At 40.8% G+C, this 288,358-nt stretch overlaps 7 protein-coding genes and 1 non-coding gene across 8 annotated transcripts; 3 read left to right on the top strand and 5 right to left on the bottom strand.

Moving 5' to 3' along the window:
• Positions 1-19,314: 19,314 nt before the first annotated feature.
• Positions 19,315-107,671, top strand: LOC124779672 (juvenile hormone esterase-like). The gene is made up of 11 exons (XM_047253727.1): positions 19,315-19,362; positions 33,439-33,576; positions 44,009-44,140; positions 48,103-48,253; positions 57,400-57,585; positions 60,582-60,757; positions 62,792-62,957; positions 73,319-73,494; positions 82,874-83,003; positions 94,238-94,370; positions 107,509-107,671. The coding sequence occupies exons 1-11, from the start codon at positions 19,315-19,317 to the stop codon at positions 107,669-107,671; spliced, it is 1,599 nt and encodes a 532-aa protein (XP_047109683.1).
• Positions 91,026-91,100, bottom strand: Trnas-cga. The gene has a single exon. It is a non-coding gene; the product is annotated as a tRNA-Ser (tRNA).
• A 19,215-nt stretch (positions 107,672-126,886) lies between the features above and the next one.
• On the top strand, positions 126,887-179,942 carry LOC124781934 (zinc finger protein 239-like). The gene is made up of 7 exons (XM_047253901.1): positions 126,887-127,005; positions 145,002-145,064; positions 158,010-158,072; positions 162,481-162,585; positions 170,539-170,707; positions 176,410-176,459; positions 177,520-179,942. Exons 6-7 carry the CDS (start codon positions 176,425-176,427, stop codon positions 178,535-178,537), a joined length of 1,053 nt encoding a protein of 350 aa, XP_047109857.1. The 5' UTR covers positions 126,887-127,005; positions 145,002-145,064; positions 158,010-158,072; positions 162,481-162,585; positions 170,539-170,707; positions 176,410-176,424; the 3' UTR covers positions 178,538-179,942.
• Positions 179,943-246,414: 66,472 nt separating this feature from the next.
• Positions 246,415-254,540, bottom strand: LOC124779688. The gene is made up of 11 exons (XM_047253728.1): positions 253,507-254,540; positions 252,804-253,427; positions 250,507-252,724; positions 249,961-250,461; positions 249,493-249,918; positions 247,777-249,447; positions 247,543-247,731; positions 247,387-247,500; positions 247,153-247,341; positions 246,919-247,032; positions 246,415-246,876 (listed from the first exon to the last, which is right to left on the bottom strand). The coding sequence occupies exons 1-11, from the start codon at positions 254,538-254,540 to the stop codon at positions 246,415-246,417; spliced, it is 7,542 nt and encodes a 2,513-aa protein (XP_047109684.1).
• Positions 254,541-254,584: 44 nt separating this feature from the next.
• LOC124779704 lies at positions 254,585-258,989 on the bottom strand. The gene is made up of 2 exons (XM_047253729.1): positions 255,070-258,989; positions 254,585-254,990 (listed from the first exon to the last, which is right to left on the bottom strand). Exons 1-2 carry the CDS (start codon positions 258,987-258,989, stop codon positions 254,585-254,587), a joined length of 4,326 nt encoding a protein of 1,441 aa, XP_047109685.1.
• Positions 258,990-259,033: 44 nt separating this feature from the next.
• On the bottom strand, positions 259,034-261,020 carry LOC124779720 (flocculation protein FLO11). The gene is made up of 2 exons (XM_047253730.1): positions 259,519-261,020; positions 259,034-259,439 (listed from the first exon to the last, which is right to left on the bottom strand). Exons 1-2 carry the CDS (start codon positions 261,018-261,020, stop codon positions 259,034-259,036), a joined length of 1,908 nt encoding a protein of 635 aa, XP_047109686.1.
• A 2,908-nt stretch (positions 261,021-263,928) lies between these two features.
• On the bottom strand, positions 263,929-264,593 carry LOC124779736 (protein IWS1 homolog). The gene is made up of 2 exons (XM_047253731.1): positions 264,571-264,593; positions 263,929-264,517 (listed from the first exon to the last, which is right to left on the bottom strand). Exons 1-2 carry the CDS (start codon positions 264,591-264,593, stop codon positions 263,929-263,931), a joined length of 612 nt encoding a protein of 203 aa, XP_047109687.1.
• Positions 264,592-266,698, top strand: LOC124779752 (uncharacterized transmembrane protein DDB_G0289901-like). Its single transcript, XM_047253732.1, has 5 exons — positions 264,592-264,640; positions 264,771-264,893; positions 265,110-265,517; positions 265,734-266,375; positions 266,487-266,698. Exons 1-5 carry the CDS (start codon positions 264,592-264,594, stop codon positions 266,696-266,698), a joined length of 1,434 nt encoding a protein of 477 aa, XP_047109688.1.
• Positions 266,699-288,358: the final 21,660 nt, after the last annotated feature.

Raw genomic sequence — 288,358 nt, forward strand, 5'->3', positions numbered from 1 at the left:
CAGAAGTTACTGAGGCTACTTTACTCTCAATGTTAGCAATGCTAGTACTAATATTTTCTACTCTCATTTCAACATTATCTACTCTTTGCACAATATGAGTAGTATCAGTTTTGATTGCGTCTACTTCTGCTTGACATATGTTTACTTTCATATCAACATCTTTAAACCTATCTGAGTACAGTTCAGATTCCGACTCAATCTTTTCTGTTAACTTGTGCTCCAGCTTTGCATCTTCCATTTGGAAGTCTCTGCAAACCTCAGAAACTTCAGATTTTACTGTTTTATACATTTCAGAAAATTGTTGAGCAAACTTTTTCTTAATATCCTCATGATTGTAATCAATTTTATAATTCAAACTGTCCAGATCCTCTTTCAACTTATTGCAACCAGCCTTGAAGGTATTGTCCATTACCTACAATGGTTTTTTAAAATTAGTTTGGCTGGCCACAATCTCATACTTCAGCATTACAGTTTTTGACCTGTTCACTTATTTCAGACTTTAATTCAGCTGCCATTCTAGCATTACTGGCAGCTATTGCTTGTAATATTACATTTAAATCCATAGCCCCAGTATCTTTGGGTTGCTCATAGCTGGCTTTTTATCACACTCAGATGACGAAAAACTAGCTCCAACACCAGAATCATCAAAACTAAATGAAACTTGTGATTGATCGGTCATATCTAACTTCTCCTTCTTAAACTCCACCATCTCTGATGACTGTTTCATTTTTAATTCATCAGCTAAACTATCATCCAATAAATTAACAATTTCTGATTTCTGCTTTACTACAGGGGTCTCTATTATTGAATCATTGCCCCTTTTCACACTACTGTCAGGAGACAATACTTCATATTTCACTTTAACATTACTATTTTCATACATATTTACACTTGAACCATTGTCTGGATTTACAGTTCCCTCAACAGACATAGGTTCTGATTTAAGTTTAACCTCAGTTTCTTCTGGCAGTTCCATTTCCGACAGTCTTTTAGTGCAGGTTAGTAAAATGTTTAACAGCTTTTCACTTAACCTAGTTCCTTCTGCACGACGTATGGCATTGCCGGCGCGGCGTACGAGGATTACTGATGTGACGCGGCACGTAGAAATGCAGACGGCACATCGATGGCTGCTGTGTATTTGCGTGGCCCGCAACTGCAGGCGCAGCTCTGGCTGCTCCGGCAGATGACTGCGGTGCGGCGAAACTGGCTTCTCGCGATGCCGGCAGCGCCACTAGGCTCAGTGCCAGCTCCGTCAATCCAGATGCGTTGTTAATCCAATTGCGTCGTCCACATGCACACGTAACACTTTCACTGTTCTATTACTCAGTTGCGCATCGCATTTCACTCCCGATTCCGAATATTTAAAAATCACTTTCACTTTTACTCAGTGTCTGTTTTCCTGGGCGATTAGCAATATATGTGGGGCGGTGGGTGGAATTAGTTGTTATTAAAAGTTTTGTTTTTCCCGGCCGATGCACCATACGTGGGGCGGCGGGTGGTATTAATGTTTATAAAATGTAGAATGTAATGTAGAAAAGATGCAATTCCCGGCCGATGCACCATATGTGGGGCGGCGGGTGGAATTATTTGTTATAAAATGAATGTTCCTACTATTTATGCTGTTTGCCGTTCTCAACACTGGCTCTCTATCTACAATATTGGCAACCAGAAAGTGATTAGCAAAACGTGAAGCCTGTAATTAGAATTCCTAGTGCCCACTCCATCTGAGAAATACATTTATAGCTACAGCTTATAGCTCTGAGGAATTAGGAGATTGTCTGGGATTCATAATCAAAAACGATTCTCTCTAAAATGTTCACTATATTCTGAAAGTCACAGACCAAAAAGAATCCACACAATCCAACTACCAGAGCAGTTCAGAGTCTAATGCGCTGATGCAACTATAACTGTTTAAATTAAATGTTTAAGTGAATGCTCGCCATAATTTGATGATAATGTTCATCAAACGCCACGCTAAATAATGGTAGAATGTCTGTCCCACGGCAGCATGTGAAAATACAACATACGCAAACTGAAGGTAGATCATTAAAGTCATCCCAGAATTAACACTTCACTCGAAAACGATTTCATGGTTACGCGTATCCCGAGTAATTTATTACGACATCCGAGGCTGTTTATACCAATGATACCAACGCGACACGACTCCCGACACTGGTGGCGCGCTAATCAGCGTCTGGAGAGAACTGGGGCCTTCCTTCTCTCACGCAGCGTTCTTACATATAAAGCCGCGGTGCGGACGGCTAAGGGAACGCCTGATCAGATCCGCTCTCCCGACTAGCTGCTGGGCTAGTAATGCACCACTTTAAGTTATCGAATAAATCATTGCTTCCTTTGCTGATGGCCGATGAAGCTCTCAATTTAAATGTGCAATCAGGACACAGGTAAGTAATCATAATAAAAGTCTGACGTGGCTAAGTCAAATATTTTGGGCGAGATAATTAATTTAATTACACTACATGCAGTAGACGAGCTCTGAACTTGCCCTTTGGAGATACGCTATCGCTATAGTTTTATAGTTATTCAGTTGAAACTTCTCACATCTTTATGATTATAGCGGATCTCCCTTCTACTTAAATTTAAACATCCTAGCTTTATTTATTCGCCTACTTAATCTATCTTGCTTCCTTAATTTTTAAGACAAAAACCAGAAAATCTGTTTCTACTAAATTATTATGAAAAAGGAATCTAAATATAAAATTTTAAGTTTCTAGCTCTTTTCTGTTGTGCCAATGATTTTTACAGAAAAACGTCCAAATTTCGAAAATGGTTAAAGTTATTGAACTGATATTCAACACATATTGATTTAGTATTACTCCTGACATGATAGAAACGTTTCAGGTTATTTACTTGATTTTTAAAGTATTGCGCAACATTTATGACGTCAGAGCTAGTTACAGCGGACTAGCTGGCACACAATGGAAAGACTGATGTGAATTTTATAAAGTGTGAGTAGGCTGCTTCCCTACAGTGTGCTGACCACACACACCTCCATATTCACATAGTGGCTCCTCATAGCTGAGGATGACACAGCGGTCGGTCAATATTGTTGCACCTTCCGAGGGCTGTAGGTTCTTCCTACTGCACTGTGTATTTACAATAAGTAGAAGGTGTACAACTTTGCTTCCACCATTTTTCCCCAACATTTGAGTCTTTAATGAAACAAATTGGTTACATATGTATCATGCAAAGTATTTTCCATCACTGGTCACTATTTTCTACCATCTTGTGGGCAGTGTACAAATCCCACGTCAAAAAAAAAAAATTGTTCGTCTTTTGAAGTGATCCACGAAGCGATCCAATTTGTGACTTCTTCATTAGATCGAGAGTGTTGGTCAGCCAGGCCATGCACCATTGATCTAAACAGGTGATAGTCAGAGGGAGCAATGTCTGCCGAATATGGCGGGTAGGCTAGGACTTTCTATATTAACGTTTCCAAGTACGTTTTGACCTCTTTTGCAACGTGGCATTGAGCGTTGTCGTGCTGCAAAATCACTCTGTTGTGCCTCTCGCTGTATTGCGGCCATTTGTTTTTTAATGCCCTGTTCAAACGCATTAACTGCGTTCGATAACGAGCACCTGTGATTGCTTCACTTGGTTTTAACACCTCATAGTACATGACGCCAAGCTGGTCCCACCAAATGCAGAGCACGATCTTGGAGCTGTGAATATTCAGTATCTGAAAACTTTGTACATATGGTAGAAGCTTTGTTTACATACAGTTGCGACAAGGCCTAATTATTGTAAACGTGTTTTTCTTCTTCTTTTCGGTAATCTAACTTATTGTCACTAAAATAAGTTTGTTTACATAGGATTGAGACTAGACCTAATCTTTCGTAAATGTGTTTTCTTGTTTCTCTGTAATTTAATTTGACTTATTCTTGCTAAAGTAAGATTTTTACCGTGAGTGAAAAGTGCATGACATGCTGTAGAATTGTTAGGTCCGGGGTTTGGTGTGATGAGTGCAGTAGTTCTTTCCATTGGGGTGACTACAGCGGCGTGGGAAATGGGGAAGTGGATCAGACTCGCCAGTGGTTCTGTAGGATATGCAGTAGAGATAGAAAAATAGTGGAATGGGGGGGGGGGGGGGGGGGGATTGCTGCCCTTCAGGCACAGTTATAGCAGGCTAGGGAAGATCTGAACAGGTTAAGGAGGGGGAAGGGTAAACAGAGGTGGGAAGTGGCAACAGGTAACAGGAGTAACAGACCTAAAACTTTGTCACGCAGCTTTGTGGTGAATATGACGAATAAGTTTGACCTCTTGCTTCAGTTAGAAGCTGATGAGCCTCAGACAGAGGTAGGTTAGAGAGGACACAACAAACTTTCAGTAGAAAATTGAATAAGAATGTAGGGAAGTCAGCAAAGAGAAAGAAAGTTTTGTTGTTTGGTAGTTCACATGCCAGAGGTGTAGGCCAACTTTTGCAGGACCAGTTAGGATCAGAATACCAGGTCGGTCTGGGTCAAGATTTTACCAAGGAAGACACCATGGTTATTCTGAGTGGGCTGGGCAACAATATTGACAGAGATCCTGGGTACAATATAGAGTGTGACCTGGCAAAGATTGCATCAGCAACGAGACATACCAGTGTTGAGTTTTTGTCTGTTCTGAGATGCCATGACCGACTTCGTTTAAACTCTTCTGTTGGGAGAGTTAATTTGGAGTTGGAACGGCTGCTTGGGTCTGGTGCAGGGTCACATATTGGTTTGGTTCCTGTTGATTCTCTCAGTAAGTGCGATTATACTAGACATGGCCTACACCTCAACAGGAAAGGGAAGGGTAAACTGGATGGGCTAATAGCAGAAAATGTAAGGTTGGGGGGGGGGGGGGGGGGGAGGCACTGCTATGAGTGGTAATATACCAGTGGTCATAGGTGTTGGAGCAGCACCTTTTTTAGGATAGGTAGGACAGAATGAAGTCAAGTTCTGAGAGAAGTAAAGATTGAAACAAACCTTCAGTTTTATAAAGAAATCAAACAGCATAATCCCGGCACATTGGATCAGCGAACACAGCTGTTGGTTAAAAGTTTACAGCAATCAGCTGAAATTTTATTTCCACCTGATTTCATCTCAGTAAATGTGAAATGCCAACTATCTTTAGTGCATCAAAATATTCGAGGGTTTAGAAGTAAAATTAATGAACTACTTATGTGCATTGATGAATTAGAGTCATCAAACCCAGTTGATATAATCTGTCTCTCTGAACATCATGTGGCCACTGGTATAGATATGTTAAACCTTACAGAATTTAAGTTAGCCTCCTACTTCTGTGGACAAAGATGGAGAAAGGAGGAGTTGCCACATTTGTTAAAAACAGTTTTAAATTTAAGAATATTGACATTAATAATTTTTGCTTAGAGCAGCACTTAGAAGCATGTGCAACAGAGATAGAATTTCATAATAGGTCCTTTATAACAGTAGCCATATACAGAGCACCTTCAGGAAATTTCAACCCGTTTATAAACGGTCTTGAAATTTACTATCTCATCTAAAATTAAAAAAAAAAACAAAGAACTAGTGGTTGTTGGTGCTTTTAATATAGATGTCCTGAAAAACAGTGAAGAGTTACTGAAATCAGTTACATTGTCATTCACTTCAATTTCTATTGTAAATTTCACAACAAGGGTATACAAACGTTCTATGACTGCCATTGATAATACATTTATAGACAGTTCTAGGCAACTAAGCCACATTACAAAACCACATTACCTGACCATGTCATGCAACACCTAACAATAAATTTTGAAAATTGTCAGGGTAAAACATCTATGAGAACTGAGTACAGAAGGCCAATAAAACAGTCATAAACTGAGAAATTTAGGAGATTGCTCAAAGAAATTAATTGGATGGATGTTTACAGCATCCAAGACACAAATGGAAAATACAAAACACCCATTAATAAAGTTAGCACCTTACTTGAAAATTGTTTTCCCCTGAAGGTAACTCAAATTAAGCAGAAGTCTAATAAGAAACCATGGATCACACAAGGAATAAAGATATCATGTGAGACAAAAAGGAAACTCTGTCTGATATGTAGGGACACCTTTGATACTAGCATTATAGCTCATTACAAAAATTACTGCAAAATATTGGAGAAGGTTATCCAGAAATCTAAACACCTGCATTATGAGAAGAAGATAAATACATCCAGCAATAAAATAAAAACAGTATGGGATGTAGTTAAGTCAGAGACAGGTAGGACCAGAAATGAGGAGGAACAAATAGGTCTAAAAATAAATGAAACCCTGGTAACAAATGCATTTTGTGTTGCAAACCATTTAAACAAGTATTTTGTCTCTGTTACTGATAGCATGGGGTTGTCAGGTTCAGTAAATAATGCAATGGAATATCTGAGACCAGTACACACAAACAATCTCAATAAAATGGAATTAACACTTACTTCACCCAAAGAAATAGAATCCTTCATAAAGTCTTTGAAACCAAAACATTCTAGTGGTTATGATAATATATCAACAAAGTTAATAAAAGAGTGTTCATGTGAGCTTAGTCATGTCTTAATTTATTTGTGTAATCAAACACTTGTCACAGGAACATTCCCGGACTGGCTTAAAATGCTGAAGTTATACCTCTCCACAAGAAAGGGGACTAAGAAATGCCGTCAAATTACCGACCAATCTCACTTTTGCCAGCTTTCTCAAAAATCTTTGAAAAGGTTATTTTCAAGCGTCTACTTAAGCACCTTAGTGAAAATAACATACTGTCAAAGTCACAGTTTGGGTTTCTTAGGGGTTCTGATATTCAGAAAGCTATTTACATTTACAGCAAAAATGTCCTTAATTCATTGGACAACAAATTAGAGGCAACTGGCATATTCTGTGACCGGTCGAAGGCATTTGACTGTGTAAATCACAGCATTCTTTTAAGTAAATTGGAACATTATGGCGTCACTGGTAGTGCTGCAAAGTGGTTTCAGTCATATCTTACTAATAGAAAACAAAGGGTGTCATTACATAACACTTCAGCAGTGAGCAATCAGACATCATCTGACTGGGAAGAAATTACATGTGGTGTTCCCCAATGTTCCATACTAGGTCAACTACTGTTTCTTGAGTATATCAATGACCTGTCATCTGTTACATTACCAGATGTCAAGTTTGTCTTATTTGCAGATGATACAAACATTGCAATAAATAGTAAATCAAATATAAATTTAGAAAGGGCAGCTAATCAAATTTTTACTGACATTAATAAATGGTTCATAGCCAATTCACTGTCATTAAACTTTGAAAAGACCCACTGTATGCAGTTCAGAACTTCCAAGAGATTTCCTTCTGGTGTGTGTATAAAATATGAGGACATGGAAACAGGAGAAGTTGGGAGTGTAAAATTCTTGGGATTACAACTTGATAATAAATTTAGTTGGGAGCAACATACTAACAAACTGCTAAAGTGCCTAAACAAGTCTGTGTTTGCAATGCAAATGATGTCAGACGTAGGATATACAAATATAAAAAAACTGGCATATTTTGCTTATTTTCACTCCATTATGTCATATGGTATCATATTTTGGGGTAACTCCACAAACAGAGAAATAATTTTTAGAGTACAGAAGCGTATAATAAGAGTAATGAGTAGTGTAAATCCAAGAACATCATGTTGAAACCTATTCAAAGATGTGGGATTATTAACCACAGCTTCTCAGTATATTTATTCCTTAATGAAGTTTGTTTTAAATAATACATCTCTTTTTCCAACTAACTGCTTAGTACACAGTATCAATACTAAGAATAAGAACAATATACATAAAGATTTAAAATCACTTACTCTTGCCCAGAAAGGAGTCCAGTATTCAGAAACGCATATTTTCAATAAGTTACCAACAACCATTAAGAGTTTAGTCTCAGACAAGGCACAATTTAAACAAAATGTAAAAGAAATTTTGGTGGCCAACTCCTTCTACTCCATCCATGAGTTTCTCAACCAGTGCGGTAGACCATTTTAATGAAAATTTATTATACTTTAATTTTTGGCAATACTTGTTGTAACAGCCAAGTTACTACCTACTGTGTGAATGATGGATGTATGGAAAGCAGATGTAAGTCAAAAGTCTGTAAATAGTGGAAGTTTAATTTTAAATCTTGTACATAATCTGACTGTTCTTAACTGAGGATCACTGAAATGAATAATTTACTGTAATTTTTGACAATACTTGGTTGTAATAGCCAAGAAACTAGGAAATGTCTGAATGATGAATTTAGTGAAAGCAGGTCTAAGTATTAAACCTGTAAATACATACAAAAAGACCACTCATCACTCAAAATCACACAATACACAGCTATGATACGAGACAAAAATTGGATGTAGATGTTCAAAGCGCCAACACAAAGTTATTTCAAAACAGCCTTATCCATCCTAGTATCAAACTATACAATGCCTTACCAGATACCAATAAACACATACAAAACATTGGTCACTTCAAATCTAAACTGAAGTCCTACTTGGTTGATCACTGCTTTTACACAGTAAATGAATGCCTACAAAACTAAATTTTTGTGTGTTTACCCAATGTAGTCTCATTCAGAAGAACATTTGTATTTTATCTCTCTGTACATAGCGTAACAACATTTATTTAAGTATTCATCATTAATTGATATATTAATGTGTGTTATTATGTACAAAGGTATATTATATGTAAAGCTGTTAATATTAACAAAAAAATCCAAATATCTCTTGCACATTGTGCAGCTGTAGATGAAATGGATCAATAAATGAAATATTAGAAGTTTAAATTTAATTCATGTACTGTTTATTGACTCAGGATCATTAAAATTAATGAAACTCGAGTTTTTCTAATTACATTTTTGTGATGTGTTTATCTGACATGTTCCACACCCAGGAGGTTTCCCTCTTTTATTGGCCTGTGGAATGAATAATTAATCTAATCTAATCTAATCGTTCTTGGCACCCCATCCTGGGCTTACATTTCAGCAAGATAATGCCCGCCTGCACACGGTGACACTTCTACTGCTTGTCTTCATGCTTATGAAACTCTACCTCAGCCAGCGAGGTCGCTGAATCTCACTCGAATTGAGAACGTTTGGATCATTACGGCAAGTCCCTCCAACCAGCTCGGGATTTTGACGATCTAAGGCGCCAATTGGAAAGAATTTGGCATGATATGCTCAGAAGGACATCCAACAACTCTGTTAATGCCAAGCTGAATAAGTGTTTGCATAAGGACCAGCTGGACCAACGCGATACTGACTTACTCAATTCGTGAAGCTATTTTTCTTGAATAAATCATCCAGTTTTTCTGAAATTGTAGTTATTTGTTTCTCTGTACATCTACACGGCACCTACCGGTTTCCATCCCATTTGGATAATTTCTTCGTGGTATGTTATCTTTTTTGTGTGTCTTAAAGTGTATGTTTTCTTAATAATCTATAACAGTGTCGGCAACCTGTTTTTACGTGAATTACGTTAAGTGAAACTTGAGTAACAGCGGATGGCTCACCCAAGTCACCGTTGCTTCCCCTCCATTAATCTTTACGTAAGCTTTCTTCAGAGGGACGCCTTCGGAGGCGTAACGTTACTGGGACTCAAACAATGCTCAGGTAAGTTCAGCTCCTTCATTTATCAGGCGTTTGTCCTGGTGTTTATTTGGTGTGCTGTTAAGAGCCCACGAAACATAAGTCGCCTCTACTGATACCGTAACCGAGACACTATTCTCTAAAGGTACGAGCAATCTGAAAAAATGGTTTGTCATCAGTACTTATAGTGGGGAAATTTTTGAGCTGGATATAGTACAAGTTGGTAACGACGCAGATGATCACGGTATTTCATTAAATCAAGCTCTTCAAGTGACTAACCTATGTTCTATCTTGTTTTCTGAAAACTTCGTAACAGATATCTAAGCACTTCGTTTTATCAGTATACTTGAATGCCCACGCAGTAATCACGTTTCTGCCATGGTAAAACCACGGCAGCGGCAATACATAAGCCTCCTGAAGATGTATTCAGTTTTTTTATATGACTGCTTGGTCATCTTCCCTGATTATTGGGCACTTGACATATTGAAGTGTTCGTGCTGTGTTTACCATCTACCTGGTAAAACCATGGTCAGAGCGTGATAACGATAATTTCTTCTCTGTAATCTGCACTGTTGTCCGCCCCGATACCTGACCGGTCAGCGCGATGGACTGTCATGCCAAGGAGCCCGGGTTCGATTCCCGGCTGGGTCGGAGATTTTCTCCGCCCAGGGACTGGGTGTTGTGTTGTCCTAATCATCATCATTATATCCCCATCGATGCGCAAGTCGCCGAAGTGGCGTCAATTCAAAAGACTTGCACCAGGCGACCGCCCTCCCCTAGCCACACGACATTTCATTTCATCTACATTGTTTTCTCTGATTAGGTATGATTTTTTCTCGTTTGGAGGCAGAGAGCACTATTACACAGCGTTCCAAGAAGTGAATTGGAATCTTACTTTATTTAATATACGGAACCTTACTCTTTAGTAATGACATATCAAATCAGCAGACACGCGTAGATGGGCGTAATAATTCTGTCTTTCAATGAATGATGATCTGTCAGCACCTTCTCAAATGGAGGATATAATCACGTGATTTAGAAAGTGCTGCTATCCAATATCCTGATAGCTATGTAGTTGACAGAGATCCACGTGGTTCGTCATTCGAGCCAAAGACTTAGCTCTTGAGCGCCTTGAATAACGAGAAATAATGCTGACCTCAGATTGTAATATCACCGCATTTTAATATTCAGATATTACTCTGATTTCTTCCATATTTTGGTAATGTTCCTTACATCTGAAAATATTAGTTGTAGTACATTTTCTTTCTATCTTCTAATGGCATAGACCAAGGATTTTCAAAATTAATTATTCACATTGTACGATTCTCCTTTCTTCACATAAACCACAGGAGAATATTCAGCAACTGCGTAAAACTTTCGTGTTAATGAAGGAGAAAACCGTAACGACTTGTGCGGCTCCAATTTATGCTCTTTCCAGGCTGCGTTTATACTTATTGAAGTATGTGAATGCTTAAGGAAGCCCCTCACTAATATCTTACAAGTAGTAATTCTCTACAAATTAAATGCAGCTTCCATTATTTTTCCCATTAGAGTGAGAACTGTGATTTGCCTTCTCTATTGTCAGTCACATGGCATCATAATCACATATTGCTTTTAACGGGCTTATTTGGATGTTTTGAACTATTTCCCAAGTACTAGTAAATTGTTAAAAGTTTGCCTGAAGGGATACAAATTTTTGCGCATACATGCACGCTGCACTCCATTTCTTTTTGTGCAGAAATGTGGTAGTCAGTTATGCATGATACAGTTTTCTCAATACTTTTAGGACAATGACAACTTGGGACCATCTCCAGGTATTGTATAGCCTCATCAGCTGAATATGGCCACCAAGGAAATCAACATGACTTTGAGAGAAGTGATGCATCTTAAAAAACGGCCCGCCAGTCAACTGACTTGTAATAAAACGGGCACAGTATGACTTTGCAGTAAAAGCAGTTACAAATGATTGCTTGGAGAGGAGAGGACATGAAACGAAAGCAAGCTAACTGTCTAATGTTACACAGTTTCTTCTTTTCCTTCTCCTTCCCTGTATATTGCTTGCCAGGATGTAGGTATCCATCGGTGGTATATACCAAAATACCCACCACATTATCCTGCAATAACAACGGTTAAATATCATGCTACAGCAAGGTTGATGATTGGGGTTAAAGGAGAATTAAAAAGGTAAGCTAACTATGTTATATAATACATATCAATAACTCTCTAATACTAGTAAATATTTAGTTGTCAGCACACTCGTTCATATTTCTAAGTCTTCCGGTTTTAATGATAGTTTCTTCTTTTCTTTATCTTTCTCTGTATGTTTCTTTGCCAGCCTGTGCTTCAGTCATACCATAGCCAACATGCACTTGATCAGATCTTGCTCTGCAGGCTATTTATTATCTCTGACATGAGAATGATGATGATGATGATGTCCAATCTGTATGCAGGATGATTATAATTAAAGTTCCAGTTTCAAAACGCTCTAAAAACCGAACCACTGCTGAGGACGATTTCAAATTTGAACTAAATATTATCGAAGAAGAGGGAAACATTATGGAAGAAAAAAAAAATTAACGACAGTTTTCACACTAGATAGTGCTGTAAGCGTCATAATGGAAACTGGTTCGGCTACAAATGACAGATGAAATACAACATGAGGGTTATTGTGTGAGCAGCACATAAAACCAGCCATAATGTGCACTGTGTTACCGCACAAGTTTGACAGTCAACAGTTGTGGCATTGTTAGTTATGTAAGCGCATTCACCATATCAAAGTCGAACCACACTAAACGGGTAAAACCGTCTATAAATTGTCCTGAGGCCAAAAACCGCACAAAAAGCAACAATGACATCGGTTTTCAACTGTCCTGAGGCCAAAAATCGCACTAAAACTAACAATGGCATTGGTTTTTATTTGTCCTGAGACCAAAACCCGCATAAAACGCCGCAATTAAATCGGATTCTAACTGTCCTGACCAAAACCAGCATAAAAAGCACGAATGAAATCGGTTTTTAACTGTCGTGAGACTGGCGCAAGATATGGTCAGTATGCTGTCCACCGTTTTTGGCCAGAAGCTGAAACTGAGAATAAGCATGTTCCACAACAAATCGGTGTGTTCCAGGGGTCGTGTCCAGAATGCGTTGCGGTATGCTTACCTTCAGTTAAGCTAAGTTTGTACTCGGAGAACTGAACTCGTACGTTTCAGATAACCCTACAGCCAGAAGTCAAACGGATTAAGATCAGGTGATCTGGGCGCCAGGTTGGAGAAAAATGACAGCTTGATCATTCTAACATTTCCAAAATGCCCTGCAGCAGCTGCTTTGCTGGCTGTGCAACGTCGGGAGGAGTGTCATCTTGCATAAAAATGATCCTACCAAAATGTCCATGTTATTGAAGGGTTGGAATGACGTTGGTTGGTGTACACAAGACTCTCATAGCGGTCGCCAGTGGCGGTACAAGAAACGGGACCTACAAGACCCATTACCTCGAAAAATATGGCTCTACAATGAACGATGCAGTCAAACAGCACCACACAGTTACCTTTGCAGAATGAAGCGGTACCGGTTGATGTGCGAGCGGATATTCCGTTGTCGATATTCCGCAGTTTTGTATATTGACATGTCCTTGGAGGTGTGAATGGGCTTCGTCTGTCCACAGGAGGTTCCATGGTCATTCATTGTCCTTTTCTATGCAAGTAAGAAATTCAAGACCAAACGTTTGTCTTACTGGCACTTCAGTATGTAACAATTACTGAAAATGTTTATATGGAGATCAATGCAGGATGTTTCGTAGGACTGTATTCACTGTGCTGACAGGCACATCCGAAGTTCGGGCAATTCCCAGTGCTCCCCATGTTTGTACACCAGCGCTCGAACCCTCCTGCAGTGATGTGACCACATCTTCCACTGGCGCCAGATCAATTGTTTTCCATCCTCTGCCAAACTTCACTTCAAAAGAACCTGTCTTTTTGAATTTCTTAATCTTTCTCACCAGATCCTTGGTAGACATGAGACCAACACCTTTTCTCATATCCTGCAGAGCTACTGGCGCACAGACAACATTCTTGAAAAAGAGATTTACCGGCAGTGCGCGGTACTCCTTTGAGACAGGCATACGGAGTGTCTCAGATGTAATCTGAGGAACAGCCGTGCAGCCTGCGTCTTTTATTTGGCATATTCTGCAGTTTACAGCGCAATATAGTGATCAAATACTCGTAAGATTTATTTTGTTTCTATAACGTTTCCCATTTCTTCGATAATATTCCGTTCAAATTTGAGATAATTCTGAATAGTGGTTCATTTCTTACAGTGATATAGAACTGGAACTTTAATTATAATCACCCTGTATACAGAAAGGAAGATAAAGCTTTTTGAAAATAAAATCCCGCGAAAGATATTTGGACCCATCTGTGAGGGAACAAAATGAGAAAAAAAAAGAACAGGAAGCTCAAAACCGTTTTCAGGTTGTGACAGAAACGAGCAATCAAAGCGAAAGAAGTCCTAGTAAACATGGGCTCTAAAAGCATACCTGAAGAGCAATGAGCACTTCTTCATCTTCGATACTGTGAAACAAGTCTGTTCTATTGCAAGCTCTTTCCTTTCCATATTTTAGGAGGAGGCAGTATGGATCAAAACAAGGGAAAATGCCCATTAAACATGGGCTTTAAAGTAGATACCTTAAGAGCTATGAGTCCATATTTAATTTTCAGAGTTTACCGATAGCAGATTTTTTTTCTCATGTTCACAATATGTAGTAAACAAATCATTGCCGGCCGTGGTGGCCGAGCGGTTCTAGGCGCTACAGTCTGGAACCGCGCGACAGCTACGGTCGCAGGTTCGAATCCTGCCTCGGGCATGGATGTGTGTGATGTCCTTAGGTTAGCTAGGTTTAAGTAGTTCTAAGTTCTAGAGGACTGATGACCTCAGATGTTGAGTCCCATAATGCTCAGAGCCATTTTAAACAAATCATTTCAGACACTTGTGTCATTGATATTGCAATTCGGGAATATTAGTGCACATCCACCAAATTTCCCCTCATACGACACACACCATTCATTCTATTTTTTGTTTTAATCCTAGTAATATGAACTGTGGGCTGCAATTTTCTGTTCCTTTGTTGCATACACGAGTAATATTGTGCAACAGTTACCTCTTGTAGATGCAATACAATCTGTGCTTACATAAATGACTGTCAGATTTGATTCTGCCAGATAATGATCCGATCCTCAGTGACATAGTTTCCTAAGTCATGCAATTAGGAAAGAAGGAGAGGGAACGGTTTAGAGAATACATGTTTTAAATTCGGAAGATAGAAAATACCGGCAAGAAGCAGGCTAATATACAGAATGCTCTCAGAAATCCTGTGTCTTGATAATATAAACAATCAAAAAACAATAAATACACTAGTGCATTGTCTAGTCGCATTAATGTGACCGCCTATCAACAGCCTGAATAACCACCTTTTGCAGCGCGAGACGTGCAAGAGGAGTCAGTGAGGCTCTGGAAGGTACCAACAGGGAAGAGGAGCCTCACCGACACCATTGTCGTGGACAGCAGCGCTGGGTTCCTCGGTTAGGACCCATGTTGCGAACAGCCTGATCGAGGTGGTCCCATGTTGCATTGTCCTGCTGATAGATGCCATACTGCTGCGGAGAAAGAAACTGCAAGCAGGCGTAGACATAGTCTCCAAGAATAGACGTTTAGTTGTGTTGATCCAGAGTGCCTTCTAGAATGATGAGACCATCCAGGAAATGCCACGAAAACATTCTCCAGATCGTATCTCTCCGTCCTAGGGATACTAACTACTGCTTCCCAATATATTTATTCCTTAATGAAATTTGTCATTAAAAATATATCAGTTTGTCAAACCAACAGCTCAATTCATGGAATCAATACTAGAAATAAGAATAATCTTCACAGGGATTTAAAGTCACTTACTCTTGTACAAAAAGGTGTGCATTATTCAGGAACACACATTTTCAATAACTGCCAGCAGCCATAAAAAGCTTAACAACCAATGAAATTCAGTTTAAGAGAAGCCTAAAGGATTTATTGGAGGCCAACTCCTTCTACTCCATTGACGAATTTCTCAGTAAAACCAAATGATATATATATATATATATATATATATATATATATATATATATAAAACTTCTGCACAATTTCAGTGCAGTAATGTGTTAATTGTAAATAAGTGTGTGTGTGTGTGTGTAAGTACAATCTAACTTCTGCACCATTTCAGTGCAGTAATGTGTTCATTGTAAATAAGTATTATAGTAGTTCTATTACATGTTTATTACCTTATAAGTAAAAAAACTTTTTTTATTTTAAATTCAGTACATTAGTGTTTAGTAAAATGATTCTTTCATATAGTGTTCATTAAAAAAATGACTATCATTCCACTTCGGACTTGTGGAAGGTACATTAGGTTATTTGTTTCAGTTGTAAATATTTGTGATGTATTATTGTTTTTCTGACATGTTCTACTTCCTGGGGGACCTCTTCACTATGGATCAGTTGGAATGAAAGTAAATCTAATCTAATCTGAACCTGGTTGCACAGTGTTTGTTTTTAGGCGTTTCACACCATGTTCAACGGCCGTATGTCCGTTGTTGTTGTTGTGGTCTTCAGTCCTGAGACTGATTTGATGCAGCTCTCTATGCAACTCTACCCTGTGCAAGCTTCTTCATCTCCCCCAGTACCTACTGCAGCCTACATCCTTCTGAATCTGCTTAGTGTATCCATCTCTTGGTCTCCCTCTACGATTTTTACCCTCCACGCTGCCCTCCAATGCTACATTTGTGATCCCTTGATGCCTGAGAACATGTCCTACCAACCGATCCCTTCTTCTAGTCAAGTTGTGCCATAAACTTCTCTTCTCCCCAATCCTATTCAATACCTCCTCATTAGTTACGCGATCTACCCACCTAATCTTCAACATTCTTCTGTAGCACCACATTTCAAAAGCTTCTATTCTCTTCGTGTCCAAACTATTTATCGTCCATGTTTCACTTCCATACATGGCTACACTCCATACAAATACTTTCAGAAACGACTTCCTGACACTTAAATCTATACTCAATGTTAACAAATTTCTCTTCTTCAGAAACGATTTCCTTGTCATTGCCTCTCTACTTCGACCATCATCAGTTATTTTGCTCCCCAAATAGCAAAACTCCTTTACTGCTTTAAGTGTCTCATTTCCTAATCTAATTCCCTCACTATCATCCGACTTAATTCGACTACATTCCATTATTCTCGTTTTGCTTTTGTTGATGTTCATCTTATATCCTCCTTTCCAGACACTGTCCATTCCGTTCAACTGCTCTTCCAAGTCCTTTGCCGTCTCTGACAGAATTACAATGTCATCGGCGAACCTCAGAGTTTTTATTTATTCTCCCTGGATTTTAATACCTACTCCAAATTGTTCTTTTGTTTCCTTTACTGCTTGCTCAATATACAGATTGAATAACATCGGGGATAGGCTACAACCCTGTCTCACTCCCTTCCCTACCTCTGCTTCACTTTCATGCCCCTCGACTCTTATAACTGCCATCTGGTTTCTGTACAAATTGTAAATGGCCTTTCGCTCCCTGTATTTTACCCCTGCCACCTTTAAAATTGGAAAGAGAGTATTCCAGTTAACATTGTCAAAAGCTTTCTCTAAGTCTACCGTATGTCCGATGGAGCATAAAACGCGATTCATCTGAAAAGGCTCCCTGTCACCACTCAGTGGACATCTGGTTGCCGTATTGGGGTACAAGTTCTAGCCTTCATCGCCGATGGACAGCAGTCCACATGAGTGCACCCACCAGGTGCCTGCTGAGGAGGCCAATACACACTCACGTGCTTTGAAAGGTCGTTGGGGAGACACTGTTTGTAGCTCCTTGGTTCATCTGGGCGGTCCATTGCTCAACAGCTGCACGTCTATTCGCCTGTAAAGATCTCCTCAGCCGTCGTTCACCCCTGTTATCTCTGGCCCGTGGTGCATCACAGTTGCCTGGGCGCCAGTTTTGGATACCTCTGTCTTGTCATCCACGGTACACTTTAACCACGATGGCAAGCGAAAAATGTGCTAACTTAGCCGTTTTGGAAATGCTTCCACCCTTAGCCCGAACGTCAATGATCATGCCCTTCTGGACGTCAGGTAAATCGCTCCGTTTCCGCATTACGACAGCGACTGTACTGTTTTACGCCCCTCACCCCCTTCCTCCGACTCGCTTTATATATCCTCCACTGTGAATGCTGCCACCCTCCGTCTGTAAGTGGTTATTGCACGCTGACGTCGAACAAACTCCTCCCGAACAGGCCATGAAGGCCTGACCGGCCGCCGTGTGATCCTCAGCCCATAGGCGTCACTGGATGCGGATATGGAGCGGCATGTGGTCAGTACACCGATCTCCCGGCCGTATGTCAGTTTCCGAGACCAGAGCTGCTACTTCTCAGTCAAGTAGCTCCTCGGTTTTGCCTCGCAAGGGCTGAGTGCACCCTGCTTGCCAACAGCGCAGACCGGATGGCCACCCATCCAAGTGCTAGCCCAGCCCGACAGCGCGTAACTTCGGTGGACTGCTGGCAACCGGTGTTACCACTGCGACAAGGAAGTTGGCGACGTCGAAAAAAGGCGTGGGGTGTCATTAATGTGACTGCACCGTGTTTGTGGTAACCAGCTGTCGAAGAGGAATAGATTAGTTTTCCGATTGGGAATCTGTTACTAAGTTACGAATTCGTTACTTTAGTAATGAATAACTACTCACAATTGGTCTCCATCCTTAACGCTGAATTTCAGAGGCAGGTCTGGACAGTTCCACTCTTTTCTTAAAAATTTCTAATGGTGGTGGTTTCCTGGCCCTTTCCACAACCCAGAAATTAAGTATGGAAGAGGTACCTGTGTGGTTCGAATGACTGCGATATGTGTCTATACTTGTAATCTTGTGTATATGAAGTGAAAAGAAGCGATGACTGTGATACTTGTTTTGTGTGGTACGGTGTTGTGCTTGTGATCTTATGAACATATAGTTGAAAGAAGCGGGGGACAAAACCAGGCTCCGGCAGAGTGTGTATTTCTTATGAATAGTTCATAGGGCATCAGTCTTCAACGTCACTGCTTATGGAGTGTTCATTAACGGCGTTGTAACACTATACCCTTATTCTACAAGATACTTCCAAGAGATTGGGGTTCAATAGGTGTGCCATCACCTCCCATCCTCTTGCTGACCATTATTCTAATGACGCCAATTTGTTCCACTGTCAGTATTTGAGCAGGCTGTCTCAGATCGAACGCGTCTACAGCAGCAAACGTGAAAAATGTCGGGTACAGAAGTAGTGTAATGCAATACTAGAAACTATTATTTGTGACGGAACGCTCGGTTAGAGGTGAATGGAAGATTACTGCTTGATAAATACCGGTGAATAGCATACCATCAATCAGCACTGAAGGGGCACTAAAGAGGAAACTTCCCCACAATAAACTGATTGTTTATGTAGAGCTCAGATAGTGCACCGAAGTGGTAAGCAGATGATTAACCGAATGATAAGTGTCTCTTAAAGATAATATTACTGGTTTTTCTCGAGATAACCTGCCCATAATGACGAATAGGACATACCGTTTGTCCTCTCCAACAAGAAGAGTGACAAGGTGAATCCGTGGGAGCCTCTCGAATCGCAGAACAACGCAGAAGATGTCAGTATAAAAGGTGCGCCAGAATCGTTGTCGCCAGCTGTCAGCTGTGAGCCCTCACTCGTTCGCCATGATCGCCTTCCCAACACTGCTGCTAGCCGTCGTGGTCGCCTGCGCGGTAAGCACTTCACTAGCGTTGAGTCTGCACCGCTGCTAGGCCAGCAGTAGTAACGTTCGTTGTGTAATACGTCTGATGTGGCTCTGTCATCTAGAGCACGTGTGAGACAAACTGACCAGATACTTATCACAAATTACTAAGTTACGAATGTGTGATAGGAATTTGTTGGTTTAATTTATTTGCTAAATAGTCAACCTCCGCATTCAGGGTGTTGACTCACGCCTGTGTCGTGACGTTCGACACCGAAATATTCGGTTCTAACTGTGGTGGAAGAAGAAATTTTGATCGGTAGTATTTGACAGGCAAGGGGGGAGAGATTGATAAGTATAGGTCGTAGCTGCAAGACTGTGGTCAAAATTCTTGGTAGGTTCCAACTGTCACTTTATTGTCTCGTGGACCGACGCCATGTGACATTGCCGATGATTTGCCTGCTAGACGAGGACAGTTAGTTCGTCGGCCGCTTGATGCTACTCGAGAGATGTAGGCTACATGACCGCACCGCATTTCACCATCTTCTGTCATCAGAAACAGTATAGACACAGTACACTCAGTACCCATTGGCTGCAGATACCAAATACCAAAACCGTTACTTTTGACGTACCTGACAGGCAAATTAGCGAAACAGCGAGAACGAGACGCGTTCTGCACAGTTTCACGAAAAGTTAGCTGAATACCGACCTGATAGCTTGTAGTGCCCTGAGAAACACATCAAAAAAAGTTTTGCGTCGTCTCGGTTCCGAGAGTTCCGGAACCTGTGCAGAAAATTGGAATGGAAATCAACATAAACATCATTTCCGTCCTTGTTATTGCTCATGAAAACCACACGTTGCATGTTGTACCACCATACAGCGAGACCTACAGAGCTGCTGAGAGATTGCTGTACACACCGGTACCTCTAATGCCCAGTAGTACGCCCTCTTGCATGCCTGTATTCGTCGTGGCATACTATCTACAAGTTCATCAAGGCACTGTTGGTCCGGATTGTCTCACTCATCAACGGCGATTCGGCGTAGATCCCTCGCAGTTGTCCATAAACTGCCCTTTTCAATCTATTCCAAGCGTGTTCGATAGGGTTTATGTCTGGAGAACATGCTGGCCACTCTAGTCGAGTGATGTCGTTATCCTGAAGGAAGTCGTTCGCAAGATGTGCTCGATTCCGGTGCGAATTGTCGTCCATGAAGACGAATGCCTCGCCAATATGCTGCCGATACCGTTGCACTATCGGTCGGAGGATGGTATTCCATGACCACCAGCGGCGTACATCAGCACCAAATAATGCCACCCCAAAACAGCAGGGAACCTCCACCTTGCTGCACTCGCTGGACAGTGTGTCTAATGCGTTCAACCTGACCGGGTTGCCTCCAAACGCGTCTCCGACGATTGTCTGGTTGAAGGCATATGCGGCACTCACTGGTGAAGAGAATGTGATGCCAATCCTGAGCGGTCCATTCGGCATGTTGTTGGGCCCTTCTGTACTGCGCTGCATGGTGTCATGGTTGCAAAGATCGACCTCGCCATGGACGTCGAGAGTGAAGTTGCGCATCATGCTGCAGCCTACTGCGCACAGTTTGAGTCGTAACACGACGTCCTGTGGCTGCACGAAAAGCATCATTCAGCACGATGGCGCTGCTGTCAGGGTTCATCCGAGCCATAATCCGTAGGTAGCGGTCATCACTGCAGTTGTAGCCCTGTGTCTCCTCCATGTCCGAACAACATCGCTTTGGTTACTCCGAGACGCCTGGCCACGTCCCTTGTCGAGAGCCCTTCCTGGCACAAAGTAACAAGGCAGAAGCGATTGAACCACGGTATTGACCGTGTAGACATAGTTGAACTACAGACAACACCAGCCGTGTACCTCCATCCTGGTGGAATGACTGGAACTGATCGCCTCTCGGAGCCCGTCCTTCTAGTAGGCTCTGCTCATGCATGGTTGTTTACATCTTTGGGTGGGTTTATTGACATCTCTGAACAGTCAAAGGGACTATGTCTGTGGTACAATACCTACACTCTACGTCTGTCTTTAGGAGATATGGGAACCGGGGTGATGCAAAACTTTTTTTTATTTGTGTAGTATCTCTGAAGTCAAACAAAGCTTAAATGTTCATTTAAACTTCGTAGCATGGACTTTTTCCACGATTTATTACACTTTCTAAACTTAATATTGCCTTCCAAGAGAGCCACACAGTAGCTTTATGGTTTTTTTATAGCTTAGAGATTTTCTGGCAAATGGAATGTACTGATTTTCACATATGAAAACAGCGCGACCGCTCTGTCCTTCAATAACTGCTGAACTGTACCCATACAAAATTCTTCGAATTTATCTTTTAAATGGGATACGTAAATAATAAGTTTCTTTGTCATTAATCACACATAAAAATTACAAACAGCTGGAGCTGTGGTCTTATATAAAGGAAACACTCGTCTCCCACTTAGACCTCAATAAATCGACATAATATACTAATTTAGAGGCAAAAACGGCGTCTTTCTTTATCCAAAGGTCTAATGCATCTTTGTCTGCCTCTCACAACTTACAGTCAAGCAAATGCCCAAACGAGCGGAATTCCTGTTGTATTTCTGCTGCCAATTATCCGTCCTCATACGTATTTGTGTACCTTGCATCATATGAGCTACGGAGCACATACCCAGGCGTCTGCCGCATTTTCATTGATTAGATTATCAGAACTGCACTCGATTTACGGTTGGCGAAAGACGACAGTTTTGTGTAGATAACACAAACTGCGATAAGAGCTTCTTCATGTCAGTAATAACTGAAACACCAAATGTCCCTCGCCAATACTGTTGTCAGAATGCCTCTATCCAAATCTGCTGTGACTCTTGTTTTATTGTATTGCGCAAGTTTAACAGGTCATGTTTCCCATGAACAAACGTATCGATAATGATGCATTGTAGCGAAGGTTAACGCAATCCATGTACCTTTTGATCTGCGGTTGTGGTAACCGAATAGATTCGCGATGTGGTAGGGTCCCACCTTCATCTTTATAACATGCTGGACTGCTCTTATTTGGAGAGTATCGGCCACCTGCTGCTGATGAAAGCGACCATCATATGTGAATTATGATATTCGTTCACATTAGTTTATGTTATTTTCAGTAATCGATCTTTCGATTAGTGCGATACCTCCTTCAGTTTCTCCCTTGCTTCTTCTAATTTTATTACTTCTGTTTAAGCGCTACATGCGACCTACTCTCATCATAGCATTTATCTCATCTACAGTTCTTTCCAGTAGTTAATTATTCCTTGACGCCCTAGCATATCCGGAGCCTTTATTCTGATAAGGGATTTCTCTAGATTTTTTTCGACGCTTGCTTTACTAGTGCTTCTTCATTTTATACCTTTTCTGTCCAGTCAATTTTTAATATAGTTCTGTAGTACATTTATCAAATAGTTTAATTTCTTCTTTGGTTTTCTAGTAGTTCATATCCTACTTACAGATACGCTGAGCACTACACACTTTGTCCTTTCTGAATTCCATGTCAGTAACTTTTAATGACAGGAGAGTTCGTTGGTTGAAGAAAGATTTTTATCACCTGTACTAGGATGCTTCTAATACTTTCTTTGTTTGGATATTCTTGAGTAATCTTCTTTCTTAAGCTGGCACTTTAAGTTTTTGCTTCCCGGTAATTATGTTTAATTTTCCTGGATTCATCATGTACTTTTCAATGACTTTTTCTATTTATTCTCGTGCATATATCTTACTCATCTACTCAGATTGAATGTTTTTGTACTCCCGTTAATTTTCTATCTTATCAATCTATGAAACTAGTTTCTTGTCTCATCTATTTCATTCTTCCATTTCCTTCTTACAATGATAAGAGATAGTATTTATTTCACTTGTGGATAGGTCGTCTCTGCAGTAATTTGTGCTATGTAAAAGGTCTCTCCAGCCTTCGCACTTATAAACTACCCTTATATCGTTTACATACGTAGTTGTCACAACCTCAGGAAACTTCTACATTGTCTCACTGTTTGTTCAAAAATGGCTCTGAGCACTATGGGACTTAACATCTATGGTCATCAGTCCCCTAGAACTTAGAACTACTTAAACCTAACTAACCTAAGGACAGCACACAACACCCAGCCATCACGAGGCAGAGAAAATCCCTGACCCCGCCGGGAATCGAACCCGGGTCACTGTTTGTTGTTTGTCTGTCTTCTACACCCTCGTATGATTCATCATTTTCCTTATTCTTTTTTATTGTAGCGTACTCGTAATCACTAGATGATTATGCAACTCCTCATCCATATCAGTTTGTTTTCTACAGTTCAATACCAGATGGCCAAATTTTCAATGTAGCCATGATTAAGACCTTTTGATATCTTTACTTGGTTCCAATTCCTTCCTCAACAGACTTCCTTTTCAGTTGAATACTCAAGATGATGTTCGCTACAATGGCTGGACTCCACCACATATTGGATTGGTTAACTGCTCAATCGGTTCTTGATAGAACATTTTATACAATATGAATGAAAACACACACAACACTGGTGTAATATTCTATAAGAATATTACACCAGTGTTGCGTGTTTTCATTCATAATCCATCAGTAGTTTTGCTTTTTTGTAGAATCTTTACTGCGACCTATTTTATCCCTCGCTGAAATGTTATCATACAGATATCAAAGCACGTATGAATGACTATTTCCTTGAAGACGGGACATATCGCAACCTACTGATTACTTATCTCAGTCTCCAGGTCTGTCACGGCTCATATTCGGTATGATCGTAGCCTTGAAAGATAAAGTTCATCGGCGATTGCAGTCCTTCCAATAGACGCTGCAAGAAAGTATCCAACTACAATGTGTAGCCAGACCAACTAACATGTAGGAAGTCATGATGTGCACAATCGTTCGATGATGACACCAATGCTTGGACTACATCTAAATCTATAGTAGCCAAACCGTCTTATGATTTGTGGCAGAGGGCACTTTGGGTGATATTATTATTTTCCTCCTTCCCATGTGCACATAGCGCATGCAAAGAACCATTGTAGGAAAGCCTCCGTTGTCGTTGTGGTCTTCAGCCTAAAAACTGGTCTGACGGACCTCTCCAAGCTATTCTGTCTTGAAGAAAACTCTTCATTTCTACATGACTACCTCAACACATGCTGATATAGCAAAGCATAATGATCACTCAAATGAAACTGTGTGATTCGAGGAACTTTTCAAGTCTCAAACATCAGACTGATGGGAAAAATGAAAAAAAAAAATTGCATCAAGGCCGGGATTCAAAGCTGGGTCTCCTGATCACTAAGCACATGCGCTTACCATGCCTCAGCCCACTTGCTATTCTCGCTAAGCTCAAACAGCATCGCAGAGGCTCTCCAGCTTTACTGAAATAGCACTTCTGCATCCAATGAGAAGAGGTCCTGCTTCATGTATATATGCATAATGTATACAGGTTGTTACAAAAAGGTACGGCCAAACTTTCAGGAAACATTCCTCACACACAAATAAAGAAAAGATGTTATGTGGACATGTGTCCGGAAACGCTTAATTTCCATGTTAGGGCTCATTTTAGTTTCGTCAGGATGTACTGTACTTCATCGATTCACCGCCAGTTGGCCCAATTGAAGGAAGGTAATGTTGACTTCGGTGCTTGTGTTGACATGCGACTCATTGCTCTACAGTACTAGCATCAAGCACATCAGTACGTAGCATCAACAGGTTAGTGTTCATCACGAACGTGGTTTTGCAGTCAGTGCAATGTTTACAAATGCGGAGTTGGCAGATGCCCATTTGATGTATGGATTAGCACGGGGCAATAGCCGTGGCGCGGTACGTTTGTATCGAGACAGATTTCCAGAACGAAGGAGTCCCGACAGGAAGACGTTCGAAGCAATTGATCGGCGTCTTAGAGAGCACGGAACATTCCAGCCTATCACTCGCAACTGGGGAAGACCTAGAACGACGAGGAAACCTGCAATGGACGGGGCAATTCTTCGTGCAGTTGACGATAACCCTAATGTCAGCGTCAGAGAAGTTGCTGCTGTACACGGTAACGTTGACCACGTCACTGTATGGAGAGTGCTACGGGAGAACCAGTTGTTTCCGTACCATGTACAGCGTGTGCAGGCACTATCAGCAGCTGATTGGCCTCCACGGGTACTATTCTGCAAATGGTTCATCCAACAATGTGTCAATCCTCATTTCAGTGCAAATGTTCTCTTTACGGATGAGGCTTCATTCCGACGTGATCAAATTGTAAATTCTCACAATCAACATGTGTGGGCTGACGAGAATCCGCACGCAATTGCGCAATCACGTCATCAACACAGATTTTCTGTGAACGTTTGGGCAGGCATTGTTGGTGATGTCTTGATTGGGCCCCATGTTCTTCCACCTACGCTCAATGGAGCACGTTATCATGATTTCATGCGGGATACTCTACCTGTGCTACTAGAACATGTGCCTTTACAAGTACGACACAACGTATGGTTCATGCACGATGGAGCTCCTGCACATTTCAGTCGAAGTGTTCGTACGCTTCTCAACAACAGATTCGGTGACCTATGGATTGGTAGAGGCGGACCAATTCCATGGCCTCCACGCTCTCCTGACCTCAGCTCTCTTGATTTTCATTTATGGGGGCATTTGAAAGCTCTTGTCTACGCAACCCCTGTACCAAATGTTGAGACTCTTCGTGCTCGTATTGTGGACGGCTGTGATACAATACGCCATTCTCCAGGGCTGCATCAGCACATGAGGGATTCCATGCGACGGAGGGTGGATGCATGTATCCTCGCTAACGGAGGACATTTTGAACATTTCCTGTAACAAAGTGTTTGAAGTCACGCTGGTACGTTCTTTTGCTGTGTATTTCCATTCCATGATTAATGTCATTTGAAGAGAAGTAATAAAATGAGCTCTAACATGGAAAGTAAGCGTTTCCGGACACATGTCCCCATAACATATTTTCTTTCTTTGTGTGTGAGGAATGTTTCCTGAAAGTTTGGCCGTACCTTTTTGTAACACCCTGTATATAGGGTGGTCCATTGGTCGTGACCGGCCCAAATATCTCACGAAATAAGCGTCAAACGAAAAAACTACAAAGAACGAGATTCGTCTAGCTTGAAGGGGGAAACCAGATGCCGCTATGATTGGCCCGCTAGATGGCGCTGCCATAGGTCAAACGGATATCAACTGCGTTTTTTTTTTTTAAATAGGAACCCCCGTTTGCTATTATGTATTCACGTAGTACGTAAAGAAATGTGAATCTTTTGGTTGGAGGGTGGCAGGGTGGCGTAATGGCTAGCGCATCTGCTTGGTCAGCAGGGACCTTGGTTCGAATCCCGCCATTGGAACAAATTTTCATTCGTCGCTCTGCGTATATGCATCGTCATGATCACTGCCCACCACGAGAAATAATGCTGCCTGGTGACGTTGTGAGCACGTGCCGCGGTGAGGAAGGTATGTAAGAGGAACAGAGACGAATGTGGAATCATTCTAGCGACGATGCGGGCCGACAATGGGGAAATCCAAGGACATAAGCAACCTCGACAAAGGGCATCTGGGAACGGGCATCTCAAGAACGGAGATGCTAAGCTGCTGTTCACATGCTACTGTCGTGAGCGTCTTTGGAACATCGTTCAAGGACGATGAAACGTCGAGTAGGTGATAATGTGCCGGACGTACACTCCTCGTAACAGAACATGGAGGTCGGAGACTTACATGCTCTGTGAAGGAGGATGAGTGACATCTGCCGCAGATCTAATGACTATATTGCTTGTACAGGAACAAGTCTTTCGGAGCACACCGTTTAGAACGCATTACTGACAGCGATGGAATCTTCCAGCAAGACAACGGTCCGTGTCACAAAGCCAGAATTCAGCAGCAGTGATTTGAGGAGCTCACGTTGATGTCTTGGCCGTCAAATTCGCCTAATCTGAAACCGATTGAACACATCTAGAGCGCTATTAAGGACTAGGTGTGCGCCCACAATCCTCTGGCCCGTAATTTTCGTGAATTTCTCGACATGTTCGTAGACATCTGTTGCCACACACTTCCAGAAACGTTCCAAAGACTTGCCGAATCAATTCCAGGCTTTATTCAACCAAAGCGCTATCAAGCACGTGTTTATAAAGTTTAGGTCATCGGTGTATACCTACTGTAACCTGTTTATTCTGGTAAGACATAGGTCTCTCTCTCTACAATTTTTAACACCTACACTCCCGTCCATCACCAGATTGACGATACCTTGATGCCTCAGGACGTGTCCTATCAACCAGTCAGTTTCTTTAGTAAAGTTGTGCCATTAAATAATTTTCTCCTAGTTTGGATTCAATACCTCTTCCTTGATTTACCAATCTATCCATCTAATCTTCAGCGTTGTTCTGTAGCATCATATTCCAAAGCTTCTGTTCTCTTCTTGTTTTTAACTCTTATCGTCCACGTTTCTCTTCAGTAAAAGGCTACGCTTCTGAGAAATATTTCCAGAGTAGACTTTCCAACAATTAAATTTATATTATACCTTAAGATTCTTCTCTGTTTCAGAAACTTTTCTTTTCCTACGGCCAGTCGGCACTTTATATCCTCTCTATTTTGGCCATCGCCGGTTATTACGCTGCCCAAGAAGCAAAACTCATCTACTACTTTTATTGTCTTGTTTCTTAATCTCATTTCCTCAGCATCGCCTGGTTTTGATAGAATTCGCTCAGTTATCCTTGTTTTGCTTTTGTTGATATTCATCGTATAACCTCTTTTCAGTGTACTATCCATTCCGTTCAACTGCTCTTCCAAGAACTTTACCGTTTCTGACAGCGTTACAATGCCATCAGCAGACTTCAAAGTTTTTATTTCTTCTCTCCGAACTTAAGTTCCCTTTTCAAATGTATGCTTGGTTTCCTTTACTGCTTGCTCAGTGTATAGATTAAATAACATCGAGATTATATCACAACACTGTCTTGGTGCCTTCACTGTATTACATTTCGTCTACTTGCCAATTGGAGATTAACTTTTATAAGGATGCTATAGAGGGAACACATGAAGGATAACGAACGTGAATCGTAAGGAAAAAATTTAAGAATAAATTCCTGAACTTCGTAGCTCTCATACTTTGAATTTCGTGGTGGATGTTCTGTTTAATCATGCACACAAGTGACATTCTTTACTGGCGTTCAACATTTCTCTGTTTTCCACAGTTTCTCCACGACAATAGGTTGTACTAATGCTTACGTATCATTATTAGCAGTAAAACGTTAACAAATGCGCAACGATCAAATAGAATAGACGTCCTGACTTCTTTTAGCTGTCAATTCGTGACTTTATATGATGCTTTTGTCGTTTTCACTTGTTATGCGCACACTCCTCAAAGCATTTGACCGGTAGTGGATCTGTAATGGACAGCAGATTGGTTGCTGATTTCTGTTAGATACGTTTTTAATTACAACAATTTCATTTAAGTTCAACAACTTGCAATCAAAGCGACGTATTAAAGTACTGGAATTAAAAATCAAAGGATTTGATTAGCAGAAAGTAAGACTGTAATGAAGGTGCTGTCTAATTCTTACTGTTGGAAAGAATTATGTATTTTGCCACGGTTAAGTCAATGCTGTTTCCCTTACGTAGCATTAATTAAAACTTAAATCTGTGGTCAAGACACAAGGGAATCAAGGACATTAGCTGCCAGCGAGTATTGTTTTATATCAGAGGGCAAGTTGAAAATTGTGCCAGACCGGAATTCGAACCTGTGTCTTCTGCTTAGTAGGTAGGTGCGCTGATCATTACGCCATCCGGACACAGCGGTCACCACAACTGCGCGGAGTACCCTAGCATGCCTCCCGTCAGATCCCTGATGGCGTAGTAGTCAGCGCACCTTCCTAGTAAGCATGAGAGTTGAGTTCGAATCCGGCACAAATTTCCAACTTGCACCATTGACAGACTGCAGTCAACGCCCACTGACAGCTAATGTCTTTAATTTCCTTGTGTCTCGATTCATAATGGCTGCAGGATCAAGATGCTGACTGTCCTTACTGACATGTCCGAAAGAACAGACACCACATATATTTAATCTATAGTGTTTAAACATAAAAAATTATGTTTTTCCAATGCAGAAGTTGAAAAAGCTAGTGTGCTCGCTGTATTAATATTTTTTTTATCAGGGTAATTTTCTTGATGTTTTGTATTTTAGATCTTGTGAAAAACAAAACATTAGCAGGTAGCCTTTTACTGGAGTGTTCTAACGCATTTTATTGCATGCCAGTGACTATGTTGGCGGCGCTGGCCGTTGAGCGATGCTCAGTCTGCACATGGGAGGGGGTAGCATCTTCTGGCAGAGGTGTTAGGTTCACGTAGGTTGGTCTAAACAAGTCGCCTAACAGCAATAACTCTTTTGACAGTCGTCTCTGACACTTACCACCAAGAAATTCAGCGACCTTACAATAGAAGTTTCATTGTCATAAAAGTAGAATACTCCACAGGTAGAATACATCGAAATCTCTTACCTCCTCACCATTCTGAAGTCCGCCCCGGTAGCTGAGTGGTCAGCGTGACAGACTGACAATCCTAAGGGCCCGGGTTCGATTCCCGGCTGGGTCGGAAATTTTCTCCGCTCAGGGACTGGGTGTTGTGTTGTTCTAATCATCATCATTTCATCCCCATCGACGCGCAGGTCGCCGAAGTGGCGTCAAATCGAAAGACCTGCACCAGGCGAACGGTCTACCCGACGGGAGGCCCTAGCCACACGACATTTCATTTTTTTTTTTACCATTCTGAAAAAATTGCCCCGTTGTTTTTTTTTTAACTTTTGATTGACCCTTATCAGTCTAATTACTCATTATCAACTTTCATTGCTCTTACCACCCTCGTTTCTCACTCACAAAACACAATCTTACAAAAAATTGACCCCTTAAAAGAATTCTAGTGCAATATGTTATTAGCTGATACCTATTCCAGTGTCTCTCAAGACTCCTGGTTTTTACAGTTTTATAGTTCCTGGTCAGAACTCTAAATTTGTAAAAATTATGGTTTTGGCTCTTCCATTGTGCACTACCAGTATCTGCAGTCCACAAAAACTTAAGATTCCTCCGGCATCAAATAATACTTTCGCTGTCATTGGTGCCTGCTTCTGTACAGTGTAGAACAATCTGTGAACGAGAGAAGCTAATGGTTCACTAATAAATATGTCTTCTTTCACGTGTATCGTTGGCATTGCCACATATTACTTTACACCAACAAATGTAACAAGAGATCCATTTCCACATACAATAAGTTGTAAATGAACGCCGAAAGTAATAACGAAAGAAAGAAAATCACTTAATTGCGGATCAGGGTAATAGCACAACACTGACGTCAAAGAAAAAATCAGATGAAATTTGTAGGTCTCCGTATTGTACACAGTGGCTGGTTGCGCGAAACGAAAAAACAACCGTGTCATCTTGAAAAACGAAGACATGGGTGCCAATAAGTTTCAGTGTGCCATTAGTTTACTAAACGCTTAGTTTCAATAATAACATCATCTGGTCGGCTAAACGAGTCGTACTGATGAACTATGGCGGACCGTCATCTTAAGGTATCATGAGTAATAATTAAACATTTAAGCAGTTGCAAATAAAACGGTATAATTGGTATAGTCTTCTATATTTGTAAACTTTACAATAGAGAAGTTCAGCAGAACCTCCCGTCCTACTTTAGTTACTCCACTCTGACCTACCTTTAACATATCTGTGACAATCTAAGCTGACGTAACAGTCACATATTGTTGAGTGATATTTGATTATTATTCTGATAAAATTGTTAGCTATTTTTGAGGAAATCACAAGGTTTACTAACGCAAGAAGAAGGCTTATAATTATCTTGTTAAGGAACGCACGGGCCCAGGTGTCGTCTCGTGATCTGGCTTGACCATAAGAGGTCAGTCACGGAGGTTCTAGAGAGGAGACGTGGGCCCCCACGGCACTGCAATTTGCAGAATTGACTGCGTTTAGCCCTTGCTCCACACTTTGGCGGGAAATGCGATTTTCTCCTTCGAATGCAGTCTGCCGCTAAGTCACTATAAGCCGCTAGATAATAACTGTGCGTGACGAATTCACTTCCTTGTACACTATGTAGGAACCGGCCATCACGGCACTACTCGGCCATTGTGAGAAAATTCGTTGCCTTTCCCCTCAAGATCTAGTTATTCAATCAAATGTGTCTTGCCCGCCATGGTATTTAGGCTCTAGCAACTCGACCGGTGAGTGGAACATGGTTAGCAGCATATACCAACCTCATGCGTGTTAAAATGCATTCTGTAATCGAAAAGTGGGAAATTTCTGGAGGTTTCCTCTGCATTCGCGTAAATAAATTGAAAGTCTCGCTGGTCATTGTAACGAAAACTGAGTGTCTCCCCTCCAAGTTGAGTTGTTCAAAAAGTTGAGAGTGAGGTTTAGAAGAGGATAATTTTGGGCCTTTCCTTCCTGCTGTGGAGGGAGAGAGACTTGCGGTTCTGCCGCAGTGGGAGAGACTCCTAGTCCTGCCACAGAGGAAGAGATACTTCTTATCCTGATGCCGAGTAGGGAGCATGATTGCTGTTTTTGCACTGTCACTTTTCTGAGCAGCTCAGAATTTACAGGATTCGCTACGCAACCTGGTTTGCCTGATAAATTGTATTGTTTCGTCGGTCTTGGACTGGTTTTCCTTGCATTTACGAATTGCACAGATTAAGAAAGCTTGTAGTATTCCCCAACCAGTCTTCCATGTAGATGGGAAACCCCCACCCCACAGTGTTAGCGTTTCATTCGTGATCAAATCGAGCTTGCAGATGACTTTGTGTTTCAATATTTTAGGTGACTTTGTGCTTGTTGTGTTGGAGCAATTTCTCAGTCTACATTACGAGACTTTCACTCATTTCGTCGGAAACTACTTCTTTGTCATTATAATGTGGTATGTGTCGAGATTTTAGAGCAAGTGAATAACTTATTAAACACAGACTTGATTTGAATTTCAAAACCAAATTATTGTCCTAGAAGTGATTCTGATTAGACAGTCCTCTAAAAACAGATCTAAAAACAAATATAACCCATGCATCCCTAATCTGTTTGTGTCACTGTGACGATGTTCTACTGCAAAGCGGAAGCCATCCTGTTTGCTTAATTATTACATATGAGAGGTTTTGATCTGTGGTCATGACTTACTATTTACAAGGATTGCGCGAAAGTCTTCACAGATGTAGCCGGCCGAAGTGGCCGTGCGGTTAAAGGCGCTGCAGTCTGGAACCGCAAGACCGCTACGGTCGCAGGTTCGAATCCTGCCTCGGGCATGGATGTTTGTGATGTCCTTAGGTTAGTTAGGTTTAACTAGTTCTAAGTTCTAGGGGACTAATGACCTCAGCAGTTGAAGTCCCATAGTGCTCAGAGCCATTTGAACCATTCACAGATGTGTTAAACGCGGCTTAGAGAAACGTAAGTAAGACAGGAATGCAAGCTCTTTTCAAAATACATTTTTAAGCTGCAAATGTACTTGTGGTGAACAGCTGTTTTTCACCGTTCAACAAGTTATTGTGCAGCCTAATCAGTGTCAACACTGAAATCCGGCATAAGAAACTGTGGTTAGTGACACGGACTTAGGTGGTAAGATTTACCTCGAAGCTGTGGGAAGTGGCCGATGGCACAAGTTCTATTTCCTAACAAGAATTTGCTGTGCCAACTTGACAGCACGTTGTTCAACAGCCTGACAGTAAGAGAGAAAAATGAAGAGCTATGACGGCTTGTACTTCTGCTGCATCTGTCGATGCACACGGGACAAATGGTTAAAATGGCTGAGCACTATAGGACTTAACTTCTGAGGTCATCAGGCCCCTAGAACTTAGAACTACTTAAACCTAACTAACTTAAGGACATCACACACGTCCATGCCCGAGGCAGGATTCGAAACTGCGACCGTAGGGGTCGCGCGGTTCCAGACTGTAGCGCCTAGAACCGCTCGGCCACCCTCGGCCGGTCACTCGGGACAGTAGAATGGTGTAAGCACGGAGAGGAAGTTCGGCAGAGCGTACTGGAACCGTACGAAATGGGAGTGGTTGGTCGTAACAGGTAGAGTGCCTCATGGCTCGGCCTCACGTGCTGTTTGTTGTGTGTTTCAGACGGCGCAGAACGTGACTGTGCAGACTACGGCAGGTCTGTTACGAGGGGTGAGCACCACCACCATCAACGGGACGGCCTACTACCGATTCTCGGGAGTGCCTTTCGCTGCGCCACCCGTCGGAGAACTGCGTTTCAAGGTAAGCCACCGCTGTCTCGGACAATTTCTGCTACCACTACTACATTGTTGAAGGAAAACGGGGTGTCGGGTTCCTCAATGGAAAACCCTAATTTCTCATGTCTGCCTCTGGTCTCGCTGGTATAATGATTCAGTTGCTGTGAGTCACACGTCTGTGAGTCACTGTAGTCCAGTTCGATATCTAAGGAATGGAAGTATCATACGTGATCTGATCAGAAGTATCCGGATGTATTCATCCTTGGCCCTTATGGTGGCTCCATCTCTGCAGGGGACACTTTCAGTGAGGTGCGTGACTACTGTATTGTAGTGCCTGTGTTTTTACGATGTGCTATACAATGTCCATCAGACATGTATGTATGCATGTCTGAAGGAACAGGCACGGTTGCGATTGACAGTTGTGTGAAATACAAGAAATGTATTCGTAGTTGCGATTATGGCCAGACTCCAGCTGCACAATTTACACAACTGGCCATTAAAATTGCTACACCAAGAAGAAATGCAGATGATAAACGGGTATTCATTGGACAAACATATTATACTAGAACTGACGTGTTATTACATTTTCACGCAATTTGGGTACATAGATCCCGAGAACCAGAACAACCACCTCTGGCGGTAATAACGGCCTTGATACGCCTGGGCATTGAGTCAAACAAAGCTTGGATGGCGTGTACAGCTACAGCTACGCATGCAGCTTCAACACGATACCACAGTTCATCAAGAGTAGTGACTGGCGTATTGTGACGAGCGAGTTGTTCGGCCACCATTGACCAGACGTTTTCAGTTGGTGAGACATCTGGAGAATGTGCTGGCCAGGGCAGCAGTCGAACATTTTCTGTATTCGGAAAGGCCCGTACAGGACCTGCAACATGCGGTCGTGCACAATCCTGCTGAAATGTAGGGGTTCGCAGGGATGGAATGAAGGGTAGAACCACGGGTCGTAACACATCTGAAATGTAACGTTCACTGTTCAAAGTGCCGTCAATGCGAACAAGAGGTGACCGAGATGTGTAACCAATGGCACCCCATATCATCACGCCGGGTGATACGCCAGTATGGCGATGACGAATACACGCTTCCAATGTGCGTTCACCGCGATGTCGACAAATACGGATGTGACCATCATGTCGCTGTAAACACAACCTGGATTCATCCGAAAAAATGACGTTTTGCCATTCGTGCACCCAGGTTTGTCGTTGCGTACACCATTGCAGGCGTTCCTGTCTGCGATTCAGCGTCAAGGGTAACAGCAGCCATGGTCTCCGAGCTGATAGTCCATGCTGTTGCAAACGTCGTCGAACTGTTCGTGCAGATTGTTGTTGTGTTGCAAACGTCCCCATCTGTTGACTCGGGGATCGAGACGTGGCTGCACGATCCGGTAATATGCCTGTCATCCCGACTGCTAGTGATACGAGGCCGTTGGGATCCAGCACGGCTTTCCGTATTACCCTCCTGAACCCGCCGATTCCATATTCTAACAGTCATTGGATCTCGACCAGCGCGAGCAGCAATGTCGCGATACGATAAACCGCAATCGCGATAGGCTACAATCCGACCTTTATCAAAGTCGGAAACGTGATGGTACGCATTTCTCCTCCTTACACGAGGCATCACAACAACGTTTCACTAGGCAACGCCCGTCAACTGCTGATTGTGTATGAGAAATCGGTTGGAAACTTTCGTCATGTCAGCACGTTGTAGGTGTCGCCACCGGCGCCAACCTTTTGTAAATGCTCTGAAAAGCTAATCATTTGCAATTCACAGCATCTTCTTCCTTTCGGTTAAATTTCGCGTCTGTAGCACGTCATCTTCGTGGTGTAGCAACTTTAATGGTCAGCTAAATAGATTTGTTTTCTGTTTGTTGATCACTGTTTTTTTTTATTTCAAACTGACCTGTTTGTGGCTTTTTAATATTGTAAACAAAGTTCGAGAACCATTTGTAATTATTTTTTTTATTTTTCAGTAGATCTGAAGAAGGGCAGCACTGCCCGAAACTAGTCAGTCTGAAGTAATAAAATACAGCGATTAATGGACAGCCAAATTTTAATGTGTTTTACATGATTTCTTAAAACATATTTATTGCTACTTCAATTTGTAGCTCAATTTAGCAGTGAAGTATGTCTGTAAATGTTATGGTTTTACTCCAGAACTCCTGTTGTTTACTCTAAAATTTTTCAAAAAATGGTTCAAATGGCTCTGAGTACTATGGGACTTAACATCTGTGGTCATCAGTCCCCTAGAACTTAGAACTACTTAAACCTAACTAACCTAAGGACATCACACACATCCATGCCCGAGGCAGGATTCGAACCTGAGACCGTAGCAGTCGCGCGGTTCCGGACTGAGCGCCTAGAACCGCTAGACTACCGCGGCCGGCTCTAAAATTTTTCGTTTGAGTTGAATCTAGCAGTGACATATGCTTCCTTTTTTCGACATGTCATAATTTAGTGCCGTACCTATGTATCATAACAATTCTCACGCTTATATGCCCTAGGATTACTTTGTTTTCGTTTTCAGTCAATGTATGTTAGTTAAAACACATGGAGCGTTGTGATATTTGTGTAATGATTTTGTGCAACAAACGTGGTTAATAGTGAGAACTGTGAGAGACTGTATAGAACAAAGTGAATGTTATTCACTTTCGAAATACTTTGGAGACAAATGTTACAAGCACTTATATCACCAAAGTTCTAACATAAAATCTATTTCCACCTTCATTGTCGCACGTTACAAACTGTTAATTTTTCCCTGTCCTAGAGCAAAACGCAAATAAAACAAAGTATTGTATGTTTTGAACGTAAAAGCATGTAAGCTGTTAAAGGCGAATTATGTAATTTCGAAACTAGTAACGATCTCCTGACATGTGAAAGTATTCATGGTTCTTTCCGGAGACAGGAAGAACAGAGCCGAGGTATTGGTTAGCAGCATCACTCACGTTGAGTCACGGAAGATGGACAGTTTATTAAGCAAAACAAGCTGGGCGAAATATGATGTAGACAAACGAATCCCGAACAGGATTAGGTGAGCAATTTCCGTACCAGAATCACTAACAGGTTTTAGAAGATCAGTATCTGTTACAGAGTCACTGACGGCCTCGTAAAATACAGTCTGTAGGTAGCCATTGACCAGCAATAGAATGCCATTTCACGTGCAGCAACACTCTCGCTAACACTGCGAACGCATCAGAAGCGACCAACAACTCACAGGGCCACACCAGTTGTAAACGAACTGATCCAATGGAAAGACTGGAGACAGCACTGGTGGATAAAAAGTGACTACCTACGCCCTCACTGCCCACGCCTTTATTCCTCTACGAGAGAGATCGACTCTCTTCCTAATATCGATAATGGCAGTCAGTGCTGTCACCAATAAAATTTTGCAGATCATGTCACTATCTTCGTCTGATGCCATGTCGGATACAGCAGCTATAGTTGTTACAAGTCTTTCTCAATAAGCTACAAATAATTTGCAGAAAAACTTAACAGACTGTTTAAATCGAAACTGCAAAACTTTGGCTTCCAATGGATGTGAACTGATGTAGATGAGGCTTAAAAAAGGCTTACCGAGCCATAAAATGATATTTCGCTGAGAGATCTGCATCAAGTTTTTCCTTTATGGTAAAAGAAAATGAAGACATACATAAAAAAAGTTGTCTGGAAGACTCTTTTGTAATATAAGTAGAGGATATCCAAGAAGTATCGTCTCGTACCATTCATAATGTGGCGCAGGTAACGATGGGAGTGGAAAGCGACTAAGGGTTGTGTGGGCGTAAATCCTTAACAGTATCTAAATATACTTATTAACCAATTTCAACAGATCCAAGCGCATACACGAGGTGACACAAGAAAAGTATTCAGTACTCAATTTACAAAAATGCAAAACTCAATACCTGACACAATTTCACCTACCTCTCAGTAGAGGGAGCAAGAAATATTACACTACAAATAATAATACATAGTAATTTACTTTAACCATCGAAGCCGAAAGCACGCTGCAGCTAGCAACACCAGACTCTTGGCTGCACTGTCATTAACGAACCCAAGCGCTGTTCACTGCTCCAGACCACCAGGACGATGCGCTGTGTTGATAGAAAGCCATCCGTCGGTCCCGAGTGCAAGTCTGCGAGACTGTCTTCGGAGGCTGCTAGCTGGGTAGCATTCTAGCTGCCCTTCTTGGTATTGGTTCTCCACCAGGGCTCCCTCAGATGTCGACCGCACCCGCCCCGTCCTTCATCTACGCAGCACCACTATCACGACCGACTCCCTTGGCCAGCCATGCCATGATTAAACAAGCTCGGCCGGAGTGCCATGCTTGGCCTAGAGCCAGATGCCAAGACTTGTTCACCGATGTCCACGGTCCACCAGTGCTGGCACCAAGTTGATGCCATTCCCTTCACTCAGCCGTAGCTCCTGTCTCCTACATATCTACATACATACTCCGCTAGCCAGCAAGCTGTGTGTGGCGGAGGGCACTATTCGCGCCAAAGTCAAATTCTCCCCCTCTGTTCCACTCGTGGATCGCGCGAGGAAAAAGCGACTGTCTGAACGCCTCAGTACGAGGTCTAATTTCCCTTATCTTTGAATGGTGACCATTGCGCGATATGAAAGTTGGCGGTAGTAATATATGCTCTACATCCTCGGCGAAGATCGGATTTTGGAATTTAGTGAGCAGCCCCTTCCGTTTAGTGCATCGTCTATCTCCAAGTGCGTCCCACTTCAAACTTTCTATGAGATTTGTAACGCTCTCGCGATTGTTAAATGTACCAGTCACGAATCTTGCCGCTCTTCTTTGGACCTTCTCAATCTCTTGAATCAGACCCAACTGGTAAGGATTCCATACAGACGAACAATACTCTAAGACTGAACGAACTAAAGTAATGTAAGCAACTTCATCTGTTCAAGGACTGCATCGCTTCTACCTATAAACCGCAATCTAGAGTTCGCCTTATCCGTTACTTGTGTAATCTGATCGTTCCATTTGAGATCATTTCGAATAGTCACACCCAGATACGTGACGGATGTTACCGCTTTCAATGACTGGGCATTTATTTTGTACTCGTACATTAATGGGGATTTTCGCTTTGTTATACGCAGTAGGTTACACTTACTAATATTCAAAGATAACTGCCAGTCATTACACCACGCATTTATTTTCTGCAGACCCTCATTGATTTGTTCACAACTTTCGTGTGATAGTACGTTCCTGCAGACTACAGCATCATCGGCAAACAGTCTAATGCCGCTGTCAATACCATTAACCAGATCGTTTATGCAAATCGTAAAAAGCAGAGGTCCTATTACGCTGCCCTGGGGCACACCTGAAGTTACGCTTGTTTTTGTTGAAGTCACACCATTCAGGACGACATACTGCTTTCTGCCTGTTAGAAAACTATCTATCTAACCGCATATGTCATCGGATAGACCGTCAGCGCGCACTTTCCGGAGCAAGCGAAAGCGCGGAACAGTCGAACGCCCTCCGAAAGTCGAGGAATATGGCATCAACCTGGGAGCCGGTATCTAGAGCCTGTTGTATATCATGCGCAAAGAAGGCCAGCAGTGTCCCAGATGACCGCTGTTTCCTAAAACCGTGCTGCTTCCTGCAGGTGAGCTTCTCAGAGTCTAGAAAGGTCATTATGTCTGAACAGAATATATGTTCCATGATTGTACAACAAATTGATGTCAGTGAAATTGGCCGGTAATTTTGTGAATCCGTTTTTCTGCCCTTTTTATAGACTGCTATGACCTGGGCCTTCTTCTGCTGTTCCAATGATCTCTGATACATGATGGATAATAATGGTGCTATATTTGTAGCATAGTCAACATGAAATCTTATGGGGATACCGTCTGGATCAGATGCCTCCCTGGCGTCTAAGGATCTTAACTGTTTTACAATCCCAGATACACTAAACACTAAGCCATCCTTGCGTTTGTTCGATGATTGAAAGGGGGATAGGTGCTGCAGTCCTCTACCGTAAACGAGGTTTTGAAAGCTAGGTTTAGAATTTCGGCCTTCTGTTTATCATCATCAGTTACATTACCCGTACTGTCTTCTTTAGCTTCCGGTCTTCCGTACGAGACCGGCCACCCTATTCTCCAAGGTTGCACAATTTGCTGGACAACATCGTCAGCCCGCCACTCCAGACATAAAGAGGACCAGGCAGTATGCCCTAGTGCAGGGGTCTCCAAACTGCGGCCCGCGGGTCGTAACCGGCCCGCGACGGCCGGCAAACCGGCCCACGTTAGCTGGCCGGACATCCCCGGTATCCGGCCGGCCAAATATTTGAGGTGGTACCTACACTGCCACCAATTGAGTTTCGAGGCCTATCGTGACCAATACACCGCGACATTGGCTCTGCTACTCGCTACAAGACTACATAAGTAAAGTAATTGTTGCGCCGCTTGAAATAACAATGCGTTGACATACTCTACCTCTGTTACGTCTTGCAGTAATAGTGTTGCTAACAATGATTTTGAGATTTCGTTAACTTTGCAGGACGCTTTCGTGAAGAATGTGCAGTGACACACTTTTTTGTCGGTGAAATTCGCCAGAATAAAATACGCCAGAATTTCGGTCAGGTACGTCCGCCAATCAAAATTATGTAATTAAATAAAAATCGTGTAGTTCGTTTCAGTGCTAGCTATTCCCACAACCTTAGATTTTTTTGCGATTTCATCTTTCCTTTAGCCTTACATTACGGTGATCATGGAAAGCTAGAGCGCTTTAATCCCACTAGGTAGATCTTGGCCCTTATGACTTCGTGGAGAAGTCAATGTGGCCCGCAGGCTAAAAAGTTTGGGGACCCTGCCCTAGTGGTCTAGCGCCGGTGCAACTCTGTCGTACGCCAGACTCCTCGCTGTGATGACATGCCGCTGTGGTGCTGTGAGCAACAATTTTGTTGTTCTACATCGACATCTACATAGATGCTCTACAAGCCACCGTACAGTGCGTGGCGGAGGGTACCTTGTACCACTAATAGTCATTTCCTTTCCTGTTCCACTTGTAAACAGAACGAGGGAAAAATGAGTGTCTGTATGCCTCCGTATGAGCCCTAATTTCTCTTATCTTATCTTAGTGGCCCTTACGCGCAGTGTATGTTAGCGGCAGTAGAATCGCATGGCAGTCAGCTTCAAATGCCAGTTCTCTAAATTTTCTCAATAGTATTTCTCGAAAAGAACGTCGCCTTCCCACCAGGGATTCCCATTTGAACTCCCCAAGCATCTCCGTTACACTTACGCTATCGGTAACAAATTTGTCATCCCATCTCTGAATTGATGGCTCCCTTCAGTGTGACCTGGTACGGATCCCAAACACTCGAGCAGTACTCAAGAATAGGTCGCACTAGGGTCCTATACGCTATCTCCTTTACAGATGAACCATCCTTTACTAAAATTCTTCCAATAAACCAAGTCCGCCGATCGTGGTCTCGCGGTAGCGTTCTCGCTTCCCGAGTACAGGGTCCCAGGTTCGATTCCCGGCGGGGTCAGGGATTTTCCCTGCCTCGAAATGACTGGGTGTTGTTGTGCCGTCTTTATCATCATCATTCATTCCCATTACGGTCGGAGGAAGGCAATGACAAACCACCTCCACTAGGATACTGCCTAGTACGGCGATGCGGGTCTCCCGCATCGTTCCCTTTGCTGTCACGGAGCGTGGGACTTCATCGGCAACAATAACCCAAAGTCGACCACTCTCCTTTCCGGCCACAGTATTGTATTGTTTTGTATGGAACTGGGGACCTAGAAACGACGGAGAGGTTTCGTCCCCGCCATAGCCCTCAGTGGTTCACAACCCCACACTAGGCTACAGCAGTCCACTCACCCCACCTCCGCCCCACATCGAACCCAGAGCTATTGTGCGGTTCGGCCCCGAGTGGACCCGCCGGGAACGTCTCACACCAGACGAGTGTAACCCCAGTGCTTGCGTGGTAGAGTCATTATGGTGTACGCGTACGTGGAGACAGTGTTTGCGCAGCAATCGCCGACATAATGTAACTAAGGCGGAATAAGGGGAACCAGCCCACATTCGCCGAGGCAGATGGAAAACAGTCTTCAAAACCATCCACAGACTGGCCGGCACAGCGGAACTCGACACTAATCCTCCCGGAAACCAGTGTGTTAGACCGCACGGCTAACCGGGCGGGCTCCCTACCACACTTCTCACACGCTCGTTCCATTTCATATCGCTCTGCAACGTTGTGCTCAGATATTTAAACGACTTGATTGTGTCAAGCAGGGCACTAGCAATACTGTATCCGATCATTACAGGATTGTTCTTCCTATTCGTCTGCAATATCACACATTTTTCCACATTTAGACCTAGCTGCCATACATCACACCAACTTGAAAGTTAGAAAATAGGAAAGCCGGCCGGAGTCGCCGAGCAGTTCTAGGCGCTACAGTCTGAAACCACGCTGCTGCTACGGTCGCAGGTTCGAATCCTGCCTCGGGCATGGATGTGTGTGATGTCCTTAGGTTCGTTAGGTTTAAGTAGTTCTAAGTTCTGAGGGACTGATGACCTCAGAAGTAAAGTCCCATAGTGCTCAGAGCCATTTGAACCAAAATAGGACATTTGCAGACACACTCTGCTGCAGCGCTAGAACCAACAGCCAAGTGAGACAGGAATACGACTGTGTCATGAATCGCTAATACACGGCACACTAGAAAAGAGAATGAGTGCTACAAATTAAAGGATGTCCGCCAATATAAATATTTTTATTTCATCTACTCCGCAAGCCTCCTGACGGTGTGTGGCGGAGGGTACCTGAGTACCTCTGTCGGTTCTCCCTTCTATTCCAGTCTCGTATTGTTCGTGGAAAGAAGGATTGTCGGTATGCTTCTGTGTGTGCTCTAATCTCTCTGATTTTATCCTCATGGTCTCTTCGCGAGATATACGTAGGAGGGAGCAGTATACTGCTTGACTCTTCGGTGAAGGTATGTTCTCGAAACTTTAACAAAAGCCCGTACCGAGCTACTGAGCGTCTCTCCTGCAGAGTCTTCCACTGGACTTTATCTATCATCTCCGTAACGCTTTCGCGATTACTAAATGATCCTGCAACGAAGCGCGATGCTCTCCGTTGGATCTTCTCTATCTCTTCTATCAACCCTGTCTGGTACGGATCCCACACTACTGAGCAGTATTCAAGCAGTGGGCGAACAAGCGTACTGTAACCTACTTCCTTTGTTTTCGGATTGCATTTCCTTAGGATTCTTCCAATGAATCTCAGTCTGGCATCTGCTTTACCGAAGATCAACTTTTATGATCATTCCATTTTAAATCACTCCTAATGCGTACTCCCAGATAATTCATGGAATTAACTCTTCCAGTTGCTAACCTGCTATTTTGTAGCTAAATGATAAGGGATCTTTCTTTCTATGTACTAGCAGCACATTACACTTGTCTACATTGAGATTCAATTGCCATTCCCTGCACCATGCGTCAATTCGCTGCAGATCCTCCTGCATTTTAGTACAATTTTCCATTGTTACAACCTCTCGATACACCACAGCATCATCTGCAAAAAGCCTCAGTGAACTTCCGATGTCATCCACCAGGTCATTTATGTATATTGTGAATAGCAACGGTCCTACGACACTCCCCAGCGGCACACCTGAAATAACTCTTACTTCGGAAGACTTCTCTCCATTGAGAATGGCATGCTGCTTTCTGTTATCTAGGAACTCCTCAATCCAATCACACAATTGGTCTGATAGTCCATATGCTCTTACTTTGTTCATCAAACGACTGTGGGGAACTGTATCGAACGCCTTTCGGAAGTCAAGAAACACGGCATCTACCTGTGAACCCGTGTCTATGGCCCTCTGAGTCTCGTGGACGAATAGCGCGAGCTGGGTTTCACACGACCGTCTTTTTCGAAACCCATGCTGATTCCTACAGAGTAGATTTCTAGTCTCCAGAAAAGTCATTATATTCGAACATAATACGTGTTCCAAAATTCTACAACTGATCGACGTCAGAGATATAGGTCTATAGTTCTGCACATCTGTTCGACGTCCCTTCTTGAAAGCGGGGACGACCTGTGCACTTTTCCAATCCTTTGGAACGCTACGCTCTTCTAGAGACCTACGGTACACCGCTGCAAGAAGGGGGGCAAGTTCCTTCGCGTACTATGTGTAAAATCGAACTGGTATCCCATCAGGTCCAGCGGCCTTTCCTCTTTTGAGGAATTTTAATTGTTTCTCTATCCCTCTGTCGTCTATTTCGATATCTACCATTTTGTCATCCGTGCGACAATCTAGAGAAGGAACTACAGTGCAGTCTTCCTCTGTGAAACAGCTTTGGAAAAAGTCTCTTTGCATTAGATTGACGAAGTAGAAGTCGATACCAGTTTCAAAGATAACTGAAAATATAGAAATGATGTTGGTTTGAGAATAGCGTGCCAGATGGAACCTCTCACGTGTTTTTCCTGTTGACAGCCGCCGCAGCCGGTGCCACAGTGGGAGGGCGTGCGTGACGCCGTAGAAGAGGCGGATGACTGCCTGCAGGCGATGGGCACGCAGCTGTCCGGCTCTGAGGACTGCCTCTACCTCAACCTCTACACGCCGTCGGTGAGTCGTCCGAGGCGCACAATTTTTTTTTTGTCATCAGTCCACTGACTGGTTTGATGCGGCCCGCCACGAATTCCTTTCCTGTGCTAACCTCTTCATCTCAGAGTAGCACACGCAACCTACGTCCTCAATTATTTACTTGACGTATTCCAATCTCTGTCTTCCTCTACAGTTTTTGCCCTCTACAGCTCCCTCTAGTACCATGGAGGTCATTCCCTCATGCCTTATCAGATGTCCTATCATCCTGTCCCTTCTCCTTATCAGTGTTTTCCACATATTCCGTTCCTCTCCGTTTCTGCGTAGAACCTCCTCATTCCTTACCTTATCAGTCCACCTAATTTTCAACATTCGTCTATAGCACCACATCTCAAATGCTTCGATTCTCTTCTGTTCCGGTTTTCCCACAGTCCATGTTTCACTACCATACAATGCTGTTCTCCAGACGTACATCCTCAGAAATTTCTTCCTCAAATTAAGGCCGGTATTTGATATTAGTACACTTCTCTTGGCCAGAAATGCCTTTTTTGCCATAGCGAGTATGCTTTTGATGTCCTCCTTGCTCCGTCCGTCATTGGTTATTTTACTGCCTAGGTAGCAAAATTCCTTAACTTCATTGACTTCGTGACCATCAGTCCTGATGTTAAGTTTCTCGCTGTTCTCATTCCTACTACTTCTCATTACCTTCGTCTTTCTCCGATTTACTCTCAAACCATACTGTGTACTCTTTAGACTGTTCATTCCGTTCAGCAGATCATTTAATTCTTCTTCACTTTCACTCAGGATAGCAATGTCATCAGCGAATCGTATCATTGATATCCTTTCACCTTGTATTTTAATTCCACTCCTGAACCTTTCTCTTATTTCCATCATTGCTTCCTCGATGTACAGATTGAAGAGTAGGGGCGAAAGTCTATAGCATTGTCTTACACCCTTCTTAATACGAGCACTTCGTTCTTGATCGTCCACTCTTATTATTCTCTCTTGGTTTTTGTACATATTGTATATGACCCGTCTCTCCCTATAGCTTACTCCTACTTTTTTCAGAATCTCGAACAGCTTGCACCATTTTATATTGTCGAACGCTTTTTCCAGGTCGACAAATCCTGTGAAAGTGTCTTGATTTTTCCTTAGCCTTGCTTCCATTATTAGCCGTAACGTCAGAATTGCCTCTCTCGTCCCTTTACTTTTCCTAAAGCCAAACTGATCTTCACCTAGCGCATTCTCAATTTTCTTTTCCACTCTTCTGTATATTATTCTTGTAAGCAGCTTCGATGCATGAGCTGATAAATTGATTGTGCGATAATTCTCGCACTTGTCAGCTCTTGCCGTCTTCGGAATTGTGTGGATGATGCTTTTCCGAAAGTCAGATGATATATCGCCAGACTCATATATTCTACACACCAACGTGAATAGTCGTTTTGTTGCCACTTCCTCCACACATAGGTCAGCTCATTTAACGTGTATCTTCAGCGAAACGAAATCAGTCATCACCATAATCTCTATTTTACGTGTAGTAAATTTTATACACCCAATGTCCCAGGAGGAACTGTCAATATTCAGATACGAACATTGTAAGCAAAAAAGGTCTGGGCTCTAAAATGCTTGCCTTAAGAGCTATGAGCTCTTCTTCATCTTCGATACTGTGGAACAAATCTCTTCTACTGCAAGAGCTTTGCTTACCATATTTTAGGATGATGTGGTATAGACTAAAACAAGATAAAATACATACTTGAAGAGCTTTGAGCACTTGTTCAGTAGAAGAGGTGCGTTACACAGCAGAAAAAATGAAGAATAGCTCATGGCTCTTAGGGAATGCACTTATGTGTCTTAGATCGCATGTTTATTGGACACTTGATCTTGTTGCGGTCCATACTACCTTCTTTCAAACTGTCGAAAATACCTTGCAGTGGAAGAGATCTTTTCCATAGTACCGAAGATGATGTACTCATGATGCATGAGTGTTAGAGCCCTTGTTTCCTAGACTTTTTTTGCTTCGAATGACTGATATTTAAATAAGAACTGTAGTTATTTCTAGATTACAGCACGAAACAATAGGCGAAGCTGTAGAATTCTTGCTTCATGTCTGCACCTTCATTAATACGACAAACACTTCCGACTGTTTCACGGTTTAAAATATTGTAATTGAAAAAACTGAGAAAGTATCTTGCTGCATTGCTCTGGAAGAACAGCCAGTTTTAGCAAGAGGAACACTGAATTTCGACAAAAGTACACACAAAGCATGAATCTCATGTTGCAATGGAATGCAATTTCTGACATATACAGGGTGGTCCATTGATCGTGACCGGGCCAAATATCTCACAAAATAAGAGTCAAACGAAAAAACTACAAAGAACAAAACTCGTCTAGCTTGAAGGGGGAAACCAGATGGCGCTATGGTTGGCCCGCTAGATGGCGCTGCCATAGGTCAAACGGATATCATCTGCGTTTTTTTTTTAAATAGGAACCCCCATTTTTATTACATATTCGTGTAGTACGTAAAGAAATATGAATGTTTTAGTTGGGCACTTTTTTCCCTTTTTTGACAGATGCCGCTGTAATAGTCACAAACATATGGCTCACAATTTTAGACGAACAGTTGGTAACAGGTAGGTTTTTTAAATTAAAATACAGAACTATTACAGCGCCATCTTCATAAAGCGAAAAAAGTGGTCCAACTAAAACATTCATATTTCTTTACGTGCTACACAAATATGTAATACAAAATGGGTGTTCCTATTTTTAAAAAAGCGCTGTAGGAAGTTAATTGTTGAGTTTACTGAAATATATAGGAGTCACGCATGTTTGTGGAAAGTAGTACCAAGAACTCCTACAGTCTAGATAAAAAGGTAATTGCTTATAATTCTTTAATAGAGAAAACAAGAGCAGTTGACCAAGCGGTGTAAACAGGCAAACTGCAGACGGAACCAAAATTATTAGTTCTGATTTCTTTGCGAGCAGAAAACTGATGTAATTTTGACACGAATAAGGACTGCTTCATACTCTCTCCGACTAAGGAACAAGAAGGCGCTGATACAAAAATGGTTCAAATGGCTCTGAGCACTATGGGACTCAACTGCTGTGGTCATCAGTCCCCTAGAGCTTAGAACTACTTAAACCTAACTAACCTAAGGACATCACACACATCCATGCCCGAGGCAGGATTCGAACCTGCGACCGTAGCAGCAGCGCGGCTCCGAACTGGAGCGCCTAGAACCGCTCGGCCACCACGGCCGGCAAGGCGCTGATACGTTTGAGTTTACTAACTTCCTAAGTCACTACACGCATCTTGACAATATCTAATTTCGAGTACGCTAGGAACACATACGCTTACTAAACAAAGGCTAGAAAACTCTCCCTGCCAAAGTGAACTTCTCTCCCTTGTTCAGAGAGGAATTTCTTAGGAGAGGGAGGTGGCCCCCGTTCCATTACCCAGTGGGGTTGGCGGAAAAGCCTCGGAAACTAGTCGCCGTTTCAGAGACACCTCTTGGCGGCACCAAAAAATACGGGAAAGTGAGATTCCAATGGTTGGTGCTAGTACTTGGGAGAATAAGTAAAAGGGGCTTCTTTGGCCTCTGCGTGACATTCAAAACGCTCACCCATGCCTTCAAGCTAGACGGTCAAGGCGGGAAAGGAAATCATTTTGGCAACAGGAATGGGACTGGTGAATTTAACGGAAAATAAAGCAAAATACCTTGCACCCATCCTCTCTCAAGTATCTGTGTGACTTCGACGAAGAAAATAAAGGGCAACAAGGGCATGCCATCGTGAGAATAAAAATGATGAAAATGTGATACGAGTGCGAAACAAAAGCATATCTTTCAATGTGTGCAGACAGGTCACCGCGTGTGGCCTTGCCTTACGATCTCGCATTGTTGGCTCCATTTCAGTAACTTGGGAGTGTGCGTGAAACTAATTTATCACTGTCATTCCGAGTCATTAGTTTTGTTCGTATCTCTTTTCAGTTGTCCGAGGAGGCGCTCCTGCCGGTCATGGTGTGGATCTACGGCGGCCACTTCTGGGCAGGCAGCAGCTCCGCCAGCGAGTACGGCCCAGACTTCCTGCTCGACCAGGGTGTCATAGTCGTCGCTCTCAATTACCGCCTGGCAGTCATGGGTGAGGCGCCGTAGCGGTGCTGTTCGTGACTACTTGGACGTGCGGCTGAATGTGCAAGAAAGCATTTAGCGAGTCCTCAATAGGACATGTAGATACGTTATTGTGGTCGATCCTCTAACAAGGGGAGGCCGCCAATTGTGAAATTCAGATTCGATTGATACTGCGCATAATAAAAGCCCATGGCCAGAGGTGTAATGTGGCAAAGCACCAAGATGCATTTCTCAGCCGTTGTCGAGAAAATCGACAGTTAAAAGAAACCGTTGCGATGAAATACTCTCTACGTTCAATAATTTTCTACAGCGTCGTGGCGCAGCGGTAAGCGCTCGGGTTCGTAATCCGCAGGTCGCCGGATCGAATCTCACGCTATGCAATTTTTTTTAATTAGTTGTTTGTAACTCAAATATATATATATATATATATATATATATATATATATATATATATATATATATATATATAAACTATTAATGAATTTCTTATGCATGTTGGTGAAGGCAAATCGCTGGATCGCTCTCCAATTGTACCGCCTCCATTTTTCCGTTTGTCTAACAGGGTGTACCAAAGCTCTCCCGTCCGCACTGATTTTCGACGATGTTATAAGTTGCGCTAGGGACCGCATCTACCTTCTTTCGAAGTTAGCAGGCAACTACGCTGTTATGCGGCTGCTCGTTTCGGCCCGTTCAACATCTGTCCTTCAAGTGTAACGAGCGCGTAACGGAGATTATATTTCACACCTGCCACAGCAAATTTGTGTTCCTGGGGTCTCTGTTCTCGAACGTTTGACTTACGCTATACGTATTCGTTTCGGAATATCGTTTCTACGTCTTCCATTAACTATACGTGGTTAACATTATGAAGACAGTTAATAATATTTGTGAAATAAAACTTTGTTTGCGGAAAACATAATGATGTCCGAAGTCGCCAGTTTTTCCACGAGAAACGACTTTCAACAACTTATTATATGCATAATTGTTGCAACTGATTGCCGGGAATTATATATATATATATATATATATATATATATATATATATATATATATATATATGTGTGTGTGTGTGTGTGTGTGTGTACACATTTGAATTACAAAAAACAAATACTAAAAAAAAAAAAATTGCGTGGCGCGAGATTCGATCCAGCGACCTTCGGATTACGAACCCGAGCGCTTACCGCTGCACCACGACGCTGTAGAAAACTATCAATCGTAGAGAGTATTTCACCGCAACTGTCTCTGTCGATTTTCTCGACAACGGCTGAGAAGTGCATCTTGGTGCTTTGCCACATTACACCTCTGGCCATGAGCTTTTATTATGCGCAGTATGAATCGAATCTGAATTTCACAATTGGCGGCCTCCCCTTGTAAGGCACACTTAATTCGGTAGATCGTAGGCTCGGAAAGGAATGACCAGTGTTTTATTACCAATTTTTACGAAGTGAAAAGTAAAGTAAAAGTAAAGTTCCACGTTGTGGTCCTAGATAGGCCAATCGGGCCCGACCGACTGCCGTGTCATCCTCTGACGATGATGTCATTGCATGTGGCGCTGAGGATCATGTGGTCATCATACCGCTCTCCCTGTCCTTGCTGGGTTTCTTGATCTTGGAATCGCTTCTACACGGTGAAGTAGCTCCTCAGTTGGTCTCAAAAGGCTGAGTGTACCCCACTCTAGCCATCCCACCGAGGGAAAATACAGGCACAGCCAGTTACCGAACCCGGGTGTTTCACGTCGCGGTCAGCCGCATTCACCACTTAGCTATGGAGGCGGACAAGTGACATAGTATGCATGAAGAAGTTGGTTGGTTGGTTTTGGGGAAGGAGACCAGACAGCGTGGTCATCGGTCTCATCGGATTAGGGAAGGATGGGGAAGGAAGTCGGCCGTGCCCTTTCAGAGGAACCATCCCGGCATTTGCCTGGAGTGATTTAGGGAAATCACGGAAAACCTAAATCAGGACGGCCGGACGCGGGATTGAACCGCCGCCCTCCCGAATGCGAGTCCAGTGTCTTACCACTGCGCCACCTCGCTCGGTCATGAAGAAGTGAGCCGGCCGGAGTGGCCGAGCGGTTCTGGCCGTTACAGTCTGGAACTGCGCGACCGCTACGGTCGCAGGTTCGAATCCTGCCTCGGGTATGGATGTGTGTGATGTCCTTAGGTTAGTTAGGTTTAAGTAGTCCTAAGTTCTAGGGGACTTATGACCTCAGGAGTTAAGTCCCGTAGCGCTCAGAGCCATTTGAACCATTTGAAGAAGTGAATATCTCGCGATCTATGTTGTTCATAACTAATTATGTGAAGTAGGAATCTATTGTTTCCCTGTTACTCAACTTATATTTTGTTTAACTTCTGTACCATCGACACCAATAAGTGTTTTGCAGAAATAAACGGCATTCTTAAAAGTACTTCTGCTATCGTACGCACCATTTAAAGTCGTTAAAATAGGACCTGCAGATTCTATTTAATTGCAATCTTTCATTTATAAATTCGCAATTGCCGAGTGATAGGAACCTTCGACCAGTCGATCCATGTGTATATTCATATTGTATACTGTAGACTCAGCAGTATTTGGCTTGTAATGTGGCAACTACGTATCCCAGTCCCCAGACAACGAAACCAGCCAAAAATATTAACATTTCAACTTTGAGTCTGAGGGTACGTAGTTGAGGGCCACATTTTTTATTCGAAAGCCCGCAGACTGAAGACCACAACAACTCCTATAGCACAGTTTATCCGCACGTGACCTTGTGCAACAAGAAATGATATTCGTCCGACCAGGCGACACGTTTCCGATGATCCACAGTCCAATCACGATGATGTAGTTTCCATTGCAGTCGTAGTAGACGATGTCGTTGGATCAACAGGGGAACACATTAAGAGTCGTTTGCTGCGGAAAGAAGGAAGAAAGGTTAGTGTTTAACGTCCCGGCAACAACGAGGTCATTAGAGACAGAGCACAAGCTCGGATTGTTTCAAGAATGGGAAAGGAAATAGGCCGTGCTTCTTCAAAAGGACCAGCCTGGCGTCTGCTGCAGAGCCCCATGTTCAACAGGAGGCGCTCAAAGGCAGGCTCAGAAACACTTGTGCCTGTCCCAGCATTGTACTCTGTCGTCATACCTCTCAAAAAACACCGCCTGTCCTGCTTTTCAGATGGCGCACGCCGCCAATCTCCACGTCATGTGATGAGCCGTGAACGTCCAACACTTTGTCGTCTACTCCTGGTTCCACCGTCCTTCAGCCACTTTCCGTTGGCTCTCTCAGTAGCAGCACGCGAACAGCAGGCCAGCTTCGTAGTTTCTGACATGCTCGTTCAAAGCCATCGTGAAATGCAGATGATGAACGGGTATTCATTGGACAAATATATTATGCTAGAACTGACATGTGATTATATTTTCACGCAATTTGGGTGCATAGATCCTGATAACTCAGTACCCAATACAACCACTTTTGGCCGTAATAACGGCCTTGATACGCCTGGGCAGTGAGTCAAACAGAGCTTGGATGGCGTATACAGGTACAGCTGCCCATGCAGCTTCAACACGGTACCACAGTTCATCAAGAGTATTGACTGGCGTATTGTGACAAGCCAGTTGCTCGGCCACCATTGACCAGACGTTTTCAATTGGTGAGAGATCTGGAGAATGTGCTGGCCAGGGCAGCAGTCGAACATTTTCTGTATACAGAAAAGCCCGTTCAGAACCTGCAACATGCGGTCGTGCATTATCCTGCTGAAATGTAGGGTTTCGCAGAGATCGAATGAAGGGTAGAGCCACGGGTCGTAACACATCTGAAATGTAACTCCACTGTTCAAAGTGCCGTCAGTGCGAACAACAGGTGACCGAGACGTGCAACCAATGGCACCCCATACCATCACGCTAGCTGATACGCCAGCAGTATGTCGATGATGAATACATGCTTCCAATGTGCGTTCACCACGATGTCGCCAAGCACGGATGCGACCATCATGAAGCTATAAACGGAACCTGGATTCATCAGAAAAAATGACATTTTGCCATTCGTGCACCCAGGTTCGTTGCTGAGTACACCATCTCAGGCGCTGCTGTCTGTGGTGATGCAGCGTCAGAGGTAACCGCAGCCATGGTCTCCGAGCTGATAGTCCATGCAGCTGCAAACGTCGTCGAAGTGTTCGTGCAGATGGTTGTTGTGTTGCAAACGTCCCCATCTGTTGACTCAGGGATCGAGACGTGGCTGCAAGATCCGTTACAGCCATGCGGATAAGATGCCTGTCATCTCGACTGCTAGTAATACGAGGCCGTTGGGATCCAGCACGGCTTTCCGTATTACCCTCCTGAACCAACCGATTCCATATTCTGCTAACAGTCATTGGATCTCGACCAACGCGAGCATCAATGTTGCGGTACGATAAACCGCAATCGCGATAGGCTACAATCCGACCTTTGTCAAAGTCGGAAACGTGATGGTACGCATTTCTCCTCCTTACACGAGGCATCATAACAACGTTTCACCAGGCAACGTCGGTCAACTGCTGTTTGTGTATAAGAAATCGGTTGCAAACTTTCCTCATGTCAGCACGTTGTAGGTGTCGCCACAGGCCTTGTGTGAATGCTCTGAAAAGCTAATCATTTGCATATCACAGCATTTTCTTCCTGTCTGTTAAATTTCGCGTCTGTAGCACGTCATCTTCGTGGTGTAGGAATTTTAATGGCCAGTAGTGTAGCTACGTACGTTACCGCATCACGCCCCCACAACATCATCATGGAGCATTCAGTCACACGGTGGATGGTGCTCATAATTTATGCGAAACAGAGAATACGGAGAGAAATGGAAGGGGTAAGGGGGAACCGTACAAGGCGTTGTAGTAATGCTATGGTAAATGCTGAAAATTTATATCGAACCAGGACTCGAACCCGTATTTGTCGCTTCTCATGAGCGGTCGCCTTAACCGCTTCGGCCATCCTGGACACGTTCCCTGACCGACTCAAATTTCCCGTTTTCTCACGCTGCTATGCAGCGTCCCTCGTCCAGTAACCCCCTACTCGCAAATTATTGATTGCCGAGAGAGTTCGGACGATATTAGTGCATCCGCATCAAAACAAACGTCAATTAATCGTCGCGCACTTACATAAATGTATATATTTGAATGATGTCTGTTGTGTCAGACATGATCCACTGAACAGATACCACTCAAATACATACAGAGTCCTCATAATGTTTGGCTTATCTGTATGATAGTGTTTTATTATCGTTCTCTATAGTCTTAAATTTGATCATTCAAAGCAAGCTTAATTTAATCTGTAACTGTGCCATTTCTTATTCAGGGTGTTTCACAGTTCATGTTACATACTTCTAGAGGTTGTAGGGGGGACTTAGTAGATCAAGTTTAACATGGGAACCCATACCCGCGAACGTCATCCAACGACGCTGCTGAGTGTCAAAGTTACGGGCGCCGGCTCCTGTAAATGTATTTATATACAGGGTGTTTCCATGATGACGTAACAAACCTTCAAGAATGGTGGAGAAGTATAAATGTATCAATTGGAAGTAAGGGTCCCTGTACCGGAAATGGACGAGTCGAAAGTTATAAGCGAAAACCTTTATAATACCTCTAACAGTGGAATACATGTTGTTGCTAAGACTGTAGGGTCCAGCTTTCAGAGGTGGTATTATGGACCAAAACATGGTTTCTAAAATACATATCTTAAGAGCTAGATCTTGTGCAATAGAGGAGATGTGTTTCACTGTAGTGAAGATGAACAAGTGCTCATACCTCCTGAGGTATGCATTTTAGAGACCTTCTTCATTGGACTTTTTTCCTTGTTTTGGTCCGCACTACTACCACCTCTGGAAGTTGCCTACCCTACAGTCTTAGCAACAACACTACCAGTACATGCATTCCACAGTTAGAGGTAGCAGCACGATTTTCGCTTATAACTTTCCGACACATTTGTTTCCGGTACAGGGCCCTTACCTCAAATTGATGCATTTATCCTTCTCCATCATCCTAGAAAGTCCGTGACATCATCACGAAATTACCCTGTATATACATACATTAACAGGCGCCCCGCGCCTATAACTTCGACCCTCTGTAACATCGTTGGACGACGTTTCCGGACATGGGTTCCTATGCTAAACTTGATTACAAAGTCGCCCCTACAATTTAGAATTCTGAAACACCCAATAGATTCTGGGCACTGAATTCCCTAAGGTATGCTGGAGACAAGAGAAGGTAATGGATAGGTCTCCATAAACTCTAAACTGGAGCCTCTTGAAGGTTTTGCGAGAAGTTTACTCTCTCTATCTCTGTGAAAATCCTTGTACTAGAAAGATCAAAGGCACCCCAAAATCGGTGGATCAAAATTTTCTTTCTATTCTGGAACAGTAACATGCCACAGGCAAAAATCTGTCGGTTGGAGTAGCGAAATGGATCATTTGTAGCAATTACTGACAAACATCTCTCTTGCTCTTGCAAACAGACAAAAGCCATATTTAGTGGGTATGTTGTTTTTAAGGAACACTGTAAGAATTGGAAAACTGACCTCGTTTCAATGTGTCGACGTTGCCACCAGTAGTTTACGTTGGCTGCAATTCATCATGTTTAGTTCCTTCATTACTGCGTGTTCGGAAAATGCCGTTATAAACTTCTAAGACTTGTAGAGGGGAGTGAATAGATAATATTTTGAACTGGAACCAACGTCCGGAAACGCATCGCTTCCGTGCTACAACCAGTTGAAAATATGTTCATCACGCGACCACTTTTACAAGTAATTTATGAGACTTGATTCAGTACTCTACAGTTCCACTCATTAATAGCCAAAGAAATTACTCGTCATCACGTTGACGGTCCTCTTCAACGTGATGCAGTACGGTCTCTTCCAATTCGGGTGTGTGCGGCGTCTCCTTGGAGCACCAGAGTCACTCCTACTGACGGTGAAGGTACCCTTTCTCGAAGCCGTTGCGTAACTGTGGCGAAAAGGGTATGCGATGGTATCGGACGTTGTGGATAACGATCTTGATACAGGCGACGAGCAGCTGTTCCATTACCGTGAGCTTTGCCATTCAGAAGCATCATGTGGGTGTATTCTACAGACGTGTACCCTACCATGTTGCTCTGACATTCACAGACACGTGAATAAGGCTTGAACCAGGTCAGAGAAGTACGACAGACTTCAAATGTTATCAGCCGATCCGATGTAATCATCCCCACCATGACTACCCTGTTGCATACCTACCTAACAAACATGTTTTCTAGCGGTGTTTCGGGACTTGGGTTCTTATTCAAACTATTGTGTAATTACTCCCCCTACAAGTCCTAAAAGTTTGTAACGGGAATTTCCGAATACCCTGTATATCAAAAAGAATGACATTTTTGAGAACGTCTTACTAATTCGTGTATTCAATTAAAAAAATCGGGAAATAAGAGTAAATGTATAACCCCACACCTACTGCTGTAATTTATTATGCTTTTCCCTAAGTAACAGAACTCCTGTCTCTATGTTGTCACGTATAACCCTCTACAAAAATTTAGTTTAGTTTCCAAATAAAGTATATTATGGGAAGATAGTCCTGTTAATGGGAAAGGCTAATCGATAGAGTTACCCTTCTCACTGGATTTGTCCGTATGTTGAGTCAAATGGATAAGTAAATCAGACAATTCAATTATTTTCCTAAGGTCTTACGCAGGGTTTAGAAAGAAACGCAGTGTGAATAGTATTATATTGAAGCTAGGACAACTCAGTTCCAAGTTCATTTAATGGTTTAAAACATGTACTAACGGTCGCCAGCCTATCCAGGCAATAAAACGTGAAGTATTGGAAAAGCAGAAGTATGAATTTTGCGTACTTTCTTGCTACTGTTTAATTTGCTTCTTCAAATAAATAAACATTGTTGCACTACACCCTTATACATGACGTTTTTAAGAGAAAGAGACTAGCAGATAACTTCAAGGGAGCTAAAAAAAATTTGGCCTGGGGGGACCTTTAGAAAAGCAATTCTATAATCAACAAACTTAAATACTAAAATACTTAGATACTAAAGGACACACTTTTTATACTGAACATTTCACTTCAAGAAAACCTCTTTCTTACTGGAATTTACTTTCGAAAGCTATTATTCTTTGAACTATCTCTGTATTGACATTTGAGAGACTCTAGTAACTGCACTCAGATTGAATATTACTTAAGCAAGCTTTTACTATAACACTTCGCAATACTTAACAAAACACAAAAACAATTTAAATGGTGCCTCTTTATATTAACTTGGCACTTCATAAGTATGTAGAACAGGAAACTCGAATTAATCAAACACCAGGAAGGAACCCTATATAGGTCTATGATTAGGATGAAATAACGGGATGAACCAGTTTCTTTAAAGTTCAAGAATGGTTATTAAAACGCAGTTTAAATTAATGGTTCACGCTGTACAAAAGTAGAAACACAACAAAATCGTATCTCGTGACTGTAGGCTTGGCTGTGGCGAACAGTTATGACGGCTACACTACCCACAGTACGGTCCGCAACTAACTTCCTGCATGGGCTCAGTTTCTCTTCTTGGCGTCGTTCAATTTTACATACAGTAGCCCAACAACTCGCGGGAATGCCGTAAGCCGTTTGCAGTCTTCATCCGAGGTATTTTTGTGCGAATTTGGAGGCAAAGCTTCTCCTGCTCCACAAAGGTGTTGCCTCAATCACTGCTGCCTACAGACTGTATGTCTTACTTCCCACGCTTGCGCCAATTCGCCCTCGCCTCCTTTTGCACTCCCAGAGCCACTTTCGTTTCAAACAAAAGCACACTGGCTTTTATGTAACACCTATTTCTTACATTGTTCCTAAGCGTGACCATTTCTTAAATTGTCAAATTTACATCAGCGTGAACAATTTATACACACAAAAATTTTAAATACAAAATGTCATCAGAAAATTATTTAACGTAATAGACAATTTACGTGGTATTTTACATACATGAACACCAGTCTCCAGTACAGCACACTTTACTTTACATCTACAGAAAATATAGTACCAATATGCGAAAATTTTACAGCAAAAAAAATTATAAAAATTTAAATAAACCATAAACAATAATGTTATAAATGATGGAAAGTACCTAACCTGTTGCTGTGTGTGCCATTACAAGGAATGTGTCATAGGGTCCACATTAACTGCCATGCTTTCTTTTTGACACAGGACTACTAAGTTTGAACGACAGCATCGCTATGGGTAACAACGCCTTCAAGGACATGGTGGCGGCGCTGCAGTGGGTCCAAGACAACGTCAGGGCGTTCGGAGGAGATCCAGAGAAAGTCACCATCTTTGGCCAGAGTGCTGGAGGCATCAGCTGCGAAATGCTCATGTACTCTCCACTAGCCAGAGGTGAGCACCCGAAAACGATAAGCCAGCGGCTCTACTGCCTAAATCATAAAATGACCCTTAGAGATACATAATGAGCTTTACTTTCTCATAACTGAAGTGTGGCACTATGAGGCAAAGTACCAGTGTAATTGAAAACCATACTTTTTTGTTGAACGTAATGAAAATAGGATTTTAGTTTTAACCAGTGTTCTGCTTTGTATGAAAACCGGAACCACAAGAAAAATATTTGTCATTTTGACTTAATATTCAATACTCTTCTTGTGAATAAATATGAACAGGTTCATTTACTGATGTACGTCATAAAAAAAGAAGATGCCGCGTATTATTGTGCGGAAAATAGTGTAACGTGAGGAAGCTGCTAATCGATGCTGTAAACAACGTAAAACGGATTAAGCACTGTTTTGTCTTGGTTGCTACGTTTAACAAAAACCAGTCGGAAATCAACTACGGAATAGCATACCACAAACCAGTTAACTAAAAAATTAATTTAGATAATTAAGTATGCCTAGTCAAATGTACATATTAGATGAACATCTGTGAGAACGAAATACGACGAAACAATAACTGCTAGTTGTAACTGAACGTAACGCAGATTTTGCTGGACGAAGGCACTCAGATTTACATGCAATGTCCGTCCAAAATGTTCGGAGACTGGTTGTATTCCTGGCGTATAAGCGACCTCAGCGCAGTAACAACTGTCAGCAACAGATGTGCTCCCGATCAGTCAGTTGTTAGCAGGCAGTGTTAAGTAGTGGATGTGCGTAGTGTGTCAACGTTGTTGTGTCACAAATCACAGAGGAGAAACATCTCTAACTTATGTGTGCAGCACATTCTCCAGAATATTTTGAAGAAGATGTAAGGTGTATAACAATTACGTATTACACGTTAAGTGAGCATTTTAGAGACTTTGACAAGTTAAGCCACAGTATTCGAAAGCGGCAGCAGTCGAACAAGGAAAACTGTGACGTGCGCGACAGTGGTCACGCTTCTGCCCAGCGTGAGAATGCCGATGACCAGTGAAGTTTGCGCATCAGCATTCAACACTTCGACAGATCAACGACCGAGGAGACGGGCAATGCTTCCAAGGGAACAACGACCAACGCTGTTCGCACATCAGTGGTCAATGGTCCAGGAATTGTCAGTATACTGAACTCACGCGCGTGACGTATCTGGCGATGCGGACGGGGACGACAGGGCAACGCCCTATCACACGAGCGTAGAAGCAAAACAGTGGAAAGCCGGCACGTGTGTCGACATTCGTTACCTTTCGGCCCAACGTGAGAAGCATAGATAACGACTGAAGAGTGAGTCGCCGCCCTAGAAGCTTATCAACATTGGCAAAAAAACACTGAGTAAATACCTCCGACAAACGGGCGTAAGGGGGTCCTTTGAGGAGGTACCTTGAGGTGCTTCGAGGGGAGAAAGAAGAGACGAAGAAACGTCACCTGGACGGGGGGACCGACGGTCAGTTAGCGGACGTCATACTTCGCTACAACGACTTACCAGCTACGCTGTTCGACAGAAGAAGATGTCGTATCGCGCCAGTAGGTCAACGCAGAAGATGCCATCGCAGATGTTACCAGAAAGAAGTGCGTGCCGTACTTTCCCAGATGGCTGGCGAGGAGGAATGGACTGCGATCTCATCAAATGGGTTTCCTGTGAACTTAGAGGGTGATGAACTCCGCCAGAAGACGCCGAACCTGAGGGTCGCTGGTTCGATTCCTGGACGGAGCACTCCGCGTCACGCCGTAGCCGCTTGTTAATAACGCAACGAGCGAATTCACAAGGAGAAGGCAGCCGCCGCCGCCTCAAGGAGTCACGGGCACTATACTAAACGGAACAATACGCCGTTGGCGTGCCGCTGCAACACAAGCCGTCGCCACATCAGCTGTCACCGGAATCTGCACGCTACGAGATTCAGAAGCATCCGACCCACCTTACATTTCAAGGCGGTGGGTTGTATTGTATTGTATGTTAACCGGGGACCTAGAACCGACGGAGAGGCTCCGTTCCCGCCGCAGCCGCAGTGGTCCGCAACCCCACGACGACTACCGCAGTCCACTTCACCTCTCCGCCGCCCCACATTGAACCCAGGGTTATTGTGCGGTTCGGCCCCCGGTGGGCGGCGGGCGGCGGTGGGTTACTCCGTACTGTTAATGAAATAAATGAAAAAATGCCAAGACTCCGCCGCTCCGCCGCCGCGAGGAATTGGGCGAGTTAAGACACAGTGTATTAGTCTGTTTGCTTAAAGGGTCTTATGTCTCAATAAAGGACTGTTAGCGTAACCACTCACACCTCACCCACTGAGCCAAGGAAAGAGCCAACTCCACCGCCCACAAAGTGTCGCTTCCTTCCCGCCATCCCTGACAAAATAATGACCTCTGCTCCCCTCTGGGACTGACGCTCAATATCTTGAGTCACTAAACCCCGACCCGCTACAAAGAGAAAAGTGTGTGCGAAGTTTTTCCCGCTCACCTTGACTCCTGAGCAACAGCATCGACTGTGGACGCGTGCCGCGACTCGACCGCAAGGCAAATCGCTGACAGTTCTTTCTCGGGAGAAATTATCGTCCGTGACGGAACTTGGTGTTATAACATGAAGCTATCGAACGAGGAAAAATTGCGTAAATTCACATGAAGGAACAAAGTTTTGTCGACGTAACCGACATCCAAGCCAACGCGACAGGCGAGCTGAACAACGTACCAAAGAAGGAGTTTCCTGACAGTTTTACATGTTTGTATGAACGTTCTGTGCGTTTTACTCAAGTGTAGGGGGAGGGGAGAATATATGGAACATCTGTAATATTAAAACCACCATGTAAACTATTTTCTATTTTTTATTAAATCAGTCTCGAAATTTTTTGGACGGAATGTGTATACTTATGATCTACATTCCAGAAAACAGTCGACAACAGATATCAAGGATTAAAGCAAAGGTGGCAAGGTTTTGGTATTCAGTAGTAGCAGTGGGCAGCTCAGAAACGCATTCTGTTTCAGGGCTGTTCAGAGCCGTTATATCGCAGAGCGGCTCAGCGCTTGGGGGCGACCACATCGTGGACACCAACCGCGAGATGGCTTTCTGCATCGGCAACGAGCTGGGCCTGCAGACGGAGGATCCTGCGGAGCTGCTGGCGTTCCTACAGACAGCGGACGCGGAGGCTCTCTACCAAACGGTGAGGCATTGCTAGCTGCCCACCTAAAATACACAACTATGTACATTTCATCCCCTCGCCGAATCTCCACCGTATTCTTGTAATTAGATACTACCCAACACTTAATGATATTTTATTGAAATAACTTATTGACTGTCAGTTAAACCAGAGACTCAGGTTGTACTACGAGAAGATATTGCGACAGCTTAATTTCACAAAAAACTAGAAACAATAATTTTATTCACGTTCCTCAGTTGTTGTTTCTTTGGTATTCAGTCCTAACAAGGAAATATTATCAACTCGCTCTCACATTTTAAGGAGCAAAAAAGCACACTTGCAAGATATCACCCACAGAAATCGATCCGGGTGAAAATTAACTGCAGTATTCTTTAGGATCCATCATCTCGCCAAGTCACAATAGCTCCCTGGAAACAGTTAATTAGCATATCGTCAGTTCCTTTATAAATATTGGCTCTTGAATTCGAAATACTCTTCAGTTATCGATAACATATGGGCCTATAATATCACGAAATTTCAATTCTTTGCACTTTTTATTTATGATCCGTGTAATTTGTTTTCACCAAAGATCATCATTACTTCCACGCACTTGAACGATATAGTCTCTGACACGAAATATCCTCCTTCCAAGTTAAATGAACATTATGTTTCAAATTTAAACATTCGCGTCACTGAACTATTTAGAAAGTTGTAACTAGAGAATATTTCAGTACCAGTTATCACTTTAGATTGATCTGCTATCATAAGTTCGATTAACAAAGTCTAGCTGCCCACTTGGTTGAGTTATTAGAAGTCAAAGATAACTTTTTTATTTTCAGCAGTGCCAAATTGAATTTCGGCTTCAGTTGTGTGTTTTCGTAAATTGGTAATACTTTTTCCAGCACAAACAACAAAAAATTTTAAACATAAATCAGATCACCGGTAACTTCAACTTAATTATCACAACTTCACAAAAGTTTTATTGCTATACGATATGTACAGCGTCATTAACAAGAAGATCGGATTACAGATCTTGACACATCAAAATATCAAGGCAGACTGAAAATTTTTTCAGTGTAAATTAATCTTTCTCTCTTTTCATATGTTAACAAAAGCGTGCAGAGTAATAACTTGACGCTCTTGGCGTCTTCTTCATCGCTCTAGCGGCTGAACTGAAGGCGAATATGTCCGGTGGTGTTAACTCCTCTGACAGATTTGAAGACTGTCTTAGCTGCCAATATCTTGCTGCACCGCTTAAAAAGAAAAAAAACAATATAAAACATCTTTTCTGGTTACATGCGAACAATATAAATTACATAACATAAAATCGTAAGTCACAATTACAAGAAAATATGAATTCGACTTACCATATGTATTATTGCCGCTGGAAAGACAAGTAATGATATGACTAATTATTTCGTATCACGTCTGTACATTTGATAGATGGTTTCCACTGGGATCTGAGTCCAACCTCAGGACACAGTTTCATCACGTATCTAATGGTTCAAATGGCTCTGAGCACTATGGAACTTAACTGCTGAGGTCATCAGTCCCCTAGAACTTAAAACTGCTTAAACCTAACTAACCTAAGGACAGCACACACATCCACGCCCGAGGCAGGATTCGAACCCGCGACCGTAGTGGCCTCGCGGTTCCAGACTGTAGCGCCTAGAACCGCACGGCCACTCCGGCCGGCCATCACGTATCTTAACGATCTTTTATAGTCAGTATTGCTTTCCTTTCGTAGCGATGTTAATGGTGGAATGGCTTCGTACACTAAAAATAACTGCTCGAGTGTTAGAAATATAAAACGTGTAAATCGAATAGGTTAACGATGAGATCAGTTTCCAAGCGCATTTACGTTTCCAACTTCTTCCTTTATGTGTGTGTGTGTTTGTGTATGTGTGTGTGTGTGAGAGAGAGAGAGAGAGAGAGAGAGCCTGTTTGTCTTGCAACCATTATTACTGGCAGAATGAGCAGCCTGCAGCCCGCCAGTAGCGTATTTCCAATAACGATGAGACTCCGGTCATTCCACGAGCACAACTTGCTGTGTTGCAGAGCTGCGGAACGGAGTTCCAGATAACGGCTGAGCCAGATGTGGAGGGTGCCTTCATGACGGCGGATCACAGCCGCTTGGGAGCGTGGGCGATCGCCGGCAACTTCACACACCTGCCGCTCCTCACGGGCGTCACCACCGGAGAGGGCAAAATGGGCGTCGCGGGAGGTATGTGTAGCCACTTAGGCAGTTCTTATTCTCGGCGAAACGGAAATAATTAGAGACAGGAGGAGGGGAGAGGGGGAACTGATTTGGTTCAGGTACAACATCTCATCAACATGAGAGTACAGGCTGTTTCAAAAAGAATAGACCCTATACGTATTACAGAGTATTATTTCGTCCAAAATATCGATCGCTGCGCCTCGGCTCGGCTATTGGAGAAACGAATGCGCAGTCTAGTTTATATTAATAGCCGCTAGATGTTAGTTGTCTTCTGTTTTGCTTGGTAACCGTCATATGTTTAAAATGGCTACTCCGCAGTAGAAATCATTTTGTGTTCTTCAGACCGCGAAGTGCAATTCCGTGGTTACAGTGCCAAGACGTTTCAGGTTGAGGTACCAAATTGATCCTCCGAATGGGTGGAACATTCGCAGATGGTATCGATAGTTTCTGGACACAGGATGAGCATGTAAAGGAAAGAGTCCTGGCCGCCCTCGTGTTCCTGAAGGAAATGTTGCACGAATTCAAACTGCTTTCTAACGTAGTCCTTCAAAATCAACTCGTCGTGCCAGTCGGCAGTTACAACTGCCTACAACAACAATTTGGCGTATTTTGAGACGTCGGTTGGTTCTGAAGCCGTACATGTTACACCTGTTACAAGCTGTGCGACCTGATGACAAACGCAAACGTGTGACATTTTGTAATGAGATTCTTGATACTATTGACAATGATTACACTTTCGCACAACGCATCCTATTCAGTGATGAAGCGACTTTCCATGTTAGTGGTCAGGTAAACAATGTTCGAATTTGGGGCCTGTTTTTGTTGTTGTGGTCTTCAGTCCTGAGACTGGTTTGATGCAGCTCTCCATGCTACTCTATCCTGTGCAAGCTTCTTCATCTCCCAGTACTTACTGCAACTTACATCCTTCTGAATCTGCTTAGTGTATTCATCTCTTGGTCTCCCTCTACGATTTTTACCCTCCACGCTGCCCTCCAATACTAAATTTGTAATCCCTTGATGTCTCAGAATATGTTCTCCCACCCAGTCCCTTCTTCTTGTCAAGTTGTGCCACAAACTCCTCTTCTCCCCTATTCTATTCAATACCTCCTCATTAGTTACGTGATCTACCCATCTAATCGTCAGCATTCTTCTGTAGCACCACATTTCGAAAGCTTCTATTCTCTTCTTGTCCAAACTATTTATCGTCCATGTTTCACTTCCATACATGGCTACACTCCATACAAAAACTTCCAGAAACGACTTCCTGACACTTAAATCTATACTCGATGTTAACAAATTTCTCTTCTTCAGAAACGCTTTCCTTGCCATTGCCAGTCTACATTTTATATCCTCTCTACTTCGACCATCATCAGTTATTTTGCTCCCCAAATAGCAAAACTCCTTTACTACTTTAAGTGTCTCATTTCCTAATCTAATTCCCACAGCATCACCCGACTTAATTCGACTACATTCCATTATCCTCGTTCTGCTTTTGTTGATGTTCATCTTATATCCTCCTTTCAAGACACTGTCCATTCTGTTCAGCTGCTCTTCCAAGTCCTTTGCTGCCTCTGACAGAATTACAATGTCATCGGCGAACCTCAAAGTTTTTATTTCTTCGCCATGGATTTTAATACCTACTCCAAACTTTTCTTTTGTTTCCTTTACTGCTTGCTCAATATACAGATTGAATAACATCGGGGATAGGCTACAACTCTGTCTCACTCCTTTCCCAACCACTGCTTCCCTTTCGTGCCCCTCGACTCTTATAATTGCAGTCTGGTTTCTGTACAAATTGTAAATAGCCTTTCGCTCCCTGTATTTGACCCCTGCCACTTTTGGAATTTGAAAGAGAGTATTCCAGTCAGCATTGTCAAAAGCTTTCGCTAAGTCTACAAATGCTAGAAACGTAGGTTTGCCTTTCCTTAATCTAGCTTCTAAGATAAGCCATTGAGCATGTACGAGATTCGCCCAAAGTCAATGTGTTTTGTGGGATATCCCGATCATCTGTTTATGGCCCATTCTTCTTCGATGGAAACACGGTTAATGGTCAGCAGTATCTCGCTATGGTAGAAAACAAGTCGTTTCCGAGGCTGCACGAAGACAACTGAATTTTTCAACAAGACGGGGCACCGCCTCACTGGAGTCACCAAGTGCGTGAATATCTGAATCCAACTCTACCGAACCATTGGACTGGTCGTCAAGGAGCTGGCGACTTAGCATGTCTCAGCTGGACTACACGGTCACCGGCTTTGACACTCTCTGACTTCTTCCTGTGGGGTTTCGTTAAAGACAACGTTTATGTACCACCACTCCCAGAGAACCTGGAAGAGTTGAAGAACCGGATCCGTACCGTCATAACATCAGTGACGAAGGACATGCTTGCCCGAGTATGGGAGGAATTTGACTATCGATGTGATATTGGTCATGTCGCTTATGGAGGACATATTGAAGATCTGTAATCAGAACTTGAGAGGTTCGTAAATATGTGTGTAAAGTTTCATATTCGTATGTGTTCAAGTTTAATAAATACACTCCTGGAAATTGAAATAAGAACACCGTGAATTCATTGTCCCAGGAAGTGGAAACTTTATTGACACATTCCTGGGGTCAGATACATCACATGATCACACTGACAGAACCACAGGCACATAGACACAGGCAACAGAGCATGCACAATGTCGGCACTAGTGCAGTGTATATCCACCTTTCGCAGCAATGCATGCTGCTATTCTCCCATGGAGACGATCGTAGAGATGCTGGATGTAGTCCTGTGGAATCGCTTGCCATGCCATTTCCACCTGGCGCCTCAGTTGGACCAGCGTTCGTGCTGGACGTGCAGACCGCGTGAGACGACGCTTCATCCAGTCCCAAACATGCTCAATGGGGGACAGATCCGGAGATCTTGCTGGCCAGGGTAGTTGACTTACACCTTCTAGAGCACGTTGGGTGGCACGGGATACATGCGGACGTGCATTGTCCTGTTGGAACAGCAAGTTCCCTTGCCGGTCTAGGAATGGTAGAACGATGGGTTCGATGACGGTTTGGATGTACCGTGCACTATTCAGTGTCCCCTCGACGATCACCAGTGGTGTACGGCCAGTGTAGGAGATCGCTCCCATGCCGGGTGTTGGCCCTGTGTGCCTCGGTCGTATGCAGTCCTGATTGTGGCGCTCACCTGCACGGCGCCAAACACGCATACGACCATCATTGGCACCAAGGCAGAAGCGACTCTCATCGCTGAAGACGACACGTCTCCATTCGTCCCTCCATTCACGCCTGTCGCGACACCACTGGAGGCGGGCTGCACGATGTTGGGGCGTGAGCGGAAGACGGCCTAACGGTGTGCGGGACCGTAGCCCAGCTTCATGGAGACGGTTGCGAATGGTCCTCGCCGATACCCCAGGAGCAACAGAGTCCCTAATTTGCTGGGAAGTGGCGGTGCGGTCCCCTACGGCACTGCGTAGGATCCTACGGTCTTGGCGTGCATCCGTGCGTCGCTGCGGTCCGGTCCCAGGTCGACGGGCACGTGCACCTTCCGCCGACCACTGGCGACAACATCGATGTACTGTGGAGACCTCACGCCCCACGTGTTGAGCAATTCGGCGGTACGTCCACCCGGCCTCCCGCATGCCCACTATACGCCCTCGCTCAAAGTCCGTCAACTGCACATACGGTTCACGTCCACGCTGTCGCGGCATGCTACCAGTGTTAAAGACTGCGATGGAGCTCCGTATGCCACGGCAAACTGGCTGACACTGACGGCGGCGGTGCACAAATGCTGCGCAGCTAGCGCCATTCGACGGCCAACACCGCGGTTCCTGGTGTGTCCGCTGTGCCGTGCGTGTGATCATTGCTTGTACAGCCCTCTTGCAGTGTCCGGAGCAAGTATGGTGGGTCTGACACACCGGTGTCAATGTGTTCTTTTTTCCATTTCCAGGAGTGTATATACATTAGAAATATGTATAATTTTTTTGAAACACCCTGTGATGGAGACGAAACACTAGCTTGGTTACGGTAGGATACCAGAACAGGTCGGCTGTGACCTTATCGAAAGAGTCATCCTAACGTAATTCTGAAGCGATTTCGTGAAACCATGGAGTACTTGAATTACGATGGCTAGGTAGGAATTTCAACCTCACTCTGCCAGAATACAAGCCCAGCACCTTACCCATTACCCGAGTTTGTTCCTCTTGATCTGAATAACAACAGCTTCCCAAGATCAGGATGGGAGAGAACTCTTGTCAGTTCCTGGATTCTTCGCAAAATTTCGGTCACCCACAGACCCTGAACCAGCTGGTACACGGACTGACTCAGAAATCTTATTGTACAGGATTCTAACCATTGGCCAGAGAACACAAAGTGTACACCGTCAATAACCCTTAGAGTACCAAGAGGGGTGTACTTTGTGTCCACCTTTTGGAAATATTGTAATTTATATTGGTATTTCACATCTGAATATTCTGATGAAAATATTTATTGTTTTTTATTATTTCCTTTACCAGATTTTATAAAAATATAATTTTTTCAGCTAAACTTAATCCGTTAGTTTAAGTCTAATGGCAGCCGTCATGAAGTCTACCTCCTTAGTAGTAGACGTGACTTGACAACGAGTGTCTTATTCCATAAATTACAACTTTTTGGCGTTGTAGACCCTCTGGGCACTGAATTTCTCTGTTTGGGTAGCAACAGTGACCTCAAAACTGATTTGTACCGCCTCTCTCTTACTGAGAGAGAAGTGTTAGGCATTTTATAAGAACCTACCGACTTAGAAATTGAATTTGGTGATAGTGATGAAGTGGTGAATGAAACTGTAGAGGAATGTGTTGTGCGCGAGGATGTGCACAGTGTTGGTGTAGAAACAGACTCTGAAGACGAACTTTGGGCACCTGTTGCGGATTATGACGCAGCTGCTGAGGTCATGAGAAGTATTTTACAACCAATGGAATAGTTTTAACGTCCAAACCTTCCCATATCACAAGGCGAGTAACACAGAATACAGTGAAAGAGCGAGAAGGCGTAAGAAATGAAGATAAAGTAGGAGCAGTAAGAGAATAATTTGAAAAGATCTTATCTCCAGAAATTGTTAACATCGTAATAAAGCATACCAATGAAGAAGCATTGAGACAGAATTTATACAAAACTGACAAACCTGAATTCATGGCATATATAGGGTTACTTATTCTTATGGGGTAGGAGGGCGACATTAAATCACCTATTTCCGATCTATGGTCTAACACTTCAGGTAGGTTTGTTTGTGCTGCTAATATGAGTAGAACTAGATTCCGTCAGCTTACTAAAGTAGTAAGATTTGATTACAGAGAGACGCGAAATGAGCGCAGGGAACATGACAATTTTGCTGCAGTACGAGAAGTATTTGATAAAATGAATTAATTACTGACTACATATTATTCTGCTGGGTTGCACACTGTTATTGATGAAATGTTGTCATTGTTCCGTGGCAGAGGTACCTTCAAGATCTTCATGAAGAAAAAACCTGGGAAGTACGGTACACGTGAAAGAATGGTCACAGACTCTAACACCAGATATGGTGCCGTATCCAGGGAAGAAAAATGATAGTCGATAACAATCAAATCCAGCTGCAACTGCAGTGAAACACTTGGTGTTCGTATTTACAATTCAGGGCGAAATATCACCACAGACAGATATTACACTTCAGTTGATTTGGCCAGAGATTTATGGAGGATGTTTCTCTCCTGGAAACATTAGAAGCTAATAGTAAGCACATACCCCAAGAACTGAAAGACATCTCAAGAAGAGAATTACATTCGAGAAATTTGCTTTCAGTGATTCTAGTACTGAAAACATTCCAGTCACAATTATTTTAACATCCCCCGTGAAAAACACAAAAAAATCTTCTGTTACTATCAACTCAGCATTATGACGCTGAAACTGGTATACCTACTCACACTAAGAAGAAAACAGTCATAATGAGACGAGACGCGGCGTTGACTCAATCGATCAAATGGTGAGGAAGTTTCCAACTAAGAGTGCTACAAGAAGGTGGCTGCTGTTTTCTACACTCTTGTGGACATAGCAGCGATAAGTGGTTATGCATTGTTTCTGCTCAAACTCCCACAGTGGAATAAGACAAAATGTGATAAGTGAATGTCTTTCTTCAAGAATTGGGACTACAGTTCAGGGAACAGTGCATTGGAGACAGGGCTACGAATATTAGAGAACTCCATAAGTGTGTGGTTTCTGCCATGGGAGGTATTCTCGGAACATCAAGCAGAAGTTCGCTGCAAAGGAAGCTGAAGGAGGAAGGGGAAGATGTCATTTGTGTTCTCGTGAAGGCCGATCAAATGCAGTGAATTATAATAAAGTGAAGACAACAAGCATTATCTGTAACAACTGTAAGAGATACACATGCAGTAAACACACCAAGAAAACTGTTATATGTTCCAAGAGTGAAGGCGTTTCCGAAGAAAGCTATGAATAAGTGATCCCAGAAACGGTTCGATGTAAACTGTTCTAGTTAACCTAAAATATCTATAATATTTTGAATAACGATGAACTGTTCTTCAACAATTCTGTAACGAATTTTACTACCATAATGAGAATTGCTCAAGAAAATAAGACTAAATAAACTTGGAAGATAAAAGAGCGAAAATACAATATATACGTTTCTGTAGAGATTGCTGAAAGAAATTTACAGTTTCTAGACCTCCATTTTACATCAGTAGCTCTTTATACAATATGTTGTTAAAAAAGGTCTTCAAAAATTATAGAAATTTGACTTATAAAATTTTTGTATGGTGAGCAAAAACTACTTCCCCGCTCCCCCCCCCCCCTTCCCCCCCCCCCCCCTCGGCCACCCCACCCATTGGTACTGCACGTCATGAGAAACACGTTGGTACTGTGAGGGTTAAATAGTTTTCCGCGTATACCTAGAGAGGAATCTCATCAGAAAAGAATAAAAAGCTTTGCATCTCCTGTTGGATGTAACATGTCCATTGTCATGGACTACAGTACATGCATTATTTGCTCAAGAACGACCAAAAGACAGGTGATCGATGTCTGTACGTAAATACTGTAATTAACGGAGCCGCAAAGGAAAAACAACAAAGGATGTTACATGTAGTCCTATAGTGACTAGAGATCATGGCCCTTCTCTCTTTTGCAGCACACGTGATTCTGTAATGTGATACGATAGGCTTGAGAAGCACTCCCATATTCATGCGAAAATTGTTGGACTGAAGGATGGAAGCAACAGTACAACGTGACCTTTTCAAGTAGTATTTTTGTTTTAGATTCTACGGGCAAAGAAACGTACTCCTTTTCCTGTTCTGATGTCCTGATAAGGAATCTTGCATGTATTTATCCAAAAGCGATCGATTTAAGCTCTAAGCCATTATTATGTGAACCGTAGGTCTACTATGAGACATACTTTTATTTTTGCTAACAATGGGTTCTCCAATGATCTGAAATGATCATAACTGAAAAGATCGTGTATTTTCTCGCCAGAGAGAATAGTAATTCTAGGTTCACTGTATGTGGTACAGATATAGAAACCATGTCGATTTAATTTGCCACAGTATTTACATTGCATCAGCACAGTTCGCATTTTATTTGACTCAAATCCTCTGTATGCATTGTCTTTCACATCATCATATGCCTACTGATTTGCGATACTTATGTAATTCAGCAACTAGTTACTCCACCTTCTAAGGTATTCGGTTTGTTTCCTTGTTGTACGCGCTGTTCCAGTACCATGCAACTCAGAGTGATTTTATTGGCTGTTGTGGAAGACGAAAGTACTGTTTTACGCAAAAATCGCATCATAGATAAACTGGGTCTCAGAAGGTGAAGGATGTTCCAAGTAGTTTGCCCGTCACCACGGCACAATAATAAGAAATCTCGAAGGTATCAAAGAGACTGTCAGACACGAACAGTGAATTATATGAGGTTTCCATAATGTTAAAATATTACATTACCCTGCGATGTTAGTGTTTCATTGATACCAGCGTGTCCACAATTTTCGCCTTCACAAGGGCCTCATTATCAGTATGGTGACTTGAATCCTTAAAACTAAACTAAAACTCCTCCAGAACAGACCTTGAAGCCCCAACGGCAGCGATCGACCGGCGTGTATTTCTCAAGCCACAGGCGTCGCTGGATGCGGATACAGAGTGGCATATGGTCAGGACACCACTCACCTGGCCGTATGTCAGTTTTGGAGACCGGACTTTAATCTTTAGTACTTTGAAATTATCCTTTGTTTACAATGTTCTGACAACACTGTCGCACATACGTCTTTCATTTGGTACCTAACTTACTGTAAATAATTCGGAAGATGCCAAAACCTACAAAAAATAACTGCCCATGACGCCTGCAGTAACTGGAAAAACTGAGTACTTAGTTTTAAGAGCATCATGTCATTGTACATACTTTTATTTACGCAGAAATTAGTCTTCAAATGAAGTCAATCCACATTTGTTGGTGAGTTCCATTTTTACATTCAGGTAGGTAATTCTGCTAGGTATAAAATGAAAGTCTTGTAATACACGTCCAAAACTCAGAGGCGGTAGCGAATGGCTCTGTGATCCAATTTTTGAAGCCTTTCGTTCGGTGTAAACTAGAATAGGTCCTCCATTCTTATGTACACTATCTGCCTCTGAATGGGATGAATGGATTGTGAGCTTGAAGGGACCACAAAGCAAGATCATATGTCCCTATCTGCCTCTACTTCTTTTAATGTTAGAGGAAATACACTACTGGCCATTAAAATTGCTACACCGAGAAGAAATGCAGATGATAAAAACGGGTATTCATTGGACAAATATACTATACTACAATTGACATGTGATTACATTTTCACGCGATTTGGGTGCATAGATCCTGAGAAATCAATACCCAGAACAACCACCTCTAGCCGTAATAACGGCCTTGATTCGCCTGGGCATTGAGTCAAACTGAGCTTGGATTGCGTGTACAGGTTGACCAGAAGTTTTCAATTGGCGAGAGATCTGGAGAATGTGCAGGCCAGGGCAGCAGTCGAACATTTTCTGTATCCAGAAAGGCCCGTACAGGACCTGAAACATGCAGTCGTGCATTATCCCTCTGAAGTGTAGGGTTTCGCAGGGATCGAATGAACGGTAGAGCCACGGGTCGTAACACATCTGAAATGTATCGTCCACTGTTCAAAGTGCCGTCAATGCGAACAAGAGGTGACCGAGACGTGTAACCAATGGCACCCCATACCATCACGCCGGGTGATACGCCAGTATGGCGATGACGAACAGACGCTTCCAATGTGCGTTCACCGCGATGTCACCAAACACGGATGCGACCATCATGATGCTGTAAACAGAACCTGAATTCATCCGAAAAAATGACTTTTTGCCATTCGTGCACCCAGGTTCGTCGTCGAGTACACCATCGCAGGCGCTCTTGTCTGCGATGCAGCGTCAAGGGTAACCGCAGCCATGGTCTCCGAGCTGATAGTCCATGCTGCTGCAAACGTCGTCGAAGTGTTCGTGCTGATGGTTGTTGTCTTGCAAACGTCCCCATCTGTTGACTCAGGGATCGAGATGTGGCTGCACGACCCGTTACAGCCATGCGGATAAGATGCCTGTCATCTCGACTGGTAGTGATACGAGGCCGTTGGGATGCAGCACGGCGTTCCGTATTACCATCCTGAACTCACCGAGTCCATATTCTGCTAACAGTCATTGGATCTCGACCAACGCGAGCAGCAATGTCGCGATACGATAAACCGCAATCGCGATAGGCTACAATCCGACCTTTATCAAAGTCGGAAACGTGATGGTAGATATGTTTCCTCCTTACACGAGGCATCACAACAACGTCTCACTAGGCAACGCCAGTCAACTGCTGTTTGTGTATGAGAAATCGGTTGGAAAAGTTCCTCATGTCAGCACGTTGTAGGTGTCGCCACCGGCGCCAACCTTGTGTGAATGCTCTGAACAGCTAATCATTTGCATATCACAGCATCTTCTTCCTGTCGGTTAAATTTCACGTCTGTAGCACGTCATCTTCATGGTGTAGCAATTTTAATGGGCAGAAGTGTAGATAGACGCCTTGTAGATATCTAGAATCCACTGCGACCTCCGCAGTTGATGCAATTGGTTTGGGTTCAGGAAATTAAAGCTGTAACTCATTTTGCTTAGGGGCGACAGTGATTAATTTTTAACCGTTGCAGGCCAGCCGCTGTGGCCGAGCGGTTGTAGGCGCTTCAGTCCGCAGGTTCGAATCCTGCCTCGGGCGTGGATGTGTGTGATGTCCCTTAGGTTAGTTAGGTTTAAGTAGTTCTAAGTGTAGGGGAGTCATGACCTCGGATGTCAAGTCCCGTAGTCCTTAGAGCCATTTTTTAACCGTTGCAGGTTACATTCCCGACAGTACACTGGCGGAGTTGAACTCTGACTTCGAAGGTGCGATCGACAACATTCTCCGTCTGGGGGACATGGACGAGAAGCTGGCCGTGGCGGACGCCGTCAGGCTGTTCTACTTCGGCAACGTGACTACTATCAGCGCCGACGCAGCCATACCCTACGCTGAGGTGAGTCGCTACGCACGGCCTGTCGCACGCGGTCCTCGCCCGCTTTGTGGGGCTAAAGCCTCATCGTCTCATTTATGTCCCAAGCTCGTTATGACCTTCTGGACTCAACAAAATTTCATGTTTCCCTCTTTGCCTCTGGAAACATCAGTTATGCCCTCTAATTTCCACCGTTTATGTTTGTGCCCATACATGACGTATGATGTGTTTGCTCAGTCGTTTTGGACAAGTCTTCCGCCGTCTGACCTAGCGAGGTGATGCAGCGATTATTGAAGTAGACTCCCATTACGGAAGAGAAGGATTCAGACCCCATGTAATTACCCTTATTTACAGTGAAGTTAAAAAAAAAACTGGTATAGGCATGCATATTCAAATACAGAGATATGTAAACAGCAGTGTGCGATTTGCAGGGGGGGATGGGGGGGGGGGGGGATTTCCCCCTCTTTGCGTCAGACCATCCTCTCCTCTGGTTTTAATTTATGCATCCCAACCTGGGATGTTTGTTTCCCACGTACTGGAGTAAAACTTTACATACAATTTAAATTTATGGAGCCGAACACTGAAAGTGTTTGATACAGTCTTACTATTAATACTATTAATATGTTTGCTTATTAATTTTGAAAAAGTGTTATCTAGTAGTTATTGTTGTTGTCTTCAGTCCAGAGACTGATTTGATGCAGCTCTCCATGCATGTAGTAGTTAAGCATTTCAAAACGTTTAGAACTAAATCATCATTAACATGTCATTGTTGCTTTCGTCTAAGGTGCGTCATCCGTTTACTTGCGAGCTTGTATCATGATGGACGAAAGTACAACGGTTTCCAATAAAACTTGTTTAATAATATATATACGTTTGTCCTTTGAGGGAGTTGCTTGCGATTATTTTTTTGACATTGTTGAATGAGAAAGTGGGACAGGAGAATGCATTTTCAGCACACTGTTAGCAGCTCTTGAAAAGTATGGCATTACAAATGATGAACTAAAAAACCACCTTGTAGGTGTCGCAACAGATGGTGGCTCAACAATGATTGCACCTTACAAAGGCGTAGCCGCTCTGCTGCGTATTCATTCACATAAGGATTTAACTGTCGTTCATTGTATGAACCACAAAATGAAATTAGCTGTCCACGATGTTATGAGTGATGTAGCAGATGTATACGATATAAAGGTTTTTTTAGATTCCTTATATTCTGTGTTTTCTCGAAGTCTCAAAAATCAGACTACTACAAAATGTTTCACAAGAATTATCCTCGCAGCTATTAAAACTAGGCCATATTTTTCGCGTACGTTGGGTTGCTTCCTCATTTAATGCTTTTCAAGCTTTTCTTGAAAGTCACAGTTCTCTCGTCCATCTCTTTGAAAATCAGACATGATGGTTCCTGATCAACTCAGGAGAGATCTAAATTTGAAGGTTTACTAAAACATCTCACAAAGTGGCTTTTCTGATAGTGCATACGCGTGAATAGTGAGTTTCGGCATTAACATCTATTTATAAATAACTGTTTATCCATGGGTAACGCCACGGTCCAAGCTAGTAACATATATAATTATACTAACCCCCTAAGACATCCCCCCCCCCCCCCACTGGTAAAAGCACAAATCGCACACTGGTAAACAGGCAGAATACAGCGCTGCGGTCGGCAACACCTATATAAGACAACAAGTGTCTGGTGCAGTTGTTAGATCGGTTGCTGCTACTATAATGACAGGTTATCAATATTGTGTGACTGGACAGGTCAGTGTTACACAATGCACCGTCCATACGGAACCTTCATACGAAAAAAAGGTGTAACCATGTGCCACTATGCCTCGCCGACATCACCGGATGGAATATCGGCATGTGAAATGCGTTCGAACGGAGCAGAATCATTTCTTTCCGGGAGGTGGGTCTGTCGTTCCGTGATATTGTGTCTCGTACAGGGCACGCTGCTTCAACAGTGAAGCGTATATGGAAGCAATGGTGAGACGAGGGCCATACACAGCGCCGACATGGTACTGGACGAACAATGTGACCAGAGTGCGAGGTGACCGCCATCTTGTCCGTTTGGCCGTAATGAATACAACAGCTTCGTCCACAATGCTGGCGCGACGTTGAAGCACTGCAACGGGTGTTGACATATCAGCGTTTACAATTCGACACCGTCTCCTGCAGGCTAGACTGGTGGCATACGTGTCATTACATCGGCTTCCGTTGACCAGATCCCACCAACACCGGAGACTACAATGCGCACGTGAACGCCGACAATGATGTGCCGAGTGGCCAAATTCAGTGTTTTCGGACGAGTCCCGCTTCAACTTGTCTACAGCGACCCACATACGTGTTCGGCGCCGCCATGGAGAACGCAGTGGGGCAGACCGTACTGGTGATAGGCATAGCAGACAAATGCCAGGTGTCATGGTATGGGGCGCCATTGACCGTAACACGCGATCTCACCTCCTACTTCTTGAGGGCAGTCTGAATAGTTGGTGCTACGTCAGGGAGGTTTTACAGCCCAAGGCACGGCCCCTCCTGCAGTCTGTTCCACATGCCATATTCCAACAGGACAACGCCTGGCCGCATGTGGCGAGGAGTGTGCAAGCGTTCTCCGAAGAACAATGGGTACCACTTCTTCCCTGGCCTGCCCGTTTACCTGACGTGTGGCCTATCAGATATGTCAGGGATATGATTGGTCTGCGACTTGTTCCTTGAGGTGCTCCTGCAGTCACAGTTGATGCTTTGTGGACGCGCCTTCAAAACGCGTGGCAAACTATTCCCCAGAAGCATTTCAGGCGGTCTTTGATTCCATGCCATGATGTCTAGTGGCTCTGATTAGAGCACGTTCTCGCGCTGCTCTGCACTGAATTTCGTCAGTCACAGTGCATTTATAGGACTGTAATGCTAATTATTTGTTTAGCGTCATGTCCCTGATCGGTGGAATTAATTTCATTGTGATCACATCTCTCAGTGTTGGTGTTTCACTTTTTCCAAACAGTAGTGTAATACGAAGGTTCAATTGGATGTTACTTGCACTTGTTACGCAGAGATGAAGAGACTTGCTCAGAGTAGACAAGCGTGGAGAACTGCATCAGACCAGTCTTTGGACTGAAGACCAGAACAACACCTTACAACTAATGGACGTTTTCGCTAAATAGAGAGCGCTTGATTGAGTTTCCAGCTTCGTAATTGAAACACAGCTACCACTCAGAGAGAAAGTAAGGGAAAGAGATCACAATACTACTCTCTAAATAAATTGTTTGTAACAATCACTTTTCCGTTCCTGAGATTATATATCCTTTAGCGCATGAGAATGAGTTAGCCAGCTTGAAATCGAGTGGTGACAACGTCTTCATCGTCAGTATTTAGCCAGTAAGGAGGGAAGAGGTTTCGACGTAAAATTACTTTCAGCGTACTTTGGAGTAGCGCCTATGATTAATTTCCAGACCACTCCACAGCGCCATATTGAGTGAGGATCTTTGATGTAAAGACTGGCATCCGACCTCCATCGTAAATACCTGGAACGTAAAACGCGCAAAGAGACGAAAAGTTCCCATATTGCTTGGCTACACGATCGTCAGTCGATCACTAGAATCATCCACAACCACCAAAGGTCTGGGAATGTCTGTCAAGCTGGAACTCCCAAACAAATCTGAGAAAGACAGATGTTGGATTGAGATTTTCAGGAAGGAAGGGCAGCGATCACTCGTGAAGAATCTGAATTTTATTGCAGATCGATTTCAGCCATAAAATAGTCATCATCAGTGCATAAAACACCTAATGTGGTCACATCGACGTAATGCTCAGGCGCGTGTAGATCACAGTTTGAATACAGAAATACACATTGCAATCATTACAAAATATACAGCTATTGGGACCAAAGTGGTCGATATCTTAACATAAAACAGTGGTCGGAGTCTAATACAAACGTTTTATATCATATTTGGACAACTTTGGTTCCACTAGTTCTGTCTTTTGTTATAACTGCTATATGTATGTCAGTATTCAAATTATGGTCTACCTGCACCTGAACTTTATGTCAATGTGTCCACACTAAGCGCTTTATGCTCTGATGATGACTGTTCTATAGTTCGAGTCCTCCCTCGGGCATGGGTGTGTGTGTTTGTCTTTAGGATAATTTAGGTTAAGTAGTGTGTAAGCTTAGGGACTGATGACCTTCGCAGTTAAGTCCCATAAGATTTCACACACATTTGAACATTTTTATTCTATAGTTGAAGTCGATCTTCAATAAAATTCAGATTGTTCATGACTGATCGCTGTCCTTCCTTCCTGAAACAGTCGGTGCACAACGGGAACTTATGAAACCCAATATGAATAAGACTAGGATTTATCGTAAGAATTCTGAAGAAGTGTAATTTTTGCACGGAAGACGTCGTTTGTAGATTGTACTTCACCGACAGAGGCGATAGTTTACAAAACCTTCATTGGACAAAGTGTCGAGTTCTGCTTGTCTTTACGGGTCCCGTAAGAGGTTAGATTATCGAAATAGAAAGTTCAATGAAGAGCTGCTTGCTTCGTGAGCAGATGGTTTATTGAACTCAAGAGCATCGAGTTGCTCCTCGAACTCCAGTGTGATACATCACAAGAATAGCGGCATGCTTCACTAGAGTCAATATGGCTAATGATTATATGGAGCCTTACTCTCAAAATGCCAACGGCCTTGGGCAGTGGTAACACCGGTTCCCGTCTGTCCACAGAGGTTAAGTGCTTTCGGGCTGGGATAGCTCTTGGATGGGTGACCATCCGGTCTGCCGAGTGCTGTTGGCGAGCGGGACGCACTCAGCCCTTGTGAGGCAAACTGAGGAGCTACTTGATTGAGAAGCAGCGGCTCCGGTCTCGTAATCTGACATACGGCCGGGAGATCGATGGGCTGGACACATGCCCCTCCTCCTCCGCATCCAGTGAGGCCTGTGGTCTGAGGATGACACGGCGGCCGGTCGGTACCGTTGGGTCCTCATCGCCTGTTTCGGGCTGAGTTTAGTTTTACTTTCTAAATCCGAAACCCATGATTTAAAAGGAGCCTAGACCCATATTGCTTTCGCCAAGTCGTAATTCCCGAAATGCCCACGAAGGCAAAAGCAGACAAGTTCGGTCGAATACAGTGGGGTACCTACCATATTTCTTCTCGTGCGCCATCCGTGAACTGAATATAAAGGAAGGGGGTGCGGGATGATTCTAGCCTAATGTGTACTCTTCCTCTGTCACACACCGGTTCCCATAACCAATAACAACAAACACTGCAGTACACTGCGCATGCGTTAATCAGTGGCAGCTGTACCATGCAATTACAGTCAAGAGATCTGACACGCAAGCTGCGCCAAGTGCATAAACCAGGAAAGACAGCACGGGGTAACGGACTACGCGAGTACATAAATTTATAAACTTTTTCTTGTTCTTATTAGTTTTATACCGGCCAAGGAATTATTTCACTGCTCTATAGTTGGAAAGTTGTTACTAAGTTCATATAACATATTATAACACTAACAGTATATTACCTACGGTATCACGTTTGATGCACTATACAGGGTGGTCCATTGATGGTCACCGGGCCAAATATCTCACGAAATAAGCGTCAAAGGAAAAAACTACAAAGAACGAAATTTGTCTAGCTTGAAGGGGGAAACCAGATGGCGCTATGTTTGGCCCGCTAGATGGCGCTGCCATAGGTCAAACTGATATCAACTGCGTTTTTTAAAAATAGGAACCCACTTTTTTTTATTACATATTCGTGTAGTACGTAAAGAAATATGAATGTTTTGGTTGGACCACTTTTTTCGCTTTGTGATCGATGGCACTGTAATAGTCACAAACATATGGCTCACAATTTTAGACGAACAGTTGGTAACGGGTAGGTTTTTTAAATTAAAAGACAGAACGTAGGTACGTATGAACATTTTTATTTCGGTTGTTCCAATGTGATACATCTACGTTCACTTGTGCTGTCGGATTCATCAGTGTTATGTGCGCCGTGTCAACGTGTTTTCAGTGTCGTTATCGTCGAGTGTGAACGGCTCCGTGTTTTTTGTGTATCTGTGACCACTATTTTTTTGCTCGTCACTATGTTCATTCTGATTCTCCATTCTGTGTTCTGTTATTGTCAACACTATGGCTGAAGAGCGGCGTAGCATGCCGCTGACAGCCTACCTGATTGTTCAGGTATTAAAATAACAATAAAGGAAAAAAAAGTGATACATGTACCTCTGTGAACTTATCATTTCTGAGAACGCATGCTGTTACAGCGTGATTACCTGTAAATACCACATTAATGCAATAAATGCTCAAAATGATGTCCGTCAACCTCAATGCACTTGGCAATACGTGTAACGACATTCCTCTCAACAGGTAGTAGTTCGCCTTCCGTAATGTTCGCACATGCATTGACAATGCGCTGACGCAAGTTGTCAGGCGTTGTCGGTGGATCACGATAGCAAATATCCTTCAACTTTCCCCACAGAAAGAAATCCGGGGACCTCAGATCCGGTGAACGTGCGGGCCATAGTATGGTGCCTCGACGACCAATCCACCTGTCATGAAATATGCTATTCAATATCGCTTCAACCGCACGCGAGCTATTGTGAGGTTACAAGGGATACTGTAATAGTATAACTAATTTGCTGGATGTGGTAATGTTTACTGTGGAAAAACAGTTGAGGTCTAGCAAGCACAAGTCAATATATTTGTGGAGTCACCTTCTTGATAAAGAGAGGAGGCAGCATGTAACAGTTTCACATTGAATTACTTAGTTACATAATTGCTTATGTCTCAGTGCATAGCTTGGTACATATGTTAATAATGTAAGGTGTGCTTGTCTTGCTAATCATTGGATTTGCTGGGTATCTGATCACTGAAATAGGAGTACTCCATAAACATAAGAGCTCTTCAGAATAGTTCAAAACTCAAATTTAAATCATCGTAGCAGGGATAATATTTTGGACATTAAAGAACATGTTTTATACAAAAATTAAGTTGTAAGGATGTTTGAGAACCTGTGCATAATAAGTTATTGTCTTTTATTGTGAAGGTACTGTTCAGTTTTCGATCTAGGTAGAGCAAAATGAGTATTTAGTATGCCACACCTTTTAGGCAAAGACATGATTAAACAAAAGAAGAGGGGTGAAACTGCCAAAAAGTGGAGTGCCCTTAGATATGTAAATAATCTGATGATTGTCTACAAAATAATATAAGGTATTTAGTTTTACGTATTTTAATATTGTAACATTGTAAATGTTTAGAAATAATATATTTGACTAATGTACTGTCACGTGACCGGACACAGGACAGAGGATAGTGGACAAAGGTCGTGGTCTTTTGATCGTGGTCGGTCGGTGCGGTAAGGTCTTTGCGGCTAAGAGCCGCCGACATAGTATCACGTGGCCATCAGTTTGTTTTGTGGATGTGCTTTAGTAAAATAAAAACGTTTTCATTCTAAACTGTTGTCGGTGTAAATCATTTGTGAACGATCCTGATTTAGACAAATGCTTGAATTCATTCACTGCTGTACTTAGGCTGGCTATTTACTTAATATAGGGCGCTAATGCAACTGTACACAACCGAACCCCTTTTGCAGACGAGTCATGATAAAAGATTGTGCACAAGCCCGAGTGAAGTTGCACTATGTGCCGGACATCCATCATGTTGGAAGTACATCGCCATTCTGTCATGCAGTGAAACATCTTGTAGTAACGTCGGTGGAACATTACGTAGGAAATCAGCATCCATTGCACCATTTAGATTGCCAACGATAAAATGGGGGCCAATTATCCTTCCTCCCATAATGCCGCACCATACATTAACCCGCCAAGGTCGCTGATGTTCCACTTGTTGCAGCCATCGTGGATTTTCCGTTGCCCAGTAGTGCATATTACGTCGGTTTACGTTACCGCTATTGGTGAATGATGCTTCGCCGCTAAATAGAACGCGTGCAAAAAATCTGTCATCGTCCCGTAATTTATCTTGTACCCAGTGGCAGAACTGTACACGACGTTCAAAGTCGTCTCCATGCAATTCCTGGTGCATAGAAATATGCTACGGGTGCAATCGACGTTGATGTCTCATTCTCAACACCGACGTTTTTGAGATTCCCGATTCTCGCGCGGTTTGTCTGCTACTGATGTGCGGATTAGCCGCGACAGCAGCTAAAACATTTACTTGGGAATTATCATTTTTTGCAGGTCGTGGTTGACGTTTCACATGTGGCTGAACACTTCCTGTTTCATTAAATAACGTAACTATCCGGTGAACGGTCCGGACACTTGGATGATGTCGTCCAGGATACCGAGCAGCATACATAGCACACGCCCGTTGGGCATTTTGATCACAATAGCCATATATCAATACGATTGTGTTGTCACCGCCAGACACCACACATGCTAGGTGGTAGCCTTTAAATCGGCCGCGGTCCAGGAGTATACGTCAGACCCGCGTGTCGCCACTATCAGTGATTGCAGACCGAGCGCCGTCACACGGCCGGTCTAGAGAGACTTCCTAGCCCTCGCCCCAGTTGTACAGCCGACTTTGCTAGCGATGGTTCACTGACAAAATACGCTCTCATTTGCCGAGACGATAGTTAGCATAGCCTTCAGCTACGTCATTTGCTACGTCCTAGCAAGACGCCATGTTCAGTTACTATTGATATTGTAAATAATGTACAGACAAGAGCTACGTTCAACATTAATGGATTAAAGTTAAGTATTCCACCAGCTACATCCTTTTTTTTCTAGTCTAAATTCCTTGTCCTGTTCCAGACCTCACGCCAGCCTGCGTGAGCTAAAACGCGTGCCTTTCGGCTTCCTCTAAAATTCGTGGGTTGGCTCTCCTGCCAATCCACAATAACGATATCGACCTTTTCTGCAATTGGTAAACGGTCCATTTTAACACGGGTAATGTATCACGCAGCAAATACCGTCCGCACTGGCGGAATATTACGTGATACCACGTACTTATAAGTTTGTGACTATTACAGCGCCATCTATCACAAAGCGAAAAAAGTGGTCCGACTAAAACATTCATATTTCCTTACGTATTTCTTTACGTAATAAAAATGGGGGCTCCTGTTTTAAACAACGCAGTTGATATTCGTTTGACTTATGGCAGCGCCATCTAGCGGGCCAACTATAGCGTCATCTGGTTTCCCCTTTCAAGCTAGACGAGTTTCGTTCTTTGTAGTTTTTTCGTTTGATGCTTATTTCGTGAGATATTTGACCCGGTCACTGTCAATGGACCACCCTGTATAGTAAGCAGAAAACAAAATGAATTAAAATGGAGACTATTTACAGTTATAGACTATAACTTTTGTAATAAATGCCGTATTATTGGTATAGTAGCTGTAAATAAACTGGAGTACATAGCATTTAAAGCCGGATTACATGCAAGTCCTATGCTGGCACAGATGACTACGGACCTGAACAACGGTGAGCCCTGCGACACGACTGTGCACATCCTGAGCGCTACTATGGAGCAGCCCGTCTTTTACTACCAGTATGCCTACACCGGTCGCACCGACCCCTCCGTCGTACCAGGTGAGTTGTTCTGTATCATTCTGCTCGTGTCGACCTCCACTGCACTGTGAATTGTGGTAGTAGAGACGCTGCCTGCATCAGAACGGTGAACGAACCCAGCCTTTAACTAGAACTAGGGATCCCTTTTAATACCTCAATCACACTTTTGCATGCAACATCGTCTTCACTGTCATCAACTTGACTTTCATATAAATTATCTTACCTTCTTTCTCCATGTGTAGTAATCATAAACTCATATTTACAGTGCTACTTTATCCTACTTCATATACCAGGTGATCAAAAAGTCAGTATAAATTTGAAAACTTAATAAACCACGGAATAATGTAGATAGAGAGGTAAAAATTGACACACATGCTTGGAATGACATGGGGTTTTACTAGAACAAAAAAAAAAAAAAAAAAAACAAAGTTCACAAAATGTCCGACAGATGGCGCTGGACAACAAAACGTCAGTGACTGCGCATCACAATCGTGTATAAAAGGAGCTGTAATGAGAGAGAGAGAATCAACTTGTCGATGATTACTCCCGTGCCAACTGGGATGCCTATCGGGACTCCACTCACACCCAGGTTGACGGCCACGACCTTACCCCCCAATCTCCTGATGACATCTCTCGCGCTGCTGCCTTCCTGCACCAGACCTTGTCTGACGCCATCGCCACCCATATCCCCACCAAAGCCATCCACCCTCACCGCCCCGCCCTGCCTCCACAGGCCGTCCTTCTCCTTCGAGAGTCCTGCCGCCTCTACCGCTCTTTTCTCCGCACTCGTGACCGGGATACACTTACCCGCCACCGGCTATTACAACGACACATCCGCAACCTGCTTACAGCGAAGAAACGCCGTGCCTGGCGCCAGACATGTACACAACTCAACACCACACTCCCCATAAACTCTTCCACGTATTGGTCTGCTTTCCACCGCCTTACTGGGAACCACCCCACTCCCCAGTACCCTCTCCTTCTTAATGACCGTCCCTTTCCTGACAACCTCAGTAAGGCCAAACACTTTGCCTCTCACCTCTCAGATGTTTCTTCCATTCCAGATGATCCCCACTTTGATTATTCCCTCTTCCCTGACGTCATGGACCGTACGAATACCTCTGTTCCTCCCCTTGCTCCTAGCTTCCAGTACTTGGGCCACACACCACCATCTGAACTTAACACTCCCATCACTACACAGGACATCAGCCTCACACTCCACACAAAACGCAACACTGCTCCCGGCCACGCCTGCATTACCTACCGCCACCTCAAACACTGCCCTCCCTCCTTCCTTTCAATCCTTGCCACACTCTACAATGTCATCCTTGCCACTGGATTCTATTCCGACCTGTGGAAAACCTCCTGTATCCTGATGTACTCCAAACCCAACATGCCTCCATCTGATGCCTCTTCCTATCGTCCTATCTATCTCACATCGGTGTTCAGCAAGCTCTTGGAATCCATCCTTTCCCAGCGCATCCATCACAACCTCCGCCAAAACCACCTCCTCCCCAACGCCCAATGTGGCTTTCGACCTTCCTTCTCTGCTGATGACCAACTCCTCCGCCTCACTCATCTCCTCTCCCTCCAGCTTAACTCCCATCGCTCAGCCATTTTTGTCTCACTTGATCTCGAAAAGGCCTACGACTGTGTCTGGCATCCCGGTCTCCTGTTTAAACTCCAAACCTACGTCCTTCCTATCAACTACAACCGTCTGATGGCCTCCTTCCTCTCCCACCGCCCCTCCTATGTTACCATCCATAATGCCAATTCCCACACCTTCTATTACCATCCATAATGCCAATTCCCACACCTTCTACCCCTCTGCAGGTGTGCCCCAGGGCTCTGTCCTCTCCCCTCTCATCTACCTCCAGTACACGGCAGATTGCCCCAACCCCCCCCCCCCCTAAAACACCTCTTGCAATGTGCTGATGACACCGCATTCCTCGCCCTCGCTCCTACCCTCCAATGGTCCCAACGACTTCTCCAGAATCACCATGACCTTTTTGCTGCATGGTGTAACCAGTGGCTCCTGAAAATCAATCCTTCCAAGACCCAGGCAATCATCGTCGGTCATACCACTCGCTCCTTCGGGCTCCTGGATTTCTCCCTTACTGTCTCCACCCGTTCTGTCCACCTCACCCCCACCCTCACCTACCTTGGCCTCACCATTGACCGTCACCTCACCTGGATCCCTCATCTCTGCTCCATCCAATCCAAAGCCCACAACCACCTCCGACTCCTCAAACTCCTCTCTGGCCAGACATGGGGGTTGCACCCCTCTACCATCCTCCACACCCACAAATCCTTAATCCGTCCCATCCTCTGTTATGCCAGTCCTGTCTGGATATCTGCCCCCCCCCCCCCAAATTCTATAAGTCCCTCCAGATCCTCGAGCGTCATGCACTCTGCCTCGCCTTCCGTATACGCCTCCTGTCCCCCAAGCGGATCCTCTATGATCTCATTCCTTTCCCCCATCTGCTCCTGTTCCTCGAACATATCCGCATCCTCTACACCTCCCGCCACCTTGAACCCCCTCACCCCCTGGTTGCTCCTCTCCTCTCCCATCCCCGCCCCCTGCCACGTCTTCACTGTTGTGTCCCCCCTACCCTCCATCTCTACACCCTACATCTCCTTTCCCAAGGTGGCTTCCATCAACTCCCCCTCCCACATGATGCCCTCTCTCCCTCCATTTATCCCTCCTATCAACTCTGATCCTCACTCCCCCTCGTTTCCTCTGTCCTTTTCCCGGGCTCACTCTCCCCCCCCCCCTTCCATCCTCTTTTTCCCCACCTCCCCTCTCTTTGCCCCCTTCTCTCCCCCGAGTCCTTTTACATTTCCCTCCTCTGCCTCCTCTCATTCCCTCTCGCGTCTGCCCTTCTCCCCCTTTATTAGTCCTCTCCCTCCTTGGTCCCCCCCCTTTTTCGTTTTTTTCCTTCCTCCCTCCTTGTTCTTCCCCCTCCTCCAGGTCCCTCCCCCCCCCCCATCTGCCTTTGGCTCGAGAGTGTCATCTTTGTGCCGCCACTTTCGTGCAGTGTTTTACAGTGAGTGTTCCGTGTTGTGTTTTTTGGGAAGTGTTGCGAATGGCCATCATACTGTCGCTGAGTGTGCCTTTTATCTCTTGCGAACAGAAACCAGACTGTCGCCGTGTTTTTATTAATTGTGTGTGTGCTATGTTACTTGCCTGATTACTGTGTCTTTTATTGACGTTGCCAACCCCTTTTGCTTTCTGTTTTAACTTTCCGCATTTTTCCGCCATTTTACACTTGATGTCACCCTTTTATCGCCTGTTTTTCTTGTTTCTTTCTTCTTCCGTTTTTTAAAATAAAAGTCTGTAGGCTGTAGAGCAGCGTACTAAGCTGGTGCCAGCCCGCCCCCTTCGGGGGGAATTAAAATCAATAAAAGAAAAGGGGGAGAGAGAATCAGATGCGCCAGCAGTCGCAGCATGTTGACGTTACCTGAAAAGGCGCTTTTAGTGCAGCTGTATTATCAGAATCGGGAATGTGCTAGTTCAGCGTTACGATCCTATCGCCATAGGAAGGGGATTCGAAAAGGTGAAGAGGTCCGTTGACAAATGCAGCTGTGGCGTGAATGATTTCGAAGTTCGAAGCCACGGGTTGTTTAGACGATAGACCCCGTAGTGGCCCACCGAGCACAAGGCGTAATGCTGCTGAGACAGTTCAGGAAGAAATGGAGACTGCAGCGGGTTCGTCTATCCACGGGGAAGTCAGCGCTCGTGCAGTCGCACGTCGCACCGGCATTCCATACACTACTGTGTGATTGGCACCTAGGCGTACCCTCCGATGCTATCCGTACAAAATCCATCGGCATCATGAACTGTTACCTGGCGATTTAGTGAAGCAGAGGGCAATTGTGGTGTGAGCATTTCAAAAGATGGCAGAAGATGACGATTGGTTGAGTAATGTGTTGTGGACCCACGAAGCTCATTTCACGCTCCGAGGGTCTATCAATGCCCACAACTGCAGAATTTGGGCTACCGAAAATCCTAGCACTTTCGTGGAAACTCCATTGCACGACGAGAAAATCACGGTATGGGTTGGATTTACCACTTCTACCGTTATCGGGCCTTTTTTCTTCGAATAAATGCGTGATTCTGGTTTTGTAACTGCTACCATGACGGGTGAGAGGTACGCCGATATGTTACAGAATCGCATCATCCCCAGCCTGGCTGATAAACACCTGCTGGAACGTACGATGTTTATGCAGGATGGCGCTCCACCCCATATTGCTAGACGCTTGAAAGATCTCTTGCGCGCGTCGTTTGGTGATGATCGTGTGCTCAGCCGCCACTTTTGTCATGCTTGGCGTCCGAGGTCCCCAGACCTCAGTCCGTGCGATTATTGGCTTTGGGGTTACCTGAAGTCGCAAGTGTATCGTGATCGACCGACATCTCTAGGGATGCTGAAAGACAAAATCCTACGCCAATGCCTCACCATAGCTCTGGACTTGCTTTACAGTGCTGTTCACAACATTTTTTCTCGACTACAGCTGTTGTTGAGGAATGATGGTGGACATATTGAGCATTTCCTGTAAAGAACATCATCTTTGCTTTGTCTTGCTTTGTTATGCTAATCATTGTTATTCTGATTAGATGAAGCGCCGTCTGTCGGGCATTTTTTGAACATTTGTATTTTTTTGGTTCTAATAAAACCCCATGTCATTCCAAGCATGTGTGTCAATTTGTACCTCTCTATCTACATTGTTCCGTGATTTATTCAGTTTTCAAATTTATACTGACTTTTTAATCACCCGGTATACTATTGATCTTTGAAAGTTGTTTTGAAACTTTCTGAGTTCACTTCAGTGCGGTATTGGTTGTGCTTTGATGCTTTTGATGTGTTCTTTTAGGACTGTTGTACTTTTATGATGTTTTAAATAAATGTCTCGTTTTAAAATTGCATTTGATGTTTTATGACCAGCGATGTTGAATGGTACTGGTGAATACAGAGGTAGCCAGTTCGAATCCTGTTGGTGAAAATATTTACGTAGTCAATACTAGCAAGCGGAAGAAGTGTGATGTTGTACAGTTTACGATTACTAGGCTCTGTGTTTAAGTTCTGGGTTAAATTCCAAATATCCTCTCAATGACTTCTGGAGTAAAAGCTTGTGATATACTTGACAGTGACTTGCCTGTCACATGCGATGTTAATCACAGAGACCCTTGCAGATACTGTAGAGGAGTATGCTATGTGCTGGCTTAGTGTTTCAGCCTCTCGCTTCTCTCATAACCATCAGACAAAAAAAAAAAAACTATGTATTCTGCCTTACCGCACGTCTTGTCACGGGGGAAGCCTCGTCAGAGAGGCCCACCGCACGAGCATCTAGGGAAGTGCCTTCCACTGATGATGAAATGATAATGAGGACAACACAATACCAAGTCCCTGAGCGGAGGAAAATCTCCGACCCAGCCGGGAATCGAACCCGGGCCCCTTGGCGTGACAGACCGCTGCGCTGACCACAGCTACTGGGGCGAACATCATCATAAAATGACTGAGTAATGACACTACACTACGAAAACAGTAATTACAGTTATTTACACGATACAGTTACACTTAATACACTGCACAAGCTAACTATTCTGGCGTCATCAGCTTCAAATGGCTTAACCAGCCGCCTGCCACAAGAGTGTGTTTATTTGTATCGACATCTTCAGTACAGTTTATATACTCTTCGAGCTCAGCCATTGCCAGAACACAAGCTATTTTCATCGAAAGTAAATCTTTCTTGTTTTTCTGAAAGTCAGCTGACGTCTAAAACAGAAAGGACTATGTTATATATTCCCTGTCTTGAAGTTAAGATTGTAACTGGATCAGTCGGCTAATTTATTTGCTTCTGTTGTCACCTGGACTCGAAATTGTAACACTGTTCACAGGAATACTGGTAACTTCGTAATTTCACTCAACTGGTCATACTGAGCGAGGTGGTACCGTGGGTAGCACACTGGACTCGCATTTGGGAGGACGATGGTTCAAACCCGCATCCGACCATCCAGACTTAGGTTTACCGTAATTTCTCTAAAATCGCTCCAGGCAAATACCGGGATGATTCCTTTGAAATGGCACGGCCGATTTCCTTCCTTATCCTTGACACAACCTCCGAGTCTCTGCGACGCTCATTTAATGTTGTGACCATAGAGTTGGTCCCATCGGCGCCTTCCAATACTGCATTGATCTCCACGTCACAATTTGTGTGACAGTTATCAGTATTAATGTATAGGTGGCAATCTTCTTTACTTCTTGAATTAACTCCATTTTTGGTCCGATATTTGTTTTAAAAATAAAAAATGTTAGTCATTTTTCTTGTGTGCCACACATTTTCCACAGAAGTTCGAGATCAAACCTAATAAGAATTTAAATCCGCATTAAATTTTCAACTAGCCCTGACGCAATCATCTTCATTCTTTTGTGCCATCGATGTGTCTCGTTCCTGCCTTTATTAATTCCTCCCATACTTGTCTTCTCTGAAATGTTGTCATTCTTCATCTTGATAACATCGACACACATCCTCATGCAGTGGTCCAAAATTCATAAACTGACTATTCAATTTGCAGGCACTTCTGTATTCTCTGTTAAACTGCCCACAACTCAGCTCCTGCGATCATTATTATTCCTTTCGAGTAGTTGGCTTTCTTTAACCTAGGTCTGGTCTAGCACCTAGTACACATCTTCTGACCTGGTGACAGTAACGATATCCTTTGGACACGCAATGGAAGCTTCTGAATCAAATATGTATTTATTGTTGTCTGAAAAACTTTGGTACTTTGTCTCGGAACTGTCTCATGAAAACACTTTGTCTAAATTCTTTAAATTTAGGTACACTGAAGTAAATATCTTTCAGGGTACTGACCGTTGTATTCAGTTAGTATAAGGCTCGAAAACTACAATTCAAAGAATGAGACTAGTATTTGTGTTATTCATATCGAATAAATATTGAAATTATTTCATTTCTAGTCTTATATTATATGCTCAATCATAATGTTCCTTTTTTAACAAAAAATTATGCTTATGAATGAATTGTATGTGGATAGCGTCCGACCTGCCGTTCTTGCACGTCAAAAATAAATATCGTTTCTACTTACTTGTATGAGTAACGGTCAAGCGAACATTTGTTTCTTGGGCTCTTGCACAAAAGTGGAGATCCTTTCGCACTTCTCAAATGGCGTCTTGAAACCTGACCATCCATTCCGATGGAGAACTGTTACAAGGCATCCTCCGTTGTATACTAGATCTACATCTACATACTTACCACCTCTGGTCGTTTCCTTCCCTGATCCACTAGCAGACACAGCGAGGCAAAACTACTATCTACATTCCCCCGTATAAGCCCTAATTTCTCGAATCTTATCTTCGTGGTCGTTAAGCGAAACGAATCCTAGCGGCCGGTTATCGAAATTTTCTCAACAGTTTTCCTCAATGAAAACGTCGCCGTCCCTCCAGGGAGTCCCATTTGAGTTCCCGAACCATTTCCGTAATACTTGTGTGTTGTTCGAGCCTACCGTTAACAAACCTAGCAGCCCGCCTCTGAATTGCATCGGGTCTTCCTTTAATCCGAACTGGTGCAGATCCCAAGCGCTCAAACAGTACTGAATAATGGGTCGCACTAGCTTCCTATATGAGATCTCCTTTACGGATGAACCACATCTTCCCTAAAACTCTGTAAATAAACCGAAATCGACCTTTCGTCTTCCCCGCGAAAGAGTCACGTGGTCGTTTCATTTCATATCGCCTTGCAACGTTACGCCCAGATATTTGAGCGACGTGACTGTGTCAAGCGGTACAGTACTAATGCTGTATCCGAACATTATGGGTATGTTTTCCCTACTCAGCCGCATTAACTTACATTTTTCTACATTTTGAGCCAGCTACCATTCATCACAGCAACTGGAAATGTTGTTTATACTGAACCAATTGCAGGCGCCAGGAATGTGACGTCCCAGGACAAAATCCCACGCTAGAATGAGATTTTCACTCTACAGTGGAGTGTGTGCTGATATGAAACTTCCTGGCAGATTAAAACTGTGTGCCGGACCGAGACTCGAACTCGGGACCTTTGCCTTTCGCGGGCAATTGCTCTACCAACTGAGCTACCCAAGCACGACTCACGCCCCGTTGAGCAATTGCCCGCGAAAGGCAAAGGTCCCGAGTTCGAGTCTCGGTCCGGCACACAGTTTCAATCTGCCAGGAAGTTTCAAAATCCCACGCTATTGGCGAGAGTGACTGCCACTTGCTGGCCTTGTTGTTGCTGTTGTGGTCTTCAGTCCAAAGACTGGTTTGTTGCAGCCCTCCACACTAATCCATCCTGTCGAAGCCTCTTCACCTCCTAACAACTACTGCAATCTACATCCTTCTTAGTGTGCTTCCTGTATTCATCTCTTGGTCTGACTCCACGATTTTTACCTCCCCACACTTCCCTCCAGTACTAAATTGGTGCCACACGGAGTGGCCGCGCGGTTTGAGGTGCAATGTCACGGATTGCGCGGCCTCTCCCGCCGGAGGTTCGAGTGCTCCCTCGGGTATGGGTGTGTGTTGTTCCTAGTATAAGTTAGTTTAAGTAGTGTGTAAGTCTAGGGACCGACTACCTCAGCAGTTCGGCCTCTTACGAATTCACACACATTTGAACTAAACTGGTGATCCCTTCATGTCTCAGAATGTGTCCTGCCAACCAATTCCTTCTTTTAGTCAAGTCGTGCCACAAGTTTCTTGTCTCCCCATTTCAGTTCAGTGCCTCCTCATTAGTTACGTGATCTATCCAACTAATCTACAAAGTTCTTCAGGAACGCCACATTTCAAAGATTTCTGTTCTCTTCATGTCTAAACTGTTTATCGAACATGTTTCATTTATGTACATGGCTACACTCCAGAGAAATACCTTCAGAAAAGACTTCCTAAGACTTAAATATATATTTCCATATTCGATGTCAACAAATTTCTCTTCTTCAGAAATGCTTTTATTACTGTTGCCAGTGTACATTTTATATCATCTCTACTTTTACCATCATCAGTCATTTTGATGAACAAATAGCAAAACTCTTCAACTACTTTAAGTACCTCATTCCCTCAGCATCACCTGATTTAATTCGACTACATTCCATCATCCTTGTTTTGCTTTTGTTGATATTCATCTTATATCCTTCTTCTAAGACACTGTCCAATCCGTTCAAGTGCTCTTCCAAGTCCTTTGCTGTCTCTCACAGAATTACGTCATCAGCAAACCTCAAATTTTTTATTTATTCTCCCTGAATCTTAATTCATACTCCAAATTTTTCTTTGGTTTCCTTTACTGCTTGCTCAATGTACAGATTGAATAACAGCAGAGATAGGCTACAACCCTGTCTCACTCCCTCCTCTGGTCGTTTACAGCTAGCGAACTTTCTCAACCCTCACTCAGCTTACTGAATATCAGCTGCTACAAAATTCGTGTTCCTTTCTGATAGCAAATCTCTTAAACATGTGAGTCCAGAACTATTATCACTATATCTCACCTTCTCCCCTTGCCCCTTACTGCTGCAGGGGTTTCCCAAGACAATGATTACAGGAAATCTGGCATTACTGTACCGAAATGTAAGCTACTTCGCTTCGACATCTTCAAATTACGACTTCACTTCCTTTCATTCTCCATATATGTCGAGACCTATCTAACACAGGTTTCTTTTTAACTTTGATTTCTATTTCACTTTCCCTTATTTTTTCTATTTTTTAATTTTTAATTTATTTAAGGCTTTGATTTTATTGGTCTTTATTTTATGTCTTGTACTCAGCCAAATAATTTTTTTATGTTTTGTTTGGCATTGACATGATTACAAATTACGATAAAACTCATAAGAAGGTTCTCTGGATCAAATCCTATCGAGCTTGTTGATGTTATCTCCTTTCTTACCATCAAACTCCAATAGTTATGTAGATTTGGTCAATATTAGTTAAACAAAAAACTCAAAGAAATGCCACAAAGAAATAATACTTATGTAACATAAAGTAGTCTTCTCAGTTGCGCAAATATACATTCTTATGTATTGTGCCAGCGCAAATTGACTCAAAAATTTAGTATTAGTGTCATACAAAATCAGTACATACATTACATACATAGATAAAGAAGCAAAAATACTATATATTTACGAGAACTCTCAAAGCTGCTTAGTAATACTGGTAAATAACACACTACTGAGACATAAGAAACTCTCTACCACTACAAGTAATATGCCTATACACATGTTCAGCCAGTACAGTTGATCACAAAGAGGTAGGTAATACTAAGGAATGTAGTATTTCATTCGCCATGAAACTGTTCTCGGGAAATCAAATATCTTCCTAATACTTTCTGCCATCGTTGATATTTCTTCTTCAGTTCTGATCATTGGTCCTGACTCTTCCAAAACCAGGGACGAACATTCCATATTCATTATTTACTTTAGGCATGTGGACAGGGAATCCAGATAATCACTTTCTCCAGCACCGTGAAATATGTAGATGTCACTATCGCTATATTTCACATTCACTGCACCTTCCGCTTTTGGAAATATTAAATACGGCTTCGAATGTGCTCGACTAATCAACATCATTGTCAGAGTAACTTTTATTACATTATTATTATCATTTATTTGTATTATTATTTCTATTATTGTGAATGTTTTGTAATATATTTGGTATATGTTGCTGTTGGTCACACGTAAGACAGCAGCTTCAGGCCTTAATCTGTTCAGGCTAAATACGCAACAAATAAAATATAACTGGGTCAACAAACGTTTGTTGTCTGCTTCGGAGATTCATTTTTAGCTTAATTCATGTAACAGCATGATGAAAAACTGTAGTGATTTCCATTACTGTCACTTTGTCAGCGGCTGTGACAACCAGTAGGCAAATTTCCGACGTTTATGCGTACAAGTCTAAGACGTTTTCGTGTCCTAACGGTTTCAGTTGTCATCTGACCACTCTCGATGGATGCCAATCATAAACGTTGAACAGACCACGAGTAGCTCTGTGTTATGATAATTGTACTACGCCGCCGAATCATCACGATGTGCAATTTGTCAAATTCGCTTAAATAAAAATTATTTGTCATTCTTCACCAGATGATTTATCTGTATCGATGGCATCTGTTTTTAGCTTCGTCATACACTCTCACCTAGTCAGGCTTGTTCTGATGGTGGGTTGTATGCCATCTGGTTGGTGTCGTTTATAAGATATAATTGTTGACAATTCGGTCCTTAGCTGATGTGTTTATGTTTTATGTCATAGGAGCACCACACATGGCAGACCTGGACTCACTGTTCAGCGTGCCCGGCTCCGGACAGAATCTAGACCCAGCTTCGGATGAGCAGAAAGTGCGCTCTGCAATGGTCAAGCTGTGGACCAACTTCGCCAAGTATATGTAAGTACTTCCTCCAATGATCTGCTTTACATTCCTGAGGTGTAACAGGCACAACTTCTCCAGCTCGCGTGAATTAAACAACAGCTATCTACATGAATCAGAAACTGCTTTGTATTCCTCAAAGAAAATAAGGTGCTAACAGTGTTCAGAATTACCAAGACAGCGCCTAGCAAGCAAAAAAAAAAACAAAAACAAAAAAAACGGTTCATTAAAGCCGTTTACCTTCATCACTCGTTATGTCAAAGAAAAAAAGGTTGATAAGGCCACATAGGCGCGAAGTAGTATTACAATTACAAACACTGGTGCTTGTCTGAGCACTTTTCATATTTTCCACCCTGATGGCCATCAGGTCAGCTATGTCAAGCTGCAACAGCATCAACAGATCGATGAAAGGGTACAGAACAAAAATGGTCCAATGAACCTATTTTCGAAAACGCATCGTTTCCATGTTAGAGACCATTTATTCAGTCGTACATTTAACAAAGACTGCGATCTAATACGTAATGTACAATGCAGCCACAGTTATATTATGTGCTGATAATGGTTTCCATGTGCCTCAATTCATGCGTGTACACACCTTAGCATGTTCTGTCTCACACCTTCACATCGGCCAGGCTGCATCCGAGCAGTGTCAAAGGGAGCGTGAATATGCTGCTCCAGTGCCTCCACAACTGGAATGGGCTCTGCATATACGATACTTTTGAGATAACCAGAAATCGCCCTGGTTGAGATGTGGTGAACGAGGACATGCAACTGGACCCTCTTGTCTGATTCATCGACCAGCGAAGACACGATTAAGATGTGTCCAGATGTTAACGGCGAAGTGGGCTGGAGCACCATCATGTAGCAGCCACATAACCCTTCGATTCATCAGCAGGAGAGGCAAAGTCACCCGCAAGAAACGTCGCTAGCTCCGGCCTCTTAGGCGACGTGGAACGAAGACAGATCCCAAAATACGGACGCCAATTATCCACGTCCACACATTCTGCCTGCACCAATGCTGATGATTCGCTGTCACCATACCATGTGGGTTCTACATACTATCCCACGGACGATTGTTATGAAAGTTGAACATACCAATCCGTTTTAAAGGTGGCCTCATAGCGTGAATGACACAAATCCCAGAATTGTGGTTGCCTGGTGAAGAAACCAGTGACAAAACTGCTCCTGATGTGGGAAGTCTGTTGCTAGTAAGCCCTGCTCAAGCTGTAAGTGATAAAGGTAGTAACAATTGTCATGTAGAATGTTCCACACGGTCGTCTGGCTTACCCTGTACTGTTTGGCCAACTGCCTGGTACCGAAATGGCAGTCGCCTTCCACAGTATTAACCACATTTTCCTCCAAGTCTGGTGTCTGAACGTTTTGGAAACGTCTTTCATGATTTCCTACTTCCTGAAACGACCCTGTCTCAGACAAACAACGAAGCACTGTTGCAGACGTTGAATGCTGTGATCGTTGTCAGTGGGGATAGGTCTCCAGATACTACCTTGATGCCCGCCACCCATTCCCATTTGACTTTCTGTAAGTAAGCTCTTGATTCGAATTCAGAATCATTGTGTACAATGCTGCATCACATCTGTTATAAGATGAGTCATCAAGAGAATTGAATCAGACACAACATTATCAATTATTGTGGCAGGAGAGGGCCCTAGGGCATCACTTATGAGGAATAGTACCACCCTCTAAGAGGAAACAGTGCATACTGCAACTGTGACTGCTTGGTACAGCGCATATTAGAGCGCAGTTTCTGTAACAAAGTATGTTTGAATAAATGGTCTTTAGCTTGGAAACCTTGAATTTCTAGACATAAGTTCATTAGATCTTTTTTGTTCCATATCCTCTCATTGATTCTCATTGATCAATCCCTAGGGTTTGCATATGGTGGAAAAAATCACCCTATAGAAATGAGGAAGGATATGGGCTCAGTAGCAGGAATGGGAAGGGATAAATACACTTTGAGCCGGCTGGTTTGGCCGAGCGGTTTTAGGCGCTGCAGTCTGGAACCGCGCTACTGCTACGGTCGCAGGTTCAAATCCTGCCTCGGGCATGGATGTGTGTGATGTCCTTGGGTTAGTTAGGTTTAAGTAGTTCTGAGTTCTAGGGGACTGATGACCTCAGATGTTAAGTCCCATAGTTCTCAGAGCCATTTGAACCAAATACACTTTGAGGTGGGCAATAAATCTCATCTAGTAATAGTATATACACTAGTCAAGAACCACAAGAGAAGGACAATGCCTGGAAGCATGGGAAGCTATTAAATAGATTGCATTATAGTGAGACACAAACTCCGAAATCAGGCTCTGTGCTACAAGGCACATCCGGGAACAAGCATATACACAGATTACAATTAAGTAATGATGAAGAGCTAGCTGAACTTTTACAGAATCGACAGGAAGTATCACTGTGTGTTACTTATTTTTTAGTTTACACGTCTAGTTCCACAGGACAAAACTGGGGAGCAAATCTCCTTGCTCATGGATCATGTCAGTACATGAAATTACAACAGAATAGTTATAATAGACAAAATAAAATATTAATGAATCGTAAAACAACATCAAGCTATACGTTTATATAAGTGCAGTTGTAACACAGAAAACAGCTTATTTTTTCAAGGAACTCCTCGATTAAATGAAAGGAGTGACCCATGACGAAACTCTTCAGTTTGGATTGGGAAGCGCATACCTTACTGCTAAGATTTTTGAATTTTTGTTGTAGCTTATCGAAAATGAATGCAGCAGAATACTGCACACCTTCCTGCACAAGAGTGAAAGAGATCCAAAATGCAGATTGGACTTCTGCCTAGAATTAACTGAGTGAACGTTGAATTTTGGGAATAAGCTGATATTGTTAACAAGAAACGACATTAAAATACACAGACTAATGAACAGAGGTTCATGAATTTACACCACTTATTGCCCAAACCGCCCATTTCTGAGCCATAAATACCCTTTGAGAATGGGGAGAGTTACCCCAAAATAAATACCACAAATCACAAGCAAAACGAAAACAAGCAAAGTAGACTACTTTTTGTATCTATTACTTACTTCAGATACTGTTCTAATAGTAACAATGGGGCTTTCCACGACAGTTTACCCACGACAGTTTACTATCTATCGAAAGATGTAGAAATCTGAACTCTTCACTCTCACTTATCACATACCCATTTTGTGAATTAAAACGTCAGGTTTTGTTGAACTGGGTGTTAGAAACTGTAAAATCTGAGTCTTACTGTGATTTAGCATTTTACTTTCTACTAACAATGAACTTATATCTAGAATTGCACTATTTGAATCAGTGCCAACACTGCACACATCGTTTACTACCAAGCTAGTGTTATCAGCAAACAGAAGTATTTTAAAATCACCTTTAGTACTAGAAAGCATATCATTTATATAGATAAGGAACAGAGTGGTTCGAACACTGATCTCTGGAGCACCTCCAATTTAACCATGCCTCACTTGGACACCAAATCATAGACAGTCTCAATACTGTGGAGAATGATCTTTTGCTGTCTGTTCTTAAAGTGAGAGGTGAACCAATTGTGAGCTACTCTCCATATCCCACAATGGTCCTACTTCTGGAACAACATTTTGTGATAAACACAGTCAAATGCCTTAGTTAAATAAAGAAAGCTACCTAATGCTCGAAACCTTTTGTTTAATCCATCCAGTACATCACAGAGGAAAGAGAATATAGCGTTTTCTGTTGTTAAACCACTTTGAAAACCAAACTGTCCATTTGACAGAAAAAAAACCCTGAAGGCATGGAAACAGGTCTCCAGTTGTTTATATTATCCCTTTCTCCCTTTTTATAAACTGGTTTTACTACTGAGTAGTTTAGTTGTTCATGAAAGTGACCATTCCTAGAGGAAAAAATAGAAATATGGCTAGGTACAGTGCTTATATGTGCAGCACAGTACTTCAGTATTCTGCTAGATACTCCATTATATCCCTGAGGGGCCTTAGTCTTCAGTGATACAAAAAAATTGTACCTCTAAATGTAGTTGCATGTGTAGAACTAAAAATTTCGGTAAAATTAGTATTAGCATTTGTAATCTGACTGGTTCGAAAAATAATCGTGAAAATGATCTATGGAACATGACATAACTAAACTAAACTATCGACTCAGTTCCTCTTGTCAGTGTCACAGAGGAGTATTTCAGATATCAGTCTTCAAAACCCATTTTCCAAGAGTTACGTGATTCCCTGTAGAAACTAAGTTTTTATTTAATTCACCAGCTGTATTCAGAAAGTGATTGTTTAATACTCTACATATACCTAACTTATTGCTAACAGAAACATTTTTACTACATACTGACTTTATACCCTGGACCTTGTGCTGCTGACCAGATATGTCCTTCACAACTGACCATATGGTTTTAGTTTTACCTTGTGAATTAGCTATTCTATTTGTGTATAACATACTGTTTCCTTCCTAATAAAATTTTTAAGCGCTTTACAGTACAGTCTGTATTGGGCTATTGTAGCTCGATTGTGACTCTTCTAATATTTTGATATAATTCCAACTTTTTTCTACATGGTATGCTATATCCCACTAGTCAGCCACCCAAGCTGTTTCTTACTGCTAGTACCCTACTTTAGATGTTCTAATGGGATTAGCTTCTAAAGAGAATGATAAATGTGTAAAGGAAAGGATTATATTTGTCATCTATGTTATCAGCACTATTAATATCCTGGCACTCTTGTTTTTTAAAGAGGTTTAAAAAACTCTCTACTGTCAATGGATTAGCTTTTCTACATTGTTTGTAATTATGTATAACATTTGTTTGAGAACAAAAATCTTTTAGTATTAAAATTTGTGCCACATAGTCTGAAAGGCCATTCACCCATTTACTAACAGAATGCCCAACTAGTAATGAAGAATGAATAAAGATGTTGCCTACGATAGTGGTACTGTTCCCCTGCACCCTGGTTGCAGAAAATACAGTGTGCAACATATCATATGAATTCAGGAGAACTTCCAACATTCTCTTTCATGCATAGTCACATACAAAATTAATATTGAAGTCATCACATACAACTAATTTTTGGTAGTTCTTAAAAAGTGAACCAAGAACCCTCTCTAGCTTGAGCAGAAATGCACTGAAGTCAGAGTTAGGGTACCTACAAATAATTAAAATTATAAGTGTAGTTTCACTTAATTCTGCTGCTGCTGTACAACTTTCAAATACGTGTTCAGCATAGTGCTTTGACACATCTATGGACTCAAATGGAATCCAGTTTTGATGTACATGGCCACTTCCCCACTCTACAAAACATTCCTTGGAAAACATCCAGCAAATCTGTATCCTGGTAAAGCAAGCCTCTCAACTGTCACATTATTTAATTCGTTCTCTGGTATACCAATAATGTCAGAGTCACCATCTGTAAACAGTTCACTACCTTTATGTGTAATACTGTTATATTTTGATGAAATATGCTTATTCCTTCATTACTTGGATACCTGACCTGTCATATATAAGCTTTGCCAGCCCTCCTTCCCATACCTACTGAGGTAGGGAAACGGGATGCTGAAGCACTGATGATGTTTCTTTGATGGTACCTAAGACAGCAAATATTGTGATAGTTATTATCACAGTAGGCAGTTGAGCTGAAGAGGAACCAAAATATCTGAACTGACCTATCACAGTAGCTGGATTGATAAACATAGTTACAATGAAGGTAACTGCAAAGAAACGTTGGGTATTGGTATAAATACTTCTCTTCATCAGGGAAAGAAGGAAATACAGCGTTGTTTAGGAAATGAAAGGAGTGCAGCAATATAAGTCACTTACAGACAAACTCAGTAAGCAGTGCAATAAGTCTAAAGCGAAATGGCAACAGAAAAAATGTACAGATGGCAGAAGAAATAATCTTTGGAAGGATAGATTGAGTATATAGAAAACTCAAAGTAACTTATGATAAAATTAAAAAACAAAGGGTACCAATGTTACCTGCTTAACAGAATGGTATGTGAAAAGTACACAAAGAGCCTTTACAAAAGAGGAACTGTATGTTTGTGTAACAGAAAAGGAAGCAGATGTCGATGTGAAAGATACAGAGATTTCAGTATTAGACAGAGATTGACAGAGCTTTGGAAGACGTATGAACAAACAGTGCAGGATGAAAAGATAACATTCTTTCAAAATCTGTAGTGTCTATGGGGGAAGGATCAACCAAACGACTGTTCAAGCTAGTGTGTAAAGTGTGCAAGACTGGAGAAATATCATTAGACAGTCGGACAAATTTCATGAAAAAATCGCCAAGGTACCTTACGCAGAGAAATGTGACAGCTGATGTACAATCATTTCGACAGTTTAACATCCAACTTGCTGACAAAAATAATACCCAGAAGCATGGAGAAGAAAATTGAAGGTCCAACACATGACAATCAGTTGGCTTGAGGGCAGATGAAGGTACCATTTTCTTCACAATGGAAGCAAAGTTTAAGGAAAATCGACACAACTTTCTAGGTTCTGTCGACCTACAAAAAGCATTCATAAATGGAAAGTGATGCAGCATGTTTGAAAATCTTAGAAAAATAAGTATTCGATGTAAGGAAGAGTAATATACAATACAAACAAGAACCAGAAAGGAAAGATTACTTGTATACTGCAAAAATACTGTAGTATTTTAAGGAAAGTCATTAAAATATCCAGCAGTATACATATTCTGAAAGAAATGATAATGCAGATAATAAGATTAAAATTATATGGGCTTGGTCAAATGGGAGACAGGACAGTTGGTCATTATACAAGATTCCATAACAATTAAACTAAGTGACAATGTTGTGATTGATAGTTCACAAGTTGCAAAGTTAAGAGTCACTTTCTAAATGTAGCAGCAAATGTAGGAATAAATGATTCACTTGAAGAAGCAAGAGAATATCTTAAAAATTTTCATTAAGGGGAGTTGGAATGCCCTATCTCGCCAATGTTAAATTTGCTAACTTTGTGTACCTTTTTCTTTGGAACTATTATCTTCAGAACTTTGAAATTCTGGCAGAGGTTTTCAGCATATATTGTGAGCCCACTGAACTAGAACCAATGTTTTCTTTTTGTTGGTATAGTATTTATGAATTTTTTACCATTAAGCCATTTTTTATTGGAAAAAGTATAACATAAACTTCCCTAGTTCAGAGAATAAGCCAGTTCTTGTCATGATTCTAGTTCAGTGGCCTCTTTGAACTGTTTTGCAGCATTTCTGAAAATTTGAATGTTGTTGGTTGAGTGGTTTATGAGATAAAGGTACATGTAACACTAAAAATGTCAAATGCCAGAAAATGCGATTAAAGTAATTTATTATGAAAATTCACAAATACCTTTTATTCTATTATCAAAAGTGTCCAGCAGAGTAATCAGGGTCATCTTCTAGTTCTTCTTCTTCACCTAGAAGCTTTCTTCTCCTTGCTGCCCTTGCTTTTTTTGTATTAAATTCAGCTGCATACTGAGCCTTCCTTACTCGCACGCTGTCCAGAAGCTGAAGACCTCTGATGGTGTTGATACCAGGAGCAATGCCGAGCCTTGCCATGACCTTTAGCCTACCCATATGACCATCATTGAATGAAATAACAGCATCACTGACTCCCCATTTCAATGTTTTTATCCCAACAAATACATTCTTAGGTACACGAGTCCAAATGAGGTTGTTGAACGACTCGTTTTGATTCTGGGTACAACCATGAAGACATTTTCGCAGAAGATCAGGATGCCCCAAGTCTCTATATATTGGTTTAATTACTTCCATAACAGCCAATGGAATATAATTTTTATGGTGATAAGGATCCCCAGTAGCTTGAGATTTTCTATAATTGCACCATGACTGAGGACCATCTGGACAAGCAAAATGTTGAGGATTATCATCAGTTGATGATCGATGTAAATATGTGGCCCATACAGCTTGTCTCATTTCCTGCAAATTATTTGCATTATTTCTTATTGCCATACCATAGTATTGTTGTAATTCATTTATAATTTTATCTGACAGGCGACCTCTAATGGTTTTACCATCTGACAAAATTTTGTCCTTCAGATTCTGTTTCAGTTTCCTTAGACGAGTGCCCATTCGTTTCTGAACATGACCGACACATTCTAGTTTAGTTATTGTCTTATTGACATATGGCATGGATTCTGTAACACTTTTGTATGCCTTGGAGTCCCCATCTCCAAGGAATTTTGTGTAAAATACTCCCCGTTCTTTTTCTGATCTGCTAAACATTTTCACAGCAGCGGCAGCCTCCATGCCTCCACTCGTACCTTCATAATTCTTGCTACATATGTGAGCTGCTTCTATCTTACCAGATGCACAATGGTAACAATGTTTAGTGAGCACTTCATAGTCCAAAACTTTACCGCTGTCCACACTAGTAACAGTAGCAACAGCATTTTTGGATGTGTGACCCCTTTTCTGCCAGGTTCCATCAAAAGCAACAGGGATATCTGGGTTTCCTTCATTTATATATTTTGCTTCACTGGCAGCAGCTTTCATTGATAAATCTGCTACAGACTGAACAGCATCTCCTATCACTTCAGTGTAATTGTCAATTTTAGCAGGTGGAGGTGGAAGATTCATTATGGCACAAAATGTTTGAGCAGCAGTATGTCCTTTACCAATTGCTCTCATTGCATACATTAGCCTGATATTACTCTCAAACAAATTGCTACTGCATGTTTTAGAGCTCCAAAAACAGGTCTCATTTTCACAACTGGCACAAACTATAGCAATTTTGCAGGAAAGTCCTATAGATTTTGTTATGTTCATATCAAAAGAACCTCCACAAAGATTACAACACAAACATTTCTTCATAAACTCAGTAAAAACAGGAAAGTCGACTAAAACATATTGTTCATTAGAAGCTTCATCTGTAATTTCACTTGCACAGTTTGATAACTTCTTTTTTGATGCACTGGTGGGCGTGTCTCCTTCACACATCTCAGCTGTACAAACGTCAGAACTTTCACCAGCATCAACAGGTGCTGAAGCAGAATCACTTGAACAAACGTTATTTGTAAATCTATTACCGCGAAACTTTCGCTTTTTAAATAATGATGCACTCCTAGGCATCGTAGAAACTACGCACTCACCACTGAAAGTCAAAACAAGACAGATAACAAACTCCAAATGAGCGACAAACTAAACTCGAGGCTCAAAACAAACACTCACAGATCAAAAACTGAACAATAAACACAGCTAGTCGTAAAAACAATGGTACCTATGGAAGGATCAAAGATTCTACAACTGAAGAGTGAAATCCACAGCCTTCTATATGTAATGTTTTCGGAAATGCGAAGATTTAAATGTGTACAAATCACAAGATGGGTAACTTTGCTGGGCGCACATGTAATTTTGAAAAATTAAATAAAAATACTTCCAATTGGAATTTCTTAACAAATTTTGCACCATTTTAAGCAGAAAATTTCAAATTAAGTTATAAGGTTAAAAACTGAAAATGTGAATTTTTTCCATTTTCCGGCATTCCAACTCCCCTTAAGCAACTGGAAGTAGCACCAACTTCCTTCACTGAAATTAATACAATTCTAAAATACAAAAGCTCTTGTAAAGTTGGTGCTATTTCAACATAACTCTTAACAGTTGTTCCAGCATAATAAGAATTGTCATTAGTAATATGTCCAATACATCACTGCTACAAGGAATTTTTCTGGATAGGTTGATATATGCAATTATTACACCACTTGATAAAAAAGATGACAGTACAGACTGAAACAATTATCGACTAGTTTCCTTACTGCACCTTTTTCCAAAATTTTTTAAAAAGTAATGTACTCAAGAGCAGTCACACTTAAGTGGAAACAATTTACACAGCATATCACAGCTTGGATTCCAGAAAGGTTGCTCGACTGAGAATTCTATGATTGTGTAGATCATGTTATTCTCTTAGAAAAGCTCAAGTTTTATGGTACTGATGTCTTTACACACAGCTGGTTTGAATCATACTTGACAAATAGAATACAACAGGTTTTGATGAATAATACAGAAATGTCACAATGGTAGTAAATTTTAGAAACTGAGGCAAAAATCACAAAAGGAGATCATGAGGTTCAGCTTTGGGTCCCCTACTTAACATTCGACAAGCAAATTTGGTGTTTCTTGCAGATGATACTAGTATTATAATACATTAGAGAGAAAGCAAAAAAAAAAGAGTTACTAAATGAAATTTTCCAAACAATAATTAAGTTGCTCTCTGAAAATGGACTTCTCTAAATTTTGAGAAAACACACTACATTCAGTTCTGTACAATAAATAGTCATGCAAACAACTGATGTAGCACTTGAGCAGGAGTCAGTAAGCAGTGTAGAATGCTCGAAATTTTAGAGTGTACTTATTGATAAAAACTTGAACTGGAAGCATATTACTGAGATTCTCAAACAATTAAGTTCAGTACTTTTGCTCTTCATATAATTACTAATCTTGGAGACTAACACATCAACCTTCTGACATATTTTACATATTTCCACTTAATAGTGTCATATGGAATAATTTTCTGGGGCAACTCAGCACATACAAAGAAAATATTTATTAGAAAAAAGCGAGCAGTAAGAATAATATGTGGTGTTCACCCATACACATCTTGTAGGCACCTGCTCAAGGACATAGACACTTCAACTATGCCATCATAATACATAGTTTCACTAATGAAATTCATCATAAATAATCCGTCACAATTTGAACAGAATAATCATGTACATACATATAAATCTAGAGGTACAAATAACTGTTGTTGCCTGTTGTCAAAAGCTGTCAGTAGCTCAGAGAGGAGTTGAATAAGCAGTAGCAGAAATTTTTGATCATGTGCCGAAGAACATAACATGTTTGACAGATAGCGAAGGGATTTTTAAATCTAATTTAAAATCATTTCTCCTGGAAGCGCCTTCGGTTCCTTTGTCAGATTTTTACTTAAAAACTGGCAGACAGTAAAAAAACCTTCATTTCTAACAGTTGTTGCATAAGTAGGAATAAAATGATAATGTGCTCATTAATTTTAACACTTATCGTGTATATGTATTCTGTAAACTGACCCCTTCCACATCACATCGATAAACGAATAGTGCAGTTGGACTATGGAACATGCAACTAACTAATTTAGGATGTAAGGCAACGATGCATGGCTGTCATCAGTTTGTCATCCTGCAACCTGTATATCAAAGAAGCAATAACGGGACTAAAAGAGGTGTTTAAGAACAGGATTTCGAAGTGTAAGTCGCCAAAGTGGCGTCAACTAAAAAGAATTACACCAAGCGACCAGTCTACATGACGCGAGGCCCTTGCCACACGACGTTTCATTCCATTTCAGATCAGGATTAAAATTCAAGGTGAAAGAATATCAATGATAAAATTCACTGACATATTTGTTATCCTCAGTGAGTGTGAGAAGTAATTGGGACTAACAGAATTATGTGATTAATAATCTACTGAAATCAAAATATGGAGTGAGAGTAAACCAAAGAATGATGATGGTGAAGGCGAGGAGCGATAGTAAGATGAGCGATAAATTTAAAATCTATATTAGGGACCACACAGTGCACGATGTGTAGGAATTCTGTTGCCTTGGAAATGCAATACCACATGATGGACAAAGCTAGGAGGATGTAAGAACCAGACTAGCCAAGCGAAAAGGGCATTTCTCATTTAAACAAGTCTACTAATATCATAAACACCTTAATCTGAGGACGAGACGTCTGGGAATAAAGGTGTGGAGCTAGAATTGTAATGAAATTATTTATAAACTGTGGAAAAAGCCCTTTCAGTTAAAGAAAAACGTCATCATGACTTTCCCAGAATTGCCACACCTGTTGTTTCGGCTACTCTGTAAGAGTTTCGTTGGAAAGCCCTTACACATCCTCCATACGGGCAATTTAGATATTTTTGGAGCTGTGAAGAAAGACATTTATTGCAATTGATTTGCTTCAGACGAAGTGGTGAACACCTAGTCACTATCATGGTGCTGTAGGCAACTGCAAAATTTTTCCATGATGGCACTGAATTTAATTTGCTTTTTTTTCGTCTGTCTCGATTTCATTTGACTGTATTTGTAGATGCCCTATGAATTGTATGAATTGCTGTGATGCTGCCATCTCTTTATCTGGAGAACAGTCGCAAGTGTTATATCTATGTTTCATAGGTTCTTTCTGTGGGTACTTGTGTAGTGTGTACTCGAGACCAATAGTAGTAAACAACACAGCAATGGCTCCATTATATGTGAAATACTCTGAAATTAGCTGCGATATAACTAAATTTGTGGGATAACCAGGTCTTCTTCTGCTATGTCAAAGTGTAGCGACAACTGTACGTTGCTTTGACTCAGCTGAAACCATCCCATTACCAGAGATCATCGAGGAAGAAAAATAATTAATATCACACTATTGTGGTGATCTTGTTGTTATTGGGAATTGCTCAATTATTTTCAACAACACGTCTTGTCCTTACTTTCTTATTATTAAGCACCTTATTCTGTTGAACTATCCATTTTTCTTTTCATACGAACTGTAACAGGAAGTGCAGAAGGTCTCCAAAGAAGTTTCCATAAATGCTCTCATCTATTACCTTTCCAGAAACATTGGTGCATCTAATTCATACTGCAAGAAAACACTTCCTTCATCTAAGAATTTATTACGGAAGAACAGTACCTTTTTCTTCACTAGGCCCATGTGGTCTAGTCTTAAGCTAGCAAGGCCACCACCTGCACAATGCAAGAACTGTGTTCCTTTGGCTCAGTCACATGTTTTCAGTCTCTCGAAGTCGATAGCTGTATTTCACGGCTCTAGGAATATCACTACCACCCTATATTTTAGGGGAAACCATGCTTCTTAATTCTACAAACGCAAACCAAAGCGTGACTGTTATGCCAATTTAGTCCAGTAGTCGCTACATTAAATGGGTTATCACAATATCTGTGTGAGGTTTATTTCTTCGTTTGCACGTTACTTCCCAGTCATTACTGGTAAATACCATGAACCAAGAGAAGTCTTTTACTTTTAAACAAAAGAACGATACAAATTAGGAAACATTTGATGAATATCCTGCATTATAAATATTGTAACTCATCATTTTTTCATCTATGTACAGCACTTGTATAAATGTTTATTAGCATTCAACTTCAATGAGGAAAAATTTCGTTACAGGAATCCTACACCAGATGAGGACCCTGTAATAGAAGGAGGTTGGCCACGCTTCAATGAATCTACTGCATATTACTTAAACATCGACGTCAACATAACACTTGAACAGAACAGGAATGCCGAGAGGATGAACTTCGTGCACTCGGTCATCCCACCATATTACTGATACATGATGGTCAAACGACATAATCTCATCATTGTGGATGGTCGCTGGCAGCAAACACATCATTTCATAAACGTTTTAGATATCTTTCTGTGATATGCAGTAGCACTATTGTGATGTCTAAGCAAGTGCTCTCAAGTTTTAAAATGTTTGATGTTTTATTAAACCCTTCTTATAGTGAATTCTTGCTGCCATTGCATCCTAAATCAAACCTTTCCCCATTCAGAAATTATCAATGTGTGGATAATTGTTCTTTTTTTCTATATAAACTAACTAACCATTCTTATTGTCAGTACTGTGGAATGGTTGACACTGCCATACATTCAACAGTCAGTTCCTCCAGAATTACAAGTCTCCAGATATGGAAGAAATTTAAATCAGCAAGTTTGTTATCAACCCCTGTTGACAAAATAAGTAGCGAGAAAATAATGTGTATGAACGTTAAAACATTTCCAGTATCCAAGACGAGAACTCTCACAAGGTTCATACATCATTTTCTAAACTACATCTTCAACGAGGGAGAAGAGTTTATTTATAACCTGGAACAACGCTTGCAGAACGAAAAACAAGAAATCATCAACAACAAGTGGATAAGTTTTGACAATTTATACAGCTTATTTGAATGTTATCCTTAAAACCAGTGCAAAAGTTTTGTGATACCTATTGCTGAATAAATTTATTTTTAAAAAAATGTGGTTAAAGTGATGTTGTAGTGCATAAGGAAGTAAGTTTGTAACTCAGCAGACGAATTTTTTTTCATCTTTGTATTGTAACAAATTCTCAATCATGTAACACAGGTATGTTCTGCAATATTCGATATTGTTCATACGTAGGAGCGTGATCTATCAGTAATAAGTTCATTACACTTCAGAAATAAGTTCCTTCCATTTCAGAAATAAGTTCCTTCCATTTTGTGAGTTCACTCCAATTAAAAAAACGAAGGACGAAATTACTGTGAGTGAAACTATCAGCAACGATATATTCCTGCTTGTCACAAGTATTTGACCTTTTTTCCATGTATGTCACTATTTCTGAGAGTGTGGTTAGGCAGAAATCTGAGAGTACAGTCTAAATTGTTGTGAGTAGAATGAGCAGCAATGATACACACATCCTTGTCTGTCACAAATATTTGGCTGTTTAATTTCGAATATATCTCGATTTCCGATTATGTGGTTAGACTGACGCCTAAGAGTACAGATTAAAAAATTACTGTGAGTAAAACGAGGAGCAGTAGTATTTTACAGTCTCGTTTGTCGACTAGTACTTCGCTGTGTATTCGGAACGTGTTACGATTTTTGGAGGTGTGATTAAGTAGTAACCTAAGAGCACAAATTAAAACAGCTGAAAATAAAACGAGCGCCAATCACATTTATTTTCTTGTTTGTCTCCAGAAAGAAATTTTTCACTCTGAAGCAGAGTGCGCACTGTTATGAAACTTCCCAGCAGATTAAAACTGTGTGGCGGACCGAGACTCGAATTCAGGACCTTTGCCTTTCCCAGGCAAGTGCTCTGCCAACTGAGCTACCCAAACCCCACTCACGACCAAACCTCACAGCTTTACTTCCGCCAGTACCTCCTCTCCTACCTTACAAACTCCACAGGAACTCTCGTGCTCAGCCAGTAAGTTTCATGTCACCGCACACTCTGCTGCAGAGTGAAAATTTCATTTGGAAACACCACACAGGTTGTGGCAAAGACACATCTCCGCAACATCCTTTCTTCCAGGAGTGCTAGTTCTGCAAGTTTCGCAGGAGAGCTTCTGTGAAGTTTGGAAATTACGAGACGAGGCACTGGCGGAAGTAAAGCTGTGAGGAAGTGTCTTGAGCCGTGTTTGGGTAGTTCGTTGGTAGAGCACTTGCCTGCGAAAGGCAAAGATACCAAGTTCGAGTCTCAGTCCACCACACAGTTTTAATCAGCGAGGAAGTTTCAGTCTTGCTTGTCACAGACGTTTAGCTTCGACGAGTGCTTAACGCCACATTCGTAAATTTTGGAATTTTGGAATTTCAGCCGAGTGCCAGGCATACTTCCAATTTTTCTTCGGAAGCACAGAGCAGAAATCTCTCTGGAATGAGCATTCAGGTGTGCTGAACAGATTTTGGGTTGTCAAGATACACAGCCTGCCTGGTCATGTGATGGTACAGATTTGTCCGTAAAATGTCCTGTAAATTCTGAATGTCATTTACGTTGTTATAGTTGGAGTCATGAATGATGGCGGTCGAGTTTAGACTTATTCCGTTCATCTCCGTGACGCGTTCTCCGACAGCCAATGAGCGTTCAATAATGTTTCCAGCGCTCTGCTGTAAATGACGTAACCAATGCTAGCATAAAACGCGATCATAGCGAATTATTTATGGAATTTTCATTCCATTTGTTGTGACTTGTTAACTGTTAATGGTGGTGGTAAGCGACAATTTCTGCACAAGCAAGCAAGAGACATAATTTTTGGTATAAATGCTTTCATCAAGCGCAGAGCAGGTGTATACGCTTACTGCAACCATTGCTTGGAACTGGCAACAATGCAATCCCTATCCATATCTCGTGAATGGACGTAGCTAGGACTTTATCAAAGGAGGTGTCTGATTTGTTACAGAGGATCTTAAAAGGCTCATATTTTTCATATGTTATTCATTTACTTTAAAACCCATTCATTTATTTTTAAGTCTATGTGCATAATCTGTTTCTGGGCACCCATGATACAAATAGCATTTGGTTTAGAACATTAAGCAAGAAAAGCTTGCCGAAAAAAGAACTACATGTTTCTCAATTCTCTTTCTGTCTGTCTGTCTCTCTCTCTCTCTCTCTCACTATTATTCCAAGAAAGTTTTGCCTTCTACTTAATCCTACCATATTTTCTCTGTGAAAATACCGGGACCCTGAAAAGCTGTGATAAACTAATCAGCAGTTTTTTACATACTGTAACATGTATGAGCCTCCGTATTAAAAACCGACTCTGTTTAAATTTCTTGTAGAAATTACGGAAAAGTATCAAGTCAACCTGCTATTACTGTAACGAACATGAAAGCTCTGTGGTCTTCAATATCTGAACTTTGATTTAATAACACCCGTTTAACAAAACATGTTGACACAGGAATGTTTCACATTTTTAAACACTAGTTTACATGAAAAGAACATATCGTAAGCAGAATGTCTAATAATGTGTGAAATACACTTCACAACAGTTCAAAAATTTTATTTATTTATTTACTTAGTTACTTTTTTGGCGAAAAAAGAAGAAGAAACCAACTTTCGTTTGTCTCATTTACAGTGCTGCAGCCTGCACAATATCGAAGTTCCCACTCTGTGCAATCAAATAGTGCATAGCATTGCAAATCTTCTATTAAACTTATTAAATAAGCTCTTTTTCTTCGAGGAAAGGTTATTTTTATTTTATGTTGGAACAAAAGGTGCATTTGAGTGTAGACGTAACAGCAGTGTTCACACAAATGACAACACACCACATAACTGCCAATACGCCTACTTAAACTTTGTAGTCTGTGTTCTGTGTCCACAGAAACTGCTAAAGTGTTATAATAATAAGTGGGATAAGAGTCGATCCCACACACCTCACTGCAAGAAACTGCAAAAATTATTTGCTTTTTAAATTACAAATAGTGTCAACAATATTCAGAAGATATTTGTGTCCCAGCTCAAATTCCAGCGACATGGGAAACAGAAGCCAAAAAAGGGACTGTCTCACTTTCTTTACAAGACGAATTCAAGCCAGCAGGTGTGCTTTAATTGTTCACTGACAACAGGAAAAGAGGCGACACTGAAATTAAATTATTCTGCATTGTCGTTCTTTCATAGCACAGTTACGTTGAGTAATCTGATTTGGTCAGTTCATTGCTCCATGTTTAAAGGAGAAATCTTTGTACTCATGTGCCGTGTTTAAAGTACGAAGCTTTGTGCTCTTGTACAGTGTAGTACAATTGGAACTGGATACTGTCTTTCTTTCTTTCTTTCCTTTTACAATTTTTTTCTTTGTGTTTTGACTGTTGGTTGACAATTTTGTAAGTGCCTTAACGTGAATAACAGTGGAAAAAGCAAATGTGCAAAAATAAGTGGGGCGGTAATTTGCAAATTATCTAAGGAAAGGCGAGAACGGAAAGCCAATGTTCTAAAAACGCTTGGCAGACTAGATCAATTTTTCGAAAAAAATGTTGCTAGTTCAGCTTTGGGTTCAAGTAGTATGGATGATATTTCTGGCACTGAAACTGTTGTAAAAATAGTAAATACAGATGAAACAAGAGTTAAAAATGAAGAAAAGCAAATTTTTCCTGATTTCGAGTTCCTCGAACAACTGTCGAGTCAGACATTACAAAAAGAAATAACCTCGTTAGTGATGATCCTGCAGAATGGTGTGTCAATGAATCAACAATCGACATTCTCTTACAATGCGGCATCAAAATTTTAACAGTGACTCTTCTAATTCAAGAAGATCAATAGGGGATAAAACCAGATATTTGAACAAAATTTATTTTACCATAAACCTTTAAATGGTGAATCAACTTTGTGTGAATTTCTAGTATACTCCTGTAGCACCCATGCTTTTTTATTTGTAACATGTAAATTGTTTGGAGATAAGGCCACTATTGCTTCCAATGGTATTGCAGATTGGAAAAATATTTCTAATGTTTTATCTCATAAAGAGAATTCACTTGAACACAAAAAATGCTGAGTTTTCACTCGTAACGAGAAAAAAGTCGCTTGGAACAGCAGATAACCATTTCAAGCCATATGATGAGACAGAAAAAATGTACTGGCGCAATTTGTTGAAAAGGGTGTTTGCAGTAGTGAAGAAGCTAACAAGTCATGGACTTCCCCTTCATGGAGACATTGAAAGATCCCATTCATTACAGAATGGTCAATTTATGATGTCTCTTGAACTTGTAGCCGAGTCTGATCCTTTTCTCGCAGAGCACATTGAACAATATGGAAATCCAGGACAGGGACATACAAGTTACCTTTCTTCAACAATCTATGATGAAATAATAGAGCTCCTTTCTGAACGAATAAAAAGAATTATCACAAGTGAAATAAAACAGGCCAAATATTTCTCTATTAGAGTTGATTCTACTGCAGACATTTCACATATTAATCAATTACCTTTTATATTAAGATATGTGAACGAGAATAGTGAACCTGTTGAACGTTTCCTTCTGTTTTTACCAAACCTGGGACACAAGTCCGAAAACTTTTCTGAGGCCATACTAAAAGTCCTGTCTACAAATTCCACTTATATTACTGACTGTAGAGGCCAGTCATATGACAAGGTAAGCAATATGTCAGGAACCTACACTGGTTTGCAGGCATGCATCAAAGAACAAAATCCGAAGGCACATTATGTGCCTTGTGCAGCACATTCTTTGAATTTAGTTGGCACTAGAGGTGGGCCAAACGGTTATTCTGGAGTAACCGTTATCACAGTTCCAGTTATTCTTTGATAACCGTTATCGTTAACCGTTATTAATAACTGCCAAGTTATTTTTCGCTAGCGAATACCGAATACTCCGACAGTTAAATAACGACATAGTTGGAATCCATCAGTTTAGTTATCAGTATAACTGCGAGTAGTGTGAAATAGCAGGAATGTCGTATGAATCGTGTCATAACCTTAGCTTATTAACTCCGGGTACATTTTAGTTGATGTTAGAACGATTATTAGTGTTTCATATTATATGTTTGTAGGTTATCGGTCGCTATTAGAAATATTATCTTCGCAGCTGCGACAGAAAGTACGCGGAACTTCGCCAAAGCACTGTGTAAGTAAAATGTTAACAACGTGCGTTTTTAAGTATGAAGTGATATGTAAACTGAGTACTGTAGGTTAAATTCGAAGCTTAATTTCTTGTGCTGCTCATATAATAGAATAAAGTGTACAGCCTTGTAATACAACAAAAAATATACGTAATGTGACAGATTCGTTTACACCTGTGCTGTAAAAGCTAGTCCTATTGGAGAAAGTGTGAGTACGCTAATCCAAGTTTTATGTCAGATTTGCAAACTGCTCGATTTCTCCAGCGACAGCATGTTTATAACATATGAAGACATACAGATCGAAAAGGTTGACAGTGTTACATTTCTGGGACTACAACTCGATAATAAATTCAGTTGGGAAGGGCATACCACATTTTTTCATTCTATTATTTCATAAGGGAGCATATTCTGTGGTAACTTATCAAACGTAGCAAAAGTTTTTCGCATGTAAAGGCGTGTAATAAAAATCGTTTGTGGTATCAATTGAAGAACATCATGTAGGAACCTGTTCAAGGAACTTTGTATTCTAACCACTGCTTCCTAGTATATTTATTCCTTAATGAAATTTGTTACAAGTATTTCCAACCAATAGCTTAATACATAATATCAGTACTAGAAATGGGAACAGCAATCTACATAAAGACCTAAAATTACTTACCTTGGTCCAAAAGGGGTCCAATATTCAGGAACATGCATTTTCAATAAACTGCCAGCAAGTCAGCAACCATTAAAAACTTGGTTTCAGATAAGGCATGGTTTACAGTGTGTTTGAAAGACTATTTGATACAGAAGTGTCTGATTCCACCCGTCATCAATATGCCAGAAATGGCTATTTTAAGTGTGTCTATGACGTCACTACATACACATTGCAACAAACACGAAGATACATATAAATAATACAATAACATTTCCCACCAAAAATACAATCAAACCAATGGGACAACTGCGGGAAGTTGGGGGTTTTAGGGTGAGGACAAGCTAGTAAAAAAAACACACCATGATCCCAAAACACAAAATGAAGAACAACAAAAAAAAAAAAATACAGCATTCTGCTACACCAACAAAAATCTGCAGGAATCGAACACTTCACTTGAACAATATAGGTCAACTATAGGTGACCATACCAAAACACCAATACCCACAACTAAAAGTACGAAAATTGGAATCAGACATTTCCCTTGACCTATATAGGTCAACCTCAGATGACGATACTAAAACATCAACACACACAGCTATGAAAATGGGAATCGGTCATTTCCGGTGACCTATATAGGTCCACCACAGCTACTGATACCAAAAAACCAACACCTACAACTGCGAAAAATAAAACCACAATCCCAAAAGTCCACAAATCAATCATCCCTACATAAATTAAATCACATTCAATACTTCATAAATACACAAAATATCACAGCTAGATCGACAGCCCCCCCGCCCACACACAAACACAAAAACCACCTCATAAACACCGTGCCGTAATGACATTCACACACCACAACACCTTTACATCGAAGCAGACGGGTGGAATCAGACGCTTCCATTACCCCCTCCTTCTACTCTGTAGATGAATATCGTAACAGAGACTGATAGACCAGCTTAGATAAAAATTCTGCTATATTTCAGTTTTGACAACACTTGGTTGCAACAGTCAAGATCGGGTATTCTGTGTACGATAAATTTATTAAAAGTACGTAACTGTGTTTCATTCTGTCAGTGTACCAATTCTGTAAATATTAGCAGTTACTGTGATATATCCACATATTTTGACAATCTCCTGACAAATGATGAGGATAATAATTATTATATTCCACTGTATTATGTTATACTTTCTGACATGTTATTTGTCATTCGCGATGGCCAGCGGCTATTTCCGTAGCAGTACGAAAATATTTGTTCGCTCCAGTTACTATCCTCTCTGGAAATATCACCTGGAGTCACCGAGTCAGGAACGTCTAGACACACAATTATTCCATTACCAGCTTCCAGGTTATCTGTGGTGGTAGCCCGATAACTACCAGAGGACTAGAACTACGAGCCAATAACGATAACTGCCAGAGGAGAATACCGGTCTCTGACAGTTATTTCCATAGTCGCTCGAATTCCTTAGTAACTTTCCTTGTACTACCCGTCCAAGCTAAATTAACACGTAAGGCGATGGCTTAAGGGAACGACCGTACTTGTTAATGCCTGTACTGCAGCTCCTATCAGCCACGGCTCGGACATTAACTTTATTTAATTGTTTATGCTAAAAGTAACGAAGGCCCACGAAATAGTACACAGTTCTTATCAACAGATGGCGCGCAGTCTCACAGTTATTCCCATGGTCTATAGAACGCCTTCCAAATGTGCAGTACGATCTTCGGTCAACAGATGTCGCGAGGCACTATTGACACTAGACAGTTATTGAAATAACTGCCAGAATCAGAGGAACAGTTATCGCAGTAACCGTTACTTCTCAGTAACCGGTTATTTCTATCAGTTACGTTATTTTTTGCCACCTCTAGTTGGCACTAGTGCTGAAGCTGTTTTCAGGAAGCATGTTCATTTTTCAGTGTAGTGCAAAACCTTTATAATTTTTTCTGTGCTTCTACATAGTGCTGGGATAAACTTCTTTCTCTCATGAAACCAGGAAGCAAACTGGTAAAAAGTTCATGAAAAATATGGTGGTCAGCAAGAGAGGAAGTGTGTGTAAGTCTGTGTGGAAATTGGAAGGGCATTATCAATGCCCTCACACATATTGCCAATAATGGGTTTCAAAAACCACTTGTGCGAAATGAGGCTTCAGCTTTACTGAATCAATTCAGCAGACTAGAAACAGTATTCATGATTACAGTCTGGAAGCGCATACCCCACAGATTTAATAGTGTAAATCTGAAATTTCAAAGTGTAAATATTGATACTAAAATAGTGAATGAATTATATGAAGCACTTGTAGGATTTATTGCATCTATTCGTCGCATGTTCGACCATTACGAAAATAAATCCATGAAGGTTGTGACTGACTTAGACTATGAATGCACCTACAAAAGATCACGAAAATTCTAACTTCATGATGACAAAGAAGCGGACTCTGAAGAAATTTTTCTGACTGGAAGGGAAAAATTTAGAGTCGAAACATAGCTCCCAGCACTCGACAGCTTGTGCGCCGAATTAGTGAGGAGGAAGGAAAGCTATGGAACACTACTGGATTCCTTCACAGTTTTCAGTAACCTTAAGAGCAGTTCACCTGACGATACTGCTGAATGTGCAGCAAAACTTCAAGAGTCATATGACAGATTTAAAGCCTTCCTTCCCTAGTGATCGTGTACGTTTCACGGAACTTTTGAAATCTTCTGAGATTAGCGATACACTAAACAATACCCAAATGACCCAGGTCACTCGGCGCTGTTCACTCAAATCATACTGATACTGTAGTAAATTGCAACTGATGTCTATTCTTGGCATCTGCAGAAATGTATAGTTATCGCTGAAATATACGTTATCGGAGAGTATGCTCAGATGAAAAAGTGTTAATAAATAATGTAGTTCAGCTCTGTTGATAAATGTGTAAAAGCTTTGCTAATGCCCTTAGAAATAGCTATGTGGAGAGCAGTAGCTGCCGTGCAAAACTTTTCAGCCCTTACATGGATTAAAGGTATTGTGTGCACTTATTATGTAGCATCTAATTACACAGACCACAATGCTTTACATGTTCACTATTAGATTATAGAACAAATTTGATTTTTCCACACTAGTCTGTAAAATTATGTAATAGCAAATCCAGTTCTGTGTTTGTTCGTCTGTATTTAGTTATTAGTTCATACAACAAAATCTCTGTTTCATTTTTATTTCTTACACTTTCCTATAGACTCACGTATTAATACTGAATGTGTTTTTTAATCTACTGCACATTGACGTTATTGTATCGTAAAACGACAGTTTAATTTTAATTTTGAACGCATCTCTGTAAAAGTATGTATTAAATTCTAATGTATGATACGTTCGCTCCAATTTTTAGATCAAAGACAAGTTTTTATTTTAATTTTCAACGGCTGTGTGTAAAAGAACATATTGAAAGTGAATGTACAACAAAAATCCGTTGTCTTCTACATGCTCTGCTGAATTTGTAGGCCATAAAAGAAAAGTTATTTTCCTTCTGTTCGTTTCTGTTGTCTTTCGACAGAAGAATGTGTTAGCACAACACAGGTTTAAGTTGGTTTTATCCGCTGCCATACACCAAGTACAGTTCAGGAACCATATTAGATTTTAATTGAGAGTGACTAGACTGAAAATAAATTCAAAAAAGCATAATTAAATATTTCTTTATTTGGCAGTATGATAACTTCACTTTACTGTCAAACGAATTAAAATGCTAGTATAATATATTGCCTCTTTGCTAACAAATCACAGCTGAGTCTTCTAATGAGAATTCCCTCAGCACATCAAAACATCCCAAGTTCCTTGGATCAGTCTCAAATTTTACTAAAGTATCTACTATTTCATTAAAATTCGTCAGTTTCCTTGGGTGATCAAGAACTTCTTTTTAAGAGATTGTTTCAACAATCAGCTTGAAACTATGGCAACCAAATTTATTTACAAAAGAAAAGGAATCCCGCCAACAGGCCCTAAAAACCTTGTGATAGTTGACTGACTGTCTTGTCATCCTCAGTCATACATCATTGTGTGTCGTATAGAGGAACATGGGGTCAGCTTCCACACTCCCTACTGTAGTCGGTATGACGACCTCGGAGGCGCTATGCCTCACTCAGATAGCTCCTCAATTGAATGCTGAGTGCACTGCAGTCCAATCCTCCCACCAAGGAAAAATCCCAGGCAGTACTGGGAATTGAACTTGGATCCTCCTCATGAGGATCTGTCACATTGACCAGTCAGCTAAGAGTCAGTCTGTTTATATGTAAAACAAAGCAGAATATACAAATACTACAAGTTACAATTTGAAATCTTGATACTGACTCACAGCACTGATTACAACTATATTTCTAATCTACGCCACCTCATAAATGAGTTAGCAGTTATCTGTGATAACATGGTTGTACAGTCTTCGATGCTAATAAACTACTCTACAATGTGTCACATATGTATGACGTTTATTTGCAAATACCTTAGAGTTGTGATGGTTGGGCTCACAGTTCCTAGAATATTGTGAATAAGACATTTCAGAGTAGAGCATCATTCTTGTCACTGTTCCACAACACAGAGTAGAAATTTCTCTGGAATGAGCATTCGGATGCACAGAATAGATTTTGTGTTGTCAACAGACATTGCCAGCCTGGTCAGGTGATTTCAGAACACTGTAGAGTTCCCTGTTTAACGCCATTTATATTTAGAATCTTATTACATCACTAGTACAGATAGAATCTCTCTATAGATGCTGTGGGATTGGCATAGATGTTTCGTAAATGTCTTAACAATTTGTATTTGGTACCTGGAATAACGCAGTTTGAAGGGAAATAAAGAAAACCAAGAAGTTGAAACTATTATGAGCTTCTTTGTGGCAAGTGTCACAGATCAGATGCAGTCACTTTCTGGTATCTGGGTCAGCCACAGCAATTTTTCGGTACTATACGTCATTTGATCATATTACCACGACTGATGTAATAAATTTTTGCTGTGATAGTACTGCAAAATTACATGATGGAAAGCCAGTGCCTTTGAAAGTGTCCAAAAGCCACCGAATTTGTCTCTTATTACGTATTGTACCGCCTACTAAAATCGATTTTTCCCGGTTTCCATGAATTTACTTTTCTCTTTCTTGCATGCTAGCGCACGCTTACTGGTAACACTTTCATGTATATATTTAGTTCATCTGCTTCCCACTACATTACAGACTCATTAAGAAGTGAATAAAAATTCCGATCGCTGGTTTAAGACACTACAAGCCATGTGCATCCCATACATTACAAATACATATGACAACATCACACTCTTCTCTCACTGCCAGCCCCCCCCCCCAAATCCCACCTTTCACACACAGTATATTGCATGAACTTATGATACTGTTGGTCATGTAACATTTGCTTTAGCTCTTCAGTGATGGACCATTTAACAGCATCAAGAGAAATGGGAGATACACATGAATGGCATCTTATGTAACAATTTTTATGTTGTTCATCAAATGCTAAAGATAATAAATTGAAAGTAAAATTCAACAAAGAAGCCGCTTTTGTAATTTGGTTACACTGTGTGTGGTGTGTGTGTGTGTGTGTGTGTGTGTGTGTATCTGATTTTTCTTCCCTTATTTTGATTTGCACTAAATCTTATTTCTTACTGTCTTCCTTCCAAGGCAGAATGTACAATCTATGTTTGGGGATGCCTGTGTTGTTACAAAAATAAACAAAGGAATAGTTATGTATCACACTCCTGCACAAAATGAGTTTATGATGAAAGCTGAAATTTCACTCAGTGCAACATATCATAATTTCCAACTTTTGTGTACATCACATATCATCATTTCACAGTCCTATTAATATATAGTTAACTTCTTGTTTCAACTTTCCATATCCTAAAAAGTTGTCTGTCTCTCTCTCTCTCTTGCACACAAACACACGCACACACACAGACACACACACACACACACACACACACACACACACACACACACACACACACACATCCGCACATACATTACGTTTTTCTTTTCTATTTTGCAAAATATCCTATTCGACCAAGAGTAGAATATTTCACTTAAATTTTGCTTCTGAATAAGATGCTAAACTGTTTCTTCATGTTAGTAGCACCAAATGGAAAATATATTTCAGTTTAAAACATATAAACTGGCCACAAACACACTGGTGTGATCTAGCAGAAATGTATAATGGGGATAGAACCCTAACTTCTGCATCTTTTCTGGGATTCACCACTGTCAAATGAAAAGGCTATTTTTCGAGCTGCATATATAAATAGCCTTTTTATGTGTGTCAGTAACAATAAATGACACACACATTACACATAATGACAGATTTAAAACATTATAAAAAATGTAAGAAGAACAGCACTGTGTGTCGAAGTATTCGTAACACAAACTTTTTTCTTTCCATACATTTCTCATTGTGTCTATAGCAACAATACTAATTCATATTGCTAATATGAATAAACAAATGGTGAAAACGTAACAAATATGTGTAATATCATAAGTTTCGAACTATGCAGAAAGAATAAACAAACGGCATTATCCTGAAATAACGTGACAATTCCAGATTACTGTCGAGAACATGTGCAGTTTTTTCTATTCTATGTTTCACAAGTCAGCAATCTTTATGTACAGATACATAGTACAAAATGACGATCGCTAGCCGCCTGCCAATGTAAATTTCCCTGAACGACACATGCTGTCGAAATCCTACACAGACCAACATTAGAATTAAGTACTGTCTGCCCTAGAAATAAATAACTATTCCCCAAATCAAAATAAATACAGCGATGTTACAAAAGTTTCTACAACTTAAAAACATTACAGTCTGAATATAATCACAGAACACTTTAAAAAGTTCCAGTAATTTTATTATATATAGCGCAGTGGGCTCAGAGAAGTTCAAATAACTCCCTGAAAAAATCTTTTACAAACGAATCAAATATACCCTTCTGCTCTGCACAAACCACTCCCCATTGTTCCCTTTGGGAACCAGTTTCCGTAACTGAGTACCGCCCAGATGACCAAATTGGGAAATATTTTGCCATTTGGGCTACTAATGAGAGAATTTTGAGCAAATCCTTTAAAGAAATCCAACCATAGCCATCTGGGCAATATTTTTGTTGATCAACGTGGTTTTTGGGTGACACAGGCAAATCCAAGTGTGTTGCAGTGTCAATACAACTGTCAGGTAACACCCTTCTGAAATAAAGTTTCATAACTGTAAAACATAAGAAATAACTGCTCCAGCTACACTTTAGCAAATATAGCTCCACCAACATCAAAAGAGCAAACTTATACAATAGTGATAGCAACTAAGGCAACGATATCATATGGACATCAAGACCACCTGATATAACCTGACTATGGCAATCATGCCGAAATAAGCCTATTGTAAAAAAAAAAAAAACCGAATACAGCAGCATATTGGTCTCACAGCATAACAAATAATGCCCTTAAATCGAAGTTATTTTTATGTATTGATTTTACTTTTATGCTATTTTTAATAATGTTCACATCTCCACTGTGTACGAAATACTGAAATATTGCAACCCCAAAGTTCTACCACCCTTGAAATCACGGCTCCAGTGCTGTCATTAAACCGCTATAGATAGGTGTTTAGGTTATTTAGTAGTGCATACATAGTTTTAACTTACCATTGCGAAAATCGGTTTTCCTCTTCTTTCTTGTTACAAACTTATCCATCACAACAGCAAACAGACAAAAGTAATAAATGGCATCTCTTACATTAAATTCTACTGCAAGTAAAAACGGAACTGATCAGTAAAACAACAACTGAACGCAAGTAGGGTCAACAATGTACAGTAGTTGGTCTTCACTTAAGTTGACCTTGTTGACTTGGTAGTGTTTTCTCATCATATGATTTAAAATCGAAATATCTTTCGGTTTCATTATATGGCAACCACGTCATGTGTAATTTCATTTAGGTAGTAGAACGGTCTGGACCCCCTCCCCAATCACCCTCCCACCCCCTTGGCTACGTCCTTGTTTTGAGCTGCACAAAATGCCATTGTTTGTGGATTGTGGACCGAATTGCGGACAGATGCCCTTCAAAGGTGCTGCAGATTTGGTATAGACGTTTTGTAGATGCCATAAAAATTTTCATTTTATATCTGGAATAAGCTAGGCTCTTAGTTTTGAACAGCAGAGTGAATGGCCATTTCCGTTTTTTGCGACATGCATCACAGTTAAGATGTCCATTATATTTGATTTCTGGGTGAGCCACAGTAATTTCCGAGTTTTATACGCCAGCTTACCATGTCACCTAGTCTGTTCAAATATATTTTCTGTGATGTCATTGCAAAACTAATTCATAGTAAGCCGATGCCTTTGAAAGAATCTCGAAAAACATCGAATTGGCACACATGGAGAGTGATACATGCTGCATCTTCTTTACTTTCCTCAATTTTGATGTGTATTTTTATCTTTTTTTCAGGCTAGCACATAGTTTTGCCAACTGTTAGCACTCTGATGTATATGTTTAGCCCATTCTATGTATAGTATATGCTGGAGAATTATAGAGCCTACTATGCATATTACAAATATATGTATGATATATTTCATTCTCCAGGAGCAGAACACACACACACACACACACACACACACACACACACACACACACACACACACACAAAAAGCAAGAGAGAAAGAGGGGAGGGAGGGGGAGAGAAAATAGTTGAATTTGTTATACAGCTGTCTGTTACATTAATTTAATTCAGCTCTTCAGTATCAGCTTTTAGATGTGTGAAGACCAACATGAAATTGGCTATCAGAAATTACTGCAGCAGATGGCCAAAGACTTTGTTTAAAATTCCTGCACATTTTGCACACATAAGAGATTTAAAACTTTTACTCAAAATGCAACCTAACAACACAATACGTGAAAGTACTCGTGCAACACACAGTTTTTTTTCATTTCACGTATTTCTCTTTGTACCTGTAGGAACAACAATGATTCACAATTGTTATTACGAATAAACAAATCGTAAAAACGCAACAAATATGTGTGTGGATTTCCAGTGCTAAACTCAGTGATGGTAGATGCAAAACTCAACTAGTCTGTGTAACACAGTTATTTATATTTCTCACAAAAGCGCATGAGCATAGCAACACAATGAAGCTAAAAACCAGAATAAAACAGAATATCTTCGATTCTGTAGTCGAAGCTGTTCACTTCATTGTCGATAGTCGCCCCCAAGAACCACCATCCCCCAGCCCCCTCTCCTCCCAGTACGGCAGTGCAAAGCACAGAGCACTAGAGCTGTGGAGAGCCTTTAGATTAACGAGGCTATCGTGAAGCAGCGTAATGTGGTGTTCGGTTGGTGTTGGCAGGCAAGTTTGCATGAGCAGCTGTGTTGTGGCTGGTCCCGAATGAAGGAACGGAGCCAAACAGGTTGCAGTGGGCGAGGGTCCCACTGGGTAAAATCGTTGTCACAGTGAGCTATTTCGTTATACGTAGACACCCGCGTCTCAGTGTGTGGCCGTGGTGCTGGGGTGCTTAAGTTCGCTATAGAGCAGGGAGCTCATCCTGTGGGTAGGAGCTCGGAGTTTTCTATGAACTCGATGGGTAAAACTAGACGCACACAATGCCCGCATGAGAGATTTTTCTACTCATTCGCTAAGTTTACATGGTTTACATATCTTCCGGAAGGTGAAACCGAATTTCGGAAACCGTTTCTCGCTGTCGTGTTTACATGTTAAGGCCGGAAGCAGATTAGCTAGCCCAGTTAAATATGGCGCCTGGAAAACAGCTGTTACAGTTTGTGATTTAGTCAGCACAATCGCTATTTCTCTTCTATTAGACGAGATGTAAAAAGCTTCAGTCTAATATCTATGCTTCATTGTACAAAAGCCTCTCCATCCATATTAGCCGAAAATTTGTAGAAACAAGACGAAACCTGAAAGCTCAAGCATGCCTCAAAACCGGTTGCCTTTACATGGTAGTGAAAATTAATTGCGGAATTGGAAAATCAGCAACCAGGAGCGGATTTCCAGAATCGATTTTGAAGTGTTTACATGAACGCCTCAAAACCGGTTGCCTTTACATGGTAGCGAAAATTAATTGCGGAATTGGAAAATCAGCAACCAGGAGCGGATTTCCAGAATCGATTTTGAAGTGTTTACATGAACACGGGAAATCGGTTAACGAAATCTGGTTTTGGGAGCGCCACGTGAATGGTGAGGAACCTATAATCAATAAAAAGGTGTACGGGTGAGCAATAAATCGCGTATGTTATAAATCAGTGACTCTACAGAATCTAGCTGCTATTTCAGTCACAACTAGGTGTCGCAAGTAGCCTTCAACGTTTAACGCCATGTGCCATCTGGTCGCCGAATTTCGTACATCTTCCTGTGAACCTGTTGTGTAGCTTTGATTTTAGTGGCAAGTAGCAACTAAACAGCGTAATTAACATTCAATGCCATTTGCCGTCTGACGACCTAAGCTCGTATTACTGTTATGCTTTGTGACACGCTATCGAGTTTAACTGCGATTTCTGTGACAAGTCGCGGCTAGGATTCACAAGTAGCAACAAAAAAGCTCAGATAACGTTACGTACGGTATGCCATTTATTGTCCTACGTCTGTACTTCGTTCTAAGAACCTTGTGTTTCACGATATGGATGTGTTATATGCTTGTGGTCGAAAAAATGAACCAAGAAGCTAACTGCTCTGGGAAAAATTTTATACTCAGTTGAGGATTGGTGCAGCCGAGGAATATGAAGGCCGAATAAAAGTTGTGCTAATAGCCATAAAAGATGCAGAGTAATTTCAAAAACAGGTAATGGATAAGACTCCGATGAATATTTTGATACTTATTACACGCATGTATTGTTCATAAACTACTAAAATAGCAATCCTGGTATCTACTATGTAACTTTTACCAAATTTTTAACTGTATTCACAATACTAAAATTATATGCGAGTGCACCCTTTCTCGGCGAATTTCATATATGAAGTCTTCACGGGTTGTCAGTCGAGTAGCATCGTTGTCTCGTAGCAACGTTTTGATGGAATGCGTCTCCATTATCTTCAGACATTGCTAGGAGACGACGATGCTACTCAGCTGACAACCTGTGAAGACTTCATATATAATACTAATTTTTTTACGGCAGTATAATATGCAGTTAAACTTTTGTTTGTATTTTGAAACATTGCATTAGTACTATTCCTAAGGTGTAACTGTAATATCACTGCTTTCCACTGTTTTCACTTGCACGTCGTCAACCTTAAAACATGTAAGATTCTAATGTAACCTAGACTTTGGGCTACGCTACAGGTCAGTCTGCCATTACAAGCAACATTCATGGTGGGAGGGGTGGTCGGATCGGTACCACACTCTAGCAGGTCTTTAGCAGAAGAAAATTTTGGGGTACAGGATGCCAGATCAAAATGGAATTTTCATAATTCACTCACAGTGTACTTCACATTAATTTATCATCACTTTCAAGTCACATAATCACTTGAATGACGCATAGTACCAATACTCATTTTGTACACTTATGGTATCAATGATAGCTCTTTTACACTTCGAATTCTTCAAGGATCGTTTTGAATCTTCACGATTATCTCTTCTACATCAGAATGGGTACATAGAGCAGTCAGTGATCGAAGTGGGAACTGTGTCTGGAAAATCACCAGAATTATTAAACATCTATACTGCTACTAACTGCTAGCAATATAATTCACGTTATACAACTACTAATACTTCTGGTGATGATAACACTGCAGTTATGGGAGGTTTCACACTTTAGATAAACGATGCCCCTGTCTTCATTCACAAACTTAGAAACTAACATTACTTCTGACAAAGACGGTGCTAAGACGCTGTGGCAATTTTTCCAACTCTGCTGTCACTCATATTTTGAATTATTGCTATATCGAGTGACTGACAGTGTGGTTCAGATACTCGTGAACGTAATACCGCGGTTAGAATCCGTGTTATAAACATGAACTCCTATGGTAGTGTGGTATTTGTGTTACGATTTTCAATATCACACTATCAATATTTTCACACTTGTTCCATTAGTATAAAATTAAAGCCAAAGGAATAACATAAGAAAAACATACTTAGTACTGACTGTTTTGTTGAGACGAGATTTTGTCTGTGGGCAAGCGAATCTTTCGTATATCATATAACAACTGAGGAAGAATCGTTGGAAATATTAATAATATCATTTGAGGTAGTTTTTTGTAAGTTGGGTTACTGAATTGATACATTAGGCGCTCACCTACACAAGACCATATTTCTCGGTTGCATTGACACTGTTCATTTCTTACTTGCGCCTAATGACAGTGTACCATCTAGGGTGATAAATCTCGTAAAGCGAATAAATAGCACAAGTCACAGAAATTGCGTAAGTCGCAAAAATCGCAGAAGTAGCAAAATCACAAGTCGCACTAATAGTGGAGGGATACACGTTGTGAATTCGTTACCTGATATTCTTGACTGCGACATATCGCAGTTAAGAATCGCAATTACCGAAAAATAGCATTCACAGAAAATCGCAGTTTAGCCCATCCCTAATTAGATGGCTGGTCTATTGTTTTATCGGTAGCAATACCAGCATACCAGTAAACTGTACCGTCGAAGTGTTATAATGTTGTATAGTACGTTTTTGGGCATTATTACAGTCTAGTGAACCACGAAAATAATCATCAAAATGCTTCAGTGGGTGTAGCTGTATTGTTATGCCACTTAACCTGCATTATCCAGTTGCTTACTATTCTTTGAATTGTCTCAGAAGTTGTAGCACTTGCGGAGCGCGTACCAAAGTCTCCAGACATTTCAGTCGCGACTGACAACAGAACGGAGTGCTTTGTACTGATGTTGTTTTGAGTTACGAGTAAACATTGTTATGAGAAGCCGAGAAGGTGAATGTTGAAAGAAAGTATCTAAACCTGATACTCGGAACATCAAGCATTGGAAATGGTTAGTTGTGCAGTAATGACAGCTAACTATGCGTGTCTTGTATATAGTTTAGTTGTTAAACGTAAAACTACAATAGTAAGAAGTACAGTGCGAAATAATAAACTACTAGTATTATGGCACATTCATAATACTGTGCCTACAAACATATTCGTCAAATTATTACACTCGCCTAAAGAGCGACTGTTAGGCTAGACCTAGTTTACACATAGTTTGCTATGTTTGAGCTTGTGGAATCTTAGTAAGGCATGTAGTATTGTTTGCGTAGAAGTTTATTCTGTGGTCGTCGCCCTTTTTTTCCCTACACTGTGCAATCATTTGCTGTCAGTCGATTGCCTTGCTGCAGGAACAGTAAATGGAAGTTAATGAAAAATTACGTCTTTCACGGTAATGTTTATTTGCACATCGCAGTGTGATCAATTACGCAGATGTTATAAGTTTACTGCGACGTTGATAACCTCACCGTTGAGCGCAGTTTTTGTATCTCTGCTTATCAGTGTCTTCGCTGTGGGATATTATCAAAGTGTCTCGCAACCGTGGGTCTTTTTAACTGGCGAAATGAAAAATGATTGTGATTTTGCATGGTATACTAGTTGTTTCATGCTGCATCGTTGTTGGCTTTGCTTACTTATGACCAAATTACCATCTTTCAATATAACAAACACTATGTGCTATGCAACTGATCAGTTTCTCGCTACAAATTTCATACCACAAAATAGTAAAAAATGGGTCGACCGAAGTGCCCGATCCCACCCGAATCATCTCATTTTTTGGATCTAAGGAACGAAAACCGAATCTAATCTCTAATCATACAGATGGTATTGATGGTATATTAGAGAATAATTATTACACTCAGCATGACAAATTAGTACTGAATTGCTCAGTACTGTTGTCAGCTTTGCCATTCACCATAATCAAATTAGCAGATATAATCAACTCACATAAATTAGAAGTGGCAAACATAAGATATTTACAAGTATGGTACCACAGATTTCTATACATGGAAATACTTGAAATAGCCAAAAAACTATCTTGACTATCCATCATAGTGGATACATACATGAACTGCAATTATAAACAAAACAGTCTCCTACTGTGATGTGGTTTTATAACTGTTATTATACGAGCAACTTTGAGGATTCCATTCCCATCTGCAGATGCACTTGTGCATGTAACAAAAGTTACATGAATGCACACACAAGTTAACATTTTTCATAAAGTAGGGTGAAGGCTCTAGTTTTGGCCACTACCCCACTTATGGCCACCTTGATGTCGAAAGTTAATTTTGAAGCTTCTCTGGAATACCAGCCAGTTCTACTATAGATTATTATAAACTTTGTGAAAGGCTCTTTTCATTTGTCTACATAATCATTCTTTTGTCTGTTTTTGTTTGGAGACACCATTTTGTGAAATGATCAGTGTTGCAGAAGCTGGGTTTTGCAGAAGTTTTCTTTAAGCAACACATGATCTGTTTTTTTGTATTTTACTTGTTTAAATAAAACATCAGAAGAAACTTAATCTGTTCAGAGGTAAGATAAGACATTATATTTTCATTTCTTTTAAGTTTTATATCGCTCAGCCTAAAAACATGTTATCAAAAGTATGTGGCCATTAACAGATCCATATTTAGCCCTGGTTCCGTGTTATGGCCATGCATGTGGCCATAAGTGGAGACATATATGTATCCTGTTTTGGCCACTTCTAAAAACTGATACAAAAACATCAATATTAGTGTTCTGTCCTACATTACACTAGGCTAATTTTATTTAAATAGGTTTATTAAAATATTTTTGGTATTTTTATATCAATATATACCTCATTGTTAGTATAGTCTTGGCATATCATACTAATTTACGTATGCTTGTAGGATACAAAATATGCAATAGGCACTATTCAAATATGCAACAGTCTTTAACTAAATCTTTGTGCATTATTTATAAGAAAAATGAGTCAACCAAAGAATAAGAAGTTTCAGTATTCTCCCAGCAAAGTTAAAGACGCTCTAAAGGCTATTGATGAGGGAATGAAGGTTGCTACTGCAAGCAAGTTGTACAAAGTTCCAAGGACAACATTAAGAAACAAAATTTCTGGTGTATCTCCAAAAGAATCTACAGGGCACTGTGGTCCACATTCTGTCTTAGGAGAACAAATTGAAAAAAAATTGGTGGACTGGGTTTTGGACTGTTCTAGCATGGGATTTCCAGTTACTAAAGAAAATCTCTGTGAATCTGTGCAAAAAACTTATTGAGAATGCAGATATGGAAAGTTGTAAGGCTACATTTACTAACAATCGACCTGGAAAAAAGTGGTATTATGGATTTCTTAAGAGACACAAGGTTCTGTCACAAAAACATGCAGAATATGTCAATAGGGCTAGAGCTTCTGTTACAGAAGAGAAAATAAGAAACTGGTTTCACGAAGTATCCATCACTTTAAATGATATGGATGTGTTAAATGACCCAAATATAATTTTTAATGTGGATGAAACTTCTTTTTTTCGGCTCCTAAAGGGGGATTAATCATAGGTCCTCGTGGCCATCATGTTTATGATGAGTCATGTAACTCTGACAAAGATAACGTTACTACATTGTTTGCAGTGAATGCTGCTGGAAAATTTGCTCCTCCCTTAACACTGTTCAAATATGCAAAAATTCCAGCATCATTGGTGAATGCAGCTCCTCCAAACTGGGGCATTGGAAAAACAGAAAATGGGTGGATGACAGGTGAAAGTTTTTTTGAGTATATAACAAATGTACTTGATCTGTTCTTGAAAGAAGCTGAAATTCCCCGGCCTGTAGTAATATTTTTAGATGGGCACTGCTCTCATTTGGCGCTTCATTTGAGCAGATATTGTAGGGAAAATCAGATCATTCTAGTTGCTCTCCATCCCAATTCTACACACATCTTGCAACCATTAGATGTAGCTGTTTTTGGACCTATGAAAAAAATGTGGAAGAAGATTGTTCAGAAATGGCATTTTGAAAATAATGGCACTGAAATTTCAAAATCTGATGTACCTTCTGTTCTGTCACAAATTATTACAGGACCTAAAATGGTGGCAAATATTCGTGCTGGTTTCAGGGCCACTGGTCTGTTTCCATTTAATGTGAACAATGTAGATTACAGCAAGATAGTTGTTCGTAGTATACCAGCCTCAACCACAGTTCAGACAAATGAGGAACTTCTGAGACATTTCTCATACATAGAAAAGCAAATTGATCCTGTCCTTCTAGATGAGTTCAGAGCAACCAAGAGAAGCAATCATGAGTGGGAAGGAAATCAAGAAGCATTATTACTTTTCAAGTTCTGAAGAAAAATAGCTGATGAGGTTGAAATGCATGGTGCTAGTGGTAATACTGATGACATTCTGACAGATAGCATAGCGCCTCCCTCTGAAGATAATCAAACAGAGAATGTTTCACAAAACACAGACAGACTTAATCAAAATGTTGATAATATTGACATATTTTCAACATGCAATTAAGATATTCCTTCAACACCCACCAACAGTCCTGCAGATATATCAACAACCCCCAACAGTATTTCACATAATTCAGGTACTCCAATATCCAACCATAGTCCATCTTCAGTGCGTATCCAAGTGACACCACCAAAATCATTAGCAACAGTTTTTGAAAGTGTCATCACTTGGCCAGAACCCAAACAACGAGGCACAAAGAGAAAGCAAGAACATACACCCACTGTTGTGACTAGTGACAAGTGGGTGGAATATCATGAACTGAAGGAAAAAGAGAAGCAGGAGAAAGGAAAAAGAGAAGCAGGAAAAAAGGAAGAGAAAAGCTATGAAGGAGTTAAAGTCCAAAGAGCAGCACTTGGCATTATTTCATGTAAAAAAGGGGAAAACAAGAAACAGACAAGAGTTAAGTGATAGGCCAACAAGTTCTTCTGAGGAACGAGAATGGACAGACAATGGAAGCGGTTTTGATGACTACATAGAAGGAGATGAAGATGAAATACAGAAAATGTGAAACTATCTTCAAGTGAGAATTTGAAAGTAGGGGACTTTATTTTGGTAAAATTTAGTTTAACAGGAAATAGAAGAACAAGACCTGTAATTTTTAAGTATGTATCTGTAATTTTGAAAGTGCTTTCTGACTCTGGTTCCATTGATACTCGTGAGAAATAAACTTGTGTGGAAGTTGATTTAAGTAATTACTGGGACAATACTTTGCCTAACGATTTTTTTTTTTTTTTTTTCTGTTCATTCAGTGTCTGTACCTTTTACCTATTTGATGTATGTTTGTTGTCTGTTGTCTTATATACTTGTATAAAGCACAAATTACTTTCTGGCACATGGATTGACAATTATTTTAGCCATAGTTTTATTATAATATGAAGTGGCCATAAGTGGGGAAACAACTGGCCATAGGTAGGGTTAACATGGCCAAAACTGGGGAAATGCGCCATTTATTTTTCAATATTTTTTTCTGCTTTTGTTAAATAACTTACAATATTTGTTTTTACGTGGTTGTAATGTGTAGACTTTGAAGCAATAGATACGATTTTTCGAAGTAATTTGTATACTTTCTTCCTATACTAAAAATGTGGTGTATCTCGAATTGCCCTTAATGTGGCCATAACTGGGGCCTCGACCCTATATGTTACAAGATGTCAGTCATAACATACATAGGATCAGATAGTAAGCTCTTATAGTCAACTCAGAATAGGCTATATGCAGGATCACAATTACTCATAGCCCACACCAGTTATTAACACAGTGATATTTTCTGTCTCTGGAAAGTTAGTACTGTTACATATTATTGATAACCACTGTACATTTGAATTAAAACCTGTCATAGTGGAAGTTTGTAACAACTATCCACAAACAATAAACATTAGTTGATGGTCTTGACAACACACTTCTATACTGAACCTGAGTGAATTTTGTCATAGGACACTCTTAGGCATAAATGTTAACCTGAATTCGTGCTTTGACTGTGTAGACTGTGAGGCATAAAATAGTCTTTCGTTACATCTCTGGGTCCAGTCACACTTGTTCATTCGCTCATGACCATAAATGTTTATTGATTGTGTAGTGTGGTTACACACTCCCACCATAACTGATTTTAATTCAGTTATAAAGTGGCTATGAAAAATATGTAATGGTATTAACATTCGAGATACAGAAAATGTCATTGGCTTAGTATTTGACGTGGGCTATGAGTAACAATAATTCTGTGTATATTCTGACCTAAGTATAAGAACCTTAACTTGATCTTATGTATGGTAGGCTCCATATCGTGTAATTTAAGCTTTACAAGAAATGCTGTTTTATTGTATATGCATTGATGTAATTTTTGGAAAGTTTTTGTTGTGTGCAGGGTGTATCTGAAGATAATTCCAGAAATGAATCATGAAAAAAAAAGTCATAAAATGATCCCATATCTGGAAGATATTTTATTTATAGCAGATTATCAAAAAAATATAATGCAGCTAATGAAGCCCTACAGAAATTAGAGATGTTGGGTATGAACGAGCCACTGAAATTCACTGATCATTATGGAAAACTGATAAACTTAAATAAACTGGACCTCTTAAAAAATGAAATACAGCAATAATTGGTGTTTATCATGACTGTACCATACGATGTCCACAAACCTTCAAATTATAATGTGAGCCATGAACGCAGTGTATACATGTTTCAAAATAACACTGGTATTGATACTTACACTTGACCTTTGTAGCTAAACTGAACTTCAAATACCCACAGAACATTTAATTATACATTAATAAATCACATTCAGAAACAATAAAAACCCTAGAATAAACATCATTACCAAAAAAGGTCAAAACTTATGGAAACAAAACAAAATGTAAACATCTTTCAATAGCTAGTAACACAAAAAATAAATATCAAATAAAATACCTACTCCACCCCCTTTCCCAACAAACCTCCCTTAATTGCCGTGTTCCGTTCCTCCCACACACTAAAAACCCTCCCTTAATTGCCGTGTTCCCTTCCTCCCACACACTAAAAACCAATTTCATATTTCCTCCCTCAATCCAGTAGCTATATTTTTAAAAAAAGTATAAAATAAGTCAAGAGAAACATACAGAAACCCTCATTTTGAAATAATTCGCAGGCCTAACCATCAGAAAATACTTAAATAAAAAATTTTCTGCTGTTTCGCTGCCATCCTTAACAAACACTGCTGCCCCCAACCACTACAAAAAGAAATTATACCACCACTCCAAATGCCCAAATTCCTAATGAAAAATGAAACAGTGTTCCAAATAAAATTTCACAGATGCGCACACACACACACACACACACACACACACACACACACACACACACACACACACACACAAAATTCAATTGACATACTTCGACCTATATGTCTTTACCCTAAGCTTTATAAAATACTGGGAAAACTAAAAGTCTCAGGCAAATGCTTCCACTAACAGTACTCACCTCCCATCTAAATGATAGTGTAAGGAGAAGCTTGTCTCCGTCCTCCCCTAAAACAGATTTAACAGCTTGCTATATTGTCAATGTAAGCCCCTGTCCCATTATTTTTAAACTGTACTTTGTGATTAACTACTAAACCTCTTCTCCCCATATTCCTGGTTGTTGGAATGAATCAGAAACTGTGATAGAACCCCCCCCCCCCCCCTCAAAATATTCTGTTAACTCGTCAAGTACCTACTTAGTTCTAATAATGAAGCAGAACCCTTTCGTGAAACCAAGACTCCAGACAACCAAGTAGACTTCTCTTCTGATCCCATACTTCACCTTCCCAAATGCAGATTCCTATATTTCCACCAACACCGTGACAAGTCTCCTTATCTGCCTCCTATACTTACATCTCCTGTTTTTCTTCATACAGTGTTCTGCTATTAAATTTAACCAAGCTGATCACATTGCAAGCAGTAGAATGATTTGAAAATACATTTTACAAATAGCAGTATACTCAAAAGCTTACCAGACTTCGAAATTTAGCTCAGGAGAGTGCCCCGTCCAACAATGCACCTTCCGTGCAGTGCGGTCCTCACAGATGCTGACTTTCGAATACGCCACACTTCTGGAACGTTACACACAATAACTTTGTAATGTCATAATTCAAAGCTGATGCTTGGTACCAAATGCTATAGTTTGAGGTTGGCTTGGTAATATGTTGATGTTTTCATCAAACAACAGTATCGAGAAAATTAGTATCTTAAATTTTGAATTTTGTTTATTGATTTTATGCAGTAATTACGTCTGTTGGTTTATCTTCGCATCATGACATTGCAAGCCTTAATAAGATCTCGCAAGAAATTCGTGACTGCATTGAGCTGGTTTGCAGCCAGTAAACTTGTCTGTAATCCACACAAAACTCAAAAGCGTATGTTACTAAGAAAATAAACATGTCATACTTTTAGGAATACATATTGATGCCGAACTCAGTTGGGAAGAACATATCAGTCGAGTTCGTGAAAAGATAAGCATCCTATCTCATATGGAAACTGAGAGGCATGGTCAGTAATAATTATCTCCGCATGGTGTATTTTTGGCTCTTTCAGTCACACACCTCATATGGCCTTCTCATATGGGGACATTCGCCTTGTATCAACAACATTTTAAAAGTCCAAAAAAAAGTTGTCTGCATATTATGCAAGGCTGGTCATTAAGAGCACTGTCTTCCTCTTTTTACCAGGCTTAAGCTACTAACAGTGGTGAACCTGTACATCTGTGAGCCTGCATTATTTGTCAAGAACAGCATTAAGAAATGTGTTTTAAGGGAAACAATACACAAACATGATATCAGAAATAAGGCAAACATTGACATTCTAAGGCACAGGCTAGCTCTAACAGGGAACTCCCATAAGGCAAATGTCCTCAAAATTTTTAGCAAGCTGCCTCTCACTGTTCAATGCCTGCCATTCAAAAAATTCCATACAAAATTGTGTGACTGGCTGACAAAACACTGTTTCACAATATGAAAGAGCTCTATGATATGCACAATATTGACATAATAGCTGTATATAAGATACTTAATTTGTACATAAATTCTAAAGGTTAATGGTAATAATTTAAGTGCAACTGTAACTTGATAATATTAAGGTATTACCTGATATTATTAAGAAAACTTTTTCTGCTGTATGTGGTCAATGGCAGTGAAAGATTCTGATTTACAGTGGATTGTAACACAAATGGTATGTTCTTGGCAGCTCCAGTTTATTTTTGTGAGAGGGACTGAAACTTAAATTTTAATCCACTTCATGTTTATTATTTCTTTCCTTTCTCAGACGTTATGTCTGGTTAAAAATGGAAAGTGACACGGACCTTGATCAAGCGTGACTTCCTTTCAACTGTACGGTATATGTTACATTGCATTTAGGAACTTTCAGGTAATTGAACATGTATCAATAATTACAGATTTCTGTAGTTGTATATATACATTTGGATGTAACTGTATTGCGTTGATGTACTGGTGGATATTGTGTGGTATGACTACTGTACTTGATAGTATAATTGGTATAATGTCAACTTTATCCTGATGCCACATGTCCTTGACTTCCTCAGTTTTTTCTCATGTTTTCTTCTGCATATTTGTTGTATTGGGTATGGATATTTCGATTAGTTGTGTTAATTTCTTCTTTTTATTGGTGAGTATGATGTCAGGTTTGTTATGTGGTGTTGTTTTATCTGTTATAATGGTTCTGTTCCAGTATAATTTGTATTCATCGTTCTCCAGTACATTTTGTGGTGCATACTTGTATTGGGAACATGTTGTTTTATTAGTTTATGTTGTATGGCAAGTTGTTGTATTATTTTTGCTACATTGTCATGTCTTCTGGTGTATTCTGTATTTGCTAGTATTGTACATCCGCTTGTGATGTGATCTACTGTTTCTATTTGTTGTTTGCAAAGTCTGCATTTATCTGTTGTGGTATTGGGATCTTTAATAATATGCTTGCTGTAATATCTGGTATTTATTGTTTGATCCTGTATTGCAATCGTGAATCCTTCCGTCTCACTGTGTATGTTGCTTTTTCTTAGCCATGTGTTGGATGCGTCTTGATCAATGTGTGGCTGTGTTAGATGATATGGGTGCTTGCCATGTAGTGTTTTCTTTTTCCAATTTACTCTCTTCGTGTCTGTTGATGGTATGTGATCTAAAGGGTTGTAGAAGTGGTTATAAAATTGCAATGGTGTAGCCGATGTATTTATGTGAGTGATTGCTTTGTGTATTTTGCTAGTTTCTGCTCGTTGTATAAAGAATTTTCTTAAATTGTCTACCTGTCCATAATGTAGGTTTTTTTATGTCAATAAATCCCCTTCCTCCTTCCTTTCTGCTTATTGTGAATCTTTCTGTTGCTGAATGTATGTGATGTATTCTATATTTGTGGTATTGTGATCGTGTAAGTGTATTGAGTGCTTCTAGGTCTGTGTTACTCCATTTCACTACTCCAAATGAGTAGGTCAATATTGGTATAGCATAAGTATTTATAGCTTTTGTCTTGTTTCTTGCTGTCAATTCTGTTTTCAATATTTTTGTTAGTCTTTGTCTATGTTTTTCTTTTAGTTCGTCTTTAACATTTGTATTATCTATTCCTATTTTTTGTCTGTATCCTAGATATTTATAGGCATCTGTTTTTTCCATCGCTTCTATGCAGTCGATGTGGTTATCCAATATGTAATCTTCTTGTTTAATGTGTTTTCCCTTGACTATGCTATTTTTCTTACATTTGTCTGTTCCAAAAGCCATATTTATATCATTGCTTGAATACTTCTGTTATCTTTAGTAATTGGTTGAGTTGTTGATTGGTTGCTGCCAGTAGTTTTAGATCATCCATGTATAGCAAATGTGTGATTTTGTGTTGGTATGTTCCAGTAATATTATATACATAATTTGATATGAATATAATAGAGGGAAACATTCCACGTGGGAAAAATATATCTAAAAACAAAGATGATGTGACTTACCAAAGGAAAGTGCTGGCGCGTCGATAGACACACAAACATACACACAAAATTCTAGCTTTCGCAACCAACGGTTGCTTCGTCAGGAAAGAGGGAAGGAGAGGGAAAGACGAAAGGATGTGGGTTTTAAGGGAGAGGGTAAGGAGTCATTCCAGTCCCGGGAGTGGAAAGACTTACCTTAGGGGGAAAAGGACGGGTATACACTTGCGCGCGCGCGCACACACACACACACACACACATATCCATCCACACATATACAGACACAAGCAGACATATTCAAAGGCCTTTGAATATGTCTGCTTGTGTCTATATATGTGTGGATGGATATGTGTGTGTGTGCGAGTGTATACCCGTCCTTTTTCCCCCTAAGGTAAGTCTTTCCGCTCCCGGGATTGGAATGACTCCTTACCCTCTCCCTTAAAACCCACATCCTTTCGTCTTTCCCTCTCCTTCCCTCTTTCCTGACGAAGCAACCGTTGGTTGCGAAAGCTAGAATTTTGTGTGCATGTTTGTGTTTGTTTGTGTGTCTATCGACGTGCCAGTGCTTTCGTTTGGTAAGTCACATCATCTTTGTTTTTAGATATATACATAATTTGTATTATTTAGCATGTTGGATAGTGGGTTCAAAGCAAGGCAGAACCAGAAAGGACTTAATGAGTCTCCTTGGTATATTCCATGCTTAGTCTGTATTGGCTGTGATGTGATATTATTTGAATTTGTTTGGATATTAAGTGTGGTTTTCCAATTTTTCATTACTATGTTTAGGAACTGTATCAATTTAGGATCTACTTTGTATATTTCCAATATTTGTAGTAACCATGAGTGGGGTACGCTATCAAAAGCTTTTCGGTAATCAATGTACGCGTAGTGTAGCGACCTTTGTTTAGTTTTAGCTTGATGTGTCACCTCTGCATCTATTATCAGTTGTTCTTTACATCCTTGTGCTCCTTTGCAGCAGCCTTTTTGTTCATCATTCATAATTTTGTTCTGTGTTGTATGTGTCATTAATTTCTGTGTAATGACTGAAGTTAATATTTTGTATATTGTTGGTAAGCATGTTATGGGGCGATATTTTGTTGGGTTTGCTATGTCTGCTTGATCTTTAGGTTTCAGATAAGTTATTCCTGAGTAAGTGCATCAGGGACTGTGTATGGGTCTACAACGTAACTCTTAAATAATTTAGTTGGATGTGAATGTGTTCAGGTGAACTTCTTTAGCCGGAAATTTGCTATTTTATCTTTTCCAGGGGCTTTCCAATTGTGCATAGAATTAATTTCTCGGGTGACATCATGTTGCAAAATTATCACTTCAGGCATTTGTGGTATCATCTTGTATGTGTCTGTTTCTGCTTGTATCCACCGCGCATGTCTGTTATGTTGTACTGGGTTTGACCATATGTTGCTCCAGAAGTGTTCCATGTCTGTTATGCCTTGTGGATTGTCTATTTTAATGTGTGTTTTATTTATTGTCTGGTAAAATTTCTTTTGGTTTGTGTTGAATATTTGGTTTTGTTTCCTTCTATTTTCACTTTTTCTGTGTCTTCTAAGTCGTTTGGCCAATGCTTGTAATTTCTGCTTCTTTTCATCTAATTGCTGTATCGCTTCTTGTTGTGAAATTTTACCTAACCTTTTTCGTTTTTTGTCTGATATTTCATTTCTTATAAATTGTGTTAGCTGTCCGATGTCTCTTCTCAGTTTTTCTATTCTGATCTGTAGCCTGTGTTGCCATGCTGGTTTTGTTGGTTTCTTCTGTGTGTTAGTTGGTTCTGATCTCTGCCTAGTGTGTATATTTAGTGTAGTGAGTGCTCCTATATAAACCAGTAGTTGTAACTCTTCCATAATTATAAAATTATAAACAGCCGACCAGTTGCAATGGATAAAGAAATCTTTACCTAGGTTTCAACAAATTTAAATTTGTCTTCTTCAGAAGGTGGCAATTTTACATTAGTATGGACTGATGTATCATCGCCGTTTTTACAAATGTCTGCATAGTCCAAATTAAAATATAGCCCTAAAAATAGGGTTTGTCATGTAAATATAAATTAGTGCATGGATGTTGCAGAGCTCACAAGCGACTCATATAGCGACTCCATAGTTGTATTTTCATTTATTTTGTTGTGTATGATTGTGTTGATAGTTGTTATTGTTGTTTCGACTTGTGGGTTATTTAGTGGTCTATGCAAGAATGGTCTAATGTCTGTATTTTTGTCTTTGTATTCTATATATGTCAGCTGAAATTTTTCTTCTATATCTAACGTGTGTCACTTCTTTTCTATTTGTGCTTGTTCTGGTGGCTGTTTTAAGATTTCATTTTCCTGTGATTGTTTAATTGATGTGTGTTGTTCTTTGTATGTTTGCCCTGGGATGTTTGAGTCCATTACTGTATTTTCTTCTTCTTCTGTTTGCACATTATTTTGTTCCAGTATTTGTTGTACTTGTTGTTTGATGTTTTCTAATTCTGACTGGGGTATCCTGTTATTTTTGATTGTTACACGGATCTGATCAGCTAGTCATTGTTCTGTTAAAAATTTTAATTCTGAGTATCTGGTAATAAATGTTGTGTATACTTGTGATCTATATCCAGTTGTGTTGGTTCGTAAGTTTGTTGCTTGGTAACAACAGAACATGAGGTGTCGGTTAACATCTGACCATCTCATCCTCTCTCTTTGTTTTCCTTCTAGAGTGGTTGCAGGAAGCATATCCTGCAAAACACCTCTATTTGGATTTAAATCATTTTCCGTGTGGCTAGCAGTGTCGTTACCATTGTGGACGGGCATAGGGTTCAAGTGTCGTCCCCGACCATTACAGCGCTTGTCCGAGGCTTCATTAGTTCTGTCCTGAACCAACTAATCACACTAAAAGGGGGGTCAGCCCCATTTGTGGTTTGTTCTTTTCGTCGCCTTTTACGACTGGCGGAACATAGGTTCTAGGTTCCAAAACTAAAGCACTCAATATTTTGATTAGTTGTGAAGCCCATGGAATCTGACATGAGAGCTCTCTTTCTACATTTGTAATTTCTTCCACATTGAACTATCCATTCATGTATAGAACTGTTTTCATTGTATACTTTTTTTCTATTTTGTTACTGTATTTTTACAGCTGGCCTTTTGACAGAGAATGGTCTTCTCTTCTGTTCCATGAATAAGCCACAAACAGAATGATTATACACAATGTGTTTACATGTTCCATGAATAGGCCACAGACAGAATGTGATACCCAATGTATTTACGCGTGTGTGTGTGTGTGTGTGTGTGTGTGTGTGTGTGTGTGTGTGTGTGTGTGTGTGCACGCGCCACAGCTTAAACTTATCTCAACCAGAAGGATGACTTTTTCACTATTTGCTTTTAAATATATTTTATTCTCCATCCAGGTAAGTTATGTCAGTTCTTATCCCTTACGTAAGAGGCATTCAAAAAGAAACAAGCCAGAGGCATAATTACAGAAACGAGTACCTGTATGTTAGATGTATTGACCTGGCTGTTGACACACTTGTCCCACTGTGACACAAGGCGGTGAATGGCTGTCTCATGAAATTCCTGGGGCTGCGATGTGAACCATTTCTGCTCATACAGCTGGATGTTGTCATCCAAGGGGCATTGTTTGCCCCTCAGAGCCTTTTTAACGGGACCAAAAACAACGTAATCACAGGGAGAGAAGTCCGGACTATATGGAGGGTGGTCGAGAACGTCCTATTTGAATTTCTGCATGAGTCCTGCGACTGTGTTGGCCATTATGAGGCTTTGCATTGTCGTGGAGCAGAATGACTCCATGGGTGAGATTGCCTGGTTGTTTTGATTTGATCGCTTGGCGAAGGGTGGTCAAGGTTTGTGAGTAACGCAGGGCATTCATTGTTGTCCCGTGCTGCAGAAAGTGAATCAGAAGGGGGCCATCTTGGTTAAAGAAGAACATCAGCATAACCTTTCCTGCATTCATGCGGTTGACGACATCCGGCTGTACGTGCGCAATTGGTTCATATTGCAGCTCTGGGAATTTTATGAGACAGCCATTCACCGCCTTATGTCACAGTGGGACAAGTGTCTCAATAGCCAAGGTCAATACTTCTAACATACAGGTACAGGTTTCTGTAATTATGTCTCTGGCTCATTTCTTTTTGAGTACCCCTTATAATTTGTGTATTCATAAATAACTGTTGGTTATTGATGCAGAACTAACTGTTTCTTCGTATAACTGGTTATCAACTATGTTTCTTGAAAAAGGGAGTACTGTAACTCTGGATAAGTGTAATGTGCTGCGAATACATAGAAAGATAGATCCCTTATCATTTAGCTACAAAATAGCAGGTCAGCAACTGGAAGCAGTTAATTCCATAAATTATCTGGGAGTACGCATTAGGAGTGATTTGAAATGGAATGATCATGGAAAGTTGATCGTCGGTAAGGCAGATGCCAGACTGAGATTCATTGGAAGAATCCTAAGGAAATGCAATCCGAAAACAAATGAAGTAGGTTACAGTACGCTTGTTCGCTCACTGCTTGAATACTGCTCAGCAGTGTGGGATCCGTACCAGATAGGGTTGATAGAAGAGATAGAGAAGATCCAACGGAGAGCAGCGCGCTTTGTTACAGGATCGTTTAGTAATCGCGAAAGCGTTACGGAGATGATAGATAAACTCCAGTGGAAGACTGCGGGAGAGACGCTCAGTAGCTCGGTACGGGCTTTTGTTAAAGTTTTGAGAACATACCTTCACCGATGAGTCAAGCAGTATATTGCTCCCTCCTACGTATATCTCGCGAGGAGACCATGAGGATAAAATCAGAGAGATTAGAGCCCACACAGAAGTATACCGACAATCCTTCTTTCCACGAACGATACGAGACTGGAATAGAAGGGAGAACCGATAGAGGTACTCAGGGTACCCTCCGCCACACACACCGTCAGGTGGCTTGCGGAGTATGGATGTAGATGTAGATGTAGATGTAGATAAGCTTACAGCTCAAGGAAGGTGAAAAATTTGTTTATTTATTTATTCTCAGTAGATAAATACAGGATTAATTTTGGATTGTGAACTTACTTTACACTTTCTGTCATAACTTCGTGAGAACAACTACAAACAGTAAACAAACGTCATATAACTTGGTTGTTGGTACTTACAGATACAGGAAACTCCAGGTTACAATGTCAATAATATTAGGAAAAGTATAAATTGCTACTCATCATAAAGATATGTTGAGTTGCAGAGAGACACAACGGCAAGACTGTTACAAGCCCACCTCATGCCCACATGATCGAAACCATCAGCTGCTCTGACCAATATCGGAACTGCTGGTGGTAGCGGTCATGTGTGCATGAGGTGTGCTTGCTAATATTGTTGATATTCTACACTTCTGAAAGGAATTCCATAATACTATGAAACATTTATTGTTAAAAAACTCCTTCAAGGTCATTTCAAAGAAGCTTCCACTTGAGCTTTTTTCAACTCTTTACAATGCAGACCGACAGTGCATTAGCTGGAGGTAATGAAGGCCTTCAAAAAGAAAGCTTTGCAGACTAGAATGGAACTGGTATAACACCAGTAGAAAAGAAGGAAATCATCCACTCAAACACCAAGTTTCGAATATTCCATGATAGGAGAGTCGACAGAGATGTAAACAGATTAAAATTTGTGTGATGCTATCATGAACTGATTATGTTAATTACATTAACAACAGTAATTAAATACAGGAAGCTTTTATTGCTTTTTTAAGGCAGTTGTACACTATTAATCTTCAATTCTGAATTATGGAAATATTGAAATATGCAGTATAACCAATCAGCTTTGACTATGTGTGCCATCCACCAGTATGGTGTTTGATGTAGTACCATCACAGGTATTATAACTATGAAACTATCAGGGCCCTGCAGGCTTGTAGGGATTGTGGCAGGGAATTTTCTTTTTATTAAAAGCTTGAAACTATCAGACCACAGCAGGGTAATAGATGTCTTCATTTTGATGTAAATAAAATTACAAACAATGGAAGGGGGCGGGACATTATCATGGCCCGTCATCACCTTTGCCAACTTGCAACTTAATGCAGACCTAGGGCTATGTTACATAGCAGTCTCTCCACACTCTCAAAAAAATAAATAAAAATAAAAAAGTTGATGATTATGGCACTGGTCAAAGCAGAATTGCCATATCAGTGTCTTCAGTACACTTATTAAAGGTATCTAGGAATATTAGTAGAAATTCTGTACTTTCAAAGAAGCTGCGGCTTTTTTGAGCAGAGTAATAAATTGCTGTTGCACGGCTGCTAGATGCCTGGCATTTTCTTGAGTTTACTCATTACTGCTGAAAAAATAAAATATTTAATGGATGCATCATGAAAAGTTATTTTCAGTTAAATCTGTTGCATTCCAAATACAGTTTACAGATTCTTGCTCCAAATGTTCATAAAATTTGTAGGGTGGATGATTAATGACATAAGTGTTTAACATTGATTTTGTGTTGACCGTCCATCATCACCACCATCACCTCCAATGTGAAGACTGGTTTGATGCAGCTATCCAGACTAGCCTGCCCTGTGAGAGCGTTTTCAGTTCTGCATAACTACTGCAGCCTAAATCCATTTGAACACAAGGTTGGAGGCAGATACCTCTGGAAAACACTCCCCAGAGTTTAAATTTATAATCTGTGTTAATAAATTACTCTTTTTTTGTGTATTTTCTTTTCTGAAGAAGGCTTTAGCCAGAAGCCAAATGTGGAAAGTCTTTTTGTTGTGCCTATTTGCAACTCAATTTGCCATCTTTGTGGTGAGTAGCAATCTATCCTTTCCCTTATATTGTTGATATTTCAAGCTGTAGTTTCCATTGTTTGCTTTCTTTTTCAGAAGTGCTTTTCTTGCCTTTAGCAATCTGCCTTTTACATCTCCTCAACATTGCAAAGCCATGATGGCTAATGTTACAAAGTCTGATCACTCAGTCATCCAGCCCAATGCCCCTGCAAATAATGAAATGACTGCTGTCCCTCTTCAAGGGCTGCGTGTTTGTCTGGCCTTTCCTAAGATACCTCTCTGACGTGATTGCACCTACAGTACGGCTGTCTATATCGTTGAGGTGCAGAAGGCACCCCATGTCCGCAAGGTCCATGGTTTGTGGTAGCAAATTCTGGATAAATCGACAGCTTAAGATCTCCATATGCTGCACAATACAATACTTGTGTTAAGTGGAAAACCGTGGATTCATCAGCTGTGAGGAGAATGGCAGAAATTCTCAGAAATCCAATAGATATTTATAAATTCTTTCTAGTAGTCGATACAGACTAAATAAGAAAAGATTGCGTCAGTTGTTTCTCTAACTCTTTTAGTATTAGAAGTCAGTGGTCCTTCCAAAAGTACTATTTAATAAGAATGTCATTGAAGCCGAATGCTTGGTGTTAATGCCTTTGGTGTAGAAGGGCCTGTGTTTGACTCCCAGTACGTCCTAAGACTTTTTTCTGAGGCAGGGACATCGGCAACTGGCTCCACTCAGCCTTGTGAGGCCAGATGAGAAGCTGTGTGAATAAAGAAACAGTGGCATCACCAGGATTCTTCTACTGGCAATAATGGCTAGAGGGATTGCTGAATCACTGATCACATGTCCCACGATCATAAATCACTCCTCATATTGCCTTGTAGGCAGTAGTCATAACAGGCCGAGGGCCTAATCTGTGAGTCGTGTTTACATTAATTTCTAACAACCATTGTTGTTTCCTGACACTTTAGTTAATTCCAAAGGACAGAGAATGTATGTGCACAATCATGCAGGAAACCTTACTTACCAGAGATGATGTACCAAGGTTCTTGCAAACAGAGAGTAATGTGACTGAACTCAAGATTTCCCACTGCTGACTAAATCTGGAACAATCAATGTTTCCAAGACAGGCTTAATTGTCAGCTTCACCATAACAGTCATGCACGATTTTATCGAAGCTTCAGTCAAATAAAATAAAAGCTCTTTCAAATCCATACCCCAGTTGCCTATTCCACAAATATGACACATTCTCTTGCTCTATTTATGCCACACATTTTATTTCCAGTTTATTCTTTGTTGTATTTTTCTAGTGTGTGTTTCTAATTATGTTATTCTTACAGGAGACAACATCGCAACTACAGAAAAGTTCCGTATGTGGCGTGACTACCATCAAGCAAGAGCCAGTAAGTAATATTCACGTGAATGTAGTATTGTGTTGATGCAAAACTCAGCTTGCCCTTTTCTCACATGAACTATAGCAAACTATGAATGAAGGCCTGTGGGCAGATTCCATATTTCTAGATTTATGGAAAACATTTTACACCCTCGTCCACAGAAAGGTGTTAGTGAAGGTATGAGCATATAAACCAGGTTCAGAGAGATGTGAGTAGCTCGAGGACTTTTTAAGTTATAGAACACAGTATGTTGCCCTCAATGGCGATTGTTTATCAGAGATATGGTATAGTCTTGAGTGCCCCAGAAAGTGTGATAGGACTGCTATTTTCTATATACATAAATGATTGGGCGGACAGGGTGGGCAGCAGTCTGCAGTTGTTTGCTGATGATGGTGTGGTTTACAGTAAGACGTCGATGTTGAATGACTGTAGAAGAATACAAGATGACTTAGATGAACTTTCTAGTTGGTGTGATGAATGGGAACTAGCTCTACATGTAGAAAACCTTTAAGTTCACCTGGATGAGTAGGAAAAATAAACCGGCAATGTTCTGTCACAGCATTAGTAGTGCCCTGCTTGACACAATTACGTTGTTTAAATATCTGGACATAATACAATAAAGCAGTATGAAATGGAACAAACATGTAAGGACTACGATAGCGAAGGCAAATAGTTGACTTTGGTTTGTTGGGAGAGTTTTAGGAAAGTGTGGTACATCTGTGAAGGAGACTGCAGAATGCATGTACGATGCTCATGCAACCTGTTCTTGAGTACTGCTTGAGTGTTTGGGATCAGATTAAAGGAAAGCATCGAAGCATTTCAGAGGTGGCCTACTAGATTTCTTACAGGTAGGTTCAAACAACATGAAAGTGTTACGGAGCTGCTTCAGGAACTCAGTGAGAACCGTGAAGCAAAGGCATCATTCTGTTCGAGGAACACTATCGAGAAAATGTAGAGAACCGGCATTTGAAGCTGACTGCTGAATGATTCTACTGCCGCCAACTTACATTGCACGTAAGGACCACCGACATAAGATACAAGAAATTAGGGCTTATATGAAGATGTGTAGACAGTTGTTTTTCTCTTGTTCTGTTTGCGAGAGGAACGTGAAAGGAAATGACTAGTAGAGACACAGGGTATCCTCTGCCATGCACCGTATGGTGACTTGTGGAGTATCTACAAGGTCTGTTCAGAAAATTCTGGAACATTCGTAATTTCGTGCCAATGGTGTGACTGAGCGAAATGCAGTTGGCATCTCAGCACTGGCCTGTGCGGCACAAGAAAAACCTTCACTGCGCGATAACAACAGTGAAGTCACTGATGACAGTGCCACTAAAGCAGAGTTATTAAACACGGTTTTCCGAAACTCCTTCACCAAAGTAGCTGAAGTAAATATTCCTGAATTCCAATCAAGAACAACTACCAAGATTAGAAACATAGAAGTAGATATACTCGGTGTATAAAAGCAGCTTAAATCACTTAATAAAGGCAAGGCCTCTGGACCAGATTGTATACCAGTCAGGTTCCTCTCAGAGTATACTGATAAAATACCTCCATATTTAGCAGTTATATACAACCACTCGCTCACAGAAACATCCGTACCTAAAGGCTGGAAAATTGCTCAAGTCACACCAATACCCAAAAAGGGAAGTAGGAGTAATCTGCTGAATTGCAGGCCTATATCACTAACGTTGATTTGCAGTAGGGTTTTAGAACATATACTGTATTCGAACATTATGAAGTACCTCAAAGAAAACGATTTATTGACATATAGTCAGCACGGATTCAGTTGTGGGTGTTAGAGCTGTACCTTTTTTAGATTGAAGTCAGCTGATAGGTATTCCTGCTTAAGGGAAGTCTCTCTAACAGAGAAACCACTTTCGACAAAGCTTAGGTATCCGATTAATGAGGGAATTAGTATATTTCATCAAAATATACAAGGTATTAGAGATAAAGTTAGTGAACTGCTTATAGATGTTGACTCTGAAATTATTGTTATATCTGAACACTTCTTAAATAAGTAGATAATTCAGAGGCTTCCTTTACCAGGATACAGGTTGGCTGGCAGCTTTTCTAGGAGCTCTTTGCGGTGTGGGGGAGTAGCCATGTATGTGAAAAACGGTATCCCACTTGAGTCAATTGATGTTTCAAAGTACTGCACTGAAAAGGTGTTTGAATGTTGTGCAGGTGTGGTTAAATTTAGTGGAGCTAAACTTCTTACTGTTGTTATTTACAGATCCCCAGACTCCGATTTCACAACATTTTTGCTAAAGCTAGAGGAGGTTCATGGTTCACTTTATAGGAAATACAAAAAGTTCGTTATATGTGGTGACTTCAATATTAATTGTATAAGTGATTGTGCTAGGAAAAGGATGCTGGTAGACCTCCTTAATTCATATAATCTTATGCAGACCATATTCTTTCCAACGAGAGTGCAAGGGAACAGTAGAACAACCATTGACAATATTTGTGTTCATTCCTCATTACTAGAAGGGCATTCTGTTAGCAAAAAGGTGAACGGCCTTTCAGATCATGATGCACAAATTTTAACTCTAAAAGATTTTTGTGCTGCAACACATGTTAAATATAGTTATCAACTTTTTAGGAAAGCTGATCCAGTTGCTGTAGAGACCTTTGTAAACCTTATCAAGGAACAAGAGTGGCAAGATGTTTACAGTGCTGATACATTAGACGATAAATATAATGCTTTCCTCAAAACTTTTCTCGTGCTCTTTGAAAGTTGCTTTCCGTTAGAACGTTCAAAACAGGGTACTGGCACAAACAGGCAGCCTGCGTGGCTGACTAAAGGGATAAGAATATCTTGTAGAACAAAGTGGCAATTATATCAAAACGTTAGAAACAGTCACAATCTAAATGCAGCAGCCCACTACAAACAGTATTGTAAGATGCTTAAAAAAGTTATTAGGAAGGCAAAAAGTATGTGGTGTGCAGATAGAATAGCTAAGTCTCAGGATAAAATTAAAACCATATGGTCAGTCGTAAAGGAAGTGGCTGGTCTGCAGAGACAAGTCGAGGATATAGAATCAGTGCGTAGTGGGAATGTCCGTGTTACTGATAAGTCGCATGTATGTACAGTATTTAATAATCACTTTCTGAATATAGCAAGTGAACTAAATAGAAACCTAGTCCCAACTAGGGAATCGTATAGCGCTCTTAGAAAAAAGTGTCCCGAGACTGTTACCTGAAATGCTCCTCCATGATACTGACAAGAGGGAGATTGAGTTAATAATTAAATCACTAAAGACCAAGAACTCTCATGGATATGACGGGGTATCTAGCAGAATACTGAAGTATTGTTCTGTGTATGTTAGCCCAGCACTTAGCCACATCTGTAACTTTTCCTTTAGGAGTGGTCGGTTTCCTGACCGATTAAAGTACTCGGTAGTGAAGCCACTTTATAAAAAGGGAGACAGAGATAATGTTGACAATTATAGACCTATTTCTATGCCATCGGTGTTTGCTAAAGTTATCGAGAGGATTGTATATTCAAGGTTACTGGAGCATTTAAATTCACATAATTTGCTGTCAAATGTACAGTTTGGTTTTAGAAATGGCTTAACAACTGAAAATGCTGTATTCTCCTTTCTCTGTGAGGTTTTGGACTGATTAAATAAAAGGTTGCAAACGTTAGGTGTTTTCTTTGATTTAACGAAGGCTTTTGACTGTGTTGGCCACAAAATATTACTGCAGAAGTTGGACCATTATGGAGTAAGGGGAGTAGCTTACAATTGGTTCGCCTCTTACTTTTAAGAACAGAAAGCAGAAGGTAATTCTCCGCAATATTGAGAGTGGTAGTGATGTTCAGTCCCAATGGGGCACTGTTAAGTGGGACATTCCCCAAGGGTCAGTGCTTATTTATATAAATGATATGCCTTCTAGTATTACAGGTGATTCAAAAATATTTCTGTTTGCTGATGACACCAGCTTGGTAGTGAAGGATCTTATGTGTAATATTGAAACATTATCAAATAATGTGGTTCATGGAATAAGTTCGTGGCTTGTGGAAAATAATTTGATGCTAAATCACAGTAAGACTCAGTTTTTACAGTTTCTAACTCACAATTCAACAAGAACTGATATTTTGATGACTGAATGGGCATATTATAAGTGAGACGGAACAGTTCAAGTTCCTAGGCGTTCGGATAGATAGTAAGCTGTTGTGGAAAGCCCATGTTCAGGATCTTGTTCAAAAACTAAATGCTGCTTTATTTACCATTAGAACAGTAGCTGAAATAAGTGACATTTCAACACGAAAAGTAGTCTATTTCGCATATTTTCATACGCTTATGTCATATGGTATTATTTTTTGGGGTAATACTTGATTCAAAAAGGGTATTTTTGGCTCAAAAACGGGCTGTTCGAGCTATGTGTGGTGTAAGTTCGAAAACCTCTTGTCGACACCTGTTCTATTGTCTGGGAATTTTGACATTGCCCTCACAGTATATATTTTCTTTAATGTCGTTTGTTGTTAGCAACATTAGCTTATTCCCAAGAGTTAGCAGCTTTCACTCAGTTCATACTAGGCAGAAATCAAATCTGCGTGTGGAATGCACTTCCTTGATTCTTGTGCAGAAAGGAGTGCAGTATTCTGCTGCATCCATTTTCAATAAGCTACCACAAGAGCTCAAAAATCTTAGCAGTAGCCCAAACACTTTTAAGTCTAAACTGAAGAGTTTCCTCATGGCTCACTCCTATTCTGTCGAAGAGCTCCTGGAAGAGCTAAAAAATTAAGCAAATTTCAGTGTTACATTGTTGATTTTCTTTATTTAAACTTACGACTTGTCGCCCGAATATGTTTCTTATATTTCATTTTATCTGTTTCTACAATCGTGTTATAATTTCATGTATTGACTCGTTCCATGACCACGGAGACTTCTCCTTAATGTGGTCCCACGGAACAATAAATAAATATCATTCTTGTGAAACCAACTAGCTCTTTATACTCATGAAGTAATAAGTGCTATCGAAAGGGGTTGTCAAATTGATTCCATATTTTTAGGTTTTCAGAAGGCTTTTGACACCGTTCCTCACAAGCGTCTTCTAATCAAACTGTGTGCCTACGGAGTATCGCCTCAGTTGTGCGACTGGATCTACATCTACATCTACATCTACATTGATACTCCGCAAGCCACCCAACGGTGTGTGGCGGAGGGCACTTTACGTGCCACTGTCATTACCTCCCTTTCCTGTTCCAGTCGCGTATGGTTCGCGGGAAGAACGACTGTCTGAAAGCCTCCGTGCGCGCTCTAATCTCTCTAATTTTACATTCGTGATCTCCTCGGGAGGTATAAGTAGGGGGAAGCAATATATTCGATACCTCATCCAGAAGTGCACCCTCTCGAAACCTGGCGAGCAAGCTACACCGCGATGCAGAGCGCCTCTCTTGCAGAGTCTGCCACTTGAGTTTATTAAACATCTCCGTAACGCTATCACGGTTACCAAATAACCCTGTGACGAAACGCGCCGCTCTTCTTTGGATCTTCTCTATCTCCTCCGTCAGACCGATCTGGTACAGATCCCACACTGATGAGCAATACTCAAGTATAGGTCGAACGAGTGTTTTGTAAGCCACCTCCTTTGTTGATGGACTACATTTTCTAAGCACTCTCCCAATGAATCTCAACCTGGTACCCGCCTTACCAACAATTAATTTTATATGATCATTCCACTTCAAATCGTTCCGCACGCATACTCCCAGATATTTTACAGAAGTAACTGCTACCAGTGTTTGTTCCGCTATCATATAATCATACAATAAAGGATCCTTCTTTCTATGTATTCGCAATACATTACATTTGTCTATGTTAAGGGTCAGTTGCCACTCCCTGCACCAAGTGCCTATCCACTGCAGATCTTCCTGCATTTCGCTACAATTTTCTAATGCTGCAACTTCTCTGTATACTACAGCATCATCTGCGAAAAGCCGCATGGAACTTCCGACACTATCTACTAAGTCATTTATATATATTGTGAAAAGCAATGGTCCCATAACACTCCCCTGTGGCACGCCAGAGGTTACTTTAACGTCTGTAGACGTCTCTCCATTGATAACAACATGCTGTGTTCTGTTTGCTAAAAACTCTTCAATCCAGCCACACAGCTGGTCTGATATTCCGTAGGCTCTTACTTTGTTTATCAGGCGACAGTGCGAAACTGTATCGAACGCCTTCCGGAAGTCAAGAAAAATAGCATCTACCTGGGAGCCTGTATCTAATATTTTCTGGGTCTCATGAACAAATACAGCGAGTTGGGTCTCACACGATCACTGTTTCCAGAATCCATGTTGATTCCTACATAGTAGATTCTGGGTTTCCAGAAATGACATGATACGCGAGCAAAAAACATGTTCTAAAATTCTACAAGAGATCGACGTAAGAGATATAGGTCTATAGTTTTGCGCATCTGCTTGACGACCCTTCTTGAAGACTGGGAGTATCTGTGCTCTTTTCCAATCATTTGGAACTCTCCGTTCCTCTAGAGACTTGCGGTACAGGGCTGTTAGAAGGGGGGCAAGTTCTTTCGCGTGATTTCGCGTGATTTCCTGTCAGAAAGGTCACAGTTCGTAGTAATAGACGGAAAGTCATCGAGTAAAACAGAAGTAATATCCGGCATTCCCCAAGGAAGTGTTACAGGCCCTCTATTGTTCCTGATCTATATTAATGACACAGGAGACAATCTGAGTAGCTGTCTTAGATTGTTTGCAGATGATGCTGTCATTTACCGTCTTGTAAAGTCATCAGATGACCAAAACGACTTGCAAAATGATTTAGATGAGATATCTGTATGGTGCAAAAAGTGGCAATTGACCCTGAATAAAGAAAAGTGCGAAGTTATTCACATGAGTACTAAAAGAAATCAGCTAAATTTCGATTACTCGATAAGTCACACTAATCTAGGGCTGTAAATTCAACTAAATATTTAGGGATTACAATTACAAATAACCTAAATTGGAACGATCACATAGATAATATTGTGGGTAGAGCAAACCGAAGACTGTGATTCATTGGCAGAACACTTAGGAGGTGCAACAGGTCTACCAAAGAGACTGCTTACACTATGCTTGCCCGCCCTGTTCTGGAGTACTGCTGTGCGGTGTGGGATCCGCATCAGGTGGGACGGACGGATGACATCAAAAAAGTACAAAGAAGGGCAGCTTGTTTCGTATTATCGCGAAATAGGGGAGATAGTGTCACAGACATGATACGTGAATTGGAGCGGCACAGACATGATACGTGAATTGGAGTGGCAATCATTAAAACAAAGGCATTTTTAGTTGCGATGGGATCTTCTCATGAAATTTCAATCACCAGTTTTCTCCTCCGATTGCGAAAACATTCTGTTGGCACCCACCTACATAGGGAGAAATGATCATCACAATAAAATTAGAGAAATCAGGGCTCACATGGAAAAAATTAAGTGCTGGTTTTTCCCGTGTGCCGTTTGAAAGTGGAACGGTAGAGAGACAGCATGAAGGTGGTTCATTGAACCCTCTGCCAGGTACTTTATTGTGAATAGCAGAGTAATCACGTGGATGTAGAATATTGTGTTGCACGGTTTGTGAATTTTGAGATGGCAAGAGTTAGACCAACAATGTGTCTGTATTAAATTTTCCATGAAACTCAAGAAAACCCTTACAGTTACAATATATGACATAGCTCCATTCAGCAATACTAAACAGTCCTCCACAGTAGTAAGTTCAGTCAACGATTTAACAATTGCAAATTTCAGGGAAAGCCTACAGCAGTTAGACTGGGGTGAGGTGTACCGTGAACCTGATGCCAATTTAAAATATAATTTATTTCATGACATTTTTGTAAATGCATTTGAAAACTGCTTTCCCAAGAAAATAGTTAAATATACTCGTAAGAAACCTTGTAACAAACCATGGCTTACTAAGGGTATAAAAATATCTTGTAACCAGAAAAGGGAAATGTATCTGACAGCAAGAAAGAGTAGTGACCCAGAAACTATCAAAAATTATAAAAACTACTGTGTTATATTAAGAAAAGTTATTAAAAAATGCAGGAGTATGTGTATCATGTCTGAAATCAGCAACTCTGATAATAAAATTAAAACAATTTGGAATATTATTAAAAGAGAAACAGGTCAACCAAGAGCAGAGGAAGACAGTATTACCATCAAATCGAATGAAAGCTTTACGAACAAAAAGTCAGAAGTTGAAAATATTTTTAATAATCATTTTCTAAATGTTGTGGATATAGTAGGATCCAGGTGTTCATTAGAAGATGCTAGGCTGTTAATGGAAGAGGCCATACCTATGCAATTTGATACAATTGAAATCTCACCCACTTCTCCCTCTGACATTAGGAAAATAATAAACTTGCTTAAAAGCAAAAACTCACATGGAATTGATGGCATTTCCAGCAAAATACTAAAAGCTTGTTCTCAACAGATAAGTAAGATTCTCAGCCACCTGTGTAATAGCTCTCGGGAACAGGGCATTTTCCCTGATAGACTGAAATATGCTATTGTTATACCTTTGCATAAAAAGGGGGATAGATCTGATGTCAACAATTACCGTCCAATCTCCCTTCTAACAGCCTTATCCAAAATTTTTGAGAAAGTAATGTATTCAAGAGTAGCTTCACATATCTGTAAAAATGAAGTACTAACAAAATGTCAGTTTGGTTTCCAGAAAGGTTTTTCAACAGAAAATGCCATATATGCTTTCACCAGTCAAATTTTGAATGATCTGAATAACCGAACACCACCCATTGGGATTTTTTGTGATCTCTCAATGGCTTTTGATTGTGTAAATCATGAAATTCTGCTAGACAAGCTCAAGTATTGTGGCATGAGTGGGACAGTGCACAAATGGTTTAATTCGTACCTAACTGGAAGAGCGCGAAAGTTGAAATAAGTAGTTCTCGTAACATGCAAAGATCAGCACATTCCTCAAACTGGGGAACTATCAAGAATGGGGTTCCACAAGGGTCAGTCTTGGGTCCTTTGTTGTTCTTGTTATATATTAATGACTTGCCATTCTATATTCATGAAGAGGCAAAGATAGTTCTCTTTGCTGATGATACAAGTATAGTAATCACACCTGAGAAACAAGAATTAACTGATGAAATTGTCAATACTGTCTTTCAGAAAATTACTAAGTGGTTCCTTGTAAACGGACTCTCACTGAATTTTGATAAGACACAGTACATACAGTTCCGTACAGTGAATGGTATGATGCCATTAATAAATATAGACCTTAATCAGAAGCATATAGCTAAGGTAGAATATTCCAAATTTTTAGGTATGTCCATTGATGAGAGATTAAATTGGAAGAAACACGTTGATGATCTGCTGAAACGTTTGAGTTCAGCTACTTATGCAATAAGGGTCATTGCAAATTTTGGTGATAAACATCTTAGTAAATTAGCTTACTATGCCTATTTTCACTCATTGCTTTCATATGGCATCATATTTTGGGGTAATTCATCACTGAGGAATAAAGTATTTATTGCACAAAAGCGTGTAATCAGAATAATAGCTGGAGTCCACCCAAGATCATCCTGCAGACATTTATTTAAGGATCTAGGGATATTCACAGTAGCTTCTCAGTATATATACTCTCTTACGAAATTTGTTATTAACAACCAAACCCAATTCAGAAGTAATAGCAGTGTGCATAACTACAATACTAGGAGAAAGGACGATCTTCACTATTCAAGATTAAATCTAACTTTGGCACAGAAAGGGGTGAATTATACTGGCACTAAAGTCTTTGGTCACTTACCAAATAGTATCAAAAGTCTGACAGATAACCAACAAGTATTTAAGAAGAAATTAAAAGAATTTCTGAATGACAACTCCTTCTACTCCATAGAGGAATTTTTAGATATAAATTAAGAAAAAGAAAGAAAAAAAAAACAAAACAAAAATATTAAAAAAATGAAAAAAAAAGTTGTTATATTAACTTAAGTATGTTGTTAAATTAACCTAATTATGTCATGTATTGGAAAATTCGACTCGTTCCACATCATTACGAAATATCGTATTCATGATCCATGGAACTAGTATTAATCTAATCTAATCTAATCTATCTAATGTAATCTAGAGAACCAACAAATAATGCAGGAAGCCTATGATGATGAGTGCTTAAGCCATGCTTGTTATTATGGATGGTTCACATGGTTTAAAAATGGATGGATGGAAGTTAAAGATAACCGTTGGATGCCCTTCAATGTCTACTGATGACGCTCATGTCAGGAATGTCAACAAAATTGTGCGTGCCATTTGAAGATTGATTGTTCGAGAAATTGCAGATGAATGTAACATTTCAGTTGGATCATGTCATGATCACACAAATGAGAATGAGATGTCCCTTAAGAGAATCATAACTGGTGATGAGACGTAGGTGTATGGTTCTGATATTGAGACCAAGGTTCAACCTTCACAATACCCAGGAAAGGTTCTCCAAGGAAAAAAAAAGACTTGTCAGGTCAGGTCAAATGTCAAAGCCATGCTGATAGTTTTCTTTCACTTTGAAGGAGTAATTCATCATGAACCACATTAAATGACAAACTCAAGGAAAGGTACAAATACAAAACAGGCAGCCAACCAGCATTAACCAATAGTGAGGAAAAAACTTGTTGAAGGATTATTGTGTTCTGCGAAATGGGGGTTGCCTTTGAGAAATAATGATGTTAGGGATAGTGTGCAGGCATATCTCAATTGAGCAGGGAGGACTGAAAAAAGATTTCATGACAATCGACCTGGGCACAAGCGGGTAAAATCTTTTCTGAAAAGAGATAAAGAGCTAATGGTTAGAGTAAGGGAAAATGTGAAGAGGGCAAAGGCAGCTGTTACCTGAGAAGCAGTGCTTGATTATTTTAAAAACCTTGAAGTGACCTTCAGTGGTGGCCTTCCCTCCAACATTATAAACTATGATGAGACAACCTTTTTGTGACTATCCTGGACAAGTGAAAGTAATAGTGAAGCGAGGCACAAGACATCCTGAAAGGATAGTTCTAAGTCAACAGCTCAGTCCTCCCACCATACACAGTTTATAGGGCAAAACACGTCTGTGATACCTGAACTGAAGGGGGCATAACTGGTGCAGGTTATAATAGGAATCGAAGTGGTTGGTTTGACCTAACAATGCTTGAAACATGGTTTGTTGAAGTTGTCTTGCCTTATGCCCAGCAATTAGAGGGACCTAAAGTGATAATAGGTGACAGTCTCTCGAGTCATCTGTCATATAATGTGATTAAACTGTGCCAGGAACAGGACCTTAAATTTGTGCTTCTACCACCTAATTCTACTCATTTGTGTCAGTCACTTGATGTGACCTTTATCAGACCTTTAAAACTTGCTTGGAGAAATGTGTTAGATGATTGGAAAAGGAAGACTAGAGGGAGGAGTGGTGTCAAAATCTGAATTTCCTAGGTTGTAATAAAAAAAAAAAAAAAAAAAACCACCTCCTTTGAAAATGTAGCTATCACGTCCAAATCAAATGTAATATCTGGGTTCATAAAAGCAGGAATTTTTCCTTTCTGTCCCGATAAAGTCATTTCACAAATTCCAGAAGGAACTGAGAACAGTGCACATGGCACCAGTTCATCAGAAGTTTCTTGGGCAGCAGAATAATGCAGTTGAAATAGGTTTGCTCTAATGAAACAAAAGAAAAGCCATGCCATGTTTAGCATTAACTCCAGGAAAAGGAATTGTTATCAGCAACTTAAATGAAAATGATAGTGACGGGGCTGAAAGCAGGGAGTCCCTATCTGGAACATCTAACGGTGATCTAGAACAGCACGAGTTAAATGAAAATGAAGAAATGGACAAGGAGAAGGATAAAGATAGGCATGAATTTAAAGAAAGTGATTTCACCATAGTAAAATTTCCTATGGATAAAAGGTTCAGGTTTTTTAGTGGTAAAATTGAAAGCATCTCTAATGACACCTATGAAATGAAATTTCTGGCAAGAAAGTTCTTGATGCTACTGTTTGTCTTTCCAGAAATTGATGATGCAACTGAGGTAGGAAGAGCCCAAATTATTAAAAATGTTGTTCTGGAACATAGAAAGCAAGGTAAATTTATTTTTGAAGGGATAGATGATTACGACAATGAGTAAATAGCTTCTGTATCGGGTTCTTCGGCTGACGTTCATCTAATGATTTTATAGACGTTTGTCAGCAAGTAGCCACAAAAGCCTTAACAATTTTGTAATGAGTAAATATTTTTCTCATTGATTGTGACATACAATAACTAAAAATTAATATTTCTTTGTCAAATTTTGTGAATGCAAGTGTTTTACAGCAAAAATCTCAAGTTTAATGTGTTTGTAAAAATTTGTTTAGTCTAGAAAGTGTAAAATTTTGCTGCAGACTTAGCAGTACATTTTTTTAAAATCAAAATAATGATTTGATTCAATCCACTGGAAGTCTGATTTTTGTCCCTACATACAAAATACAATGGTGATCGGATTCACCCCAACTGAGGAGGTGAAACCGATCAACAATTAACTTAAAATAATAACTGCAATTATAAGATAGAAATAGCCTAGTACATGAATATATCATTATCCAGGTTGTGAAATTAACATACAGAATTATTATTCGAATATCATAACCGTAAATGGCCAAAATTAAAAAAAAAATGCTGTTTTTGATTGGATTCACCTCATTTTGTGGTAATTTGTTGTAATTGGATGGGAGACGAACAGTTGAGCAGCTTACCTGTGTGCACTTTCTTTTTGTTGAGCCACATGCCATCTGTGAATTCCAACTTTCTCTGCAGAATTTGTTTGTCCTGCCTCCAGAAATTCAGCCTGCAGATGACATCCTGCTCTCCAAGATACAAAGTAAATCAGTTACTGAACATTTCTCGTATTGCAGAAATAATAAAGATTTTCTGTAAATTGGTTTCTTCTGGATTTCATATTGATTCTGTACCTATTCATTTTCTTTTATTCAGGTGGAAACTGATGCAGTCGACACTCCTGAATTTGAATTTGTATTCATTGAGGAAGAAATTCTGGTAAGTTCTAAATGTTATCTATCTTTACATCTATATGCAGTCTCTGTAAGCCACAGTACACAGCATGAGGGAAGGCAGTTTATATGTCTAGTAACTACACTTCTCCCATTTCACTCATAAATAATGCACAAGAAAGTGATTGGTTCTGTATCAATCGTCATCTCTTGCCTCATTTGTAATGTTCTTGTGTGCCATATACAATGGAACAACAAGAATTGTATTCTAGTGTGCCTTAATTACTAGTTTTCTGAATTGATGTTCTGGATAGAGTTGACGTCTCGTAGAATAAGATAGTGAAGTGGTTAAGGCACTGGACTATTATGTAGAAGGAGTGGGATTTAAATTTATAAGGCTGAATGCAGGATAGTTCCATTGAGGAGGACATAAATTACTTTCCCCATCCTTGTGCTGTGTGAGATTGTGCTAGATTTGAAATGAGCTTGTCGTCAGTGTGACATTAGACTCTAACCTTCAGTTCTTCCCTTGATCTCCTTTGTTAGATGTGATGAGATTCTGCACAGAACTTAAACTTTACGCTAACTTTGTACTGTGCATGGTGAAAGAACCTTTTACGGTGTTATGTATGAGCATTTCTTCCCACACCATTCACTGTCTGTTTATATGCTTCTTCATATGCTGCTACCAGTTTAATTTTATTTCCAGTGGCTTCAGCAGAAACAAATGGAAGGCTGGACAGTATTTATACATTCCTTCACAATAACTGAATAGAGGACTTTCGTTAGCAGATTCCCTGAAATGTTTGATATCTTACCAGTTGATTACATTCCCTCACAACACAGAGCAAATGTCCGTGCTCATTTGTGCTGTTTGGTGATCCTTGCTTGTTTACCCTGTTATGGGTCACACACAGTTAAACAGTATTATAATATATGCCAGCTAGCTGCAAATCTTTGCATGAGGTTTATTTTTCTAGTCACCCAGTTTGATGTTACTTCAGTTTTTAACTAACAACTTGTATGCATATTATGAAGAGGACCGACTGGTGCTCTCCATGTAGTGTACATGTTGAGTCACAGACAAGCACAACAGAAAGACTGTTTGACAAGCAAGTTTTCAGTCAAAAGGCTTTCTTCTGAAGTAGACAACACACACACACACACACACACACACACACACACACACACCCACACACACATTCATGTGAACACAACTCACACACACATGACCACTTTCAAATGAAACCACTGCACACTAAATGCGATGGCTTCAAATGAGACCACCACCATAAACTTCATGACTTTCCGTGATAGGGCACAAAACAGTTCCTTTCTGCTGATAAACACAAAGCAACTTGGCAAGAAGAACATGTCCATCTGCTTCTATGTGGATTACTTTTTGTGCTGCAGTGTACACGTCGCTTCGATGTGCCATGTACTGGCAGATGTTTTGATACTGTTGTGTGTTTTCCCACTGGAACAATAGTTTACACTTTTTCTCACAAGGTTCAGATGATGCACTTGGATGACCAGGACTGTCTTTGAAAACACAGGATCCTACAAGGCCAGCTACAACACACCGCCGAAATACCGGCATAACATTGCAAAGTGATGTAAAATGATACTAGCGTGTGTGGATTATAGTAGAAAAGGTGACTGGTTGACTTAGGTTTACTGGGAGAATTCTAGGAAAGTGTGGTTCAACTGTAAAGGAGGCCGCATATAGGATGCTAGTGTGACCTATTCTTGAGTGCTGCTTGAGTGTTTGGGATCCTTACCAGGTCAGATTTAAGGAAGACATCAAAGCAGTTCAGAGGCAGGCTGCTAGATTTGTTACTGGTAGGTTCAAACAACACCCAAGTGTTATGAAGACGCTTCTGTAACTCAAGTGGGAGTCCTTGGAGGGGAGGCGACATTCTTTCTGAGGAACAGTATTGAAAAAATTTAGAGAGCCAGCATTTGAAGCTGGCTGCTGAAAATTCTCTTGCCTCCAATATACATTGTACACAATGACCACGAAGATAAGGTACGAGAAATTAAGGCTCATACGAAGGCATGGAGTTGGTCATTTTTTCTCCGTTCTATTTGTGAATGAAACAGACCAGGAAGTGAGTAGTAGTGGTATGGGGTACCCTCTGCTACGTGCCATAAGGTGCATTATAGAGTACTGATGTAGATGTAGACATAGATGTCATGTGGAGGTGCAATACTCTGGACAGCTGACATTTTTGGTTGTTCTTTATCCTTATGAGTCTTATTCTCTGTTAGTTTTTCCAGTTCCTTTTAAACAGTCTGATGTAGATAAATTTCTCTACACTGGGACAGGATGTGGGAAACCTCATTTGTGGAGTCTTAAGTCATCCTTTATAGACACATTCAAGCCTATAAGTTGTGAGTGAACTAAGCATTTGACAAAGTACACTGAAGAGCCAAAAACCTGGTACACCTGCCTAATATCGTGTAGAGCCCCCACGAGCATGCGGAAGTGCCGCAACATGACATGCCATGGACTCAACTAACCTCTGAAGTAGTGCTGGAGTTAATTGACACCATGAATCCTGCAGGGCTGCCCATAAATCCGTAAGAGTATGAGGGGGGCAGAGATCTCTTCTGAACAGCGCGTTGAAAGGCATCCGAGATATGCTTAATAATGTTCATGTCTGGGGAGTTTGGTGGCCAGTGGAAGTGTTTAAACTCAGAAAAGTGTTCCTGGAGCCATTCTGTAGCAACTCCAGACGTGTGAGGTGTCGCATTGTCCTGCTGGAATTGCCCAAGCCCGTCAGAATGCACAACTGGAAATGAATGAATGCAGGTGATCAGACAGAACGCTTACATACATGTCACTTGTCAGAGTCATGTCTAGATGTATCAGGGGTCACATATCACTCCTACTGCATGCACCCCACACCATTATAGAGCCTCCACCAGCTTGGGCAGTCCCCTGCTGACATGCAGGGTCCATAAATTCATGAGGTTCTCTCCATACCCGCACACATCCATCAGCTCGATACAATTTGAAACGAGACTCTTCCGACCAGGCAACATGTTTCCAGTAATCATTAGTCCAATGTCGTAGTTGATGGGCCCAGGTGAGGCGTAAAGCTTTGTGTCATGTTGTCATCCAGGGTACACAAGTAGGCCTTCAGCTCCGAAAGCCCATACAGATGACGTTTCGTTGAATTGTTTGCATGCTGACACTTCTTGATGGCCCAGCACTGAAATCTGCAGCAATTTGCAGAAGGGTTGCACTTCTGTCATGTTGAATGATTCTCTTCAGTCATCAGTCCCATTCTTCCTGGATCTGTTTCTGGGCCCAGTGATGTCAGAGATTTGATGTGTTGGATTCCTGATATTCATGGAACATTTGTGAAATGATCATACGAGAAAATCCCCACTTCATTGCTACTCCAGAGATGCCGTGTCCCATTGCTCATGCAGTCTGTAACACCACATTCAGATTCAATTAAATCTTGATAACTTGCGATAGTAACAGCAGTAACCGATCTAACAACTGCACCAGACACTTGTTGTTTTATGTGGGTGTTGCCAACCGCAGTGGTGTATTCTGCCTGTTTACTTATCTCTGTATTTGAGTACGCATACCTATACCAGTTTCTTTGGCCCTTCAGTGTATTTGTGAAGTATACTTTTGATTTTTGTGATATCATCCCTATGTAAATGATAAATTCTGTCACAACAGGTTTCTCTTTTTCCTCTGCAGGCTGTCACCTGGGCTCCTTTGGCTTTAGGGTACACTATATCTGGCAGTTGTTATAACCAAACTGTTTGTCGGTGATGAAACTCCACTTCTAAACCGTCTTGTTCAGACATTCCGGAAGCCCTGTGCGCTAATGAGCTTAGGACATCCTCTTGTTAAAAGGGGACGTGACAGCTGTAGACATGCAAGTATAAGTCTGTATGTGTTAGTTTCCAGTGAATACTGGGTCTTGGTGTTCCATTCTATCTTCTCTTGATGAGAATTTCCAGAAATGAAAGTTGGTTTTCTTTCTTATACCTCTTTTGTAACTCTCATGTTTTGATGTAACAATCTCAGATGTAGGAATGTCATAGACTGTGTAGTCCATTTGGCTAAATTATTAATGTATCATCTGTATATTAGAAGAAACATGAGTTATTGTGGACTTACGACTCCGTTGCTGCACCCATAAACATGTTGTTAGTAACAGTGGGCATTACACAAGCTCTAGTAGTTGATTTTAATACGTTTCAGCTGCATTGCTATCTGCTGGACTGACTGCCATATCCTAGAGTACAGTATATGTTTGAAATATGAACATACTGTACCACATTCATAGAAATGACTTCTTCTCCAAAGGCGTTTGTTAGATACATGTAAATCAAAGGAAATGGGATGATTACTTTTGCATGATTTTGCCTGACAGCTGTATCATTGTCACTCACTTTGATATTTTTTCTTTTAACTGTTTTAGGAATGTTCACCTTCAGAAGATCTTTAGGGAACTAATACATTGGATGCTGAGGGAAAGAAGGATGAAGAAGATGAGGAGGCAGCAGTGAGCAAATATGACGCAATGGTGAGTTGTGCTCTAAGTAGGTTGTGTACCACTGGCCGATTGACAAGAGCTGTGCATGATGAAGTGAAGTAAATATTTTTAAGGTTTTTTTTTTTTTTTTTTTTTTTTTTTTTTTTTTTTTTTTTTTTTTCTCGTGTTTGATATGGTTGTGAAGTCTCAGCAAAGAGTAGTTTAGAAGCAAGTGACTGTCACTAATGAAAAGATGGACTGCTCATTGCTGTTTGCTACCTCAGTAGACATATACAAAAGGCACTGCTGGCCATAAAATTGCAGCACCGGAAAGAATTACAAATCGCAAAAGCTTACTTATTGTGTGTGTAAAGGTACAGTGGGAGGAATACATGGTTTGTAGATGATTGGGGTGTACTGGGTACATAATTTAGCACACAGAGCTGCCACATGTGGCAGCAAGAATCACTCTAAATTGGCTGGTGATCAAGTCAAACTGAGCTTGATGACAGATATGGATTTGTCATTCATTGCTGCTTCATCTCTGTGCCAGAGTTTTATCAGTTGTAGTGGGTGGTGATTGGTGGTGCCCCAGCCTTTCAGTAACGTGTGAACTGATGTTTTCAATGAATAAGAGATTAGAAGGATGTGCTGGCCAGGGCAGCAGTTGAACACTCTCCATATTGAGGTAGATCAGGACAGCACAGGCATTAAGCAATCCTGTGTTACCATGTTTTGAGAGTGTCACGTAGACCTCGAAGATAGGGCATGGCCACCACCTTAAATGTCAGAAATTTAATAGCTACTGTTCAGAAGACCAGCTACACAAGCCAGAGGTAATTACATTGTGTAGCCAGTGGCACACCATACCATCACACCAGATGCTGAGCATGTACAAGGCTGATGAATAGGATTTGGCAGTGTTAGTTCTCCTCGGAGCCTCAGTATACTGATACATTCACTATGAAGCTATAAGCAGAACCAGATGGAAATGAAAAATCAATATGATGTTAATCGTGCGCACAGAGTTGTCAGTGGGCACACCACTGTCATCAGTGCCTCGCTCCGTCCACTCTCTCTCTCTCTCTCTCTCTCTCTCTCTCTCTCTCTCCGCCCCCTCCCCCTCTCCCTCTCCCTCTCCCTCTCCCCTCGTCCCTTTCGCCCCACTGCTGTGTCAAGGGATGGCACAAAAATGGTCACCACGCAGAAGTACTTGGTGCACCAGACATCATCATATTATTTGTGTGGATGCCTTTCTCACTGCAAAAATGCCCATTTCCTGACTTAAGATATGTGACATGGCTGTATGAACCTGCATGAATGAGCAAACAATATATCTGTCACTCTCAGACACTAGTTGCATTGGGCCACTGAGATCCAGCATAGTATTTATTACCATCTTTCCAAACCCATCAGTTCCATGTTTTGCTTGACAGTCATGGGATCCTGACCAACACAAGCAACAATATTGTGGAATGTTAAACTGTAGTCTCTGTATGCCTCATTCATGTTTGTGTCTAATGCTGACACATGCTGATGCACACTCTCCTCTTTATATGAGGCATGACACACAACTTACCAGAAACAAATAAAGGTGAATTCTGTATGGAAACTAGCTGCATAACCGTTCCATGTGTAGAGACTGAACGTACATTATATTTCTTCTACGTAATTTGTGAGGTTTTGCTGAAGTGCTAATCCAACCATGTAGTAAATTTCTTACCAATATGACATTTTTTAATATTACTGTAATAGTGTTGCAATTCTAATGGTGAGCACTGTGTGTAATCGGACATTGATAAAAAATGCTTTAAATGAAAAAAGAATACAAGCAGTAGAGGTAGGATGACTCATCATCACAGCTGGGCAAAGCACCCCCCCCTCCCCTCTCCCTGCCAGCAGATACTGGAAAAGGGCTGTGGTATCCACAATAGCTAAGAGGATGACCCCACATATGTGACCAGGGATAATGTTTTTCAAGCCTTATTGTGTTTCTCTCTCAGGTGCTACCCAACCTGATGCCTCAATTCAGGGAAGCAGCCCTGCTTTCATCCCATGACACAATAAATGAATATTTTCCTCGTGCTACACCAAATTTTTGTCCTGCTGCACAGCCCACACAGAAGCATACCGACAATCCTTCTTTCCACGAACAATACAAGACTGGAATAGAAGGGAGAACCGATAGAGGTATTCAGGGTACCCTCCGCCACACACCGTCAGGTGGCTTGCGGAGTATGGATGTAGATGTAGATGTAGAGGTGTTTATGATCTTTGCTTCATTGAAAATTTTAAGCATTGTATTGCAACTTGTGAAGTCTGACTCTCTTTAAAGGAACATCTGTGAATAGCATCCATTATTGACCTCTGTAAAGTGCCAACCTTATGTTTTTGACAATGAAAGCAAGCTGGGAGCAGAAAGAGTCATGTAGGAACAGTGTGCGATTTGTGCTTTTACCAGTGGGGGGGATGTCTTAGGGGGTTAGTATAATTATATATTGGACCTTGGCGTTACCCATGGTTATTTATAAATAGATGTTAATGCCGAAACCCACTATTCACGCGTATGCACTATCAGAAAAGCCATCCCTTGTTATATCTTTAAAAGTACATTATAGGTAAAGCTTATTTACAAAATCATCTACATACGGGTATAAGAGGGCAATTCAAAAAGTAAAGGCACATTTGTGAAAAGCTGTACTTATTCTGATGATAGAAAACTGAAACATGTGTTATTTTTCTGTGTAACCTCTCTGGACTTCAATGCAGTTTTCCCGACGTTGTATGAGTTTCTTTTCTTTATTTCATCAGAAAATACGTTTTTCGGTTGCATCTGTAACCAATTTTGCACCGCAGCAATGACGTCTTCATCACTTTCAAATCTTCTTCCCTGTAGTGCTTCCATTAAGGGTCCAAACATGTGAAAAGTGCTTGGAGCCAGGTCTGGGCTGTATGGTGCATGTTCCAGCACCTCGAATCTCAACTCCCTTATTGCGACCGGCTGTCCATTTGGCAGAATGTGGGCGAGCGTTATCTTGCTGCACGATGACACCTATTCACAGTTTTCCACGACGTTTGGATCTGATTGCAGGTTTTAGTTTCGTACGCAATACATCACATCCACCATACAATATAGACCTGGCTCTAAAGCCTCGTTTACGCTGGGGCGACGTCTTGCAACATTGTGGCATGCTACGGAAATGTGGCGTGCGTCGTCTTGTAGCATGCTACAACAGGCAACATCTTACGGCGTATGTTGCATGCAGCAGGTTAATTTATACCAAAGCAACAGAATTTGTGCCACATGTGTGTCGGTCTTGCAGTATAATGGATGATAAAGCAGCAGCGGCCTACTTGGTACTTGCACATGCAGCTAACAATGGAAATGAAAACCAAAGGAAAAGAAAAGGCTGGTGGAAGAGAAGAGTATTACTTTATTACTGTATTACTATATCTTCGTCGTTTACCAGCCATGGCTGGACAGACTGCGTCACAAATACAATGTTTATCAACTAACATTTATACAACACCATAACTAAATTTATATTACAACTAAAAGAAAATATTTATTCAGTACACAAAACCACATAGAACATAGAGAAAATGAAATATAACTAAACAGGAAAGTAAAACTTCATAGCAGTAAATGAAAATACCATAAAGCAAAATGTTTACAAAACCATGTAGATCTCACACATAAAGTTTCATTTTGGCAAAACATGTACTTTAAGTAAAACATAAAATTAAATGTGCAGTTAACTGAGAACATAAAAAGAAGATTAGATTTAGGCAAAATTATATATAAAACACAACAATATTTATTATTTTGTCGATTCACTAGAACCACTGTTGAAAAACTCCTCCAAGGAATATAGTGGATGTTGTTTCAAGTCCTGAGCAATTTTTTTCCGAAATAATTCAGGTGGCAGGGATTTCACTTCTGGAGGCAGTTGATTGTACATTTTTAGGGCGACTGTTGGAAAGCTGTCTTGTGTACTTGATAGGCGACACCTTGGCACTTCAATGTTCCTCTTACAGCGAGTGTCATGATTATGTATTTCTTGTCTTATGCTAAAATTCCTTTGATTTTCTTTTATATAAATGAGGCAGAAAAACACATACTGGCTGAAAACAGTCATTATGCCTAGCCTGGTGAAAATAGGCTTACAGTGGTCCACTCTTTTGCTAGAGGATATGATCCTGATGACCTTTTTTTGTAATAGCAACACATCTTTGCAGCCTGCAGAGTGTCCCCACAACAACAGTCCATAGCTAATGTGGCTGTGGAAGAGTGCATGGTAGACTATTGTGAGAAACTGGTCAGTTATAACCCTCTTCAGCTTCCTCAGGAGGTATATTACACGAGAAAGTTTGGTGCATTTAAAGAAGGTGCACGAAATAGTATCCTAGGAACTAGAAGCAGGTGATGGCGTGTTATTTAGTAATTTTATGAGATTGTCGATTGAAGACTTTAATTACGTACTGCAGTTAACTACACTTCTTACTGTAAAGAAAGATAACAACTGCCAAGACAGTATTTCACTAAGAATTCGATGGGCCATCACATTAAGATTTTTAGCCACTGGCGATTCATACAAGTCACTAATGTACTTCTTTAAAGTATCATATTCTGCTATTTCTCTCATAGTGCCACAAGTATATGAAGGTCTTTCATTGGTGTTGAAGAATTACATAAAGGTAAGCACGCAACATTCAATACTGATTTCATTTAAGCAGTGTTTTATTGGCATTTTTAAGCAAATTAAAATGGATATTAAGGAACTGTTAAAAATACTTATTTCTAAAATTGAATTAATTCGAGCTCTTCTGTTTCTGTTTGAACAAATTCGTCGAATTATTATTGTCCACATATACAATTTCACAGCTAGGTTTTGCAACCAACGTTTCGATGCTTGGAGTTTGCTGTTCATATTCCCCCAAGGCAGCTTTAAAAAGAACATTTGAAAATATGTGCTTGACGTATGTGGGAAGTACATGTTCTTCAAGAGCTACAGCGCCGTCATCTTTTGATCCTGTGTCCTCTGTGTCATCAGTCTGAAAAAATAGGGAAAGTAATGAGTATGTTTTACTTTTCGGATTCCAAAGGATACTGAAGAATGGCAGAAGGTAGCAAGAAATTTCGAAGTGAAGTGGAATTTCCCTCACCGCATAGGAGCCATATATGGCAAACATGTGCAAATTATGTGTCCTCCGAATACTGGAAGTGAATACATCAACTACAAAAAAACATTCAGCATTGTCCTTATGGCAATTGTAGATGCAAATTACTGCTTTCAATATGTAAATGTTGGATGTCACAGGGACAGAAAGAGAGGGGAGGAGGATATTGACTTAGAGGGGGAGAGAAATTTACCTTAGCGAAGGGGAGAGTGATGGAGGGGGTAGGAGGTGATAGAGAAGATAAGCAGATGGACAGACAGAAGGGCAGGAGAAGATGGGGAGTGGGAAAAGAAGGAGATGGACATAAGGGGAGGGTAGAGACATCCGAGCAATGCCGAGTTTATTTACCTCATCTATAAAATTAATAAATTCATATGTTGTTAATTAACAACTTTGTAAATGATTCATGTAATATGATACTCAAACTATACTAAAATATGAGATGAATAAAATGTAAAATTCAAATTTTTGTGTTGTTTTGTGCTTAATTTTAACACTCTGAAATTATAAGTGAATGTTAATTTGTTAAATCATCGTATTATGACAAAGCCACAGCAAAGTGTGATCGGTTCAGCTAGTACTACGGTATATAATTGTCATTTTAACTTACAGAGTTTAGTTGAAGAGACGAGATGAATGAGATTGCTCCTGAAGATTCGAGGGTTTGCCTGTTGGTGTGTCAAGGGCGCTATAGTGCTGAGACTTGATCCACCTTGCTGCAATTTTTTCTGCATTGAAGCAATGCAGTGGAGGTCCATTTATTGGAATGAAAAGTAGATTTGAAAGTGTCAGAATATGTAAGTGATTTCTCTGATCAGTCAGTGTTAAATTTGTGGCATTCAGCCTTAGATATAGGTATAACTTCGACTTCTTTCACACGTTCCTTCACAGAATTGGGCATGTGTTGAGGATTTTCTTTATAGATTCGAAAATCTTTAACTAGTGAGTGCACACATGCTTTCACGTAATTTAAAATCCAACTTATTACACAAGCGAGAAATTGACATGTCTCCATAAAACATCTGAGGGCCATGTATCTGAATTTAATACGGCCACACCCGTAAAGAAATCCAGGTCCTCAAAGCGTTTTTTTTATATTATCTACCAAAGACTGAAAAAATTTCTTCCGAAATATCTGAAATCTGTTATATTCATCACAAGATGGTTGTTTAATTAATACTGCTTTGAATGCGCGCTTTTCCTCCAACTCTTGTACTATCATCCTAATTCGTGGGGAGTCATTTGTTTTCAGTGTTTAAAGAGTTCTTATAGCCACATCAGTTTCCAGATTTGCTTTAAGGACTGAAGAATTTCTGTTCTGCATAAAGAATGATAATACTTGCAGAACTTCTGGGGCCTCATAAAGCATAACTAATTCCATTACAAGCAACCACTTTGTGAGATGTTTATGAAACCTTCAAATTTAGATCTCTCCTGAGTTGATCGGGAACCATCATGTCTCAGTTTTTCAAAAAGATGGACAAGAGAACTGTGACTTTCAAGAAGAGCTCGAACAGCATTAAATGAGGAAGCAATCCAATGTACGCGAAAAATACGGCCTAGTTTTAATAGCTGCGAGAATAATTCTTGTGAAACACTTTGTAGTAGTCTCTGATTTTTAGAAAACACAGAATATAAGGAATCTAAAAAAACCTGTATATGTTATACATCTGCTACATCATTCATAACATCATGGACAGCTAATTCCATTTTGTGGTTCATACATTGAACGACAGTTTTAAATGACTACGCAGTAGAGCGGCTACGCCTTTTTAAGGTGCAAGCATTGTTGAGGCACCATCTGTTGCGATACCTACAAGGTGGTTTTTTGGTACATCATTTGTAATGTCATACTTTTCAAGAGCTGCTAACAATGTGCTGAAAATGCATTCTCCTGTCCCACTTTCTAATTTAACAATGTCAAAAAAATAAATGCAAGCAACTCACTCAAAGGACAAATGTAAATATATTATTAAACAAGTTTTATTGGAAACAGTTGTACTTTCGTCAATCATGATACTGAAGTTTGTACCCTATTCTACAAGGAAGTGAGCAAGATTCTTTTTCATTTCTTCTCCTACAAACATAATGATATTTCAGCATGCATGGTCAGAATGAAGCATATTACCGACTGATAAACCATTCAGCTTTTGTAGTTCGTTTACTGCAGGATACGATTTGAATGATAATTTCTGTTTAGCTATTACATATGCAGACCTGAACAACGAAGCAGTTGCGATTACTTTTTCTTGATGCTGCTTTCCCCACAACTTTTCACTTTCACTCACGCATTTTTTTAAAGTTTTCTTTTCTTTTATACTCATGATTTCTACGTACTTAATTTGTGATTTGAATTTTTATGATCCCTGATTTTATCATTTAGTTTTTTGGCGTTATTAGCAGAAACAACAGCTACAAACGCATTATCGATACGCACACGTTCACTGCTTTCCATCTTAAGTTCACGAACTGGTGATCACACTGTCCATATTACTAAGTTTTTGTCATTTACGAACAGCCACGGCTTAGCCTTTTGCCAGTTTTGGAAACGTGATAAGGCAACACAATTTGCTACTATAATCTCAAGGGTACTGTTACTCCCATTCCTACCTTGAGACGTGTCACAGTTGTCAGTCACCGGAGATTCAGTCTCTTCTCCTGTATTAGCACCATCATTACCGTTTTCTTTTTTTCATTCACTGTCTATTTTAACTCTTTTAGCACCACTGTTAGTATACTAACTGTCAGAGTTTGTACATGTATCAGGCTCTTAAGGAAATCAGAAATTTTGCTTTGTTTGAATGACATCCTGAAATTCCATAGTTCTTACAGGCCCGGACGCATTCAACTCCCTAATGAAGCTACTGGAGTGGGAACATGTGAAGTTCGCCGTGTGTTTGGCGGACGCGAGGCAACGAACGAACGGCAGCCAGTGTCAAGCTCCACCCACGTGGTTCGCGGCTAGCGAAGTCATACTGTCCGATCCTGTCTGGTAGGTACCGTTGCTCACTTCGCACTACTTTGTGCTTTCGTCCCAGGTGCGTTAGTCCGCGTCATACCGTTGCCAAAAGGTGGCCTAACGGTAAATGTTCACACAGGTACTGGGCCGGTCACCACCCTGCGTCAGGGCTCGGGGTGGGAATTTCAGCCCCCAGCTCACCCATCTCTGTGGTATTACTGTTGCGGTGTGACTGCCACACTACTTCCCTCGCAAGTAAACGGATGACGCACCTTAGACGAAAGCAACAATGACAGCATAAAAATGATGATTTAGTTCTAAATGTTTTGAAATGCTTAACTACTACATAACACTTTTTCAAAATTAATAAGCAAACATATTAATAGTAAGACTGTATTAAAAACTTTCAGTGTTCGGCTCCACAAATTTAAATTATATGTAAAGTTCTACACCAGTGCATGGGAAATAAACATCCCAGGTTGGGATGCATAAACTAAAACCAGAGGAGGGGATGGTCTGCTGCAGAGGGGGGGGGGGGGGGGGAAATCCCCCCATCCCCCCCCCCCCCCCCCCTGCAAATCGCACACTGTGTAGGAATTAATAAGCAATCAGTCACATGACAGATTGCAGACACTATGATAATGAACAACCCATTGGTGCATACATTATTTCCCTATTGGTTCTATTTTGAGTTACTTGAAAGTATAATCACAATTTAAAATGTTAACAAAATTTCTGAGAGAAAATAAACTTCCTGCTAGTGTTGCCTAACATACTGAGAAACCAACTAACCACCAGCAATACCTCCACTTCAACAGCTGCCACCCATTCCATGCCAAGAAGTCCCTTCCGTACAGCATGGCCACTGGTGCCCCCTCTAAATATACTGAGGGTCTCACTGAAGCCTTCACTGACCGTAATTATCCTCACATCCTTGTACAGAAACAAATCTCTCATGCCTTATCTTTCCAGTCTCTCACCACCTCCAAAAGTCCCACAGTCTGGCCACAGAGGAGCATTCCCCTTGTAACTCAGTACCATCCGGGACTGGAGCAACTGAATTACATTCTCTGCCAGGGTTTTGATTACCTCTCGTCGTGCCCTGAAATGAGAAATGTCCTACCCACTATCCTTCCCACCCTTTATACCATGGTATTCTGCCGTCCACCGAACCTACACAGTATACTCATCCATCCTTACACAACCCTGCTTCCAATCCCTTACCTCATGGCTCATACCCCTGTAATAGACCTAGATGCAAGACCTGTCCCATACATCCTCCTACCACCACCTACTCCAGTCCGGTCACTAACTTCACCTATCTCGTCAAAGGCAGGTCTACCTGTCAAACCAGTCATGTCATTTACAAGCTAAGCTGCAACCACTGTGCTGCATTCTATGTAGGCATGACAACCAACAAGCAGTCTCTCTGCATGAACAGCCACCAACAAACTGTGGCCAAAAAACAAGTGGACCACCCTGTTGCTGAACACGCTGCCGAACATGATATCCCTCATCTCAATGACTGCTTCACAGCCTGTGCTATATGGATCCTTCCCACCAACACCAGCTTTTCTGAACTGCACAGGTGGGAACTTTCCCTGCAATACATCCTATGTTCCTGTAACCCTCCTGGCCTCAACCTTCAGTAGTCACAGTCCTCACCCACCCAGCCCCCTCCCTGTTCCCATTCCAGCACTACACAGCCATCATTTCACCCCCACACCCAGTCTTTTAATTTCTTCTTTTTATTCCTCTCCTTTCTGCTACTTACCCCCTCTGTACCTTCTCTCCTGCCCTCCGTCCAAACTGCAACACTTCACTGACCACCACTCCCACCATACTATCCCTCCCCCTCCCCGTCCCTGCCTCCTCCTTACCCCCACTCAGTCGCCACTCCCCATCATGCACTGGTGGTGCTGTTTGCAGTGTGGTTTCAGCTCTCTGAGACTGCAGACTTTGACTTTCAAAGGCACTCCTGTTGTTCCACAGCCCCTTATTTATCTGATCTGTGTCCTTGTGAATTCTTTCTTTTCCTGAAATTGAAAAATGTCTGAAAAGAATGCCATTTTGGGACCCGGGAGAGCATTCAAAAAAATGTGACAGCAATGTTAAAAGCCCTACCAGTTCGGGCCTTTAGCACTGCCACTAAGACTGGGAATGATGACTCTGTCACTGTGTAGCTGCCATAGGAAACTGCTTTGTAGGGGACAGTACTGTTGGTGGAAAAAAATAAAAACTTTGGTTTATAAAATACCAATCACATCACTTTACTCACAAACCTCATAGTTCGCAACACCTCTATTTGAGTCTAAAGCTTACAGGAATGTGGTGCCAGTGTAGCCATAAAAGACCTAGCCATAGGCACATCCTGTCCACTTAGTTTCATGTTTGAGATGGAACAGCAGGTTCAGCACTGCTGCAGATTTGGTGCTGTTGCGGACATGTCTTTTTGCACGTTTACTGTCTTATAGTTACTAGCAGTGTAGCTGTTCATCACCTTTAGCAGAACACAGCAATGTTGCTCACTTACACACATGTTTTCAATTAGCTCAGTGAGCACAAGTATCTCGTGCAACAACGACAAACCAACAACACGTGCCATGAGGGAAGATTTACCAGAATCTCCTCCTTTATCACCTTGTTCTGCTTTCTTGGTTCAGTACACTCTTTCCAGCTTGATCGAAGTCATGTGTACCTAGTATGTTTTAGTACATGTGCTGTGTGTCATTTATCATTGCACAAGTCACTAAGGCTGCCCTAATCCAAATATTGCATTTTGCTTCCACACTTTGACCCGTAGAATTCCTGCCTTACACTCTCTCTCTCTCTCTCTCTCTCTCTCTCTCTCTCTCTCTCTCTCTCTCTCTCTCTTTCACCGTTTCATTATTCTTCCAGAACTGATTTGAAGTTTACTTTCTTACTGATTACCTCACATACTCTAGTTGTAGAATTACTGTGATGATATCGGATGGTGGTGGTTATTATTGTTGTTGTTGTTGTTGTTGTTGTGGCCTTCAGTCCTGAGACTGGTTTCATGCAGCTTTCCATGCTACTCTATCCTGTGCAAGCTCCTTCATCTCCCAGTACCTACTGCAACCTACATCCTTCTGAATCTGCTTAGTGTATTCATCTCTTGGTCTCCCTCTATGATTTTTACCCTCCAAGCTGCCCTCCAATGCTAAATTTGTGATCCCTTGATGCCTCAAAACATGTCCTACCAACCGATCCCTTCTTCTAGTCAAGTTGTGCCACAAACTTCTCTTCTCCCCAATCCTATTCAATACCTCCTCATTAGTTACGTGATCTACCCACCTTATCTTCACCATTCATCTGTAGCACCACATTTCGAAAGCTTCTATTCTCTTCTTGTCCAAACTGGTTATTGTCCATGTTTCGCATCCATACATGGCTACACTCCATACAAATACTTTCAGAAACGACTTCCTGACACTTAAATTTATACTCGATGTTAACAAATTTCTCTTCTTCAGAAACGATTTCCTTGCCATTGCCAGTCTACATTTTATATCCTCTCTACTTCGACCATCATCAGCTATTTTACTCCCTAAATAGCAAAACTCCTTTACTACTTTAAGTGTCTCATTTCCTTATCTAATCCCCTCAGCATCACGCGATTTAATTTGACTACATTCCATTATCCTCGTTTTGCTTTTGTTGATGTTCATCTTAAATCCTCCTTTCAAGACACTGTCCATTCCGTTCAACTGCTCTTCCAAGTCCTTTGCTGTCTCTGACAGAATTACAATGTCATCGGTGAACCTCAAAGTTTTTATTTCTTCTCCATGGATTTTAATACCTACTCCGAATTTTTCTTTTGTTTCCTTTACTGCTTTCTCAATATGCAGATTGAATAACATCGGGGAGTGGCTACAACCCTGTCTCACTCCTTTCCCAACCACTGCTTCCATTTCATGCCCCTTGACTCTTATAACTGCCATCTGGTTTCTGTACAAATTGTAAATAGCCTTTCGCTCCCTGTATTTTACCCCTGCCACCTTCAGAATTTGAAAGAGAGTATTCCAGTTAACGTTGTCAAAAGCTTTCTCTAAGTCTACAAATGCTAGAAACGTAGGTTTGCCTTTTCTTAATCTTTCTTCTAAGATAAGTCGTAAGGTTAGTATTGCCTCACGTGTTCCAACATTTCTACGGAATCCAAACTGATCTTCCCCGAGGTCCGCTTCTACCAGTTTTTCCATTCGTCTGTAAAGAATTCGCGTTAGTATTTTGCAGCTGTGACTTATTAAACTGATAGTTCGGTAATTTTCACATCTGTCAACACCTGCTTTCTTTGGGATTGGAATTATTATATTCTTCTTGAAGTCTGTGGGTATTTCGCCTGTCTCATACATCTTGCTCACCAGATGGTAGAGTTTTGTCATGACTGGCTCTCCCAAGGCCATCAGTAGTTCTAATGGATTGTTGTCTACTCCCGGGGCCTTGTTTCGACTCAGGTCTTTCAGTGCTCTGTCAAACTCTTCACGCAGTATCTTAACTCCCATTTCATCTTCATCTACATCCTCTTCCATTTCCATAATATTGTCCTCAAGTACATCGCCCTTGTATAAACCCTCTTATATACTCCTTCTACCTTTCTCCCTTCCCATCTTTGCTTAGAACTGGGTTGCCATCTGAGCTCTTGATATTCATACAAGTGGTTCTCTTCTCTCCAAAGGTCTCTTTAATTTTCCTGTAGGCAGTATCTATCTTACCCCTAGTGACACAAGCTTCTACATCCTTACATTTGTCCTCTAGCCATACCTGCTTAGCCATTTTGCACTTCCTGTCGATCTCATTTTTGAGACGTTTGTATTCCTTTTTGCCTGCTTCATTTACTGCATTTTTATATTTTCTCCTTTCATCAATTAAATTCAATATTTCTTCTGTTACCCAAGGATTTCTATTAGCCCTCGTCTTTTTACCTACTTGATCCTCTGCTGCCTTCACTACTTCATCCCACAGAGCTACCCATTCTTCTTCTACTGTATTTGTTTCCCCCATTCCTGTCAATTGTTCCCTTATGCTCTCCCTGAAACTCTGAGCAACCTCTGGTTCTTTCAGTTTATCCAGGTCCCATCTCCTTAAATTCCCGCCTTTTTGCAGTTTCTTCAGTTTCAATCTGCAGTTCATAACCAATAGATTGTGGTCAGAATCCACATCTGCCCCTGGAAATGTCTTACAATTTAAAACCTGGTTCCTAAATCTCTGTCTTACCATTATGTAATCTATCTGATACCTTTTAGTATCTCCAGGATTCTTCCAGGTATACAGCCTTCTTTCATGATTCTTGAACCAAGTGTTAGCTATGATTAAGTCATGCTCTGTGAAAAATTCTACAAGGCGGCTTCCTCTTTCATTTCTTCCCCCGCATCCATATTCACCTACTATGTTTCCTTCTCTCCCTTTTCCTACTGACGAATTCCAGTCACCCATGACTATTAAATTTTCGTCTCCCTTCAGTACCTGAATAGTTTCTTTTATCTCATCATACATTTCATCAATTTCTTCATCATCTGCAGAGCTAGTTGGCATATAAACTTGTACTACTGTAGTAGGCATGGGCTTTGTGTCTATCTTGGCCACAATAATGCGTTCACTATGCTGTTTGTAGTAGCTAACCCACACTCCTATTTTTTTATTCATTATTAAACCTACTCCTGCATTATTTTTATTATTATTATTATTATTATTATTTTATTTTTATAATGTTCCAGGTCCTCAAATTTGAAATGGAGTCAATAAGTTGTGGCAGTGAATCTGAAAGGTATTGTACAGCCTCCTTCAGTTCTTCTTTTTAATTATTCTGATATGTAGTTCCTTGTTCAAGTATTTGTTTAGACTTAGAGTGTACAGAGAACTCCTTTTTTTAATAAGAGGGTTGTCCAGAAAGTAAATTCTGACCGGTCGTGAAAGGGAAACCACTGAGAAAATCCAGTAAAGCTTTGCACAGATGTGCTGGGTGGTGTCTCTAGTATGCCTGTTGATAGTGTCGTGTCGCTCTTGGCAGTTTTGAGTGAACAGTGAGCATCTCATCTTTGCTCACAAGAACCGCTGGCTATGGAGACAACATTTTTCCACAGACAATGAGCTGCAGATAACTGGCGAAAAGCACAGGCAGCTGCTTTCTATGATTAGGATATTGGAAAGTTGATACAACACTGTGACAGAATTCGAAGTTGGAGTGGCGACTATGTAGAGAAGTGGGTGGAAGGCGTACCTAACTGTTTAAAATAAAATGTTTCTGGTTTTCACTGTGGTTTCCATTTCGCTACTGATCGGAACTTTCTGGACAACCCTCATAGATATCCTTGTACTTAGATAAGGAAATCCTACAGAAATGACATCTGTTTACTGTGACCGACATAAAAGCAGCTTTTGCTAAATAAGCAGTTTTCCTGTTAATTAGGACTCTCTTCTGGATAAGCAGAAAGAATTTAAAGCAGTTTAACAATAGTTAACTGGTAATACAGTTTTTGACAGCTGCTTCCTGTATAAAGAAATGTATGTTGACTCATTCCCTGTTATTGAAGATTCTCGTTCACAGTACAGTCCACAGAACATGATGAGTGAGTGAGTGCAAATTTTGTACGAGTTATTAAACTTGTTGTACCTATAATTGTACACATATGATCCACAATTGGAGAAGAAAGTAAATCTGCACTGTCAAAGTATTCTGTTGCTCATTTATAGCCTTGTTTACAGTCTTTGATACATGTAGTTTCTTGTTGAGAATTATGTGAGACAGTTAATTATTATTTTTCATTTAGAATATTTTACCATTTAACAAAACTTACTGACATTTTTTTCCCTCTGCAATTTTGCAGTTTTCACCCTGATGACATGGAGGATGGCAGCAGTATTAATATCAGTGGCAGTTTAATTGCCAGAGTTGGACTAACTGCAGGAACAGACCACAACGTACCATGCACCTCCAACCGGGAAGCCTCCTGTGGTAATAAAAGAGATGAGATGCTGCATTCTTGCAGTGTGTGCCACAAAATATTCTCAAGGAGTGACAGCTTGAAGAGGCATTCCCGTCTGCATGAGCACCCATACAGCTGTGACATTTGCAGAAAAACATTCAAGAACAGAAACAACTTGAAGATCCATTCCTGTCTACACAGTGCAGAACTCCCTTACAGTTGTTGTGTTTGCAACATGACATTTCACAACAGCAGCAACCTGAGAAGGCATGTGTTGCTGCATACAGGTGAATGTCCACATAGTTGTAGTGTGTGTCATAAGGGCTTCACAAACAGTAGTGACCTGAAGAATCATTCACATCTGCACACGGGTGTGCGTCCATATAGTTGTGGTGTGTGTCAGAAGGGATTCATGAACAGCGGCGACCTGGAGAATCATTCTCGTCTCCACACAGATGAACATCCATACAGCTGTGACTTTTGCAGCAGGACTTTCATATATGCTAACACGCTAAGGCATTTGCTGCAGCACATTGATGAACACCCGTATAGTTGTGATATTTGCAACAAGACATTTACAGAAAGTGGCACCCTGAAGAGGCATGTGCTGCTGCATACAGGTGAACGTCCACATAGTTGTAGTGTGTGTCATAAAGGCTTAACAAACAGTAGTGACCTGAAGAATCATTCACATCTGCACATGGGTGAACGTCCATATAGTTGTGATGTGTGTCAGAAGAGATTTAAGACCAGCAGCAACCTGAGGGATCATTCATATATGCACGCAAATGAACGTCTGTACATCTGTGATGACTGTGGCAAGTCATTTAGGAGTCAGATCCACTTGAAGAATCACTCACAAGTGCACATTGGTGAACGTCCATACATCTGTTGTGTCTGTCACAAGACATTTACATGAAGTACCAGCCTCAAGCTCCACTCACGGAGGCACACAGATGACAGCCCATTCAGCTGCAGCGTCTGCCATAAGAAATTTACACGGAATTCTACCCTGATGCGGCACATTTGTGTCCACACTGGAGAATGCCCATTTGGCTGTGATGTGTGTCAGAAGAGGTTTAAGAGCAAACATAGCCTTAATAACCACATGGAATCCCATGTATAGTACACATTTTATTACTGTCTACATTGTACAAGGTAATCTGTGCAAGAGCGCGGACAAAAAGTGTCCATAGATGCTACATGTAAGGGTAGTCAAATGAAAACGACACAAACTACAGGAAACTCGGTCGGGAAATATAGGAACAAATATGCAAGACTTCAGTAACTACAATCCTTGAAGCTCATCTGAGCAAAACTGAGAAAGTGACCTGAATGAAAGTACACTATTCCTGATTGTGCAAAATCCCCTAGAAGGAGATACGTGGCTAACATGGGGACCATCAGAAATTTAAGTAACGGTTTTCGATGGGTCTTGGATATGTTGTAGTAGAGGGACATGCCCTGAGTATGAGGCTATCCGCTTTTTTAGTGACGAGCCTTGGTTTTCAAGAAAATTGATTCTGAAGTTCACTGCGCACTGTAATACGCGTAACGTTAGACATGTTCCAGCCAAGTGAGCATGGCGCAGCAGTTAAGGTCTACAGCTACCACGCTGGATATACCGTGTTCAGGTCCTTTCCATATTTTTGCTTTTTTTAAAATCAGAATAGTCCAACATTTTTCAATTTCATTTTACAGAATATCAAAAAACAGTGTAAATTCTCTGAAATGCTCTCTCTCTAGCCAGAAGTGTTGTATGCTTATTAGTTATAATTCCAGTCCTTATTGAGGACTCCTTTGTTAGAAGTACACATGGCCCTCTTTGTGTGTTTATGGCTTACGGCTTTTGACTTGTTATGCATAGCTGCCTATCAGCCAGGCTTCGGCCAGCCTGCTTTCAGGTCTGTGGCTCCTCTTACCATGCCTCAAGACCTTACCATTGTCTCTTTTGTTATTACAGTTGCCCTGTCATTGACAATGCATTTCATACTTGGCTTTTCTCATAGATCTAACATAGTACTAAAAGTCCAGGCTGGGGTGTGAGCTGCACAGATGTCCCTCCTGGGCGGCTGTCTGAACCGAAATGTCTTCTGGATGATGACGCTTCCACCTTTATATTGTGCAGTAGGCCACATTGCCCCTTCCACATTACTGCTTTCAGCCACTATCCTGCGGAGTCTCTTGTGTGAACATATACAGTCACTGCCAATGCACTGCTGCATCCTGTGCCCTCTCCATGTGAAGTCACGTGATACCTCATGAGTAGAGGCACCTGTTTGTGGCGAACATTTTTGCCCGATTTCGTCATTTTTAAAAAGTTATGTCAGTATATTTTTTGCTAGTTTTTTTTCCATTTCATCAATAATTTCGCTAAATTTTATTTCCACTTTTCAGCAGTAAAAGGTAAAGGAAATACATTTATGGCACATTTGCAGTGAAAAATCTTTTATTTTACATAAATTGAAAAAGCATAAAAATTATAAATCTTATTAAAACACAAATACCAAACCATGAAAGTTTGGAAAACATTTATCTTGTCCTAGTCTATGTACACAACACACAAGTCAATCTGAGAAAGACAAGGATACCATTACTTCCATATTACTGGGAGTCAGAGCTGTTCTCCTGTCAGGCATTATATTGCAATATCTAGAAAATAATCTCTCACTGTCAACATTACTGACTGGGATCCACAAAGCCTTCACTGCAGCTTCCACAAAAAGTCCATACTCTGCTTTCAGGGATAGGAGAATACCAATCACATCAACATCTTTACCTTCTCTACAAGAACTAGCTACTAAATCCCTAAACAATGTGTATGGTACAAGAAATTCTGACGTTGGAAGTTCTTGCAGAATGGGAATTTTCTTTATCAGCTGAGAGATTTCAGCACTGTCTAAATTGCCTTTTATTATGTTTCTCGTATCAAACAATTTACCTATAGAAGAAATGACAATTTTTCCTGAATCACACTCCAGCAAGTGGTTCAGTTTTGTAAGACTTGCTCTACCTACTGACTGGAAGAGTGATGTTAACTGTACTTGAATATGCTCTGGCAGTTTAAGAAGTTTTTCTGAGGTTGTCTCAGGTTGGGGGGGGGGGGGGGGGATGCATCATGTAGTAACTTAAAGCTCTGAGCAAGGGTACCAAGCTTAGACTGCAGAAGATGAATTAATGGTATCTTGGAGCCCTCTAATGTCAGCAGCAAATTGCAACATTTTGAGCAGTGCTCAACAAGAAAAATAGCTAGCCATTTAATTTTTTTTTGCTTCAGCAGAAGTCAAAACTTTAAAATAATTGACAGCTACACTCTCATCTTCAACAGTTTCAACAAATTCTACTATATCACAGAGATATTCTCCAAGTTACTCGACACTTTCAAACCACGAGTTCCACCTGGTGATGACAGTGAAACACTACCGATTAAATTCTTTACTGGGTTTTATGTATAATTTACCAAAGCCGCCAAACAGTTAATTATTATGATTATATGACTGTGTGCTTAATGGATGAAAGGTTATCGGTTTTTCTGCTGTGGTTTCGGGGGTATTTCAACCGAGTGCAGCTGTTTTGTAACTGAATAGTGGAATGATGGAAAGTTTGTCTATTATTAAGGACCACAAATGTGATTCTTGAGTTTCTCCTGGCGTATTTGATAATCAAAATATCCATGGGTGTACTGCCGGTCTACAGTGTCCAACGGGCACAATATTTCGGCGATCATACATGTCGCCATCATCAGGTGAACTGACGGACTGAGCTCCTGTGAACGTGCCGGCACAGAGATCCGTACACTATGGCTGCTCAGGGGGAGCTGGGTTCGGTCGCGGCGGCGGCCGATTTAAATACCCTCCGCCCGCGGCGCGCTCACTCCGCCGTCCGCGCCCCGTGCCACGGTTGCGCGGTGGAACAGATTGCGACGGTGTCTGAGATGACGTCGGTGTGATGGCTCTGTCCGCCGTGGCCGTCACAACTATACGTTTGCTTGATTTACTCTTGATTAACCCGATCGCTGGTTCCCAAGCCTTGCTAAGATTATAGCCACAGTCACGGTTTATGAGGTCGTCATTGGTGCGAATTTCGATGGCCTCTCTAATAACGCTGTCCCAGTATCTCGACGTCTGTACCAGAATCCTAGTGCGTTCATACCCCATAGCGTGATTTTCTGCCAAACAATGTTCAGCGACCGCTGACTTGCTCGGATACATCAGTCGAGTGTGCCTCTGGTGTTCACGGCATCGATACTCGACGGTACGCAGCGTCTGACCAATATACGACTTGCCACATTGACACGGAATCTGGTACATGTCGGCCTTCCTCAAACCGAGGTCATCTTTGGCGCTCCCCACCAGTGAACGAGTTTTATTCGGAGGACAAATCACAGTTCTGACCCGGTGTTTCTTCAAAATGCGGGAGGTTTTCCCCAGGAGTGCGCCTGTTTATGGGATAAACGTAGTGCCTACCTCCTCCCTCGTGATTTTATCCATCTCCACAGGTTGTGCTGTAGTGGGTGGGCGGAGAGCACGTTGAATCTGCCACTCTGAGTACCCATTTTTTCGAAATACATTTCTCAGATGTTCAAATTTCTGGGGTAGACTCTCTGCATCAGAGGTAGTGCACGCCCTATGTACTAGAGTTTTAAGCACCCCATTCCTCTGTGAAGGGTGGTGGCAGCTGTCTGCGTGCAAATACAGATCAGTGTGCGTTGTCTTCCGAGGTGACACACGAGGATTCTGGTACAGACGTCGAGATACTGGGACAGCGTTGTTAGAGAGGCCATCGAAATTCACACCAATGACGACCTCATAAACCGTGACTGTGGCTATAATCTTAGCAAGGCTTGGGAACCAGCGATTGGGTTAATCAAGAGTAAATCGAGCAAACGTATAGTTGTGACGACCACGGCGGACATAGCCATCACACCGACGTCATCTCAGACGCCGTCGCAATCTGTTCCACCGCGCAACCATGGCGTGGGGCGCGGATGGCGGAGCGAGCGCGCCGCGGGCGCGGAGGGTATATAAATCGGCCGCTGCCGCGACCGAACCCAGTTCCCCCTGAGCAGCCATAGTGTACGGATCTCCGTGCCGGCACGTTCGCAGGAGCTCAGTCCGTCAGTTCACCTGATGATGGCAACATGTATGATCGCCGAAATATTGTGCCCGTTGGACACTGTAGACCGGCAGTACACACGTGGATATTTTGAAGGACCACAAAGGTTGCGATGTACAAACTGATATATATTTTCCAGTAACACACAAATTCTGAGGCAGTTGCTACCTTCGTCTTACATGTATAATTACAGTTATATCTTTTTATTGGTTGCTGATTTTCAGTATTTCGTCACACGCAATGCTGATGGTTAACATTCAGAACAATCCTCACTGCAATCCATGGTTGTTGCTGGCCGACGCGGTGACGCGAAACACATTAATTCGGCACTTGTCACTTTCTGTTTCATATCACTCGCGAATCGGTATTAGTGAGGGTCAGCCTCATGACGATCAGGGGGACGTACTCACTCGTCATACTCTGGTGAATTTTACCGTTTACAACTCACTCGACCACCATTCTTGACTCTCTCTACAGCACCACTTCTCACTCGACACTCCTCTCACTGCCTCCTCACTCGACACTCGTCTCGCTGCCTCCTGCAGCACTTGACAATCGACTCCTGTGTACTATCGACCTGGGTGTCGGATACTAGCATCTATGTTCATGGGATCACGGATCCCTTACATCCCTGCCTTAAAAACCTTCTTTGTAGCCACAGGTGAAAAAGAATAATAGGAAAAAATTATCACATAGTATATAAATGAAAATAAGGAACATAAGTTCTGGTTCAAATACTGAAAATTACATCGTATCACAAATAATACCATATTGACTCCGGTAGCAAACTGCCCCTACAGAAACATTATGCAACATCACTCTATCTTAATTAATAAGGCATGGTAAATAATTTTACAAACTCATCTTACATTCAATTATCAAAAATCTTCACTTTTAAAGGTTTGTACGAGCCATTAACTACATATTTGTTATTGGTTAATCTCTTATAACTAACTACAGCAAAGACAAGAAAACAAACTAGTTGAATGCCAGATACCCCTTTGGTATGCCGTCCTGTCAGCGGGGTTCCTGCTGTCCATACTACTATAACTCTAACTTATAACTCACTTGGTCAACACACATTAAAGTTAAGGAAGAAATTCACAACTTATTCATTTGAGTCTTTAACACAAGCAAACTTGAATATGAGAACAAAATATAGCATTTACACCTTGACTTATGCAATTGTTTTAAACTTTCTCATACCTATACAGATTCAATAATATTAATTGCTCCATTATACCACTAAATATATCTTACATAACATTTGCATAGCTATAACTAATGTGGTCACTCATTGAAACATTCTAAATTACTGATCATTTCATTTTGCCAAACCTTCATACTGCCATATGTGAATTGTTATCACTAATGCTCAGATGAGAGGTAGAATATTTCCTGTTATATTGACATTAATCCAAATTTGCTATATGGATATTTATTATTCATTACACAGTGCCAGAATTCTGCTTCTAAAGTTTGATGTAAGTAGAACCATACTTGACTTTGATAGCTAACTGGATACATGAATTACTCATGAGGTACACTTTCTGTTTTATTCAGCATACTTCAGATAAACATGTATACCTACAAATAACTTGCAAACAGATGTTGCTCATGTGCTAAATGACATACTTCAAACATCTCATACTCCATACACTTTATTACACATAACTCCCTCAACTTAACAACAACTTCAACTGCAAATAAATATATATCTTCAACCTACATCAATCCTCCATATTCACTGCAATAACTACATAAAAATATTACTCCAGGCTCCTTGGCCTCTCCGTTCATCATATTGCACATCATTTATTCAAACAACTATCTCCTCATGTATTTGTTTCTTTATATGTTCATCTACTTACAAGCTGATACATTACTTCAATTCTCTTACAATTGCTTGACCTTTTGATGCCTCATGAAACAACTCTATAAGATTACACAAACTCTTATCTGACCAATTAGCTTCCCACCACATTTTATAGATATTGGCTTTCTGACCTGGTTCTTATTTTATTACTTCTGCCACTAATAATTTTGCAATGTACTGACACTAATCTGATTTTTAACTTATTGATTCCGTGACATCTCGTACTGTACATCAACAGTAACTACTTATCCTTATTTTAAGTCAACTATAAATCTGCTACATGGGTCCTGACTGAATTACTTGGATGACTACTACCAACCCTAACTACTACACACTAACTTTCTTAACCTAAGGATAGAGAAAGATGGAAGAGGAGTGAAACTTGAAATAAGAAATAAAGTCTCACCCAGCTGGGAGTGTACCAGTCGCCCTTGGTATACCAGCAAAAGAGCTGCTGGCTCCCTACACCTCTGGCTGAATTATTTGGAGGACCACTACCTGTGCTAACTACTATACACTAACTTCTTAACCTAAGAATAGAGAAAGGTGGTAGAGGAATGAAACTTGAAATAAGAAATAGTCTCACCCAGCTGAGAGTGTACCAGTCGCCACTTGGTATACCAGCAAAAGAGTTGCCGGCTCCCTACACCTCTCTTATTTCTTCAATTCGTACCTCATGATCCCTTTGTCTATCTTCTCCCCTCTCATAATTCCTATCATCATCATCTCTCCTATGATTGTGGTAAAACTGTCGACCATTGCCATGGTTCGTATGTCCATTACCCCTACCTCTACCTCTGTAATTTGGTGGGCCATTATAATGACTTTGATGGTAATTGTTTCCACCTTGGTCCTGACCACGCACCTGGTTGTTTTCCTGTGAATGAATAGTTTCTAATTGCTCGAATACTTCCATTAAAGTATCTTTATCTTTAATCAGCCTTCCAGATAAGTTTTCTTGCATCTTATGACTTAACCTCCTTTTAACTGCTGATGTCATTATGTCGTCATTCAATGGTTGCTCCAATGTTTCATTCAACTCCCATAGATGCTCAGCAAATTCTCTCAAGGTACCTCTCCAGGTATTAAGGGACTTGCGATGCAGTAAATCTTCAAGTGTTGCACACTGGTGACTTTTGGACCAGTATTTCTTTAAAAACTCTTCCTCAAATTGACTGTAGCTGGTAACTTCTTCTTTCTTCCTAACTCCCCAGGTGAAAGCTTCACCTTCCATTCTGTCTATTGCGAACTGAATTTTATCTGCATCTCGTAAGTGTGCTGCGAAACTCCTCGTAACCACTTAGTAAATATCACTGGATGCAATGCCCCTTTGGGTTTATATTTTTGTCTGATGTGGGTCTTGGTATACCTATTATCAGCATTTACTAGTGTAACAAAGTTGCCCTCCCCTAATGTTAAGGTGGCACTATTTATCTTCCTATCAATCTATTCGGTTTTAGTTTCTAGCTGTTGGACTCCCTCCTGTAGCTGTTTGATCTCATTTGTGACTATATGTTTCACAGCCTCCTCCAATTTCACTTGCCTATTTCCCAATTTACCAATATTAACCTGGCACCGCTGTTGTATTTGTGCCATGTCTTCAATCTGTTGGTTCTGGTGTGCTTCCATTTCTTGCATTTTCCCTTCCAATTCGGTTTTGACTTCCTTGACATCCCCCTCAGCTTTTCTGATTATCTCTACTTTCATATCGTTCATCTCTTCTCGGAGTCGATCTACCTTCATCTGTAGCTTGCCATCTCTCTCCTGAAGAGTTATTCTCATCTGTTCCTGGAATTTCTGCAGTCCTTTCCTTAAGCTTTCTTGATTTTCTTGGAACATCTTTGCTATACTTTTCTTGGTTTCTGTGTTTTCTTTCTTGATCTCATCATTTCCTTTGGAGATCTCTTCTAACTGCTTGTTGATTCCTTGGAGCATCTTAATTATTACTGACTGCAATTCTCCATCCTCTAGACTCAGTTCCTTTCTAATTGGTTTTACCGGTGTCTCAGGGTAAACGGTTGAATAACCCAATGAGCTGTCCATTGACATTCCACTACTACCAATTCCTGACTCATCCTTGTCCTCCTGCCCTGTCTCTATTTCTCTAACTACCTCCTCCACAACCTTTTCTTTCAGTTGAGGATCCATCCTCAACTATTCGCTATGCACAGACAAGAAAAATAAAATAACCTCCTTGTAACCCAAACACTCACTAATTAGCTAATACCGAAATAATCCTTCACTGTATTTGGTTAACCCAGACTGGCAAAATAGACCTCTCCATTGAACACCATAAATTACAGAAACCTACCCAGATCAAACATCAATGACTGCATTTATACACTAAATCTCAAAGTAACATACACACAACTTAAAAGACATATAAACATGTATTTACAATAAATAATGCAAATGAGACACACTTCTGTGCTGTACAGCATGAAAACATATGCGTACTACATACCATGTTTCAGAGCAAATTTGTAAAGAAATGTTAAAAAATATTGTTTTTATAATATCTGCAATTGTCAAATTTAATTTGAAGTTCCTTCCGCGCTCTGAAGATAGTGCAATATTAATTAGTCTCGGGCCAGCAAATCGTCCTCACTCACCACTCGACGCTCGTCGAAGTCGTGATGTTTTGACGTTTGAAGTCGCGCTGCTAGTCGTGTTTGCGTTGACTCCTCTGGCGCGGCGGCTGTCAGGCGATGCGTTGCTGTAGCTGGTATGTAGTGCCGTGTGCAAAGCGAAGCTCGCGGCGAACCTTGCTGACGTAGTCTCGTAGTTCAGTGGTTGGCGACGGGATTGAGCTGCTGTCACATATTTCGTTGATCGGCGGGTAGGTGGCACAGACGTCGTATACTTCGGGGGTTCGCCACTAGATGTCGAACTCTGCGTCGTCGTTGTTTCTACTTCAACCACTTGGCTCCGCTGTAGTCACTCGTCAGTGTGGTACATCTCTGCTATCCAAATCCTTGCTGTCACGGCGTGTGGAGCTTCTTCACTGCTTCAGATGCTTTGGTTAGCCGCTCACAGTCTGGGTGATGTCACCAACAATTACGCCAGTCAACACTCACAAATGCAGTAACAGTTTATGGGTCCACATCAAATTGAGCGATTTACACCGTTCAAAAGATAATTTTGGATACAAAGTCACTTGAAAACATTCTCCTGATATTTTCGTAACTGAATTGTGGCTGGTTCACTCGAGATTATGCACTAACGCGCCTCTTCTTAGAATATGAATTTTACAGCAATTCGTGTATGTTTTCCTGTCCATACTTCAATACATTTTGTATTAACATTGCTTTTGTCACTTGAACTTGTAAAAAGAAATTGTTTACTGTTCCTCAGTCACTTTTGCACTGTAATCTCTAAACAATGTGCTTCGTTCCCGCGATTTCTAATGTCACCATAAATGTTATATTACACTGTTTCTAGTTGGAATACGGTAATTTTAGTCACTGTAACAACAATACCGGATTGCTCTTGCACTAAAATTGTTCGATAATTGCGAATGTCATTCCACTGAAACGAAAAATTGAGGTCAATAAATCATTGTTTGGATCCGAAGATTGCAACTGTCCTTTTCACGGTAGCCAAGATGAAACACCCCCGATTAAATTCTTTACTGGGTTTTATGTATAATTTACCGAAGCTGCCAAACAGTTAATTATTATGATTATATGACCGTGTGCTTAATGGATGAAAGGCTATCGGTTTTTCTGCTGTGGTTTTGGGGGTATTTCAACCGAGTGCGGCTGTATATCGGTTTTTCTGCTGTGGTTTTGGGGGTATTTCAACCGAGTGCGGCTGTATTGCAACTGAATAGTGGAATGATTGAAAGTTTGTCTATTATTAAGGACCACAAAGGTTGCGATGTACAAACTGATATATATTTTCCAGTAACACACAAATTCTGAGGCAGTTGCTACCTTCGCCTTACACGTATAATTACAGTTATATCTTTTTATTGGTTGCTGATTTACAGTATTTCGTCACACGCAATGCTTATGGTTAACATTCACAACAATCCTCACTGCAATCCATGGTTGTTGCTGGCCGACGCGAAACACATTAATTCGGCACTTGTCACTTTCTGTTTCATATCACTCGCGAATCGGTATTAGTGAGGGTCAGCCTCACGACGATCAGGGGGACGTACTCACACGTCATACTCCGGTGAATTTTACCGTTTACAACTCACTCAACCACCACTCTTGACTGTCTCTCCAGCACCACTTCTCACTCGACACTCCTCTCACTGCCTCCTCACTCGACACTCGTCTCGCTGCCTCCTGCAGCACTTGACAATCGACTCCTGTGTACTATCGACCTGGGTGTCGGATACTAGCATCTATGTTCATGGGATCAAGGATCCCTTACAACAGGAATGGGGAAAAGTTTAGCTTCTGTGGGTACACCTACATATTTATGAGCTAAGAACTGAATGTATGCATGCTTTCTCTTTCGGGTATTAAGGAAGATGTGTTTTGTCTGCAAAACACAATGGTTCAAATAACAAAGTTCCACAGCCCACACATTGCCAAACAAATTTAATTTATGGGCCCAGCATTTTTTGTGTACTAACCCTTCTGAAACTAAAACCCTAACTGCATTTATACACTTGCCCATATAACGGGCTGAATCTGAAGTTATAGAAACATTTCTGTACTGAATTTCAAGTTTCTGTATTACACTCACAATTGTTGGTGCACATTCCATAGCATTTGCATTTGCAATAACTTTCACTCCCCCGACAAATAATTTCTGAACTGCATCATCGCCACAACTAAGTACTTCTATCAGAACCACAAACACACACTGCCCTTTTCTGTCTGTCGTTTCATCACAAAGGATTGAAACTCTTTCGTCTTTCATGACTCTTTTTAATCTTTCCTCTTCTTCTTTGATGATTCGAGGTATGTAACCTTCCGGTAGTCTTCCAACTGAGGGTAAGTCTCCAGCACCTTAAAAATGTCAATAGAACTACTATTAGAGTACTATGTAACAAATTAAATTACCACATTACCCAATTATAAGACTTTTTTAAGAGGGTGCTCGAGGAAAAATTATTTTTAATATATGCCTGTTCTGACCAACAAAAATTATTGGCTATCGAGATTACCTAATCTTTGCTGCAATTAGTAGGTGGTAAATTAATTATTACACAAACCAGGTATGTATTTGTTCATCCATTCTCAGCTTCGGATGATCAACTTTTTCCATCGGAATATTAGCCTCAATGAAAGTTTGAGTAGTCGATAAAATGATTTCTTCTTTATCATTTTTCACTCGTTTTGCCGCTGCAGTGACTTCCGTGAGCGTACCTTGTCTTTTTATACCAATAGTTGTTAGCACCTTCTCCTTGTTCTTCTTATGGGAAGAACTGTTATTAATGTTTCAGGCACGTGTCCTTCCTCTGGCACTCAACACGCACATTGCAGTATTTGCACATAAGTATCTTCCTACTTTTGTCGAAAACATAAAATCCTTCTGACGAAAATTCCTTTTCTCGGTTGAAAACTGTCACTACCATATTAATTATCTGTAGCATGAAAACAAAACACAAAGTACACACTCAATGCACTGGCAATCCGCAACGATTTCCAACACACAATACTGAATACACTGCCAGAATATTAAAAAACTGAAAACCAGTCTCGATTGTGAAAAAACACTCCTAGCGTTAAGTGTTAACCCAGGTTCTGGCATAAATAACTACATCTTCTTCAGAACAGCAATAAGACCCACAAGTGCCTAAGAAGACCTTTGTCAATGATTAAAAGAACACCATAACTATACATTATAAACGAAAAAGAAAAGGAAAACACAAACAGTACATATGACAAAGTCAAAACCACTATTTAACTTAATGATGTACGCTCCACCTCACACTGGCCTATGCTCGATGGGCCATGACCCGCCATAAACTGCAGCTGCAAACGGTCGCTCACTTACAAGCCTGACCCGCTATGTATGCACATGCGCAAGATAAGGGAAGTTACTTGAATGCGCATGCGCATATGAATACGAGAAAGTTTATCCATGGGTCGGGGCTAAATAGCCCATGTATTGCCAACCATGGATCAATGTATATTAAAAAATGAAATGGATAGAACAAGAGACGAGCTAAATAGAAGATGAAACCTAAAAATAACGGCACACAGTTGCTTATGATAGTAAAGAAACTTATATATGAAGCTACCTATGCCAAGAGGAGGAACTCTTAAAAACTATACCTAAAGCCATAGTTAGCCTGGGGGGAGGGGGATGGCTAAGGGGACGTAATCTAAAGACGTCGTGGTAATAAAGATATAGGGGTAAAACATGAGGTGTTCAACGGGCTAAAATCACCTTCATCGTAAAAGGAAAATGAGGATGAAAAGTAAGAAGATGAACAGCTTGACCAACCGCACTCTCCAATCAGCGCGCATGTGATAATCCCCAGATCATCATATCTTAGTAGGAGTTGGTCATTGAGGATATTGTCTTTAACATGTTGCAGATGCTTAAAGATCTGAATTTCTTCCAAAACATCCAGTTTTAAGCCCTTAACCTCAGCATGAAGTAACTCGATATTAACTGGAGGGCTCGGCACATGAGCCTTTTGCACAAGGTGTTCCGCATAAGTAGAGCCCTTAGTACCGTCACCGCGTCTAGTAGGAATATGCTCTTTATACCTGAAACCCAGAGCTCGTCCCGTTTGTCCGATGTAGAATTTTGGACAATCTCTGCATGTAATTTTATATACTTCTGATTGGGAAAGTTTATCGCTCTTACTCTGCAAGGAATGAATTAAATTCCAATGTAAACTATTATTAGTAGAATGGGCTCTGAGTAAACGCCCCAATTTGTAACTTATATTGCCTATGTAAGGGATAAATATCGTTGCCACCTGTTTGTCATCTAACGCGATATCTATCCCTTACATGGGCAATGTAAGTTACAAATTGGGGCGTTTACTCAGATCCCATTCTACTAATAATAGTTTACATTGGAATTTAATTCATTCCTTGCAGAGTAAGAGCGATAAACTTTCCCAATCAGGAGTATATAAAATTACATTCGGGGTTTGTCCAAAATTTTACATCGAACAAACGGAACGAGCTCTGGGTCTCAGGAATAAAGAGCATATTCCTACTAGAAGCGGTGGCAGTACTAAGGGCTCTACTTATGCGGAACACCTTGTGCAAACGGCTCATGCGCCGAGCCCTCCAGTTAATATCGAGTTACTTCGTGCCGAGGTTAAGGGCTTAAAACTGGATGTTTTGGAAGGAATGCAGATCTTTGAGCATCTGCAACATGTTAAAGACAATATCCTCTATGACCAACTCCTACTAAGAAATAGAAAATTTGTTGAAGGTTTCACACCTTTACTGTGTTCTTCATACTTGTAAATATGATGATTTGGGGATTATGACATGTGCGCGCTGATTGACGAGCGCGGTTGGTCAAGCTGTTCATCATCTTTCTTTTTATCCTCATTTTCCTTTTACGATGAAGGTGATTTTAGCCCGTTGAACACCTCATGTTTTACCCCTATATCTTTATTACCACAACGTCTTTAGATTACGTCCCCTTAGCCATCCCCCTCCCCCCCCCAGGCTAACTACTGGCTTTAGGTATAGTTTTTAAGAGTTCCTCCTCTTGGCATAGGTAGCTTCATATATAAGTTTCTTTACTATCATAAGCAACTGTGTGCCGTTATTTTTAGGTTTCATCTCCTATTTAGCTCGTCTCTTGTTCTATCCATTTCATTTTTTGATATACATTGATCCACGGTTGGGAATATATGGGCTATTTAGCCCCGACCCATGGATAAACTTTTTCGTATTCATATGCGCATGCGCATTCAAGTAACTTCCCTAATCTTGCGCATGTGCATACATAGCGGGTCAGGCTTGTAAGTGAGCGACCGTTTGCAGCTGCAGTTTATGGCGGGTCATGGCCCATCGAACATAGGTTGGTATGAGGTGGAGCGTTCATCATTAAGTTAAATAGTGGTTTTGACTTTGTCATATGTACTGTTTGTGTTGTCCTTTTCTTTTTTGTATATAATGTATAGCTATGGTGTTCTTTTAATCATTGACAAAGGTCTTCTTAGGCACTTGTGGGTTTTATTGTTGTTCTGAAGAAGGTGTATTTATCTACACTGAAACCTTGGTTAACACTTAACACTAGGTGCTTTTTTTCGCAATTGAGGCACGTTTTTAGTTTTTTAATATATTAACCAATGATTGCTGATGCGCTGTGATGTTGGAGGTTCTTAAACACCGACAGAACATTGTAGAATGTCTTTGGAATATATATATATAAAAAATCTCAAAATGGTGTAAAATCAATATCCGGATTGTATTACCGTAACTCCAATCGAATTTCTGCAGTTAAGTTCAAATGATGAGATTTTCCAAAGTTTCGTCAATTATTTAGCGATTTGGCTTAAAAGTAAATAGTTTTTTTTTTTTTTTTTCCCAAGCAAAATGTGTAAAATTTCATGAAAATTTTGCGTTACGCGCTTTGCGAAAAACAGGTGCCTCTACTCATGAGTCTACATAAGATTTCCAGCCAATACCCTTCTTGTGGCAGCTCCTTTGTACTCGTTACGTACTAGAAAACTTGTTTATTCTGGCTTCTGTTGTGTTGCCGTTCAGGCATTGCAATTTTAAACGTGCGACCCTCTTAGGGAAAAATTTGTAGACACTGTCACCAGGTAACAGGAATCATTCACATCTGTCATTTCCAGTAAGAGAACACATTTACATTTTTACATTTCACCCTTTAGACCATTATTACATTCTGATACCGGAAATAAAGTTCCATTTCCCTGTACAACATGGGAAGTTTCATATCATTATTACAATTTTGTTTTGTTATAGGCTAGGTATACATTTTTATTTTGCAATCAACTTTACAAATAGCTGCTTTTCATATATTGATGTACACTTCATAAAATGGTTACCATTTTAATACTTGAAAGAGAAAACACTTTACACTGATTTGTACACCTTCTTCCAGTGTTACCATTCTTCGCTGTTTGGTCATTTTTGCTTTAACACTTTAATAAACATCACTCTTAACGTTCTCTGCAAATGTGTACAGCCACTGGAGCTCTATCAAAAATGATATTTTCACTATCTTGGGACGTCCTCCCAGAAGGATGATATCTGACTACATCCCTCTCTGTGCTCTGATTTATGATAGTATTTTTAACATATATTCTGCTATGACAGTCATTACCTATTGTTTTGAAAACAAACTTAAAATGGTCTCGGGAACATTTAGAGTATTTACATAGACTACATGTAAGCTGTATTACCACTACACCAGAGTCCATGAAACTCCAGAAAGAGAAATGACTTCACGTGAAGTTACTGAAGGTACTTTCTCCTGTTAATCAGTTTCACTTCGCAACTTATGTCCTGCAGCTGTTAGGTCATCTAAGTGCCTAACTGCAAGGGAATTGGAGATTGTAGCTGAAGTTCACTTAAAGTTTTTCCTCACATTATGTATTATGCAGCAATATTTCCATGCTCAAGTTTGGCACAATGTCACTACTAGGGACATCTGTTCATGTTATTTGTTGATATAGTATCAGCATTTGAGACATATGTCCATGACACTTGTGGCAGGGTAGGGTCGGTCATCTGCGTTCTCTCTCTGAATTATCAAAAGTCAACCTACCTCGATATTCCTTCCTTCCGACATCCCTTCACTCTGTAGTAGCAGCTACGTGCTAGGCAGTGTAAAGCAGTGTTGAAAGTCAGTTCCTGAAAGTTCATATTTAAAAAATTGGGCATTCGGAGGATGCAGTCTACTTGCAGAAAGCATTTAAAATTTGGATTTAATCTGCTTTTCATTCACATGGAAACACATGAAATGGCTATCAAGTCCGTATTTACTATGTTAATACTGTATCATTCAAAGTTCACTGTCTATACCACATAGTTTCACTCGAAAAGCAGCCAGAATTTTTGCAAGTCCCACCCGACTAATCCTCACGTCCTAGCAGTCACAGACCCACAACTATTCGCGAGTTAAACATTCAGTCTTTTCAGTGGTCTTCTTAGTACGAAGTGCTCACCAAAGTATTCTGTACAGAGTATGAAATATGCCACGCAGAATTGTTACTATGACCAGAAAGTTCACACGCACTTAAATCTCCAACTATTTAATTGAGAAACACCAAACATTCATTAAAATGTTTATAACTCCAGTCGCTTCAGTCACAACACGCTCTAACCAAAATGAACTCACTCGTTCTTCATCTTACAGACTATTTTTACGGAGCTGTCTAACGTGGTGTTATCTGTAGGCCGGTTAGCAAGCGACTATCTTGAGCTCGCCTACTCTCTGTCCACCTCACTATATTCATGTGGGAACAGCTTAATTCTGATTGGCTGGTGATCTAAATGACCAATTGATCAGAATGTTCCTTCCAGATCTTTCTCATGACAAAACTTGCCTTGTCCAATCACTAATCTGTTAGTAATTAACAGCATTAAAACTTCAATTTCTAGCATATTTAATTAAAATATGCGAAGTACGAATTATTCTCCAAACTAATAAACAAACTTATTCCATATCTAACTTTCATTCTACCTGCTTTTATACTAAAGCAAGCTGACACTGACATACGTCATCTAATCCTGATTGCACTATAACTTTCCCACAGTTCGTTTTTACAAGGTTTACATAAAATGACGTATTAAGTTTTAACATAAGTCCCAAATACACTCTCTCAATCATTCTCATGCACTCCGTATTGGCTCTTATCTTACTTGTTTCTTAGATAACTGAAAAATTGTTTGTGGCATCGTACGCGATATATTGCGGTAGGACAACACGCTCAACACGTGTTTTTGAATGGGAATAATACAACCAGTTCCAGCACTATTTCAGCAAGAATTATTTTTTTAGTAACTGCTGAAAGATTACACACGGCAGATCTCTTTTGTGTAGGGGGTTTTCATAGTTTTGTCTGCAAAATAATCATTCCAACAAGCATGGCCTGGGTTTTCTTCTGTTAAAAATAAACTCCAGCAGATCTGAAATACTTTCAGCTAAAAATTATATTTATTTGTACTTTTTGTTAGAAACTACACCATTCTCACTATCAACATTGATAATCTAAATCCATTATTCTACAAACTTTACTTTTTCGTGCCCAGAGATTTTTTTCAAAGCCTTTGAGCCCAATGTCGGGCCAAGTCCAATGTTTCTCTCTTCTCAAGCCATAGTTCGTCAAGGGTACACCTTGTGGGGCAGATGGAACACTGTAGAGTGTGTTCCATATCCTGAACTTTACCACAGTTGCATTTGTTGTCTCCTTCATCCTTGAAGCCCCATTTGACTAGGTTTGCTTTAACTGGTGCTACACCTGTTCTGATGCGGTTCAGTGCTCTCCAAATCTTCCAGCTCAATGTACTGCCGCTGGGTATTTCTCGTGAGGCAGGGTAGTCCTTCGGAGGCTTGTTCAATTCACTAGTGAGAAGTCTCTTGCGGGATTTAAGTCTGCTACGTCCACATGAAGAACCACGGAGCGGGTGGCTCTCGTCGAAAATCTGTTTAAATTTTTCTGTATGTTCGTGCGCAATTCTTCGGGATTCAGGAGATGAGGATCCAGCTGCTTTGTATATTTTCCCAAGTGGAGTGGGTTTCATGCATCCTGTTGTTAGCCTGCATGTTTCATTAAAGACTGTAGTGACTTTTTTGGCACGTGTGGATCGGGACCATACAGGGCACGCATATTCTGCCGTGGAGAAGCAAAGTGCTTGAGCAGTTGTTCGTAATACAGTCGGACTAGCTACCCATTAACTATCCGTCAGTTTTCTTAAAATATTGTTCCTGGCAGCAACTTTTTGGCAGATTTTTTCACAGTGATATCTGTGCATCAGTGATCTATCCAGCACGACACGAAGGTATGTTGGTTTGTCCGTATGGTCCAGTCTGTTGCCATTCCAGGTGACGTTCAGCTTCTTGTTTGCCTGTTTTGTGCGGAGATGGAAAGCACTAACCTGTGTCTTAGATGGATTTGGTTTGAGGGAGTTCTCTTTATAGTATTCAGACATTACGTGTAGTGAGCTTTCTAATTTCCCTTCTACTTCCTCGAAGCTATTTCCTTGTGCTGTAATGGCCAGATCATTGGCATACAAGAAATGGGTAGTACGTTCCGGTGTTGGTCAATCATTGGTGTATAGGTTAAATAGTAGGGGCCGAGCACACTGCCCTCGGTGAGACCGTTCTTTTGTCGACGCCATCGGCTTTTTTTTCCGTCCAGCATTACATAGAACTGTCTGTTTTGGAGCAGAGATTCAATGATTGTTGTGAACTGATGATCCTTAAATGTACAGTACAGTTTTTCCATGAGCTTTCTGTGGTTGCCGGTGTCGTATGCAGAACTTAAGTCCACCAATGCTACACCTGTTATTTGTTTGTTTTCAAACCCTTCCTCTATGTGTTCTGTGAGTGCTAGGATTTGACTGGTGCATGATTTCCCGGGTCTGAATCCAGCCTAGCCTGTTGGGGAATGAGCTTTTGGTCTGCGATATTTGCTATGCGGTTTAGGATTATTCATTCCTACAGTTTGCACAGATGGCACAGGAGTGCTATTGGGTGGTAGTTCTTTGGTTGACCTGCATCTTTCCCAGGTTTTAGTAGTGCCACTATCTTTGATTTCCTCCACATCTTTGGGATCTTACACGTTTTAAGCAATGATTAAAGAGCTGCAGGATCCATTGCTTGGTACTAGGTCCAAGCTGTTTGATCTGTTCCACGCATATATCGTCGACTCCCGCTGCTTTCCCGTTTTTCATTGAGTTCATTCCATGATTAAGATCTTTCGTGATAAATGGTATTTCAAACATGCTTGACTCTTGACTCTGAATTCTGCTGATTTTTATTTTCAGACATTTCTTGTCAGGTTTTCCATTTAGTAGGAGCTGATGGGCAATTTGATTGGGTGTTACTGAAGAGCATTGTGTAGCTGTCCCAAAGTCACAATTAAGTTTTTTTATTAAGTTCCAAGCGACTTTGCTACTGTGGGTCATATACATTCTTTCCAGAGTTTTGACCCATTTCCTTTGTCTTGATTCACTAATCATTTCCATTAGTGTTTCTCCACATTGGACTACTACTTCACTAAAGGGGTCCTCTTCGTAAAGCATTTCGTACTCCCTCAGGATGTTCTTTGATTTGTCAGAGAGACCTGGGATGAAATGCTCTCTGCAGCCTCGGGGTATGTGTCTTCAAGAAATCTTTTGGAGGGTCTCTGCAAAAGTTTGATAATTTTCTGGAATTGGGTGTAGATTTTGTATTTCTGCATCCAGTTCCACAGCATATTCTGTCCATTTAGCTTTTTTAAAGTTGAAGAGACTGCGGAATGGTATTTTCGTTGTTCTCAAAGCAGTGTATATTTGAATTCCGATAGGTCGGTGTTGTGTTTTAGGAAGAGGTGCGTATGCAGTTTTTAAGCATCGGTCTTCCATGTTTGCACTTATAAAACAAATGTCAGGGTTGTATTCGCGCTTCCAGATTTTGCTGCTGAACGAGCATGGTAGCTTGGGATCATGGATCAGGGATAAGATATTTATTTCCGCCCACTGCTCTAATTTATGTCCGTTGATGCCTGTATGTTTGTAGGCCCATGATGTGCTGTGGCAGTTGAAGTCTCCTAAGATGAACTGTGTTTTCTGGTTGTTGAAGTTTTGCGGCAAAGTCAAGTTGAACTTCTCTCCGGGCGGCTTGTATACTGACATTACGGTGAAGGTGCTGCACTCGACAGTCAGTAATTCTATGTTATTGTATGTAGTTCTGTTAGTTGATATTATGGCCATCTCAGGTTTTGTGAAGACAGCGCTGCCATATTTAGGAAGTGGTGGGCGTACCAACATGTGTCCGGAAGTTGCAGACATTCCTGCTTCCTAGATTCTTTGGTCTACTGACCTTACAAGTGTACCCTGGTCCACTTGTCAGTCCGATACAGAAATTGCATCACTGTCTTGAATTGTATACAATCTTTTATGACAGCTCTAGTACATCACCCATTGACTCCCTCCTTTGTCTCACAACATAAATTACATAAACACATATATCAATTTGTTGCCCAGAAACTTGCTATAAAATAATACCAAAGTGAAAACATTTTCTCATACTAGAATAAATATAGCACTAACTCCTATATCATCACTGATGTTACAAAAGTATTTCATTTCAACCAATATATTCTCTCATGAACCTTGTAGATTATGTGATAGATATCAAGATTAAGAGGTGAAATAAGCCAACATAAAGTATCTGTGTTGTGTGATAAACACAGCCAAATAAAAATGGTTATTCATGGCGAGCATAATGTAAAACAAAAGCACACTTGCATATGCAAGAAAGTATATATTAACTATAGAACATATTTTATACACATTATGGTCTATTTAAGTGAATGAGCAAGTTTTCAAAAATTATGAGATTTGCTATTCTCAAACTGTCGGGGTAGGTGACATGTATTGTCTCCTAGCATCATCTTTAAAATAACATCCCTCATTTATCACATTTACATATTTAGCAATTCATTAAATACTGTACAATTACTTTAACAAGTACATTGGAATCATGAAATCTAATCTTATAAGAGAATTAAGTGACAATCAGTCTAGATACATTTTGCATGAGATATGTTACATGGCTTAGTATGGTGATTACAATTTGTTCCTGTGACTATATCTCACAGCATTTGGTTTTTTTCCAGTAAAATTCTTTCTATATAAAGGCATGTTTGTAGGCTCAGTTTGTCCTTTTCTCAATATACGACTTCAAAGAAACAACATTCCTAAGACCAAACAGCTTTCTCGACTTGGGATACACTAATCAGTACACATTTGGGTGTGGGTTCTGAATAATCTCGAATGGCCCAACGTAAATATCAAAAAACTTCTTGAGTTCTGCTGTTAGTAACCTTGATCGTTCGTGGGATTTCGCTAAGACATGGTCGCCTATTCTGAATGTGGTAGCCTTTATTTTCCTATCATGTCTGTTTTTCCTAGCTTCACCTAGTTTCTTCATGGTTTTCTTTACAATCTCATCACGTTCTTTCATTGATATTAAGGCACATTATGGAAAGTCTATTAATTCAGAAACAAGATTCGCTGGTCTGAGATGAAACATAATTTCATATGGTGAAAATCCAGTAGAGCTATGCTGCAAGCTGTTCATTATGTTCTCAAAGTTGTTTATATGGTTGGACCAACTAGGGTGTTTGTGACTACAATATGTCCTGCAAAGTCTCCGTGTTTCTCTCATGTACCTTCCTGCTGGGTTTGAAGATGGGTTGTACATGGATATCAAGATGTGTTTTGTGTTAGTTTTATTCCATGAATGCTTTCCAGTTTTTTGAAACAAATTGTGAACCATTATCAGATAGTATGGCTTTAGGTTACCCTACACTCTTGAAGTATTCTCTCTCAATCTTTGTAATGATCTCTTTGCTCTTAGCTAATATAAAACAGTGACAACCTTTCCTTTTAAGTAAAGGACTGTACGGGATGGGTGTATGGGCAGGCGGTGGGCGTTATGGAATGATTACGATTATTTTTAGAGAAAGGCCACTTATTGGTTAAAACATTTTGAAAGGGACGACATAGGCCTAGGGAGGTGAGGGTGAGCCAGAGCTTAGAGTTTGGCGAAACATTGTTCGCGAAGCTACCGAAAGTTGTTGTCTGCCAAAACTAAGTCCACAGTGCCGCAGCACTGAGAGAAGCGGGAGATGTTCAATGCTACAGGGCGCGCATCCAACTCGTGGGTGAGCAAGAATACCAGAGAGCGGGCCCGGCGATGGGCGGCCGGGTATATTCGACGCACCACGCGGCTTCCTCCGCCCTGATTGGTCAGGATCGAGAAAACCGTGCGGACGGCATGGAACTTTCCAGAGTGTTGCCTGCTAAGCTACGCCTGGGGTGGCGTTACCTCATAAGCACATGAGAGAGGCGAGTGCCCAAGGTGCCCTTTCTGGGTGCTTACTTCCTGTTACTAGACAGTGAGACGAAAGAATTTACAGGCAGCTAACACTGCCGGCCGTGGCTTAGCCACAATTGAAAAATGAAATTACCATTTGAAAGCTCATATAATAAAGTAAAATCTCCTACTGTATGGCTCATCCTTTACACTCCTCCCCCTTCCGTGGGAGCGGAGAACATATGTGAATTCGCTCAATGTAATCATTATTTAAATGTAAACAATTTTAGTTTGCAAAACAAATTAAACATCACTTGATTAAGAATGGCCCTCACAGAAGACGGCAAGGGTCTTAACCTATGGGAGGATGTAGAGACTCTGAAGACCTCCTAAGGGTCGCAAAGGGACTTACCATGTCAACAATATTTGTGTATACAAGAAACATCATAAAACATCAAAACATCATAAAATATCAAAACAAAACATAGCAGTGTGTCAGGTAAACATGCCAAGTGTTCTTGTTGCTAAGATGAAGTATAAATGTCTTTTTTATTGCTTTTGTTTAAATAAATTGAAAATGTAAACATATCACCACTGATGAGTCACTGCGGGGGCGAGTGGCGCAGGGCGGCGTGGTGTGTTGTCCTCAGCGGGCAGCGCGCAGGCTGCCGGCGGGAAGGGGGCGAGGCCGTGGCCAGGTCCGTGCACTGGGACTCAGCGCAGGGAGGGTATGAGGGGAGATTCACACGCTCCAAACACATTTAGATAGGGAGTTAACACTAAGGGAACACTTCACTACACTACACTAGTTTCTCCACATTAGTTGATACCACCATTGCACTCTTAAAACTAAGGGAGGGCACATGACTGATAGTTTTTTTTAAGGTCCTTATTAGTACAATAATAATAAGAATAATAGTGACCGGAGTTATCTTGGCACTGGGTATGATGGTTGTATGGCATTCAGTGGTGGCTTGCCATTCATTTAGGTGTGCTAACAGGTGAACATAAGAAATTTGTCCTTTTTCATGTTTTAAGAAGTCATCAATTGACGAAGGAGGTGATCATTTGATTTATTAGATAAAGCAGGGACTCACGAATAAACGTTAGGTTAGGTCCATGTATAAAAAGCATAATTAAAGGGGCGCGAATACTGAGTAAGCCGTAGTGGCATGAAAGGTTATAAGTGGTGTTCCAACAGGAACCGTTTGCTAAAGATCTGCGCGGAGGCTACGTCGGAATGGCAGCTGGCTGCAAGGCTGAATCTCACACTATGTCAGAAAGGCGCGCGGCAGATAACTTCCGAGGGCAGCGCGTCATGAGAGCTGCACGCGGGAGCTGAGGAGCGAAGCCGAAGCGTTTGCAATTGTCAAATCCCGCAGCGGCTTGCAATGCAAACGTGCGCTGCGCAGGAAGCAAGCGTCAGGTTTAAGAGCAAGAGAGAGATGAAGCTTACCGACGCTGTTCGCTGCGCTGTCTGTACTTTACACTCTCTCCACATGTTCTTTGACTCCTGCGCCCGATAAGCGTATTTATGTGCTTTAAAGTGAGAAGTGACGAATATAAATGTCACAAAAAGTGGTATAGCATTACTGAATAAAGGGGAATAGATGTGCTTAACTGACTTTTTTTCCAATGCTGACCAACAAAATAGAAGTGGGATTACGCGTGACATCATGCTAGATGCATTGTTACAGCGGGTTCTGTTTAAAACTACATTACATACATAAATATAGAAATAGCCACACAAATATCATATTAAATTGTTGTATATACCGTATCAATAATTAAAGTTAAATGCTTATTTGGGCTAACCATCCAAGTGTAATAACGTTCACATTGTGAGAGGAAGTTTCTCATGCATCATTATATCTGCTAAACACTATAAAGTGAGAATGACAAAGAAAAATGACACCAGTTTGGTGCAGGTGGGGTGTAGATTGTGTCATTGGATGTCAACGCTGTTGTTAATGAGAGGAGAGAAACAAAACTCGATGAGATGCTAGAGATTTCCACAGTGGAGACAGAAAGTGTAAGGATTTGAATTAGAAAAGAATAAGTTGAGCGTAATTTCTGAAAGACTTTTCCTTTATGAAGGTATAGTACACAGCGCATTGTTGACACGACGTTATCACCTAGTTAACTGGGTATACGACAATTCTGCAATTCCAAGATAGCTGCTACCTACTTCTTCTTCAAACGCTGCTACTTTTTTTTTTTAAAAAAAAAAAAAAAAAAAAAAAAAAAAAAAAAAAAAAAAAAAAAACTTTGTTGTGTGACCAAATTTGCCGTCTTTATCCTCTCAACATCTTGCGACTAAACTCGCCGTCTCTATGACTCCATGGTGCTGGCCTCACTGAGCCCAGCTGGTTACTTAAAACTCCGTCTATCGTTGGTTGTATCACAGTGTCCTGGGACATGTCATACAGTTAATTGCTACTACTTCAATAGTCGGCATTCCTTCGGAAAAAAAATGGAAAAACAGTGTCAAAGGAGGCTCAAGGTTTTGAACAGAGATTTCCGCTTACTGGCGGTTTAGCTGCGGGCTAGACGCGGTTCGCATCTAATGGTGCCTGACCAGCTGTCGTCAGAGAGCACGGAACACTGTTCTTCTTCGACGTGAAAGATTAAAGTCTAACTGCATTGTACACATGGGCTGAATAGTTTTGTGTTAGGATACGCCCGGATAACAAACTCCAAAAGACGCTGTTCTGTTGAAAGTTGACAGATGAAAGTAGTTAGGACGGACTATGTCGCGAAACAGAAAATTGAAGAAACGACACAGATGGCTAAGGTACCACGCGATTGCTGTTCGCGTCACATAAGGTACGTGCCCTGTGGGTGTGGTTCTCTTGTTCATCCAACAGACTAGGTATATGGCCAAAGCTTGCTCTCTGTTTTTATGTTACCTAACACTGGGGTAGGCTTGTGGTATGTCCCTCCAGATAAACATTCAAATACAAATGAAAATAAAACATGGTTACATCCTAAATTACCCTCCCAAAAGAATTCCTTACCTAAGACATCATTATTACTAAACACTTAAATAATTGGCAATATTCGGGGACTTATCCTAGCATACTTGAAAACCCACAAAAATAATTATCCTCATCAATCTAGTAACACAGTGACGTATGGAAACACTAGGTTGATACAAATACTAAATTACTAGTGCTGGCAGACTCTAGCTAAAACTCTCTAAACATTTGATAATAGCATAAATGAGACATGGACAAAATGAACAATAGTAAAAATAATACATTGACATAAGTGATTAGACGTAATCAGTTGGCCATAAGTAACTGGACATAAGTAATTGGACGACAGTTATTAGACATAAGTAATTGGCAACTCGTCATAGTGATACGAGCGTTGGCAAAACTGCAACAAAAGCAAAAGTTCAAAATATTATTGCCTTTATACAAAATTCCCTTACTCTCCAGTTACGTTTCGTAGCAAAATGAATGCAAGCATCCCCTGGTATTTCTTTATGCTCTCGTTTTTGTTTTCATACCAACTGATAGTCTTTGATACTTCTACCTATAAGAAAACTGTCGTTAAGTCATGGCAATGTTATGTGTAGTGCTGTGGCGTAGTGTAATGTCATGTTAATACTTCCTTTAAGAAGATTCTGATGAAAAATGGTTTTATGTCTCCTTCAATGAACAGACCAATAATTATTAAATATGTGATATGTTGTTTCCCGTATTGATTTGTATTTGCAAATATTGGTGATTATCAGTCACCCAGTCAATCGTTCCGGTGTGTATTTGTTGTTCCTTTTGTTCATTCTCTCACCTACCTCCTTCCATGTAATCATTATTGGCGGCTCGACGAAGCTAGTTGCATCTCGAAGATGTTGGTATGACTTACCTGTCGGCGATTTTGTTTTTAATAAAATTAGAGTTCATTTGCCATATATAAAGTGTGTAGGGAGCAAAGTAAGTTCCTTACTATTGAAAATGTGCGTAAAGTTATTCTGTGTTGAGATTCAGTGCAGCTTGAGGTGCTAAGGTGCGACACGCGCCGTGCTCGTGAGATTGTAAGTTGCTGAGAGCACAGCTGACAGTACGGCTGCATCTGGTTTCACTGGCTCGGCTGCAGAAATGGCGTTCACGCTGGGTCCGTCCTCTTGCTACGTGTGGAGTTTAGTCTCTTGGTACTGTCACAAAAATTCCTTCCAGAGTTATCTTATGTTTTTCACGACAGTTATGCATGGGGGGTGTTCTTTTCTAAGAGACTCTAATAACTTCAAATGCTAGAGGTCACAGAACTATCAGGTTCCAATTATTTTACTTAACACTCTGTTCTTGTAAAATTTAGGTAACTGGCAGGTTTTAGGCTTCTAAATAAACTGTATTTTGTGATGGCATTCCAAACCCAACTCCTTGGTTAACGTGTTTCCCACACACCACTCGTTTACAGGACAGATATAGCGGCAAGTGCCGGCTTCCTTGATGCCATATAGATCCGTTTATTAACCGTGGTGGTGATACAACATGGCCGGAGATCGATCTGAAATTCCAACGTTTACTAATCCTGATGGGTTAGAAAATGCGTACCAGGAAAAAGTTCTCCCTCACAATTTTGTTCCTTACTGAAAATTCAAATAGACAACGCAGATAGATCCCCATCTTTAGATCAGACTAGTAAAATCTGTAGGGCAATATTAAGCTGGTGAATTTATTTCTATAACTATCCCTTTAGGATTGCTGTTTAAACTGCAACATAGGAATGTACGAAGAAGTAGCGAGGAGCAGAGGCACATGGCCTGCAGGGCAAAGGGAGGGCGATGAGGAGGGGCGAGGGGAAAGGTGCAGATGCTGCACGCGCCAAAGACAGTGGCAGCGAGCTGGGGAAGGGGGAACTGTAATGGCCGCTCACTCAGTGGGCGTTAGGGAGGGAAGGGAAAGGAAGGGGGCTGCGTCGCCGGCTGACCGGGAGGGGCAGGACTCGCCGCATGTGAACAGCTGTAGACAACAGCAGCGGTATTTACGTGACTCTTTCCGTGGCATTTAATATACAGAAATACGTGGTACCAAAAAGAATTTACCTTGTGGTCTGTTCAACATCGCATCATGAAAGCAATAAAATAGCACTTAAGGATGACTCCCTTTTACTTTAGAGTAACAAATTTGTTGTTTAACTTGGACGTACCTATTCTTGTTATTTTCATTGTGTGATCATTTAGGAAAACATACATGTAATAGGGCATATTTCAAATGACAGGTAGATGGCAGCATTTAGTCACTTATCTACTGGTAGTTATGAAGGCGTGTTACGATCATGTTTTTATGGTAGAGCTTGGACAGCTGTGTTTGTGCACTATTCCTGAAGCAACAGGTGAAGTATGAATCCATTTAACATATACAAGAGTAACTGATTCATAACCCAGCATATTGTATTGGCAAGGGCAACTTTCCCCTTAATTCCATGATTAAAGAATATTTGTGTTTCTACTTCTCGACTGCTACGATAACATTACTGGAGACGTTAAATGACACAAGACAAAATGATTACAAAACTTCAATCACTTACATCAACATGTGACATCATAAATTCTATTACCAATTACCAATGGTTACCAATTCTTATGTCTACTTCTAAAATGCACAACTTAATGAAATGTGTAGTAACGGCGGTGTTTTCAGTCAATTAATTCTCTTGCTGTATGCAGGACTTTTCCAACTGTTTACGTACCATCTCAGATCTACTTTCTGGAACGTAAATCATAGGGGTTTGACCTTAGAGCATATCTACGTTGCTGTCTAGGCGGTTGTATTACCTTCTTTCTTGCTTTTTTGGGTGGAACTACTGGTGTAATAGGTCCGGTTTCACTGTTAGGTGGGGGTGGCTTGGATCCTTTATACAATTTCAATCTGTCAAAATGAACGATCACTGTGCGTTCTGCTGACTGACTCCTTAACGTCGACGTGACATAGTGCACTTCTCTAACTGAACATTTCTTTCTTCTCCTTCCTTTCTCACCTTTATTTCACTGCTTCTCAACTCCTCTTATTTACTCAAAAATTTCCTGTCCACTGGCAGCAATAGTACCCTTCGGTATCGCAACATCTTTTACACCAAAATTATCTATACTAACTGGTATCGCAAAACCCTTCTGTCTCCTTTCCGGTTGGCAGATACTTCTCTTTATATGTGCTGACTGACGATCTAAAACATCATTCTGGGTGAACCGGTCAACCAGAATGTCTGTCTTAGGCTGCTCTTGATTTTTGACATCTATCCAGGGTATCCTTCCACTTCCACCTTTTATCCTCACAGGGTCGGTGGTTTTTATCACCCACATTTGCAGTTTTATGGGAGACTGTGAACGGCGCCCTTCACAGCTCCCTCGCGTCTGACGGGGGTACGCACTGCCAAATCAGTGAATTGCTTCGCCGAACTGCATAGTTCGCGTTCGATAATCCACTATCCCCTGATAACGGTGCAGGAAGTCATTCCCTAGTATGATATCAAATTCACCCTTCTTTGGCCTTACTACTTCCATCCTCTGACTGTATTTACCCTCGTCTATTTGCAGATTCACTACACATGAACCTGCAGGGACAATTTCTTCCTCTCTAAGGCCACTGATATGGAATTGGGGTGACTGTAACACCCTTCGATCATTTTTCTCCACAAATGTTCCCGAGTTTGCCAACTAGACTAACATGTTCCACCTCTTCACATTTTCCGGTCCTCACCAGGTGTATTATTTTTGTCGGGGGTGTCGGTGGGTGGCGGAACCTGCCCCCCACTCGTTTCCCTGATTCGACCCCGCGTTGCGGCGGTGACCGTGCATCTGATTAGATAATGGTGACTTTGTGGGGCAAACATTATTAGCATGATCTGCTGTCTGGCAAATGGTGCAATACGGTGCGCGACAGCGCATTGCCATATGGTTGGGCCTCACACAACGCTGACAAAATACTTCTTTTGGTGGGACGGGTATTGGGTCCGGCGGGCGCGGTGCAATACCTCTTCGTGTACCATTGCCAAATGAACAACAGCTTCAAAAAGAGAAGTGGGGGAGGCTGCTTTGACTTCTCTTCCGATGCGGGGGTCAATACCGTGAACAAATGCATCAATTGCACGGGCTTCCTCTTCTGAGTGCAAAATTCTGTTTTCACTGGCATTTTCGCCTAGCTTATAGGTACGACAAGATACTGCTCGTATGCGATCTGCAAAGGCATCAAAATCCTCATTGGGCTTTTGTCTAAGGGTTGATAATTTATCTCTGTAATATCCGTTACCTCTGGTATCGGAATAGCGCATAGTCAATCCACGGGCCAATACTTCAAATTCATGTGTATCACGCAATTCGTCCACCGTTTCTATAAACATTCGGGGTTCCCCTGTGAACTTCAGTCTGGCTACATTGACCAATAGATGATCTGGCCAGGCACACGTGCGACCCACATAACGAATATTTTGTAGAAACATAGCCACATTTTCGTGGGACTTCCCAGAAAACGTGGGAATGAAATCAGCCGCAGGAAAATTGCTTACAGTCGCCATGTTAGCAGAAATTGTGGCGTTTGTATTAGAGACAGAATTAGTGTTAGTTGCCTCCGTTTGAGCATTTGTTACAGGGGCGGAGCTAGCCACAGGTATGGAAGTTCACGCACTAGCTTCCAGCGTCTGTTTTGAGACGCGGTTTTGTTCAAGTAGCTCCTGATTTTGTGCAATTGTGCATTTATGGCCTCAAGCGGGTCATGCGAGGCAGGTGCCTCTGCAGGAGTATCCCGTTCCGTCACTCGTGTTCCCATCAGCATGTTTACAAATTTATGGGATGCTAGTGACCAAAAAAAAGTAATAATTGCTGCAATAAAAGAACGGCCACAAAGATTGCTAATCCAGCAGCGGAAGATTGACGAAGCTAATGTTTAAAGCATTGAAGTGACTTACATGGCGGTGGAGATGGTGCGACGCCTTGGTAATGGCGATGGCATGGTGCAGTGGCTGCTCCGGTGGTGGTGATGCCCGGACCCTCGGGCGGCGGCAAATATGTTGGCGGCATACGGCGTTGGCTAGGCCGGTTCGCAATGGCGGCAGGCCCCTGGCGCGTCGGCGACAGTGGCAGGCAACGCTGGGCGGTGTGGGCTGTGGCTGGCGCAATGACGGATGACGGCGGCCCGGCCGGTCGCGCTGCGCAGGCCCCTCGAACTCAGCCAACGGGCAGCACGGCTGTGGCCGGCTCATGTGGCTGACTAGCGTGAGCTGTCTCGCTGCAGTGTTTAGTGGAGCAGCCACGGCTCACATGGAGCAAACGTGGCGGCCGGTTGGCGCATTCCATGCGCGAAGTGCATGGCGTCTTGCCGGAAAGAATATGGTGTAACGACAAAGTCGCTACGGGAATGGATCCGCACTTCTGACACCAATTGTACAGGATGGGCGTATGGGCAGGTGGTGGGCATTATGGAATGATTAGGATTATTTTTAGAGAAAGGCCATTTCGTGGCGAAAGCATGTTGAAAGGGGCTACTTAGGCCTAAGGAGGTGAGGGTGAGCTAGAGCTTAGAGTTTGGCGAAACATTGTTCGCGAAGCTTCCGAAAGTTGTTGTCTGCCAAAACTAAGTCCACAGTGCCGCAGCACTGAGAGAAGCGGGAGATGTTCAATGCTACAGGGCGCGCATCTGCGTCGTGGGTGAGCAAGAATACCAGAGAGCGGGCCCGGCGGCTGGATATATTCGCCGCACCGCGCGGCTTCGTCCGCACTGATTGCTCGGGATTGAGAAAACCGTGCGGGCGGCATGGAACTTTCCAGAGCGTTGCCTGCTACGCGACGCCTGGGGTGGCGTTACCTCATAAGCACATGAGAGAGGCGAGTGGCCAAGGTGCCCTTTCTGGGTGCTTACTTCCTGTTACTAGACAGTGAGACGAAAGAATTTACAGGCAGCTAACACTGCCGGCCATGGCTTGGCTGCAATTGAAAAATGAAGTTACCGTTTGAAATCTCATATAATAAAAGTAAAATCTCCTACTGTCTGGCTCATCCTTTACAGGACCATAAAGGTCTACAGCTACTAAATCTAATGGCTTATCCGGAATAATGTTCTGCATTTCTGCCTGACATGTTCTGTTACTCACTTTAAATCTTTTACATTTGTCGCATGTTGATACTTCGTTCCTCACCTTCTTTACCACGTTATAAAAGTAGATGTTTTTTTGTAACTTTTGTATGGATTTCTGTATACCACAGTGACCATAACTTTCATGGGTGTACTTTATTAACTTGTCTGCCTCCCACTCTGGCCAAAATAGCTTCCAATTGTCAGAGTCCATATCTGTTCTTCTAAAGAGTGTTCCCTTAAAGACCTTGTAGTATTTGTCAAGTTTATCATACCCTCTTTTGCCTAAACAGTCCTTAAATAATTTCCAATTAGGATCGTTATTTTGTCCCCTCCTGATGTTATTACAAAGTGTCCTTATGAGCTTTTCATCTTGGAATCCCTTCATGTATCTTATTTTAAATTCTTTTTCTTCCTCTTGATCAAAGATTTCCTCATCTCCTCCTACTGTTAACCTGAATAAAGCATCAGCTACTACATTTTCTGACCCCATAATATACTCAATTTTATAGTCAAAATGTTGCATGAAAATCACCCACCTGGATAATCTATTATGATATAGTCTATGCTCCTGTAAATAACTTAAAGCTTTGTGGTCTGACCACACTTTTATCTTGTGTCCTAACAGGTATGTTTTAAATTTTGTTAACGCCCAGTGTACCGCGAGTAATTCTTTTTCTGTGACTGTGTAAGTTCTCTCATGTTTACGTAACATTCTAGTGGCAAATGTAATAGTACAATGAAGATTTTTTTCCATTCACAGCTTTTTCCTGAAATAGTTCTGCTCCTAGTCCATAATCACTACTGTCAGTGTGAAGACAAAATGGCAAACTAAAATCTGGCCTGTGTAAAAGATTGTTCTTACAGAGTTCATTCTTAATTTTCTCGAATGCTTTCTGACTCTCTTCAGACCAATTCCGTGTAGCATTTTTTCTAAGTAAGTTGGTTAAACACGTTACATTAAGGCATTGTCCATTTATATATTTTTGTTAGAATCCATAGATTCTGTAGAAAGATTTCAATTGTTTTCGGTTTGTAGGAGATGGAAAGTTTATGATAGATTTTATTTTCTCAGGGTCTGCACTTATCCCTTCCTTAGTAAAGGCATGACCTAAAAATTTGAGTGCTGGCACACCAAATTTACATTTTTCTGTTTTTAATGTCACTCCCCCTCTTCTAAGTTTCTCACACACCTTTTTCAATAACTTCAAATGATCCTCCCAATTTTGATTTGACACTAATATACCATCTACATAAATGGTTAATTCTGACACAACTTCTTGGCCAAGTACATAGTCTAGTGCTCTTATAAATGTTGTGACTGATGAGTTTAATCCGAAAGGCACTACACAATATTGGTAACATCTCCCATTGCATAAGAAAGCAGACTTTCTAGAACTAATTGCAAGAGGTAGGTCAAGGCTTGACATAACTAGGATATTTTTAAATTTATATAACAACTCATCGATGTTCTGTGGGTGGTCAGTTTCTCTATATAAACATTTGTTTAACTGTCTGGAATCTAGTAATAATCTGACTTGTCCATTAGGATTATTTACAGTGACCAAGGGATTATTGTAAGGGCTTATACTCCTCTCAATGATCTCACACACTTCCATCTTTTGTAATTCTTTCTCCACTGCTACCTGTTTTGAGATTGGAATACTGTACGGTTTTGTAAAGAAAGGTTCATGTGGCTTCAACTGCAAAGTACATTGGTATCCAATTACTTCACATGGTATGTTGCTAAATACATCACTATATTCCCATGAAAATAATTTCGAATCTTGTTTTTGGTTCCCAGTTAGTTCTCTAGCTTCAGCTACTTTTTCATTTACCAAGTTTTCAAACTCTATCTCATCTGTATCAAAATCTGTGACATGGCTTTCAATGTACTTACCTTCTTTTGTAAATTCAATACTGTTCACAGTCTTATTCATACACGACACATTTGATGTACGAAGTTTCCTAGAAATGACTTCACGACTTGGTAGAGTCATCATTAATTTATGTGCTACGCAATCAAATGCTGCACTTACTTCTGTTATCCAAGACATGCCTAGGATAAAATCCTCTGTGAGATCAGGTATAATGAGACACCCATGTGACCACGATACTCCTTCAATTTCAAAAGTAATAAAAGCCTTACTGGTTTATTGTGCCTCCCAGTAGCACCTCTTATTTTAATTCCTACTACAGGTAACTCAACATAATCCTTATTAGTTTTTAGTTTTTTACTTAATGATTCTGATATCCCAGATACTTGACTTTCTTTGTCCACTAAACACTTTCCTTTCCATGATCCTATCTCTACATCAATAAGCAGACTGGTTACATCAAAGTCAAATTTGTTATTAATATTCTCATGTAATAAGTCATTTTCAATTTCACTAAATCCATATCCTTTTCTAGTGTTCTTACCTGTATCATTTCTACCAGAGTTATATGCTGTAATTACCCTAATTGCATTTTTTTGGCCTGATTACTATTCCTAAGTATTTCATTAATCCAAATACATTCATTTGTGCTGTTGTGTGTCTCTCCTTTATATACATCTCTCAATATTTGTGCAATGTGTTACTTAATTGTATGCCACCATTCTGGATACAAAGTTTCCCATGTATCAAGTGTTACCTTTCTGAAATTTTCATCATTCTTAATGGCACTACTGTTAATCCATAAGTTAAACAAAAATTGCTCACTATCTGACATTTCATCATCTACTCCACTAATGCTGCTAAGATTACCTGCTGTCAACTCCCTCTCATTGTTTTTCTTACATGTATTGAAGTAAGATCAAATAGCTCATTGACTAAAATTCTGGCATCCTTATCATTCAACTTGTCAATTTTGTTCATGTGTACCTCACTAACTGCATTACTATCCTATTTTATATTGGTAACCCCTAAAGCTTCTAACTCCTCACTTACATCAATAAAACATCTTTCTTCACTACTATCCTCAATCTCCTATTCTTCCCAATCAACATCACAAAAGTTATCCTCTTGATCCTCTGCACTCTTACCTTCAGTATGCAGATACACATTTAAATCATCTTTACTAGGTGCAATTTTCATTGCTAGCCCACCAGACCGTTCCATAAGTTCTCTAATTCCCACCACACTTTGATCATTTGAACAACTATTATCCAGGAAGGTGTCCCTCTCAGCCCACTCATAGAATAAATCTAAGTTTAATTCTTCTTCACAGTTCTCCAAGCAGTTAGTGTCTTTAAATAACTTACCTTTTCTTTCTGGTTTATTTGTATGACATATGTTATTTGTAACAGATACCAAATTAATGGGATAACACTTCTCTTTAAAATAATTACTCATTATGTCACTGGTATTTTTCTGTTTAGTTTGACAGTTTGGGTTGGCCCTTTCCGTTTGTGTATAAGTAGCTCCTACCTTACGGACTGCCAATGGAGCCCTATTCAGTTTTGTAACTCCTATATAGTTGCTTGTTCAGTTCTCCCCATACCATTATGACTATGCCACTCCTTTGGTTTATTTCCAAAGTGTCTGTTACCAAATTGATTATGATTATTTCCATATTGACCCTTGTAATGGAAATTGTTTCCTTTGTAATATTCTTCCTTTTGACTTGTGTGTGTTATTTACTATCCTGACATGTAAAACCAGATGTAATACTTGCGTGTATTTTGTATTCTCTGAATTGGTTTACAAAACATACTGTCATGCAAAGCCAACTGTAATATTCTTATACTATACTGTTAATAATAAGCAATGTAACAAACAGAAATACAGTTGGCAAAGAGTTCTCGGGCTTCCAGCTGGGTGGCGGTGTCTTCAAACTGCGATGTTTCGACGAGTGACATACTCGTCATCTTCTGGCGAAGTGCCGAGACTTTGCGGATGCCGGTCCCTTTATACTTGCAGCGTGGCCCCCACCACCTGGCTGAGGGAGGCTGGATCCAGAGGAGCCGGCGGGCAGGGTGGAGGGGGAAGCGTGTGCGCCGTTCATGTCTCCATCTGAGCATTCCGGTCGCGTCTCGTGAGCTGGACGGTTCTTGGTGCGTTCCTGGCGTATTGCAGCTAATGGTGGATTCCAGGCCGCGCTCAGTTGATAACCTTCATCCCTGTTCACAAGATTCTCGTGGACCCGTATTTCTATTGATTCTTTAATGACGCTGTCCCAATAGCTCCCCTGCTCGGCACAGCACCCTGGTGTTCTCGAAATCAAAAGTGTGGTTTTCTTTGATGCTATGTTCAGCTATAGCAGATTTCTCTATCTGTCCAAGTCGGACATGTCTGATGTGTTCCTCGCACCTTTTCGAGATGCAGTGCTGCGTTTGTCCAATGTACTGTACACCACATTCGCAGGAAATGCTGTATATACCAGGTGTGTTGAGTTTGAGTGGGTCTTTAGCTGAGCTCAGCAGCTCTTTCGTCTTCGGCGGTGGTCGGAAGACAGTATTTATATTTGATTTTCTCAGTAGCCTCCCAATTTTGGCTGATATGGGCCCCAAATATCAAAGAAAGGCGAGTCTCGTGTTAACTTCCTCCTCCTCTTCTTCCTCTTCCTGAAATTTGTCAGCCTGTCTCTTCTTGAAGGCCCCTACCAATCTGTGTTTCACTGTACCCGTTTTTCCGAAATACCTCTCTTAGGTGGTGTAATTCGTCTGAGAGGCTTTCTTTGTCACAAATGACATGCGCCCTATGTACCAAGGTGGTCAGTACTGACTGGCGTTGTGCGGGATGGTGGCAGCTGGTTGCATGGAGGTACAGGTCTGTGTGCGTCTTCTTTCTATATACTGAATGGCCCAGCGTGCCATCCGCTTTCTTCCTGATCAGTATGTCCAGGAATGGAATACATCCATTCTCTTCTACTTCCATCGTGAAGGTGATATTTGTTGTGGCGTAACAAGCTAGTTACGCCACACTGAGAAGGGAACCGAAAGGCACGCGTACACACACGCCGACTGGCGTCAAGTCTGGAACAGGATACGTTATGACTGCTATCAAGAAAATACGTAGCTTTGGAATATACTTAACTTTATTCTTTGTTGGTTTACAACGTTCTTCTTGAGACATTTATACAATAACTCTCAAACTAGGTAAGGCTAATGGCGCCTTGCTAGGTCGTAGCCATGGACTTAGCAGAAGGCTATTCTAACTGTCTCTCGGCAAATGAGAGGAAGGCTTCGTCCGTATTGTCGCTAGCAATGTCGTCCGTACAACTGGGGCGAGTGCTCGTCCGTATCTCGAGACCTGCCTTGTGGTGGCGCTAGGTCTGCGATCACACAGTGGCGACACGCGGGTCCGACATGTACTAAATGGACCGCGGCCGATTTAAGCTACCACCTAGCAAGTGTGGTGTCTGGTGGTGACACCACAATATTCTCATGTATGCCGTTTAGGTGGTCCATAAACTCCTCCAGTGCCTGCCTGCCATGCTGCCAAATCATGAAAGTGTCGTCCACATAGCGGAAGAAGTGCTTGGGTTTACGGTGAGCAGTTTGTAGTGCCATCTCCTCAAAGTGTTCCATATAAAGATTCGCGATCCCTGGAGCAAGGGGAGATTCCATAGCCACTCCATCCACTTGTTCATAATGCTCTCCATTGCACTTGAAGTAGGTGGTCGTAATGCATATTCAAAGAGCTTCAGTGTTTCTGGCTCGAAGTGCTGATTAAGGAGTGCCAAGGCGTCTTGTAAAGGTACTTTCGTGAACAAGGAGGTGACGTCGAAGCTCATGAGTAGGTCATCTCTCTGTATTCGGATGTCCTTCAGTATTCAGTACTCTGCGGAGTTTTTCACGTGATGACTGCAGTGTCGCACCAGTGGTTTTAATAGTGTCGCCAGGTATTTGGCCAGTCCATAACTGTGCGAGTTGATAGTGTCCAGAATCGGCCGTAGAGGCACCCCATCTTAGTGAAATACAGTAAAATACAGTTACCTATCCGGACAACAAAACCACAAAAACAAGTGTAATAACCATGTGTGTTAACCTAAGGAATAAGCATCAGACTTTTAACTCGTTCTTCAAATAAGTCACTAGTTCAGAGGTATGGCAAATAACAGTAGTTAGACTACTATTCTGCATCGATAACAATATATTTGGTTGGTGGTACACTATTATTCGCCAGTCTAATTAGGCACACGTAATGAAGCTGAGTAGTACGCAGAAAAGATTGTAACTCCCTACTTAACTAACAGACTTCACTTTAGATTTAGATAAAAGATGGTTCAGCAATATAAGAAAAGTTTAACCGCTCGAAACAAAACTACAGCACCCAATTGCTTAATCAAACAGACTGATTTCATGAAAACAAAAGTAAATTTGGACGGGGGGGGGGGGGGGCCTTCTACATCAACATATTTGGTACTCAGCATTTCATTGATTCACTATAAACTGTTTAACGTTACTATTTATCACCATTAATCATCAACTTAGTATTTCCTTTCATTAATATGTAATGTGAAAGCAGCTAACAATATATCTAATGTGGTCTCTGAATCTGGCATAACCTTACATAATCATTTTAACACAGAAAAAAATAGCAATGTTAATTATGAAATTCTCAGTTATTCTTTCCATCATTTATTTCACTGATTAATCACTGATTTGCCAACAATATATTCAAGATTTTACAGTCTTGGCTGAATACAGGTCACTCGGAATTTTCATTTACCGGGTTAGGATCCTGCTTGGTTTATGAGCAAGATAAACTACCAGGTGGACACAATTGTTAATTTGGATGATGGTTATTATTCTTAAAGCACATTTCAACTTCCCGGCACACACTATAATACATATCTAAAATGTTGTGCCCTGTAAGCTGTGATCAGTGACGGGGGCGTTGGTGGCAACAATTGCATTAATATCAGAACGACCAAGAGCAATTATCCATTTCCTCTTCATAGCGATGATCCATCTTATAAGCAATAGCCTGTTTTTCTCCCCACACCAGGCCGTGATAAACTGCAGTTTCCAGCCGAGGCAAGATGCAACAATATGGTGCTCTCCACACTATGCTGGTGCTGTACGTGCTGCCTCTAAGATCACTGGCTACCGACTGACTTTGTTCGTGCCCACCAAAGCACACCAAACGTTTCCGCTCCCACCTTTTCCTACGCTTACACAGCTTTCCATTCCTGACGGAACTACCCCATCTTTTATACTACACATATCTCATACAGCCCTAAGTGAGTGCCAGTAACTATTACATACATAATTACATTATAGCACCTTTTTACATTTAATAATTATAACAAATAGATATCCTTACAATATTTAAAAGTAAATATTACACCCTATTTCTTAAAATGTTTAAAATGTACATTCATTTTAATCTTATCAAACAGTTTCAGTATCGATTTCGCTTCAAACAAGATGTCTCTACTTCTGCTTTAACAGTTTCAATAAAATATTTACAAAATTTTTTTAAAAAATATGAACAATAATATCACACCTTGTGATCCTTTGAAGTTGTACTGGTGATTTCTCTTATGAGAATCATTACTTTCAAAATTGTGTGGTTCCTTTTTATTGTGTTGTGTGTTTCCCCAATTTGTATGTCCTGTCTTTTGAAAATGGTTTTGACGATGGTGTGGTGGTTTACACATTTTCTCAATAATTGTGTCTAGTTTGTCTACATACTTCAAAAACTGATTTATTGTGTCATCAGGTCCATAAGCTAACTCCCGCTGTAATTCATATGGTAGCCTTCTTTTTAGTTCATCGATTTGAGTGAGTTCATCAAAAGGTTTGCTTAGGTGAGTGAGTTTCCTTAACTGATATTTGCAAAATTGCTTCATGCTACCAAACTCATGTTTGTAAACAGGCACGTTGAAGAATTCGCTTTTTATCCTAGCTCGTTCCGTCCTTGACCAGAATTTACTTAAGATCCTTTCCTCAAACTCTGCAAAAGCCATACCCTCAGTACAATAATGATTAGCCCAAGACGGTGCTTTACCTTCTTGAAATCTTTTCACAAATTTAATTTTTAAATTATCATTCATATTTGGAAAAAAGTTATCTTTGCAATGTTGCAGGAAATCTACCGGATGCATACTGCTCTCATCTGAAATGTTTTTTACTGGAATGTTGCACCACATAGTGCCAATATTGTTCACCAAACTATTGGTGACCATATTGCTACTAACACTTCCAAGTTTCTTAGTGATGTCACTAATACTATTTTCTAAATTCTTGACTTCATCCTTGCTTATTTGCATGTATTTTTTTAGGTAATGATTCCTATCTTTTGTTCAAATTTGCCTTCTGCTTGAACACTTTTATCATCTACAATGGAAATACGATTGTATACTGTATCTTTTACATGTTTGATATCTGCATGCACAACTTAAAATGCATTACGGATTTTCTCTCTACCTGTGCTAATTTCAGTTTTCAGATTTTTTACTTTTGAATATACATTTTTAACCTTTCTCCTGACATAATTGACCTTACCCGTGATCTTAACCATATTACTACTCAAACTGGAAATTTTTGCTTGTACTTTTTGAAAGTGATCCTCATTTTTCTTTTCATATTCTTTGAACTGTTTTTCAAATCTATCACTGATGTCCTTAAGTATCTGGTCTAACTGAGCAGCTCTATTGCTCTATTTGATTAAAATGAATCTCATTATTTTTCTCCATTTGTTCTAAACGAATCTCATGAGCACCGAGTCTGTCTTTAAAATTTCCTAACCACTCCCTGTTTGTCTGTTAGTGTCATCAATTGCCTTAAAATTTTCCCTCCATATAGTTCATTATTGTTGATAACATGTCTTCAACTTCATCCTGTTTTTCCATACAAGTTTCAACTTTCTCTACAGGGTCCAGACTATTCCTGTTGCATTCACTTTCGAATGATAAATTTACATCGGTACTAGCGCTGGCGATACTGTCGTCAATACTTTCCTCTTTTACAATCGTCATCTTTTTATACAGGAATAAACAAACACAATAAATTTATCTTTGCTAAAGGATACTAAATTATCTTACTCACAGTTTACTGATTTTCTTATCTTATAACATCTTCTTTGTTGACTGCTGCATGATGGAATTCACAACACTGAAACACTACACTTATATGAATATTGCTTTTTTGTTGCACAACACTTTACACTTTTTTCTTCTTTCTTGACTTATTGCGCCGTAATTCTTGCTCCAGTAGCTGCATTCCGTTGTCTTGAAGGTATCAGCATCAGCATACAACTTTCTTGAACATTTTCATCCCAGATGTATGAATTCTGCCATTGTTTTCGCAATCTCGGAGGTAATTTATTTCGATAACTTTCTCAATAATCTCGGACGATGCCACCATATTCTACTGGTTGTTACCTTACTCGTTTCTTAGATAACTGAAAAATTGTTTGTGGAATCCTACGTGGTGTGTTGTGGTAGGACAACACTCTCACCACGTGTTTTTGAATGAGAATAATATGACCAATTCCAGCAGAATTTCAGTAAGAATTATTTTTTTTTAGTAACTGCTGAAAGTTTACACATTGCAGATCTCGTTTGTCTAGGGGGTTTTTGTAGTTTTGTCTGCAAAATAATCATCCCAATAAGCATGGCCTGGGTTTTCTTCTGTTTAAAATTAACTCCACCGGATTTGAAATACTTTCAGCTGAAAATTATATTTATTCATACTTTTTGTTAGGAAGTACACCATTTTCACTATCAACATTGATAATCTAAATCTATTATACTACACTTGTCACAAAAACACGTCTGTAACTGGGTTCTAAAACATAAGCGTTGATATTAGAACTTTTAGATAATTTTCATTATCTCTGGAACTATACTAAATAAAAATCTGAAATTTTGAAAGCATCATTCTATTAATAAGAAAAGCCTGTGTACTATATTTGAACAAAATCGAATAATAACTAATATGAATTATTTAGATTTGTAGAGGGTATGAATTTTCATACCAACTGAATGTTCTTTGCAATTCTCACAGCAGGCAGCGTCAGCTGCACTGTGAGCAAAGCAAAAAAAAAAAAAAAAAAAAGTAGCCATCCTGCACCCACCATACCAAATGGCTGCGTGCCTTACTGCAACGAATGTCATCTCGTAATAACTTGCTACATTACACACTTACCTAGAAATTATAACTTCCCTGTGCTTCAGAGCACAATATGTGTGTGTCTTCCTTCATGACAGATGTTGGTAATGCCTTCATCGACCAGGACAACAAACAGCCATTCATTATTACTTAACAGTGTCCACAGACTTTTTGTTCAACACTATTGGCTTCTGCACGTGGCCCTTCAGAACTCCATCCACTGGTTGCACATCTTCACATCTTTCATGGTCGTACATGAACAAGAGTATAAATACCTCATTGCTGATTCTGAGGCTCTGGTGTACTGATTTAAACTGTAATTGCTCATTACCTAATTTCACAGACTGACATTTTGCATGATCAGTAATCAGTATCTCTTTCTCAGGGGCAATAAAATAAATAAATACCTCACTCCATCCATTTGTAATAGTGATATTCTGTAGAGACTGTACACATTGTCTTCTAATAGCAGGATATGTAACGCTAGAATGACTGGGGATTTCAATCTACCTAGAAAGACAACCTGTCAGTTTGACGGGTACAGTTTCGTTTGCTGTTTTTAAAAAAGTAAACACATTTTAACATACATCAATTCATTTCAGACAAGTTACACAGTTTGCCATCTTATAATTTTACTTTTTTCTGTAGAATTACATGATACAATGAACATTTTACACCTAAAAATTAATCAAAACGTTGTGTAACAAAATGTGGAATGGATAACTTTCTGTAGAAAAGAAAACTATGTGTTTTAACACAAATATCTGAAAAGCACAACATATTCTAGAGAAAACATTTATAACCCTGCTTTGACTCATTGAAAACCACCTGCTGCATCGTGACACCTCACACAGGTGTTTTCAGTATTGCCTAAACATGGTCCGCAGAGCATTTATGTATAAAGTTTGCCACACTTTGTACATAAATGCATGCTTCTATTCTTGCCTCTACACCCTCCAATTTGACAAATTTTACGAATGATGCAATGTTGTGATACTGTATTAGGAAGAGTGTTTTGTACCCTTGAGGCCTTATATGCTGAACCCAACTCTTCTGCCAATTTGTATATAAACTGACCTTTCCCTAATTTTTCTCCTGTTACTATCTTATAGAGTACCCAAGCATTTACAGCTGCTAAGTCCACGACATCGAAAAAAACGTGCATGGGCTGTCAGCAGCATCCGTACTTCACAGTGTAAAGCCGAGCCATTTGATCGATTACATCATCACTATACTTGGTGTTATTATAGTAGGCCACTGACTGTTAGCTTTTTCGGATGTCATTCATCGATAGTTGCTGTGTCATGCATTGAACATAAAATAAGCACATTTTTGTTCTTTTTCCCCTGATAGCATGTTGAGAGTCATGCCACGTGACTTATAAAGAATAGCTGTGTGCAAAAATGCTACAGCAGATTTTGCTGTTTCCCTTATAGATTTCTTCACTGTACCTGCAATGCTTGCACCCTTACATTTAATTGTGGAAAAATTGTCGCAGATTATGTTTCTTCCTGCGGAAACAAAGGGCTGCGTAAGACACGTTACAGCATGCTTTGCAAGGGGAACACCTGTGGGACACTGCTCATCTTTGCCTAGGTAAGGAAACCCATTCACCAGACACTTAGAAATCGTATCAACTGCAGGCCAAAACTTTATTCCAAATTTGTCTGGTTTATTGCTCATGTATTGAATGAAAGAGCATCTAACCTTGCATGGAAACAGTTGCTCATCCACAGTGATATTTTCACCTGGAATATAACACAGCTAGGAATTGGCATTGAAAGGATTCCACATGGGGTAGCAGGTGCAAAACAATCTGTCTTTAGTATATGTGAATGTGTGTGCTTTTTGTCAAATTGCTTAAACAGCAAATTTTGGTGAACTTATTTCAGCTCATTGTGTTCTGAAAAAATGCTGGTCCTAATGTATTTGACCATAACAGCTTCAAAGGAAAGGTTTTTTGCTCCATATACACCCTGTACACACATAAGTGATATTGTGGGTTCTATTGCTTTCATTTATTTATTTATTGGTCCAGTTGATTCTGGAAGTTATAATGCCTTCCGTTACCCAACATTTATTTTTTACTATCATAATAAATGTTGGGTAACGAAAGGCATTATAACTTCCAGTATAAAGAAAAAAATTCTTCACTGTCATATTAAGCACAGAAATACTACTCCAGAATTCAGAAATTATGTGAAAAAATACAACCAAATATTCAGCAAGGTAATAAAAGAAGCCAAAAAACGAAAAAAAATGATGAGTACATCTCAGATGCAAACAATAAAATTGCATCGACACTAATGGTCCAGTTGTCATCATGTAGCTCTTGGAATGCTCAATTTTCTGTACACTTCTTTATAATGTGAAGCATGCTGTCATCAATTAGCAATCTCCATGCACTACAATATGTTTCTTTCCTGACAAACTTCTTTGTGTAGCCTGTAGGTCCTGGTGCTACCTTCAAGATGTTCTGCTGTGAACATTTTCCAGGAACAGCTTTTGGAGGTGTAAAAGTCCATGTTGTTCCATCATTAGCTGTCTCACTGCTCCCAATGGAAGGATTTCCTTCCATCTGAAATTTCCTTTTCACTCTGCCACTAATGCCTCTAGAGCTGTTAGCTGGAGGTAAGCACACACTGTTGTTTGATGTACCTGAAAATACAGTACAGTACAGAACATTTCAGTTACAACAAAAACAATGAATTTCAAATTATAATACAGCAAAATGGAAAACACTTATAATTCTAGCTGAAATACCAGTTTCAATAAAATATAAAATAATAATACAACGGCTGTACAAATGTACCTGCTATACGTAAAGCAACATTGGTTTGCAACTTCTCAGCTTGCTCTTGTCTGGTAGTTGCAACATCACTATCTGCAGAGTCACTGATTTCATTGATGGAAGGGACATATTCCTCATCATCAATAGTGCATGCAGTGTCATCTTCTTGTTATTCAACAGCTTCACAAACATCACAAGTATCTTCCCCTTTGGATTCACCACCTGACATTGACATCAAATATTTTAGAATTTCTTCATCTGACAAACTGCGTCTTTGAACCACCATTACAATTGGTCTGCAGAAGACAATAATCAAATTAGGGTGGTAAACAGCAATAGCTTTGGACATGTCCGAAAACTATTGTTCACATTTCGGTACCCGTCAAAATGACGTATTTTGGTCCTTGTATTAGAAGCTGTTTGGGACACTTTTCAGAATGGTCCTACTTGGTAAATTCTTTGCAGATGTCTACTTAACAAATATTTGTGAAAATTCACAAAAAAATGGGAACTAGTAGAAAAATCCATTTAGGAGAAATAAGTCTACAGAAGTAGAATACCCGTCAAAATGATGGGTGCAGTCCTTCTGGTGTCCACATGTAACTTATGATGTTTCCAGCAATGAAAACATCCAGACCAATAATTCTGATCAATTGGTAACTGCTGTTGGTGACAGGGAATCACCGCTTATCCTTAGTTATAGCTACTCTTATGATCTAAACTTGATTTATCAGATGCAGCTCCAGAATGCCTTCCTGAGTGTTAACAATCCCTGATATTAACATATCATAATCTACATCTGCATCATACCCCGCAAGACACCTAATGGTGTGTGGCAGAGGGTACTTTTGGTACCACTATGTGATCCCTCCAACCCTGTTTCACATGCTAAAAGTGCGTGGCAAGAATGATTGTCGGTAAGCCTCTGTTTTGGCTCAGATTTCTCGAATTTTCTCCTCTTGGTCAATAAGCGAGATGTATGTGGCGGGAGGTAATATGTTGTTTGGGTCCTCCTGAAAACTACTCTCCTGATATTTCAATAGTAAATCTCTCCATGATGCAAAACATCTCTCTTCTAACGTCTGCCATTGGAGTTTGCTTGGCATCTCTGTAACACTCTCTTGCCAGCTAAACGATCCCATGATGAAATGCGCCGCTCTTCGTTGGATCTTCTCTATCTCCTCTATCAGTGTACCAGATAGATGAACAATGTTCAAGAATTGACCGAACAAGCACCTTATAAGCCACTTACTTTGTGAAAGAGTTACATTTCCTGAAGATTCTTCCGATGAATCTGAGTTCTGAGTCTGCTTTTCCCACTATCTTATATGGTTATTCCACCTAAGATCGCTCTGGATAGTTACACCTAGATATTTTATGTCAGACGCTGTCTCCAGCAGTTTTTCATCAATAGTGTAGCTGTACAGTAGTTGATTTCTTTTGCTATGTATGCACAATGTGTTACATTTGTTTACGTTCAGGGTCAACTGCCAGAGTCTGCACCATTGATCAATTCTCTGCAGGTCGTTCTGCAAATTATTACCACCTTCTGGCATTGCTACTTTGGTACAAACAGCTGCATCATCTGTGAATAGTCTTCAAGAGCATCCGACTCTTTCTACTAGATCATTTATATATATTGTGAACAGCAATGGTTCTATCACACTTCCCTGTGGTACTCTGGATTTTACCTTTACATCTGTTGATTTAGTTCCGTTAAGAGCGACGTGTTGAGCTCTATCTGCAAGAAAGTCTAGAATCCAATCACAGGTCTTCTTTGATATTCCATAAGCTCACATTTTTTTTCATTAAACGGCAATACGGGATGGTGTCAAATGCCTTACTGAATTCCAGGAACACGGCATTAGCCTGAGCTCCGTTGTCCACTGCGCTGTGGATCTCTTGGAGGAACAGAGTGTGCTGAGTTTTGCAGGATCACTGTTTGCAGGATCCATGTTGATTTTTTTAGAGGAGCTGTTCATTTTCCAAGAACGTCATAATTATTGAGCATAAAACATGTTCCCTAATTCTACAACAGATTGACGTCAATGATATAGGTCTGTAATTGTGTGGATCCGTCTTATGGCCTTTCTTAAAAATGGGAATGACCTGTGCTTTTTTCCAGTCGTTAAATACCTTTCGTTGCTCAAGCAATCCACAATATATTACTGCTAGAAGGGGAGCAAGTTCTTTCACATAATCTTTATAGAATCTTGTAGGTACCTCATCTGGTCCTGCAGCCTTTCCACAACTAGGCTATTGTAGCTGCTCTTTAGTTCCGTGATTGGTTATCTCAATATCTGCCGTTTTGACGTTTTCATGACGATTGAAAGGAGGGACAGCGTTATGATCTTCCACGGTGAAACAACTACAGAAGACCGAATTCAGTACTTCGCCCTTCTTTGTTATCTTCCGTTCTGTGCCTGTGTGGTCACTGAGAGAATGAACAGATGATTTTGACCCACTTACTGATTTTACATACGACCAAAATCTCTTAGGGTTTTTACTCAGGTCAGTTGACAATGTCTTACTTTCGAAATCATTGAACGCTTCTCTCATTGCTTTCCTTATGCTCATTTTTGCTTGGTTCAGCATTTGTTTGTCAGCTAGGTTTTTACTTCTCTCGAATCTGAGGTGAATTGCTCTTTGTTTTCGTAGCACTTTCTAACACTGCTATTAAACCATGGTGGATCTTTCCCATCCCTTAGAACCTTACTCAGAACATACTTGTCTAGGGCATATTAAATGATGCGTTTGAATTTTTTCCATTTGTTCTCCATATTTTCGTCCTCATCACAGAATATGTGATGCTGACTGCTGAGATATTCTGAAATTTGTATCCTGTCACCCTTGCTGAGCAAATATATCTTCCTACCTTTCTTAAAATTCCTTGTAGAACCCGTTGTCATAGATGCTGTAACAGCCTTATGATCACTGGTACCTTCCTCTATGTTAACTGATTCGATAAGTTCAGGTCTGTTACCAGGAGGTCTAAGACGTTACCTTCACGAGTTGGTTCTGTAACTATCTGCTCAAGGTAATTTTCAGACAAAACATGTAGAACAATGCCACCCAATTCCTTGTCTCTGGCACCAGTTTTGATGGCATAACATACTCAGTCTATATCTGGCAAGTTGAAGTCACCCCCTATTACATCAGCATGACCAGGAAAATTACTAACTATATTCTGCAAGCTCTGTCTGAAGTGCTCTACAACTACAGATCCTGACCCAGGTGGACTATAAAAGCATCCAATCACCATTTTTGACTGTTCTTTGATACTCAATTTCACCCAGATTAATTCACATTTGGAATCCGTGGTAACCTCACTAGATTTTATCGAATTTTTTACTGAAATAAACATGCCACCACGATTGACAACTAATCGATCCTTATGGTAAATATTCTAGTATTAACTTTGGATTTCGTTGTCTTTGACATCTGGCTTCCACCAGCTTTCTGTTCCCAATACTGTCTGTGCGTTACAACCTTCAATAAGTGATACTAATTCTGGAACCTTTCCTTTGATGCTCCTGCAGTTTACAAAAATCATATTAATCTTTTCTATTTCTGATCTATGAGGACCTAGATTCTCTGAGGTTGCTGTGGCTGATTTAACAGGCAAATCGTATTTGCTCCCAAGGGAGGGGTCCTCTAATCTAAAAAAGCCCCATGTACAAGCCACACGTACTCCACTACCTTAGTAACCGCTTCCTGTGTGTAGTGCATGGCTGCTCAAGCTCATTGAAAATGCCTGAGAGTTGTATCAAATGTTTGTTAACAGTGATTAAGATGACTACTCTCTGCAACCATGTCAGTACTGTTCTCAAATTCTACTGTGTCAGCGTAATTGGTCATTCCATGCATGATAAACTCTTCATTTTTTGTGATTCTTGCGTTTCTCCCGGCGTATTTGATAATCAAAATATCCACGGGTATGCTGCCGGTCTATAGTGTCCAACGGGCACAATATTTCGGCTATCAAACATGTCGCCATCATCAGGTGAACTGACGGACTGAGCTCCTGTGAATGTGCCGGCACCAATGACGACCTCATAAACCGTGACTGTGGCTATAATCTTAGCAAGGCTTGGGAACCAGCGATCGGGTTAATCAAGAGTAAATCGAGCAGACGTATAGTTGTGACGACCACAGCGGACAGAGCCATCACACCGACGTCATCTCAGACGCCGTCGCAATCTGTTCCACCGCGCGACCGTGGCGCTGGGCGCGGACGGCGGAGGGAGCGCGCCGCGGGCGGAGGGTATTTAAATCGGCCGCCGCCGCGACCGAACCCAGTTCCCTCTGAGCAGCCATAGCGTACGGATCTCCGTGCCGGCACGTTCACAGGAGCTCAGTCCGTCAGTTCACCTGATGATGGCGACATGTTTGATCGCCGAAATATTGTGCCCGTTGGACACTATAGACCGGCAGCATACCCGTGGATATTTTGATCTTCATTTTTTGTTATGGAGCATGCCGTTTGATTAACACTAGTCAAGGTTGCTTTAACTGTGGTCACTTTCTCCTTCAAAAGTCTGAGCAACTGTTCCTGTTCTGCTTCTATGACATCTGTCTTTGTCTTGAAGTATGAGGCGTCATCTTCATCTAGTGTTCTGAACAAAATCTTACTAACTTCGTTCACAGAGTTCAAGATCCCTTGCTTCTTTATGTGAGGTTCATGCCATGCTAATTGTCCAGTTAGACCATGGGCCTTTCCAGTTTTTCCTGTGAGCCATTTTAACACAAATTCCACACTTTTACACTCTGCTGCAATCATATTCAGTAACTCCAATCTATCTTTACAGTATCTGGTTTCCTGCCCTGTGAGAACCTTCAGTGTGCACAGATTTATCTGTCAGTGCCATCAGATTGAAATAACACACAGTTTCCCAGGCTATGCTGTAAATTTTCACTTGCCCATATTATTTTAATATGGTGAGGGTGACATCTGGAACTTCGTTAATTGTCTTGTGTACTCAGTCCCAATGAGCTGTAGTGTACAGATCTCACCGTTGTATTGTAAACTGGCACAGGACTCTGTAAGCGAATGGGGGAGGGTGGGATTATTGTTTGTCTGTATTTGGTATTCCTACCCACTCACCTCGTAAATCCAATCATCATTCACTTCTTCCCTTGCAGCTATTGGCAGCATCATGTGTGACATCCGTTGCTGTAGAAATTATCCGCTAACCTCATCTTGTACATCATCATTAAGCTCCCTCAGGCAAAGTTAAAGTTAAAAGGGAGATAGCTGTGGCCACCCATACATGAATGTGACATACAAACTTTTGACATAATTTTATGAGACCCAATCAGCAAAAATTTATCCTTAAATCAACATGGTGTGTCAATATGTGGTAAATAATGAGTAGGAGAACAATTAGAATACTAAACGATATCACACTACAAACTAAGGTAATACATTAGTGCACATATAACTCTAACAGCTTATACTACATTTTCTGATTCCATCACAGTCTTTAGTGACTGCAGTGACATGAAATTCTGTTTACATTAGTCACTCCTATAGTAGGGCTTGATATTTTCCACATGATGTTTTCCTTCATAGTTGCCAGAACTTAATACTTCCAGTTCCACTGTATTTGGTCCTTCAATGCCAATTATTTTATGTGGTCCCTTATATTCTAAGTTGAATTTTTTTATTTCATCTGTTATCGTACTCGAATTTGTGTGTGTCTTAATCAACACCAAATCACCCACTTTGTATGAGATTGGTTGAACAATTCTATCATGACACAGTTTTCTGTGATTTGCCTTAGCTTCTAGAGTCTACATTGCTAATTGTATTTTATCATTTAAGGTGACAGTGGTCTTGGTGACATCCTTAATGAGTTCAGTAATTACCAACTCTGGTTCCTGGTTTAACAACAGCTCACAAGGTGCAAAACCTGTGGACATATGTGGCATGCTGTTAAGTCTTTCAAATAGTCCCTCCAGTGGCGATGTTTGTGATGACAGTAGGTTCTGCACATATGATTAATCTCCTTCATGACCCTTTCTGCTGGATTCAAGGGTGGTCTACATTTTGCAATTAAGACTTGTTCAGTGCTATTTTGACAGAGCAGCTCCTTCCACTCTTTGGATATAAATTGTTGACCATTGTCTGTAAGTATCCTCTTTGGTTTACAAACATTTATATAATAGTCATCAACCAACTTCTTCACCATCATCTTGCTAACAGCTCTTTTCAGTGGGTAAAATTTTACATATTTTGATCCTACATCCAATACCGCCATAATCTGAGTAAAATTTCCTTGTGACTTTGACAAAGGGCTGAGGAGATCAATTACAACTACATCCCCAATTCCATTTGGAATGATTGGATGCATAGGGCCTTGATGTCTAATTGTTGTTGTCTTTGCCCTTTGGAAGGCATCACAAGTTCATAATAATCTCTGTACATTTTTGCTCATGCCAAAGAATAGGCACTCTCTTCTTAATTTCTTGATGCATTTGTCGGCACCTAAATGTGCCTTGCTGTAGAGGATGAACCAACTTCACTGCTCTACAGTGTGCTCTGGAATACAGACTCTCCATTCTTGTTTTGTTTCATCAGTACATCTATATAAGACATTATTATGAATCAGGTAGTATTTCCAAAGTTTGACCCGCACAACCGTACCTAGTCTTAACTAGCTTCAGCGCTAGATCCGTGTTCTGCTCACACCATATATTATTAATAAAATCCTTTACATAAGTCTCATGTGGAACACCTTTCATAAGACTAACATGCAATATATTTTCTTGTGGTCCATTTACATTAATGTCTTCCATACCAGGTGGCATTCTGGACAAGGCATCTGGTACAATGTTTTGGTCCCCTGCACTGTAAATAATATCAAATTGATACTCCTGAAGTGCAATAGCCCATCTAGTTAATCTCCTATGACACAATTTACTTTCAGTCAGGAAGGAAAGTGGCTTATGGTCCGTTACTACCTTTGTCACTCTACCTGCCAGGTAATACCGAAATATACTGAATCCCTAAAGAATTACTAATGCTTTACATTCCGTAATTGTATACTGGCACTCCGACTTTGTTAGTGTACGACTCTTGAAAGCTATTTCCTTAGTCCTCCTTCAATCTTGTCATCAATTTGATACAGATGCACCTGAAGTCCATAGTCTGATGCATCACAAGCCATGTAAAAGTCCTTTTCTAAGCCTGTGTGTGACAAAATTTGTGTATTACACAGATGCCTCTTGATATCGTCAAAATCTCTTTGACAGTCTTCTGTCCATTGCCATAGTGTTTTAGCTTTCAGAAGATTCAGGAAGTGAGGACTATTTAATGACTGATCATTCACAAATTTTCTATGGAATCCAGCTAATCCAAGGAATCTCCTTAATTGTTTCTTGCAGTGAGGCACAGAAAAATCCTTTATAGCCTGCAATTTTGCCTCATCCGGTTCAATTGTGTGTCCCAAGAAATGAATCATGTATTTTCCAAATTCTGATTTATCTATGTTCACAGTTACACCAGCACTCTCAAATGCAGTCAAGACACCATCCAAAGTCTGCACATGTTCTTCCCATTTCAATCGTAATGATGAGAATGTCATCTACATAACACATAACTTTCTTCAGAAGCTGCTCTCCTAACACCCTGTCTAATGATCAAATGAAAGCTGATGTAGAAATGTTGAGCCCAAAAGATAGAACGCAGTAGTGGTAGCTTTTTTCTTCATATAGGAATGCTGTATATTGTCTTGAGTCCTTACGCAGTGGAATCTGCCCATATACAGATTTCAGATCGATGGTGCTGAATAATTTTGCCCCACGGAACTTTTGAAACAACTCCTCGAGACTGAGGCCTTCTTTCTGTGGCAGCATGATTTTATTCACTGGTCTAGCATCTAGCACAATTCTGACATTCCCATTTTTCTTCTCCACAGCAAATAAGGGATTATTATACTGGCTTGATGAATGTTCAATAATTCCCATTTTCAACATCTTGCTAATCTCCTCATTGACAGCTTCATGTTTGGCTTGTAAAATAGCATATGGCCTTGCAAAGAAAGGTTCATGCTCCTTCGCCTCTAGCTTGCATTCTGCTGTCTTGATTACTCCAGGTTCATCTGCAAAAACCTGACTGTGCCTTCTCAAAACATCTGCAAGAGTTTTGATTTCATTATGCCCACCCTGTTGTAACAAGGCTAACTTCTTCTTAAGCGCTCTCTCATAGTCTTCCATTCTAATTTGATGTTCCCATCTCCACTGCCTTTTATTCAAGCCTGCATGTCACCTTTGTATACATGTTGTACAGCTTCTGACACCATGCCAATTTGAATCTTAGCCAATCCTATTTCTTCATGGCACCCTTGAATGCAGTAACCTCCTCTCCTCCTTTATTAACTATCCTCACATTCTCATTTCTAAAATCTAAGTACGCTTACTGGTTTTCTAACCACATGACACCAAATATCAAAGACAATGCCAGTCCAGGCACAACCAGTGCTGAAACGTTGTAAGTCTTCCCATTAAACTTTACTGTAATCAGGATTTGCTCCTTTACATTTTTACCTTCTGTACCAACAGCACCCACAAGGGACACACCATTTACAGGAAAATTTAGTATTTCTCTACCTTTTCCCAACCATGCTGTATACAACCTTTGTGACACTACATTAACTGGACTTCCTGAATCTAGAACAATGTCATATTTTACATTGAAAATTTCTCCCTCTACAATTGGTTGCACAGCTGCCTCCAGAACTTCAGTACCTTCCTTTAGCAAGTCATTTAAGACTTCATCCCTTTGTTCCAATTTTCGTATGGTCAGCACTCTTGACTCTAATTCTATCAGCCACGAAATCCTCTTCAAGCTTTACTGCACATTGCTTGTTCAAAGCTCCATCAGGTGGCTTCCCTTTCCTTGTACTCCTAACACTCCTTACATCCTTACATGCTTATCCCAAAGCTGCCCATTTGCACACCTTTCTGTAAATCTCTTTTTCACTGTGATAGTTCTCATCATCTTCTTGGCTTAACTGCAACATTGTCATTGGAGATCCTGTATCAGAATGCATTTTCACACTGTCACCCTTATTAGTATAGTCAGTGTGCTCAACATCACCTGTGACCTCATACACATTATAATCCTTATGATCTTCTAAGAGATGTACACAGTCACCATCTTCACACCAACCATACCTCCCTTCCTCTGACACACATCTGTTAATGTGACTGGGTTGACAGTCTTTCGTGGTACCAGAACAATTTTCATTGGTAGCACACAACCCTTTTGTAGTACTATCTTCCTCATCACTAAAAATTTCATCAAAATACTCATGCCTACTCTCTTGTGCACATATTCATCTATATCTTCCCGTCTTTCTAGTGTCATACTCTTGCTCCCTACATACCTGACCATCATACATTTTAACAAACTCCGCCATCCGTGATTCTCTACCAGTTAACCCATCACTACTTAGAACATCATCTCCCTTTAACTGTCACAGATCTTTTTCTTGACATTTGGTCTCCTCTGCTTCTCCATTTTGAATGTTAGTGACCTGTACATAATTTACGCGAGCCACCCTGCTTATGCCTTCACTACCTTTAGCATTATCTGCCGTTCTTAATTGATGTTTAACTATCTGCTCCATACATCCTCTTCACATTTAACTCTAGCTCTCCTTACTCTATCACTCTCCAGTTTATTGTTCTGAACTGTTGTCCGAGGCTGTGGTCCTGTTTCTGGTATTCCTAACCAGACCTCATCAGGAATCACACCTAGTTTTCCTCTCCTTGTGGTTCATGATTTTGTTCAAGCTCAGTCTGTTCACTGAACCATGTTCTCTGATACCCATCATTGTAGAATGCAACACCACCACCTCTACCTCTGTGGTTACTATGTCTTCTTCTGAATCCGTGTATAACACTATCGTCAGCTACTGCTATACCATAACCTTAAAGTTGGAGGCAGGTCGTGAAATAAAAACTATTTTGATAAAGTAATTTTAGTATAAAGCAACAGAGCAGTGTTACCCTCTGAGAGGAATTTTGTTATGTTGACCGTGTTGTACCTAATGGAGGTGGCTTATCGGAAGTGAAAGTCAGAATTATGTAAATATTTAAACAGTAACAAACCATATTTTACCTATCTACACTGTTCGAAGAATAAAGAAAACTGTCGCCAGCCTATTTAGGCAAGAGAATGATTGATATTCTTGTTGAAGAAAATAGGTATGAGTAACTTTAATGGACAAACACAACCTATACTTTGCCACACACGAGTGCAGTGAACTCTGGCACCTGAATACAGTATGTTCACGCTAAGGTTGGAGCTACCAAATCAGAACAAACTATTTGCATAAATATAACAGATAACAAAACACCCTATTACCTTGAGGACTTAGTCAAACTGAATGGTCTCAATAACATTACTATTAATATTCACTGTGGAATCATAAATTGGACATAGGTTCAGTGTTACTTTTCAAACATTTTCCTAGCTGACATAAAATTGTAAATGTAGTTCACTGCAAAATTATGAACTGGTCACAGGTTAAGTCTCTCTCAGCTAAATACTTTTCTATTTAGAATGAAAGTTAAATGGAATTCACTAACAGGTTACTTCTTACTGTCTTTTGAATAAGGAAATTATTGTTTTCATAAATAGTGGTCTTTCTATTAATCGTTATCTAGCATGAGCACAATAGACAAACTGTTGGCCGTGTTACGCCATTAATATGCACTTTTAATACACAAGAGGAGTCCAATATTGTACAGAATTTGACTTGAATAGCAAGAGTAATTAAAACTTTCTATAATTAAGTAACTTTGTGCATTTGAACTACTTTCAATGGAGGGGGTTCTTAATCTTGACCACTGTAGCAGAGCAAACTAAACACACTTTCAACACACTAGAGAAGCAAGTACTTAGCAAGCATGAACACATAACTCTCAACAGTTGCAGTTCAGAACTTTTACTGCAGTGAAACACAAATTTGAGATATTTGTAAGATCCTTTCAACAAACAATATTAATTTTATCACACTCTAATGCCATATTTATTTTAATATGCCTTCAATAAAGGACACTCGGTAAATACTTTAGCGTGGGAGGGACCCTAAGTGGATATGTGACTGAGGATAAATCACGGTAGGTGCAAGAGTTCAGTCAGATTTTACCTTATATTTGGGTTCACTATAACATCCTATGAGCTGATCCTTCACTGTACATTACTATAGTGTTCCATTACAGTGATTGCACAATGTGGTGGCGATTGCATGTTGGTAGGTGGATTTGCAGGTAGCATTGCTGGATTCTGTCATTTCTTGGTGGCAATGATAGATACCAATTCCAGAATAGTTCCAGCTCTTTATCCATCCATCTGAGGCATTGGAAACCATCAGGAAAAGCCTCTCTTGGAACCAGCACAATACACAACTTTTACATGAGCAGTTGATAGTTTGGCAGCTCGTCCTCGACTGACTCTCAATTCCACCTTTTCTACCTAGGTCAACCACAATTTGTGTGCGCTGCATGCTTCCGTTCCTGAGGGGAACCACAACACCTTTTACATACAAAATAACTAAGAACTCTAAATGAGGATCAGCAATTACATAACAACAGCCAATCATATTAATTAAAACAGAGCATTTGCACATATTTGTATTTCTACAAAAAATTATTTAAACAATATTATTCAATCTCAAAGATAACCAAAGACATTAAGTGAGAAAGACAAACATATCATTTGCTCATATCGTACATATTACATGCATCACACTTCCCACATTCTAAAAGACATCAAAGTTTTTAACAGAGAAAAGAATAACCACTCTCATGGTATGGATTCAGTCCAACAACATTTACAGAACCTCGATGATATAACATTAAATAAAACAAAAGGCAAAATAAATCAGTAGAGCTATGGTGTTACATGTGCCCATGTGATAATTATTGTACCATCGTTGATCATCATGTCTTCTGTCATTTATTGGTCTGTCCCTGTTGGCTCCATCAAGAATTCTTGGCTGTCTTCATTCAGATTCCACTTCATGATTTCTTTCTTTCTTTAAGTAAAAGATCATTTAAGTATATTTAACCTAGCATTCCTGAGGTCAAATCATGTGAGCACCATACTGTATGGGCACTTCAATATAAGCCATTTTTAACTCATTTTTAAAAATTCTACCAGAAAGCTGTTTCAGGTTGTTTGGCAGAGAATTATAAAATATTGCTCCCTTAATGAGTGGGGTATTTGTTGTTAGATTCAATCTTCTGCTCACCATATGAAAGTCTGATTTGTGTCTTGTATCATAACGATGGATTTCCATATTCCTGTTTGTCACTTTTTTGTCTTTTTTCAGTAATAATATTGATTGAAACATATATACTGCATAGATAGTCATAATATTAAAATTAATAAACAGGTTTTTGCATGAAGTTCTGGGTCTTACTTTCGCTGTAATTCTTATTACTCTTTTCTGCAATACAAATACCCTTCTTATATTGTATTGGCTACACCCACCCCACAATACAATTCCATAAGATAGATGGGGATACACCAACCCAAAATTAAGCTTTGTGATGTGCCTGGACTCTGGCCTAAACTTTTAGGCTGGAGGTTTTAGTGTATTGCAGAGTGGCTGACTCCTCCCCTGTTTTCCTTGTGGTCAGCCAGCCACTTCCATCTGCTACATTGTTTTAGCTCCCTCTATCATTTTCTTCCTGTGTTGTCCATGTTTTACTGCTGCCACCCTGCTTCATCCCACGCTTCGGTGTGGGTGAGCACATATTTTTCAACGATTGTTACTCACGTTTTATGTTCCGTTTTATATTCCTGTTCTGGGATTTTTCTTGACACCCATCTCCTTATGTTACTGAAAGGGCGCTGAAGACCTTGCTGTCGTCCGCCCAAAAAACCCCTCTACTACTACTACTACTACTACTACTACTACTACCAACCCAAAAACACTATTTTTATTGCTTCAATATCTATATATTGAACTAATCTCCTTAGTAAATACAGACTAGATGTTATTTTACCACAGACATGATCTGTTTGCTGATTCCACGAAAGTCTGTCATCTATATACAGGGTGGTGCAGGGAAACTAGAAATTTCGAAATAACGTCATTTCCATGAATAAATTCATAAAACTAGTAATTTATTAACGAAAGTGAATGTATTCAGTATGCCATTATTCAGTATGTCTTTACAATCAAAATGTCCAAAAGTGTCTCTTTACTTTTTAAAAATGACTCCAGAAAGATGTACTTCCATTCGGCGTTCACACTCTTAACAGCCTGTTATGAAAACTCTGGAATGTGCGGTGTAGCAAATCTTGGGGAATGGCAGTGATTTCGTTTTCAATGTTCTCCTTCAGTTCATGGATTGTTGCAGGATGTGTACGGTACACCTTTCCTTTAAGATATCCCCACAGGAAGAAGTCGCACACACTAAGACCAGGGGATCTCGCAGGCCATGCAGTGTCACCATTACGTGAAATAATGCGTCTTCCAAACAATTGACGAACTGCTGCCATCGATTGTCAAGCAGTGTGTGACGTGGCTCCGCCCTGCTGAAACCACGTTTTCTACGTTAAGATTAAGCTCGTACAGTCTTGGTGCAAAGAATGTTTGAAGCATTTCAACATATCGAGCGGATGTTACTGTCACTGCACTACCAACCTCATGTTCAAAAAATAAGGGCCGATACACCATGACATGATACAGCACACCATATTGTGACCTTGGCACTATGTAGTGGTCGCTGGTGAAACTCACAAGGATTGTCCTGTGCCCAATAACTGAAAATTCTGTTTGTTCACGAATCCGTTCAGGCGGAAATGGACTTCGTCTGATATCCATAAGTTACCAAGGAAATTCGCGTGCTTGTTTATTTATTTAGCGTATGGCATTTAGACACAATTGTTATTACAATCAATATGCAAAATTGTAATAATTTGGCATTAGATATTCTTACAGTTATTACAATAGTTATACAGAATTATACAAAATTATACAAAATTACACATAATACACATGTTACAGTAGTTATACAAAGTTATAGTAGTTTGGAAGTAATTACAAACAAACATCTAATGAGTTAATATATGCAATTGATTCTGGAGTCGCCATCAGGAAATCTTCTGGAGTCCCATCATAGGCTGTCCTGGGGCAGTCTTCTATTATGTGCTGGATAGTTTGATTTTCTCCACATTGACATAGCGGCGATTCTGTCATGCCCCACTGGTAGAGGGAATAGGCGCATCTGCCATGTTTAGTTCTAATTCTGTTTAAAGTTGCCCAGGTTTTGCGTGATAAGTCAAAACCTGGAGGCTTCTGGGAGATACATGGAAGTTTGCTGATGTTCTTTAAGGACCATTCTTGGTGCCAGGCGCTGGTTATGTTGAATTCTTCCTCTGTTGCAGATGTGGCTATTGCGGTTCTGATGGGTGACCTTCTGGAGCGGAGGCAGCTTTGGGTGGCATCTTCAAAATTCTCATGGATGGGTAGATTCCGATTGCTCATTATCTTTTTGTACTCTCTTATAAGAGCGTTTGTGCGGCGTAGGTTAGGGGGTGGTATGTGGCTTAGTACTGGGAGCCATTCCACGGGTGTAGTCTTTATTACACCAGCGATCATTCTCATTGTGTTATTGAGCTGTGCATCGATTCTATGGGTGTGGGGGCTGTTTAGCCATACCGGCGCACAATATTCGGCAGCTGAGAAGACGAGACTTAAGGCTGATGTCCGTAATGTAGTAGCTGCCGCTCCCCATGTCGTTCCACAGAACTTCTGTATAATGTTATTCCTTGTTTTTAGTTTCTCTGCTGTTTTCATTAGGTGACCTTTGAAAGAGAGTGTTCTATCGAGGGTCACACCTAGGTACTTTGGGGTTTTATTGTGGGTAAGCCATGTGGTCTCGAATTTTATTCTGAGCTCCCTCTTAGCCGCTTTATTGTTTAGGTGAAAACATGATACTTCTGTTTTGTTGGCGTTAGGTTGCAGGTGCCATTTTCGGAAATATTCTCCCATCTTCTCCAAGTCAGCTGTTAGGGTCTCCTCTGCCCCTTCAAATGACTGACTTCTCGTTGCAAGGACCCAGTCATCAGCGTAGCCAAACTTCTTTGATCTTGTTTCCGGTATGTCTGCAATGTAGAGATTGAAGAGGAGTGGTGCAAGCACCGATCCTTGAGGTAGGCCATTTTTTAATTTCCTCGGTGAACTAATATCTGAACCCATGGTGACTTGGATCGTTCTGTCATTCAGCATGTTGTTTAGTAGGCGAGCTGTTAGTTTACTTGGGATTATGCGGAGGAACTTGTAAATCATGCCTTCTCTCCAGACTGTGTCGTAGGCAGCTGACAGGTCTATGAATGCTGCAGAGGTTTTAAGCTTTCTTTGGAACCCAGCTTCAATGTACGTCGTGAGTGAGAGAACTTGATCGACACAGCTGTGGTTTGGTCTGAAACCTGCTTGTTCGATTGGTATAGCATTGAGTATTTTCTGGCAGATTCTATTGTAGATGAGCCTTTCTAACAATTTATATATTACTGACAGTAGTGCTATGGGCCTGTAGCTCTTCGGTGAGTTTGTTGGTTTCCCTGGTTTTAAGATGGCTATTATTTTCGATCTTTTGAGGTCACTAGGCACATTACCGTTTGGATGATGTCGGTGAAGAATCTCGCCAGCCAGAGTTTTGTGTATTTACCGCAGTGTATCAGGGGTTCTGGGTTAATGCTGTCGAGTCCTGGTGCTTTCCCTGGCTTGACCTCTTTGAGTGCTGTTTCTATTTCTTCGAGTGAGAAAGGGAGAGCGTATTCAGTTTCTGTCGCCTTATTCCTCAGATTCCTGAGTTCTCGTTTTATCTTGATCGTGTGTGCTCTGTCACTAGGGGCTCTGGACGTGGCCACTATATGAGATGCCATGGTGTTTGGGGACACGTTTGCTGTCTGTCTTTGAATAGGTGCTCCACTTCCTAATTTCCTTAACAGGGTCTATGCTTGTCGGCTTGAAGTCTGGAAATTCAGGCTCTCCATTGCTCCTGTCCATTTACGTTGTCTTGCAGTATCAAGACTGTGGAGAAGGTCATCAGCCAGTTCTTTGTCGCCCGCCTTGAGGAAGCGCTGGTAGAGCTCGTCACTGTTTTTTGACCACCCTGGGACATACTCTCGTCGGTATCCCCTAGGGATGTGCTTCTTGGCAGTGCTTATTACTGCTCCGATGAATCTTCTATAGTTTTTATGGGTAGGTGGTATCCATCCTAGACATTTATCAAGGTTTCGAGAGTACTTTTCCCAATTTGCGTTCTTGAAATTCCATCTGGGGCAAGGCATGGAAGTCACCAGTGGGATTTGGCTGCCAATTTCAATAATGACTGGTCGGTGCTGGCTATGAGGAAAGTCGCACAGGACTTTACGGGTAGCTGGTAGTGGTTGGTTATTTCCGTCAGTTGAGGTGAAGCATAGATCCGGGTTGTATTCCTGCTCCCAGGCAGCTGATCTGAATGTGTAACGGTCTTTCGCATCAAAGATAAGGTTAAGATTTTCATTTTCAGCCCATTTCACCAAGGTTTCACCATTAGCATCACACTCCTTATATTTCCACTGTTCGTGGTGGCTATTGAAGTCTCCCAGATAGATTGCTGGGTGAGGTTGAGCCTGAATTACTGATCTTGGCCATGGAGTGGTTGGAGGTTTATAAATATTTGTAACGGTTACGCTCCCAATTTTTACTGTGACATTATGGATTCCATCACCTGACGACGTGGAGATAAGGGAGGCATTTTCTATATCATGTCTGATGTAGGTTGCAACACCATGGGTATGGTGGTAAGCGGCACCAAGTAATTCAAATCCGGGTATTTTGCCCCTTTTCCGCAGTTGTACTTCAGTACTACAATGTGTTTCCTGAATGGCGATCAGATCAATGTTGTCTTTCTTCAGTAGTTTTGATAAGTATTGGCACTTAGAATAGCTTATGCTCTCTATGTTGAGATGGCAGATTCGGACCGTAGGTCCAAGTTTCCTTGTTGGCATATCCTTAGGAGGACGTTTTTTGTGTCTACTTGCGTAGTCAGGAGAACCTTTCACGGTTTGTCTGACTGCCATTATGTGCTAGCTCATTTAGCGTTACCCGGGGTGCACCACGTGGAGGCGAGCTAGCTTTACACCCCAATGATTTTAGCCAATATCTGGCTACTAAACTCCATACGTGACGCTGGGTCTCATTCATGTAAGTGTTGCACAATCTGCAACTTATTCTTTGTAAGCTTCGTCGCTTAATCCCTAGTGAAGATGCATGCTGTCGAACGGAGTGGCGAGGACTTCTCTCGATTGCAGCTCTAGCAGCTGCAGTGTTCTCTGGGGTATGTACCGTTGGAATGCCACCTGGAGGTTCCTTTTTCAAGGCAGATCCTGTTTCTTCAAAATTACGCACCCACGTTGTAATCACATGCACAGATGGGACACGTCCGTGATGTCCAAACTGGTAATGCTGTCGAAATGTTCTCTGTGTGGCAGTCGCACAATCACCATTTTTGTAAAACGCTCTCACACCTACTGCACGTTCCACACCAGTCCAATTCTCCATGATTACTAAATGGCAATGCGTTCACATCAATTGTGCAAAGTTTCGAACATCTGCCGGCGCTACAGTGCTGTCAACTATAACGTTCAAAATTTCCCGTTCCCCTGCGCCACCCTGTATATCCCCAGAAATTTACATTCTGAACAGGTATTTTCCTGAATGTCCTCATTTACAACAGTATTTTTATTTGAGCCACTTGTCTTAAAATAAATTAGTTTTGTTAATATTGACCCTCAGGTTTTCTGTTTCAAAATGTGTTTGGGCTTTTTCAACAAAATTCTGTACCACTGAATTTAGGCCATCATTACTATGTGCCCAGTAAACCCCAGAGGTGTCGTCAGCATACATAGTAATACGATGACTGGTGTCTAATACTTTTGGGAAATCATTCACATAGCAAATAAACAAGAAGGGGCCCAAGATACAGCCTTATGGCACACCAAAATTTATATTTGTTATCTTTGATCTTCTTTTTTCGATTGCCTCTCCATTATCATACACAACTTCTGTGCATTGTTGTCTCTCTTTGAGGTAAGATTATATTAAAAGCAAAAGTTTCCCACAGACACCATTACAAGCAAGTTTACTTAAAGGAGTGCCATGATGGACTCTGTCAAACGCTTTGGAAAGATCTAAAAACACTCCTGCCGTTTTGTGACCCTCATTTATTTTCTCCATCAGACATGTTGGAAATCTCCTGTTGAGTTATTCGTATTATAGCGCTTGATTACTATTTCTAGCATTATTTTTTCAATTAATTTACCAAACACTGAGGTTAAGGCAACTGGTCTGTAGTTCTGTGGTTGCTTTCTGTCCCCTTTTTTATATAAAGGTTTAACTATAGCAAGTTTCAGTTTCTCCGGAAACACACCAACACACCTTCTTCAAGTACACAATTTATTAGATGGCCTAATAATGTTACATCTGACATAGCTTACAAATGACAAGGTTTTGTTTTCTTACACATAATCACTATTCATGTCTTATTACTTTAAAAGTATGCACATCATTACATTTGGCTGCTGTTAAGAAACATTACTATGAAACAGTAGAATGGTTCGTAGTCCAAATAACGTCTTGGATTTTGGGTAGATTAGCCTATAGGCATTAGGGTGTGGGTTTTCCTTGATGTAAAAGGGGCCTATACAGATGTCCAAAAATTTCTTTATTTCTGAAGTCTTCAATTTAGATTTTTCTGCGTTTTTAGTAAAACCAGATCTCCTGTCCTGAACTGTACTCCTTTACTTCTTGCATCATGTCTCCATTTTCTTACCTCTCCTTGCTTTTTCATAGTGTTCCTATTAGATATTGACTCTAATTAGTCCTCTGTGAGATTATAAAGTTGATCTTTTAATCAAATACACAATACACCATATTGCCAGGAACACACATTTTTAGAGACTATTTATTGAGCGATGTTACATAATGTAGATCAAAGAGAAAACGTAAACTACCATATAACACATCAAAGAGTAAAATATGATTGTTCCCAACACCCCCACAAGTTCTTGAAATGTCAATTCGTGAACTCTGAAAGTCCCATAGCTTGACAGCACCACTGATGTATACCTTTAGGCAGTGCCTTTGTCAAAAAATCAGCTTGCTACTTAACGGTACTTACAGGTTTCACACTGAATTTTCCTGTTTTAATTAAATCACGAATATAGTGGTGCCTCACGTCAATTTGTTTTGTTCGAGTGTGATGCACACCATTGTGACTCAGTGCAATGGAACCTTTATTATCACAGCATACACTTACTTGTTTTTCACTATGCGTAACATACAATTTACGAAGCAATCCTTGAAGGTATACCGCTTCTTGCGCTGCTGCTGATAGAGCCATATACTCAGCTTCTGTAGTTGATAGAGCGACGGTTTGTTGTCTTTTTGAAGTCCAGGAAACTGCTGTCCCAGCTAACTTGAAGATATAGCCGGTTGTTGATAGCCGCTGATGGAGGTCCGATGCATAATCAGCGTCACAGAAACCTTCAATTTTCCGATAATTAGAATTGAATCTGCTTAGAACCCCCATAGCACATGGAATGTCTGGTCTTGTACTTTGAGCTAAATACAATAGTGATCCTATGGCTTGCTGATAAGGAATGCGATGTAACAGCAGGTTTTCCTCATCTGTCAATTTATTTTCCCATTTTTGCAGCTTTGAACCAGGTTCAAATGGATATGCAACCGGATTACAATGTTCCATACCAAATTTCTTGAGTATGCAAGCTGAAGAAGGCAATTTATGGTCTAAAACAGGTGTCACGCATTTGGAATATGAAATTAGATGTGACATTACATAAAATGAACCTAAAGAAGTCAGAATATGATTCTTGCATTTACTTCAGAATTGAGAAACAAAATGTACTCATTATAACTGTTTATGTAGACGACTTGATCATTTTCTCCAGTAGAAATAATAAGTGGAAGAAAGAATTGAAGAAAGGATTAATGAATCAGTTTAAGATGAGAGATCTTGGTGAACTTAGTTGGTGTCTTGGCATGAGAATAAAATGAAACAGGTAACAAGGGACGATTAGTATTGATCAAAGCAAATATGCAGCAAACATACTCAAGAAATTTGGTATGGAAAGTTCACTAATCTCTCCTGGACCCATAACCTATTAGATATTGACTCTAATTAGTCCTCTGTGAGATTATAAAGTTTACCTTTTAATCAAATACACAATACACTATATTGCCAGGAACACATATTTTTAGAGACTATTTATTCAGCGATGTTACATAACAAAGATCAAAGAGAAAACATAAACTACCATACATATAACACATCAAAGAGTAAAATATGATTGTTCCCAACAGTTCGTAACAGCTGTCTCCCTTTCCTGTGGTGTCATAGTTTGACAAGGTGGGAAATCAACATTCTCCGAAATCAAGTTTGCAGGTTGTCTATTAAACATTACCTCATAAGGTGAAAAACCGGTGGATGAATGCTGTAGGCTGTTCATTAGATCCTCAGTCAGTGACATTTTCAATCCAATTAACATGATTTTTACTACAATATGTTCTTCAAAGCCTTCCAATTTCCCTCATGTACCTTTCCGCTGGGTTGCCTGACGGGTGACCGACCAAAATCAAAATATGCTTTATTCTTGTATCTTCAATAAAAATTTTCCATAATTTAGATGTAAACTGTGACCCATTATCAGACACGATGACCTGGGATATACCAACATTTGTGAAATAATGTTTCTTCGGCTTGGTGATAATTTGTTTACTGGTTGCTTTCTTTAATGGGTACAATTTTATAAATTTAGAGAAATCATCAACTGTAATGAAGATGTAACAGCTGTCAATTCAAGGTATTTATTTGGTAAAATATTTTGCATCAACCCTTTAGATGTTTGGTTACTCACTTTTACTCTCTGACAACGATCACAGGTTGCGAGTTTCTTCTTCACCCTCCTACTGATGTTATAGAAATATACATTTTCCTGTATCTTCTGTATATGTTTTGTTGGTCCACAGTGTCCAAAGCTTTCATGTATGTAACTGAATAACGTGTCAATACATTGCTCAGGCCAGCATAGTTTCCAATTGTCTAAGTCAGATCTAGGTCTTCTAAACAAAATCCCTTTTTGTACTTTATAATACTCATCTACCTTTTCTCCTCCCTTTTTCCCTACATAACTTTTAACTAATTTCCAATTTTCATCATGATTTTGTTTTCTACAAATATCATTACAGATTTTTAGTATTTCAGCTTCATCTTTTACACTCTTTAAGTACATAAGTTTGAACTCTTTCTTCTCTTTCCCATAAGCGTTTTCGAAATCTGCACCTACTGATAGTCTGGAAAGGGCATCTGTAATGACATTATATTTACCCTGAATAAATCTGATCTCATAGTCAAACTGTTGAAGAAATAAAACCTACCTTGTTATACGGCCATGATAGAGTCTGCACTCCTGAATGTAAGACAGTGCTTTATGGTCAGAGAAGACAGTTGCTTTGTGTCCTAGCAGATAATTTTTAAACTTATTGTGGTGTCACCGCCAGACACCACACTTGCTAGGTGGTAACTTAAATCGGCCGCGGTCCAATTAGTACATGTCGGACCCGCGTGTCGCCACTGTGTGATCGCAGACCTAGCGCCACCACAAGGCAGGTCTCGATATACGATAGAGCACTCGCCCCAGTTGTACGACGACATTGATAGCGACAATACGGACGAAGCCTTCCTCTCATTTGCCGAGAGACAGTTAGAATAGCCTTCTGCTAAGTCCATGGCTACGACCTAGCAAGGCGCCATTAGCCTTACATAGTTTGAGAGTTATCGTATAAATGTCTCATGAAGAACAATGTATACAACCATTATTAAAAGTTAAGTATAAAGCAGCTACGTACTTTTCTTGCTACCATTCAATAGTTATCCTGTTCCAGAATTCACGCCCGTCTGCGTTAGATAGCGTGCCTATCGGCCCCCTCAAAATAACACAGTGTCGGCACTTCTGTCGACACATCACTTATTGAATGCCCAGTGGATAGAAAGTAGTTCCTTCTCTGTGACTCTATATGATTTTCCATACTTTTGTAAAACACGGCTAGCAAAAGTGAAAGAATGGTGTTCTAATTTTCCTTCTACTTCTATGTTTTGAAACAAGTTTGCCACTAAACCTGTCTCACTACTATCTGTCATTATACAGAATGGTAACAACATAACAGGTCTATACAACATCTGCCTTTGGAACAGTTGTTGCTTTATTTCCATTAATGCATCCTGACATTCTTGTGTCCAATCCCAAACAGTATTCTTTTTTAGTAAATTACATTTAAACAATTTGCATTTAAAGCCTGGGTACTAAGAAATTTTCTATAGAACCCAGTAAGACCAAAAAAGGACTAGAGTTGTTTTTTGTTCTTGGTAGTAGGAAAGTTTACAATGGCCTCAAGTTTATCCTTTATCCTCTATAATCCCCCAAGTTTCCATTTTTTGGATTTCTCTTCCTCCATTTTTTTCCCTGGAGAATGGAATGCGATAAGGTTTTAGGAAGAAAGGATGATGATCTCTGAGTTGAAGTCTGCACTGATAATCTTTTAGCTTCCCTGGTCTCTCACTAAATGCATCGTGAAATTCCCACTTCTCTTAACCGATATTTCTGACTTCACTTAGATTTGCAACTTCCTCCAATTTGACTTTGAATAATTCTTCAAAATTTTTTTCATTTATATGATCAAAGGCTGTGTTACTGTTACAGTGAAACACCGAAATCTGGAGAATGTTGACTTTCACCGGTGAATGTCAACATTCACATAGCCGCTTAGTGTAGGTCAGAAATATTTGCTAAATACCCCTATTTATTACTTACACTGGTAAATGTTGACTTTCACCATGCACTAATGGTGAATGTTGAACATGTTGGAGATTTATATTTTCTTCTCTGTAATTCAGTCGCTATAAAACGTCACAACAGTGACGTAACTTTTTCGCCTCTCTTTCTGAAAAGAATGACCAAGAAGTTAAAATACACAGTACATTCTACATGAGAAAAGAAAATAAAAGTTATAAAAAATTACTTACTTAGGTGATTGAAATCTTATTTATTGCAACAACTTAAACTATTATGACACTTAGAATTGCACAAGAGTCCCTTGCTTTTGCAACTGCATTTATTTGTGGAACACTTCCGTTTACAATGACAGTGTGTATAGCCTTGTCCCCAGCTTCTCAGATTATCTGCAGCTGCTTCTCTCAGCGACATTTCTTGAAAAGAAATCTCATCTATGGAAACTAACTTTTTTTTACAAATTAAGAACTGATTACGTGTGTAAAGCTGCTTGAGAGTACCATTTTTATTTGCCAGTTTATAGAAGTCAGAGTCTTCTATTCCAACAACAACCGCTAACACATTTCGGCTATCTGTATGACCACGGTCGACATCAGGGACTTGTATTTGTACATTATCACCCATTTGAGCAGGAGGAAATTGTTTTTGTGAGATTCATAACATCTTTGTTGATAGAAGAGATAGCGAAGATCCAAAGGAGAGCAGCGCACTTCGTTACACGATCATTTAGTAATCATGAAAGCATTACGGAGATGATAGATAAACTCCAATGGAAGACTCTGGAGGAGAGACGCTCAGTAGCTCGGTACGGGCTTTGGTTAAAGTTACGAGAACATACCTTCACCGAAGAGTCAAGCAGTATATTGCTCCCTCCTACGTACTCGCGAAGAGACCGTGAGGATAAAATCAGAAAGATTAGAGCCCACACAGGGGCATAACGACAATCTTTCGCTCCACGAACAATGAGAGACTGGAATAGAAGGGAGAACCGATAAGAGGTACTCAAAGTACGCTCTGCCACACACCATCAGGTGGCTTGCAGAGTATGGATGTAGATACATTCGAACATACTCATGGCTCATCAGGCCATTGTGCGATAGTTTCTACTGAGTGTGCTGGTGGCTCATCATCTCTATCCAACTTCTCATTAGAGGGCTCATCAGGCCATTGTACAATAGTTTCTACTAAGTGTGCTGGTGGCTCATCATCTCTATCCAATTTCACATTAGAGGGCTCATCAGGCCATTGTGCAATAGTTTCTACTGAGTGTGCTGGTGGCTCATCATCTCCATCCAACTTCTCATTAGAGTTCTTATCAGGCCATTCTGCAATAGTTTCTACTGAGTGTGCTGGTGGCTCATCATCTCTATCCAACTTCTCGTGAGAGGGCTCATCAGGCCATTGTGCAATAGTTTCTACTGAGTGTGCTGGTGGCTCATAATCTCTATCCAACTTCTCATTAGAGGGCTCATTAGGCCATTGTGCAATAGTTTCTACTGAGTCTGCTGGTGGCTCATCATCTCTATCCAACTTCTAATTAGAGGACTCATCAGGCCATTGTGCAATAGTTCCTACTGAGTGTGCTGGTGGCTCATCATCTCTATCCAACTTCTCATTAGAGGGCTCATCAGGCCATTGTGCAATAGTTTCTACTAAGTCTGCTGGTGGCTCATCATCTCTATCCAACTTCTAATTAGAGGGCTCATCAGGCCATTGTGCAATAGTTTCTACTGTGTCTGCTGGTGGCTCATCATCTCTATCCAACTTCTAATTAGAGGACTCATCAGGCCATTGTGCAATAGTTCCTACTGAGTGTGCTGGTGGCTCATCATCTCTATCCAACTTCTCATTAGAGGGCTCATCAGGCCATTGTGCAATAGTTTCTACTGAGTGTGCTGGTGGCTCGTCATCTCTATCCAACTTCTCATTAGAGGGCTCATCAGGCCATTGTGCAATAGTTTCTACTGAGTGTGCTGGTGGCTCATCATCTCTATCCAACTTCTAATTAGAGGGCTCATCAGGCCATTGTGCAATAGTTTCTACTGTGTCTGCTGGTGGCTCATCATCTCTATCCAACTTCTCATTAGAGGGCTCATCAGGCCATTCTGCAATAGTTTCTACTGAGTGTGCTGGTGGCTCATCATCTCTATCCAACTTCTAATTAGAGGACTCATCAGGCCATTGTGCAATAGTTCCTACTGAGTGTGCTGGTGGCTCATCATCTCTATCCAACTTCTCATTAGAGGGCTCATCAGGCCATTGTGCAATAGTTTCTACTGAGTGTGCTGGTGGCTCGTCATCTCTATCCAACTTCTCATTAGAGGGCTCATCAGGCCATTGTGCAATAGTTTCTACTGAGTGTGCTGGTGGCTCATCATCTCTATCCAACTTCTAATTAGAGGGCTCATCAGGCCATTGTGCAATAGTTTCTACTGTGTCTGCTGGTGGCTCATCATCTCTATCCAACTTCTCATTAGAGGGCTCATCAGGCCATTCTGCAATAGTTTCTACTGAGTGTGCTGGTGGCTCATCATCTCTATCCAACTTCTCATTAGAGGGCTCATCAGGCCATTGTGCAATAGTTTCTACTAAGTCTGCTGGTGGCTCATCATCTCTATCCAATTTCTCATTAGAGAGCTCATCAGGCCATTGTGCAATAGTTTCTACTGAGTGTGCTGGTGGCTCATCATCTCTATCCAACTTCTCATTAGAGGGCTCATCAGGCCATTGTGCAATAGTTTCTTCTGAGTCTGCTGGTGGCTCATCATCTCTATCCAACTTCTCATTAGAGGGCTCATCAGGCCATTGTGCAATAGTTTCTACTAAGTCTGCTGGTGGCTCATCATCTCTATCCAATTTCTCATTAGAGGGCTCATCAGGCCATTGTGCAATAGTTTCTACTGAGTGTGCTGGTGGCTCATCATCTCTGTCCAACTTCTTATTAGAGGGCTCATCAGGCCATTGTGCAATAGTTTCTACTGAGTGTGCTGGTGGCTCATCATCTCTATCCAACTTCTCATTAGAGGGCTCATCAGGCCATTGTGCAATAGTTTCTTCTGAGTCTGCTGGTGGCTCATCATCTCTATCCAACTTCTCATTAGAGGGCTCATCAGTCCATTGTGCAATAGTTTCTACTAAGTCTGCTGCCGGCTCATCATCTCTATCCAATTTCTCATTAGAGGGCTCATCAGGCCATTGTGCAATAGTTTCTACTAAGTCTGCTGGTGGCTCATCATCTCTATCCAATTTCTCATTAGAGGGCTCATCAGGCCAGTCTGCAATAATTTCTACTGAGTGTGCTGGTGGCTCATCATCTCTATCCAATTTCTCATTAGAGGGCTCATCAGGCCATTGTGCAATAGTTTCCACTGAGTGTGCTGGTGGCTTATCATCTCTATCCAACTTCTCATTAGAGGGCTCATCAGGCCATTGTGCAATAGTTTCTACTGAGTCTGCTGGTGGCTCATCATCTCTATCCAACTTCTCAAAAGAGGGCTCATCAGGCCATTGTGCAATAGTTTCTTCTGAGTCTGCTGGTGGCTCATCATCTCTATCCAACTTCTCATTAGAGGGCTCATCAGGCCATTGTGCAATAGTTTCTACTAAGTCTGCTGGTGGCTCATCATCTCTATCCAATTTCTCATTAGAGAGCTCATCAGGCCATTGTGCAATAGTTTCTACTGAGTGTGCTGGTGGCTCATCATCTCTATCCAACTTCTCATTAGAGGGCTCATCAGGCCATTGTGCAATAGTTTCTACTGAGTGTGCTGGTGGCTCATCATCTCCATCCAACTTCTCATTAGAGTTCTTATCAGGCCATTCTGCAATAGTTTCTACTGAGTGTGCTGGTGGCTCATCATCTCTATCCAATTTCACATTAGAGGGCTCATCAGGCCATTGTGCAATAGTTTCTACTGAGTGTGCTGGTGGCTCATCATCTCCATCCAACTTCTCATTAGAGTTCTTATCAGGCCATTCTGCAATAGTTTCTACTGAGTGTGCTGGTGGCTCATCATCTCTATCCAACTTCTCATTAGAGGGCTCATCAGGCCATTGTGCAATAGCTTCTACTGAGTGTGCTGGTGGCTCATCATCTCTATCCAACTTCTCATTAGAGGGCTCATCAGGCCATTGTACAATAGTTTATACTGAGTGTGCTGGTGGCTCATCATCTCTATCCAATTTCACATTAGAGGGCTCATCAGGCCATTGTGCAATAGTTTCTACTGAGTGTGCTGGTGGCTCATCATCTCCATCCAACTTCTCATTAGAGTTCTTATCAGGCCATTCTGCAATAGTTTCTACTGAGTGTGCTGGTGGCTCATCATCTCTATCCAACTTCTCATTAGAGGGCTCATCAGGCCATTGTGCAATAGCTTCTACTGAGTGTGCTGGTGGCTCATCATCTCTATCCAACTTCTCGTGAGAGGGCTCATCAGGCCATTGTGCAATAGTTTCTACTGAGTGTGCTGGTGGCTCATAATCTCTATCCAACTTCTCATTAGAGGGCTCATTAGGCCATTGTGCAATAGTTTCTACTGAGTCTGCTGGTGGCTCATCATCTCTATCCAACTTCTAATTAGAGGACTCATCAGGCCATTGTGCAATAGTTCCTACTGAGTGTGCTGGTGGCTCATCATCTCTATCCAACTTCTCATTAGAGGGCTCATCAGGCCATTGTGCACTAGTTTCTACTGATTTTGCTGGTGGTTCATCATCTCTATCCAATTTCTCATTAGAGGGCCCATCAGGCCGTTGTGCAATAGTTTCTACTGAGTGTGCTGATGGCTCATCATCTCTATCCAACTTCTCATTAGAGGGCTCATCAGGCCATTCTGCAATAGTTTCTACTGAGTGTGCTGGTGGGTCATCATCTCTATCCAACTTCTCATTAGAGTTCTCATCAGGCCATTCTGCAATAGTTTCTACTGAGTGTGCTGGTGGCTCATCATCTCTATCCAACTTCTCATTAGAGGGCTCATCAGGCCATTGTGCAATAGTTTCTACTGAGTGTGCTGGTGGCTCGTCATCTCTATCCAACTTCTCATTAGAGGGCTCATCAGGCCATTGTGCAATAGTTTCTACTGAGTGTGCTGGTGGCTCATCATCTCTATCCAACTTCTAATTAGAGGGCTCATCAGGCCATTGTGCAATAGTTTCTACTGTGTCTCCTGGTGGCTCATCATCTCTATCCAACTTCTCATTAGAGGGCTCATCAGGCCATTCTGCAATAGTTTCTACTGAGTGTGCTGGTGGCTCATCATCTCTATCCAACTTCTCAAAAGAGGGCTCATCAGGCCATTGTGCAATAGTTTCTTCTGAGTCTGCTGGTGGCTCATCATCTCTATCCAACTTCTCATTAGAGGGCTCATCAGGCCATTGTGCAATAGTTTCTACTAAGTCTGCTGGTGGCTCATCATCTCTATCCAATTTCTCATTAGAGAGCTCATCAGGCCATTGTGCAATAGTTTCTACTGAGTGTGCTGGTGGCTCATCATCTCTATCCAACTTCTCATTAGAGGGCTCATCAGGCCATTGTGCAATAGTTTCTTCTGAGTCTGCTGGTGGCTCATCATCTCTATCCAACTTCTCATTAGAGGGCTCATCAGGCCATTGTGCAATAGTTTCTACTAAGTCTGCTGGTGGCTCATCATCTCTATCCAATTTCTCATTAGAGGGCTCATCAGGCCATTGTGCAATAGTTTCTACTGAGTGTGCTGGTGGCTCATCATCTCTGTCCAACTTCTTATTAGAGGGCTCATCAGGCCATTGTGCAATAGTTTCTACTGAGTGTGCTGGTGGCTCATCATCTCTATCCAACTTCTCATTAGAGGGCTCATCAGGCCATTGTGCAATAGTTTCTTCTGAGTCTGCTGGTGGCTCATCATCTCTATCCAACTTCTCATTAGAGGGCTCATCAGTCCATTGTGCAATAGTTTCTACTAAGTCTGCTGCCGGCTCATCATCTCTATCCAATTTCTCATTAGAGGGCTCATCAGGCCATTGTGCAATAGTTTCTACTAAGTCTGCTGGTGGCTCATCATCTCTATCCAATTTCTCATTAGAGGGCTCATCAGGCCATTCTGCAATAATTTCTACTGAGTGTGCTGGTGGCTCATCATCTCTATCCAATTTCTCATTAGAGGGCTCATCAGGCCATTGTGCAATAGTTTCCACTGAGTGTGCTGGTGGCTTATCATCTCTATCCAACTTCTCATTAGAGGGCTCATCAGGCCATTGTGCAATAGTTTCTACTGAGTCTGCTGGTGGCTCATCATCTCTATCCAACTTCTCAAAAGAGGGCTCATCAGGCCATTGTGCAATAGTTTCTTCTGAGTCTGCTGGTGGCTCATCATCTCTATCCAACTTCTCATTAGAGGGCTCATCAGGCCATTGTGCAATAGTTTCTACTAAGTCTGCTGGTGGCTCATCATCTCTATCCAATTTCTCATTAGAGAGCTCATCAGGCCATTGTGCAATAGTTTCTACTGAGTGTGCTGGTGGCTCATCATCTCTATCCAACTTCTCATTAGAGGGCTCATCAGGCCATTGTGCAATAGTTTCTTCTGAGTCTGCTGGTGGCTCATCATCTCTATCCAACTTCTCATTAGAGGGCTCATCAGGCCATTGTGCAATAGTTTCTAGTAAGTCTGCTGGTGGCTCATCATCTCTATCCAATTTGTCATTAGAGGGCTCATCAGGCCATTGTGCAATAGTTTCTACTGAGTGTGCTGGTGGCTCATCATCTCTGTCCAACTTCTCATTAGAGGGCTCATCAGGCCATTGTGCAATAGTTTCTTCTGAGTCTGCTGGTGGCTCATCATCTCTATCCAACTTCTCATTAGAGGGCTCATCAGGCCATTGTCCAATCGTTTCTACTAAGTCTGCTGGTGGCTCATCATCTGTATCCAATTTCTCATTAGAGGGCTCATCAGGCCATTGTGCAATAGTTTCTACTGAGTGTGCTGGTGGCTCATCATCTCTATCCAACTTCTCATTAGAGGGCTCATCAGGCCATTGTGCAATAGTTTCTTCTGAGTCTGCTGGTGGCTCATCATCTCTATCCAACTTCTCATTAGAGGGCCCATCAGTCCATTGTGCAATAGTTTCTACTAAGTCTGCTGGTGGCTCATCATCTCTATCCAATTTCTCATTAGAGGGCTCATCAGGCCATTGTGCAATAGTTTCTACTGAGTGTGCTGGTGGCTCATCATCTCTATCCAACTTCTCATTAGAGGGCTCATCAGGCCATTGTGCAATAGTTTCTACTAAGTCTGCTTTTGGCTCATCATCTCTATCCAATTTCTCATTAGAGGGCTCATCAGGCCATTGTGCAATAGTTTCTACTGAGTGTGCTGGTGGCTCATCATCTATATCCCAACTTCTCATTAGAGGGCTCATCACGCCATTGTGCAATAGTTTCTACTGAGTCTGCCGGTGGCTCATCATCTCTATCCAACTTCTCATTAGAGGGCTCATCAGGCCATTGTGCAATAGTTTCTACTAAGTCTGCTGGTGGCTCATCATCTCTATCCAATTTCTCATTAGAGGGCTCATCAGGCCATTGTGCAATAGTTTCTACTGAGTGTGCTGGTGGCTCATCATCTCTGTCCAACTTCTTATTAGAGGGCTCATCAGGCCATTGTGCAATAGTTTCTACTGAGTGTGCTGGTGGCTCATCATCTCTATCCAACTTCTCATTAGAGGGCTCATCAGGCCATTGTGCAATAGTTTCTTCTGAGTCTGCTGGTGGCTCATCATCTCTATCCAACTTCTCATTAGAGGGCTCATCAGGCCATTGTGCAATCGTTTCTACTAAGTCTGCTGGTGGCTCATCATCTGTATCCAATTTCTCATTAGAGGGCTCATCAGGCCATTGTGCAATAGTTTCTACTGAGTGTGCTGGTGGCTCATCATCTCTATCCAACTTCTCATTAGAGGGCTCATCAGGCCATTGTGCAATAGTTTCTACTAAGTCTGCTTTTGGCTCATCATCTCTATCCAATTTCTCATTAGAGGGCTCATCAGGCCATTGTGCAATAGTTTCTACTGAGTGTGCTGGTGGCTCATCATCTATATCCCAACTTCTCTTTAGAGGGCTCATCACGCCATTGTGCAATAGTTTCTACTGAGTCTGCCGGTGGCTCATCATCTCTATCCAACTTCTCATTAGAGGGCTCATCAGGCCATTGTGCAATAGTTTCTACTAATTCTGCTGGTGGCTCATCATCTGTATCCAATTTCTCATTAGAGGGCTCATCAGGCCATTGTGCAATAGTTTCTACTGAGTGTGCTGGTGGCTCATCATCTCTGTCCAACTTCTTATTAGAGGGCTCATCAGGCCATTGTGCAATAGTTTCTACTGAGTGTGCTGGTGGCTCATCATCTCTATCCAACTTCTCATTAGAGGGCTCATCAGTCCATTGTGCAATAGTTTCTACTAAGTCTGCTGGTGGCTCATCATCTCTATCCAATTTCTCATTAGAGGGCTCATCAGGCCATTGTGCAATAGTTTCTACTAAGTCTGCTGGTGGCTCATCATCTCTATCCAATTTCTCATTAGAGGGCTCATCAGGCCATTCTGCAATAGTTTCTACTGAGTGTGCTGGTGGCTCATCATCTCTATCCAATTTCTCATTAGAGGGCTCATCAGGCCATTGTGCAATAGTTTCTACTGAGTGTGCTGGTGGCTCATCATCTCTATCCAACTTCTCATTAGAGGGCTCATCAGGACATTGTGCAATCGTTTCTACTAAGTCTGCTGGTGGCTCATCATCTGTATCCAATTTCTCATTAGAGGGCTCATCAGGCCATTGTGCAATAGTTTCTACTGAGTGTGCTGGTGGCTCATCATCTCTATCCAACTTCTCATTAGAGGGCTCATCAGGCCATTGTGCAATAGTTTCTTTTGAGTCTGCTGGTGGCTCATCATCTCTATCCAACTTCTCATTAGAGGGCCCATCAGTCCATTGTGCAATAGTTTCTAACAAGTCTGCTGGTGGCTCATCATCTCTATCCAACTTCTCATTAGAGGGCTCATCAGGCCATTGTGCAATAGTTTCTACTGAGTCTGCTGGTGGCTCATCATCTCTATCCAATTTCTCATTAGAGGGCTCATCAGGCCATTGTGCAATAATTTCTACTGAGTGTGCTGGTGGCTCATCATCTATATCCCAACTTCTCATTGGAGGGCTCATCAGGCCATTGTGCAATAGTTTCTACTGAGTCTGCCGGTGGCTCATCATCTATATCCCAACTTCTCATTGGAGGGCTCATCAGGCCATTGTGCAATAGTTTCTACTGAGTGTGCTGGTGGCTCATCATCTCTATCGAACTTCTGATTAGAGGGCTCATCAGGCCATTGTGCAATAGTTTCTACTGAGTGTGCTGGTGGCTCATCATCTCTATCCAACTTCTCATTAGAGGGCTCATCAGGCCATTGTGCAATAGTTTCTACTGAGTGTGCTGGTGGCTCATCATCTCTATCCAACTTCTCATTAGAGGGCTCATCAGGCCATTGTGCAATAGTTTCTGCTAAGTCTGCTGGTGGCTCATCATGTCTATCCAATTTCTCATTAGAGGGCTCATCAGGCCATTGTGCAATAGTTTCTACTGAGTGTGCTGGTGGCTCATCATCTATATCCCAACTTCTCATTGGAGGGCTCATCAGGCCATTGTGCAATAGTTTCTACTGAGTGTGCTGGTGGCTCATCATCTCTATCCAACTTCTCATTAGAGGGCTCATCAGGCCATTGTGCAATAGTTTCTACTGAGTGTGCTGGTGGCTCATCATCTCTATCCAACTTTTCATTAGAGGACTCATCAGGCCATTGTGCAATAGTTTCCACTGAGTGTGCTGGTGGCTCATCATCTCTATCCAACTTCTCATTAGAGGGCTCATCAGGCCATTGTGCAATAGTTTCTACTGAGTGTGCTGGTGGCTCAGCATCTCTATCCAACTTCTCATTAGAGGGCTCATCAGGCCATTCTGCAATAGTTTCTTCTGAGTGTGCTGGTGGCTCATCATCTGTATCCAATTTCTCATTAGAGGGCTCATCAGGCCATTGTGCAATAGTTTCTACTGAGTGTGCTGGTGGCTCATCATCTCTATCCAACTTCTCATGAGAGGGCTCATCATGCCATTGTGCAATAGTTTCTACTGAGTGTGCTGGTGGCTCATCATCTCTATCCAACTTCTCGTTAGAGGGCTCATCAGGCCATTGTGCAATAGTTTCTACTGAGTGTGCTGGGGGCTCATCATCTCTATCCAACTTCTCATTAGAGGGCTCATGAGGCCATTGTGCAATAGTTTCTACTGAGTGTGCTGGTGGCTCAGCATCTCTATCCAACTTCTCATTAGAGGGCTCATCAGGCCATTGTGCAATAGTTTCTACTGAGTGTGCTGGTGGCTCAGCATCTCTATCCAACTTCTCATTAGAGGGCTCATCAGGCCATTCTGCAATAGTTTCTTCTGAGTCTGCTGGTGGCTCATCATCTCTATCCAACTTCTCATTAGAGGGCTCATCAGGCCATTGTGCAATAGTTTCTACTGAGTGTGCTGGTGGCTCAGCATCTCTATCCAACTTCTCATTAGAGGGCTCATCAGGCCATTGTGCAATAGTTTCTACTGAGTGTGCTGGTGGCTCAGCATCTCTATCCAACTTCTCATTAGAGGGCTCATCAGGCCATTGTGCAATAGTTTCTACTGAGTGTGCTGGTGGCTCATCATCTCTATCCAACTTCTCATTAGAGGGCTCATCAGGCCATTGTGCAATAGTTTCTACTGAGTGTGCTGGTGGCTCAGCATCTCTATCCAACTTCTCATTAGAGGGCTCATCAGGCCATTGTGCAATAGTTTCTACTGAGTGTGCTGGTGGCTCAGCATCTCTATCCAACTTCTCATTAGAGGGCTCATCAGGCCATTGTGCAATAGTTTCTACTGAGTGTGCTGGTGGCTCAGCATCTCTATCCAACTTCTCATTAGAGGGCTCATCAGGCCATTGTGCAATAGTTTCTACTGAGTGTGCTGGTGGCTCATCATCTCTATCCAACTTCTCATTAGAGGGCTCATGAGGCCATTGTGCAATAGTTTCTACTGAGTGTGCTGGTGGCTCAGCATCTCTATCCAACTTCTCATTAGAGGGCTCATCAGGCCATTGTGCAATAGTTTCTACTGAGTGTGCTGGTGGCTCAGCATCTCTATCCAACTTCTCATTAGAGGGCTCATCAGGCCATTGTGCAATAGTTTCTACTGAGTGTGCTGGTGGCTCAGCATCTCTATCCAACTTCTCATTAGAGGGCTCATCAGGCCATTGTGCAATAGTTTCTACTGAGTGTGCTGGTGGCTCAGCATCTCTATCCAACTTCTCATTAGAGGGCTCATCAGGCCATTGTGCAATAGTTTCTTCTGAGTCTGCTGGTGGCTCATCATCTCTATCCAACTTCTCATTAGAGGGCTCATCAGGCCATTGTGCAATAGTTTCTACTGAGTGTGCTGGTGGCTCAGCATCTCTATCCAACTTCTCATTAGAGGGCTCATCAGGCCATTCTGCAATAGTTTCTTCTGAGTGTGCTGGTGGCTCATCATCTGTATCCAATTTCTCATTAGAGGGCTCATCAGGCCATTGTGCAATAGTTTCTACTGAGTGTGCTGGTGGCTCATCATCTCTATCCAACTTCTCATGAGAGGGCTCATCATGCCATTGTGCAATAGTTTCTACTGAGTGTGCTGGTGGCTCATCATCTCTATCCAACTTCTCATTAGAGGGCTCATCATGCCATTGTGCAATAGTTTCTACTGAGTGTGCTGGTGGCTCATCATCTCTATCCAACTTCTCGTTAGAGGGCTCATCAGGCCATTGTGCAATAGTTTCTACTGAGTGTGCTGGTGGCTCATCATCTCTATCCAACTTCTCATTAGAGGGCTCATCAGGCCATTGTGCAATAGTTTCTACCGTGTCTGCTGGTGGTTCATCATCTCTATCCGACTTTTCATTAGAGGGCTCATCAGGCCATTGTGCAATATTTTCTACTAAGTCTGCTGGTGGCTCATCATCTCTATCCAACTTCTCATTAGAGGGCTCATCAGGCGATTGTGCACTAGTTTCTACTGAGTGTGCTGGTGGCTCATCATCTGTATCCAATTTCTCATTAGAGGGCTCATCAGGCCATTGTGCAATAGTTTCTACTGAGTGTGCTGGTGGCTCATCATCTCTATCCAACTTCTCATTAGTGGGCTCATCAGTCCATTGTGCAATATTTTCTACTGAGTCTGCTGGTGGCTCATCATCTCTATCCACCTTCTCATTACAGGGCTCATCAGGCCATTGTGCAATAGTTTCTACTGAGTGTGCTGGTGGCTCATCATCTCTATCCAACTTCTCATTGGTGGGCTTATCAGGCCATTGTGCAATAGTTGCTACTGAGTGTGCTGGTGGCTCATCATCTCTATCCAACTTCTCATTCGAGGGCTCATCAGGCCATTGTGCAATAGTTTCTACTGAGTGTGCTGGTGGCTCATCATCTCTATCCACCTTCTCATTAGAGGTCTCATCAGCCCATTGTGCAATATTTTCTACTAAGTCTGCTGGTGGCTCATCATCTGTATCCAATTTCTCATTAGAGTGCTCATCAGGCCATTGTGCAATAGTTTCTACTGAGTCTGCTGGTGGCTCATCATCTCCACCCAACTTCTCATTAGAGGGCTCATCAGGCCATTGTGCTTTAGTTTCTACTGAGTGTGCTGGTGGTTCATCATCTCTATCCAACTTCTCATTGGTGGGCTTATCAGGCCATTGTGCAATAGTTGCTACTGAGTGTGCTGGTGGCTCATCATCTCTATCCAACTTCTCATTAGAGGGCTCATCAGGCCATTGTGCAATAGTTTCTACTGAGTGTGCTGGTGGCTCATCATCTCTATCCAACTTCTCATTAGAGGGCTCATCAGGACATTGTGCAATCGTTTCTACTAAGTCTGCTGGTGGCTCATCATCTGTATCCAATTTCTCATTAGAGGGCTCATCAGGCCATTGTGCAATAGTTTCTACTAAGTCTGCTGGTGGCTCATCATCTCTATCCAACTTCTCATTAGAGGGCTCATCAGGCCATTGTGCAATAGTTTCTACTGAGTGTGCTGGTGGCTCATCATCTCTATCCAACTTCTCATTAGAGGGCTCATCAGGACATTGTGCAATCGTTTCTACTAAGTCTGCTGGTGGCTCATCATCTGTATCCAATTTCTCATTAGAGGGCTCATCAGGCCATTGTGCAATAGTTTCTACTGAGTGTGCTGGTGGCTCATCATCTCTATCCAACTTCTCATTAGAGGGCTCATCAGGCCATTGTGCAATAGTTTCTTCTGAGTCTGCTGGTGGCTCATCATCTCTATCCAACTTCTCATTAGAGGGCCCATCAGTCCATTGTGCAATAGTTTCTAACAAGTCTGCTGGTGGCTCATCATCTCTATCCAACTTCTCATTAGAGGGCTCATCAGGCCATTGTGCAATAGTTTCTACTGAGTCTGCTGGTGGCTCATCATCTCTATCCAATTTCTCATTAGAGGGCTCATCAGGCCATTGTGCAATAGTTTCTACTGAGTGTGCTGGTGGCTCATCATCTATATCCCAACTTCTCATTGGAGGGCTCATCAGGCCATTGTGCAATAGTTTCTACTGAGTCTGCCGGTGGCTCATCATCTATATCCCAACTTCTCATTGGAGGGCTCATCAGGCCATTGTGCAATAGTTTCTACTGAGTGTGCTGGTGGCTCATCATCTCTATCGAACTTCTGATTAGAGGGCTCATCAGGCCATTGTGCAATAGTTTCTACTGAGTGTGCTGGTGGCTCATCATCTCTATCCAACTTCTCATTAGAGGGCTCATCAGGCCATTGTGCAATAGTTTCTACTGAGTGTGCTGGTGGCTCATCATCTCTATCCAACTTCTCATTAGAGGGCTCATCAGGCCATTGTGCAATAGTTTCTGCTAAGTCTGCTGGTGGCTCATCATGTCTATCCAATTTCTCATTAGAGGGCTCATCAGGCCATTGTGCAATAGTTTCTACTGAGTGTGCTGGTGGCTCATCATCTATATCCCAACTTCTCATTGGAGGGCTCATCAGGCCATTGTGCAATAGTTTCTACTGAGTCTGCCGGTGGCTCATCATCTCTATCCAACTTTTCATTAGAGGACTCATCAGGCCATTGTGCAATAGTTTCCACTGAGTGTGCTGGTGGCTCATCATCTATATCCCATTTCTCATTATAGGGCTCATCAGGCCATTGTGCAATAGTTTCTACTGAGTGTGCTGGTGGCTCATCATCTCTATCCAACTTCTCATTAGAGGGCTCATCAGGCCATTGTGCAATAGTTTCTACTGAGTGTGCTGGTGGCTCAGCATCTCTATCCAACTTCTCATTGGTGGGCTTATCAGGCCATTGTGCAATAGTTTCTTCTGAGTGTGCTGGTGGCTCATCATCTGTATCCAATTTCTCATTAGAGGGCTCATCAGGCCATTGTGCAATAGTTTCTACTGAGTGTGCTGGTGGCTCATCATCTCTATCCAACTTCTCATGAGAGGGCTCATCATGCCATTGTGCAATAGTTTCTACTGAGTGTGCTGGTGGCTCATCATCTCTGTCCAACTTCTCGTTAGAGGGCTCATCAGGCCATTGTGCAATAGTTTCTACTGAGTGTGCTGGTGGCTTATCATCTGTATCCAACTTCTCATTAGAGGGCTCATCAGGCCATTGTGCAATAGTTTCTACTGAATGTGCTGGTGGCTCATCATCTCTATCCAACTTCTCATTAGAGGGCTCATCAGGCCATTGTGCAATAGTTTCTACCGTGTCTGCTGGTGGGTCATCATCTCTATCCAATTTCTCATTAGGGGATTCATCAGGCCATTGTGCAATAGTTTCTACTGAGTGTGCTGGTGGCTCATCATCTCTATCGAACTTCTGATTAGAGGGCTCATCAGGCCATTGTGCAATAGTTTCTACTGAGTGTGCTGGTGGCTCATCATCTGTATCCAATTTCTCATTAGAGGGCTCATCAGGCCATTGTGCAATAGTTTCTACTGAGTGTGCTGGTGGCTTATCATCTGTATCCAACTTCTCATTAGAGGGCTCATCAGGCCATTGTGCAATAGTTTCTACTGAATGTGCTGGTGGCTCATCATCTCTATCCGACTTTTCATTAGAGGGCTCATCAGGCCATTGTGCAATATTTTCTACTAAGTCTGCTGGTGGCTCATCATCTCTATCCAACTTCTCATTAGAGGGCTCATCAGGCGATTGTGCACTAGTTTCTACTGAGTGTGCTGGTGGCTCATCATCTGTATCCAATTTCTCATTAGAGGGCTCATCAGGCCATTGTGCAATAGTTTCTACTGAGTGTGCTGGTGGCTCATCATCTGTATCCAATTTCTCATTAGAGGGCTCATCAGGCCATTGTGCACTAGTTTCTACTGAGTGTGCTGGTGGCTCATCATCTGTATCCAATTTCTCATTAGAGGGCTCATCAGGCCATTGTGCAATAGTTTCTACTGAATGTGCTGGTGGCTCATCATGTCTATCCAATTTCTCATTAGAGGGCTCATCAGGCCATTGTGCAATAGTTTCTACTGAGTGTGCTGGTGGCTCATCATCTATATCCCAACTTCTCATTGGAGGGCTCATCAGGCCATTGTGCAATAGTTTCTACTGAGTCTGCCGGTGGCTCATCATCTATATCCCAACTTCTCATTGGAGGGCTCATCAGGCCATTGTGCAATAGTTTCTACTGAGTGTGCTGGTGGCTCATCATCTCTATCGAACTTCTGATTAGAGGGCTCATCAGGCCATTGTGCAATAGTTTCTACTGAGTGTGCTGGTGGCTCATCATCTGTATCCAATTTCTCATTAGAGGGCTCATCAGGCCATTGTGCAATAGTTTCTACTGAGTGTGCTGGTGGCTCATCATCTCTATCCAACTTCTCATTAGTGGGCTCATCAGTCCATTGTGCAATATTTTCTACTGAGTCTGCTGGTGGCTCATCATCTCTATCCACCTTCTCATTACAGGGCTCATCAGGCCATTGTGCAATAGTTTCTACTGAGTGTGCTGGTGGCTCATCATCTCTATCCAACTTCTCATTGGTGGGCTTATCAGGCCATTGTGCAATAGTTTCTACTGAGTGTGCTGGTGGCTCATCATCTCTATCCAACTTCTCATTCGAGGGCTCATCAGGCCATTGTGCAATAGTTTCTACTGAGTGTGCTGGTGGCTCATCATCTCTATCCAGCTTCTCATTAGAGGTCTCATCAGCCCATTGCGCAATATTTTCTACTAAGTCTGCTGGTGGCTCATCATCTGTATCCAATTTCTCATTAGAGTGCTCATCAGGCCATTGTGCAATAGTTTCTACTGAGTCTGCTGGTGGCTCATCATCTCTATCCAATTTCTCATTAGAGGGCTCATCAGGCCATTGTGCAATAGTTTCTACTGAGTCTGCTGGTGGGTCATCATCTCTATCCAATTTCTCATTAGGGGATTCATCAGGCCATTGTGCAATAGTTTCTACTGAGTCTGCTGGTGGCTCATCATCTCCATCCAACTTCTGATTAGGGGATTCATCAGGCCATTGTGCAATAGTTTCTACTGAGTCTGCTGGTGGCTCATCATCTCTATCCAATTTCTCATTATAGGTTGCGACCGAACCGCCGAATCTTTCCATCAGTAAATGGGGTATGTTCTCAAGTGACTCCGTTGTTTTAACCCCTCCACTGACAGAATGACCCGCTTCCTACTTCCGTATGTATAAAGCCAATACGGACTTGTAGCTGTCACGCCTTTGCGCTTACTGCTACGTATTTTAACTGTAAATAGCTCAGCCCTAATGGTAAGAGTTAGTAGTGAATTCTGGCGTTATTAATCTTTGAAGACAGCACAGCTGCCACAAGCTCAGCTCACTTTTACTCCACTCCTACCCTCGCCATTACACCACATTAACTAGGTGCTACATGGACCTTGCTAAATTCACTTGCGTATACATTTTTGACCGTTACTCGCCAGTATTTACCTATTGGATTAGTACACTCCTAACCGGACTATTTCTCAAAGAGCTGTGATGATTGAACGGGTTCGATCCACGGCCTACAGTGCCCTACAGTTCACACGGTAACACTGCCTACCTGACCCACTTAACTTGGTAGTGAGCTTATGTATCCAATCACCACTGCTAGCAGCAGTAGATAATCCTATCAGCACGACGAGAGCAGCAGACTTACCGTCGAATCCTCCTGAAAATATTTATAACTACGGTCGCCAGTTCTGAAGGAGCAAAAGAATAAATCAATTTTTTTTGGCTCGTTTCAAAGTGAAACGGCTTGAGTTGAATTTTAAACTTAATTCTGAATATTACTCTTTCTGATCATTCTAGGTGATTCTATAAAGCAAATACTCTCTCAATTTCTGTGAGTTGGCTTGGTAATTACCACCAAGACAATTTAAGCAACTTAATTTAACAAACTTCTACCCTTCAACTTATTTAATGATTTTGGGATATTACTCTTTGGACAATTGCTATAGAATTAGTTAAGTGACTTTACTTGAAAGGTTACTCAGAAAAATTTAAGTAACTATAAATAGGCGACTCATTCTGGTGTGACCATTGCTCTTTTCTACGTTCTTAAACGCTAAAGTATTCTACAACCTAAAGAATTGTAAATGAAAGAGGCGATGGTGGCCTCAGTCTGATTTCACTACACTATGTTTCAGGTTACTACACTTTACAATGAACAACATGCGTCGTAATTATACTCATTACTATATTCTGTCCTCTGCACTTGCACAAAAGAAAACTGGTATTCTCCTTTTACATGTATACAAAGTTCGACTTAACAATTTCAAGCAATCTTGCCTTGGGTAGACGTGTCGGTGCTGGTGGTGGGATGCATGTGGCTACCGCAGCTCTTCACGCCTCATGCCCTTAATGGCGGCTGGAACTACGAGCTGTAGCACTCGTATAAGCTACTGCACGTCCGCCATAAAATCTGGGCGCAGGAACTCTTACAATCAGCCCCAGTGGCATAGAGACGGCTTCGACAACCATTCGTCGCGTTCTACTCCACAAACGGCGACGATATTCGCCTCTTCGCGGTTGCACAATCACTTTTGCGTGAGCACAGTTACGCACGTCCTGTCACGTCAACACTCTCCAGGCCATTGCATTGTTCAGTCCCTGTGTCTCCAGCTACCTCTAGCTATGCTTGTATCACCAAGAGTGGGGGCGTTCCCCTACCATCTTTTCACCTAAATCATTTAGTATTTAAGAATATTTATATTTATTACCCTGGAGTTCATACCAGTCATAATAATTTACTACTAGCGCCTTATAACATTAAATCATACACTAATAACTTATAATTACCAAGAAAAAGAATACATTTGACTCCGATAGCTTAGCGCATTGTCGGAGACAGCGCTAATTCCCAGTTTCGCCAATAGATGGCATCAGGGTGCACTCCCTGGCAGTCTCACACCAGCGCGCCCATTTCCGACGCGCGGGCTCCAATTTACTGTCAGCCCACCGTCATTTCAGTTCCGTTACAAGGTCTCATCAGGCCATTGTGCAATAGTTTGTACTGAGTGTGCTGGTGGCTCATCATCTCTATCCAACTTCTCATTAGAGGGCTCATCAGGCCATTGTGCAATAGTTTCTACTGAGGCTGCTGGTGGCTCATTATCTCCATCCAACTTCTCATTGGAGGGCTCATCAGGCCATTGTGCTTTAGTTTCTACTGAGTGTGCTGGTGGCTCATCATCTCTATCCAACTTCTCATGAGAGGGCTCATCATGCCATTGTGCAATAGTTTCTACTGAGTCTGCTGGTGGCTCATCATCTCCATCCAACTTCTCATTAGAGGGATCATCAGGCCATTGTGCAATAGTTTCTACTGAGTGTGCTGGTGGCTCATCATCTCCATCCAACTTCTCATTAGAGGGCGTTTCTACTGAGTCTGCTGGTGGGTCATCATCTCTATCCAACTTCTCATGAGAGGGCTCATCATGCCATTGTGCTTTAGTTTCTACTAAGTGTGCTGGTGGCTCATCATCTCTATCCAACTTCTCATTAGAGGACTCATCAGGCCATTGTGCAATAGTTTCTACTGAGTGTGCTGGTGGGTCATCATCTCTATCCAACTTCTCATTAGGGGATTCATCAGGCCATTGTGCAATAGTTTCTACTGAGTCTGCTGGTGGCTCATCATGTCTATCCAACTTCTCATTAGAGGGCTCATCAGGCCATTGTGCAATAGTTTCTACTGAGTGTGCTGGTTGCTCATCATCTCTATCCAACTTCTCATTCGAGGGCTCATCAGGCCATTGTGCAATAGTTTCTACTGAGTGTGCTGGTGGCTCATCATCTCTATCCAATTTCTCATTAGAGGGCTCATCAGGCCATTGTGCAATAGTTTCTACTGAGTCTGCTGGTGGCTCATCATCTCCATCCAACTTCTCATTAGAGGACTCATCAGGCCATTGTGCTTTAGTTTCTACTGAGTGTGCTGGTGGCTCATCATCTCTATCCAACTTCTCATGAGAGGGCTCATCATGCCATTGTGCAATAGTTTCTACTGAGTCTGCTGGTGGCTCATCATCTCCATCCAACTTCTCATTAGAGGGATCATCAGGCCATTGTGCAATAGTTTCTACTGAGTCTGCTGGTGGCTCATCATCTCTATCCAGTTTCTCATTAGAGGGCTCATGAGGCCATTGTGCAATAGTTTCTACTGAGTCTGCTGGTGGGTCATCATCTCTATCCAATTTCTCATTAGGGGATTCATCAGGCCATTGTGCAATAGTTTCTACTGAGTCTGCTGGTGGCTCATCATCTCCATCCAACTTCTCATTAGGGGATTCATCAGGCCATTGTGCAATAGTTTCTACTGAGTCTGCTGGTGGCTCATCATCTCCATCCAACTTCTCATTAGAGGACTCATCAGGCCATTGTGCTTTAGTTTCTACTGAGTGTGCTGGTGGCTCATCATCTCTATCCAATTTCTCATTAGAGGGCTCATCAGGCCATTGTGCAATAGTTTCTACTGAGTCTGCTGGTGGCTCATCATCTCCATCCAACTTCTCATTAGAGGACTCATCAGGCCATTGTGCTTTAGTTTCTACTGAGTGTGCTGGTGGCTCATCATCTCTATCCAACTTCTCATGAGAGGGCTCATCATGCCATTGTGCAATAGTTTCTACTGAGTCTGCTGGTGGCTCATCATCTCCATCCAACTTCTCATTAGAGGGATCATCAGGCCATTGTGCAATAGTTTCTACTGAGTCTGCTGGTGGCTCATCATCTCTATCCAGTTTCTCATTAGAGGGCTCATGAGGCCATTGTGCAATAGTTTCTACTGAGTCTGCTGGTGGGTCATCATCTCTATCCAATTTCTCATTAGGGGATTCATCAGGCCATTGTGCAATAGTTTCTACTGAGTCTGCTGGTGGCTCATCATCTCCATCCAACTTCTCATTAGGGGATTCATCAGGCCATTGTGCAATAGTTTCTACTGAGTCTGCTGGTGGGTCATCATCTCTATCCAATTTCTCATTAGGGGATTCATCAGGCCATTGTGCAATAGTTTCTACTGAGTCTGCTGGTGGGTCATCATCTCTATCCAATTTCTCATTAGGGGATTCATCAGGCCATTGTGCAATAGTTTCTACTGAGTCTGCTGGTGGCTCATCATCTCTAACCAATTTCTCATTAGAGGGCTCATCATGCCATTGTGCAATAGTTTCTACTGAGTCTGCTGGTGGCTCATCATCTCCATCCAACTTCTCATTAGAGGGCTCATCAGGCCATTGTGCAATAGTTTCTACTGAGTGTGCTGGTGGCTCATCATCTCTATCCAATTTCTCATTAGAGGGCTCATCAGGCCATTGTGCAATAGTTTCTACTGAGTGTGCTGGTGGCTCATCATCTCTATCCAAATTCTCATTAGAGGGCTCATCAGGCCATTGTGCAATAGTTTCTACTGAGTGTGCTGGTGGCTCATCATCTCTATCCAACTTCTCATGAGAGGGCTCATCAGGCCATTGTGCAATAGTTTCTACTGAGTGTGCTGGTGGCTCATCATCTCTATCCAACTTCTCATTAGAGGGCTCATCAGGCCATTGTGCAATAGTTTCTACTGAGTGTGCTGGTGGCTCATCATCTCTATCCAACTTCTCATTAGTGGGCTCATCAGGCCATTGTGCAATAGTTTCTACTGAGTTTGCTGGTGGCTCATCATCTCTATCCAACTTCTCATTAGAGGGCTCATCGGGCCGTTGTGCAATAGTTTCTACTCAGTGTGCTGGTGGCTCATGATCTATATCCATCTTCTCATTAGAGGGCTCATCAGGCCATTGTGCAATAGTTTCTACTGAGTGTGCTGGTGGCTCATCATCTCTATCCAACTTCTCATTAGAGGGCTCATCAGGCCATTGTGCAATAGTTTCTACTCAGTGTGCTGGTGGCTCATCATCTCCATCCAACTTCTCATTAGAGGGCTCATCAGGCCATTGTGCAACAGTTTCTACTGAGTCTGCTGGTGGCTCGTCATCTCTAACCAACTTCTCACTAGAGGGCTCATCAGCCCAACGCCTCATTGGCTAAAATTAATTATAAAACTGATATGGCTTTGTGAAGTACGTTATAGGAAGTATTTCGTATTTTGTCGTGTTGGGACCTGTCTTAACTTAATTAGTAGTTACTTGACAAAAGATATAACGTGAACTTTATTTACAAAATGCACTTTGTTGGCGCTAGTAGCGCTTGTAAGCATCATTTCAATATGTCGCACTTTGTGGCCGAGAAATAAGAACAATATGATAAAGCATGTTCTTTTGAACACTTATTTTGATAAATGACAGTTTTACGTATTAATTGTTGCTAATAGTTACCCTCATGAATTCGTGTGTTATTCTAATGCAATAAGTTATGTAAATATAGTGTTACGAAAGTGGTACTCGTTTAGATCTTATGCAAGTGGCTGCTACATAATGGCGTGAGGTAGCGACTGTTCTTTGAGACCCCCCTGGGTTGAATATTTCACTACTTTCAAATAGGCAGTTATCAAACAATTCCCAGAAATGGGCATTTTTCATTATGACCTGATCATTGATCAGGTTACACTTAGCATTTCTTTCGTGGCAAAAGATCTCCATCTCCTCAAGAAGATCGAGGAGTCCACCCTTCTCGCCTCTATGTAACAAACTTACATTTGACGTTAACATTGGCAATCTGTGTTTAGTTGACAATAAATGTGCAGCCAGGCTTGATTTCTCTGCTGCATCTTTTTTTTCTAGAGCAACATGTTCCTTAAACCTAGTTTCCAATCTCCTCCCTGTCTGACCTACATAACATGCTCCACAATCAGGACACTCAATTTTATAAACCCCAGATGAATCAAGTACATTTTTTACATCTACAGTATGTTGTAAGATACATCCTAAATTATTTGTTGTTCCAAAGGCTACTTTCACTTTGTATTTTCTGAAAATTGATGCAGTTCTCATGCTCATTTTCCCATAATAAGACAAGGTGACGAATTTAAAAGACAACGATGGGATGGACTTATAACTTTTGTAAATCAAATTGTAATATATACTCTTGTATTTGTTTTAGCATTGATAATGACCTGACAAAGGTTGAAATCTGATCTGGGTTGTGACTATAAATGTCATATTAAAGCAACTTAATGCTACGACTCATTGCTGCTCTATCTAAGCCAAGAAGATTTTCTTTCGTGGTCGCTCTTTTTGTAGAAATCAACTCGTGTTTTTCAGACAGAATTTGATGTGAAGACATTGTAGGTACTCTTCAATATTTTTCTTTGGAATATGGTTTTCGGTATGATCACCACTCAAATTTTTTTTTATCAGTTTCTTCAAGCTGTTCTTCGGTTTCAGAAGTATTGGCAATTTCTTCGAGTTGTTCTTGTTTCAATATTTGCGATTTGTTCGCCAGGCAAAAAAGACGATGCTATGCCTCTTTTGGCTTTAACACCAAACATTGCTTCATAAGGACTTTGGCGTATTCCTTCGTGGCGTGTAGTGTTCTTGGCAAATTGAACAAAGGAAAAACCACCTGACCATTTATTTGTATGTTCCATCACCTTTTGGGCGTGCACTCGGGACAGCGACAATTCTTCTTGCGATATTTCAGCTAGAAACCTCCCAGCCATCTTCAAGGCGAGTCAGAGACTGAGTTCATAGCGTTTGTGCATGCCTATTTATACGGAGAGTCACATGATACCAAAGCTGCTGAGGATTGAAAGCGCATGCGTCAAAGATATCAAAGTCGCCACTGCTGCGCTAGTCATAGATAAGATGTATATAGCAAAGATAAACATATAAGTGCAGAGTGCAAACAAAATAGTGCTGCTGCGAATCCACCGTGCTTGTAAATAAATAATTAATCTTTAAAAGTGGTAACATCTGTCAGAAGTGAAGATGCAGAAATTCTTTCCGAACGAAGGTGTGAAATAAGCGGTTTCCAAGCATTGTCAAGATGAAATCCTTCGTCGCGGTTTAGCAGGTTGTCGGCTAGTTGTATTTCTACAGCTTCCTTAACAACTGAGTCCCAGAAAGATGAAGCAGTAGTTAAAATCTTAACATCATTATAATCCATGGCATGGCCAGTAGAAATGCAATGTTCGGTAACTGCTGATTTGTTGGACTGAAGAAGACATGTGTACTGCTGGGCGTTCGACGCATCGTTCCTGTACAGTGCACGTGGTTTGCTCTATGTAACGTTTGCCACACTTACAAGGGATTTCATGAACTCCCGCCTTTCGCAAGAGCAGATCATCCTTAACGGATCCCAACAAGGGGCTGCAGTCTTAGCTGGTGGGCGGAATATCACATCCACTTTATGTTTCTTCAAGATTCTAGCGATTTTAGAAGAAACATTACCCACGTATGGGAGAAAGGCTGTAGATTTCACTTCCCTTTCCACTTTCTCATCCTTTTCTTGTGATTTTTCTGCAGTTTTTATTTGCATGGCTTTCTTAATCTGCTGTTGCGAATAGCCATTTCTCCTAAAAACTGCCTCCAGGTGTACAAGCTCATCGTGCAGGCTGTCAACATCAGACACTACATAAGCCCTATAGACCAAAGTTTTCAGAACACTCATAATTTGCGACGGATGGTGGCAGCTAGACGCCTGCAAATACAGGTCTGTGTGTGTGGGCTTACGGTATACGCAATGACCTAGGGATCCATCTTCTTTCTGGCGAACCAGCACATCCAGAAATGGTAAACAGCCATTCTTCTCTCGCTCCATAGTGAACTTGATGTTTCCGTGAATGGAATTGAGATGTTCCAAAAACTCTATCAGTTTATTCTCTCCGTGGGGCCACACTACAAAAGTGTCATCCACGTATCTCCAGAAGACCGTCGGTTTTAATACTGCTGAGTTGAGGCCTTTCTCTTCAAAATCCTCCATAAACAAATTAGCTACCAGGGGAGAGAGAGGGCTCCCCATAAAGACACCGTCAATTTGTTCGTAATATTGCTCATCAAATAAAAAATAAGTGGAGGTTAATGCATGCTTAAACAAAGCTGTTTATTTGTATCTTTATTGTTCATCCATGCAGTTAGCATATTCCGTATATCCTGATTGGTCCTTTCAACTGAGCCTTGTGTTTGACTGTGACGAGGCTTTCCATGAACTATTTTAACATGTTTCCACATAGCACATATTTCGAATATGACTTGATTACTAAATTCTCTACCATTATCTGATTGCAATATTGCTGGTGCACCAAATGTTAAAAATATTGAAAGAACTTGATGCGCTACTTCTTCAGCTCTTTTAGTTTTCAAAGGTCGTAGCTGGACAAACTTAGTTAAATGATCTTGATACACCATTATGAACTTTTATTCACCATCTCTGTTTGACTGCAGATCTATCAGATCAACGTGACATCTTGAGTTTAATTCAGAACTAACCATTGACTTCTCAACAATACCTTTCTTAGGTGCACTGTGTTTCATTTGACACTGCATAAATTTAAATACAAGATTACAACTTCATATGTAATATTTTTGTATTTAACTTAAAACTTTTAAAGCAAATGTGTTCTTCCTCCGTGGCCTATTCTGATGTGAATTTCATACATTATACTGTACAATTCTTCATTGGTAACGTAATACTCTATAATCATTTTCCCTGTTTTTAATGGTACAATTAACTTCTCTTCATCATTAATGTTTAAAACATCAAAACGTTTTAATCATCTGTAATCCAAAGGTGTGTTACATTTAATTTTAGCAGAAACCACTTCAGAAAGTATTTTAGAATACTTATCTTCAGAAAAATAAAAACAAATGTCTTCTCGTTTACCCGCAATTAATGCATTTAACTTTTTATGAAAAAGATCACGATTTACTGCAGTATCCATTTAGTATAAATTAGAGTATCAGAAAAAAAATTTAAGAAAATATTGCTCGCATTATCAAAGCTCGCATAAGACTGACAAAGCTGATTGACTCCGAGCAGAACAAAGGATTTGGCGGGAGAGAGCCAGCCACTTGCTTTTCGACTCTTCTGTTTTCGACCTCCACCAGAGCATATCTGTGATTGTCGACACACACTGGAGAGGATCCGAATGTACAACAATGTAATGAAATATTCGATCTTTCACCGACATATTTGGTATCTTTTGACATTCACCAGTGAAAGTCGACATTCTCCAATTTCCGTTATTCAAGGTAACATTCCCATGTATGACTTGGTTATCTACCTTGCTTACGACAGTTTTGATATGGTGACAAGAATTACCACAGCTAAGGATGAACGTGTCTGTTTTGAGAATACTATTTTTCTCAGGTTCAATAATTATAACACTTTTCTTCCCAAGAGAAGCTTACACCAACTTTTAAGACCCAATCCGTGCCTAAAATGATATTTTCTTCCAACCTTGGGACCACAAGGCAACCTTACTCAAATTCCATATTTTCAATTTCAAATGTTAACAATACTTTACTCTTAACTACCTTACTTTGCTTACCAGTGACTCCTCTGATTTTTACCCCTACAACCGGCATTTCTACAAAGTTCTTACCATCCCTAATTTTTCTGACATTGCACATATGGGGCTTCTTGTATCAGTAAGACGATTTCCTTCCCACTGATTTACTCTTATTTTAATGTATGACCAGCCTAATTCCTTTTCCTCTGCCTTCCCTCATAAACTTCATATAATAAATCGTTTTCAATTTCTTCATAATTTCCATCTACTTTCTCCCTTTCAGTCTTCATTAAGTTTACCTGAGTGTTAGATTCTAAGTTACTAGTATCATGTTTACACTTTGGCTGCACACAAAATACGAGGGTTATTCCAAAAGTAAGGTCCGATTGATTGCCAAATTGAAACCACAGTGAACATCAGAAATGTTTTACTTGTAACAATTAGTTACACCTTTCAGCTACTTCTCTACGTAGTCGCCGTTCTGACTTAGACTTTTGTCATAGCGTTGTACCAACTTTTCAATAGCCTCATCATAGAAGGCAGCCGCCAGTGCTTTCCGCCAATTCTCCACGCTGGCCTACACCTCCTTGTCTGTGTCAAAATGTTGTCTTCAAAGACAGCGGTTCATGTGACCAGAGATGAAACTCAGGGGGAGACAATTGCGGACTGTATTGTGGGTAATCTCACATTTCCATTTGAAAACGATGCAGGAGCATCTTCATTGCCCCTGCAGAATGCGGCTGAGAATTGTCGTGAAGACGAAACAGCACGACAGTTATGTAATGTTAGCTGCATAGCTTCAGGCGAAATTTCTCACCAGGCCCTCGTACTTGGCGGCAGACACTATTTTCTAGACATCTTTACGCACTCACTGCGAGCTCAGAAATGAGAAGAGCGACGTGATGCTAACTGGGGTTATACTAGAGACACTACCCAACACATCTGTGCAAAGCTTTATCGGATTTTCATCGTCGTTTCCATTTCGCGACCGATCGGACCTTACTTTTGGAATAACCCTCGTAATTCACTACTGTTTATGTACCTTTCACTCAGACACTTTCTCTTACTCTCTCACCAGCTTGTGCATACAGTTTTACTAATTATACCTAGATGATACCAAAACACTTTGCTAGTACAACTCTCATTATACTGGTTCCACAGAATTCCTAAAAATTGGTTTCATTTACTTTCAATAATCTCGCGCAAATCTAATTCTTTCACAATATTTTCACTTTTGTTATCACCACTTTGATTAACCATGAACTGATCGGGACAGACATGTAACAATTGATTTTCAGCTGTCACTTCACTATTCTTATCATATTCCTTTGCTTCATCACCACAGCTATCATCAGGTTTCAACACTTCATTATTTATTTCAATAAAAACATTGTACTCACCTTCTGGTTTACTTACCATACTTTTCACATCAATAATATTAACCACATCACTACTATGGTATACTTTACTACCAATTTCATTTATTTCTCTCTGTTCCTCACTTTCTATGGTTGATTCCTTTTCCTGTCACTTAGGTTTATCATCAGCTGACTCATTATTACCTTCTTGTGTGAAAAACACCTCCCCCCCACCCCAATTCTGAACTAAAAAACTAAAACATTTATCATTTATTACTCTCCTCATGATTAGCTTGCTCTTCCCTTTTTTTCCCCAGCTGTAAAAATCATTTAACATCCCCTCATCCAGAATTGAATCAGAACTTTGATCTCTCCTATGTTTATTTTGGAGTGGTCTGCTGTGCCACATAGCCCCCCAAAATTTTTTATCAAAAGTTATATAATTCACTTGATATTCCTTATGTTTAATCTGTTTGTTAATGGTACAGTTATTTACACTATTTGGTTTTGTGTGAAATTTAGTGGTCCTATTACGTTTAAATCTGTTCTCCCCAAAGCTAAGGACCCTCGTTGAGGTGGTCTGGAGTTTTCCGGATGGCTACCTCTATTATCACTCCTCCAATTTGTATTCATTCTGCTGTTACCTTCCCATCTGTTGTTCCTATTTACAACATTGTTTTCCCAGTTTCTCCCTCTCTCATTACCATTGTACTCTCTTGTTTTATCATATTGGTGTTCATTCTGAAAATCTCTGTTGTCCCTTCTAGATTTCTCCCCATGGTAATCAGAATTCCACCTCCCACTGTAAGGGTTTCCATTACTAAACTTTTGCACATTTCTCTCCATTGCCCTGTCTAATTTGTCTATATATTTTAAAAACTGGTCTAAGTACTCGTCAGGTCCACGTACTAATTCCCACTGTATTCTTTCAGTTAAAGTCCTTTTAAAGAGCATCAATTTGCGTTATTTCATGAAAGGGTTTATCTAGATGCACCAATTTCCTAAGCTGATCCCTGCAAAAGTCTTTCATCGAGTGGCTTCTGCCCCTGAAACTAGGCCTGTTTAAAAATTCACATTTTACCCTACCCTGTTCAGTCTCAGACCAAAACTTATTTAAGAAACTCTTCTTAAAATCATCAAACATTTTCCACTCATCAAAATGTTGGTTTGCCCAAGACAAAGCTTCCCCCTCAAGAAATTTTTTGACAAATTTAATCATTAGATTATCAGACATACCAGGAATAAGATTGTCAGAGCAGTGTTGTAAGAAGTCTACAGGGTGCAAATTATCACAAGGAAAACTTTTTACAGGTAAATTGTTCCACACACTTCCACCATTCACACACAAATTTTTAGACACAAAATTATCTTGCATTTCAGTAAATCTCTTGTCTATCACACTTAAGTTACATGTTATAGACTCTTGTATTTTATTTAATTCAGCATCTAAGGAATTAATTTTTGAGTCTGTATCTAGACTTAATTTGTCTACCCTCTCTTCCACACTTCTTTGAGCTGAGGTTGACCTTTCAATCTCTTTCCCGTGACTTGAGCTAACTGTGGCCAATTTACTTTCTAAGATTACAAACTTATTTTCTACAGCCTCAATTTTGGAGTTCAGACCCTTCAGACTTTCTCCTAATTGAATTTTCAAATTTGAGATCTTCCCTTTCAATAAATCAGCGTTGCTTTTCATTTTTGCTTCCAGCAATTCACTAGTTAAGTTTAATTTTGCTTCTAGCGATTCACTTGGATGCATTTATTTTTGATTCTAGGAATTCGCTATTTGAATTCATTGCCATTGTTAATTCGGATTGCATTTGTCCCATTCTGGCCAACAGTAACCTTACCCAGTCCTGTTGATCCGGTTTTCTTTCGGTTTGTGAGTCATCTGGATCATCACTTACACCACACAAGTTCAAAGCTAACATTTCTTTCACTTCCTTTTTAATTTCTTCTGATAGCGTCATTATGACACCACGTTTTTAGACACAGTCTTGATGAAAAGTTTAAAACAAAGAAGAATTGTACTTATCTTTTCACGCCGTGACGTCGATCACAGGTCCACCTTTCTGAAAAGCCAGTACTTTGTTTGGCTCTCACACTACTTTCCCTTGTTCAATTTTCATTTGCTGGTCCAGGAAACATGTACAGTGTTATTCATGTTTTACGAATTATAAAGTTTATACTGTCCTGCAAACAGCACAATTAGTCTCGTTGCATTTAACTGTAATATCCCGGATGAGCCTCCAAGTTTAACGGACCTCTACCTTCCTAAATTTCCACAGTCTATAAGTTGTCCTATTCCTTTGTCCACATGGTTACTGTAGGATCTACAGGAGGTTCAAATTTTTAGTTAGAGGTTGTTAACAAACTTAGCTCTTACGATGATGGCTGCATTATTGTCTTCATAGTATATCTTGGCCTCGTTAAGTCTAGGAGTGATTCCACTGAGAGGTTCACGCGGTTTCCTTTATGTTAGGGTGAGACTATCTGGTTTGTAAGGTAAAGTGGTACTTTGTTTTTTAGAGAAAAATAGTTATTTTAGTTTATGCACATCACATATTTAATAAATTTTCTCACATTTAACACTTCTACACCAATACAAAATGAAACATTGTCTTCCACCACATCTGTGTCACAGCCTCACCCAACCGACACTAGAGATAAAAGCCCCCGAACCTCGTGTTCCAAAGATCCACTTCCTCCCCACATGACCAAAGGCAACAGTCCCTCTGAGTTGTTAAACTCGAAGCGAAAGACAGTATTTACATAAAATATTACATGTAAATAAATTACAGAAATAAATGATTTTACGTTCTGTTAAAGTATCCTCCTCTACTTGGCTCAGTAGGCCGCTTTCAACCACTCAGCATCCTCATAAACTGATTCTGTGCACGCTTAGGCGCTCAAATATCTTCCATATCATTTCTCCTCCATTTTCTTTGACAGAACGTCCTTTTCCGTTGCGGAACAAACTTTCACGTAAGATGCCCTGTTACAAATTTATCGTTGAACAATCTGCTGATCTCTTGTATCGAAGACAAGACACAAAAATAAGGCTCTACAAAAAACATGATATACCTGATACACTCTGATTCCTAGTCATTTCAGAACTTATTACTAATGCAACACAAGAAACACAAAGACAAACAAATTACCATATCTAACCAGTAAAATGTTTCATTTGCGTTATATGACGTAACCCTAATGATCGTTTACTCTTAATGTACTCTAACTCTTATGAGTTGGAGTGGGCCACCCTTCCTACTCTGAACGGTCCACCATAAACAGAAAAAAATTTCTGGCAGAGCCCCTTTTGCTTGCATGACAGTTGGTGTGATTTCAGTTGGACTTTCTGTCCGACCTCAAAGTGCCTGACCTTCACCCCTCTGCCTGTGAACCTTTTGCATTTATCTGCTGCCGTCTTTATATTTTCCAATGCCATGCTTACTACAGCTCTGTGCTGCATCTGCTCTCAATGAGGTAAATTAACTAGTTCCGTGATTCGGTCTGTCGGGTGTCTGTTTCTTAATACCATACTCCGTGGAAACTTCGTTGTCTCGTGAGGCAGCTCATTCATAACCTGTTGAAAATCAGATAAGAAACCTCCCAGTTGGCATGCTGCTTAGCGCAGTACACTCGGCAAATGTTTCCTAAATCCTTAATCACGCACTCGGACAGAGTCGAAGATGGGTGGAAGGCTGAAATGAAAATTGGCTTTATACCATGTTGTTCCAATGTTTTAACCCATATCTTCACCCTGAATTGCAGCCCATTGTCAGTAATGATGTTCTCAACTTTACCTACTTGCGACAAGAAGTCCCTGCAGATTGCCTTGCACGTTACATATTTTGACGTAAGCTCGAGCGCAACGAGCACATAGCAATAACCATGGACTGAGAAGATCCGCAGCCCCTAACTGTTTCAATCTTTGTGGGATTATTGGATACAAAGGAGCTTGGAAATTCTGGTTGTTGTGCTTGGCCTTTTGACACAACTTGCAGAGAGAGACCACCTTCCTGATGCGCCTCTCCATATTCCTAAAATGGCACAGCATGTTTAGTTTTAGATAGCACTTCCTGGGGCCGAAATGTGCATAGCTCAGGTGTATGTACCATATTATTTTATTGATCGTCTCTTTGGGGATGCACAAAACCCAAGGTGCATCCCTGATTTCCCTACAGTAGAAAAGGATGTTTTTTCTTACGATGTAAAATTGCCAAATTCTGATCTGTTCTTTATCTCTCCATTGTTCCTTAATCTTTTGCAGTACTTGGTCCTTATCCTGTTCTCTCGCAATATCTTGCATTGAGACCATTACGAAATTCTCAAACGCAACCTTTCTCATGTAGAAGATGCTAAAATTACTTTCCTCGAGATCGTCCTGTGCAGCGGTGGTTAATCCGATAGGGGATTTGGACAGTGCATCAGCGATAATATTAGTCGAGCCTGGGATGTGTATGATCAAGAATTTATATTGTTGCAGATAAAGTACCCATCTTCCTAATCTGCTGTGGTTTAATTTGGCTGTTAGCAGGAATTGTAGCGCTTTATGGTCAGCGAGTTTTTCTCCCTAACAGGAAATACCTGAACTTCTCAAACGCCCACACAACTTCCAATGCCTCTAGTTCTGTTACCGAGTAGTTCCTTTCACATTTTGACGGGGTTCTGCTGCCAAAACCGAATGCCCGTCTTTCAATGCCCCTCTCAGACTCGAACTCCTGGAACACTACTACACCCAATCATGTTTTCGCTGAGTCTGTAGCTATACAGAAATCTCTGCTGAGGTCCGGATGCGATAGTATGGGAGCTTCTACTAACGCAGCCTTTAGCTTTTGGAACTCAGTCTCAGCTGTCTCTTCCCACACCCAAGGTGTTTTCTTTCCCGTAAGAGCACAGAGACGAGGGGTAGCCAGACAGTCTAGGTTTATGAATTTTTTGTAGAAATTGCATAAACCTAGAAAGCCCCTTAATTGCTGTCCGGTGGTGGGGGTGGCGAACTGTTCAATTGCCTCTAATTTTTCCGGCTCAGGGTAGATCCCTTTGTCCGAGATTATGTGGCCTAAAAACTTTTCCTGTGACCTTCCAAAGCATGATTTTCCTAAATTTACCGTGACACCATATGCTTTGAAAGTGCTCAACAGGTTCTCCAGTACTTCATTATGTTTCTCCCACGAGGCTTCGGCGATAATGATGTCATCCACATAAGTTATGATCCAATCCTTTAGGGTGTCATTCAGGATCGTATCTAGGCTTCTGATGAATGCAGCTGAGGATACATTCAACCCGAACGGCAGTCTTTTGTATTGGTAGGACGTCTGAAGGCCAGGATCATATTGTATTGCCGACAGGAAGGTTTTAGTTCGAGCTGCCAAAAACTACTACGCAGTTTGATCGAATAGAATACGATGACGCCATAAAATCTCTGTAATAATTCTTCTAATTTTTCTGGCTTATCGGTTTTGGATTCTATGATCATACTGATCTGGCATGAATCCAGGACCAACCAAATCGAACCAACCCTTTTTGTCACTATAAGTATGGGGCTCGAGTATGACGATGTAGCGTGCTCGATTACATCGTTGTCTAACATAGTTTGCAGGTCACGAGTGACCTTTTGTTTCATCACCAATGGAATGGGGTATGGAGTAACTCTAAACTTTTGATGTTCCTTCACTCGTAACTCGTACTGGAGGTTTCGTATAGCCCCTGGTTTCGGCCAAAAAACTTTCAAGTTGTCCTTTAGAATGTTCCCCAGATCTTCTCGTTCCTTTATCGCTATGCTCCCGCATGCCTTGAACTTGCCGTCTATCACCTGTGCTAGTTCTTCCTTTACATGAACTGCCTCTTCTTGCCATCTTAGAATGCGTCGTTCGTGTTCTTCTCCCACACCATGTCCGCCTCCTTGCTCTACAATATGTAGTCGCAAACATTTAGTAGGGAGTTGCGCCGGAATAGCCCGCTCTTCAAATCTGACCTGCCTTATCTTGCCCTTCTGGAAGGTGACTGTGCCACTACATATATCAATTACGGCCTGGTTCTCATACAAAAAGTCCATGTCTATTATAATTTTCGATCGCTAACTTTGGGACCACAATGAAGTTGCCTTCGAACTGGTGGCCCTGACAGCTAAATTCCAGTTGTACCTGTTGCGATACTTCCATGCATTTTCCCACGATTGTCCCTGATATTTTAATCTTTTTGATTTTAAAGGTAGGCCATGTTTGATCATCCTTGCACCCTTTGAAGGCTGCCTCTGAAATAGCCGAAAGCTGGCTTCTGCTATCTATGATTCCTTGCAAGGCTACTTTTCTAATCGCTACTCGATTTAGATCATTCGTGTTATTTTGTTCGTTTTCTTTAAGCAAATCTTGAATCACATCCCCATAGTCCAGCATGTGTATGCACTTTGTGCCGAGTTTCTGCGTGTTTGTTTTAGAATTCTGTTCCGCGCGAGTCACCCGTCATTGTCGGGATGACTCCGATTCTCTGTCCTGTGGTCTCGGATTCGCGAGTCATACCTCGACAATTTCGATTTCCTGTTGTCTCTGGTTATTGTTTCCCCCTTGATGACAGCCGTTATTTCGACCATTATTACGCTCGTCGTCGCCGTTTTGCGACTGATGCCATTGCCTCCATTGCTGTTGTAATTGCTATTATGCCTGTACGGCTGTTGGCGCAGAAAATTTTTTCTTACTGACGACCCCCATAAAATGATGAAACGAAAAATGTTATTTCTCTCTGCATGTTCGCTGTTCATGCAGTCAGACTTACTTTAGCATCAGGCATGATGTTTTAACTAATTATTTGTTTGCTGTCTACTCTATGCAATTCCAAAAGCAAGGTAATAATCCCCATGAATGACATGACAATGTTCCTTTATCCAGTTACTGAATCAGAGGTACTAAATGCAATAAATAAGTTAAAATATAAAATGTCATGTGGGTGTGATGGGATTCCTGACAAAGTCATTAAGCAAAGTGCAAGAAACATAGTCTCACATCTCACTGAAATTATAAATGAATCTTTTAAGACAGGGGTGTTTCCATCAAAACTTAAAATGTCAACTATAAAGCCACTTTACAAGAACGGTGATAAATATGATATGATGTTAGTAACTTTAGGCCTTTATCAATGTTATCAGGTTTCTCAAAAATAATAGAAAGGATAATGTATCATAGACTATACAAATTTCTTGTTAAGAATAGAATATTGGTTAATGCGCAAAATGGTTTCCGTAAAAATAAATCAACTGAAACAGCTATCTTCAATTTTTTGCAACTTGTTCTAAATTCCATAAATAGAAAGGAATTAAATTTTGGATTGTTTATAGACTTATCGAAGGCCTTTGATGTCATTGACCATAAGTTACTGCTATGCCTATGGGATACGTGGAGTTGTCCACAAATGATTTGAATCATATCTGTCGGACAGGTATCAGAAGGTGGAGATAAGCCATGCAGATAGGACATATTCATCAAGATTCGAGAGAGTTTTGTACAGAGTATCCCAGGGATCTGTATTAGGGCCATTACTGTTTTTAATATTTATCAATGACCTACCAAGTCAACCATCTGAAGCAGAGGCAGTACTGTTTGCTGACGATACAAGTTTGTTTGTTAAAGAAAATACTGAAGCTGACTTACAGGAAAAAGTCACATTAGCAACAGACGAAGCAGACAGATGGTTTAATGAAAACAGACTCATTGTGAATGCCAAAAAAACAATGTGGAATAACTTCAGACATATTACAAATAAAATAAAAACTAACCTTACAGTAGAACTGGGTAAGTGTAAGATTGAACAAGCATCATACACATAATTCTTGGGAGTGTGGTTTGATGAACACTTAAGATGGGAAAAGCATGTAATATCATTTAACAAAAAATTGAGTCAAACATTTTATATACTTAGAATGCTTAAAAGCTCATGTAATATTAAAACAGTGTTATGTGTTTATTTGTCATTCATGCACAGTTTATTAAGATACGGTGTACAGTTTTGGGGGAGCAACAGTCTAACAAAACATTCATTTAGACTACAAAAGAAGGCAGTCAGAATAATAAAAGGTATAGGATGTAGAGACTCTTGTAGGCATGCTTTCAAAGAATTAAAAATAACCACAGTACCACCCCATAAATATACGAAAGCATATGTTTCTTAAAAGAACACGAGGAATTTTCTGCATTAAACAGAGAATTTCACAACTATGAAACAAGGAATAGGAATGATTTCCACAGAGAAATTCATAAAACAGCTATGTATCACAAAAGTGTACTATACCAACCCAAAGTCCTCTACAGTGCTCTCCCCAAAGAACTAAAAATAATACCAAAACTGCACATATTTAAAAGAGAATTAAAAAAGATGTTATTGAGCAATAGTTTTTACAGTATTGAAGAGTTTATGAATCATTGACAATAAAAGCGCAGTTAATATTTCCCTGACATAATAAATATGTGTAATTGCTCACATTTAAATACTTGCTGTTTCTATGAAAGTGTGAAACAGTGTTAATGTAAGAATGGAAATAATCTTTGATGTGAGAATCTCTAACCTTTTTTTTTTTTTTTTGTACGTTGTTAACCTACTTGTATATTTTTATGTTAATGTTCTTATAGTTCTATTAAAATTGTAATGTCTAAGTGACAAGTAAATTCAATTATAAATTTTCATGTACATGTATTTTAAATTGTAATGTTTATTGACAAGTCCTATGTCATTTTGATGATGTACTACAAGGACGCTAATAAATTGAATTGAAGTGGATTGAGCGCAGATGCAGATGCCATCCACCTATGCCAGTGAATTTATATGATTTATTTATTTATTTATTTATTTATTCTTTGCCCATGGACTCCAGCTGAAAATCCAGCTGAGAGTATTGGGTGTGTCATACAATAGCCTATTAACATCAAACTTGATTTCAATATATATATATAAATGTAACAAATGATTAAACAGAAATAGTCCATAATCATACAAAGGTTTTACATGTTTCACATTATACGTACACACAAATAAAAAAAACATACAGAAATGATAATTTTTACAGGTAATTTCAGTAATGATACATTTAAACACCATCTTAGTATTCACTCAAACTGTATATACATTTTTCTGTGAGATATAGTTTCAAATGATTTTTAAAACATTTTAGATCTGTTTCTTTTTTAATGATTTTGGGGAGTTTATTAAAGAACCTTTTGCGATAAATTATATCGTTTTAGTACACATAATGCAGGACATATGTCATATGTATTTAGATGCATGAAAAACTGCTAAAAATGGCACATACTAAAACTTCAAATCATGCATGATTTTTTAATTTAATACTTCTTTACTACCAACTCTGTTTGTCTCTCACTTTGCAGACAGCATCCATATACACCACTGAATATGTCCACAAGACAATATCATTGTAAGACACACAATTCAGGAGAAATGACATCATAAACATTAAGATGTGTAATAAATGCCTTTTGCTTCCAATGAAGTGCAAATTACTGAGAATGTATTTATCCAGTAGTTCATTATGACAGCACTTACCAACTTCCAACAAACCTGAAGCATAATCTGACCTTTTCTAAACTTATTCTCACTTATGTGATTAATGCCAATTATTTAACACATTAACTGAGACATTTGTAGTTGTTACATACGTGGACATTCAGTTCTCTAAAGAATTCGAGGTTTGCCGGTACTTATACAAAAGTTAATTGTGGTATTCCGAGTTATGATGAGTTCCATTTTACACTCTGCAAGCCAACATAAATTAGGCTTATAGTATTGGACGCCAGTTCAAGACATGCACTATTGGCAGCTGCTCTCTCTGCCTCTTATTCATAAACTTTTCCACTCATTATGCTAGAGGCACTCATAGTAAAAAATTCAGCATTCGCATGCTCTCTGTATATTGCCTCTTTTTGTGTGTGACATTCAGTCTTTGAGAAAATAATTGAAGAGATTGACAATATTCAAATTTGTTTACTGTATTGTTTGCAGCTCACAATAAAATAAGTTCTCCTTTTCATATTTTATTTGTAGTTGTGTTGGTTGTTTTATTTAGACAAGAAATGAAAAAGAAAACTGGAGCAAGGGAAAAAAGCTAAGAAATCTAGAATAACAACAAAGTCATGTTAAGTAAAAAAATAAAAATAAAGCAGCCAAAGGATAAACAAATAAAATCAGAATCAGGTTCAGGTTGTACTCCAACTACTGCTAAATTTTTATGCGATAACAAATAACAACAAATACAATACATTAAAGATGATGAATATGGGGCCCAAGTACATCTGAAGTTCCAAATTCATTTCTTAGCTAATAAAAAGTACAGGAAATGCAACAAAACCACTCACTGTAATCCCACATTTTCTGGATATTCCACATATTCTGGAGTTCAAAGATGTTGCTTATATAGAATTCAGTAATAATCTCCCAATAATATCGAACCTACTTCACACAGAAATGATTATTCATTGATCTTGCATATTTCACAACGAATGTAGTCCAAATGTGGTAGCAACATTTTCTCGACAGGTTGGTAATGAAGAAGGAATTGAAATTAACTGATCTTGGTTATTATATTCACCAATAATAATGCAGCATAATGCTTTTGTTGCATATTGTGTATTGCTCAAATTCTGCTCCATAATCATCTTTTGTAACTACATCTGGCTTTAATAAATGGAGCAAAAAATAAAAATTTATTAGCCTTGAAAGATGTCCAAATCATCAAAAACATTTTATGACTTGGAAAGTAACAGATAGAAGATTAATTAATAAAGCAGGAATCATTGTATCATTAGAAACAAATATACAATCTGAAAAATAAGGTGGTAAAATATACTGCAATTAATATTAGCATGTATGAAGTATCTGAGTGTACAAGATCTTCCTCTACGTGGTCATGTTGAAGATGTAACTCTTTAAAATGGTACATATGTTATAAACTTATTGTTCTTACTTGAACTTGTATCTCAGTTTTATCTATTACTAGAAAAACATCTTGAAAAAGCCATTGAAACTCCAGTAACAATCTCATACCTGTCACCACAAATTAAAATTAAATTTGTTCAGCTTTTGAAATCTGCTGTTCAAAATCAACCAATAAGTGACATCAAAAGAAATAAATATTATGAAATTTTCTTTGATTCAGCTCCTGATATCACTTGTCAAGAACAAATGTTGCAAGTCTTTACCTTATGTAGGTATTGATTTTACCAACAGAAATGTTTCTATCAAAGATTCTTTTCTGGAGATTCATTGAAATACTTGCTAAAGATGCATCTTTGGTTGAAAATACGGTTTTAGAAAGTTTTAATTCCAATCACATTTCATTAAGAAATGTAGATCATGATAATGTTGCTGTAACATCATGTCACATATCTTTCATTCAGCAAAGAATTACAGAAAAAATAATCAAGCATTATTTGTAAATTGTGATAACCACTCATTACATTTAGTACCTACTGCAGCTAAGCAAAATTCAATTATTGTAACATGTTTTGGAATAATTAAAAATATACATTTTTTCTGGCATTCAACAGTATGCTGGGAATTATTAAAGATGCTTTAAAGAAAACTGAAACATGATGATTATTTATGAATAATAGCCAGAGGCACTGCAGGCCCCAAAGAACAAAAGCTGAAACATGATGGAGCGCCAGGGCACAAACAGTTTGCTTTATTATTGATGGGAGTTAGTAGAGCTATTTGAAAAAATAGTGAGGACACATCTACCACAAGTGAGACCAGAAGTGAATCCACAATTTTATTGCAAGATATACTGAATTTTAATTTCATAATTGTAGTCCATTTCTGGCTGAAATCTTGAGGAGAACTGATCATGTGCAGCTCAAATTACAAGATTCTAAAATGAATTAGAGAAGCGTTCCATGGTCTTGAATCGTTAGCGACTGAACTTGCAGAAATTCGAGATGAGATCTGTGACGAGGCAATAGAAAAGGCTAAATATCTCTTTGAAAAGTGGGATATTGGTATAACAATCCATATTAGCAGATGAAGAAAAATTCTCAGGGAGTTGGCTGGTAATGTTGGCCTTTCTATAGAAAGTGAAATTTCTCACACTGTGAAAAGCTTTCTTTATGGTCTGCAGCAAGAAATAAAGACACAGTTTACATGACTAAATGAGCTTAATTCCAAATTTGGATTTTTACTGGATGTTGAAAATTTATTGAACAAGGTTAACGATGACAACACTCTAGAAAAGAGTTGTAAAAATTTAGGTAAATTTGCGAGACACGAGGAGGTTTCTTTTTTTTTTTAATTGTGTGCATGTATGTCAAATACCACACCTTATAGTAAATGCCTGACAAAATTTCACGATGGATATTGGATATCGCAAGAAACAATTTAGCCCTATGACATTTAACCCAAGGTTGGGAATCTTGACATGTGAGTAACCTCTCTCTACCAGCTTACTGAAAAATTATGCATCTTACCAAAATAAATGCTTGAAATTAAATCATCGGCTCTCTTAGCCTTAAGATTTGTACAGAGATGTAAATGCTGACTGGTAATGGCTATTTGAAGAAAAGGTATGTCTTCAACAAATTTCATTCATTTTCAACAGAAAAAACAGGAGGTGGGCACTTGGACATGTTTCAGCAACACTGCTGATTGGATGATGAATATAAGCCAGAATTATTAAAAAATGAACATAATTGACTGTCGAATGCTTATAAAATGAGGGAGAAGGACTGGAGTGAGCTAACAATTTCCTTACTGTTCATTCATGAAAGAATGTGCTCATCCTCATCAACAATGAATGTGCATTATAAAATTAAAATTGGCATCCAAGTCTAAAGATTAGCTGAATCATGACCAGACCTGAACAAGAAGTTGACACTGAGTTTCCCTAAACTGCCGGAGCTGAGCTTAACTTTACTGTAACAAACATGTGTGCTATATCTTTGTGACCATTTCTGCTGGTGTGATGGCACTGGTCATGTGCTGCATATGGGTCTGCTTGTACACACACATCTGGTGGTTGGTGGTGAAAATGCAATGAATCCTGTCCTATGCTGAAATAAGTGCCAAAAATCATGTTCAAATTTACGATGGTGTATGTCCATACCAATGCAGAAACTGTCTTTAAACATTCAAACAACCAAACCAAAATGTCAATAAATATTCTATCAGTATGAATAAAGTCAAAAGGACTAAATTCACTGAAATAAGTGATCCTGAGTGATGCTTGTATGGAACCCACACTTAGAGTAAAGCTCTCGTACTAGGATTGAAAAATGCTAGGTCCTCTATACCTTCAAGATCTGAACCAGAACTCCATCAAATCCTACAGTTAATGACAGATTTTAATCTGACAAAGCAGGAGGTTAAATAGAGATTTGTCTGTTCAGCTGAATACTAAGGCAGAAGGTCACCCTGCAACTGCACTGTACCAAGCAGAAGTTGTTCATGACTGCATGCCAAGGCAGAAGTTTTCCTGCAGTTGCATAGGGTCAATTACTAGATGACAGTTTGATCTGATGAGTTTGGCAACAGAATGTCCCAACCTGTCTTGTGTCAAAGTATAGACTGAAACGTATGTCTCCTGGAGGAAATTACAAGACCTCATATCCTCACTGTATTTTGATCTTTTCACTTGTCTTACCCAGTCACAGGTTTGAGAACTATGGGAGGCTCCTTCCAACAAAAAGAAAGAGTGTCTTTATTTATTTATTTATTCATCTGTGGAACAATAAATATTGTATGGATGTCGTCAGTTTACAACACATGAGTACACATTTACATTTACAATGAAACATGTTTCTCATATTTTGTGTATTTTTATAACTAGTCATACACACATTTATAATTACATAATATTTTGGTGATAATGTCATATGTTGCTAATAATCTACATCTATGTTAAATATTCTTTTGCCGTATAACAACTTTTACTTACTAAGAAGGTTTTAAGCTTTTGTCTGAAAGTGAGGGACTCATTTATTTCTTTAATTTCCTGTGGTAATTTGTTATACAGTTTTATTCCATTATAAAATATACTTTTTTGCATCTTTGCCTTGTTCTTTCTATCTAGATGGAGGTGGTGACAAGCTCTTGTTTCATGGTCATGTATTAGGCTGTTTGTGTTGTACATGATGAGATTTTTCTTAATGAACATTATGTTCTGAAAGATATACTCACAAGAAACAGTTAGAACGCCTAGCTTTCTAAATAATTCTAGACAGTGGGCCCTGTTGCTGTTTGTTATTATCCTTATATCAGAAACTTGCTTATATACATTTGTTTATAGGCCTAATTCTCGTAACGTTTTTGGAGAATCAAAGTTAAAGTATCTCGTTTAATTGTCCTTTTTTTCATTCCATCGAGTGAAATATATAATGAATAGCGTATACCTTCATTGTTTTAATACAGATCTCAGAAAAACAGCGGAATTTTAAATCAGAAACTTGCTTATATACATTTGTGAATAGGCTTGATTCTTGTAACGTCTTTTTTGATTTTCGGTAATTGAATTGATTTATTCTAGCTAAAGTATTATTTTTGCCATGAGTGAGAAGTGCCTGACCTGCCGTAGAATTGTTAGTTCCGGGGTTTGGTGTGATGGATGCAGTAGTTTTTTTCATTGGGGGGACTGCAGTGGCGTGGGTGTTGGGAAAGTGGGTCAGGCTCATCAGTCGTTATGTAGGATTTGCAGCAGAGATAGGAAGATAGTGGAACAGGAGGGGAAAATTGCTGCCCTTCAGGCTGAGCTAGATCAGGCTAGGGAAGATCTGGACAGGTTAAGGAGGGAGAAGGGCAAAGAGAGGTGGGAAGTGGCAACAGGTAGCAGAGGGAACAGGCCTAGAACTAAGTCTGACAGTTTTGTGGTGAATGTCAAAAATAAGTTTGACCTGTTGCTTCAGTTAGAAACTGATGAGCCTCAAGCAGATGTAGGTGTAGACAGGACACAACAAACTTTCAATAGGAAATTGAAAAAGAATGTAGGAAAGTCATCGAAAAGGAAGAAAGTTTTGCTGTTAGGCAGTTCTCATGCCAGAGGTGTGGGCCAACTTCTGCAGGAGGAATAAGGACCAGAATACCAGGTCACAAATTTTTTCAAACCAAGTGCTAGTCTGGATCAGGTGACAGAGGATTTAGGTTCACTCTGTAAAGGATTTACCAGGGAAGACACCGTGGTTATTGTGGGAGGGCCAGGGAACAGCATCGACAGAGATCCTGGGTACAGTATAGAGTGTGACCTGGTGAAGATTGCATCGGCATCGAGACACACCAATGTTGAATTTGTATCTGTTCTGAGACGCCATGACCAGCCTCATTTGAACTCTTCTGTTGGGAGAGTTAATTTGGAGTTGGAATGGCTGCTTGGGTCGGGTGCGGGGGCTCATATTGGTGTGGTTCCTGTTGATTATCTCAGTAGGTGGGACTATACCAGGCACGGCCTACATCTCAACAGGAAAGGGAAGGGGAAACTGGCTGGGGTAATAGCAGGAAATTTAAGGGGGGGAGGCACTGCCATGAATGGTAAAATACCAATGGTTACAGGTGTTGGAGCAGCACCTTTTTTAGGATAGGTAAGACAGAAAGATGTCAAGTTCTACGAGAGGTCAGGATTGAAACAAATCTTCAGTTTAGGATAGAAATTAAACAGCACAATTCTAG

The sequence above is a fragment of the Schistocerca piceifrons genome, chromosome 1 (genome assembly GCF_021461385.2).
Source record: "Schistocerca piceifrons isolate TAMUIC-IGC-003096 chromosome 1, iqSchPice1.1, whole genome shotgun sequence".
In the NCBI taxonomy this organism is placed as follows: Eukaryota; Metazoa; Arthropoda; class Insecta; order Orthoptera; family Acrididae; genus Schistocerca; species Schistocerca piceifrons.

Coding starts and splice junctions, on each gene's coding strand:
- LOC124779672 (XM_047253727.1), top strand. CDS start 19,315: ATGATCGCCTTCCCAACACTGCTGCTAGCCGTCGTGGTCGCCTGCGCG. Junction 19,363..33,438: donor CCGTCGTGGTCGCCTGCGCG/GTAAGCACTTCA, acceptor TGTGTGTTTCAG/ACGGCGCAGAACGTGACTGT. Junction 62,958..73,318: donor CAAAATGGGCGTCGCGGGAG/GTATGTGTAGCC, acceptor TAACCGTTGCAG/GTTACATTCCCGACAGTACA.
- LOC124779720 (XM_047253730.1), bottom strand. CDS start 261,020: ATGAGCCCTCCAATGAGAAGTTGGGATATAGATGATGAGCCACCAGCA. Junction 259,440..259,518: donor GATGAGTCCTCTAATGAAAA/GTTGGATAGAGA, acceptor TCCAATGAGAAG/TTGGGATATAGATGATGAGC.
- LOC124779752 (XM_047253732.1), top strand. CDS start 264,592: ATGTCTATCCAACTTCTCATTAGAGGGCTCATCAGGCCATTGTGCAAT. Junction 264,894..265,109: donor AGTTTCTACTGAGTGTGCTG/GTGGCTCATCAT, acceptor ATTGTGCAATAG/TTTCTACTGAGTCTGCTGGT. Junction 266,376..266,486: donor AGTTTCTACTGAGTGTGCTG/GTGGCTCATCAT, acceptor ACTTCTCATTAG/AGGGCTCATCAGGCCATTGT.
- LOC124779688 (XM_047253728.1), bottom strand. CDS start 254,540: ATGAGCCCTCCAATGAGAAGTTGGGATATAGATGATGAGCCACCAGCA. Junction 249,919..249,960: donor ATGAGCCACCAGCACACTCA/GTAGGAACTATT, acceptor TCCTCTAATTAG/AAGTTGGATAGAGATGATGA. Junction 247,732..247,776: donor ATGAGCCACCAGCAGACACA/GTAGAAACTATT, acceptor TCTAATTAGAAG/TTGGATAGAGATGATGAGCC.
- LOC124779736 (XM_047253731.1), bottom strand. CDS start 264,593: ATGATGAGCCACCAGCAGACTCA. Junction 264,518..264,570: donor ATGAGCCACCAGCAGACTCA/GTAGAAACTATT, acceptor GAAGTTGGATAG/AGATGATGACCCACCAGCAC.
- LOC124779704 (XM_047253729.1), bottom strand. CDS start 258,989: ATGAGCCCTCCAATGAGAAGTTGGGATATAGATGATGAGCCACCAGCA. Junction 254,991..255,069: donor GATGAGCCCTCTAATGAGAA/GTTGGATAGAGA, acceptor TCCAATGAGAAG/TTGGGATATAGATGATGAGC.
- LOC124781934 (XM_047253901.1), top strand. CDS start 176,425: ATGGAGTCAATAAGTTGTGGCAGTGAATCTGAAAG. Junction 176,460..177,519: donor TGTGGCAGTGAATCTGAAAG/GTATTGTACAGC, acceptor GCAATTTTGCAG/TTTTCACCCTGATGACATGG.